This window comes from Vanellus vanellus, assembly GCF_965231255.1.
Source record: "Vanellus vanellus genome assembly, chromosome: 10".
Lineage (NCBI taxonomy): Eukaryota > Metazoa > Chordata > Aves > Charadriiformes > Charadriidae > Vanellus > Vanellus vanellus.
The window spans coordinates 1,323,757-1,605,413 of record NC_138915.1 but is presented as its reverse complement, the minus strand read 5'-3'; the positions used below and the strand labels follow the sequence as shown (position 1 = coordinate 1,605,413).

At 49.0% G+C, this 281,657-nt stretch overlaps 10 protein-coding genes and 1 long non-coding RNA gene across 15 annotated transcripts in view; 5 read left to right on the top strand and 6 right to left on the bottom strand.

The window, feature by feature from the left end:
* Window positions 1-5,139, bottom strand: part of LOC309675996 (cis-aconitate decarboxylase-like) — a gene marked incomplete at both ends in the record, with an annotated part of 9,066 nt that extends 3,927 nt beyond the window's left edge. The window contains 6 exon segments of the mRNA XM_082488438.1: window positions 409-478; window positions 480-553; window positions 1,601-1,655; window positions 2,834-2,917; window positions 4,803-4,891; window positions 5,073-5,139. Of these exon segments, the coding sequence (XP_082344564.1) occupies window positions 409-478; window positions 480-553; window positions 1,601-1,655; window positions 2,834-2,917; window positions 4,803-4,891; window positions 5,073-5,139 (439 nt within the window).
* Window positions 5,140-30,983: 25,844 nt separating this feature from the next.
* Window positions 30,984-32,477, bottom strand: LOC309675691. The gene is made up of 3 exons (XR_014269522.1): window positions 32,432-32,477; window positions 31,745-31,844; window positions 30,984-31,048 (listed from the first exon to the last, which is right to left on the bottom strand). It is a non-coding gene; the product is annotated as an uncharacterized lncRNA (long non-coding RNA).
* A 7,144-nt stretch (window positions 32,478-39,621) lies between these two features.
* On the top strand, window positions 39,622-44,069 carry LOC309675724 (glutamine amidotransferase-like class 1 domain-containing protein 3, mitochondrial). Its single transcript, XM_082488085.1, has 4 exons — window positions 39,622-39,752; window positions 41,898-42,069; window positions 42,855-43,056; window positions 43,690-44,069. The coding sequence occupies exons 1-4, from the start codon at window positions 39,645-39,647 to the stop codon at window positions 43,880-43,882; spliced, it is 675 nt and encodes a 224-aa protein (XP_082344211.1). The 5' UTR covers window positions 39,622-39,644; the 3' UTR covers window positions 43,883-44,069.
* A 1,940-nt stretch (window positions 44,070-46,009) lies between these two features.
* Window positions 46,010-49,451, bottom strand: LOC309675970 (centrin-2-like). 3 transcript variants are annotated; one of them, XM_082488406.1, is made up of 4 exons: window positions 49,418-49,451; window positions 47,761-47,889; window positions 46,366-46,503; window positions 46,010-46,152 (listed from the first exon to the last, which is right to left on the bottom strand). In XM_082488406.1, the coding sequence occupies exons 1-4, from the start codon at window positions 49,448-49,450 to the stop codon at window positions 46,066-46,068; spliced, it is 387 nt and encodes a 128-aa protein (XP_082344532.1). In that variant the 5' UTR covers window position 49,451; the 3' UTR covers window positions 46,010-46,065. The 3 variants fall into 3 exon arrangements, with proteins under 3 accessions (XP_082344532.1, XP_082344530.1, XP_082344531.1); XM_082488404.1 differs by lacking the exon at window positions 49,418-49,451 and adding an exon at window positions 48,978-49,267; XM_082488405.1 differs by lacking the exon at window positions 49,418-49,451 and adding an exon at window positions 48,978-49,267 and having other exon boundaries at window positions 47,779-47,889.
* A 196-nt stretch (window positions 49,452-49,647) lies between these two features.
* On the bottom strand, window positions 49,648-53,842 carry CETN2 (centrin 2). Its single transcript, XM_082488369.1, has 5 exons — window positions 53,810-53,842; window positions 53,411-53,569; window positions 51,777-51,905; window positions 50,936-51,073; window positions 49,648-50,353 (listed from the first exon to the last, which is right to left on the bottom strand). Exons 1-5 carry the CDS (start codon window positions 53,810-53,812, stop codon window positions 50,264-50,266), a joined length of 519 nt encoding a protein of 172 aa, XP_082344495.1. The 5' UTR covers window positions 53,813-53,842; the 3' UTR covers window positions 49,648-50,263.
* A 2,543-nt stretch (window positions 53,843-56,385) lies between these two features.
* On the top strand, window positions 56,386-66,811 carry NSDHL (NAD(P) dependent 3-beta-hydroxysteroid dehydrogenase NSDHL; the record flags this gene model as incomplete). The annotated part of the gene is made up of 7 exons (XM_082488353.1): window positions 56,386-56,406; window positions 58,832-58,993; window positions 59,921-60,067; window positions 61,437-61,565; window positions 63,595-63,737; window positions 65,258-65,360; window positions 66,061-66,811. The coding sequence occupies 7 exons, from the start codon at window positions 56,386-56,388 to the stop codon at window positions 66,394-66,396; spliced, it is 1,041 nt and encodes a 346-aa protein (XP_082344479.1). The 3' UTR covers window positions 66,397-66,811.
* A 28,849-nt stretch (window positions 66,812-95,660) lies between these two features.
* ZNF185 (zinc finger protein 185 with LIM domain) lies at window positions 95,661-130,309 on the top strand (the record flags this gene model as incomplete). Its single annotated transcript, XM_082488240.1, has 29 exons — window positions 95,661-95,685; window positions 98,276-98,414; window positions 99,009-99,068; window positions 100,893-100,931; window positions 101,556-101,630; window positions 102,715-102,789; window positions 103,450-103,530; window positions 104,570-104,653; window positions 105,678-105,716; window positions 106,873-106,956; window positions 109,149-109,223; window positions 109,860-109,940; window positions 110,391-110,459; window positions 111,714-111,797; window positions 113,149-113,193; window positions 113,591-113,677; window positions 115,001-115,084; window positions 115,600-115,698; window positions 118,008-118,106; window positions 118,770-118,883; window positions 121,390-121,521; window positions 121,989-122,147; window positions 123,675-123,788; window positions 124,055-124,150; window positions 125,297-125,398; window positions 126,917-126,985; window positions 129,079-129,153; window positions 129,515-129,617; window positions 130,211-130,309. 29 exons carry the CDS (start codon window positions 95,661-95,663, stop codon window positions 130,307-130,309), a joined length of 2,487 nt encoding a protein of 828 aa, XP_082344366.1.
* A 7,132-nt stretch (window positions 130,310-137,441) lies between these two features.
* LOC309675771 (SLAIN motif-containing protein-like) lies at window positions 137,442-166,185 on the top strand (the record flags this gene model as incomplete). The annotated part of the gene is made up of 10 exons (XM_082488155.1): window positions 137,442-137,459; window positions 138,456-138,549; window positions 140,046-140,773; window positions 153,775-153,908; window positions 156,444-156,593; window positions 160,867-161,007; window positions 162,961-163,278; window positions 163,752-163,889; window positions 164,049-164,367; window positions 166,119-166,185. Exons 3-10 carry the CDS (start codon window positions 140,064-140,066, stop codon window positions 166,183-166,185), a joined length of 1,977 nt encoding a protein of 658 aa, XP_082344281.1. The 5' UTR covers window positions 137,442-137,459; window positions 138,456-138,549; window positions 140,046-140,063.
* Window positions 166,186-169,992: 3,807 nt separating this feature from the next.
* On the bottom strand, window positions 169,993-191,461 carry VAMP7 (vesicle associated membrane protein 7). 3 transcript variants are annotated; one of them, XM_082488320.1, is made up of 8 exons: window positions 191,377-191,461; window positions 184,202-184,360; window positions 180,258-180,315; window positions 179,504-179,641; window positions 174,416-174,506; window positions 173,733-173,800; window positions 172,419-172,511; window positions 169,993-171,730 (listed from the first exon to the last, which is right to left on the bottom strand). In XM_082488320.1, the coding sequence occupies exons 2-8, from the start codon at window positions 184,345-184,347 to the stop codon at window positions 171,662-171,664; spliced, it is 663 nt and encodes a 220-aa protein (XP_082344446.1). In that variant the 5' UTR covers window positions 184,348-184,360; window positions 191,377-191,461; the 3' UTR covers window positions 169,993-171,661. The 3 variants fall into 3 exon arrangements, 2 of the variants coding, with proteins under 2 accessions (XP_082344446.1, XP_082344447.1); XM_082488321.1 differs by lacking the exon at window positions 191,377-191,461 and adding an exon at window positions 185,507-185,518; XR_014269548.1 differs by lacking the exon at window positions 169,993-171,730 and adding an exon at window positions 174,649-174,821 and having other exon boundaries at window positions 172,440-172,511.
* A 106-nt stretch (window positions 191,462-191,567) lies between these two features.
* On the top strand, window positions 191,568-199,526 carry LOC309675860 (DNA-directed RNA polymerases I and III subunit RPAC2-like). The gene is made up of 5 exons (XM_082488265.1): window positions 191,568-191,623; window positions 195,957-196,054; window positions 197,751-197,827; window positions 198,901-198,983; window positions 199,328-199,526. Exons 1-5 carry the CDS (start codon window positions 191,585-191,587, stop codon window positions 199,373-199,375), a joined length of 345 nt encoding a protein of 114 aa, XP_082344391.1. The 5' UTR covers window positions 191,568-191,584; the 3' UTR covers window positions 199,376-199,526.
* A 5,360-nt stretch (window positions 199,527-204,886) lies between these two features.
* On the bottom strand, window positions 204,887-213,013 carry LOC309675670 (endothelin receptor type B-like). The gene is made up of 7 exons (XM_082488010.1): window positions 212,549-213,013; window positions 209,773-209,885; window positions 209,081-209,285; window positions 207,978-208,127; window positions 206,395-206,528; window positions 205,626-205,734; window positions 204,887-205,060 (listed from the first exon to the last, which is right to left on the bottom strand). Exons 1-7 carry the CDS (start codon window positions 212,996-212,998, stop codon window positions 204,911-204,913), a joined length of 1,311 nt encoding a protein of 436 aa, XP_082344136.1. The 5' UTR covers window positions 212,999-213,013; the 3' UTR covers window positions 204,887-204,910.
* Window positions 213,014-281,657: the final 68,644 nt, after the last annotated feature.

Sequence of the window (281,657 nt, the reverse complement as noted above, 5' to 3'; positions counted from 1 at the left end):
TATCATTTTGAGAGTGCACATGAGAGTAGAAAAACTATAAAATCCAGGGCAGCTAACATTTGCATGGTCATTAATCCATATATATATATATATATATACACACGTATGTATGTATGGGGGGAGTACACACACATGCACACAGATAAAAGACGGCAAATAAAACCAACCACATGAAGAAGTCAAGATGAGCAAAGCAAGAAAATAAAAATACTTCGCTTCAGCATCTTACAGCAAACCTCACCCAAATCAGCAGGTACATATGACACTTTATTTTTTAAACAGAAAACATCCCAATTGAGGGGGAAAAAAAAAAAAAAAAGACCATTCCCTAATTTCACTAGCGTGTATTCATCGCTAAATGTCACGTCTACTGACTCACAGTTTGCTTGCAAATGTATTTGGACTCACCTAGAGCCTCGGAGTCTAGAAACGACGTGTAAACACAGCTGAGAATGTCATCACTGCTGTGACTCACTGAAATAAAATTCGCCCCTCGCAGCGGCTCTAGGAAATATATTGCTATAGGAATCTGTAACACTCAGCAGTTTGGAAACTTTCCCCGGACAAAAGTCTGTGTCCTCTCCGTGTACTCGGAGGGCATCTCCAGTACACCGCAAGCGACAGCACCAACGCCCTCAGCGAGGAAAAAAAAAAAACAAAAAAAAACCCACAGTGAAAACAAACGAGATTGGAGAGGCTGAAGGAAAATCTGCTGGAATCACACTGCACCCATAACACTTTGATTGCTTCCTTCCCGTCATCAAATGCTCTTTGGCACTTCAGTAGGCAGCGATATTTTTTAACCCTCCAGTTAAAAGCATTTCGTGACTCCGGTGTTTTTGTCCTGTTACAGCAGCTGTGCTGCAGAACTTAATTTGGAAAAAAAAAAAAAAAAAATAGACTGTCCAAGAGCAAATAGATCTGCGTGGATTATTATTATTTCTCTTGTTCTCAAGTGTTCTTTAAGTGACGTGCACCGCGTTTATTATATCAATAACACACTTTAAAATAAGTTAATAGACAAACTTGTAATAGACAAACTTATAATAGACCTGGTGGCTACCCAGCGAAGTTCTGCTGGATTTGCCTGAAGGAGGGAAGCTGTGGGTGATCCGTGCTGGAGAAGACAGCACGCTGCCTGTGACACCCGGGGAACCATCCGTGAATCACTTCAAGCAACGCTAATGGCAAGATCAGGTGTAATGAAGAAGTAATGACGAACGGAGGAGCTCAGGATCTGAGCAATCCCGTGAGCGCTACAATTTAAACACCTCACATTTATGGTCAAAGAGGAGGAATTCGGAAAGTCTGGTTCTAAATCAGTTAAAGTTGCTGTCTTAGCGCGGGACTGGCAATCGACATTTTCACCACTTGTTACTTTTCTCCTTGTTCTTTAGCAACCGAGGGCAATAATCAGCACAAGCCCCCCCGAGCACGCTGTGTCTTCCAAGAGTTTGAGCGGTTTATCTCAGTGCGCACAGCCCACCACCATTTAAAAAAAAAAAAAAAAAACCCACAAAAAAACAGTAATAACATGATAGTTTGGGGATGCTCTTTGAAAAAAAGGATAGGGAATGCTGTTCTGCAGAGAGGTACAAACCGTGAGCCGCAGTTTTGTGAACTTGCCGGGAGCTTGCCAAGAACTTCTGGGTTTTCTACAGTAAAGACAGAGAAAGAGCACTTGTCACCTGAGCTGCTTGAACTTTCTCGGAGCCGTTTTGCTGGTTGTGCCTCTAACATGGCATTGCAGGGCACTCGCAGATCAAACGAGGGGATAAAACTAACAACATATTTAAAGGACAAGAAAAAAAAAAAACAAACCCAACCGAGCTATTTTCCACAGCTCCATCCAGCAGGGGTGCCAAGAATAGCCAGGGAAACAAAGCAGTACAGTAGAAGGGGCAGCACAGTCCTTTTCAGCCCTACCATGAAATCCTCTTACGGCTGCGAGCGGGACCAGCTCGGGGTGGACACGAGGAGCAAAAAAACCCAACCACACGGCATGTCCCAACAACAACAACCTTTCCCCCCCCCCCCACCATGGCACCGTACAAAACACGTTTGGGACACATAAAAGGAACAGGCGTGGAAGGAACAGGTTAGTAACAATGAATAAAGCATCTGTGAAAACCATCCGGTTTTGTTAGTTTTGGGGCAGGTTCCCAATTTAATGTCACGACAGTTTTGACCGGTTGAGGAACCGCCCGGGGAACGACTTTACCTCCTTAAAGTGAAAAAGGAAAGATGAGAGGTGGATAGGTTTGGTCCACGGAATAGTAGTTACCTGCAAGGTGAAGTAGACCATGCTGGTGGCTGGTACCACTGCTGGAGCCCCAGCTGGGCGCTGCTCTAGGCGAGGGCTGGGAGAGGTGTCCGTCTGAAAGGTGCTTTGGTGTCAGGGTTTATATATGCTTCTGAAAGGCAATTTGCTTTTTGTTTTTTTTGCAACTGAATTTCAAGTGTGATGACATCAGCCTCTGGGGACTGAGAGGGTGGGGGGAATAGATGAGGAGGGGTGGTTTTTCTCTGCCGAACAGAAGGGAAACCCCCCTGGTTTCAGGAAATAAAAATAAAAAAAAAAATAAAAGTTTAGGACAATAACTGACAACGTTCAAGGAAATTCCTGTCTCCGGAATGCCACAGGTGCCAATGTGTGAAGCAACTGGCCCCAGGCTCCTCCTACAGAGGAGGACTATAAAACTGGTACTTACCAGGAAATGAGAGGGACAAGAGCATCCTCCCATTGAGCTGAAGTGTCACCAAACCAGGTAATCCCAGCCGCAGAGGGAGAAGCGTGGCATTGGTGTTTTTCTTTGATGCTTTTCTTGAATACCTTCAGTGTTCTGTCCTTTGGCTGAACCTTTTCGTAGCTCTCCTTCTTCTCGTTACTCGGCTCCGCGATGTTGCCTGCCATGCGCTGCCGGTTCATTGAAATGTTAGTGCGGACGTGAACTCTGTAGCTTCCAGGAGGCGTCGGGACCCTTCGGTCCCTAATGAATGTTTGGACTCTGGGGGAATGCCGTGGCTTTCTCCAGCAGTGAAACCTGGGGACATTTAACATGCTGCATGTTGTTTGGTACAGAATAACAGCCTGTGCGTGATAAACCTCGCATCTAAAACCAGCCTGAATTTTCTACTAAATACCAGGCAGAGCCTTGGTCGCCGCGAAGGTAGCGATGCGCCTCAGGTAACTTCGTGCTGGTTTTCACCGGAGGAGAGCCTCGGGGTTGTGATATTTATGCCAGCTGCGTAGCATCGCTGTGCGCTGTTAATCTTGCTGTGTGCTTATCCGAAAAGAATTGCATTTCATTCTCTTAACACGTTTGCCTTGCGAGGCGCAGTGTTTTCTCGGAGCTATACAAACATTTGTTATCATTAATGACGTGGGATGGGAAACTAATCACAAAATGCCACTGGGGAACAAGCGCCTGAAAAATTGAACGTTTTGGTATTTATATATATGTGTCCCAGAGCATGCTAAGCCTTGCTCCAGCCTCCTGTGGGGACAACGTCCACACACCAGCATATTCCCGTTAATATCAGCCAAGGTAAAGAAGCACAGGCAGCAGATGTCAGGGCAAAGTAGATGCACACAGTGGTGTCTGCAAAGCCCAGCTATAACAGCAGGATGGAAAGGGGGTGCAGAGGGGAGTGACCTTTTCTGGAGGGGCTGAAGGGAAGTTCTCACCTAGACGGTTCCATGATTCTATTGCGAGCAAGGCGGCGAGTAAAGGAAGAGGTGCCCAGAGGCTGCAGCCCAGCTGGCACGCTGGCCACGTGGGCACGGCTCCGAGGTCATGCTGGGGGGAGAAGAGCCAGGACGGAGGGAGGACCTCACAAGCCATTTCTACAAACCCCTGGCTGAAGAATGTCCGGGGCAGGCAGGAATAGGAAAGAAGACGGAGGAGGTTGGGTGAGTGAGGGGATGGCTTTGGCTTTGCCATCACTGCGTGAAGGGTTAGTGCAAAGGAAGGATCACCCCGGGCTGCCCCGGCTGTTCGGCAGAGCCAGCTCTCTGGAGGGCCTGGCAGCACCCCAGGTCTCCAGGTGCCTCCTCGCCGTGAGGAGGTCTCCATCCTTGTGGTTTCCTGGAGAGCAGCTGTGCTGGCTGGTACCCGGTGTGTACAGAGAACTGCTTAACCCCACATGGTAGAAAGGGACCTCCCGTTTGCTCCTCTGCCTCCGCGCCACCCTGCGTTGCCTGCATGATCTCCACCCAAAGAGCTCCTCTGCATCAGTCCCAGTTGAGGATGCCCAGCGCAGACTTCAGCGCAAAGGAAAGACACGGTGGGAGACCACTGCTCACTGTGTTGCATGGAGTGGGGAGCAGCGGTGTCACGTTGTCAGTTTTCTGCAGCGCAGGCGGAGAAACGGGTCCTGACCAAGTGCCAGAGGCAGCAGCTGCATGAAACGAGCCGTGACAGCATCAGTGAGGGGTTTTATCCTTGGGACAAACAAGGCTTGGGCATACTTTGAACAGAAAACACCTCGGAGCGTTTCCACACAGACCCTCGTTTCTCCGGGTCTTGGTGCAGCGTTACCAGCGCTGCTCCTCCTGAGGGAACAATGGGAGGGGATTAACTGTTTGATGTGTCCTTACGTTGCAAATGCTGAAGTGGTCTTAGGACAGGCAGCACAAGTCTGCGTTTGCAGCGCGTGGGGGGATGCAGGTGGAGGGATGCAGGGGGATGTAGGTGTGAGCAGAGCAGGTCTGCAGCTGTTTCCAACCCCAAAACCTTCTCCTCCCGAGGGAAGCTCCTTCACCCTCCTCCTTTTCCATATCTCAATCCAAATCCTCTCACATCCTTTCCTTTCACACCTCCGTAGCCCGATATGGCATATTCTGGTATTTCTTTCCCCGGCCGTTTCAGATGTCCCGTGAAGGACCACACTGCAAGCAGAGGGAACCGGCACTATTAATTACGTCTCTACATCCTTCCCAAAACCAAGCTGTATGTCACAGGCTCTAAAACCGCTAGCGCACGGCTCGTTAGGCAGGAACCGCCAACAAAGCGAGCCTTGGCAAATTGAAAACCACCTCCGCAAGCCAAGCAGTCACCTGGCCAGCCCACCTCCCTCCAGAAAACCCACCTCATCCTCCTCCAGAGACCGACTCAAAACAGGGGCTTGCTGCAGCATGCCTAGAAAGCCACTGTCTGAGCTATTTCGGAGAGAAACATCTGGAGGAACTTAGTATTGTGGCCCGCCTCCAAGTATAACCATTCAAACCAAACCGCTTATTTATATCTGAAAGTAATTTAAAAAAAAAAAAAGACAACATCAAGTACTCCACAGGTAGCTGCTCAGCTCTTCCTAAGAGCGTATCATTTCTCAGGGCTTCCTTCAAGTCAGTAGTATATCCAGATGCTTGACGTTAAAAGAGAGCGTTCCTCCCGCAGAACTGTGATTCGGCACATCTCTTTTTCTGAGCCAAAAATCCAACATTTAGCACAACCAAATAACTGAATGAATTAAGTGTCCCCCAAAGCTCACTTGAAAGTTTTTACCCTTTCCACATTGCCTGAGAGTTTAAGGTGCTGAATCACTTCAGAGGTGTTAGGAGTCAACTTATCCTTCATTCTTCATTTCTGTGAAAATTATACGCTTTAGAATAAGAGGAGAGAAGGAAAACATGGGGTTTGTAGTGGAGCAAAAGAGTCCAGAGGCCATTGATGTCTGCAAAATGTATATATCTGCCCAGGAATACCGAGTGTTTAAGAGTAGACACTGGGATTTAGGTTCATTAATATTCACAAAGCTGTTTCTTCTTTGGGTGGTGCTCCCTCACTCCTCCTCACTTCCCATATCAATAGTAGAGCCGCATGCTTTCCTTTCTTTCCAAAAGGCTTTTTGGAATGGCTGAGAACAGAATACATCACTTTCTCCTTTTCCAACTCCTTGAGGTCATAAAATGGTCTAAAAATACCAAAATAACAAGAACAGCGCTGTTTTATTTTCATCTTTGTTTCCTAACAAAAACCTCCAGAGAGCAAACTCCAGCTCATGGTACCCAGGAGTGCAGAGGAATGGAAATGTGGGGGCTGCCGGCAAATAGACGCGTTAATGGCAGAAATATGAAGGGTTTGAAAATAGACTATTTAGTCATTAGGGTTTCAAGAAAGGGATGGAGCTGGAAAATTCCATCTGGAAGGGAGACTGTGTGTGCGTGCGTCGTGCCTGCCTGTTTGTCTGTAACAGTGGATAAGAAATGTCCTGGAATGGCTCAAAAATACCTTGTGGGTTTCATCTGAATGTTTGTTCGTTTGTGTTAGGCTATTCATTCCTCTCCATCTCCAGCAGCCTGGAGAAGAGGGGGCAGGAACCATCACCACCACCTGCAGCGCTTTGAGGCACCTAAACATGTTTTTGCCAGAAGTCCTCGTAGCCTAAATAGGTTGTGTGTGTTTTTTCTGGATAGGACTCTGGAAAGTAGGCACCTAAAGTTCTGCTTTGAATCGAGCCTTTGTCTGGAGCCACGAGCGGGGAGGCACCATGGAAACACCTGAGCCTGTCACCAGTTTCTCCCTCCTTGGAGCAGGGGCACGGCTCTGAAGGTTGGCTGAGCGCCCGAGCCAAAGCGGTGCTGGTCTAGACGCCGACGACGGTGAGGTTGTGGGGGCGACCGCCGACACTCTTGTTTTGTCTGGAAGGGCCATGGCGAGCGCAGTGGGGTTCGCGGCTGTCTTTTACAGCGAGCCGGCGGTGCTGGGGCTCCTCGCGAACGTGGTGAGCGCCTTCCTCCTCTGCCTGCAGAACTTCACCGTGGCGCACACCGGCCTCAGGCCACAGGAAGCAGAGGACATCCTCGCAGGTGGGTGATGCTGCTCATGGGGAACACTGGGGGCTGCTGGTCCGAGGTGAACTTGACCTGAGAGGACCAGGCAGGATGGACTCTTCGAGAGTCATCCCTATGGGCCAATGGACAGCATTGGTGGGACAGGTGGGGAAACGTGGGCTTTCCCCAATGCACAGAAGGTCTGCATGCTCCCTAGGGTGACTGATCCTCCTTCCCCAGCAACTCTGCCAGGAATCTGGTCCAAACTTTTCATGTGCCATTCCCCCACCTTCATAGATCCAAACCGCTCCTGGGCCTGCTCACCACGTTGAGCATACCAAGGGGCTCAGGGGCCACGCGCCAAGGCTCAGCAGAGAAATTTGTCATAAAGGTGGGAAGAGAGGGGAAGACAGAGGCCATAGGGCTGGTCTCAAGAAGGCTGTGGGACCTGCGGTGGGGTTGTCCCCCAGAGCTTGGAGATGCAGCACTGCTTCCTGCAACTCAAGCCTTTTTTTTTGTGGCTTGCTTCCTACCTGACCTCTTCATGTGTCTCTCAGGTGTCCACCTCATCCTGATTGGAGGCTTTGTCCAACTCCTGGCAGGATTCCTTGCCTTCCGGAAGTATGACCACCTCGGAGGTGCAGCCTTTCTCACCTTCTCCGCTCTGTGGAGTAGCTACGGGGCTACGCGCATCATTGTGGCCGCTTCCCCCTCCTTGCAGAACGTAACGCTGCCCTCAGGGAATGCCAGCCACCTCCTGCCCACTGGCATGGCCCACCTCTCTGCCAGCCAAAGTGCGGTGGCTGGTCTGGTGGCCTACATTGCCATTTCCTTTATCCTCTCCTTCTGCTCAGCCACAGTGAACTACATCATGCCCTTCATATTTGGGGCCATCGCGCTTGCCCTGGTGTTTGAAGCAGTTGCGCTGTTTGGCCAGTGGGCTCTGATAGTGTCAGGTGTCACTGAGCTTGTCATAGTCATGTGTGGGTTGTATGGAGCGGTGGCTCTCCTGTTCAAGGGCATCACACAACGGTACGTCCTTCCAGGCTTTGGGCATCCTCTCTTCAATGTCTTGCTACTGGGGTCAGCACAGAAGAAGTCTTCCAAGGCCATTGGGGAAGAAAAGAAAAAGAATACAAAGTATGCTGAGCCAATGGCCTTAGGCAACATCTGCGATACCATCTCTTCCTTTTTATTTGCCTTTTACTTCTTTGGGTACATGAAGAACTTCTGTGTTGGAGCAGCGTGGATATCCATCATCTCCAGCTGCCAGGTGCTGTCCAGCTTCTACAGCTATCTGAGAGGCGATGTCTACTACACTACGAAGTTTGGTGTCCACAGCCTCTACTGGCTGGTGATGGCTTGGGAAGAGTTCACACTCACCTCCTTCCTCGGCCTGGCCAAAGCTCAGGAAAGCAGGCTGGGAATGTTTGGAGGGTGGTTCTTCCTGGCCACTGCCTGCATGCTCTTCCTGATGTCAACCCACAAAGATACCCTGGAGATGCTGCAAAATGCCTCCTTCGTCATCCTCACAACCGCCTCCATCCATCAGATCCCAATGCCGGGCGCTTACCTGTTCCTGGGGGCTGCCTGCAGCCTTTGCACTGCTCTCTCAATGTACGCCACTTTTGCCAGCCTTATCAACTCCATCGGGGAGAAGGCTTTGATTCCAGTTGGTGCCCAGGCTATGTCCAGCTCAGCTCTTCAAACCACACTGATGGCTGCCAAAATCTTCTTCACGAGGTCCAAGAATTTCCCAAGCGGCACCGGTGCTGAAGTACCGGATGCCTTGTTCTACATCTGCAACGGCCTGGCCGCAGTCTCTGCCATCCAGAGTAGTTTGAGTGACCCCAGCAGACAGCAGCTCTCCATACCCTCCGTGCTCATCCCAGGAGCCGTAATGCAGCTGTACGTCTGCAGGATCCAGGTTCAAGGAGGGAGAAGGTTTGGTTGCATTCTTCCATTCTGCTACGCTGCCTTCTGGGCAGCATGGACCTGGCTTCGGTTTGCAGGTAATGCAACGTCAGGAGTACTATTTTACTTACTCAAAACAAAACAAACAAAAAAAAGGATGTTTTTAGGAAATTTCAGATTGCTTTCTCCAACATAAATCCTTCTCCCAAGAGATTCAGTGGCACCAGGTTTACCAATATTCCTCCTTGTAAAAAGATAATGGCCAAACATCCCTCCTTGTACTCACCTCATTGATTGCCGTTGCTGCAGTCACTTGGTACTCTCACAGCTACAGGAGTCCAAGTTGTGTCTGCGACTCCAACAGAGGTCACGATTTCCCTGCTTAACTATTGTGAGGCAGCACTCAGACTGTCTCTGGGCTGTTATCTCAGAATAACAGATCAGGAGATGCTTTTTAGGCAGTGGAAGACTCCGGGTTCTGGATTTATCCTTCAGAAGCTCGGAGCAGCTCACCTTAGTTGGTCATAGCCATGAAAGAAGACCTCAGGATGATGAGCCTGGGCTTTAAAAAGCCTTATTTAGCTCCAGGTGGGCAGCATGTTCATACAGCCTTGATGCCAGGTCCTATTAAAATGAGCACCTGCGGGGAAAGTTAAAGCTATTGCTTAAGAGGTATGGCAAGAAGCTATTAATGTTTTCAGCCAGACCCTGTTTGTTACAAGCTGGAGGTAAAATCATCAGCTTTTTTGGATAACCCTCACCAGTTCTTCAGTTAATACCTCAGTGCTTTGCATTGCAGAAGCAAGGGGTTTCAGCGTGGTTGATTGGCTTTATAGTAGCTGCCACCAATTAGTTTGGATTGCAATCCTTCCAGCTGCACGTATGTTGTTCTTCTGTTACGCTGCACTTAATGGTTTGCTCATGACCAAATCTGCTGGTCCTATTTCAGGCCACTTGGTGAACATCGGTGCGGGGAACAGCGAAGGATTCACTGCTGGTTCTATTGCCTTTTTGGTGCTCAATGCTTTTTTAATTATTTTAGGTAAGTCTCAGTGCCATATGTGATTGCCTATTGAGGGGTATTTGGGGTCAGATAATTAATCACACCGGTGGTCCCTCTGTGGTGGAGATGCAGAAGTGAGGGAGTCTCAGCCCTCTCTGTCTCTCCGATTAAGCAAGAACTGAAATGTTTTGCCCACAGCCAGTAACAGAAGCTGAGTTGGGCTTAGAAGGAACAGTCACAAGGGAACGGAAGAACATTTCAAAGAAAATAAAAGGTTCAAATAAGGTGAGAGTGTTAGACGGACTGGGCTACTGGCACATATCCACAGTCACCCTCCAGCCCAGCTGCTGTAAATCAGGATCTTCTTGGCTGCCTGAGAACTGTTTTCCATGTGAGCACAGTGTACTGGCAGGTTAAGGTTTTGGCAGATCGTCTCTTGAAAGCTGAGGGCTGAACAAACCATAGCCGTACGTCTCTGTTCCCCCATGAACAGGGAAGTCAGATCATGGAGTGCTCAGTTTACTCAAGAGAAGATTAAGCAGATTTAGGAACTCTTCTGCTGTTTCATACAGCGTACATACGTTTTAACGGGCGATGCTCTGACGTGAGTCCTTCTTGTTTCTATTTCTTTCCAACAGCTTCCTCCTTTAACGTGGTGCTTCTCTGCATGAGCCTTGCAATGGAGCTCTTGACCGTTTGCGTTCTGCTCTTTACGTTGGAGAACCTCCCTCTGCCATTTGAAAGTGAGTTTTAAATGAACTTGGTCCTCAAACCTTCACCCATAGAGTGCAGTGAGTGGGTCCCTGGTTGGGGAGCAATGTTCTGCCCAAGCTCAATACGGAAAAAAGCAAGCAGAAGAGGATGTCATCTTTCCCTGGAGGTCTGGCTTGTGTGCAAGCTATAGATGCTGAGCCTTTTGGCTCCATGACCGGAGGAGGAAACCTTTCTTCGTATTGTCTCCAGGTCCTTGAGCTTTCTAATAAAACATTCAGGTGTGGCTGATACTGCTGAATCAAGACAGCCTCCTGAGGTTCTGTACAGTCCTACTTTCTAGTAGTTGTTCAGTGAGCTCAGATTTGGGATGAACTAAACATGCCACTGGTATGAACGGCTGCAGCTCTGTTGAAGCTTTGGCTTTGCAGCAAGCGAGAATTTTATTTGTAATTACATAGAGTGTTTTAGCAAGATGCTTTGTAGAAGCTTTTCCACCAGGAAAAAAAAAAAATACCAAAAAACAAACCATATGGCCAAAGATGCACAGGTAGGCAAGTCTGGAAATGCCTTGAATTTTTAAACCAACAAATATGCTGGACTGCAAATGTTGCATGACAGGAAAGGCTGAAGTAAGTTTGCAATGCCGGCAAGTCATGAGACGTAGAAGAAAAGAAAACTTTGTCATCATCCTTTCTGCCTTTGATTGTCTGTTTTGTTTTTTTCCAGTTGCGATGCTAAGCATCTTCAGCATCATCTGTTTCTACGGAGCAACCGCATCACTTGCAAACTGCATGTTTGGGAAGGATCTCATGATGATGGGACCCCCTCTGTTCACAGTATGAGATTTTTTGCATGACGGTGTAACTTCCCTGGTCAGGAGGGATATCCTGGGGCCTTTGGTCTTACCTAGGGGAGTTCAAATTTCCACTGAATGTCCTTCCTTTGAATTCCTTAGTGCCATTTGAAATCCCAGTCACAGCATTTCTGTAAGGAGCTACAGGCTGACAACAAGCTCTCTTCCAGTATGAATAACATGTTGGGAAACTTGGAGAAAGGGCAGGGGCATTTACAGAACTCCCACCTTGCTCCACAATGCCTGTCTCCATGGTCCCGTGGAATTAGCCATCTCCAATCCAAGAATTGTTGACAGGCTGAAGTTTTAAAGGCCATAACCTCGGGGGCAGGGAAGTAGGGAGTTAAAAGCTTCCCAAAGTGGACAGCAAGAGCTCCCCACTGTATCTGTTATCTTTAAACTTTTTCTACCATCTTGTGTGTCTGACCAAGGCTGTTCCACCTAACTGGGATGATTGATCTCTAATACCTGCTGCAGAGAAATATTTTCATTAAATCAGCGTTTCCAACCAGGGACACTCATGAGAAAGCACTTGAAACTCGATCTTACTCAAGTTCCTCTGGATTTAAGATCCCCTAGCAGTTTCCTTAGGTCATTTTGAAAAGCAATTATCCCTCCAGGAAGCAGTGACTGTGCTGGGTGGGATTCATCTCCTGTAATTTTAGGCATCAGCGGTTCAAATGTCCGCATCTGAGGTCTGACTTTCTTTACTACTGGGACAGAACTAACCACTTCTGCCTTGTAATTCATCTCACCTACTTTAGGTGAAGCGTCCCCTCTGCCCTTTGACTATCAAGGGAGCGCGGCACAGTGAGATACCTGTGTTTGGGTGCATTGAAACCTGCCCTGTGTTTCATATATTTGCTTATTCCTGCTGTAATGGATTTGTTGCCTCCTGATTATTGCCAGGCTGAGAGCTCTAAGAAGGACACCGAAGATCCTCCACCCTGCATCTGCCCCAAGTCCCACTGTACGAGTGGCTTGAGGACCATTGCTGACTTGCTGAACACGGGGGCGGTATGTGGGGTCCCGACAGACACTGTGTATGCTTTGGCAGCCTCCTGCAAGCACCCTCAAGCCATTGAGAAGGTCTACAGAATCAAGGTGTGAATACAAGGCTGTCGTCTTGTTACTTGGATCCTGCTTACGTCCTATAGATGAGTTATGTACAGAAGCAGAAATGGAAGAACCTTGTCTCAAGTTGTACTAAGACTCAGAATTTGGCCGTGGGTAGAGTTTAAGGGCAGCCACACCAAAAGGTCATGGACCGTTTTCTGAGCTGAGCAACCTGGGGTAAAGCCCCCTCTGCTCTGGGTGTTGGGCACTGGGAATGAGGCAGCTACATCCAGCTTCACTGGGGGGGCAAAGCACAAACCCAAACTGGAACAGCCCCGACGCTTGTCCCAAGTGGGTCCAAACGTGTATTTGTCCTCTCTGTCTTACGAAGTGCTGAATCAGAATCCCAGGTCTAAATTTCCCCAGACTTTTGGAGACATTGAGTGCTGGAATCAGACCCAAAGTTTGCACCTTCAATACAACTTTTGCAGCCTGGCCCCGTCTCTTTGCCATGAGGCAATTTCCTGGCTAGCCTGGAGAAATAAGCATAACAGACTATCTCAGCTGGCACTTAGTGTGAACATCAGCAACAAAGGCAGTCTTTTCTGTCCTGCTTTGGTGCCAATGCTAACCTTCCCTGTCGATGAGATAATATAAACAGAATGTAAATACATGCCCAGTTCCTTAGTCATTTGGCCCCATCGAAACTGATGTCAGTTGAGGACTGAAATGGCACTGCTTTGTGAGCTCTTTTTATTTTCCCTCCATATCACCGTTCATTTTACAGCAAGCTTATTTCAAAGCACCCGACGACTAAAGAAGTGGTGATGTAGATGTTGGTTTCCAGGGGGTTAGGCTGTCCTTCCATTGCCCCGTGGTGAATTGGTGGGTTTGACCTTGATTTATACCAGAATAAGTTAAAAGAAAATCAGGCCCCCGGTGTATAAGATGTTAAAAGCACCGATAATGAGCAGAGCATCACCATCCCTTCATTGGTAATGTCTGAAGTAAGGGATTTGGATGTCTCCAGCCAAGATCCCAAGGGCAGACCACTGTTCTCTCTCTTCTTCAATCTGCACATGCAGATCTGAGCTGTGGCATCAATCGCAGCGTGCAGTCCCCTCCTGCGCTCAGCATTTTGTGCAGAGGTAGCATTTTGCTTGCCTGGAAATTCTGGTCCCTGGGAAGCACACAAACTAGGATTCCCGCAGGCTTCGCTCTTCTCCACACAAAATTTCTCTTCATCTATTCTTTCCCCTTCCTCTCTTCCTGGTTTTTGCAGGACAGGCCTCAAGAGAAGCCCATCTGCATCTTTATTTCAAACCTGGACCAGTTGCGAGCAGCTTCTCCCCCCATCAGCCCACTGCTTTGGGAATTCATGGAAAATGTTTACCCTGGTGGCATCGGCTGCATTATCAAGAAAGGAGAGTGGCTGAAGAAGTTAGGTGAGATGAACAGGGCGGCCCTTCTCTCCCTCCTTCTTGTTTTCAACGCGCCAGGTCTGCAATCCGCACACCCTTTTAGCTGTCAATGGGGAGAGATTCTGTTCATTTCATCCTGAGAAATCATCTCTGGAGCTCTTACATGCCTTGGTAAAAGTTTAGCAGAGGGTGTTAATGAGCCAGAATGAGTCATTAACCGTGTGAGCCAGCATGATGACTTCTTTAACTTGGTCAGACTCGAAGGAAGGGAGGCTCAGCAGCCTGGGAGAGTCACCTCTGTCAAGCCCGTAGCTGTTAGCTAGGAATGAGCAACTCCTGGGTGGAGCGTCAAAGACAGATGAGAGGTCCCAGGGTGGGGGGGACACACATGGCGTTCCTATGGGCATCCCTTCTCATCGCCTCTTCCTTCCTACCGTATGGACAAGGTCAAAACACTGTGAGCAGCAGTATGAATCACACTCAAACACATTTTCTGGGAATCAATGAAAACATTGAAGATGGAAGAAACCGTAGGAGATATGTATGCTTGACAGGCAGAGGTATGTGACAGAGAGTATGCAACCATCACAAGGAGTTAGACTCTGTGATATCAGTAGATCCTAGGCCCATGAAGGCAGCTATACTGATCTTCAGCCATTAATCTTTTCCTTTTGCAGTTAGTCCCAAAATCTTACAGCTGCTCTTGTGGATTCCTGATCAATAAACTTCTGAAACTATACAAAGAGACTTGCGGTTTTGTCTGGGTTGCAGAGCAGGGTCAATTGCAAAGAAAGCTGGAGGTGTCTCTCTGATGCCATATCAGGTATTGTGCCAGTCTTGCCTCTGTCAACGTCCTCTGTCTGTCTTCCAAGGGGTTGGAGCCGGCTACAGCAGAGTGGGAACTCCAGACAGTATCATGATCAGAGTGCCTGACCTGACCGTGCTGGTGCACCTCATTGACATGACGGGACCCCTGGCAATCACCTCTGCTAATCCTAGTGGAGAGGTCGACAGCACACACCACGACATGGTCATCTCGTGAGTACCCCGTTCGCTGGCATTTCTATCGCAGTGCAAACCACACGTCAGGCGGGTGGCCAGCAAGTTTAAGTGGTGTACAGATCACGGTGTGATGCCCTGCGTCGAGGGGGACTCCAGCACAATGTCATATGAAGTACTGTGTAGTTGTGTTGGGTTTCTTTATTCCCTACAGGCGTCTTGGCCATAAGCTGGAGGGTGTTCTCTGTGATGGAGAATCTGATGAGGTGGTGGCATCAACTGTGGTCAACTGCACGAAGATTGATGAAAGTGAGTGTAAGAACCACCCTTTCTATGTCAGCAATTGCATTTTCTTGGGATGTTTCCATTCCTTCCCATGATATCAATCTGGCAGCACAGAGTGCTCCAAGACCAACTGTTCTTGAGTGCCTGGACATTTGCAAACATGTTGATGAAGAGAAACAAACAAAAGATGTCCTTGGAGGACCTCTGTGTTGACAAAGAACAAGGCAGTGAGGAGAAACATGGTTGTGCAAGCAAAATCTGCCTTATAAAAGCAAAAATGCTTCAAGTTGGAGGGCAGATGCTTCTGAAAGGAAGGGTGTATGCTTCTTGTAGACCACCAGAGTGAAGGTGTTACAGGAGCTCATCCACAATGATGTAACAGCACAAGCCGAGGCTGGCTCTGAGTTGTCACTTGGGTAGGATTGTTGAGTGGAAAATTAAACTCTGGAACAATGTGTGGGGTGAATGTCGGAGGGTGTTTTTGCTTTCTGACAAAGTTTCTGGTCTCTGGTCCTCTTGCTACACAACTTTATTATTTGGATGTCCTGGGCGTTTGAATGCCTTTACTGGTCCAGAATGCTCCTTTGTCCTTTCTTTCACCCTTCAGGGAATGTCCTAACTTTCTCATTCTTCCTCTGGGAAGGTGGCATCACCATCGTGAGAGAAGGCTGCATACCAGCAGGCAAGGTGATGCAGATATTTGAAAGTGTGAAGAACAGAGCCGTCTGAAAGCAAAGGAAGATTTCCCCGAGCAAAGGAACAGCGTCTGATCTCAGTAAAAGACACGAGGGACCCCATGCCTCACTGGAGCACATGGCCTCATGAAAGCCATACCTTCTCTAATCAAGCACTTACCTCCTTGGGAAACGGCAGCACTTCCCACCCGGTGTCTCTCCTGGGAGCTTTCTGCGGCTATTTATTGTTTATCTCCAGTAAGTGCCTGAAACCGCCGGGAGACCTGCCCACAGAGTGCCAGCAGGATCAGGAGCTGATGCTTTATTGCAGGGATTCCCAGAGCACCTGTGTTTCCAAAATGCCTTGAACTGTGAATGTCACGCCTGCTTGTATATCCCCTTCCACAACACTCACATCTGTGTATTTTAAACTGCTAAAATCCACTAAATAAATCCTCTTTTTGGAACGTAAGGAAAAGGCTTTGAGTTCCGTTTGATTTCCACCGAGCTGTTCGTCCTCCAAAAATTGCAAGGCTCCACGGCTAAATGCTAGAGGAAGGAATAAATATTGGAAGGCGCAATTCTGACGGAGGGCTTATAGCAAGAAACCCATCCCCTGTCCTCTGGCATCTTCACAGCCATTCCCTGCGGGCAGAGGCCGATGTGGGTCCCTGGCCAGGCCGGGAGCTGCAGAGGGTCAGGTGGCCCCTGGCTCCAGTGCCTCGGGAGCCATCCCCGCGCGGGTCCCCGGGCACGTGGACCTGCATCACGCAGCGTGGCGGGGAGGGGTTTTTCTGCCAAGAGCAGAGAACACAAATTTCCTCTCCCCCAGAGCAAATAAGACCCAGGGGGAGTCGGGGACGAGGGAAACTCACTCTTAATAAAGGCAAACCTCGACCAAGGAAACAATGAGTTGGGGCCCAAAGACAAGAGACTGGCTTCAAAACACTGAGAGGTGCGTTACAGGTTTGGAGGTTTTCTGTAATGTTTTTTCCTGTACTGGAGGCAGTGTCCAAGCGGCGGATCTCTGCCAGTTCCCTACAGTTGTTCCTTCTCCTCCCTCCTGCTCTGGGCAGGGAGATCGCACCCTCGGCACGGCCACAGTACCACCTCCCACCACCCAAGGGACAAGCCCTTTCCCTCCTCCTCTTCTTCCTCACCATTTTTTGGGGGCATCTTTCTGTCTTCTTCATGGGGTTCTCCCTCAAGCCACATCCCCCCCGCCTCTGCATCTCTGGGCAGGAGCTCGCTCCCTCCCTGCTTCCCCGACACCGCTCTGGGACCAGAGCAGCCAAACCCGGGAGCTTTTGGGGATGGATTCCTCCCACGCTTCATTACTAACATGTAAACAGTAACTCCAGTTTTAACCGAGCCCAGCTTGCTTTGGCGCTGGGGTTGTTGTCCATCTGATCCTCTGCGAGGTGCAGCCTGCTATTTAGTTTGCACTCAGAAGCCGCCATAAATAGCAGCGTTTACCCTGGCTCCGGGCGACGGATGTTGTTTCGTTCAAGCAGCTCCCCAAACTCCCGAGGAAAAAAAAAAAAAAAAACAACCCTTGGCAGCCGTTCCTCGGCTCGGGACACAGGCTCCCCTTCACCCCGCAGCCTTCTGACCCCGCAAACCCACTCGCACCCTCTGCTCCCGGGCTCTCACCGCGCGCTCCGCTCGGGCGCAGCCGGGTATTCCCAACCTCCTGTGGTTTCCCAGCCCGTGCCAGCATCTGTAAGTGGAATTAAGTCATGCTCTCCTCCCTGCGCATACCTTATGGCAGCTAAACAAGCCTCTGTGCGCACACTGGCCCCCTTCTCTCCCACACAAGCCCGTATTCTGCCTCGCCGAGCCATCAGCCAGGGCGGCACCTATATGACCAGTCTATGTGTCAAGAGCCCCCGTTCCTCCCCGGAGGTTAAAATCCTCCTCTCGGTGTATGTGGACAGCACGTCCCCGCAGCCTCAGCAACGTGCCACCCCTCCTCCCTTGCCGCCTGCACAGCAAGGGCGAGAGCAGAGCAAACATCTCCTCCTCTTCGCCAGCTCCAGAGGCTGCCCAGGGCACCCCCGGGATGGAAAGTGAACCCGGAGGGCTCTGGCTTGCTGCTCGTATGCTCAGATTTGGGTGAGGAGCAGGACCTCTCCACCACCCCTTCTCCCTGGGGCAGAGTTCTCCCTGATTTTAGGGAGGTGATTCTTCCCCTCTGCTCTGCTCTGGGAAGACCCCACCTGGAGTGCTGCCTCCAGCTCTGGAGACCCCAACATAGGAAAGACATGGACCTGTTGGAGCGGGGCCAGAGGAGGCCATAAAGATGCTGCGAGGGCTGGAGCCCCTCTGCTGGGAGGACAGGCTGGGAGAGGTGGGGGGGTCAGCCTGGAGAAGAGAAGGCTCTGGGGAGACCTTAGAGTCCCTTCCAGTGCCTAAAGGGGCTCCAGGAGAGCTGGGGAGGGACTTTTTACAAGGGCATGGAGTGATAGGATGAGGGGGAATGGCTTCAAACTGGAAGAGGGCAGGTTTAGATTAAACATTAGGAAGAAATTCTTTCCTGTGCGGGTGGTGAGCCCCTGGCGCAGGTTGCCCAGAGAAGCTGTGGCTGCCCCATCCCTGGAGGTGTTCAAGGCCAGGTTGGATGGGGCTTGGAGCAATCTGGGCTGGTGGGAGGTGTCCATGCCCAGGGCAGGGGGGTGGGACTGGATGGTCTTCAAGGTCCCTTCCAACCCAAACCATTCTATGATTCTATGATTTTTGGACCAGGTGTCTCCCTTCTCATCGTGGGCTGAATCATGGCCTCGTGTCCTCTCCGGGACACTGGGCACCTCCCGTCACGGATCAGCCCCATCGGCTGTATCTGCCGTAGGGGGAAAGCCAGCAGCACCCCATGGCCAGGGCGAGGTGGACCAGGGGAGCAGGAAAACACAGGAGACTGGGAAAACTGTGGGGAATTTTAAAATACTGTCATCCTCTCTGGCCTGGACCCAAAAAGGCACAGAACAAAGTCATCAATAAGTCAGTGCAACTCCCGGCTTCACTGGGACAGAGTTACCAGTGATTCTCGCACTCCCGGTATATCTGCATCCCATCTGGAGATGCTGCCACAGAATATTTAGTTTAAACATACAGATAAATGAATTAGGCAACTATATTAGACAAACAAGGAGAGGAGACCACCGCTGACGCTGAGTCATTAGTGTAGAGCAAAGAGCTGTTAACCTTCTGCAAGCTCCGGTACAGTAAAGTATTTATTCAATAAACGCATTTAAGTGCCAGCTGAGGTCCACCACCATCCAGCAGAGGCTTAACTTTAAGCATGTGGTCAAGACCCACAACATGGGACTTCTCTCATGTTTTAATGCTTAAAAAACTACTCGACCTTTCCAAGCAAATGAGGTTTTTTAATATTGGCCATAAACTGCTGGAACCAAAACCAACAAAAAGTGGAAGGTCCCTTCTTGACTTGTCACCGCTGCCATGTGGGTCTGCGTTAGACCCTCTCCGTGTCGGAGGCACAGGAGATTTCAGCTCAAGAGAAGGACATGGAACTCCTCATCTGCTGTGATCAACGCACACACCAAATGGCTGGGGATTTGGTAAATCAAGGCAAGTTTTGGCCCGGCTGGAAAAGTTCCCCTTGGGGCTGAGGGCTCCTGGGACGTTGCACCGTGAGCATTTTGGTAGCAGTAGCAGCTCTCGCCTTGCACTGCTACTGTCTGGCACGTAAACCAAGACTGGGATGTCTCAGCCCTTGAGGAAAGTACTTGACAGCATTGTGGTGATTGGAAAATCAGAGATTAAAATAGAAACTATTTATCAACTTCAGACCTATGGACAAATCTATATTTACGTTATAAATAGAGCAAGGTAAGAAAATTACAGGAACCTCTTGGCTTCAGACGGCGGTTTCGTTCCAGGGAAAACCATAAATGGTATTTCCTTTGATAACATGCTTAGGCAAATAATTATGTACTGGCAGAGCACAATAAAATCAATAAACTGTCTGTACCTGTGGGCAGGGTAGAAGCCAGAAATGTAAAGATGGGGACTTTTTTATACATTAATTGAGGTTTTATTGTTTACCGAATGAGAAAGCAAACAAATGATGTTACAGAAAAACATTCACCATAGTCTGGGCTTCTTACCTCGGCACGGTCTCATAAGTATTCTGCTGACTCACGAGAAATTATGGAAGGGGGGTGTTTGCACTGTTTTCCAGTGTCAGGTGTGGCATGATAAGAAGAAAAGAGATGTTTCTATTTAACACAATAAACTGCACAATCATTTTCATTTTCCTCCAGTTTGCGCTGGGAACAAGCACGCACCTCTCTGCTGCAAACAGGGAAATAGATTTCTTAGTGCTGCTAAAGAGAGTGGAATATTTCCTTTACAAAACTTGTCTGGGTAAATTCCCATTATATTGTTATCATGACAAAGCCTTTTTGTGATTTTGGTCTGTACATCAGACTCGTATGAGGACAGGCTGAGAGAGTTGAGGGGGGTCAGCCTGGAGAAGAGAAGGCTCCGGGGAGACCTTATTGCGGCCTTCCAGTCCCTAAAGGGGCTACAGGAGAGCTGGAAAAGGACTCTTGATCAGGGAGGGGAGCCACAGGGTGAGGGGGAATGGTGTTAAACTGAAAGAGGGGAGATTTAGATGAGATATTAGGAAGAAATTCTTTCTTGTGCGGGCGGTGAGCCCCTGGCGCAGGGTGCCCCGAGAAGCTGTGGCTGCCCCATCCCTGGAGGTGTTCAAGGCCAGGTTGGACGGGGCTGGGAGCAACCTGGGCTGGTGGGAGGGGGCCCTGCCCAGGGCAGGGGGTTGGAACTTGATGATCTTCAAGGTCCCTTCCAACCTAAACCATTCTATGATTCTATGATCAGGTTGTCAATTCTGCCTCTTTAGCCAAATATAAGCCAGAATTCGTCACTGGGCTCTGAACACTTATCACGACAAGTTAACCTGGAAAACGGCTTAGTCACCAACCCCCACATGAGTGAGCAGCACCGTGTCAAGACTCCACAAGCATAACAGGTCTCTGTGTCCTGTAAATTCAGCACAAGAAGGTTGGGAGCTGGAGCAGCGTTGGCGTGGTTGCGTACCCGCAATTCTTGCCGGGGACTCAAAGCAAACTCCCCAGGTCTGGACCGTCCCTGCCAGCGCTTCTGCAAGGTTAGAGGGAAACAAACACGCCTCCCTTGGATCAACAACGCAGCCTTCAATTCCTTTATTCAAGCTCCAAAAACACAGGGTCCTTTCATTAGGGGTATTGCTAATATTTAATGCCTTTTGCTGTGTTTTCCGTTACGAGACACTATATACTGCTGAAGGCTCATTTCCAAATGGGAACCAGCAATGAGCAACTGGACCTTTGGTTTCTAACAGGGCTAAGGGTAAAGGATGTAAACCCTGTCATATTTGCCCCTGAATCTCTCCTGCGGAGGGGTTTCTTCATTTTTCTCCCCCCCCTTCTCACCCTAGTGTTTGCTTGGGCATGAGCTGAGCTCTAATGAAATCGCTTTCAAGGATGGGGCAGCAGGTCTGGCGGAGACGAGCAGCCCACGTGTGCGCGCAATCCGATGGGAGGGGGAAAGAGGTGCAGAGGCAGGGATGGGAGAGGAAGTTGCAGGCAAGGGGACGGAAAGTCATTGTTTTCTTAAAAGAAACATTGGTGCAAAGTGTTGGTGCAAACCTGAATGTCTGCTCACATCATCGAGGAATAAATTGCACTAAATGTCACTGGTGGTGAAGGGCGTCACACCTCTGTTCCAGGAGAGATGCTGGACCCTGGTGGGAGGAACATCAGGGCATGGCCATCCAGACCTCCATGGACAGGCCCTTTCTGTGACCAAGAGACCAACACCTGGAGGGTGACAGCACACGTACGTGCACCACTGAGTCTCCAACGCCTCTGCAGTACCTCCTTTCTCAGGAAAGCAAGATTTGGTCAGTTCAGTTTCCTGGAGGTGACCTATGTCCAAAGTTGTGCTGTCTGGTTTCGATGCCGCTCTGCCCATACCCATCTCCTCCCTTCTTCTCGGTTTGTTTTTTTTTTTTTTTTTTTCACTGTTTATTTTATTTTATTGGTCAGTTAATTTTATGAGTCAGGAAAAGACATCTTCCTGGAGGCAGTGAGGTTGTAACTACATGAATTTGCATTTTATCAATTCACATTTTAAGCATAATTTCATGCAAAGTAGCAGGAAAAAATAACCAGTCTCTATCGTTTGTTGTACAAACACGTCTCCACCCTCCTATGTGACTCTCACCCTTCCACCGGAGATCTGGTGGGACTCACTTCCTCAACACATGGAATGAATTGTGCTGATCTGGGCAAAGCATGTCCAAAAGTTCCAAAAGTCACCAAAACCTGTAGCACCACAGACAAGGCAACCCCAGAGGATCCAACAGCTGCTGTGTAAAGCTGGTCTTCAGTTAGGAACCCCCCCAAAGCTGCTTTGATTCCTGTCACAAGTTTGGCTATGAAAAGATGTGGACGAGGCCTTTAGCTTCCTTCGACCCAAACTTTGTTGTGTCTTTGGAAACCCAGAGCTTGGAAGCAAGATGGAGAATATAATCAACGTTATTGTTGATTGATTATTGCCCCGAGAAGCTACGGCTGCCCCATCCCTGGAGGTGTTCAAGGCCAGGTTGGACGGGGCTTGGAGCAACCTGGGCTGGGGGGAGGTGTCCCTGCCCATGGCAGGGGGTGGGAATGAGATGGTCTTTAAGGTCCCTTCCAACCCAAACCATTCTATGACTATGACTAATTATATATGTAGAAACCCCATCACAGCTCTTTCTGTGCCCAAGGAGAAGCAAGCCTGTATGCTGTGTCCCAGCGGTCACGGTCATTGCTGTCCACTGGATTTGCTTTCTTCTTTACACCTGGAACTGTAGCAAGCTGCTATGTCTGCTCCTTCCTTATTCCTCCTCCACCTCTACTGCCATTTCTACTTCCCACAAGAGACCCTTGTATTACCCGTTAGGACTTGGTTTGTTTTGCAAGGCAGCCGCGGGCAAGGAGAGCCTGGCGGGGGGTGGTAAGAAGGAGGACGGGGGCTTTGACATCCCTTGGGTCATGTAAGACCTGATAACCTAGTGTGGGAGGAGATGGTCCTTAGCAAGGCTGCAGGGGAAAGGATGCCAGAGGCGGTTAGGTGGCTTATGGGAATTTTGAGGAGATAAGGTGAGCTTGGTCAGGGGCAGTACGTACTGCTGGGACTTACTCATCCTCCGAGTTCTTAAGAATAGTGCACTGAAAGGAAACATGGGCACATCCTGCTAATTTAGGGTGTTGTCACTGACTGCACAAGGTCACGGTGGAACCCATAACAGTGAGAAACTGGTTACATGCGCTCGTCATTAATTCAGCAGGTAAGAGAGCAACTGGTTGGGTGAACCAGCAGTCAGGTCAAAGGAGAAGGTTGTTGTTGTACCTCCTGTAATTGGTGTTATTTCAGAGAAGGAATTCAGAACTGGCTCTTCACTGAAACTTGGCAATAAACGTCTCACGATGAAAGGCCCGTGTTACTTCCTGCTGGGTGGATAATATGAACAACAGGGTCTGAGAATGGAGGTGCTCGGGTAGAGAATGTCTCTAAATTCAGGATGTGATGCCACAGCTCCTGTTCCTCTGAGAGCCGCATCGAGCCGCGACAGGCTGCCTTGCGAGATGGTCGAAGCGTCTTCTGCTTCTGCAGCAGCATGTGGAGAACGTGAGGTTCCTCAAAGGTACCTGGGCACGGCTGGTCCTGAAGGGACTGCAGTGCCTCTGTTCCGCAGCTGCTGAGGCAGACATACCTGTCTCAGGATAACTGTCTGAACCCTGACATTCGTCTCATGGCCAGAGCAGAAGAACTTGTTGAAATTCCTGCTTTTTTGGTATCTAGGAAGAGATAATAACACAAGTAAGATCTTCTCTTTGTGTTTCCCAGGAAGGAATGAAAAGGTGATTCTTACAAGACCTAACACTTCTGAGACTTTGAAAGCTTTCCAGTTGAGGTATTTATTACGGCTGCTGAACCATGGCCAGAGGCAGCGCTGAACTGGATGTACAGGACAGACCCCCCTGTCTGGCCCCCCAACACGACCCCTTGCACTGACGGCTCCGCAGCACCTTCTGCCCATCTTCCTCCATCCAGTCCATGGGGCTGAGAAACTGGGGACCCACGGCAGTGCTGCTGTGGGATCCCTCGAGTACTGAGCCAGGAACCAGCGCAGAGGGCTGGATCCTGCTCCTGGTTGTCTTTGTGCAGCTTCACGCCCCACCGACGCGTGTTGGACCCAAGTGGAGAACTGCTGGGTAAGGCATCTACACCAACAGAGCTGGAGGTACAGGATCATCTCCATCAGAGGTCACAGACCAACACCATGGAGCCACCGAGCTGAGCACAAGCCCTCACACACGTGGTGGGTTATTAGCTGAGCTCCGTTGGCAGTGAGACGCCAGCAACCGTGGAGATGGAGCAGTGGAAACCAGTGATCTGATAAACCCACTGGTCCCTGCCCAAAGATGCAGCTGGAACAGAGCCTTCCCTCCCTCAGCCCCTGCTATGTCACTGCCGTGCATAAGCGGAGATGAAAGTCTTGGGGCCATCAGACGCTTTCCTAGTTGGGGCAGAAAAGAAGAATTTGAGTCACAACAGGAAATTAATGCCATTAATTCTTGTTCTGACTCAAGAAACTCAATTTCCAGACCACTGCTTTTTCCCCCAAGATTTTTTACGCGATGGATTTTGTTCACTAGGTAGATAAATTCTCTACTGCCGTTCCCCACCAGACAGCTTCAGGTGCGCCCTGAATTACAACGAGGGAGATATGCAGCAAAAGACAACTTCAACAGAGTTATTTTCTGCTTTGGTTGAGTGCCCGGCTGCTGTCACCCGGCTTGCTCTGTCCTGACTTATTCCGAGCCTCGGTGCAGAGCTGCTCCGTAAATTCAGTATTACAGCTGGCGCAAAGGCTGGGACTCTCAGATGGCTCTAAGACCGTTAGAGGTTGTCCGTCCGGCTCTTGGCTGGGCACCGCAACTCAGCTGTCAGGTATGTAAATCTGGGCTGTGTTTTGTGGAGCAGCTGAAGATCTGTCTCAGGATTTTGAAATATGCTGTTTCTTTGTTGTTCTCCATATTTCCCCCAAAAGCGACAAACCAGATTATCTGGTCGTTTTGTAGTAACAACCCCAGGCCCTTGATGTTATAGGGAGGAGTACCAGGAGGAATGCAGCAAGGTGAGTATGACATAGAATCGCTGCGGGTTGCGTTTTCAGATGTTGTGCCCTCAACGGTGACAAGATCAAAGGGTTTTGCTTTAACTGATCACCACACAATTAAGCAGGACTTTGCTTCTGCCTTTTCCTCCACCCCATGCCCCATCCCAAGCTATGGGCAGCCTTTGACTTGCATATTTCAGGAGCCAAAGAGGAGAGGGCTCCGCTCCCGTTGTTTCTTTAAGTTGGAGGTGGTCAAGGGACATTCATGACTCTGCCCATGTCTCAGGGCTTCTGTTGGGCTGGTTACACTCAAGAGGTGGTTGCGATGCCGCCCTTCCTCTCTGAACCACTCTACCCACTCTAGTATCAGGTCCACCCACTATACCAACATGCATCCTTGAAGATGTCGTTGAGTCAGTTCCTGTTCCTATGGCACAGCTCTATTCTCAGAAGGGTGAGCTGGTTTTTTCCTGCGACTGGAAAATACACCAGTTCTTTATTTTCCATTCTTTTTTTTTTTTTCTTTCCATTGACACGGATGTCTGGACTCCACAAAGGGCAAAATCAAGGTGGGACAGCCCTTCTTCCTGGGTTGTTTCCAGCCCCAGTGGGATTGAAGTGTTGGCTATTTCACAAAGAGGCCCATTCATGCAATTATTTTGTCTCCCAAGGTGACCTTTCAGGCCTACAGGCCTCCAAGTCATTGACAATGCAACCAAAATTGGCCTTTCTCAGAAGTCTCTGATTCTCCTCAGTCCCTTCAAATTCCTCCTGCGATGGAGGTCTGAGGACCCCAAGTCCCCTTCTGTCCCTCTCATCCGGGACACCGCAATGGAGCAATTGCTTCCCACTAAGCAGGAGAGGAGAGGATCAGCACCAGAAGGGCTCAATGAGCATGTCCTGTAAGGAGGGCCGGGCAGCCATTTTTGACCAAAATCTACATTTTTAGAGTGAGTAAAATATTTGATAAATTCTCGTTGAGATCTCAAAACAGATTTGATCTGTGATATGCTGAAAAGAATTAAAATGTTTGTCTCAACAGTTCCATACTGAAGTATTTTGGATTTGCCACCTAAACCAGCGGCTTTTCCTCTCTCTCTCCACTTGTCTTTAAAAGCCTTTTTCCTCACCTTGAATGCTGGGAAAACTCTGGAAAAGTTAGAAATATTTTCGCCTTGATTAAACTGAAACATCCCATTTAAACCTCCTCCTCCCTAAACTATTTCTCTCCAGTTTCCCTGTACACGGGAGAGCTGCAGGTGGGGTAAAATAAGGACTGAACTGAAATGAATTCCCTCCCTGCCTTGCATCTCGCTCAGCAAAGCGAGAAACGGTTCCCCCGCGTGTCCTGATAACGCCATCAAAACTTTCTGTAAGAAACAAGCACCACAGGGAGAGGGTAAGGAGGAAGAAGGGACCCAGGCGAGGCATCTTGTGAAGAATCCAGTTTTTTTCAACCCCTTTTAACTTGTGGCACACTGAAATGTATCATTATTTGCAGCGCAGAGCAGTAGCATCCCCGGTATATTTAAGCCAGGGCTGTTTTCCCACAGTGAAAGGCTTTGGGATGCTCCAGCGCCTCTCCAGATTAACGCTTCTTACCACACCCCCTCAGATTTCAGTGTTTACGGGGTTTTTTTTACTGAGTTAAGGAAAAGGGTGAAATTCAGCCCTGATGTTTATGAGCTCATTAGGACTCCTCAGCAAAAGAGCTGGCACCAGGGGGTTGATGTTAAGAGCCATCTTTCCCTCCTCTTCCCCACCCTGGAAAGTGATGCAATTTGATTCCCTCGGAAGATCCTTTGTGCAGGGCCAGGAACGCTGACATGCCGAAATCCATAACCCTTTGACCCACGATGTTTTTTTCCAGCTACTTGCCGCAGACGATAGCGCAGTCCTGTGTGACACGTGACTGTTTATTGAAAACATTTTATTGCTCTCTAAAAATCAGGTTTAATGAACTCCAAAGAGATACAGTAAGTAGACCAGCAAAATTATTTAACAAACTCAATTATCTGGCGTTTTCTTTCTCTGCAGGAAGAGAGCCAGTTCTGTAAGAACAAGCTGAGAGGACCTGGTTTTGCCAGAGTTCGTAGAAGCTGAGCTCCCCCAACTGCACAGCATTTATGCTTAAGTTCCAGCAGAACTTCAGGTGAAATCAATGAAATCAACTCATTGGTTTCAGCTGGAGTTTGATCAGCACCTTGCACCTGAGTCAGGTAAGAATAAGATCAACAGTTTTGAGAGGCCAAACAAGCCACTAACTGCACAGCCGTGCAGTCTTCGCCAGGGAAAACTCCCCACGTTGGTCTGAAACTTCTTTTCACCTCCTCCCGGTCAGCAGCTACTGCTCTGCACTCAATCTGCGCTCTGGAGGAAACGTGCCATGAGATGTGCACAGTGACGCTCTAAGGTGAGAGCATCCTCAAATGCCCCGCGGGTGATTCTCCTGAAATTCATACTCTGCGTAAGATAACAGGGGAAGGGAGGGTCTTCCATAATGCTCCAGCACTTCTGAGGTGATATCATTGGAGTCATCAAAACGGTAACTCCGCCCTCGCACTGCCTGTGAAATACAGAAATTGGCACCTCGGAAAATGGCATTTCTTTTTAGTGTTGGGTTCTGTGACCTCCGTTTTGAGAAGACATGTCAGAAGACAGCCCCAGCTCCTGAGGCCGTGCTTCGCCTCACCCATTTTAGTCCCCTGTATTCACCAGCACCGTGCCGGAGCACACCTTCCCTTCTTTCCTCTCCCACTTCAATTTTCACACAGTGTTTTTCCCCCCAGTATGTAATTATGAAACACTTCACGTTACTCTGTGCCCCAAACCAAAGGTATTAACTCCCAGTGAGAGGAAAACAGCCGCGTTACTCTGGGGCCACTCTGTCACTGATGTAACACTCTCTTTGGCCATGTCTGATCTTCAGTGAACGCTGGCATCTCCGTAAGTGAAAATTTTACTTCTGGGCACCCGTGGTTCATAAGCCAGCTCTGCACTGGGATATTTTAGCAGTAAGATGAATAAGTCACCCCTGCAGCTGGGAAACCTCTCCCATTCCCCAATTTGACTCATATGTCATTTTCCAGCAAACAATTTCCTAGCGAGCACGTAACTGCTTGACCTGCACGGGAGTCAGAGGCGGGTGTAATTCTTGCAGCCATCATCAGGGGACGGCAGCGGCGCCGTCTCTTCCGAGGCAGCCGTGCCCACCCCGTTGTGCACCGCGTGGCTGTGATTCAGACGTTCTTCCTGGCCTTTTGTGGTGCAAGTGCCACTGTTAGGAACCAACGTCTGTTTCTTCTGTACCTGCTCCAGGATCTGCAGCACCTGGAATTAGTAAGCACAGCTGTGAGTGGGTTAGTAATTAGGGGAAAGCACTAATTTCTTCTCCAGCTATTGAAATAATACCCTATTCTCTTTCAAGCTATGTGTCTGGGCTCAGCCTTGGGATTACACAAAGCGTTTCCGTCTGCTCCGAGGTCTCTGGGACAGGGGTAAATGGAGAGTTTGCCCCATGGAGGTCCATGGCTGTGGATCTCAGAGCTCTTTCTGCAGATGAATCAGTCTCACCTCGCACCTTCCCCGTCAACGCACTCGGCACAGGGAGGCGCAGGGGTGGTCCGGAGGCAGAACTGGGACACAGGTGACACGGAGGTCTGTTTCGCTGCTCTTTCTCACCGCCCTACGGTAACTCCTCATGCCATCACAGATTTTTTCACCTCCTTGTAGAAGTAGGAAACCCCTAGTCTGAAACCCACTTAATAGAGATGGGGAACAGGAGAAGAAATAAAATCAAGATTAATTTTACCTGAGACTTGGGGATGATACCGACTCTGAAGAATCCTATGTTTCCACTGTTGATTTTGGTGCAGTCTACAACGGTGGAGGCAATGTTCTCTGGAGAAGGCCCATCACAAAGAACTGCATCTACCTGAAAAGCAACAGATGTTGACACCACATTCCCCCCAGGCACTTGGGAAAAGAGAGGGCAGTTTGCCCATCTCACCAGCAGGTAATTATCATCAAGGGCAACTCTGCTCCTTCCTACCCCCCTGTATTGACACTGAGGGCTGAATTTGCAATGAATGAACTTAATAAAAGCAAAGGGAGAGCAAGCTCTATGGGATGGAGGTCAGCAGTACAGCAAAGACAGGTTTACATCAGCTGAGGAGCTTTGAAGAAGTCCCATCCACACAGCAAATGTGTAGAAAACCAGATTTTTGAGGAGTTAGGGTGGAAGATTTGTACCATGTTTTATTTAAAACTGCCCTCAGATAAGCTGCCACGAGTGCACAAAGTGTAGCACTCTCAGGATTTAGCAGTGACATGAAAGACAGCCATTTGAACAGCCACGACCACTGTACTTCCAGAACTTATGAAAGTTCTAAAAGCCAGGAATATTTTAAAGCTTTGGCACCGGTTTCAGACCAGCTTCAGCTTTAGACGGGAATCCCCTCTGTTCCGACAGCTCAACGCCAGCTGGAGCCCTGGCGCGTTCAGGCATCAGTGGTTTTATTGCCTGTAAGCAAAGAAGCATTTTTTTGTTGCTCATTCTGTGTTGGAAGATGAACGAACTCATGTTGCCAAGCCATAGCCATACTGTATAAAACAGAAGCATTTTGGTTTCCCACCAAGTTCTGTATTTTACACTGTTCTTTCACTCTGACGCCAACATGAGGACCGTCCATGAGATTTTTTGAGATACTCTACCATGAGATACTCTACCAGATTCTTGATATCATCTATCGATTTGCCCACTGGAAATGAAGTTGTTGCCTTCTTCCATCCCCACATCTTTTGGGACCAGTCGGACGAAAAGACAGAGAGCCCCAATTACCTTATCTCCCAGCTTGGCATACACTTGGTTGTGGTGTGTTGTGTCTGCCTCTCCGGTTGGGTTGGCTGACGTGACCACAATGGGTCCAACCTGGTGACAGAAAAATGGGCATAAAAGCACTGATCAGGTTTCACTGTATAAAACAGAAGACTTGAACTCTGAAGTTCACTCGTGAGTCTCTGTCACTCTAAAGAGAACTCAGCGTGACTCACCCAGGTAGAGACACCTACTTTGTAGGCAACTACAGTCCCACCAAACCTGTGCACGCGTGACTAACACGCTGCTGAATTAGGGTTTACTGGTGTTGATCAGGAAAGAACATTTTGTTTTCCAGCAACAGCAACTGCCAAAGACCTACAATGTCTGCCCTAGAAATGAGCAGAACATGCAGAGTATCAGAGTTCCTCTGGCCACATTCTGGGCCTTCTGAAGTTATTCTGGATCCAGATAAGCCCGTGCTTGCAATGAAAGCGTTCTATGTAGGAAATGAGATAAAGTGTCTGTTAATTGCATCTTTTCTGGCTTTCTGACCTGGTGGTTATTTCTTTTACCCTCTTTTCTGCAATAAAATCATCTGCCAGCTGCCTGCATACCCCACACCTTCTTAATGATATTTTCCTTGTGGGAGTTACTCATTTTAGCACTTTTCACTCCCTGAACCTGTCTGAACGTGCTAGGAGCCTCACTTCAACGAGAAAAGAAAACAGAGAGGAGAGGTGACACGCCAAGAGGGCTGACAGAGTGCTCCAGCCCCTCACTGTCCTTCTCTCCTCCAGCAGGCCAGAGGACCTGGGTGCTGGTGACCGACACCAAGCCTGCTCCCTAGACAGTGGAACGGCGAGGTCTGGTCGCCAGTGCTGCTGGGATGAGTGTGCTCTGGCCACTCACCAAGTCGATGAGGTGTGTGGTGACAGAGCAGTCAGGGATGCGGATGGCGATGCTCTGAGGGGTACCGACGTATTTAGCAGAGTCCTTCATTCCCAGGAAGTCTACCCATTCACCTGCACAAGGGAGAGTCACATGGCACTTATGGGTGTACATCAGTGAGAACACAACGATCTTACCAGAAATATCGCCACGGAGCATGTGGCGTTGCAGGGATGCCTGACTTAAAGTTGGAGTTTCAAAGTCAAGGCTCTACGGAGAGCTTGGAAGCAACAGCATTTCCTCACCTCTGGGAACCACCAAGCTGATCGGAGATGGCCAGGCAGCCTCCATGAAGTCCCAGAGGAGGGGAGCGAACAAATGCTTTGCAGGTTCCAGTTGCTTTAAGCTAGAAATCCAGAGTGACATGGGGCGATCCTGAGCCTGGCGCTTGGACCTGGAAAGGAGGCAAGAAAAATGAGCCTGGAAGTAAGATGGGGATTTATTTTCAAGCTGAAAGGGAAAATGTGTTGGCAAGGACTGGAGTTAAGACAAGGCACGTAGGCTCTGCCCCAGGTCACCAGTCTGAAGTAAAAGTAGGACTGTTCAGCAGACGACCTGATGGGAAGGGACGTTAATGACCATTCTCAATCAGAAATGTCTACTCCAAAACAAAGTTTTAGCTTCTTGCGTAGTGATGGGTAGAAGTCACAATTGCCCAAGTTCTGAGGAAACCCCACCAATATGAGGGGTCCCGGCTGTTACAAAAGTGCAGCTAGAGGCATTTGTTAAACACCAGAGGTGTTTGTTGTGAAACAACACTTGTGAAAATCTGTCCCTACAAATATGTACAATAATCCCCTGCCCCACCTGTCACTTCTTTGGGTTTCCCCGTGATATCCAAGCCACCTGACTCCATCACCTGCCAGGAGCCTTCAATATACAGAAGACAATCCCAGCTCAACTCTCTCCTCTCCTCATTCAGGTCTTCTCCCCCAGGCTCATCCCCTTGTTGTTCCCATGAAGGCTAAGCCCTCTGTCTCATTGCTCTCGATGGTTGCTGTAGCCAGTACTGGGCAGCAGCTGTAAGTCCTAGAGGCTTCTTTAGACTAGCCAAGGAAGCCCTCACTGGGGCAGCAAGACAAATACTTACTGGTGAGCTTTCTCCACAGCATCAGGCCGATTGCAGGCTGCCACAAGCACATACACAGTATCTGTGGGGATGCCGCAAGTCCCTCCATTCTTCAGGATATCTGTTGGCATGTGAACAGGTCAGAACCCCTTGAGTGACTAGAAGTGAGGGGCTGTAATTCATGGAAGAGCTGTCACAGACAAAACAGCCAGTCCGGTGCGCTCATCTCCTTTTCCCAACTAACAAAGCATTTTCCTCTGACAGTGCATTCTCTAGCATTCATCCAAGAGGAGATCTGGCATTTAGGGGAGTTCTGGGCCACATTCATCAGGGCCAGAAGTCATTCAGCCCTGTGGAGAGAGCAAGCACCACGCATTTGCCCTGCTTTCGCTGTACAAAGTTTTCGGTAGTAGCCCCAGCCTGGAGGATTCGCGTATCTCAGACTGGATGAGCAGACAGAGATACGATACAGGAGAGCCAGCAGCAAACTCACTGCTAAACCCAGCTCCTATCAAGGAATTGGTCTTATTTCCCCCATAGTGTAGCTTCTAATGACTCTTGTAACTTGGCCCACTTAGTCAAAATGTCACCAGACGAACATGGTTTCCACATCCGGATTGGAAAAATGTTCTTTCAATAATGTTCTGCTACAAAACCTCCCAGAATTTACCCTCCGCCCCCACATTACGCCCTGTGTATTTCCCTTACCTGCAATCCTCTTGACTGAGGAAGCTTTCCTGGCAGGCAGGTGAAGGCACTTGGTCGATCCTCCCCCCACACCACTAAGTTGCACAATGGGCCTACCCATTGGGAAGCAGGAACCCTCAAAGACGCTGTTGAAAAGGGCGGACAGGAAGCAGTAAAAGCTGACCAGACCAAAGATGAGAGTGGCAGCAATGTCATAGCCCACTGGAAGAGCATGGATGGCATCCAGCAAGAAGCTGACAGCGATGAGCAAGAAAGTGAGGGAGTAAAAGAACCAGGCGATGTTTAAGAAGAGCGTGCAGAAGACAATGAAGCCATTGAAGAGCATGAACGCAATGATGCCTACCGCTGCGTGGAAGCTTCTGGTGGTGCCATAGAGGCCACCATACCTTGTCAAGCCCCAGATGATCCACATGACAGCATAGAGAATGAAGGCACTGCTCTCCAGGGTTTTACCCCGGGCAAAGGCCACTGAGCCGCCTAGAAGCTTAAGGATCCCACCAGCTACCACTACCCATGGAATTATAACGGTAGCAAGTGGGGCCTGTGGGTCCCCTGTCATTGTTACAGCAAAAGAAGCGAGCACACTGCATGCATAGCCAAGTACTTCTGCATCTGCATACTTGGAATACCCTAGGTAGGGTGCGTGAAGGTCTGCGCCCTCACGAAGCTTCAGAAAACTGCTGCGAGCAAGTAGGGCCTTCACAGCATCCTTCCCTGTCGGGATCTTGGCACTTGCTTTCACATTGTACAGGTGAATTAGAGTCATCAGGGCTGAGGCCACAAAGATGGCCACATCCACGCCTTGGGGTCCACCTTCAAAAAATCCCTTGGGACGGCAAGCTAATGCAATGCAGTAGGCCACATAAAACAGCAAATACAGGCCGTCCACTGGGCTCTTAAGAGCGAGAAAAAGAGCCAGGATCACAAAAAGAATTGAGAAAACCACCAGGAACGGAGTAGGGAAAGACGGCTCTTCTGGTTGCCAGATTGGGTACAGAAGGCAATAGCCTCCAGCAAATTTCAGAATGGAAGTGAAACCAAAGAATGTAGCCATTAGCACATCCATTGCACGGTATGACAAAATGCAGATGCCAATCTGGTAGATCCCAGCTGCCCACAGCCAGGGCACTTGTCCGATAAACAGTTTGCCAGTGACACCCAGGAGCCTACAGCCAAAGACACTGGCGGACAGCATGTTCAGGATCAGACCGGTGACCGCAAAACGATTCACGCTGCCACTGGTGGATTGGATCTGTTCGTGGGTCTTTTTCTTGGCCAGATCCGTGCCAGGGAGGGCAATTTTCTCTTTGGTTAGGAAATAGAGAATCCTTGCCAGAGCAAAATAACCACCAACCAAGCAGACAACCATATAATTGCAAGCCACAGCAGAGGAACCAAAAGCTGCGCTATAATGCATGGCGACTTCATGAGCGCTGGCAAGTGAGACAGCAGAAGCAATCATAGCTAGGATGACGTCTCTGCAAAGGAAGCCCACCACTGCAATAATGAGTAGTGCCAAAGTAAATGTGACCAGGCCAGGCACCAAGGCATCGCGGAAATCACCGGTGTCGTTCAAAACTCCTTGCCCGCCCAGGATGAAGACCACTCCGTAGCCGCACCAGAACACTGAGATGGTCACGCAGAGAGACAAGAACAGGGAGGCATTTCTTAGGCTTTTTCGAATTCCTGTGAAACAAATGACAATGGAGGCAGAACTATGATTTCAAGGCAGTAGATTATGGAAAGCGGTAGTTAGGACAGGCAGCTGTGCGATAGGCACGCGGTGTGTTGGAAGCATGATCAATACGCCAGCACGGAGCTGCACAGGTCCTGCATGATGGTAGAGAGAGCTATCATGAGTTTGGGAAGGTCTGCACCATGCCCCATTACCCTGCGTTGACATGAATGTAAAGATTCCACAGCACAACACTTTTGCATTCATCAGAGTACCTGAGGGGAACTCAGAGCTCTTGAGCTCCTCCAACTAAGTACTGCACCAGGCCTGGCATGCAGTTTGCCCTCATGAAGTTGAGGTTCAGCAAGCCATTGTCTTCTCTTCCCCATGATGCCTACAAGAGTCAACAACAAGCCCATAATATACTAACGCTAATCACGTCCTGACACCTCTTTCTTTTGGGTTGCCTGGTGGTTTGTTTTGTTCCTGCTGTAAGGTGTCAGGTCCAATGTTTGAACCACGACTGTCATACAACCTGCTCGATCCCCATAAATAATTGGGCCTTCTCAGAAGACAGAAGCATAGGAATTGCTAAACTCACTCCTTCTCAAGAACTATCCTGTTTGGTATCCTGATCCCCAAAATGACAAAGGCCTGGATTTAAAATACTTCAAGTTGAATGGAACCCACCTACTATCCCCAAACGATATCACAAAATACCTTATTTTTACTGCTACGCTTTCTCACCTCACGATGTGAGGATCCTGATCAGCACGGATAGACCTGAAAGCTTCCTTCCAAGCTGGAACTTTGAATGGACCTATGCTTCATTTCTTCCTCAAACTGATACGGCTTTGTGAGCCAGACTCATGTTGGGAAGGGAAGCAAGAGCTCTGCTGAACGAGTCCCCAAGCTGCAGAGGACTGTAATCGCGCAAGCATGCATCTCTCGGAACAAGGGAGCACAGAAGTGCTGAGAGAAGAGGTGAACCTGTTTTATGGGTTAAAATATGAAGCATCTCTCCCAAGCTGTCTGCTTTGTAGAGGAAAAAATACCAGCATCAAATTTTGGATTTTCATGTCCTCATCGGTCTGAGTTAAAAAGGAGAAATAACTCAGCATTCATTCCAAAAAGTTTGGACTTTGTTATAGCCAGAGATTTTTTTTTTCTTTCAGAAAAGTAGGTCTCTTGGCATTTACACATCGACATGCCATTTCAGTCCACGGCTGCCTAAAATACTCTCAGAAAGCCTGGGAACCGTTTTTAGAGAAATCATGCATTCAGTCTGTTAAATATCTCAGAGATTCTGGTAAAGCATTTGTTCAAAACTAACACTGATTTCTTTGGTTGCCTATATAGGAAAAATTTGCTGTGCTGACAACACTCCTCCAGGAGAATGAATCAGTGGGCTGGCAAGGCTGCCCCAGTTTGTGCAAACCTGTTGGCAAAGCCAAATACATGCAAAGCCGGAGAAGGGGGATGCCTCGAAGCTGGCCACCCTCCGAGTCTTACCTGCGTAGGCCAAAAGAGACGATAAAATCAGCAGAAGGACTCCCAGAGCTGTGCTGGGGATCAGAGGGGCTGCTCTGGGTAAACTGTAGAAATGCACCGCCAGTAGGAGTGACCCTGTGTGTGACAAGGGAGGTGGAAAAAAAGAGCTTGTAAGCTTTGCCCAAAAAAACCAGGAGAGAACCAGAGTGGCAAGAGCAGGGATTAGGGAAAAAAATAACAGTACAAGATCTGCAAATCATTAAAATTAAGGAGCAGAGCGGGGAGAGGGTTGTAACTTGGTTTGTGTCCAAGGTGTCCCCTCTTTCTGGGTGCCCAGTTTTACGAAACTAGAACCTAATCATGTTTGAAAGTGCTCCCCATGTTGTCAGATAAAGGTAAAAATCAGCTCTCCCGTTCCAATTACGCATCAGGCAGGCAGACCCATGCACGCTCCGCAGATGATCACACAAGCCTTGTGCCTACAGAAAACTAGCCTAAAAGTGAAAAGGGGGCAGCGCTCAGAAAGACGAAATGCAAAGAAGGAGCAAATGAAAGGGAGCAAACACAGAAACCAGAGCTGCAGGGAGAACGGCTAGAAAAGGAAAAGAGAGGAAAGTGCACCCAAATAAAGATCATTTATGAAAATGACTATCAAAAAGTTTTGATCTGCTTCCCACCTGGGATGGATCGAGTACAAAAGTTCAGGCCAGCACTCTAAAGCCAAGACAAATATTTTGTTGGCCGCTGAACCAGGCACAGGGATCTCCGGATCTAAAAGCTTTACCCGGGCAGAGAAGATTCAGAATAAACAAGCCTCTTTAGCCCCCTTTGAAAAGGGGGTTGTCCATGAAAGCTAGTCCCAACCCCATCCTCCCATGCCAAGAAGACTCGATCCCTACCTGCGGAAATGCCCAAGAGCCCTATGGAGGAATGCAGTGACTCAGTTTTTCTGTCTGCCATCGCAGAGTCTGCCGAAGACCCAGATGAGGGCTGAAGTGCTGCCTCTCTTTCCTCCCTAGCTCTTTATAACCAAACCAACTCCACTGGCCCGCGTTCCTCCCTGCTCTCCACCCCTTTTCCCTACAAACATCTTCTGTTAGTGTTCCTCTCTGCATGCGGGAGGAAATGCAAACGAGCGCCTGGCTGCAATAAATTTCAGGCTGTGAGTCAGCATGGGCTGCCGGTAGCTCCCTCCAGGGGCCTGTTAATTTTATTGTTGATTAACCCTTGTTAAAAAAGACACTTGAAAAATAACGCTGAGGGTTTATTACTATTATTGCCTTTCTGCTACTGCCAGTGAGGAAATTACACTGGTTAAAATTAAGGTTTTTTTTTTTAAGGAATCCATCTTGCTGGAGCAAACAAGTACTTTGCAAGCCCAGGAGCTCCTTGGGGACCGGGTATTTCTCCTAACACTGGCCGTGGTCCTGCTGTTTGTCCCTGTCACAGCTATGAATGCCTGGCACCACTGTCCTGTGCTGGGCAAACCCAGGGCAGATTCAGTGCCATTCCCTTAAAGGTGACTTCTGTCCATGTGTCACTGCACATCCATCGAAGTCAGCCTCTCTGCGCACGCTCATGGGGAGCTCCTCCTAGGTGGGTTTCACGAGCGAGGTGTCCATGCAAACATGTAGTCTGGATATGAGCAGCCTGAGGATAAACCTAGGGGAGCCTTGAGGGCTTTCCAGGAGAACTGTGCAGGCAGCGAGTGAGTATCAGTCATTGCCACGGTCGCTGCTGTATCCCAAAGGCGACATGAAGGACCTATTCTCAGCTTCCTACTGCTTCCCATGGAGAATATGTGATTGGGGCATAAAGGTCTTTACCAACGGAGGAGAGGCTGCAGAAAGCAGTGGACGGTGGCCTCAGGATCATGTCAGGTCACACGTCAAGTGCGAATTAGGCAGAGAACTGTTCTGTGAGAGCCAACAGAGCTTTGATGGAAAATGTGGGCAACCCTTGCCTGCACTTGCATACATTCCTCCATCGTTTCGTTTGTGTGCAATGGACCAGCATAGGGCCTCTTCCCATGAAGGACCCATTAGCCCCGGTTAAAGCAAACTCCACTCTCAGCCTCTTCACAAGACAAAAGATGCAGAACAGTGTAAAGAGCTTCATGCTAATATTTCTGGGCTGGTCAAGGAAGACTCTGCAGAGACCCTACAGCAGCAAGCTGTGATGTTCCTCTTGGCAGATCCTGCTCTGTGTTCCCCCATCAGTCATGCTCCACAGCCAGGGTTGGAGAACAGAAAAGCTGTTGGAAATGGGACGTAGAGCTGCACAGACTGGAGCTCAAAGACAGGCCTCCAGGATCACCCAAGAGGCATTAGATCTGTACCAGCATCCAGAACAACCCCAGACTGTCCCAATGCCTCTACCATAATAAATATGTGCAGAGATTCCCACAGAGAGTGGAACCACTCAACTGAAAAGTATTATTTATCAAGAATATGTTTATTGCAGATAGCTCTTTAGGCTCAGTATATCTATTGAGATAGATATCATTGCATCGGAACAAGCCCGGTTTGTCCGGTTACGCCTAACCAATTACACCAGTAAGGGGAACCCGCTCAGTCAGTTTGCAACAGGCAGAGCTAAATGACATGGTTTGCAGCAAGCAGTGAGTTTGTTTAAACCATCAGCCTCTGGCTACCTTTGTTCCATCATTAACGGGACTGCTCTCTAACCGGCTGAAGGAGGAAGAAGCTATCTGTTCAAGTTGCAGCGTGATTCAGCTGTTTTTTCATGCAAGACGAAATAATACGGTTCTGAAGCACAATTAGAATACCGTAGATATCAAAACAAACAGCAGTAAAAAGACTTTGGGTGTTTTCCACATGTATCTCACAGTTTAATTCCTGATCTGGGTAATAAAATTAACCAAAAGGAAAAGCCTGTGCTGGGTTAGCTGGACTGCAAGTGCTTTCTCATGTGCCTTTTGTTCCTGCTTGTATAAGCAGCAGCTCAGAGTACGTGGTCCCTGATATCACTAGTTTTAAGAGGGGCATGCAATAAATGAAGTCACCTGCATTAGCAACAAGTATCTTCCGCGTGCCTGCCGTGACCAACGAACTTGCCAAAACACTATTTCATTATACATAGGATGTACTTCACGTCTCTTCCAAATACGATAGAGACCCAAGGAAAATTTCTTATAAATAACCCCTGAACAACATTCTTCAGCCACGGTGCATGACGTTTTTCTGTTCTCTGAAGAATGGCAAAACAGCCTCAAGAGGCCACAGCTATTTCAACAGTGCAAAGATGAAAACAGAGAGGTACATAATCATCTCAGGTGTGAGCATATGAAGGAAGAACAAGTCTCTGCATGAGCAAGGGATTTGCCCCATCACATGCAGCGAATCTTGCTGCTGTGTGCCCCTCCGGAGGTGAGGGCTCTGCCGATTCCCGGGACTGCTTTCCTGGCAAATGGAGAGATGGTGCTGTCGATGAAGTATCAGTTGGTTTCTAACATCAGGATCCAAAGTCCAGGAAATGACCACAACTGAGTGCAAAACGTCTGCTCTTGAGAGCTGGGCTATGAGGATAAGAATATTTAAGGTCAGAAAAGGAAATCTTGGTGTTAAAAGACCGAGGCTGCCTATGCAGTGTAGGGTTTGAAAAAAATGGGGCGCAGAGAGGAATACATTGGCTCGAATACTCGCTCTGGGCGGGCTCCCTTTGATACCATCTTATGTGCAAAGACTTTGGTACTTTAGGCTGAAATAGAACGGAAAATCGACAGCTGAGAAGGAAAAACACAGCTGCTCTGTTGAACGGGTCACCTCAGCTGGGGATGCTTTAGAGACAACGTGCTGGGAAGAAGATCTGCAAGGGAGCAGTCAGTTGAGGAAACAAATAATATTTACATGCCCTGCCCGTGGCACTGGAAATAAAACCTTCCTGCCAGTAAGAAATTCAGCCCAACCCTCCTGGCCCCACCTGCTCCTGGGGGAGGGATCGCACTATAAAAGACTCCAGGCAGTGAACAGAGATGCACAGCAATTTGGGGCTCTCCGGGGAATCCTCCTGCTCCCGGCTGCGACCATGGGAAAGAGAGTGGCTGTCGTTCTGGCAGGCTGTGGGGTATACGACGGGAGTGAGATCCACGAGTCTTCTGCCGTGCTGGTGCATCTCAGCAGGGAGGGGGCACAGGTAAGAGGCGCCCTGGAAGGTCCTGCCCCATCTCCGGCTCCTTTTGCCCTCCTCTGCTCTGCAATCTCTCTCTCTCTTTCTCGTGGAAAATACTTGTCTCTAAGGAGCTTTGCAGCTTGCCGGACAAATCCCAAGCTGAGCATTGCTGCCAGGGTAAAGGCAAAGCATCAGTGACCGGAGTCAAAGCGAACGGCACAGCGTAGGAGCTGCTACAGCGAGCACGGAGAACTGCCGGGTCTCTGCTTCGCTGTACGAGAGGATTGGCTCGGTGCGCTGTGTTGAGCGCGTCCAGACTCTGAAACAAACTTTCCTAAATGCCTTCTGTATCCTTTTTGGCTTGCACCTCCTCTTTTCTGCTTTGGTATTTCTGTTTAAAAGACTACTATTGTTTTTGGCTGTTTGAAATTCATCTTTTTAAAATCCCCAAAGATTAGAACTGAACATAGACAAGTTCTTGCGAGTTTAATTTGAATAGGGGTAAAAAAGGCGACCCTCAAAGAGCCGCTCTAATACGCCATTGGTCACAATAGCCACTCTGCCAGACTGGAAGAGGAGGGAGAGAAGCCCTGTGTAACACTACCCTCAGCTCTGAGCCTCCCACCAATCTGGGTCAGAGCCCTTCTCCCAGGAATCGCAATTGCTCTATGAAATACGAAGGCACAGTGGCGATGTACACGTGCTGCAGAGCCAGCCCACCCAATTCCGAAGCCTTCACAGCACGTGTTCTCTGGCTGGCTTACAGATGGGACTTCTCCAAACCTTTCCTCCGCTGTCTGTAATTTTGCCTCTTCTCTCCTGGAGCTGCGGCAGTCGCTTCCCTCCCGCCGTACCCTGAACCGGGAGACTCGCAGCACCGTCCGCACTCATCCCTGGGTCGGCAGGGACCTCTAGTGGAGGACACCCAGGCCTTATTTTAAGCCTCTCCTTTTATTTTTCGGTCATGTTTGCCTAAGGAAACAAAGAATAGCATAGCATAGCACAGCACAGCACAGCATAGACTAGACAATTCCAGTTGGAAGAGATCTACAACGACCACTGAGTCCAACTGCCGGACCAATTCAGGGCTGACCAAGTTAAAGGATGTCGTTAAGGGCATTGTTCAAATGTGTCTTAAACACTGCCAGGCTTGGGGCATCAACCACCTCTCTAGGAAGCCTGTTCCAGGGTTTGACCACCCTCTTGGTATAGAAATGCTTCTTCATGCCCAGTCTGAACCTCCCCTGGCACAGCTTTGAACCATTCCCGCCCGTCCTGTCCCTGGATCCCAAAAAGAGCTCAGCACCTCCCTCTCCACAGCCCCTCCCTGGGAGAGCAATCAGGTTGCCCCTCAGCCTCCTTCTCTCCAAACTAGACAAACCCAGAGTCCTCAGCAGCTCCCCGTAGGACATGCCTTCCAGCCCTTCACCAGCTTTGTTGCCCTTCTCTGAAAGCCTTTGAGTACCTTAACATCATTCTCAAACCTCAAAGCTTGTACAGTCCCAAAATCTATCGCCTGTTTGCCATCCTCCACTCTTAATTACTGCATGTGAGCTTGAAACGGTTCTGAAGCAAGGGGAGGTATTTTCCAGAAAAAGAAATATTCTGGCTTTGGTAAATTAGTGGTTGGGGAGAAGAAACTCAAAGTCCTGTCTTAAGGCGGCACATGGTGTGACAGCAGCACCCATAGGGGATGACTGGCACTGTGGGGGGCGGCTGGGGCAGGGCTGGGGCTGCCCCACTGACGGGGATTGCTTGGGATGCGGATGGAAACCTCTAAGAAATGGCTTCACCACCGGCTCTTGGGACAACTCGTTTTCCTCGGAAGGAAAGGAGTCCCTGCTTCCTCTCCAGCACTTCAGGCCCCAAAACAAGCAGTGTGGGCTAGATTCTTTGCTTTCACCCAACACCACCTTCATTCCTTTAAGGTCAGGGTAAATGTTCCTGTGCAGAAGCTATAAATGACTTCCCGTTCTTTCCCCTCCCTATGACAATAACCTTCGTGATGACGGTATCAGCTACAGGTGAGCCTGAAGGTCACTGCATTCACCAGCAAAGTTCTTTCCTAATAAAGTAACTCAAACATTTTCATTCACTACCTATGATCTTTAACATGCTTAGGACATGTGACTGAAGGGTAACAGACCTTTCCTCTCCCTCCCTCCTCAGGCAGAGGTTTATGCTCCTGATGTTGACCAGATGCATGTGGTGGACCACGTGAAAGGACAGCCAACTCAGGAGAAGCGCAACGTGCTAGTTGAAAGTGCCAGAATAGCCAGAGGCAACATCAAGGATCTAGCTAAGCTGGATGTCAAGGGGCTGGATGCCCTCATCATACCAGGTAGGATGGCACATGGGGTCTGCACGTCCAAAGTCTTGGGAACAGCTTAGATTTGCCATCAGCCTTGAATGACATGGGAGTCCTGGGCTGGAGAGGAACTGGGCAGAGCCACTGGGGAAGAAGACAGGCTGGAAGCAGGGACTGGAAGGGCAGACCTCTTCCATCCATGGTGGCACTGCCATGCAAGCTTGGACTTATATTAAAAGAGAACATGGCAATGCAGAAGCTTATCCCAAAGGGAGAGGGCAGATAACGGCCAATTGAATTATCCTCTGTACCATCTACTGAGCTTTTCTTTTTTACTGGATGTAAAACTATCCCCTCCCTCACCAACACGCCTACCTCCTTATCAGGAGAAGTGGCTGGGATGGAGAGCGGATGACTCAGAAACGGAAAGCTTGGTCAGTCTGGCAGTTCATCTTTGGTGAAAGTATGACCACGTGATTTCAGTGGGGGTGGATTACGCCTGGAGCAAGGATTAAGAGACAAGTGAAAACTTGTTAGCGTGTTCTACCACAATTCAGACAAGAGCTCATGGGTGCAACACAGTACCCAACAGAGCATTGATACCTTTCCGCTTCAGTTCTGTATGGAAGCAAGAAATGGGCTTTGATGTCTCATCTCCTGGCAGTCAGCTCACAAAGGTTCAGCTTGTCTATTTTTAATTCTTTTATCAACATTGGACAAATGCTGCCATCCACCAAATCCATTCTACTAGGTAATACCTGAAAAAAACCTGCCCTGGAGTACTAATCTTCCAGTCTAATCTGTTTCTCTTTTCTCAGGTGGCTTTGGAGTGGCTAAAAACCTGAGTACTTGGGCCACCCAAGGCAAGAACTGCATCATCTCCAAAGAGGTGGAGGACGTCCTGAAGGCATTCCACGCTGCCAAAAAGCCCATTGGGCTGTGCTGCATTTCCCCGGTGCTGGCAGCCAAAATCTTCCCAGGCTGCGAGGTGACTGTGGGTCATGACACAGAGTGTGAGAAGTAAGTAACCTCGGAGTGCTGATATGAAATCACACCGTGAACATCACAGAATCAGCAATGTCTCCCCAATGTACGTAGCACCTCATCTCATGCACCTCTTGGTCCCAGGGTAGGGAAGACACCAGACCACTGACTCCTTAAGATAAGCAGATCCTAGGTAGGATGGTTGCACAAAGCTTGGTAGGGTTAAGAGAGGGAGTTAAATTGTCCTTACTCATATGGGAAAGCTGTGACTGCATTTTCCCAATGGAGGGAAGGAACTATGGTGGCTCTTGCTTTGAAGTGCTAGGAAGTAATGTCACTTGTAGGAAGCTGGTGGGAAAAAAAACCCCGAACCTAAACACAAAGTCTGGTGTGGGCAGAGTTAAGTAGTGGAACATCTATAGTGGAACATTAAGGTCTTATTTTGGCTTTACTTCAGATTTTTAACTTGCTGTGATCTGGAAGTCTTCCTGGTTCTGTAGTCCTGGAGAAAATCCTCTGACAGGAAAAGATTTGGATCCGATTGAGCAGGCTTTCTGTAGGGACCATCCATTTCTGTAATTAACAGACTTCTCACTCCAGGCCTTCATCAAATCACTCTGTGTAATGACGGCTTCGCCACACAGAGTTCATTCTCTTTTCTTCTTGTAGATGGCCTTACGCAAAGACTGCCGAGACCATGAAGGAGCTTGGCTGCAAGCATGTGAACAAACACGTCACTGAAGTTCACGTGGATGTGAAGAACAAGCTGGTGACCACCAGCGCCTTCATGTGCAATGCCCCTATTCATGAGATCTATGACGGCATTGGAAAAATGGTCAAAGAAGTGGTCAGACTTGCCTGAATGCCACAAAGCCCCAGAATCCATCTCCTCCGGGGCTCAGGCACTGAGCCTCGGATAACGTTCTTCCCCTTTTACACCCACACGTCAACAGGCAAACTGCCACTCAGACGGAGTTCTTCCCCCCCACCAGACCCCTGGGGGCTGCTGAGGAGGGAGAACTCCGGAGCAATGGAAGCGTTGTGGTGTTCTGCCAAGGGGATGCCACTTACTGACAGCAAACTGGCAGTACTCGGAGTGTGGGCACGCACCGGGCTGGCACGCAGAAGCCAGTGGGGCTTCCACAGGGCTCAAATACAGCTGTTGTCTTTGGTTCTGAGTGGCTGAGGAGTTGCCTGAGTCGTGTCAGTCATGACTGGGCTGACCTGACATGTCCATATCGTGTACCAACAGGAATTGGCCCCTTTCTGAGATTCCTTACACATCCATCTTTGCCAGTACTCCAAAGCTCCCCACATGCCTCCACCTCACAGACAGACGAATTAGCAGCAAAGGAATGAACACGGTTTTGCTACTGAATAAAACCTGACACTTTTTACATATGCTGAATTCTGCTTGCCTTTTTTTTTTTTTTTTTTTGCTTTTTACTCTGGATTAGGACATGCTTTTAGTGCTACTGGTTGGCCAACGAGTGGTAAAAACAACACAGGAAGAAGTCACCAGCAACAAATCCAACTTGTTTTGCTAGGATTTGTCAGAACCCAGATTTGGGCACGAATATGGTATCAGTGAGAGCAGAATAAAACCAACGTCAGCATCCAGGTTGAATGGGAAGAGGTGAAATTCTTCCCTTGTACTAACAGAAGACCTGCTAGGATAGCATGGAGTATTTTGGAAGCAGCCTTCCATTCTGCTCCCAGGCAGAAAGAGTGCAGGGTGAGGGCTAGGCATCCCAGAGAAAGCGGGGCAATTCCCAGTCCCTTCCAGTCTCGAGGAAAATTCCTAGACACAACCTTGAAGCAACAATCCTGCCTTGCGACAGGGACAGAGAAGATACCCATCTAGCTGAAACCCGAACGGCAAGCTGGGAACTGGCTGGGGGTCAGACACATTGTCACACTGGCTGGTGCGTAAGACACATTTTCTAAGCCAGCAACTACTTGCTGAAGCTCTTCTCAGCAAACTCTTCATTCAGGCTTTTTACACCCTTTTCAAAACGCTGCCATATTTTTGCACTCTCACCAACACAGTGAGATCCTTCGAGATTACACCGGTGGCCAGAGCAGGAAAAAAATCACCCACGTGCCACAGCAGCGCTGCAAAGAGGGGTTCAGGCACATCTAGAAATGACAGAAGAGCCCAGAGTAGCAGCAACTCTACCCAGGTTTCTTGTAAAAATGTAGCTTATCCAGTCACTTTTCTGTGTTACCTTTTTCCACTGATTCTCCTACTAATCATTTTCACCCCGTTAGCCACCATCCATAACCTTTTGCAAAGGTGTAAAAGCCCCCAAGACATAAACAACCAGCCAGTTTTGGGACAGTAGCTGCCAGGAAGAGGAGGGACATGTTTGCTAGCACAAAAAGTCTGCTGTTCCCTTGGTCCTTTGAGAATTCCCTATAGCGAGCTGCAATTATCCCAACCACACAGTAACGTTCAGGCTGAATTAGCATCTAATTAGGACAGAAACACAAATTCATGGGAGACCAGGCCTCAGAGCTGCGCTGTTTTCTCCCATACTGTTACTTCTGAAGGGGAATCCACAGCCTAAGCTGTTCGTTACCTTATGGCAAGTAATTGTTCCCAAGCCCTTCAACTCTTGTCCACTGCACAATGCAGGAGTTCAGGAAAGGTACAGAAGATTCTGCCATAAGCACTAACTTTTGGGAGTTATACAGGATTTTCTGAGATTGTTTTGACTAACTTACCAGATAGGCTGAAAAGTTACGGGGTGTAAATGCAATAGGGAGAATTCCAGGGACTGGCTGAAGAATTTGAATTCATCTCTGACTTTAGTTCCCACCTACACAGACACCAAGCTAGTAACAACCCTTTTTGTTGGGATGCAGAAAACTGCTTGTCCCAGTGGAGAAAGCAAATCAACCCCAAAGACGAAGCATTAACAATATTTTGGTGTGTTTTGACACCCAAGGAAGGCAACAAACAAGAAATAAGGAAGCTGGAGAAAAGTGACATTGTAACTAGCTGTTTATATGGGAATGGGAGAAAAAAAGAGAACCCTGTAGTTATGAGTCGGTCAGTGTCAGAATCCGTAGGAACTCCTTTTTGTCCACTTCCCCATCTCCATCCACATCTGCTTCATCAATCATCTCCTGGGGATAACAAAGATTTGGAGACCAGGTTAGGTTGGATCTAAGAGGGTGGACACTCACAAATGAAGATCTGAGGCAAGGTCCAAGTGAGACTGAGATCTTGACCATTGCAAAGCAACACAGAACAATCCCCCAACCAGTCTTCCCTGCAGTAACACACTCCCCTCTCTCCCTGAGCAGAGCACGAGAGGAATATGTTTGTACTTCACAAACCTGCAGCTCCTCATCCGTGATGTCTTCCCCAACCTGCCCAGCCACCACTTTAAGATTGTCAAAGGAGATCTTGCCAGTGCCATCACAATCAAACACCTTGAAAGCTCTCAGGATTTCTTTTTCCGAACATGGCTCAGCCTTAGCAAGGAAATGAAAAATGCCATCATGTAAACATGACATCAGACCACCCTACAACCCCCAGTTGGGGACTTCAGCCATCAAACATTTGCAATCTAATCCAAGATGTCATTTGGGGGAAAACATGGCCATAGAAGAGGGTTATCTACTGCTGCTACTTCACCTTTGCCTTCCCCCCCCCACCCCTGTATAACTGCGTATTAAAGGAAAAGCCCCAAGAGAAGTTGCCTGAGCAGCATGGGGACTTGGCCTGGAATACCCTGGCCAAGCTTGGCCAGGAAGAAGGGGACTCGCACTGCTACTGGAGGAGGAAGCAGCTGCCAAAAATGATCTGATGGCTACAGCTTTCTTTTATTTGAAAAGCGAGCCAGGCCAATGCTGCCTCTTGATGCCCTTCCTCAGCTCACACACAGGCACCGCGTGCACAAGCCTGAAGGCAGGCGCAGGCTCCGATTGAACTAGGGGGAAAATGGGGATCTTCACTGCCCCCTTCACGTGGGTCCTGTGCATACACACGCTGGCAACTACGATTGCATTGATGCCGTGCCGGTTATGCCCCAGTCACCTCCCAGGCACGCCACAAAGCCTTGCGATGAAATCAGAAGGATGGGAGAGGCAGAACCAGGCAAGCTGGTGCTCTTTGAGAACAGCCTATGTCTGCATGCTGCCAGGGATGAGAGGATACGGAGGGTTTTGAGCCACAGGGATCTCAAACGGGCGATGAGGACTAGGGAACGTGAAGCACAGAGCTGATACTGAACAGCAGTTCTTTGGACACTGCACAAGCTTGCGTGGCTGTTGTGACACCTGTAAGTGGACACCACGGAACGATTTCTCTGCAGATGGTGAATTGTCCATCTGATGTATGACATTTGCTCACTGAGGCCTCAATTGAAGATAAATGGCCCTGTGACTATAAAGACAGAAATGAAATTTCATGTGGAAAGGTTTAAGGAAGGGAATCGGGGGCTCCTCGGTGTGGTGTGTGCTCTGGGATGGGAAGGAGATTTCTCCTGAGATGCAGCTCTCTCCATCTGAACTGGCCGTCCTGCTGCCCCTATAGCTCACGGAAAGAGGCAAGAGGGGTAAGGACAATTCACCCAAAGGTAGATCTCTAAAATAGCTCCATTGAAACTCCTGAAACACTCCTGTTTCTCCCCCGCAGGGAACCAGAGTGACCCAATCTACTGTGGCTCCCTGCATTGTAAAGTTCAGCAAGAGGAATTTCACTCCTCATGACCAGCTGGGCTCACATACCATTTTCTGAGTCATCACCTGCAGAAATGACTTGAAGTTTAGCTTCCCTGACCCTTCTTCACCGAATTCAGAGACGATTCTCTTCATCTCCTCCTTCTCTAATTCACAGCCCAGAGCCCTTACAGTTACCTGCCAAAAGAGAAAACAGACCAATTTCTTGGTGTACAAATCAGGCAGAAACAAAGAGGGAAAAATGGTTGAAACAAGCAGGGACATGAAAGTGATGAGAAAAAACCCAACTTTTCATCAGCAGCTATTTGTCCGCCATTTTGTCTCCAGAGAACAGGGTTCTATAGCTGTCTATCATCAGTAGTATGAGGCCATGAAAAATTATCAGGTGCTTGTAAATGATTAGCCCCCTTTCCAACACTTATATTTACTGCCAGTCATATCTGTTTGGCTACAGTAATTCCAGTTGCAAGTGACACCGTGGTCACAGAAAGACTATGTCATTTCTCCCAGCCTGAGGGGATCCAGATTGCTGACCTGGGTTACCCAGACTGTGCAAACCCATTCTAAAGAGCAGTGAACACCCTCCAACTACAGAAACTTGCACTGTGTTTGTAAAGCCAGTTAGAGGACGGCAGCTGATAGAGAGTTTGCCTGTAAAATGTCATTCCTCCACAACTTCTTGAGGATGGGGGTCACTGAAGACAGACAGTGTAGGAAACTCCTGAGATTTATTCTGCAGCGTCACAGAAAAAGGACCTAACCCCACCACTGACCTGGGCTGAGTTCAATCAGAAGCAGAGAGATGAAAACTCTACATGCTGTTCTAAACCCCCACTGCAGGTGGAGTAGTACAACAGCAATACTGCAGTAATACCATTTTCCCCACGTGAAATAGGTTACGAAGGATATGCTGCACATTGTGCCTTCTTTCAGGTCCACCTAAACAAAGTCCCTGCAGCACAGGTTAGCGTTACCCTTGGTGCCCTGATGCAAACGTGACAGAGGAGATTCACAACCAGGGTAGGAAAGTAGAAGGCCTCTAGATGAGAGCGGTGGAAAAATTTCACTCCACCTCCTACAAGCTCCCTGTGACCAGAGGTTCTCATTCCTCACCAGGTTTTCTCCTCCATAGCCCAGAGGCATGGGAAAGAAGCAATGCAGCTGTGTGGGGCTTCATGGGGGGAAATGAGAACAAGCGAGGAGTCCCCAAACCTCACAGCCTTTGCTTTCAGCACTAAACCCGCTGCATTTTTCCTGCTGCTTGCCTTCAAGCCGCTGATGTCTATCAGGCCCGCGCCATCGCCATCGAACAGCTCAAAGGCCTCTCGCAGCTCTCGCCTGTGCTCTTCGCTGAGCGGGAACGCGGGGACCGGTTCCTCCATGGGGGACCTGCCCCCGCCGGCGCCCCCCTCGCTGCTGCAAGCCTGCGGGGAGAGATCCGCCGCCCTCAGCGGGGCCGGGGAACGCCACGGTGGCCCCGTCCCCCGTTTCCCTCAGCGGGGCAGGGGACCGCCATAGGCCTCAGTGGCCCCCCTCTGCCGCCACCGTCCCCGTTTCCATCAGCAAGGCCCCACCCTGCCTGAGGCGCTCCTGAGGGAGGATTTCCACGGAGCAGCCGGGTGCCCGCTGCCCTCCGGGCAGCCCCCGGGGCCGCGGCCCGTCGCGATGCAGAAGGGGGTAGGCCCGGCCCCGCCGCCCCGCTTACCATCCCACCGCCCCCGGCAGCTACGCCCCTCATTGGCTAGCGCTCCTGCTCCTCAAGGAAAGCGCGGGGGCTGATTGGCCGAGAGGGCGGGATAGGGCCCGCGGGGTGGCCCCGCCCTCATCCGCCCCCCTGAGCGGGTTTGTTGGTATTTGTGCGTTCCGCTTTCCACAACTCCGACGGCTTAAAATAAAGACACTTCGAATTTAAAATACAATGTTATATTTGCAGCCACTGAGTATTCCCGCAGACATTTCAGCAGCAGCACTGGTAACTTTCCTCTTCTTTTGCAAAAAGTGCAGTAAATTAAGTTGTAGCACTCTATTTACTCCCCCCCCCCCCCCCCCAGTTTAAAGAAAATACTAAAAAAGGGGGAGGGGATAATTACCATAAGACAGAGTATAAAAAGCTGATCCCTACAAATATGTCATATAAAGAGTTCTCTATAGCCAGGCCCAAACAAAGAGCTTCCAACAGAGGGGAAATAGAGATTTAGACCATCTGGTTTTGAGTCCTCTCTTTACCAAACTGAGAGTGTTTGACACATGTTTTTTTCCGAGAAGGATACAAATACTGATACTGAAAAACGTGCTTTGTGTTTTCAAAACACAAAGCACGTAAACATCTTACGAGCACAAACAAGCAACCAGGTTGCTACACATAAACAGGTTAGCAGTTGGGTCACAAACACAAGTTTAACATTATCCACATAAGAAAAATAAAAAAAATATTGACCTGCATTTTCTGCTGTCTCAAAAGAAAAACAAAAGACAGTAAAAAAAAAAAAAAAAAAAAAAAAGCGAGGCACCAACCAAATGTATATGCATATGTGCTAAAATAAACTCTGTTTCAGTAAAGGCTGGTCTTCTTCATGATCCGCAGGAATTCCTGCTCGTTCACTTCCCCATCCCCATCCCTGTCCGCTTCATCGATCATTTCCTGAAAGATATTTGGATTCAGAAATTAGATGCAGATTAGAATTATTAATTCATAATTAGAACCACTTTTTGGTAAATTGTATTGGAGGGGACAGTGTAAGCTCAACGTCAGACCTACTATGCTACAAAATATTTACTAAAGTAAACACTAATGGGATTTTATATATATATATTTATACAAAAATCTGTATAGAAAATGTTGTATTACAGGAACTGTCCTGGAATAAACAATGTGCTTGGCGCAGAGTTGTTCCTTTTACAACACCGTAACTCTCTAAAATTGCAATTCTACTGACTCGATTTCAACAGCTGTGTATGTTTAACCCATCTTTGGCCTCAGAATCCGCTTCCCAACCACAAGCTCAGAGAAGCTCATCCATTTCTGCTGGGAGGGAATGAGACTGTGCCTATTTCCACAGGTTTTAAAGAAATGCAAGTATGAAACCAGGTAACACCCGAACATTCTGTGACTGCCTTCCCATTCAGGGGACACAGCCTGATCCGGACCTTCCAATGCTCACGACACACAGAGGCTGACCGTGAGCGCCGCCCTACGCTGTGGTTTCGTAGTCCAGGGACAGACCTGCAGCTCTTCATCGGTGAGATTTTCCCCCAGTTCTTTGGCGACACGTTTGAGGTTTTTGAAAGAGATTTTGCCAGTCTCATCGTCATCAAAGAGTTTGAAAGCTTTGAGAATCTCCTCCTTGGAATCTTTTTCAGCCTTAAAGAAGTAAGCATAAGTTTAAGGGAAAAAAAGTAGTGGTTACGTTGTAGGTACCACGCAAAGTTATAAAAAAAATAAGCACATTAGAAAGACTGAGAAACTCTCTTAAGAGCAAATTTAAAAGCCCAGCCAGCAGGAAGGATGCGTACAAAAGCTGAAGATTGAGGGAGACACAGCGATGCTTCCCAAACCTCAGGGTTTCAGGGAATTTTTTTTTCCTCTCATAGCTAGCCATATTTCTTTGGGATTTCAGCATCCAGATCTCCCACTGCTAAAATACCGGGTTTTACTCAACATTTATTAAGATTTTTAAAACCAGAGATTTCATCTGTAAATGTCTTAAAACTCAAGAAAAGAAAATACAGTGCATCGCTACACAGCCACCCATGTCACATGTCAATACTCCCAACAGCCTTCCGCAGGCCAGAGCTGGTTTTAAACTGCGATAAAAATCTTGATTTCACTTTTCCCCTTTCCTCACACAAAACTGATTGCTAAAGAAACTTGTTAATGACATAATTATTTCCACTTGACCTTGACAAAAGAAATAGAATTGCAAGACAGGGTCTATCCTAACTTTTATATATTTTGTTGTTAAGATTAAAATAGTGGTTTCATCTTACACTGAAACCAAAAGGAGATGAAAGGTACTCAGCCATTTTCAAAACTGCTTTCACTTTGCCTTTTAAAATTTACATACCATTTTCTGCGTCATCACTACCAAGAAGTCATTGAAGCTGATTTTTCCTGTTCCTTCCTTATCGATATCTGATATCATTTTCTTGATCTCCTCTTTTTTAGGTTCAAACCCTAGTGCTCTCATGGCCACCTGTGAGGACAAAAAAAAAATTATAAATCATACAAAACTATAAACAAAACCACAAGCAAGGGGGAAGTTGAACCTTATGCCACATTGTGTTAAAGCACATGTTCTGTGTCTCAAGGTAAGGGGCAGACTTAGAGCAAGGCTTCTCTACACACAAGGGCACATTGAGATCCCGAAAACAGGAATACAACCATTCATATTCTGGAGTTGTCCTTCAGTGAATTCAGAAACTTCCTAAACACATTCTTACCATCGCATCCACCACCCCCAGCTTAAAACGGGCAAGAATTTGGAGGGTAAGGCTACATAACAGAGCCTTGTGAGAGAGATTTTCTCTGACAAAAGTTGGATTATTTTTTTAGAAAGTGTTAGCATACCTATTTTGGTGTACACTTTAAGTTCTTGTGATGGTCATTCAGAGCATAAAGAGTCCCACTTCGGTATTTTCCCTTCAAAATATTAATCAGACCGCTGCACAGTGCTGTGGATAGCAATTTCCAAGCTTACTAGAAAACTGAATGCTATTCCATTCTTGTCCACAGAATTGCTACTAGTATTCCCTTTGCAATGAGACACAAGACACTAAATAATAATAATTTTAAAAAGCACTTATTTCAGGCCCTGTTGTAAGCAAGATCGCTAAATGGAAGACCTAGAAAAGCATCAACAAAATAACATCAAGACAGGTGACTCCATGGAAAAAGTTTCCATCATACCTGCAAATCTACCAAACTCCAACAACCGGATCTGATGGCACAAACACAGAAGCTCATAGACCACAGGGAACTTAAATTAGTTAATTTTTCATTCTAGTCACAAGAATCTTTTTCAAAGAATGTTGGGAAAAAACACAATTTGAACACTGTGTGCCTTTTTGACAACACTTCTCTGAGCGGCATATCCAAGGATGCCTTCACTGGCAGACACATGCGTGCACATATACACACTTTACTTTTTTCCTCCTTTGATAAAGCAACAAGCAGTCTAAAATCAGGTCTGCTCCCTATGGTCTTAATTAATATGGACAAACAGGAGTAGCAAAATTCTGAAAGCAAAAGAAGTCCTAACTTATTGATTACTGTTCTTCCCAAAGGACAGGGATCAGGAGGAACTGAAAATGTTTTGCAATAAATAAAAACATTAAATTAAAAACATGTATTCCTTAGCTTGGATAACCTAATTAGCAAAGCATGCAATCCTCAACAACACATAAGAGGGGGTAACCCCCCCCAGTCTTTTAATATGCACAAACCCTTTCCAATGTTTTACTAACAGACAAAGAGACAGTACAGGAAATACAGAACTACCATTGTATTTTGGCCAGCCTGGTCCTAAAGACAACTGATAACAGCAGTAAAGAGCTATAATTAAAGAGAAAAACATTCCTGTTGACAACAAGATTTTATATTGGGGGGAATCTCACCTGTTTAAGGGCATTTAGGCGTTTATGCCCCTATAACTTTATAACCCCAGTAGAACTGTGCTTCTAGCACTAGGAAAATTCTTACCTTTAGCTCCTTAACATCTATGTTGCCGGTGCCGTCTGTGTCAAACAGGTCGAAAGCCTCCCGGATCTCCTGCTTCTGCTCCTCGGTGAGCTCCAGCTTGGGACTCGTTTTCTTCCTCTGCGACGCGGCTCCTAGCGAGGGCTTCTTCAAGCTGGAGGCCTTGGCACAGCAACACAAGAGCAAAGGACGATCAGGCCGCCGTCGCGATGCCCCGTCCCGGGAAGGGCGGGTGAGGCCCGCAGGACGACGGCGGCCTCAACTCCCAGCGGAGCCGCTCGGGGCTGATAGGGGCCTCCCCCGCAACCCCGCCACCGAGAAGGCGTAGAGGAGTAGCGTAGTGCCCGAGGCTCCCCCACGCCGGCGGTGAGGGAAGGAGAAGACACGCCGAACCTCACTCACCATCCCAGCAACCACCACCTCGGAGCGACTCCAGTCTTGGCAGGCCGAGATTTAATGCCAACCTTCCCCATTGGCTAATGCCCCTACGCCGTTGCTATAGCAACCCTCACCCCGATTTGCTGGAGAGCCGGGCGCGGGAGGCGTTTAGGCGATAGCTATTGGCCAACACGGGGATGGGGCGGAGTCAAGAGGTGACTGACAGGGAAGAAGAGCCTCTCCTCCTTCTGTCAACGCGATTGGCCGAAGGGAGGAGGCCGCGGACCAATCAGCGCGCGAGATCCTGCTAGCGCGATGCTCAGCCCAGGGCGCTCGGGAGGGAGAGGCGTTGGGAGCCGTCGAAGTGGGCGGGGTTTTCTGGAAGTGTCCGCGCCGATTGGTGGAAGAGAGGGCGGGGCCGGAGGCAGGGGTGGGGCCGGGTGTGAGGGCGGGCTGGCGGAGGGCTGAGGGCGCCGCCGGTGAGGTGAGCGGAGAAGGGTCGGGGTGAGGGGGACTGAGGGGTGGAAGGAGGCCTGAGGTGTGGGGGAGGTCATGGAGGGGCGGGCTGGAGGCAACAGGGCCGTGAGGAGGGCTGGGGTGTGGGGCAGGTGGGTAGGGGGGGCCGTAGGGTGTGTGTGGGGGAATCTGGGAGCTGAGGCGCCGGGGGTAGGGGAGGCCGCAGGGATGTGGGGAGGGCTGCGGTGTGAGGAAGGGCAGGGTGTGGAGGGGTGTGAGGAGCTGGGTCAGAGGAGGCCACGGAGATGCTGCGAGGGCTGGAGCCCCTCTGCTGGGAGGACAGGCTGGGAGAGTTGGGGGGTTCAGCCTGGAGAAGAGAAGGCTCCGGGGAGACCTTATTGCAGCCTTCCAGTCCTTAAAGGGTCTACAGGAGGGCTGGGAAGGGACTTTATACAAGGGCATGGAGTGATAGGATGAGGGGGAATGGCTTCAAACTGGAAGAGGGGAGATTTCAATTAGGTATTAGGGAAAAAATTTCACTCTGAGGGTGGTGAGCCCCTGGCGCAGGGTGCCTCGAGAAGCTGTGGCTGCCCCATCCCTGGAGGTGTTCAAGGCCGGGTTGGACGGGGCTTGGAGCAACCTGGGCTGGTGGGAGGTGGCCCTGCCCAGGGCAGGCAGGTGGAATGAGATGATCTTTAAGGTCCCTTCCAACCTAAACCATTCTGTGGTTCTATAAAAGCTGAGGGTGTGTGGAAGGCAGCTGAAGTGGGGGGAGGAAGGGGGGGCTCTGGGATGGAGGGTGCAGAAAGAGCTGGAGGGACACTGAAGACAGACTAGTCCATAAATTGCATTTTGGAGAGCGGTAAGGCCTGTGTTCAGGGACACAGAGGGGCAGAAGAGGGGGCAGCTGGAGGGTGGGTCACCCAGTGCCCATACTTTCAAAGGAGCTTGGTGTTCCTGGCTGGACAGGCACCAATCCTGCTTATTTTTTTGGTTTTCCCTTGCCATTTCAAAGGGCTTTTCAGAAAGATAAAAAAAAAAAAAAAAAGAATGCTGGCAGAGTGAGCCAGTCCAACTGATGTATTTTCTTTCGTGAGGCATGGTACTGTGATAATTTTATAGCAGCATTGGTGTAGCTGTTTCTGGATGTCATCCAGTTGTGTTGGCACTAGGATTTGTCAAATGAGATGGCTCTGAGAGCTGCTCTGGCTGAAAACCAACTCAGGCAGAAAATGATTAATTTTCAGTTAGTCATAGTCTTGCTCCATCCCAGTGCATGAACAGTAGGAGACAGTGGGAAGCCCTAACTAGGAATACGGAGAATTTATCATAGTGGTGAGTTTATCGTAATGGTGATTTAAAGTGACCATAAAGCTATCAGAAGTCTCAGTGTGCAGCTTGTCTTTATGTTGGAAACAGAACTGAATAGGCATGTTGTCTTTTTCTGTCTTTCGATTATACCCCACACAGTAGGATCCCAGCTGAGTTGGGAGGTTTGTTTGATGTTGCTGGGAGGAAGAGCATATTTTAATGAAACTGGTGGCATCAACAGCCTGTGATGTGAAAACTTGGAAAATCTCACCACTGACTCCCCTCTCTTCACTGATGGGCACTAGTGAGTGCCGGTGTTTCTTCCAGGCTGTGTCTGCTGCTGTGGAACAGGTGGACATGGTGCTACTGAAGTCCTTGAACTTCAGTTTTATTTTGTTATTCCAAACACCCTTGAGCAGCGATATTTTTGCAGAGGACATTGCCAAAACCTGCAATTGTTTTTATGTTATTTGAAGTATAAATACTCAGACTTAGAGGAAGTGTGTGAAGCTAATACTAGCAAAAATAAGATGGTGCCTTTGTTATCAAGGGTATTTTATTATATTAAAATTATGCCTTTTAGAAAGCTATTTGATGTCACTGTTACTGTTGTACTGCTTATTTTGTTCAGCGGGGCAGAGAGAATTAGCTCACTCTTCTCATGCTTCTGCTTTAGCATAATGGCTTCAAACCTTGATTTCTGTAACTGGAAAGGAGTTTGAAAAAAAGGTTTGGTTTGTGTTAATGGCATGCTTAAGTAAAGTATTGTATTGTGAATAAAATAACATTCTCCTTTTTTAAAGGAATCAGGTTGATAGTGAATCATCTGAGAAATGGCTACACGCCTCAGATCGGTAAGTTGAGGACCTAAATAATGCTTTAGGAAGATTTGTCTTGCAGAAACAGATTTTCATAGGTATTTCTTTGGAACATTACTAGGGAAGACATGAGACTGTTCCTTCATTAGTGCTAACTCTAGAGATATTGGTGGCAGAAATGTGATTTTCCATGGAGTCATTTGCTGCCATTAGTTCCAAAGAGATCCAGGAATGCTCCAACCCCCCATCCCCACCCCAAGAACACCAGTGGCTTTGTCAGTGCTGCCAAATCAATTGATCTCGAGATTAAGTCACTCCAGGATCATTTCTACATGCCATATAATATAATATAATATAATATAATATAATATAATATAATATAATATAATATAATATAATATAATATAATATAATATAATATAATATAATATAATATAATATAATATCTGTAGTGCAGATAAAGGCCCAGTTGAGATTCCTGAGATCTACTAGACCCCTGTAACTTTTTTTCTGTGATTACTGCATGGAATACAGGAGGTTAGAGTATGGGAAGAGTAACATTTTTGATTAGCTCAGAGAGATGTTTGAACCTTGTTCTTAGGAGTACAGTTTATTAAGCTGTTCTGTTGCATTGCCTATGGCTCTTGTTTATAGAGAAATTCCTGCCCTATGAATTATTTTCTCATTAATTCATATGAAGCTAATGGAAGACCAGTGAATCTCACGTATTTAGAAAACAAAGAAACCAAAAAAATCCCCAATGTAGCATCATGTTAGAGAGGGGATACAAGCTGTTGTATCTTCACAGCAGAACACTAGATAAGTAGTAATTCATATCCTAAAATCGATATAATCACGCATAGCCTGGCTTTCTACCTGCATTTTTTACAACAGCTAATTAATCTGGGTTAGCTGCAGTTGTACCAATTCCGGTCATTGAGTTGGTTCATTTAGTACTTTCCCAATAGGTGTGTGTACTAGATTGTATTGCACTTTATAAATGTGCACTAAAGATTGTTTAAATAGTCTGCTTCTCATCGCCAGTTAGAATACTGCCCTTTACTTGGAAAACTGTCATACAGAAGAACCTGGACTATGTCATCCATACTGGTAGAAAATTATTCTGATATTTCGAGACAGACAGAGGGCGTCATTCTGCTGGTGTAATACTTTGGTTCAGCACATCTCAGTGCAGCGTGCAGTTCGGGTGCTCTCATTTTATGAAGAACACACTGGAATAAGAAGGGGTACAGAGGAAGGCAGGTAGAAATATCGATGGAAGGGAGTGACTGCCTTTCGAGGAGGAAAGGCTAGACCCCTCAATGGGGAGAGGACACTGCAGAGGGGAGGCATGTCACAGCGTTCAGTGAATCAGGAAGCTGACGAGTAAAGTGAAAGCAAACCTGTTGTAGTGGGGGAATACAGGGACAGCAAACTGCAGAGTCTCCTTAGACTCACATGTTCTTTCTATATTGTTTGTTCTCTTGCAACTATCAAAATCAAATAGACCACTTTTTAAAAATTATTTTAATCAGACTGTACTTTGCATGCACCATTCTAAATAACCGGTTATGCTTAAGTGTAACCAAAAAACTGCAGTGAACTCTTCTAATTTCTGTTGTGGATAATTGACACTGCAGTAAAGCCTTTGTTTAGGGATGTAGCACTTAGAAATTTCTGAACAATCATTGTCTTTGTGTGGTTTCACTGGGTTAAAATTCCCTTCAGCTCGATAGTATAACTGCAGAGGTGGGGTTTTGTGTGGCAACAATAAGAAGCAAATCTATTTCCAACCAGGACAGAGCATTCTTTGTACAAAGCTTCCTCAGACTTGTTGCTTGTATGTTCTATGTTGGCGGTAAGGTCTTCAGTCTCAGTCCAGTTAAAGAGTGACCAGACCAGAATCTGTTAATTAGTGACTCTAGCTATTGATTTTAAAAAGCTTAAAAAAAGAAAGGAAGAACTAATGACTAACTTAAAAGGATAAGCCTTGCCTGTACCTGATTGCTTTCTTGGCTTGGAGAAGCCTAAGTTTGGCATGCTCTGAAAATGGTTTTATCCTTGCTGATGGTGACTGTTTTAGCATTCTGAATTATCTGTGCCATGTGGCTGAAGCAATTCTGTTTGCTTTGCTTTACCATCAGGGCAGAGTTTTTTTGGAGCCAGTCCTCTTCCCTGCTACATGAACCACTTGGTTATGAAGCAGAGTCCTGCCCAAAACAAACCAGCATGTGAGCCGTGTGGACCATTAGCATATCTGAACTGTTAAGTTACTGTGATAGCACAGACATACTGAAGAGTCTTTTGATACCTGAATTTAGACTCCTCCAGTTACACTGGCTACTGACTAGTTGTGCAAAATTCCAGCACGTTGAGACCTCAGGAAGTTCAGATCAGTTTACTTGCGCAGTTTTTTGGTGTATGTCTGCTTGCTAAAGTGCTTTTCTCCCTGTCTCTGCAGGCTGGTAAGAAATGTACAGTGATCGGCGGGTCAGGATTCTTAGGCCAGCACATGGTGGAGCAGCTCCTGGAGAAGGGTTACTCCGTCAACGTGTTTGATATTCAGAAGAGATTTGACAACGACAGAGTGCAGTTCTTCCTGGGAGACCTTTGTGACAAAGAGGTACAGACTGACAACAGTACGTGACACGGGTAGATAGAAAGGATATCTGTTTAAATAAATACTTGTTCAAACAGCTTACTGAGCCTTGCCTGATGCACTAAAACACATGAAGGGGTTGCACAGGTTGTAAAAGGGTATCTAGATATACCCCCAACCTTTCCCGTGAAGTCGGTAGCCTAAGTGGTTTTCTGTGGAACCCTCAACAGAACATTTAAAGAAATATACGTGATGTCTGCTTGAAGCTGAAAAGAACAGAACTTGTTTCTGTATTATGATTTGCATTACTGTTAGCTCAGATATAGAGTCTAATTACAGTCACTGTTGGTAATTGCGTGTGGGTGCTCTCCTAGCTAACCTCAGCTGCATGAGAACGGCAGAATGCATTATTCCTAACAGTTAAGGCATGCTAAGACCTCTTACCTTAACGCAGTCATGCGTGTGAGCCTTGACAGAAACATTTATATGCAACGTGAAGAGACGTCTCCCCACCAGTATAAAGTATCATGTCTCAGAGCTTTGTGACAATCTTCTCAAACACAGACAGTGCCACGGGGTACTGTTGTCTGCTAAACCTGCTGCTTGCTGAGTTTTCTGTCTCCAGGTAATTTTGAGTCTTATACCTGCACTTGAGACTATTGCAGGCAGTTAAGTCTAGATAGCCTCCAGGTCTCAGAAAGTTCCCAGGTCCTTCTCTGGAAAGAAAAGATGCTTTTTTTGCCTAGCAAGAAGGAGAGGACACCGTGAAGATCCTGGACACTAATCCTATTCCAGCTGCTCACCTTTATGGAAGAAACGTGACTTGAAATTTTGCGGGTTTGTTTCTGTGAGGAAAAGAACTGTGTTTTGTTTCCTTCCTTTTTTTTTGTTTGTTCTGAGTAGGCGCTATTGCTGTTGCTTCATTGCTGTCTCATGCCATGTATCTTCTAGGCTTTGCTCCCAGCTTTACAAGGTGTGTCAGTGGCATTTCATTGTGCATCACCAGCACCTTCAAGTGACAACAAGGAACTGTTTTATAAGGTGAATTTTATGGGAACCAAAGCAGTCATTGAAGCCTGCAAAGAAGCTGGAGTGCAGGTAAGGGTAGAAAAGCACATGGAGACTATAAAATGCTGATATGACTTTATAACAATGAAGCACAGACCAATTTCAGTCTGGTTTGATAGACAGGCAAAGGTCTCCAAGATACTGAATCTCTACATGTTCTATGAAAATTAGTAGAAGAGAGAGACTCTGTTGGTCTCCTGCTTAGTGTCTGGTGTAAGCTCAGCCCATGTTTGCCACAGAAAACCTACGCATTGCAATCTTCCTGACTGCAGGAAAAACATCTATTAAAATTTGTCCTACTAGACGTCTGGGAATCACCCACAGCAGAACCATGACTGACAAGTGGATTCTTTCATGCTTTAATAAGAGGACAGCTCTAAAGATAGCTTATTCAGCACTGGAAGTATTCATGGCATCAATTACCTACGTGAATTCTTTGACCTATGACGAGAAGGAACACACTTGTGCCTTAATCTCAGTATAATTTGATTTAGAAAGTCATTTGCCCACAAAAGAAAGAGCCAGAGGAAACTAGGCTGCTGTTTGAGCAAGTTTTTTGGTTTGTGTTTTTTTTTCCCCCTGTATTATCTTGATACCACGTGAATTTTCATTTAAATTCTTAGCAAATTCTCAAGCACAATGCATGTGAAGATCCCTTACTTAATTTGGGCAGAGATGTTGCCTCCAAAGCATGTGTTTTGAGCAATGTCCATGTACAAATGCAGAAGTGGTAATGTTTAGAATTAAACAGGACTCCCAGCCCCACAGTTTGTTGGTTTTCTCCCCTCGTGTAACATACTGTTGGAGGAAATGGGCCATGGAGTGTTTACCTTCAGGCTGTCTGGATTCTGTCAGAGCAAGGAGTTTAAGTCTTGTTGGAACTCTCTGTTACAATGTAGATCTTGTTTAAAACCACGTTTCTGATTACTCAAATACATCACTGACTTCCTGTTTTAAATACACTAGGGTATGTTTTTATCCAACAAAAACATACAAGATACAAATTCTTTTTTGGTTTAACCTGCCATGATATTGTTATCGTCAAAATGACCAAATATGTCTTAAAAACAGTCATTGCATGTTAAGTGCTAAAATGTGCCAAGCCAAGTGGGCACTCTGGCTTTCCTGGAAATGTTTTCCCCTTGACTGGCTGCCGTGGATGTTTGTTGAAATGTTTTAGTCTCCTCTAGGTAACACTAAACAATGTGACGAGTCAATTAAGGAGTTTTCTTGCTTGTGGTTTCAGATCACCTTCTGTTAGCCCATGTTCTTCTAGACTTAGTTTATTATCTGTAGAATCAGTTGATTAAACACTATTATTGTCTTTAATCACCCTTTGTAAATAATGACCCTTTTGTCTTAGGCTTTAAATAACTGTTTTCTTTTACATCTGTTGCAGAAACTGGTGTTAACTAGCAGTGCCAGTGTAGTTTTTGAGGGCACGGACATAAAAAATGGATCAGAAGACCTCCCTTATGCAAAAAAACCTATCGACTATTACACAGAGACAAAGATCCTACAGGAGAAGGTATTTGTCATCATATGGTTAACATTGTTGTTTTCGATGCTTAAAACTGCCCTTCTAAAAGTAGGGCATGCCCTAGGGGACACAACAGGCTCTTCAAGACTGAACAGATCTCTGTTGTTCTCCAGAATCTCTCCTTCATTACAAAAAAGTATCTTGTTTCTACAGTTGCAGAGAAAATCTGTGCAGAATCATGCATATGCAACAACGCCTGCCAGAGTTTTCGGAGTATAACTGAAATAGAAAGTTCCCTTCTTTTAGACAAATCTGTCAGATTTTAGCCCTCTTATTCTGAGTGTGGAGGCTAGTTGGCTGTGAATTCATTCGTTCTGTTACAGAGAAGGGTGGCAGGTGGCTGCCGCTTGCGTCTTTCACAAGTGACCCACATCCTTTTCCCTCGGCATGCTGACAGGGTGGTCCAGGGGGTGCTTTCCTAGCAGTCCAAATACATAAGTAGTCAGTTATGTCTTTCTTGGCTGGTGAAACTCCCAAGTAGTGTATTCACTTAATAAAAAGAGAATAAAATAAAGCTGTGACATAAATTACCAGGGAAGTCGAATGAAATAGTGTGTTACGCTACAGAGGTTGTCTCTAGGGAAAGAATAAAAGAATTGCCAGAGATGTCGCTGCCAATTGTTGATGCCAATCCCGTTTCTTAACTGATCCAGCTTTGTTTCAAGAGCAGTTGAAGGGAGCCTTTTGCCTTCTCTGCTACTACTGGAAGGCTGTTTCAGAACCACATTTACCTCATGTGCAGCCTGAAGTTATGGTTGGGAATGTGAACAAGTCACTGGGGAAGGAGAAGGTGAGATGGAGATGTGGACGGACTGAGTTAAGGACCATGCCAGCCTAATAGTACGTTGTGAGCTAATGCTATTGGCCATATATATTCTTATTAAAAAGATCTAAAATTTTCCCCTACATCTGAACGTCCGCTACTTTGGACATTTGCAGATCGCCAGTATCTGTTCTATTTCGGGTTCTTAATGCTGCCGTATTTGCAGTTTAAATATTGTATGACAATGTTTTAAATCAAAGCGAGCAAACATTTTTTCAAACTTTTTTCAGTGGCTTGCATTCCAGTCATGGAAAGAATCCACGCTTTTTGTGCGAGAAGAATTTAGACTTGTTTCCATACTGAAGCTGAAAGTGTGTCCTCTAAAGTTGAGCATTAGCCTTTAAGCATTTTTCTTATGTTTCTTGAAAAGAGCTTGATTGAAAATGCAGGGTAAAAACATCTGTTCATTTGCAAGCATAACCGCTTTGCAGTAAAGTGGACTAATAAAGTGGAAGCTTATGAGTAACGATCAAGTCTAGTCCAATATGCTTGGAACTAAGTATTCAGTTTTTATTTCACAGAATGGTCAGAATCACAGAATGGTCAGGGTTGGAAGGGACCTCTGGAGATCATCTAGTCCAACCCCCTATTTTTATGTGTTGTTTTTGTATTTTTAATAGAAAAGCCAGCAGCTTTTCCAAATTAGTAGAACGTGTTGTTTAGGAACTCCCAATAGAATTAAATCTTCTTCAAAGATGCCTGGCTGAATCTGCTTAGCACCTTGTGCTGCTGGGAAAATGGGATCACACCCCTTCTGAATGCGATCGAGAAGGCCCATGATGGAAATCTGCCAATGATTGATGAGAGAGACAGAGATTGAATTGCTTAGTGTCTTTCTTATCTCCAACATGTCCATAAAGAATTCATGGAGAGAAAGAACTTTCAAAGCTCTGGTTTCTATGGTGTTAAATGTGAGACGTGACGAGTTCCTGTTCTTTGCCTGTCAATTCATTAAGCATTCAATAATGAAAACAGATTTTTGTCTGTTTTTAAAGAGAAGTGGGAGAAGAGATGGGAACAAAGGAAGGGTTCTTTGTAAAGATATGGATGGACAGTAATTCTCCCAATGATGTCTTCCCAAGGAGATGGGGGAACGCCCACCTCCTTTAGTAATGTTCTTGGAATATGTTACTAAGCCATGTTTTTCTTTCCAGCCTTTCTCTCCTGATTTGGTTATCTTTTTTCCCCCTACAGGAAGTGCTCAGTGCGAATGACCCAAGCAACAATTTCTTCACTACTGCTATTCGTCCCCATGGAATATTTGGTCCTAGAGACCCTCAGCTGGTTCCCATCCTCATCCAAGCAGCTAAGAGCGGCAAAATGAAGTTCATAATTGGGTGAGCAAGGCTCAGTCATCTTATAGCTTTCGTTAAAATTGATGCTGAACCTACAAAGCCCTTTTGGAAGGGAATAGTATTAAATCAGTAGTGTTGTGGCATGGAAAAAAGTAAGTTTCTTTAATTTTTCACTTGTGATCAGGATTCTTTTTTTAAAAATCCTTCTGTGTTAGGGACTCACGCATTCAGACGGTCAGTGTTCGTAATGCAAAAAGAGCATCAGTGGGGAAAGCTGACGTAGCTTGAGCTGTCTTTGCATTGTCTAAAGAGCTGTTCTTTTAAATATGAGAGAGCTCAGGTTACTCACTGTTAATTTAATTCATATACACTTCTGGTATTTGAGGGTGTTGCAATTAAAAAACCTATATGGCAGTGTTTTAATATTTCTGATCAAAGGTTATTTGCCTTGTTATTGAGCCTTGCAGAGCTTCTAGTGGACCACTGAAATTTTAGAGCAAGAAATAGTTCAAGGATATTTTTATCGATCATCTTATGCTCTTGAAAAGAAATGTGCTCTTTAATTTAGAATAGATTTTTATTGCATGCAAGGAGCTGGTTTGTGTGTATATGTGCACATGTGAAAATCTGCTTGGGGTAGAAGGAAGAAATAGACTTGTGGGGTTTTTGGAGTTGGGGTTTGGGTTTTTTGGTGCGTAGTCTTCCTTATGGTTCAGTTCTGAATTGATCTCTCAAACTGATCTGTGAGCAGCAAACCTATACAAACTCAAGGTTTCCCCTTCGTGCAAGTCTGCATTCTCTTCCAGCTCAAACACGCATTCCTCATTTGAGTTTTCCTACTGCTATACAGACCTGTATATCCCTTCCAAGAAAGCAAATAAAGTAGCCATTCATCCGTGGACATAGGAAATGAAAATTATTCTTTCTCAGAATGTTGGATCGCAGCAATGCTGCATTTATGGCCAAATGAGTGAGGCAATGGTTTTATAACAAAGCATTTGTTTGATTTAGCTGGACTCCTGAGAGTGATATACGGATTTGGTTTCATTTTCTGTACCTGTGTAGAAATAGATTTAACACAGTGGGTTAAATCTGTTTCAGCTAGGGCTGAAGTTGGCTTGTTGAGGGAGTAAGTTAGAATTTCATGAGCCAAGAAATTCATAATTGAAAGCTTGTCCTTAAATGACTGACTTTGTGCTAGTTACCACTCTGTTTCTATTTGTTCTGCTTCTGTGGATCACTCTGCTGATTCTCAGACCTGTAGGATCTGCAACACCTAGAAACTTGGTAACTTGTGAGGGTTAAAAATGGTACTGTTACAGGAATGTAAACTTTGAGTAAGTTTACATTAGCTAAGACAATAACAGCCTTTCCTCTGTCTCCAAAACAATATGTAGCGATTTCATCTCTCTGACAGGGTATAGTCTGAAGTTGTAGCATGAGAGCAGGAGAGGAGAAAACTTGGAATAAATATATCTTGTGTGAAAGTCCTTCCTTTTGCCACAAGCAGATTTTCAGCCTAGCTTGCCTTAGGGCTAAACTTCTTCCTTTTGTCTGTGCAGGGATGGAAAGAACTTGGTGGATTTCACCTATGTGGAAAATGTGGTCCATGGACACATCCTGGCTGCAGAAAATCTTCAGAAAGACTCTCCCCTGTGTGGGAAGGTAAGGAAGGACCTAGCAAGGGGAGGGGAGTGGGTGTCCCCTACCCAAACTTCATCTGCAAGCCTCGCTTGGCTCATGTGTCTGCTCTGTAGTTCATGCTGATTTTTGTCTGTACTGAACATCTATCTTGGGGATGAGTGGAATCAGCACACACAAATGGGTCAATTATTTTCTGTCTGTGGGTATAATGAATGGTTGCCCATCTGGTGACTGTTGTGTGCAACCACGTGGGCTAAGATGTATGAATATACTTTAATTCCATGCTATAAAACTCCTTGCAGAAGGAAATCCAGGCAGAATTGTGGGCAGCCGAGATGCGTACGTATGAAACATAGTTATTTAGCTTTTACGATAGAGTTCAGAACAGCAGAAGCTGTTATAGATTTTCATGACACCACTGTGCTCTGGGCACGCACTGTACATACAGCTAGGATGCTTTAATGTGTTCTTGTTGTCTTGTGTCATTCAGTTTGTTTGACCATTTATGAGTAATCCGAACCTCTGGAGCATTGGAGAAAAAAGCAAAGAAGGGGTTCATCACTTCTCAGACAGAGAAGTTTCATTTTTCTCATGAAAATGTGTTCTCAGCCAAGTCAGGGATGTCAGTCTCAGCATGAACATCAGATGGGCCATCACAGAGACAAATTTGTGAAAACCGTGATGATTTTATCATCTGGCTTTTTGTCTTCCTCTCTTTCAGGCATTTCATATCACAAATGATGAACCAGTTCCTTTCTGGGCTTTCATGTCCCGTATCTTGACTGGCTTGAACTACGAAGCTCCCAAGTACCATATTCCCTATTGGCTGGCGTATTACCTGGCCCTGTTCCTGTCTCTAGTGCTGTGGCTGCTCAGTCCGCTGGTCACCATCAAGCCCACTTTTACCCCCATGCGGGTAGCGTTAGCTGGAACGTTTCACTACTACAGCTGTGAACGAGCTAAAAGAGACATGGGCTACAAACCAGTGGTGAGCTTGGATGAAGCGATAGACAGGACTCTGCAGAGCTACCCCCACCTACGCCGGGCTAAGGCCTGAGAAGTCCTAGATGGATTTTTTTCCTACTTGATTTTTGTAATTGCTTTGACATCTTAACATGAACACTGAAGCAAATTTCACTAATTCTCTGGAACAGGGAGTTTTCCCAAAGTTCCTCCTCCTCCTCACCATTATCAAGACGGCTTTATCTGGGTTTAAAAAAGCTCATGTAAGAGCTGTGCTAACAGTTCTTTTCTTTGATGTGACCTCTTGTTTTGAAACAGCTGCTGAACCCTATGGACTATGAATAAACACCCTGCTGTGCCCTCTTCAATCCCAACCCAGCACATCAGCATTCCTTCGGCTTCTCTCTCCACCCTTGTCCTCTGTTTTGTTGCTCTGGTGATAACAGCCGCCTCTTCTCATAGCCGCAGACTGGTTAATGAAATACTTCTCATGGCTGGTTCCTCTCTGTGGTTTGGCTTTTTTCTACACACGAGCAGTGAAAGAGAGGTTCATGCCAAAAAGGAGTTCTGCCACCATCTCTTAAATCACTGAAGCTGATTTTGTTATTCCCTCCATGACTGCTGGGTGATTTGGCTTCTTACAGAGGCATCAGGAGGAAACCTGAGAAAAGGCACGCTAGGCCTCCCTTTGTAAGGAAGCACGTGCCTTTGTTTCTGCAGGAGCCTATTTCTATTCAAAAATAACCCAAATAAATCAAGAAGAGATGACTTCCTAATTTTGTGTTCCATCTTTGAAAGGGCAGATCCCGTTCTGAACATCTCAGCATAAACAGGATTTTAATCGTTCCCTTTGCGGGGGGAGAAATCTTTGTTGTGGCTGTTGTCAGTCAGCACATACCATTTTCCCATTGCTCGCTCACTTCCCGTAAGAACGACATTGGTTGGAAGATGCTACTGCACAAAGCTCTCATCTTGTCTGACATGTTATTGCTGGTAATGGTGATTTTTGTTGCTGTGACCACTTAGTACATGAAAGAAAACTCTTTTCCACAAGAAAATGGTTATCATGATACTATGTTCACCACGCTGTTTCGTTTGACATTTATATAGAGTGTACTTTACCCTATAATCTTTCTAAGTGCTTCAGTTCTGTTCTGTTTTTAATTGAAGAGTTTAGGTTAGAGTTGGAACTTCCCTCCGTGCCAGTTCCTGACTCCCCAGGAGTTTTGGTGCTTCAAATTTCAGAAGTATGGGAAGTGCCTCACTCGATGAGCCTTAACCTCATCTGGGAGCTTGATATGCTGCTTAGAAATTAGTTTTGTTGTAACTTCTGGCTCTTTTCTGGAGAGTTTTATGTTGGGCTTTTTTTTTTTTTCTGGAAATTTTGATTTGCTGCTTTAATGGCTAGCTAGTTTTACCAACCTTTGCCTTGCTTGATCTTGAAGTAAATACTAGCCAGTTGCTTGGGACAGTTCACACCTTTCTGGTTTGCACTGGTCAGCCACCTTGGGCTTTTTTTTCTTCAGCCTGTAGGGTTAAATCTTTAAAGCTTGAATTCTAGAGTGCAATTCTTCAGCAGCATGGTGTTCCAAAAAAAAGCCCTGTGGTTCCTAGTTTTTCTAGAATCTGCTTGTGTCATCCCACGTCCCATTTCAGTGGGAGATAGATGCTGCTTTCAAAGACCTAAGCTGTGTTAGCCTCCGTGTGATGCATCAATGTGCCGGCACAAATTCGGTGCTAATGGAAAGACCCTTTCTTCCCTCACTGTTTCTGTAAGTGTGTACCAGTGCCCCATTATATAAAAAAGAAAAAAAAAACAACCCAAACACAATTGTGACACATAAAAAGAACACTCATATGGTGAAACCACGCCTGGCTGGCAGACATGGCGTTATTCCCAAGGTTTAGTAAAAGGCCAAGCATCTCACCTGCTTTAAGGGGAGAGGAAGGACTGGAGTATGTTTGTTCCTTGCTCCTTTCTGTAAAGCTTGGCCCTCTTCTAGTTTTTGTAACGTAGTTGACTTACACTAAACTTGTAGCTCATTACTAGAAGAATGGCCTTTTGTGAAAACGGACAATTCGCACACACCTCTGCTGTGTGCAGTGGAGGTAACTGCTAAACCCAAGCTGGTAAGTACAGAAAGCCCAGAGGGACGGCGTGTTCTAGTTCAGACGCGGTGCGGCACAGAAGGGATGGTACTGCTTTGGCAGTCATGGTGCAGCACGGCAGAGAACTTCAGCTCCTCATGCGCGAAGCAGGGCTAACACTGCCCTCGCACAGGGAGGTGGTGAGAGAATAGGATTGTACTGAAGTGCAAGGAGCACGCACTACAATTACTTGAAGTCAAAAATAAAAAATAGGTAAAAGCACATTTTGGCCTCTAGATGGCATTTCCCAGCTAGATCTGCTTTGCAGCTTCAATCAGCCCCAAAAATGCTGTCTCTCAGTCCTTGGATGCAGGTCCAGTGGAGGGTTACTCATCTCCCTGTGTCTTTGGAGGACTGTTACGGTAAGAGGTGATGGTAACAACCAGAAGGTGCTACAGAAACAAGAGGCACTGGGAGTTCAAATCTGCTGGATAACGAGCAGCAGGCAATATGGTTTCCCTCACGTGTCTGGTTAAAACAAGAAGCGTAAACCAGAGGTTTGCTTGTATGTTTCCCAGAGCTGGGCATGGAAAGAAGCATTGCGTCACGCTGAAGTTGGTCTGCCTTGGTACTCCCTATATAATTAGGTCAGTTCCCAGCATTTCTTCTGGCAGGCTGACTCGCTTCTGTTTTCCAAACTAGAAGTAAACAGGCGTTGTTGCTGTGCTGGAGCCTGGCTTTGCTGTGCCTATAGCCCTGGCCACAACACAGGAGGAGCCTTGCTTTATCCGTAGCCTCTTCTATCCCTGATCACGCCGCCTCCTCTCCACTCGTTTTCTCATCCTAATAAGCACCTGCATAAGTCCCATCTTGTGTTTTCTGGGCAAGCCAATGAGATCCTTCTGTACTTTCCTGCCTGTGATTTATTTGTCACGCCACCTCTTGGCAACCTGTGTCTTCTGTGTGTGTGTGTCAGCAAGCAAGCAGGAGGCTACAAAGCAAAATGCCCATTAACAAAATTTCCTTCCAAATATCCAGGGTCAACTGCAGTTGCCATCTGCCGTTCTTAGTAATGCTCAGTAGGAGCTGCTAAAAACTTCAAAGGCTTTCCTAGAGCGTTCTCGTCAAACTTCTCTCTCACACTTTGCTTTCCTGGCTTTTTCTTCCTGCAGCTCCTCATTTTGCTGACCTGAGACTGTTCTTGGTTTGACAAGCAGTGGGCGAGATAAAGGAGATATCTTCTGTTGCTTCACCTAGAGAAAGGAGAGGGAGGAAAAGGGAGAGAGTGGAATAGAAGTGCTTTTCTAGGTGGAGTTAAAGTAACCAAGAACCCCATTTCCTCTCTTGCGAAGGCGACATATGCACAGGAGGAATGTTACAGTCTAAGAAATACCTTTCAGTCCTGCCCTTAGAGCATGGGGGAAGCTCTTGTCCAGACACACCTCAGTGCCAAAAAGGAAAAAGGGTGGCTTGGTTGTAAGTACTTGAAGCGGGTAGGAGGAGCTATTGATGAAAAAGCAGGTCAGAAATTATCTTGCGCGTCCAGTGAGCAAAAAGACACAGAGCCAGACCTAAGCCAAGCCTGAGGCGAATAAGTAGGAGGTTTCAGGTGGAGGATAACGTTTGCCTCACACAAACGTGTGGTTACCGCTGTGGAAGCTCAGCACCTTCAGTGCTTTATATGTACAGGGACCCACGGCGCACCGCAGTGCTCAAACGCAGTCTGTTGTGAAACCGAAAGGGGCACCGTTTGACTCGGTAGATCCTTGCCTATGTTATTCAAACCTGCTGATGCTGTGATCCCCAAGCCCTAGCATGAGTTTCCACAGCTTTTAGCACCACAGAGCCAAACATGGCAGGAGCGGGCTGGACTCTGCTCCTTGAGAGAATTGTTTACGAGGTTTCGCTAATGCTTGTGCAAGCCTTTGGGAAGCGCCAGGTCCACAGATGTAAGTGATGGTGCAACTCGGTCCTTATTATGGGAGAAGGAAAGCAAGTTGTTTGCCTCAGAGCCCAGAGGAAGCTTGCTGAGCTGGTGATGAGAAATAAATAGGCTTCTCCCTACTTGCAACAGAGCACGTTTGAGGCGTTTCTGTTAACAGATTGCGCATGTTGTTTTACTGTCTTAGCAATGCCATGGGGCTGGCGCTTCGCCACAACCTCACTTTTGCCCTGCGTTTGCTGACAAGAGGATTTTGTGTCAGTGCTGAGAGCTCCTGACCTCCTGTGCAGGTGTGTCTTCATGGCCATGGGTGAGATTATTGTATTCTAGCACTAAGCAGTCAAGGATATACGATTCTGCTCTGCTACCTGCTATTAGGAAGGTGAGGTCTGGCATTTTGGCAGTGCTTTGTAATGACGCCTCATGTAAAACCAGTTTGATTCCCTTGTAACAAATGGGTGTAGTGGTTTTACACCCTTCTACTCATCACAGCTCTGCTCAGTCTCTACTGAGGCTTTGGTTTTGGGTCACCTTGGCAAAGGCCCAAAGGATTGATGGGTTAGTCACCCTCATTCCACCTTCAGTGCAAGGATGGAAGGATGGGGGCCGGAGAGTTACACAGGAGAAAGTGTTATCGAAAAAACAGGAAATGTTCCAGTGGAGTTCAGTGCTCTGGAGTGGCATTGACTAATTTTTCATGACTAGAATATACTCAAAAAATTTTAAGAATATATTGTAGTAACTGTACAAACACAAGCCGGGCTGGTCAGGGAGGCTGTGTGCCTCTGGGCAGAAGTCCATTGCTGTCATAAGAATGACAAGAATTGCTGTGCTACTCAGTACAACCACCTTCCCGTAAAATCGCCTGCCGGGATTTCAAGAGTTGAGCAGGTTCCTGTCTCGTAGACATCGCTCTTTCTAAAGGTGCGTGTGCTGCACCCCTGGAAAGGAACGTACTGTAGAGTTACGCAAACTGGTTTCAAACTGGCTGTTTCTGGAGGTGGTAGCAGCATGCCCATGGCAGAAGAGAGCTTACAGGCTTACAGCAGGCTGATTTACCCTGGCGAGAAGAGACTCCGGTATAGGCACAAGTGCCGTTCACCGCCAGCCAGACCTGCTGGCCTGACCCCCTGCGTTGCTAACTGGGAGCTCACCTCTTGTAGGGCTCATCTGCCGGGCTCTGGCTAAGGGATCCCCTCTGGGACAGCTTCTGCACATGGAGAAATGGAGAGCTCATCTGTTGATGTTTCAGAGCGCTGCCAGTGTTTAACACCCATTGCTTTTCCAAAAAAAACCCAACCCCAAACCAGCCCACTCCCAAACAAAAACCCTCTCATTGGAAAGTGTCTAGTTTGCAATTCAGTCATCATTTTTTCTGTTTTTATTTATTGGATTCAAGCACTCTTCATATTTGCCACGTTCTGTCCTCTATAGTTCTCTTACAGTATGGGCACATCACTTCTGTTTCTTTTTTTAATTTTTTTTTTTTTTTTTTTATCTAAATGCTCTGAGTCCTTTAAATCTTTTGCTGTTAGGCATTCTCTCCAGTCTGTGAGTGGTTTCCGTGGCTGCAGCTTCCTTGTGTGATGTAATTTTCATGTCTCGCTGATCCCAAATGAGCTGCTTTGCAGCGCCCTAGGAATATAAGGAAGGCAGATAAATAGCAGTGAAACAAGCATCAATCAGTGCTAACCATGAAACATCTTTATGAGAGGTGCTTGTGCTTTTCTGGTAAAGGAGGTGCAGGGAGAATTCATTTCATTGTAAAGTCAGATACTCCAGGCTGAAATTTACCTATGTTTTTTACGGAAGAATAACGTTTCCTAAGTGGAGATGGAGAAACAAGGCTCTTCCAACCTGCCGCTCCCTCCTCCCCTGCTGCAGGAGCGTGTGTGTCTCCCTGGAGGAGGCTGTGGTGTTGAAACGGAGCGGTGGGACGTTCCTCCTGCTTTGGGCTGGGCTGTTCTCCGGCACACCTGGATGGCAGCTTTAACTGCACCATTGGCTCATGGCCCAAGGAGGGAGTCCAGATCTCCAGCAGGGTGGGGGGGGATTTTGAGCCAGACCCTCTTAGTTTTAACCAGGTATAGAGGGAAAAATGCCTCTCTTGGATTCTGCTCCTGAACTGATGACAGGACTTGTTGATGTTGACTTCAGTACATACTGGGTTTGCTCCAGAGGTACGTGGGTCAACTGTGCAGTTTCCAGGTGAGGCTGGTCTTGCCAGTGAGGCTGAGTTTGGTGGCTTTCTCCTGAAGCATCATGACTTTGTAAGTAGTTAACCTGTAGCTGCTAGTTCGGGAAAGCTGCTACTTCTTGTGGTGGTAAAAGTTATAGTTTTGCTAACTTGCAAGTAACGCCGGACTGTAGTTGGTGCTGCATATTTTCGCAAAAAGACCCAGTTTCACTCCTCCTACACACATGTGCGCACACATACTGCATATTGAATGATTTTCTGACATCAATCTGGAGTCTTTATCCCCAAGCCTCTTCTAGAAGCTAGGGAGATGACGCTCCTGATCTGATTGTCTCAGTTAAGTGCCTAAAGTGAAGTAAATTGACTTCCCCTACAGACTTGCTGGATGGTCTTTTCGCCTCTGGTCTGGAGCGACTTGGTGATGCTGTGTTTCAGCGGCACTGTGGCACGGTGCTTTTCCAAATGTCACATAGGTCTGCCACTTGCTGGCAAAAAACCTTCTGCCTCTGGCCACTGCTGTGATTTTGAAATGCCATGTCATTAAAAGCTGAATACTCTCCTGTAATTATGAGGAAGAAAAACACCCATCGGGGTTTCTGTGCCTGCTGGTGTGAGTGACATCCAGCTATACTTGGGAAAGAGTGGTTTATCTAAAAGCTTAATTGGGATAAAACCAGAGACTTGTTTCGGATTGATTGTCCCTAACTGTTCAAGCTGAGCACCATAGATGTACTCGCTGAGCTTTATTTGCAGTGTGGGAGTAGTGTGAGCTGTGGTGACACAGAAACCCTGGAAATCTCCAGTTCGGGGCAAGCTGTCTGTGTGGTTGGCCATGGTTATTTTCAACTGAACAAAGGGTATGAAAAGCCTCTTCTACAGGGGAAAAAAGGAAAAAGAAAAAAAAAATGTATTCCTATCCTACTGTCCTTACTGGGAAATAAAAGAGAAAGCTGTGGTTTATGTTAGTACACTTGTATATGAACATGTATATACATGTATATACTACATTTCATAGAATTGTAGAATGGTTTAGGTTGAAGGGGACCTTGAAGATCATCCAGTTCCACCCCCCTGCCCTGGGCAGGAACACCCCCCCCAGCCCAGGTTGCCCCATCCAACCTGGCCTTGAACACCTCCAGGGATGGGGCAGCCGCAGCTTCTCTGGGCAACCTGCGCCAGGGGCTCACCGCCCTCACAGGGAAAAATTTATTCCTAATATCTATTTTAAATCTCCCTTTTTCCAGTTTGAAGCCATTACCCCTCATCCTATCACTACATATCCTTGTAAAAAGTCTGGAAGGCCGCAATAAGGTCTCCCTGGAGCCTTCTCTTCTCCAGGCTGACCCCCCCCCACCTCTCCCAGCCTGTCCTCCCAGCAGAGGGGCTCCAGCCCTCGCAGCATCTTTATGGCCTCCTCTGGCCCTGCTCCAACAGGTCCATGTCTTTCCTATGCTGGGGTCTCCAGAGCTGGAGGCAGTACTCCAGGTGGGATAGAGGGGCAGAATTATTTCCCATTGTATCTAATATCTCCAACCCTCTGGTGTTGCCCTAGGCCATGTGAGAAAGATAGATGGTCACTTTCCATGTTTTGCTAGTCCTGGAAGATAACTGTTTTTGATACTTGCTTCCATACTTTTTCAAATGCTCGCTCTCTTTCTTGCTGTTAATTGGGAAACCCACTCCCTGGGAGGTGCGTGACGTTCATGCTGTCCTTGGAGCATCCACTTCTCTGCTCCTCTTTAGCAACAGCCATGCCTAGAAGAGCTTCCCTCCTTTACTCTTTCTGCAGAAAACAGTGTTTGGCAGCCACATGCTAAATGGTGACAAGGGTGCAATGTTTTAGGGACGTGATGTTGCCCTTGGTGATCCTTCTGTACAGACCTCGAGTCTCTGAAATGCACGAGCTTGTTTCTCCAGTTACATTACTGCAAACAAAAGCAACTCCCCCTGGGTGAAGGGCTGCACTGCTTCAAAACAGATGGGAGGGAGAGAACTGGAGCTGCTGGATGGGTCTTGGGTTTAATCGCACCTTTCATACAAAGCGCCAGCTGAGGCGCAGGCATTGCAACAGTGGAGCGATGCACTTGCAGAAGACATGGGTACCTCATCGTTGGAGGGACCATGCACATAAGGGGAAGGAGAAGTAATACGCTCTTGTGGCCAAGAAGGCCAGTGGCATCCTGGGGGGCATCAAGCAGAGTGTGGCTGGCAGGGCGAGGGAGGTCATCCTCCCCCTCTGCTCTGCCCAGGGGAGGCCACATCTGGAGCACTGTGTCCTGTGCTGGGCTCCCCCGTTTAAGAAGGACAGGGAACTGCTGGAGAGGGTCCAGCAAAGGGCTACAGAGATGATGAGGGGACTGGAGCATCTCTCTTACGGGGAAAGGCTGAGGGACTTGGGGCTTTTTAGTCTGGAGAAGAGAAGACTGAGGGGGGATCTTATCAATGCTGATAAATCCTTAAAGGGAGGGTGCCGGGGGGATGGGAACAGTCATTTTCCAGTGGTGCCCAGTGACAGGACAAGAGAGAACAGGCACAAACTTGAGCATAGGAAGTTCCACCTAAACCTGAGGAGGGACTTCTCTCCTGTGCGGGCGGCAGAGCACTGGCACAGCTGCCCAGAGAGGGGGGGAGTCTCCCCCTCTGGAGCCATTCCAAACCCGCCTGGACGTGTCCTGTGCCACTGCTGGAGGGGCCCCTGCTCTGGCGGGGGCTGGGACTGGGGGAGCTCCAGAGGGCCCTTCCAGCTATGAGTGTTCTGTGATTCTGTGAAGCTGTGTGATGCTGCCCCTCCCCAGGACTTAATGTCACAAGTGGATCATGGCTTCTTAAATAAAATGAGACTGTACCCCATTTAAATGGGAAATTAGCTGAAAGGGGGAGTAGATATAGCAGAATCAATTCCCTTTTATTCCAGCATAGGCTGTCCACGTGTGGCAGTTGTAGCAGTATCGTGGTTCTCCCTTGGCTTTCCCAGACAAGCCTTAACTCTCCTCTTGCTTTGCTCCCAGCAACCTGTGTATGGCCACTGATGTACAGCAGTGAGCAGGCAAATGCTCTCCTTCACTCAACAAGTGCTGCTGTGCCACAGCCTCACACCTCACAACTGTATTAGCCAGCAGCTGAAGTTTCATAGGCTGTGTTTGCACCAGAAAACCATGGCTAAATTCAGTGAATAAGATGTCTCCTTTTGTCCCTTCTCTCAGGAGCATTGCTGGAGGATTAGCACAGCGTGGAGAACCCCGTGTGGGACTCATACAGATTTCAGACTGGAGGAGCAAGGGAGCTGACTCCTGAAAGGGAGGAAGGCTGTGTAAGGTCAGTGCTGAAACAATGGGGCTTTGGGTGGTGTCAGGAAGTGGAACACGAGGCTGAAGAGTGAGGAGACTTTAGAGAGTCGAGTTTGACAGGGCTCGAATGGTAGTTCACGTGGTGGAGAAGTGTCTTGCAGGGCATTTCTCTGTTTCTCACTTGGGTATGTGCTGTGCCATGCGCCTCTCCCTAACAACTTGTGTGCCCAAGTTGTTGTGATGGAGCTGCCAGCTCGGAAATACATTCTCTGCTGTTCTACCTTGCCACCACGCCTCTGACTTCAACACCTGTCTTTGGAAGTTTTGTACATGTGCTTGGACCTGTATTTTCAAGCTAATAACAAAATGTTACTTAATACTGCACCTATCTCCTCTTAATTAGAAAAGCAATTCTTTGCTGTGTTCCTTTCTTCTGAGGAAGACAGCAATGCTGATAGACAACTAAGGTTTTAGCCTGTGTATGTGCCAGTTCAACAAAATAGTTGTCTGTATCTAGTAAAACAACACCCAGCTTCTGGGTGTATTGTTTTTAGCATCTCCTCATCCATTTCTTTTTGGTGTTTAATATTAAAGTGCTCGTAATAGGTGCTTTTTTTTTTTTTTTTAACCATTCATTGTGGAACAGTATGTTCATGCTGGAAAAAAAGCGTAGTCCTTAGACCCTGGGGTGTCCCTTCTGCTTGCTTGGTAGAGGACCTATTGTACCCAAAAAGCTGGCCAGGCTATTAGTCACTATTATTTCAAGAAAGAACCTGAACGAACCTTCAGCCAACGATAGGATGACTCAGGGGTTACTGAAAATAAAGCTGCGCTGTCAGCTGGAGCCCTGAAGCAGAGGATGCCTTACTGAGGCAGGGACTGGGCTGCATTGTAAACAGCTCACTTTAAAAATTTTAAATTTTCCTGAGTTGGACACCCCGCTGTGCCCACTCCGAGCTCAGGGTGCGGCTTTGTGAATATTACGTCTTCTCTCCCGTGCTTATCTCAGCTGGGATCACCAGCAGCCTCTGGGGGAGAAAGCTCAGCTGAGCCTGTGCTGCTGCTGGTGTTGCAGCGCGAGTAGATCAGCAAAAGAGATCTGGGATTGGAGTAACAACATTGACATCAGGGCTTTGCAGACGTTATCTTCCTTGTGCTGCTGGGAGCCAGGGATGGGTTATTAGCCCTGTTACAGCACATCCCAGCCCAGCCCCGCTGGTGGTTTGCCCACCATCCTACAGCAGATCTGTCACAGAGCTGCAAGGAGAGCGCGGGAGCACTCCTCTCCAGCAGCTCTTCTAATGCAGGTTTGGCATTACTTCTGATCAGCGCACGGGGCAGGGGAAAGTGTCTGCTGGTGGGTACGGAGGTGGGGAGAGGTCCTGACAGATGCCTGGTTGGGGTTTATCACCTTCTTACCAACCTGTGGCAGACCCGGGCTGAAGCCCTGACTTCTCAGAAGTGCTCTAAACTCATGTCCCCAACCACCGGTCTTTAGGAAATGGCAAAAAGTGTATCCAAGGGTCTTTCTGTGTCCATGCGGAGACTCACCACAGCTGGGCCTCAGGGATCTTGTGGTGACCACAGCAATTAGAAGGGGAAATAAACTGAGGAAGATGAGAGTACCTGGCAATTTCCTCTACAGTGAATGGTGATAATCACACCTGCGTACCTCATTTAATTAGTTAGAGCTAGACAGTCGCTGTTGAGTGCTAATTACAGTGCCCGTCCCTGATGCTACCTGGGTACCACTGCTGTAAGCGGCTCTGAGACTCAAGGGCTTGCTGGTACCCGAGTAGCGGTGGGGTGCGTGCTCCCCCTTCCTGTGGGGCAAACCTGTCCAGCAGCACTTGGCCTGGGAAGAAATTCAGTGGGGTGAGAGCTGGGGGGCTGCTCTCTGCTGTCCCACGGCAGCCCAGGGCTGGGGAACATGGCATTTGCTGGAGAATGCGAGGAATGTAGAGGAGAGCTTACAGGGAGGGGAGACCGTGCTGTCTGAATGGAGAAACCTGTTTGATTTCCCTGAAGGGCGAAACACACCCAGGTCTCCTCCTCAAAACAAGGCTTGGCTTCCAGGAGCCAGCCCTCTCCCTCCGCCCAGCAGGTAAGTGCTCAGCCTCGCCCACAGCCACCTATGCTGCCGGGGAGGATCGGAGATACCCGCTGTGAGCCCTTGGGGGGCAAAAGTGCCGGGAGATTGCTTGCAGACTGCTCCGCGTCGGTCTTTTTGGGGGAAAGCCGCAGCTGAGGAGCCTCCGCAGGTAGGGCTGGGCAGGGAGACTGGTCCTCCGAGCCTGGCAGAGGGCAGCTGGGGGGCTGCTTCTCTCCCTGCTTCACCTGCGCTCCCTGTCCGGGGAGGAGGAGGAAGAGGAAGGCTGTCCTTTCCTAACCTGCTGATGCAAGGGATCTGGCGGGGATGAGGGAGATTTGAACTGATACCTTAAATCCTCCTCCTGAGTGGGGAGATGAAGCTCTTTTCTGTAATGTGTTGGAATCAAAGTGGGGATATAAAATGGTACTTGAATACTCCAGGGATGGTGTTAGTACAGTTACACAAATGAGGCAGAAGAGGGGAGGTTCGTGTATGGGTCTTCGTTGCTTGCTCCTGTCTGACCACTGAGATCCCTCCCTGCCCATCGCCCCACATCTTTCTAAAATCTGTTCCCCTCTTATTTTACTAGGTAGAGCAGAGGGCAGTGCAGTGAGCTAACTGGGGAAGAGTCTGTGTGTGGGCAGGAGCGAGCAGAGTCTGGGCAACACGGCTAAAATTTGAACCTGTGACCCTTGACAACCTCTTGAGAGGCTTGGGGTAAGGTGCACCACTCTCTGCCTGTTCAACCCCACCTCCCCAGGACCTGTGTGGGATGGAGAGAAGCACAAATAGAGATTTTTCTCTCTCTCCTGCTCTTGTTTTTCTCTCTGAATTAGTATGAAATCAGCATCTGGGAAAGGAAGGGATGGGAGTGGTAAAGCTGGTACAGAGGAGACGAGCACCTCCCTCGGTCCTTGCTTCGTCCTACCTCCAAGCTTGGTGCTTGTCTTCTCCATTTCCTTGTCCCCACCCTCTGCTCAGCCCTTGGCTGCTCCAGGACAAACCCCTAACTGAGGGACGAGCTGGATTCAGCTGGGCAGGTGGCACCACCACAACCTGGGGAGCAGAGATGTCCTCCCTCATCAGATCCATCAGGACGTTGTCCTTAGGCTAGTTTATTTTGTTCATCCAGTCTAGAAAAAGCATTAAAACTTCCCCAAATGTATCATGTTTTAACTGGAAGTCCCAATTTCCACACATGATGAATTTCAGTTTTCTTTTAAAAAAGCATTGTTTTTTCTTGGCAAAACTTTGTACTGTCTCTGCAATGTCATGAAGCTTCGATGAGTTTTTCTGTCCTGCTCTGTTTGTGGGTCTGTGGCACAAACGTGAAGCTCTGCCTTTGAAAGCAAAACGAAGTTTTCCTTCCCTCTTGCTTTCATCTTTAGACATCAAGGCTTAAGGTCAATGGCATGTGGGTGCGGTAAACATCCTTTACATCCTTCTTCCTTTTCAAATACAGAAATTAGTTGAGCAATTAGGAATTAATGCCTTGTAATTAGAGTAATGAAACTGTATGCCCAGTATAGTGAAAAATGGTCTAGTAATTTTTGGCAGTAACAGCAGCAAGTTTTTGTCTTTGGGGGTGACGGTTTGCACAGCTCCTAGCACAGCAGGGCCCCGAGATGAGCTCCTGGGATGGGCAGGTTTGCGTGCTGCTCTAATTAAGTTTATGCCACACTTTCATGACTTTGGTAGCTTACGTCTCTGCCAACTTCACCTGGTCGGACTGAATTTTATTTTTTTGGTGGGGTGTGTGGTTGCGAGTGAATTAAAAGAAATTATAATTGTGCATTTGTAGCTTTAAAGCTGTTGTCTCGGACATGGCTGAAACGTGTCTGTGTTGCTCACGTTAATCAGTTCTGTGCAGGCTTCCCCACGGCAATTGCAGCTTTTCCCATGCTTGGGGAAGAAGAGGCACTTGCTGTCCCCAGGTAGCGGTGACCAAGATCCCAAGAAACACCGGTGCTGGGCTGAGGCTCTTCTCAGAGATCTTGCACAGCCAGCCAGGTTCCACTGCAGCTGCGAGTGCTCGATGCTTCTGCCATTCGTATTCAGGGTCGTGTCAGACACCCTGGAAAAGGTGGGCGCGCTCTTTGGTGACTGTGATGCAGTTTCAGTCATTCGACTAGCATCATGGAAGAACTGTGGCAGAGATGTAAAATGTCCCCTGCAGCGGAGTAACCATCCATCTTCTCCAGCTGACACCTGACTCCTCAAACACCTCTTGCAGTGGTTCCTGGAGAAAAGAGCCTCCTCTTCCAGTCTGGCTTCTCCTTAGAGCATCTCTGTATGTGCCAAACAAGGTAGCGATGAGCTACTCTATTGCACGAGCCTAGAAGGGTTGACTGAAGGTTGCCTGGACTGCTTCAACTATGGCATTCCTGATTGTTCGCAACCTTGACTTTAGATATCTCCTAGTGCTTCTTAAATCTTACCGAATGTGTATGTGTCAGCATTAAATAGCCACTGCATGGCAAATGGGGAAGGCAAGAGAGGAAAGCTGGTCCTTCAGAGAAGCAGAGCATTGTCTAAAATGTGAGCGGTCATCTCCCTGCCTGTATGGATGACTGTTCAGCTGGGGTTTAGCATTGAAAGGCTGAGGGACTCGGGGCTTTTTAGTCTGGAGAAGAGAAGGCTGACGGAGGATCTTATCAACACTTATAAATCCTTAAAGGGAGGGTGTCAGGGGGATGGGAACAGTCTTTTTCCAGTGGTGCCCAGTGACAGGACAAGAGGGAACGGGCACAAACGTGACCATAGGCAGTTCCATCTCAACCTGAGGAGGGACTTCTCTCCTGTGCGGGCGGCAGAGCACTGGCACAGCTGCCCAGAGAGGGGGGGAGTCTCCCCCTCTGGAGCCATTCCAAACCCGCCTGGAGGTGTCCTGTGCCACTGCTGGAGGTACCCCTGCTCTGGCGGGGGGTGGCACTGGGGGAGCTCCAGAGGGCCCCTCCAGCCCTCACCAGTCTGGGATTCTGTGATTCTGTGATTATAAGCCTTTCTGCTGTTCTGAGGCAGTTGTGTATGAATTTATCTCCATTTGAAACCCCACAGCCATGCAGTTGCTCCTAATACTGAGCCAATATTGGGGCACTTGGTATGATTTGGAGTCCTGGAGTGGGCCTCAGGTGGTGGGTTTGGGCTTTGAGAGACTGACTGACAACCTCCCACTTCAAACACATTCGGCCACCTGCGTGCATGGGGCGGGATGGGATCCTCAATTGCATTTTGTGAGTTCAGAGCATGAAGCCTGAAGTGTAATTCCTGTTGCCACTCATTTCCTTAAGTGCAGACAGTGGGACAGACATGCCCATCCTTCCCAGGCACGGGATGTCATTCGAGTCAAAGTTCAAAGGTGAAATAAATCAAGTTTTAAGAATGCTGGCTCAAAAATGTCACAGCCACTGAGCTAATCCAGCATAAACTTCCTTTACCGGTTCCAACTTGCTGAAATGAATTTGAAGGGTTAATTTTGTTCTGGCAGGGTTTATGCTAGATCAGGTACAGTCTATCCAGGCTGCTCTCACTTCACAGCAGATCAGGTAACAGCTGACATAAAAGCATAACATTGGCACAAAGTTTGCATTGTGTGCTCAGCCTAATGCAAGAGAAATGCAAGTGTGTGCCCACGCCTAATCCAGATCACTGGAGGGCAGTCTGACAGCGCGCGGGCCTGGATTGGCAATCCTGCGACCTGAATCCTGCCTTGCTGGGGCAGGGTGTCTCCTGGCTGCGCGTAACCTACATGGAGAAGCTTTTTCTCCCGGGCTTTCCGTCCTGTGGGTTTGTAAAAGTTGGGCTTGATCTGCTGGTTGTTAAACCAAGGTCCCACCTTTCACCATCTGGGCTGGAGAGTCAGGGCTTGGAGCCTGATTTCCGTCTAGATGACAAAATTCGCAGCAGAGTTTAGGCGGTTCAAATGAAGATGGTTCAAACGAAGATGGTTCAAACCTTTTGCAAGCTTTAAATATGTTTTAATTTGAGGACCGTGAAGGTCAGAATAGGCATCAATTATCGTTAAACAAGGATATTCTTCCGCATGACTGACCTCAGTCCTGTTTGCGGCTGAGGGTCAGCATTCAGGTCGCTGGCCATGTCCTCCATTAGTACACAAGTTCCTAGCTGGTAAAATGAGTTTTGTGCTTCTACCCAGGAACAGGAGGAGCCTGTGAGAGCTCCTTGGAAAGCAGCGTGACAGCAGGGGTGGTCTCTGCTAGCAGGCAGCAGAGCCCAGAGCTGCTGGCTGCAGGTCCCGGGTCACCGTAGGTGGGTCAGGATTGCTCTGCAGTTGGTCACATAAGTGATGTTGTGTGGGCTTTGGGCTGAAGGAAAATAACACTGGTTTAGGACACAGTTAGTCGTCTATTAATGACCTTTCTGTTGAAGCACCAAGAGTTTAACTCCCTGTTGTGTGGACTAGGGAAGGCAGCAGTGCGTGGGTCTGCTGTGGGTACCTGTCCGGAAAGGATCTGACTGATACAGCATTTCCTGGTGCAGAGCGTCTCATCGTGCAGCTCTCGCAGGGACCAGCACAGGAAAGTGAGCCTGGTACCCCGGACATCAAAGGAAGATCCTGTCCTGAGAGCGGGGAGCGAGGCACTGGGATCAGGAGTGCTGTAACATGAACTCGGGGGCTGGCCTGGGCTGCGCGGACAGCTGGGGAGTCTAAAGGCACCCTGTGGCGCTCTCCAGGAAAGCTGTATTTACAGGATCAAAGCAGCTTTGCTTCCTTTCCCAGGGCATTCATTTAGTCCTCAGAACTGGGTCCAACGTCGGATCCAGCTCGTCACCAAGATGAACGGAGCGCAAGGTGGCTATTAGGTGCAGAGGGGCTATTACTGCAAGTGCCCTACAAACTCCTGACAGCAGCAGGCTAAAAAATTGTTATTAACATTTTAAAGCTGCAGTTGAGCCATCAAAAAGGAGGATGGCTGGCAGGTTTTTCTTATGTGCGTCTGCAGGTAATAGGAGCTGCAGTCAGCTTTTAAAGAACAGTAAGTGTTTCATCTCCTGGGGTATAATTACATCTTTTTAAGTGGCTTACATGGAAAGCAGAATCATTCCCAAGTAAGTGATGGGCTGCTGATTTCAGACACTTGAAGAATTTATTAGCAAAGACTGCTGGTCTGGCTGTACATCAGCTCCTTCGCAGAGGACCGCATGAGCAGGCAAGGATGTGTCACCCTCTCCCTCTGCCAGCTGCAGCCTCTGTGGCCTTGGGGAGAGCAGTGGCTGTGGGGACAGACAAGAGCACAGCTGTAGTTACTCTCTTGTTCAGCCCACGGGCTGTGATCCCTCGGGATGGCTCCCTGCTAAGGGTGAGAGAGGAGTTTCCTGTGTGGGTACCACTGATGACGGTGCCCACCGTTGTGATCGTGTGTGTATATCGCCTGCCCCTGGGCACGGCCGCCTGCTCGCCTGACAGGGTGAGGGTTTTCACCAGGAGCCGCTCTGAAGCTCTGCTGGGAGGCAAGAGACTCTCTGTCCCATTAGCAGCAGTGCCGTACCTTGAAACTGCCTTAAAAACGCAAAGCACGTCGAAATACCCACAGCAGGGCAGGGACCACTGCACAGCCAGCAGCGTGCTGAGGGAGGGCTGAGCTGGCTGGCTGCCCGCAGACGGACGCGCCCTGAAGATTGAAATCTAAACAAGGTTTCAGCTCCCCTTTCCTTATTAAATAGCTTGTAATCGCTTTCATTCACGTGATGAGGATCTTCAGAGTTCTTCAGTGGGAGACAGCGTATCGGGCGGCACCGTGCCTTTCCTGCCTGCAGCTGGCAGATTGACTCCCAGGTGAGGGCTGTCTGCCTGTCCAGCTCTGTACAAAGCTGCTTCTGCATCCCAGGGGTCCCCAGAGGCAGACAGAACCTGCACGTGATTTCGAGGACTGTGCTTGGTCAAGGGTCTTGGTGGGGCTCTGTGCATTTGCAAATCAGGGCTTTTGTTCAGGTAGTTAGCAAGGATTTAACTCGCTGGTCCATTTGAAGCATGGAGTCTCAGGACATAGTCTAATAGGATTTCGGTCCTGCGCAGGTAGAACATTTATTTGTTGGGCTGCAGTGCTCATGTTTGATGCTTTGTCAGCAGGAATATGGCCATTGTAACACCCATTTTTATGGGTCTCCTGTTGCCTGGTTCATCCCCATGTTATACCCCAGAGGCTGCTGTTTGAAAGCTGAGCGCTTGTTGCAATCAGCCAGCATCAAGGTTGAGGGACTTGCAGTGAGAGTGTTCTGGCCATGTTGTAGTGGAAACGGGAGTATGAGTGGTACTGTAAATCACTGATGATTTCAAGTATCAGCAAGAGTATCTAACTGTCATGTATTCGTATTACCCAGGGTTCCTACACATCCAGTTTCCTACATCTTGATGCTGCTTCTAGGGAAGGGCTGGAGAGAGAAGCGGGAGGGGGTGAGGGGACAGGCCTGGACATCCCTCTGGCTCTGCAGAATTAAGGAGATGATTGTAAACCATCATAACCAGGCCAAATTCATCCCTGCTGCTCCCTGAAACGAGCCCTGCTTTGCTGATGGAGAAGGAAACCCGGCTTATCAACAGAGGTTCTCCCAGTATTATCACTCAGATGATCAACCTCACCTTCTCCAGCACACCCGGCGTGGAGCTCCACCTGTGCTACATACCTGAGACCTGCTATCGCAGGGAGGGGAGAGGCACTTTGAGTTTAATTGCCTGGAAGCTGGTCAGATCCTGACTCATAAACAGCTCGTGAGAACCTGGGGAGAGGAGATGAGTTTCCAAATTGCTCTGTCCGGTGGCCAGCATGTTGCTTCTCCCCCATGTGGGACCAAGGCAGTGGTGGCAGTTTCAGTTGACCCTGTTGCTCTGCTGTTATGATCCACGCTGTAAACTTCCCATGAAGTCAGAGCCTCAGTAAGGTGCCAGCCTGTCTGAATCCTGGCTGTGGGCAGACCCAGCAAGAGGGAAGGGTAGGTCTGGGGAACAGGGAGATCACAAATGAAAGAGGTGACAGTGGTATCGGCGCTAAGCAGCACAGAGATGGACATGAGTTGGGGCTGTTCAGCCTGGAGAAGAGAAGGCTCCAGGGAGACCTTATTGTGGCCTTCCAGTCCCTAAAGGGGCTCTAGGAGAGCTGGGGAAGGGCTTTTTACAAGGGCATGTAGTGATAGGATGAGGGGGAATGGCTTCAAACTGGAAGAGGACAGGTTTAGATTAAACATTAGGAAGGAATTCTTGGCTGTGAGGGTGGTGAGCCCCTGGCGCAGGTTGCCCAGAGAAGCTGTGGCTGCCCCATCCCTGGAGGTGTTCGAGGCCAGGTTGGATGGGGCTTGGAGCAACCTGGGCTGGTGGGAGGTGTCCCTGCCCAGGGCAGGGGGGTGGAACTGGATGGTCTTCAAGGTCCCTTCCAACCTAAACCATTCTATAATTCTATGACATGGAAGCCCTGCAGCAATCCAAGAGAGCAGGGTGGAAGTTTTGGAAGAGCAGAGTTGTCTATTTATCCTGTTGTAGGAGGATCCCATTTTGGAGGGTTACACTGAGATAAAGGGTTGGATGGTCTGTACTTGCCCCTCTGCTCCCCTGGCTTCCAGTGATGAGCATGAAAAAGGTACAGAAGATACAAGGATCAACAGACTGTCCCAACTCTGCTCCCGGTGGGGGATTTCACCACTAATGAGGGCATGAGCAGGCCACCACTGGGTATTCCTGCAGAACACTCCTATGATGTGCTGCTCCCAGTCGCTGGGAGGAGAACAACCCTCCCGCAGTGAGGATAAAGCTTCACCTCTTGCCTACGAACAGAGGGTGGCAGGGGGACACGTCCATCGCAGGAGTAGGGCAGGGGTCAGCTGCATTGAAGCAGGTATGTCCTCAGAACAACATGAAGATACACCCCAAATTCAAAGCTTGGGCTGTGGGTAGAGCATTTGGTAAATTTTAATAGGGGAAGGGTCTTCTCAGGGGCTTTGGGGTTGGGTTTTTTTGCTAGGATGGTGGTAAAGGAGCCATTTGGAGCGCTTTGGGGAGGCTGTAGCTGGCAGCTGCTTTGCCTTGAGAACTTGGACTGGCAGTGGTGAACTGATACAGCTCTGTGGTTGGACTTGCACAATTTCTTTCTTTTTTTTTTCCTTTGGCAGAATTAGCAACACTGAACCCTTGCAAAAATACATGCAAGTTTCATTAAGTTTTTGTTCCCAAGAAGAAAGAAGTTTAAAACCTGAAACAAAAGGCTGACTTAAGCCTTTTGTAACGAAACATTTTCATTTTATGTTTTGAAACATGGGGTTTTCCCCCCCTCAGTTTTCATTTAATTTTGTTTAGAACATAAATAGCAGCATAACGTGTAACTAAATCCTTTGGCCGATTTGTCATGATCTAGTCTGAATTTTTCCGTTTGCTGAAAGCTGTGTTCTCGTGGCAAACCAGATCGACACTTTCCATGCTGGAAATGCTCAGTGAATAAAAAACCCTCCATCTTTTGCCTGTCCCTAATGACGCCTGAGGCATGAGTGAGCCCATAACCCGCTAATCACAGAATCACAAAGTCCCAGACTGGTGAGGGCTGGAAGGGCCCTCTGGAGCTCCCCCAGTGCCACCCCCCGCCAGAGCAGGGGCACCTCCAGCAGTGGCACAGGACACCTCCAGGCGGGTTTGGAATGGCTCCAGAGGGGGAGACTCCCCCCCTCTCTGGGCAGCTGTGCCAGTGCTCTGCCGCCCGCACAGGAGAGAAGTCCCTCCTCGGGTTGAGATGGAACTGCCCACGGTCACGTTTGTGCCCGTTCCCTCTTGTCCTGTCACCGGGCACCACTGGAAAAAGACTGTTCCCATCCCCCCGGCACCCTCCCTTGGAGGATTGATAAGCGTTGATAAGATCCCCCCTCAGTCTTCTCTCCAGACTAAAAAGCCCCACGTCCCTCAGCCTGTCCTCATCAGAGAGATGCTCCAGTCCCCTCATCATCTCTGTAGCACTTTGCTGGACCCTCTCCATCAGGTCCCTCTCCTTATTTCCTGCTCCTCTTAACATTGCGCTGTGGGATTGACAAAGCGGATTGGGGGCAGGATTCCTGGTCCTTAAAGGACACCTTTGTGCAGGACACACCCTCTCTGGCAGCCGAGAGGGGCGATGCCACCGGCTGCGCTCGCCGATGTCGGTCACATCAGTGCCTCCCAACAGAGGCAGGCGTGCTCTTTGGGCTGCGTGCTGCACGGGGTAGCGCGTTGGGCCTCTTCTTTTATTCTCTTTATTAAATGGACTCAGATGGCACTTGGGGACTTGGTTTTCCTTTTCTCAAGCTGAGGTAGTCAGGAGTTAACCCCTCTTATAACGGCGGTGCTGCCTCTGTGTAACAGCCTCCCAGTCGCTCTGGGAATGGCTCAGGTCTTTTCACATCATTAGAGAGTGAACCTGTGGTTTGGTTCCCCCCCCCGCCCCCAGCTTTTTCCAGTCAGCAGATTGCATTTCCTATGGATACACCTTCCCCGCTTGGGGACTAAACATCCTGGCTGTAGCTTTTTAGTAAGGGCTTGTTCTTTTGAGCTGCCCACCGGACCATGGGGGTTTTAAGGATCAGAAGGTGAAGACTCCTGTAGGCATTTATGCTGGGAAACAGAATCGCTTTGGTCCCGTTACTTCCCGTTAAACCTTGTTGCACAGACGGGCTTTTGTGAAGCTATTTCTTCAGAAATTGTGGCCCGGAGATCTTATTGCCTCCTTCCAGTCCCTAAAGGGGCTCCACGAGATCTGGGGAGGGACTTTTTACAAGGGCATGGAGTGATAGGACAAGGGGGAATGGCTTCAAACTGGAAGAGGGGAGACTTAGATGAGATATTAGGAAGACATTTTTCCCTGTGAGGGTGGTGAGCCCCTGGCGCAGGTTGCCCAGAGAAGCTGTGGCTGCCCCATCCCTGGAGGTGTTCAAGGCCGGGTTGGACGGGGCTTGGAGCAACCTGGGCTGGTGGGAGGTGTCCCTGCCCAGGGCAGGGGGGTTGGAACAAGATGATCTTCAAGGTCCCTTCCAACCCAAACCATTCTATGATTCTGTGAAATCCAGTAGCTGGTTTGGTTCAGTCTTTTGCAGTTAGGTGTGTGTGCTCGCCAGGTTTGGGGTTTGTTCCTTGTGACCAGAGGGGTTAATAACCCCTGTGTCCAGCGTCACGGGGATTGGGGCTCACTGTGACAGCTTTTAGGGATCCCCCCTGGTTTCTCTTACTCTTCCCAGCTCAGGGGTTTCTCACAGAGCCCTGTGCTTCTGCAAGGAAAGCACTTATATCTTCATTAAGGGAAAAAGTGTGGTGAAATTGGCGCATATTTACCAGTCTGCTTTTTTTTTTTTTTCTTTTGCTCAAAAAATATTTACTTTTGGAGAAAAAAACAACAAAATGCAAACACTCTCCAAATATTATTCCTAACGCTGGCTGGAGGAACACAAGTCCCAGTGTTGTGTACCATTTGAAACATCCATTCAGAGGTGCCTGTGCAGAAACACCAACGTGCAGTGACTCTGCTGGGTCCAAGGAAAAAAGAAATATGTCGAATAGAAAAAGTATAATGTATTTATCACTAACTACAGATGAAGCCACAGAAAGGATTTAGGATATCTGTTCTTGGTCTGAGTGTCCGTGCACTGCATGGGCTGCAGTGTGTGTAACCCACAGACGTTATCGTGAACTGTTGTGAAGGTGGGTGGTGTTTGAATTCACACCCTGTTATGCTCTGCGTGGACAGTGCGCGTGGCTCTGTGAGACACAGACTTTTTAAAATAGAGCAAATTGAAGTTATTTCAGCTCAGAATTCTGTAGGAAGGTGCAGGAGGAACTGAATTCTGTCCCTCGTGCCACTTAGGAATTTCCCCTAGACTTTGTATTTGACAGGTAGGTCATGGATGGACGTACCTGTGTTTAAAGTATTGCCTGTGGCAGTGCCCAGCTGGCCCTGCTGAGGAAGGGTTACCCCAAGCAGGTGTAGGCACCATGGTCAGTCTAATGGGGTTTTTCATTGCTTGTTTGGTGTCTCTCAAGCAGATCACGCTCACAAGTTCACGTCGGTCCCATCTCTCTCGCTGCCTGGGTGAAAGACCTACCATCGTGCACTGCAGCTTCCAGTAACCCAAGTGCCAGGGCTCTGCCCACGTGGAAATCAGAATATAGCTGGGAAGAAATATAGTGCCTGCTCTGGCTTTGTTTCAGTGAGGTGTCAGGGCCTGGCAGGAGCACAGACCCGAAGAGGGAACCTGGGAAGTCCCATGGTACAGGTCTACAATCTGCTCTGCAGCAAAGGAAAGGGTACTGCATCTGGGGAGGAATAACCCCCTGCACCGGTACAGGTCAGGGGCTGACCTCCTGGAGAGCAGCTCTGGGGAAAGGGACCTGGGAGTCCTGGGGGATAACAGGATGCCCACGAGGCAGCAATGTGCCCTGGTGGCCAAGAAGGCCAATGCCATCCTGGGGGTCATCTAGCAGAGTGTGGCCGGCAGGGCAAGGGAGGTCATCCTCCCCCTCTGCTCTGCCCCAGTGAGGCCACATCTGGAGCACTGTGTCCTGTGCTGGGCTCCCCCGTTTAAGAAGGACAGGGAACTGCTGGAGAGGGTCCAGCAAAGGACTACAGAGATGATGAGGGGACTGGAGCATCTCTCTGACGAGGAAAGGCTGAGGGACTCGGGGCTTTTTGGTCTGGAGAAGAGAAGGCTGACAGGGGATCTTATCAACACTTGTAAATCCTTAAAGGGAGGGTGCTGGGGGGATAGGAAGAGTCTTTTTCCAGTGGTGCTCAGTGACAGGACAAGAGGGAACGGGCACAAACGTGACCATAGGCAGTTCCATCTCAACCTGAGGAGGGACTTCTCTCCTGTGGGGGCGGCAGAGCACTGGCACAGCTGCCCAGAGAGGGGGGGAGTCTCCCCCTCTGGAGCCATTCCAAACCCGCCTGGAGGTGTCCTGTGCCACTGCTGGAGGTGCCCCTGCTCTGGCGGGGGGTGGGACTGGGGGAGCTCCAGAGGGCCCCTCCAGCCCCCACCAGTCTGGGATTGTGTGATTCTGCAATTCTGTGAAAGGAATAGGTGGCTGTGGCCAGATGCAACTCCGGCTTTCTGGGACTGTTTTCAGAGGGGGAATCACCTCTCAGAGCTGGCGTTTCGCAAGCCGATCTCATATTTATTTCAGCATCCCCAGGCACTTCCCAAACATTAAGCCCGAGGCAGCTCCATAAGGTTCTCCAGGGAAAGCGCGTTAAGGGAATCATCCTTCAAAGTGCAGCCGTTTCGGAGTAAGCTGGGCAAGGCTTAACGGCGCAGCAGAGCCTGCAATAACTGTCGGGATCTGGAAGTGAAGAAGGATTATTGCTCATTTACATAACGATGGCACCCAAGGGTGCCAATTAAGATCAAGGGCCTATTGCACTGGTGGTGTGCAGACACTTAATAGGAGGCGGTTGTCTTCGAAGGGCTCCCACTGGACTTCTGAAGAAAAACCTTCTTTATAAATAGGGAGGGAATAGGGATTTTTATTTAAATGGATTTTTTTTTTTGTCTCAAATTTTATATTTCTAGTGAATGTTTGAGAGAAAATATGTATTCCTGAACAGCTCTGATATCTAAACCAGAGTGACTTGGTGACTTACTGTGTGTCCTTCTATAGTAGAGACATTCCTAGTCACACAGCAGAATCATTTTGTATTAGGTAGGGAAGGAACAGAGGAGAAAGGTGTGTCTAGCCCAGCAGAGCTTATTTTCTGACTATAAGGCAAGAGGGAAGGGGTGAATCTAGTTTGAGGCAGAAGAGGTTTTGGTCTACGTGAGGTGCGGACCACCACATTTGAGCAGAGTTTGCTGCTGTGTATTTGGAAACAGGTGATTACAGACATGGGACAGTCACTGCGGATGGCATTAAAAAAAAAAAAAAAGGAGAAAATGGGATTCTGCAGTGGTGGAGAGATGGAGAGAGAGAGAACTGTGGGACATCGAAGGACAGAGATGGTTGGGGGCTGTGTGAGGGACAGGAGCGGGAAAAGTTACAAACTCTTCTCCAGTGCCTCAAAATCTGAGACCTTCTTGTGGGTGAATGGAGATAAGGGTCCCAGGGGGTCCCAGGGGCTCCCAGGGGACAGCCACCTTTGTGTGCCAGTAAAAGAGGAAATGAAGTGTTTGCTGTCCTGCTCCTCTCCAGTGCTACGGGCATTCCTGTGGGGCTACAGGCCTGGAAGTTCTTGTGCAAGCAGAGTGCTCTCTGTCAGCGATAGGATGCTGTAGACATGAGAACTTGGAGAGCCCAAAATACAGAAGGCTCCATTGCCACGTCTCCTGTCCTGAAGCATCATTTTTGGGCCATAGCGAGTCACCTGAACTGCGTTTTTCCCTTTTATCTCCCATTTCACCACTACTGCCAGGTGCTGGGCTGATGTTTGAGCTGTGTTGTCAAGAGGAAGCCAGGGAACAGCTTGCCTTTGGAATCTTAGTAGAGGAAAGAGTTTCTTCTGGGGCTTTTTTGAGGATCTGTCCTGAAAAAATAGCTGCAGTGATGTACAGCTGGAGACTATGCTCACAGCCAGCTCCAGAGAGTCACAGCTATCCCTCAGCACTGCCAGAAGAGAGGTTTCTCTTTGCTCCCAAACTCATGAGCCATGCTCCCAGCTTCTAAAGGACTCTCACAAGGTGGAAGGCTGCTTTTGGATCCTAAGGCCTCCAGAAACACCACCTACTCCAGTGAAGCCTGAGACTTAACCCACTGGGAGAAAAAGCGTTTGTCTTATGTAAAGTCTGGAGATGCTCAGAGCCGAGGAATTGCAGATCATGGGAAGTTCTTTTGGGTATCTGTGTTTTCCCCTCACCTGCCGAGTTCAGATCTCCAGGCTTCATTCAAGTGGCAGATAATGTCCTTGTTCTCCAGGTGGGAAGCAGAGCTGTAAGGATCAGTCTGTTCCAGCACTAGGCAAGGGAATTTGTTTCTATACCAATAGAAGAAATTGTTGTTTCGTATCGCCATAGCTGATTATTCCCAAATAAGCTATACCAACAAAACCACTTGTAACTTAACATCACGCATGGAGGTTTCAGTAGCACAAAGGCATATTTTGGAAGAAAGACATTCCCTAGCAATGTTTTGGTAAGGAGGATTTCGGAAGTGCTCCACATTGACTTGTCACAACCTTTCATGGGAATAATAGTCAGCAAGTGTTAACACACGCCTTCCAAATGTAGAACTGAGGTCTTTGAGATTTACTGCACTGTGGACTCACCAAAATTTGAATATAAGGGAAAAAATGCTTTGAAACATGGTTTGAGGTCCTATAGCACACTTTGAAGCCTAAACTCAAATTTTGCCAAAGAGAGGAAGCTGTTTCAGTTTCTAAGCTGTCCTTGGAGCAGCTTATAAGTGCTTATAAAGCACTTTCTTTGTTGTTGTATCAGTGCTCTGGAGCCAGAGACCCTCTTCCTAATCCCCTCTGGCCCCATAAATCCTGTGCTTCTTTCTGCACAGCGGTACAGTTTGAGCAGATGGACTGGGACGTGGTCCCATGGCAGGCTGTTGCAGCCCGAGAAGCTATGTCTACTGCTTCTCCTTCTAACCACCGACTGCTGGAGTATCAAAACATGGACAAATGCAGTTAGGAGGAAGATGTGAGCATTTTTCCTGATAGTAGTTTGCTGATCTGTCTTTCTTTGGTTTGGGTTAGTGGGCCCCACGTCTCTCTCTTGTTTCTTCATCACATATACAGTCTTGGCATCTGTAGATGTCACTTTATCTGCCAGGTATCACTGCCAGCTAGCATTAAAACACGAAAATGAGCTTTTCGTTTCTCATCAAGAAATGCTGAGTTATTCTAACTGCAGGATTCAAGGTATAACCTGTCTTGATTTGTCTTTTAATGTTCTAGTCACTGAGCAGGTGCTAAGCATGCGTAAGATCAGTCCAAAACTTTACCAAGCACAGTATCCTATGTCCAACAGGAGCCTACAGCAGGTGATTAAAAAACATTGGCAAGAAACAGGGTACTTGAATTGCTCTTTTCTTGCTGAACCCATTCAGCCTCTGGGTATCTTGCTTAGGCTGTATTGCCTCCATCCTCTGGTGAAAGGTAAAAATAGCCACTTGATAGCCTTCATTCATGAAAGAGAGAAAACTGTGTTATAAAGAAGCAAAGAGCTGACTCCATCCATCACAGAAGGACGTTTGCAGCCCTCTGCACCTCAGATTTGCTGAAAGCTTTGCTCTGGGCTCCTTTGTTATGGTGTGGGGCAGGAGGACAGCTGGCTTCAACCCCCAGCGGCTTCTGCTGGTCCAGCAGGAGGGACATCCCGATGGGTCGCGCTGTGCAGGTACACCAACTGGAGCGGCCGGGCTGCCGCTGCCATCCCGTGATTCATAGCTGGGAAAAGCAGGCTGGCAGAAAATATTTGTCAGTCTCCCAAAGCCAAGCTCAGTGAGCACCACCAACGCGTTCCAACGCCTGTTTGTCAAGCCAGAAATATCAGTGGAGTACGACAGTGTTTGCTGCGGTCACTCCCAGGATGATGTGAGCCCGGAAGGGGGAAGGCAGCGCCAGAAGAAAAGGTTTGGCCAACATTTAGTTTCTGGCACGTTTTTATACACATGCTGAGTGCCACCCTTCATGGATTCCCTTCCTTTTGGGTGTATTTGTTAGGGGAATCATGTGAGTAAGAAGCGAAGTTTCTGTTTAAGCAATAAATGGGGATGTCGTTTCTTGCAGGGCTGGCGCACGATGCCTGTGGTACGTGCCAGGCGGAGCTGCGGTGCATGACCGGAGTTCAGTCCTGCACCTCCGTGACCTCCAGCCCTCGCTCCAGACCTTCCCAAGAATCTTTCCTACATGCTCCTCAACCTCTGCTTATTCGTGTAAAAGATCTGTGCTGGGGGGCTAATCGTCTCTCAATTATGCTGCTAGATAACAGCTCTCCCGCTTCCAAATACCTCCATTACATGGCAGCATGGAGCCTATACCTACTTCTGCCTCTGATTTGCCCTGGACCAGGGCCGTATCAAACTCTTGGGACAGTTTTTTTCCACTGCTTCTCATCCTCCACTTGTTTCAGCTTTATTTTGTCCGGGAATAGGAAATAATTTAATATGTAGAAGAGAGCACTAAATACACCTCTGAAGTGCAGTTGGCAATGTAGCTGTGGTCTGAGTCTGCCTTGCTCGTGTACTGTAGTTAAGAAGCCACGTGGCTTCTCGATGTGCAGGTCCAAGATGCTGAGATTTCTTTTTAACCCCAAATTGCCAGATTATAGGTCTGTCAGATGTGTTCCTGCAGACTGCAGCCATTTCTCCCACCTTTAGTATAAAGATACCCAAATATTTAGAGGCTCTTCGTGGATATCTAGGACAACACTACAGTTTTCATTTCTCTCTAAATAGTAGGGTCAATTAAATTTGCGTGGGAAGGGGGATCTGGGAAGGATAAGAAAAGAGGTGGGCTGTCTGTTCATGGTGAAAGCTGAATTAATGTTTGGGAGCGTTTGTGAAAGGGAGAGGGAGCCTTGGGGGCTTGTTCACGATCCCAGTGCGAACTGGATGAGGAGTGGGTACGTAGCAGGTAGATCTTCGGCTGAGACAAGCCAAAGGAGTAGACTTTGCCAAGAAGCAATGCTGTGAGATCAGCACTCGGCATTGCTTACGGGCATGTGGCTTTGCAGCACTATTGCAGGGACAAGCCCACCAGCAGGTAATAACAACCTAATTTTAGATTCACAGACTCCCGATTAGGGTTGGGCGTTTCCGTTAATGAATAGTCACTTAAGAATCCGGGTTCAGCAGATAGTTCTGGCAAAGAAAGAATGGAGGGTTGTAAAAGCTGGAAGTTGCTTTGATTTTCTCCTCTGAAATAAGGGCTCGTCCCCCAGCTTACATGAAAAACTTTAGAGAGTGCAAAAAGAAGAAGAAACATTTCTGATAAACATGTAATCAGGTCCTGAGTTAACCTGAGTTCTACTAATCTCAAAACAGGGGGTCCATTATGAGGGGTTTTGCTTTGTTTGTTTGTTTGTTTACAAATTAAAAAAAAAAAAATTGTCTTGGCAGAATCTGAAACAACCAACTTTTTTTTTTTTCCTGACTTTTAGTTTATGGTTGTTTTTGATTCAACTACAGCACTAACCAATTGGTCCTCTGCAAATTCCCAATCTCAGAGCATCTCCGAGGCAGTACGTCCGGCAGTTTCTCCTTGCTGCTTTACTGTGGTCATTGGAAGGAGGGGCAGAGCTGCCATCTGAAGCAACAACTAGCTCTTGCTTCTGAGACAGGCAGTAAGATGTTCTCTCTGCTCTATCTTGGGGGAATAACAGATATCTCTGCCAACTGAAATTTGTCAAGAGCCCTTATCTTATACTCCCACTTGACAAAAATACCAAGGTTCACTTATGCAGCCTCAGCTTCTGAGTTCTACAGACTCCGTAAGCCACCTGAGTGGCTCTGGGCGCTTTTGCAAAGGTCTCCTCCACCGCTTTCCTCCCAGACCTGGAAGGATGCATCTCTCCTGGCCAATCTGAAGACTTACCGGTGTGGAGAACACACCGATTTGATGTTGTCTATCCTTGATGCTGAAGGTACATGGCATGGGGAGAAATCACAACTCTAGTATATATGCCACAGCCTCCCCATCCTCCAGGCTCTGTGGCTGTTGTGATGCTCTCCCTTCCACATACCTTCAAAGTCTTTTTATATCAGAACTACTAATCTGCTTTTCCCCTTTTTCATTTCTTCCAAGGGCTTGTTGTCTTCAAACAGTAACTGAAGGGGAAGGCGCTTCTGAGAACCATGATGTCCCTGGGTGTCAATAAAGGTAATTCCTTTCCCCATCCCAAGCTGTCGGGGGTCTCTCCACTGTCAGGGCTTTCCTTTGCCCTCTTTGCTCAGTTGCATCTGCTGTAACGTCTCTGCACGACTCCCCCAGTGCACTGTGTCCATGTGTAGAGGACACCTCTTCCTTGTCTGGGACCTGCTCCACCGTGCAGTTCCAAAATTACGTGCATTTGGCTATAATTTCACTATCCATGGAGGTATAGAGAGCTGGAGAGCTTATAACCTGTCTGAGGTTTTCAGATGAGCAAAAGACTAATAAACTACAATATTATACTCTTTTCAAGACCCTCCTTAAAATTCTCTGTCTTTGAAATGTCTACTGAAAATACAGCAGCGATTAGCAGCCAGTGCAGCAGCTGACCAAGATGACTTCCCTGTATCTCTCTGTCTACCCACACCCTCTTGATGTCTCTTCTAGAGATAAAAACCCAAACTCTGTTGGGCTGGAGACCACCCTTGTGCTCTATGCAATATCCATACAGTAATGAGAAAACTGCCTTCATTATTAATAAACTCCTAATAATGTCTTATTATCAAAGGAGTGTGAAAAAATCATACCGGGGCTGCAAGTTGCTCTGAGTTGTTCCAGAATATGGAACGTGTCCAAGCTGTGGAATTCTGTGGCAGACTCTTAGATTTAATTTTTAAGCACCAGATGCTCGCAGGGCCTTTAGAAGTGAATAGATGGGATGATGCTTCCAAATCTGTAGGTAACCTGAAAAAGCAATGTGGAGAAGAGTGGCAATGCCTTATTCATTTCCTTTAGTGGCCAGCCCAGCCTAAACCACGACATCAGGCAATAGATTTAATTTTCAATTTCAGTGCTAAGAAAAGCAGCCCTTTCCCTTTCCAGGCGCTCCCCATAAAGAGCGTCACTGCTGGTCCCTAAGCTGCCCCCTGACGTAGATGTGGCCCTGCATAACTCTGCCTTTTAACTGCTACTGCTAATTCCACGTGAGGAAGGACATTCTCTTCATTGGTCTCGCTGTGTTTTCCTTCGAGATGATCCAATGTGACCCGTTGTTTAAAAAAAAAAAAAAAATCCTACCCCTACTACAGAACGTGTACTTGAAGCACATGACCGTATGTCAGAGATTAATCAATTTACTGCATGTCATCTGCTCCATGACAACTATTTCTGGGCAGCCTTTTAGCCCATCACGAGTGCAAGATATAGTGACTTAGCTGACCCTCCTTTCCTGGTAGCTAAATTGAATTATTTCATGTTTGCCACAGGCTAAGAGTGTGCAGGCCGGCAGATTCCTTGGCTTGGATGATAACAAGTTGTAAAGCTGCAATAACTTGTCGATGCCTCTAAATCCCTGAGCTGTATTGGTCCAAGTGCGACCAGGAGAGCAGGCTTGATGTTTTCAGCCTCTACCAGTCATTTCCAAAATGGCAAAAGATGGAAGATAGTCAGAAATACATAAAAAATGAGATTTCCTTATCTGGTCTTCATTTTACAATTTCCCCATGGAAAAACAGCTATTTCCCTCAGAAGAAAATGCTGGATGGGGAATTTCACAGTTAAAATACCTTTTTTTTTTAAAAAAAAATAATATCCAGCTGCAATCAATTTGGTCCCGCAGGACTTTGGCACTCGAGGATGACTGAAGCCCTTCACATCAGTCACCTGCACATTTCTTTCCCTTGTAAGAGGCTGTCCCCCTTCCGCTGCCTCCCATCTCCTTCCCTGCCTGCTCCCCATTACTCCTCCCCATTAACCTGTGCTTTATTCACCCAATCTTTCCCCCCTGGGATGATTTAGCATCTCCTAATCCATGACCTTCTGCAATTTCCTACATTTTGATTTGATGTTTTAATTGCCATTGCTGCCTTTCTCAACCAGAAAATGTAGTTGTGGTTCGTTGCCTGAAGAGAGACAAGGAGCAGGATGAGGGTGGTGGCAGAGTTGCTGTTGGACAGGAAAAAAAGAGACTATAGAGGACAGGACATTTCCAGATTTGGGCCAGAACCACACTGCTAGGGGGACATGGTTTGAGAATATGTTCTGGAAACTGAACTTTGTAATGAAAATGTAGAAACAAGGAACCAAAGGACGTGTCTCCTTCAACTCTGGCAGCTGGGTGTTTGCATTTTATGGCTTACCTCTAACCCGCAACTCTTGGCTCAGCTTCATACTCCAGACATATCGTCCTCTCCCGCAAACTGAAAAAGCCTTATGCTAGAGCTGATGTGATGGGAAATGCCAGAGGAAACTCACTGCTTTGTAAATATGCGATTAGACCACCCACTGAATGTCTTTGGTCTTCCTGAGAGAAAATGACTCATTAATGTTAAACAGTCTTCTGAAAGGAGAGTAAAAGCTGTATGAATCTCTGTAGAGGAGGTGATGCATCAGGGTAAATTGATTCTGAAGTTTGGATGACAGCTTCTTTCCATCTTTCATCGGAAGTGGCAAACGACTCCTTCAGTGTTCTCTGACTGCAGGAAGACCCGTGCTCCCTGCGCTCTGACATCTACCCCGGCTCACCTGCTGACACCGCGAGTTCCTGCCCTTTCTCAGCAACCCTTCTCCTCTCTCCTTCCCTTCCCTCTGCCTCTCCTAGGACGTGCCATTCCACCCACGGATGAAGACCGCAGGAGAATCATTAAGCAGATGAAGGTTCGCACCACCCTGAAAGGAGATAAGAGCTGGATCCACCACCATAACTCGGACTCTGAGGATGAGAAGAAGAGCAGTCCGCTGTAAGTGTGGCCACCCAGCAATGTTCCTCTTCTCCCTTCCCTTTCCCTCGTCAGCCTCCCATGAGTACTCAGTTTTCTGGCCTGCAGAAGAAGCACATGAGGCGCTAGCACATTTTGGGATCCCCATGATGCCAGGAAATGCCACCGCCAAAGGGACGCGGTGCTCCTGTTTAATTTTGATAGATGATGCAGGCTGGGGAGAAGCTTTGAGAAATGGCCTTTCCTGGGAGCCGGGAATGCAGCAGCACAGGCAGATTTGAAGTCTCAGGAGAACTCCAAAGTTTTTTGAAGCCAGAGTGTGCTTCACCATCTCCGGAGTGAAAAATGAAGGGGCAGGCCTTGATGGAAGGGAGTTTAAATGATAAACCAGCCATGCCTGCATCTCCCCCTGCAGCTCGCAGGGCTGTGTCACACAGCCACCCCTGTACCAGGGAACACCACGATCTGCACCAGCTTCTCTTTAATTAGAAACAAATCCAATCCCAAATCGGTCTTCTCTTGGCAGCTCTCTCTGAAAACATCATTGCTACGTTCAGCAGTGCAGCTCAGCAAGATCAGAAGTTAATTACGTCATTGTGTTTTCTCTTTATTCAGGTCTGGACGGGCTGGTGGGGGATCCCCAGCCTCAACACCTATTGCTCCCCAGAACAACAGGTAATTTTGGGGGCCCATCCTGTTGTTTCCCTTCTGTGTTATCTCATGGGGTCGGTGCATGCTTTCACTGGTTCTTCACAAATGTCTGCTCTTTCTTCACCTCCTCATACCCACTCACTGCTGCGATTGTGTTGAAAAATGCCATCCTCAAGGAGAGCCTGCATTGTTCAGCATAATGTCTTACAAACTCACCTCGTAGAGAGCAGAGCTTATCTCCTGCAAAGTCCAGATGGATGAATGGACAGCTTGATGACTCTAATGCAGATGAATGGATGCCTTCAAGCCCACGATCCCACAAGATCCCACAAGACTTAGCTCCTCTAAGCCTGGGGGCTCCTCAGCACAAGCGAAGCCCTGTGTGGGAGCTGAATTTGCTTCAGGGCCAGAGCACGAGGGCTCTTCAGGAACCCAAGAGTTTGTAGGACTAGTGTCCTAAAACATAACTGTTGGAAAGGCATTAGTCATATATGAAGGCTCTTTGCTGGCTGCAGTGCTGTTGCCGGCAGAGCTTTGCCCTCTCCCTTTTTCTGTGCCAGCTCTTGTCACTTCTTGTTGCACTTAGATGGGATGGTTTCCCTGCCGTCCCCTACCTCTTTCTGCCTCCCTCTGCAGCATGATGCTTTATCAGGCACAGGATAAATAACACCAGGGACATTTGTGACATTGGAAATGTGGCATCTGAAGGGGCATCTTCACACAAATGTGTGAGGGCCTGAGGTTGGCAGAAGGTGAGTGACAGGGAGTCCAGGATGCTCAGGATCTGTTCATACTTCCAAGTGAGGACAGGCATTCAAATGCCAAGCTGGACAACTTCTCCGCTTCCCTGCTGCTCTCATTCAAAGCTGAGTGCTCGGGGAAGAGCTAGGCAAGGGGGCTGAGATGAGCTACACCCTGCTGGTGCCTGCTCTGAGGACACTGCAGAAACGAGAGCTTGGGGCTGTGCTCAGCACTTGTCCAGCTCATCCCACCCGGAGGGCTCCAGAGCTATGCTAAGCCTGCCATGAGTTTGCGTTTCTGTGCCTGGGAAGGCAACTGGATAAATCTGAGCTTGGCAGCCACCTCAAGCACGTAGTGATGGGCAGCGTAAACCTGCCTTCCTGCTCAGCTCTGACCTGATGGCTGCCCCTGCTTGGAGCGGGAGGTTAGACCAGAGACCTGCTGAGCGTTCTTACTGAATCATCTTGTGATCCTAAGGGCACTTGGACAGACGGGAATGTAGCGGGTGGTATCTGGGTGGGGGCAAAGAGAGCCTGTTGGAGCTCATCTGATGGGAACCGGGTCCTCGAGGCCCTTCCTGGTCCCCACCTTGCTCTCAGAAAGACATCTCCAAGACAGCTTGAAGCAGGTTCCAGGGATTCTTCCTCCTGCGCCAGTGCAAGGGGCCAGATCCCCTGCAATGGGATCCCTTTCCTTTCCCTCCAGGGGAGCTATGCCACACTTCCTCCTTGGGAATGGACCCTCCGAGAAGTTAGTGTGAAGATGATGTTTTCCTGTGATAAAACCGAGATCTCTACTGCCTCTAATTCCCCCCTCTGTGCCATCAGTCTGTGGACTTAATTTTGAGCCAGAAAACACCGTCATTGGCAAACTCTAAAATCCACTTTTTTTAATAAAAGTCTTTTTATAGAGTTTGTTCTGATGATTATTAATTTTCAAAGAATCCTTCCAAGGTTAATTTTGGTGTGGCAGCTGAGGTATCACTCAAGGCCCATTTAGCTATGCTTTTGGCTTGACAGCCACGTGGACACTTCCCTTTGATACTGGTGCTGCTGCTGTTGTTTTTCCCCACGTTTCCTAATTCACTGATGTCTGTTCTTTGTGCAGGTCTTCTGCCTCCAAGCCTCAATCTGGTTACCTCATCAGGTTGGTATAGAGGGGCATATTTTGGGGCTGTAGGGGAAGGAGCAATAAGCATGAAAAATATTACTCTCTCTTGGGTTCTCCTATACATTAGGAACATGACAATGCTCAGAGAGTAGCTGGGCGAAGAGCTAGTCCTGAGTATTTTCTTTACCAGGTAGTTTGACAGTGATGTTAACAAAAAATCAGATCTTCTTTGTGTGATACAGTGATTGCACACGGAAAGGTTATGGTGCTATGAAAACGTTCCACCATCTTTGCGATCAGCACAGCACCAGTGATGGGGCTCGTGTGCTTTGGCTTCCTCTGACACGGGGGCTGTTGCCCATGGAGACTCTGATGCCACCGTAATGCTAAACAGGTTGGCAAGCCCGGTGATACCATACCCAAGCCTGTGTGTGAGCTGATTTTACTGTGTTGTCTAAGGCCAGGGAGTAAGAAGATGGGACTTTCCTCAGGATGACTCTTCCAAGGAAGCATCTTCTAATTCTCGGTGTCTTGAGCCAGCACCTTCCTCCCGCCAGGACACACAGACACTGTTAGGCCAAAGAGTGGCTGCAATTCTCTGAATTTTTGTTCCAAACTCTGTCCTGCAAAAAAAATTTAACATGTCTCTTTTCTCCCCAGAGGGGTGTTCACAAAAACCATAGATAAGACGTCTTCCGTGCCAGATTCTTCATCTTCTAATGAAGCACAAAAAAGGTATGTGTGTGTCTTCTTCATGAAAATGAGCTTTTAAATATTGTATATATTTCTAGCCAGCCTTTTACTTTGGCCAGTGCTTGTGGGCTTCCTCTGAGCTCCACTAAATCCCTACTAAATGCTGGAAGATGTGGCTGTTCATTTAACAGCTCCGCTCAGCGACATGGGGAAAAGATAAGGCATCAAATGCCGTATTTTCCTCACCGGAGCATGGGATGGCAGTTGGCTGTGAAAGTACTCAGGGATTTGGGTTTTATTTGGCAAATAGTTTCGAGTGGGGGATAAATCACAGGGAATCCTTGCAAAGCTGTAACGCTTCATTTTGATGTTTTTAATGTGGGGTTTGGGTCGGTTTTTTTCAAAACCTGTCTTGTGAGAGGCACTTGCATTTCATTCCACTAAGTGAGATCTAAGCACAGCTCTGATCTAAGCAGATGCTTTGTTGCAGCTCAGAAGAGCTGGGGAGGGCCTCCTGATCAGGGAGTGGAGCCATAGGACGAGGGGGAATGGTTTTAAACTGAAAGAGGGGAGATTTAGGTTAGATATTAGGAAGAAATTCTTTCCCGTGAGGGTGGTGAGCCCCTGGCGCACATTGCCCAGAGAAGCTGTGGCTGCCCCATCCCTGTAGGTGTTCAAGGCCAGGTTGGACGGGGCTTGGAGCAACCTGGGCTGGTGGGAGGTGTCCCTGCCCAGGGCAGAGGGGTGGCACTCAATGGTTTTTAAGGTCCCTTCCAACCCAAACCATTCCATGATTCTATGAAACTCTATGAAACTCTATGTTTTGATTCATCTGGGAGGAAGAATGATGCCACAAGGTGCCTTCTTCCTTCTCACTAGCTGATCCTGGGACAGAGTAGCACCGTCCCACAGAGGGGTATGCCCATACCAGCTCTGACAAGGCTGTGAAAAGAAGACAAATGCTGCCCATTAGTGAAATAGCATTCCATGAATTCAGAGTGTGGATCTTTGGGATCACCCAGTTTTCTGCCACCACGTGGAGCAGGAGCTCACCTGGGGAAGCGGGTGGTGAAGGGTGAGAGCTCAAGAGGGTCGTGTTAACAGATATGATTTGTGCCGTCTCCAGCACTGCCGTGAAGGGACACAGCTCGTGCCGTTCTTCCTCTGGCTACAGGATGACCACTGAGGATTACAAGAAACTGTGAGTGTGCAAAGGGGAGCAGCGCTTTCTGATCACACACAGGCTCAGCAGCACCTGAGCCTCAGCGATGAAGCCACCTTCACGTGGATGCCTTGGCGAGGCATGGCTTCATCAGCTCAGCGCTGCAGAGCTTCCACTAGAAACTGAAGCGGTTCCTGGTGCTACCTCCAGGTCTCTGCGGGCCATAAGGTGTTCCTTGAACTGGTAATGGCTTCTTTGGTATGGAGTCAGTTTTATCACTTGGTATTAATTAAGGCAGAAACTGGAGGATGCAGCCTGGGGACTTGGTTTGCAGCACTGCTGACCTTTCTGAAACCAGGAGAAAGGAGGGGCCTTGTGGCAGAACAGCTCTGCTGACATTTCCTACGCAGCTTTTTATGTCAAACATGGTGGCTCTAATCTGAAATGCATCTGAGCGTTTATCATGAACCAGCCTCTAGGCTTAACCCCTATAACTAAGAAAACAAAATCCTATGGGGACCCCAATATGCATGAAAAACACAAGTGTCTTCCATGCTTGTGTGTACCACTTCTAGGCTCTGAGCCCCTTTCCACACGCCCTGCCCTTGGATTTACCTTGGGTTTTGCTTCTGCTGCCTCTGCACCACTCTACAGAGGCAGTTCCCTCACCCTGGCTCTCCCCTTCCCTTTCTATTTCAGAGCTCCATATAATGTCAAGCAGAAATCGGTGGACTTGGATGAGGAGGATGTGCCTTTTACTCCAGATGAACATAAAAAGAGGTATGCCCTCCAGGGAACCACCTTCTCCTCGCAGGGGCAGTGACAAGTGGCCTTACTTCAGTCTAACTGTTCATTATTGGGAGGGTCAGTTCGATGATGATTACAGCTGAGCCATTAGGGCTGATTGCAATAAAGTAATAACAAGCAGATATTTCTACACAGAGCGCATCTATACCCACAGGCGACTGCACTCCCAACAAAATATAATTAAAAGCCTGACATGATTCAACCTGACAGCATACCCCAATTAATTTGGCAGCTGGAAATGGGTTGTGGAATCCATCAGCCGCGTGGTGTCTATGTAAAAAGATCGAGACGTACAGATCGCCTGGCAGCGAAGGGAGGAGCCCACCTCCCACAGCCTACGTGTGCGGCTTTGAGTGGGGACCACCTGGGGGCCTGCATCTACGTCCAGATCCAGGCGGGTCTCTCCTTCTCACACCAGGAGCAGAGTGTGTTTTGTCTGTGTGGTAGATCTGCGTCTGATGCAGCAGTGTCCTTGTTGCTTCCAGTCGAGCTTCTGAAGATACTGTTCCTCAGATACAAGACTTTTACAAATGAAAATTTGGTAATTAGCCCACTGGGGATGAACCAATAAAAGTCATTTGAGAGATCTGCACTCATCCCTTGGTACATCTAGTGGTACTGATGTCCGTATAGACATGTGCAGTCCATGTAGCACGTCAGCCACAAAGCCTGTATCCCGTTTCTTTGTTCCGCGATAGGCAATCTTGCAACAGTCCGGGTCTTGAAAAGGGGAACTCCCTCTGCCCTCCTGGAAGAGGAAGCATTTTTTTGGTTTTTTTTGCCTGGTGCTTTACATCCATGTGAAAGCACTGTGGCCCAGCATGAATGATACTAGAGAAAAAGATGTTGTTACTCCTCTTAGCTCTGGCTGGATTTCTGCTCCCCAAAGCATGGGAGCTCCATCAGGGTTAGCACAAGCCTCCACTGGCTTGTTCACCTATTGCCTCTTCAAGGTTACACCCAGCAGCCACTAACAGCATGAGCAGAAATTGACCCCTTCCCTCCCTTCCAGGACAGAGGCGGCCAACAGTGTCCTGAGACGCACTGCCAGCAGAGAACGTGCTTATGTCCTCTCAGCGGCCAAGAAAAGCAGTGGGTGAGTCTTCAGCATGCCAGTGTGGGGTGGGAGACAGGGAAGAGGCTGTTGAAGATGATCTCACAGGGATGGTGGCCTCACGCAAGATGTTCTGAAGGTGGTGGGTACCTTTCTAGTGAGTGGAGAAGCCTTAGCAGCCGTCTCTCTAGAAGTGCTAAGGATATCTGCAGGTTTCTGCAGAACTGGGCAAATCCTCAAGGAGTGTTGGGAAGTCTTCCTTACCGAGAGGGAGGAAATTTGAGGAAGAGAAAAAACATGATGATCTGTAATTCCCTGGGGCCTGCAATCAAGACTTCAGTTTTCAGACTTTTTCAGGGAAAAAGAACCTAACAGTGATATATGGATGTGTAACAGGAATGTGAGGCATGTGTGGGAGCTACTGGTGTTCAAGGCTCTGTTGTCCATCTCTTTCCTGGGAGGGGAAAATAAAAAGCAGATTTCCAAGGTCTCTGATCTCCCAGGAGCCATGATAGGGACTTTTTCGCAGCTCGCTTTCACTATAAATCTTTTTCCTCTTGACATAACTCAGGGTGACACAATGAGGCACCAGGAGGTTGCTAGTGCGAGAGGAAGCAGGGAGGGGATGTGCCAGCAGCACTCAGCTGTGCCCGGGATGAGAGGAGTGCTCGGACAGGATTTGTAAGGACGTTCAGGGTGTTCGCACTGGCTGCGAGTTCCTCTGGTGCACTGAGTGTCGGCTGGTACGGAGGGAGGCGGGTTTGTATGCAGGAAATAAAACAGCCATCAGGAAGATATAAAATTAAAAAGGCCCTTTGGGGAAGCTTCTTTACTTCACATGTTATAACTAGCTGCTCTTCCGGTTTTTACTTCCTCTGCTCTGTAATTTGCGCAGGTTTAACACAGCCAGTCACTGTCAACTCTGCCCAAATGGTGTTACATGACCCATTAACGCCTTGCACCATATGGGTCAATTATGGGCCAGAGACTCTGTGGGAGCTGCCTCTGCCCAAGCTGTGTCTTTACCACCAACCTTCTCACTGTTGCCTCTATGCTTCCTTTACAGCAGCCCAACACAAGAATTTCCACCCTTGTTTGCCAAGAGGTAGGTCACTGACCCTCTGGAAGTACTACTGGGGTTGTGTGTACTGTACCAGGGCTGCCACTAAATGCTGGGCTAGGAGATCCCAGGTGTTTCAAAGGAGAGGAGGGACACGTCCCTTAAAAGGATGCTCTGGGTTGAATCGCACTGGCTTTTAAGAGCCCACAGTGTTGTCAACACCAAGAATACAGTACTGATGATGCTTTAGGTTCTGTGTTGAGACCCCAGCTGGAGTACTGCCTCCAGCTCTGGACACCCCAACATAGGAAAGACAGGGACCTGGTGGAGCGGGGCCAGAGGAGGCCACAAAGATGCTGGGAGGGCTGGAGCCCCTCTGCTGGGAGGACAGGCTGGGAGAGGTGGGGCTGTTCAGCCTGGAGAAGAGAAGGCTCCAGGGAGACCTTATTGCGGCCTTCCAGTCCCTAAAGGGGCTCCAGGAGGGTAGGGGAGGGACTTTTTACAAGGGGATGGAGTGATGGGATGAGGGGGAATGGCTTCAAACTGGAAGAGGGGAGATTTAGATTAGATATTAGGAAGAAATGTTTCCCTGTGAGGGTGGTGAGCCCCTGGCGCAGGTTGCCCAGAGAAGCTGTGGCTGCCTCATCCCTGGAGGTGTTCAAGGCCAGGTTGGATGGGGCTGGGAGCACACTGGGCTGGTGGGAGGTGGCCCTGCCCAGGGCAGGGGGGTTGGAACAAGATGATCTTCAAGGTCCCTTCCAACCTAAACCATTCTATGATTCTATGGGCAACCTGAAACAAGGAGAGACTCGTTCACTGCCTTTCTTCTTCCAGGGAAAGCTGGTTCCAACCAGCAGGGTGAATACTCCTCAGGCTTCGGGCATTTCACTTCTAAAGCAGTCGGTATGATAGGGAAAAGATGCCTAGGGCATTCGCCGGAATTTAAGCATTCAGCTGATGCTATTTGTAAAGCGACTGTGACAGCAAAATGCCACTGATTTGGGCTGAAGATCTCTCTTCATTCGGCCAGTTGAGATGCTCGTCAGTAGCAGAGCACAGGGAGCATGAGGAGCAGGAAAAATCTGCCTCTAGGGGAAACAGGGAAAACATAGTTTAAGGGAAAACAAGAGTAAACTGCCTGAATTAGCTAGCAGTGGGGAACAGGAAACTGTGATATTTGTCTCTTTTTCCCATATGAAAGAATTGAGATAGAAGAAGAGGAAGGACAGCAGAGGAGGAGTCCAACTGCGTCTGGTTCATGCAGGTTTACAGCAGATGACAACAGGTATTTACCTCATCCTGGAGTAGTGTGTTGACTGTCTTTTGATTTTAGGGCACACTGATTTGCCATCTTTGCAGATAACCGCATTTATCTGCAAGGCAGCGGCTATCTGAGCGCAACTTGAGATGAAGGTTTTTCAAAAGAGACTTCTCAGAAAATACTCATTGCCCCTTTCTTGCAAAAAGGGAAAGATCCAAAATGCAAAGGGAGTTCAGCTCGCTGGGTGAAACAAATGGGCTGGCATGGGGACAGGGCCAGAGTGTCATCACATACCCAACTGACAGCCGCGGAGGGTGACAAACTGCATTTAACTACAGGCCACCTCTAAGGTGATCAGTACGGTGTAAACCTGCCACTGGGCCCCTCTCCTGATCACACCCCGCAGCCCAATCGCTCCTGTCTTCACAAGGTGCTCATATGCCACAGGAATGAGCCTGACGGCACTTCTGGAAAGACAACTCGCGGGAGCAGTCAGAGCAGGTAGAGATGAGCTCACCTACCCATCAAGCAGCCATCAGATAGTAATGATTTTCTAGCGAACTTGGCTGTGTGAACTGACCCCATCACCTAGACATGAAATCCCCAATATCTCATTATTTCCAGTCCCCTGAGCCAGCTCTCTGCTTTTGTTAGACTTTAGATTTAATTATTCTACCGTGATGGCAACAGATAGGTGTGACCGGAGAGGTTTTGAGAGGTTCATTATCTTTAAATTGATCTTTGCTTTGATGGGAGGAAATGTTAGCCTCATGTCAAGCCCCCAGCCCCTGGCACAAGCTGCTCGGAAGCCCAAGCATAGGCAGAGCCATACAGAACCGTGGCAGACAGGCTGGAGCGTTCTTGCCGTGGTATGTGAGACCTGGGGACAGGCTGTCTGGTGTCAAGGGGCAGCAGTGACACCCTGCCCTAGTCCACACTGGTCAGGAACTGCTGGCACGTGGTGCGGGGCTGAGTGGGACCAGTATAGGGAAACGTTTGGCTGAAATCACAGAATCCCAGATTGGTGAGGGTTGGAAGGGCCCTCTGGAGCTCCCCCAGTCTCACCCCACGCCAGAGCAGGGGCACCTCCAGCAGTGGCACAGGACACGTCCAGGCGGGTTTGGAATGGCTCCAGAGGGGGAGACTCCCCCCCTCTCTGGGCAGCTGTGCCAGTGCTCTGCCGCCCGCACAGGAGAGAAGTCCCTCCTCAGGTTTAGGTGGAACTTCCTATGTTCAAGTTTGTGCCTCTTCCCTCTTGTCCTGTCACTGGGCACCACTGGAAAAAAGACTCTTCCCATCCCCCCGGCACCCTCCCTTTAAAGTTTTATAAGCGTTGATAAGATCCCCCCTCAGTCTTCTCCAGACTAAAAAGCCCCGAGTCCCTCGGCCTTTCCTCATAAGAGAGATGCTCCAGTCCCCTCATCATCTCTGTAGCCCTTTGCCGGACCCTCTCCAGCAGTTCCCTGTCCTTCTTGACCCGGGGAGCCCTGAACTGGCCACAGTGCTCCAGATGTGGCCTCCCAGAGCAGAGCAGAGGGGGAGGATGACCTCTTTCCACCTGCTGGCCAATGGAAATGTTTGTGCTAGGAGGGAGAATCCTTCTCAGTTTTCAAGCTGATTCATTTAATTTGGGATTCAGCTCTCTCTTCCTGCTCTGAAGGCTGGCTTGATGCCAGGCGGTGGCATTATTAGCTTTCTCTGCCACTCTGGTCCTTAGCAGGCTCGGCAGGGAGTCCAATAGATGAGGCCTTTCCGCCCGAAATGCTTTATTTTCAGGATGCAGGAGCTGCCTCATGAATTTTGGTAGCGATTTTGTGCCATTGTGGCGCAGGTTTGAGGCAGAGCTGGGAAGCAGTTACCCTCTGTTCCTCACATATTACACACGTGCACATAGTGAAATCAATTTGTGAATGCACTGAACTGTAATCTATATATTTGGGGAAGCTGATCTTTAGTGCGAGCTCAAACACTGGGAATAGAAACAGCTCCGGTTGTGTTAAATAGGAAAAGCCATTTTCTAAAGACTGAGTATTTCAGCAGAAAGGCAGATACGAGTCACAGCAGCACTCAGGGAGTCCTTGTGAGGTTTGGCCTCACTGCCCAGGAAGCAGAGACAAGAGCTGTGGGCCGGAAAGCAGGATGTATCCCCCCAGGAGGAGAAGACACCTAAAAAATCGTATGTCTTTAATGTTTTGTTACTTGGATTTTTTTGTCAGTACTAACGGGCTAAGAAAAACCACCGCTGGGTCTTCCTGGAATGAGCCAAAGACAACAGCAGTGTCTCCATCCAGGTAAGTGTTGTCTTGGACATCTTTTGCGACTGTATCAGCCCACATGTAGCTGTAGGTCAGAGACTTCCGCTGACACCCCTCTGGGAGGTGAAATGAAGCGAATTTGTCAGCCTCGGATATGGGAGACTTTCCTTAGATGCAGGCAGCTGTTTTTAAAAAGGTTTTATGTCTGAAATCCATGTTATGTCCTGCAAGGATCTGACACATCCTGATAGAAGTGCTCAAAACCTGAAAGGAAGAAACCCAAATGTGCTGAACTCTTTCTCACCAAATATGTGGAGGGGAATGATTTTCAGTTGCTTTCAACTTTGTCTGTTTGATCGAATTCACGACTATAGTATGAAAAAATGCTGAAACGGTTTTCCACAGCACTGCAAACAGTGCTTTGGTTGCTGACGTTTTTCTGTTATTTTTATTCTGTGTTTCATTGGCAGAAGGTAGATATTCCTGGCAATATCAGTGTTTTTAATTTAAAAATTGCTTCTGATAAGATGACTTTGTAAGTGAATGTATCGAAAACAGCGATGTTTGTTTTCCATTTTATGGAACGCTTCAATGCAGGAAGATTCTGGCCAGCTGCAGTGGGGAGCTGGTTTGATCAGGAATGACAGCTTTTTCCTTTGCCTTCTCTTGCAGCCCTGAAACAGGCAGTAAGAACCAAACAACCACATCCTTGAGGGAAAGTTCAGAGAGATTCTCCACTTCTACTGAAATCCGGTAGGTCTGATGGCCCTGCGTCACCCTGAAGCTCCACGAAGGATAGCAAGGGGTGTGCTGCCCTGGAGAGTTAGGCTCCGCTCGGTGGTGTTTACCCAGATACACGCGAATGTTCTGGACACACTGCAGTCACAGAACGATAAATACTACAGCACAGGGAATCTAAGAAAGCAGCACTTTACAAAAGCATTACCAATCTGGGAGGAAATATACCCAGATGGAAGCTGTGGGTGTCCCACAGCTTGAGCATTACTCAGTTCTTTCTGATGAGAATATAAGCCCAAAAACTGCAGACCTTTCTATCTCCTATACCGATCAGCCTTTCATTTTAAACCAATCCCTGCACTGTACGTGGCACACTTCCAGCCAGCACCTTGCCGTACGGTTCCGATGCCTCGCCTTGTGTCCCCTCATCCCCCTACCTAATTGTTCTTGCTGGTTTGCTTGCAGAAATGGTGAAAACAGACAGGCCGCTAATGGGAAATCCTCATCTGAAACTGTGTCACAGCGTGGGGACGGGTAAGCAGTTGAGAAAGGCTGCTCTGTGCTGCTGAACATAAGGCGTAACCCTGCTTTTTGCTCATAAATAGCATATACCTGCTGGTGGTCTCAAACAGATGGGATCTCTCCAGTCATGGTCCTGGGCTGCTCTCCAAGAGCATCATCTGCTGGCTAGGCTGCAACTCGTCAGTTTGCTCTGCTCTCCCTTCACCTCCCTCAAGGATTCCCCTCTTTGGCTCAGTCCCTAGAGAGTCTACTTCATGCATTTTGCTTTTTTTACCGCTCCAATTGCCCTCCCACTGCCGTTCCCTGGAGAGCTTCTTCCACCTACAAGGGGTGTGTTGAACCTCAGTTGCTGGTGGCTCCTGCTCACGGTGGTTCTGGTCCTCTGCACCCTGTAGAAAGTCTGAAGGGGAGGCTGAACAATGGGAAAGTGTAAAAAGCTTTGTTGTATGGAGGAAAACCCAAGAAAAAAGGAACCGATTTGGAACCTAAAGGCATGGGTTCGGGTGCTGTACCTTTTGTTCTGTTGTGCTGAAGCAGCTGCAGAAGGCTTGGATACTGCAAATGAGTTTCTGTAGCATATATAGTTAATTGCAACTCACTCTCCACCTCCATCAGTGTAGATAAAGCTAGAATTGTTCCCAAACTGATACCTCAGGATGAATCAAAATCTAGAGTGCTTGAGAAAAGGTGGAGGCTGGGCTATTGTCATGGTCATTCAACTGAGGCCCATAAATATATCCTTGTATGCCATCGCAGGGACAGCCTGATTACAACGCACTCATTGTGCTTGGGGTCACTTGGGTCACATAGCTGCTCCTAATTGTAAGTTGGTCTCCCAGAGAAATTAGAGGATGCCTCATTACATAAGCCCCCTAAAACTGGAGAGAGAGTAATTGGCAGGGAAGGAAGGAGACAGACGCGCAGCTTGACAGGTCTGGGAGAGTGAAAGATGCGCGTAGGGTCCAGCTGGTGGACCTGTAGGAAGGCCTTTCTGGCCCACGAGCAGAGAGAGAACAACTGTTGTAGAGTACTTATGCTCACCAGAGCAAAGGGGTCGGCAGGACCTCGCTGCAGGGAGCAACACATCCTTCCCAGTAACCCATGAACTGCCAGGCCCACCGACTCAGAAGGTTGGCCCTTCCTATCCTGATATATTGAATTAGCTGCCTTTTGGGCACCTCCTAACTAAATGTTAGCAGCCTGTTCTAGGATGATACCATATAAGTGCTGTCAGGTCATATCTCACTGGCATTTTCCCTTTTCTAGTGACAAATCTATTAAGGAAAAATCTGAGCCGTTCCCATGGGATGGACCGGCCCCCAGAGCAACGGTGGTTTCCACCAATGGAAGGTAGTGTTAGTGTGAAATTCCTTTATTGACTTGAGTGTTGTGCAAATTGTAAATTGCTGCTCTTGAGCCATCTGGAAACTCTGAATGGATATTTACTGATGGAAAAACACAGTTCAATCTGTGCTTTGCAGAACTGCAACGGTTTCTATAAAATTTTATTTAAGAAGGGGGAAAAAAAGAAAGCCCTACCCTCTTCAATAAAATAAGCTGATATTTTATTCCAGGTTTTTCTTTAGTTTCTATGATATAAAAAATAATCAGTTTTGTGGGTCAGTTCTGCATTTTCTGTGTTTATTCCCAAATATAAACCAACTCTGAAATGTAATTTTTTGGGTTTGGCTTGGTTTTTTTTTTCAGTACAGAGAGGTTCGCACTCCATGTATCTCTAGGCCTCCACCTACCTGTTTACTTTTGCAACAAGAGACCCCCTAAAAAAAATCAAAATCCAAACCAACCCCCAAAACCTAAACACAAAAGGAGATTGTACATCCTGTAAACTGTCTGGCAAACAGTATCTGAAGGGGGCCTACCAGAAAGTTGGACAGGGACTTTTTACAGGGGCATGTAGTGATAGGAGGAGGGGGAATGGCTTCAAACTGGAAGAGGGGAGATTTAGGTTAGATATTAGGAAGAAATTTCTCACTGTGAGGGTGGTGAGCCCCTGGCGCAGGTTGCCCAGAGAAGCTGTGGCTGCCCCATCCCTGGAGGTGTTCAAGGCCAGGTTGGATGGGGCTTGGAGCAACCTGGGCTGGTGGGAGGTGTCCCTGCCCAGGCATGGGGGTGGAATGAGATGGTCTTTAAGGTCCCTTCCAGCCCAACCCATTCCATGATTGCCCCTCTGGTATGTGGAAGAGGAGAAGTTCAGTGAGAGCTGTTTACCCATGTGCTCTTCACTGCCCGCAGCCTGGAAACAAGAAAATAAACGTACGGTGTTGGATCAGACACCTGAAATTCCCCATTTTGTCAGCTCCCCTGAGACAAGCCAGAGGATGTCAGTGCTGTTCCTTCCCTTCTGTGCGTGCAGATGGAGGTGCCTGTGTGGCAGCTGAGGGCTCTAGGATATCCCACTGGTTTTGGGAGAGTCCTGGCTTGAATTTCCAGATGACTCCATACCACTGGCATCTGTCATACGTTGATAATGTTCAGAGTTAGTAAATGCTCTTTTGTACTTCATACGCACTGAATTTCCCCCAAGTTTCTTGCCATTTTACCTGTAGAAATATACTGAGGAGCATATCTGGGAAATTTTAAGGATTTCCTCCTCTCTCTTTTATTAAATGCGTAAGAAAATAATTGTAGAATGTTACCCAAACCCAAGATGTTTTCTAATGTTGGTTTCTCTCCTTTTCAGTTATCCTGAACACACTGAAACCAACAATGGATTTTACCCGCGAAAGTAAGTGTAAACCTATTACCAGTGCAAAATTCACTTTTTTTGTCTTGATTTCAGAGTGAGAGGAGTCTTTTCCTGACCTAGGACTGCCCTAACACATGTGTTCTGGGAGCAGGACTTGGAAAGGGGTGGTGGACCTGATCCACAAGCTCAAAATGGGCTGAGATCTTTCAGCTTCTTTCCTTGCACCAGCGTGAGTTGGTTGGATTTATGTCTCTGCCCTTCGGGTCTGCTGCAGGAAATTCACTGAGCGGAGCAGGAAGGAGGAAAAGATGTTATTTGCAAGACAGGAAAATCTCATGTTTGATGTTGTTGCTTCTTGCTCTGTTCTCCAACTTGCAAAGTTTCCTTCTGTGACCCACGAATCTCCCTCTCTTACCAGGTCCAACGATGGTAGCAGGGACAGACCTGCAGATGCGATGGACAAGCTGCACCGTCAGCACGAGACCTCTCGGTACCTGCATGATGCAAAGTCTGAGCCTGCAAGGTCAGGGCCTGGCGCTGGTACTCACAGTGCTGCTCGCAGAGGGCAGATGTCGGGGGAGGAATAAATAACTCGTCCAGAGTAGAGGTAGAGGCAGAATCCAAATTGGGCAACAAAGCAAGGGGAGCCAGAAAATGCCAGGTGGCTAATCACTGGAGACAGCATGCTTTCTGTTCACTGTTACACATCAACTTCTTTCTACAGAAGCAGCCTGGAAGCAGATACAGCAGCTTTATCATTGCTTTTAGCATTGATCTCAAAAGTGTCTCCATTCCACATGCTTTTTAGAATGTGCTTGCTCCCCTGACAATGTCAGAGGTGCAGAGTCAGGAAAGAATTTCTGCTGTTGACAGTAAACACACTAATCTCCCTGTAGCTGCTTTCTTCATAGAATCATAGAATTGTTGAGATTGGAAGGGACCTTTAAGATCATCAAGTCCAACCGTTAACCTAACCTGACAAAACCACTTCTAAACCACGTCCCCAAGTACCACATCTACCCTTTTTTTAAACACCTCCAGGGATGGCGACTCCAGCCCCTCCCTGGGCAGCCTCTTCCAATGTTTGATAACCCTTTCTGTGAAAAAATTTTCCTAATATCCAATCTAAACCTCCCCTGGCATAACTTGAACCCATTTCCTCTTCTCCTGTCACTTGTCACCAGGGAGAAGAGGTCACCCCCACCTCTCTACACCCTCCTTTCAGGTAGTTGTAGAGCAATAAGGTCTCCCCTCATCCTCCTCTTCTCCAGGCTGAACACCCCCAGTTCCCTCAGTCGTTCCTCATAAGACTTGTCCTCCAGACCCCTCACCAGCTTCGTTGCCCTAACCTGAAAACCACTTACTTACTTTAGTCCATTGTGTTGGGACTTGACTCCACGTATTGGCTTACCAAAGGACTCGAGGTGAGCAAATGATGTCTTCAAACCTCCTAGCTGAGGTGAGGAGGATCACAAGGCTCCCAGTAGCGTGGTGTAAATCCCAACACCTAAAGCTACTGCTAGTACTGTAGCAATGTCTTCCCCAAAGTTATTCATATTATACTTTGTCCCAGGTGCCTGATCCTGTGACAGGCCAGAAAAGTCTTGCATCCAGCCGAGACGCGTGTGAACTGAGGCCAAGTAACTGCATTAGTTCCACTAACAGCCTCTGTTCTTCTTCATTAGAGATAGTGAAAAAGTAGCTTTCTGAAGCAAAATCAGTTCTCTGAGAAAATTACTTTCTGTTTTATGGTCTCATATAAAGTGCACCGTTGTTATTTCATACAAGTCCCCCTTGAAGCCTTTGGCAAGCTACCAAGCTGTAGATTCCTTCTTTTTTTTGACAGGTCTAGTGTGCAGTCTGATGTCCCTTTTCCTCCTACTGAGAGAGCCCCTGTGCACCTTGAGGACACAGAATATTCCTTTAAAAAGTAAGAGTGGGGTAAATTTAGTGGGCGTATGAGTAATCCTGAGGATTAAGGGAAATCTGAATGGGCGGGCCCAGAAAGAGGCTCCTTTTCACAGCTTTTGTCCCAAGGATGAAGGCGACTGTGCTGAGGTTTCAAGCGCAGCTTGCAAAATAAACCAAGAGGTTTGCGTTGTAGCCCTCCTTCATCTTCTTTGATACAAAAGCCAAACACTCCAGCTTTTTTTTTCCCCTTGGTGCTTGTGTGCTTGGTGGGTTTCAGTCACTACCTTCTTGTTCGCTGATAATCAGTGAAATGTGACAGTGATGCTGCAGTGGCAGCAAGGGAGCTGAAAAGCAGCTGGAATACACTGAAATGCAACTGTAGTCGAAATAAGGTCGCTAGAGAAAAATCCTGGTGCGAGACAGTGAAAGGTACAGACTGACACCAGCCTTCCCTGGTGGGTAGACGGTATTCACGAGTGCAAGGATTCACGTGCCAGTTGTTAGAGATGTAATTGGCTTTTCTTTGATTATCAGATCTGTCGTGGGCTACGGGGAGAGAAGCAGCAGCCAAGAGAGTGGATACATGAGTTCCGAGGTCCCAGCATACAGCAAGTCTTACCGGAATGAAGCGATGTAAGGACTTGGGGTGCTAACCCCATGTTTGCTAATATGTTCTTTCTCATTGTTGAAAGCCTTGGAAATACTGATTGCTTGGGAAATACAGAGCACGAGAGCAACAGCATAATAAGGGCCATTTGTCCAAGCGGCTCTAAACTGCTCCTCTCTCCAGCATCCACTGAAGTAGCAAATTTCCTACCATGTTCAATGAAGACTAACGACACAGCAAATGCATTTCCCAGTTTCGTCCCAGCAGCCCCTAGCCTTGCTGCATGTGGCACGGTTCAGCTCTTCGGCTCCACCTGTCCTGTTCTTATCAGTCCAGACAGAGATGTCTGGTGCATCCTGTACCAGTCCTGGCGTGGGATATGAATGCGCGTCACCCACTTCTTCTCCCTAGCTCTCTGCAGGGAGAAGCCCAAGGCACGGAGCCAGATATGAGCTGGGGCAGTAGGGCAACTGGGGAGCGCTCCTGGGAGTCCATTTGCACGGACTGGTGCAGCTTTTGAGGACTTTGGATTTTGCGCCATAGTGCAAAGATGGCAAAGGTCCCTGAAAATTCACAGGAAAAACAGCCAAACAACTATCATCATCATCATCATCATCATCATCACTTCTATAGCACCTAAAACCTTAGTGGAGGCAGCCAGTGTGCTCCCTGGAGGGGTTCCTATCCCACCAGATAAGCAAACAGAAACCCAGTGAGCTAAAAAGTGTTTTGCCAAAAGACTTGCAGAGAGGGAGGAGTCACTTGACTCCCCCATCAGGAGTCTGCAGCGGAAAGAGAGGTTTTGCTCTGCAGTAGTTGTTCAGACTCCCTCTATTGCCACAGGTGAGAAAAAGAGCCTTCTATAATGCTGAATGCTTTCTCCCCCCCACTTTTAGACACCTCCATTAAATGCCAATGGCACGTGGATGGCTGAATTGCATCCTGAATTAGCAGCAGGACTAGGAATAGGCCACATTTATCCTCAGTCCAACATTCTTTGGACATCCATGTCTTTACCATCCTTCCTTGCCGGCATGACTTAGGTCAGGTTTCCTTGGCTGATACTCCTTGACTGGAACAGTATTGTCAGACAGAAAGCTCCCGATGACCCTTCCCATTCCAGGGGAAAATGGAGCTGTTGGGTGTCCAGTCTCATAAAGCAGAGCTCCAACACAGCAATTTTCATAGAATCATAGAACCGTGTAGGTTGGAAGGGACCTTTAAGATCATCGAGTCCAACCATCAACCTAACACTGCCAAAACCACCACTAAACCATGTCCCTCAGCACCACGTCTGCCCGTCTTTAAATCCCTCCAGGGATGGTGACTCCACCACGGCCCTGGGCAGCCTGTTCCAATATTTGACAACCCTCTCGGGGAAGAAATTTCTCCTAATATCCAATCTAAACCTCCCCTGGCGCAACCTGAGGTCGTTTCCTCTTGTCCCATCACCTGTTCCTGGGGAGCAGAGCCCGACCCCCCCTTGCTACTCCCTCCTTTCAGGGAGCTGTAGAGAGCGAGAAGGTCTCCCCTCAGCCCCCTTTTCTCCAGCCTGAACACCCCCAGTTCCCTCAGCCATTCCTCATCAGATGTGTGCTCCAGACCCCTCACCAGCTCCGTTGCCCTCCTCTGGACACACTTCAGAATCTGTGTCAAGACATTGTCTTGTCTTGGATATCGCTTTTCCAAGCGATTCCCTCAGAGTCCATCTCTGTACTTCGCATGCTGGAATGACTCCTTCTCCATCAGGTCCAACTCTTCTCTGGGAGACAGCAGCATCGTTACTCCAAAGGTCCAGCGCAAAGTCAACGTGCACCCTGAGGAAAGGGCGTTGGAGCTGGGGCAGGGGGAGAGGAAGCTGTGCTGGGTGCTGTCATTGCAGACACTGATTGAGTGAGTCTGGCTACAGAATATTGGACAGGGAGGAACACTTCAAATTCGGCCTCAGGTATTATCAGACACTGTGTTAGGTGTGATGACTGTCCTGACATACACATCCTGCTCTATGATATAGCCACAATAAATAATCCGATATCCTGCAGGTCTACTTTCATGCTTGAAAGCAGCGTGTTTGTCCAGAGAAAACATAGTTTGCACTGGTATTTTGAAGAGCTAATTTCAGCATGTGAAATTGTTGCTGCTTGAGCCGTTCATTGAATTCCAAGCAGTTAAGCTGTGCTTTGCGCCCTGCGCTTCGTTGCGCTGGTTACAGCTTAGCCCTTGGAATATCCTCCACCAAAGCCTTGTGGCTTTCTTTCTTCTCAATGTGCACTGAACTGAGCTTTCAGGTGGTTGTGCCTGGCAGCCACGCGTGGGGTTCCTTTTCTTTCGCCAGGTCTTCCCAAGATTTCAAAGAGGGGAACACCCCTAGAGAAAGGGGGCACGAGAGCATGCGGGCTTCGGATGACTACAAACCAGAGCTGATCCAAGAAGGGTAAGTGTTTGGTAGGACTCACCCACAGTATCTATTCACTTCACAATTCTTCATGTCTTACTGTTCCCAGTGTGACTGAGACCACAGAGCTGCTCCTCTGCTTTGCGCCCAGGAGTGCGGCACGTTACAGCAGGCAATCCCGCCCGTACTGACGGGAAAAGCCAGCTGGATGAGGTTTACTCCCACAGTGTGTGAAGTCCAAGAGACAGTTTCTGCACTGACAGTGTGTGACATAGGTCCTTTAGCATCAGCACAGTTCCCTTGGTACTACAGTGGCAGGCAGCAGCTTCTGCTGCCCAGAGACTGCCCCAAGTACTATCCAAGCATTTATGAATGCTGCAAAATCATGTATGAGTGTGTCCTGAGGTGTTAGAAGCATCTCTCACTCCGAGGAATTCTGACACAAGTGCTTTCTCCTGTGCCTAACCTTTTCCTTGTGTGACAATCTCAGATGAAAGGCCATTAGCTGGGATCCTGCCAGCTAGAATGGGATTTGTACGTGTGATTCCCATCAGATCTGGTACCAGGGCAGTTTGGAATAGCTCTGGCCAAGCGCTGTCTCCTGGTCCCTGCCTGATGGCTCCTGTCTAGGGAATAGATGTCTACCCACCCCAGCATGGTTTTTTTTTTTTCCGCTGCCTTTAGCACAGATCTTTATTTTAGGTTTTTGGAGTCGACCAACCATAGTGAGAAGGGACAAGAACCTCCTGACCATGACATCCATCCAGAGCCTCCCAGGTCGAAGGAACATACTGAACATGAACCCAGCGCGACTAGGTAAGGATAATTACCAATTACCCCCCCATCTTTTCCTGTAGGATGAGGGTTAATTCCTTGCGTGTCTTCCCCCACATACATACGCTGATAAAATCTTCTCCCAGGCTCCCTTTCTGTGCCTGATTCTAGTGCTGTTTCCACTGAGTGAAACTTTTACCATAGTTTTATAGGAAAGCCTGGGAGAAAACATCCTCGTTAGCTGGAGGCATCAAAGCCTGTCCAGCTGGATGGCCAAGAGTTGCTGCCTAGACCTTAAATTCAGAAGCAGAGACGGCCTCTAGAGACATATGCCAATAAACAACCTAATCTGGCGTGGGGTAACGCCTCCGTGGTAACGCTGGGTCTCATTTCTGAACTTACCCAGTCAGTGTCAGGTCTCCGGCTGTACTCTGGTCACTGTCGCACAGGACCCTTTTCCTTCCCACCGACCTGCGACTCCACTGCGTTTGCAGTCTCGGTGCCTTCAGCCTGCCTCCTGCAAAACAGTGCAGGGCTAAGGGTCCAAATGGAAGGACTTTGCAGACTGATTTCTTTGCTTTTGTCTGTATTTTCCCCCTAAATTTGAAGAGTTGAGGCTCTTGGTCAAATTGGGCTTCCTCACGCATGAGTTTCAGTGAGGAACCCAGCTTCAAATCAACTTGTAAACCAGACTGCTCTTCTCCTCCAGGTCTGTGCCACACTCCAAGGACAGCGCTAGTGGGAGCATGGACGTTAACAAGGGGATATTGCCCTGTATGCAGAGCGAAGAAGTCGCTTCAAGAAGGCAAGAGAAATAATGGGGTTGCTTTTTTCTGCTGAGAGAACATGGGGAATTTACTGCAGGTGGTTCTGGAGAAGGGACTGAGGATGCTGTGTCTGGGGTTAGGAGTCACCGAGCTGGGCTTTCTTCATCATAGAGATACATAGCGAGTGGTGGGACAGCAGAGCGTGTGGTTAGTGAGGACTGTGGAGGAGGGAGCTCAGGAAGGATCACTGGGAAGAGCAGCAGGGAGAGAGCAATGGTGTCAGCGTCCTGTTCTTCAGACAAATGGAGCTGTCCTGGATGTACCGCAAATATTCCAAACTGTAGTTCTTCACCACGCAGGGGGGGCAGAAGGAGCTGTTCCCAGTCCCCAGGGATGTGAGCGGAAGTCAGAATGCTGAAGAAAAAAGTTAGAGAGAAGAAAAATTCCCCTTTCTCTCCGGTACCCCCCAGCAAAGTGACCAAGGTGGATAAAACTCCATCTGTTGCCCACTCTATGCCTCCCCCAGTCCACAGACTTCCTTTGGATAAGCCCTCAAGCTTACCAAGTTACTGAGAGAAATGCAGAGTCCTGATCTGAGAAATGCAGAGTCCTGATCTGAGAGTCTTAGTGCTTCCAGGTCCGGTGACTATGGATCAGACTTACCTAGGGAGCACTCAGGACCATTTCTGTGGCATCACTCCACTGAAGGACTTGGGAGTTTTCTCCTGCTCTTTACAGTAAACTGATTTTGAGTCTGAGCTCCTGGACAAGCACGACTTCTTTAGGCACTTAGAACATCCCAACCTGAGTGAGGATCTATAGCTCAGTGACCATTAGTGTTTTGCCAGAAGTAAGAATTTAAGGTATCTACCTTTGCTGCAAAGGAATCAAAATAAATTGATCTTGCTTTCACTTGGGTGACTTGTTTTCTGGCTTACCCCCATAGCGAACTTGCAGGGATCGAATTAATGCTGGTGAAGGGAAGTCCTCAACTAGTAGCAAGTAAAGTGTAAGGACTGCCTCCTCTTTCATCAACCTTAATGTTTCAGGGCAGGATCTTTGAAAGCCTTTGAGAATTAATTTCTTAGAGTCTAATGAAATGCAGTTTTGATGCAGGAATCCAAGCCAGTTTCAGATTTTCTGCGGGGTATCAGTATTCCCAGAGGGGTTGGTGTGCACAAACATATGAAACCAGACAGAAAAAGGGAACAAACTTTTCCCTAGGTTAATGTAGACAGGTGTAAACCCAAGGTGGCTCTGCAGTGGGTTTATCTAGTGGATACACTCCTGAGATGGTACCCAAATAAGGCCAGCTCGTGCTCTTAGCAGTCTGAAATGTAACGCAGAGGTACTGGGTAACTCATAATGGTAATAACTAAATGACCAGAGTTAAAATGTCAGGTTTGGGAAGAGTAAACAGGTAACTGATGCTCATCAGGAGCTTTATTTTTCTTTCCTTTCAGCGCTATTTTTGAAGAGATCTGTATTTTCCCTCTGTTTTTCTTTCACATCTCTTTGGATTATCTGGCATACGTGCCCGTGGGTATATTGTACTTTTCCCAGAGACCCAATGTCAAATGAATCTGACCTGTGCCGGGAGAGGTATGGAGCCGGGGGACCGGGCATGTCTTTACTGCCGTCTCGCACATCTTGGGTTCTCCCTGTTGCCCTGCCCAAAGGGCAATGCTCATTTCTTGGCTACTGAATTTGGAAACCAACATCATGATGGTATTACTGCGTTTACTCACCGCAGCAGGCAGGTTTAGACACAAGTGCTAAAGCTGCTCACAGGCTTTTTCCTCCCCAACCAGGATCACTCCAGCTTATGAAGAACAAACCTGCCCCACCGCAGATAGTCACCACGAGAGCCCGGGAGACTGGAGACACAATGAGCCTAACCCAGTGGCAGCCAGGTACAGTAGGACTATCCCTTTGTTTCTCCCCATTGATGGCTCTCAAATCCTCAGCCTTTGCCATTTCTGCTTCTTGATGCAAACCTGGCTGAAGTCCTGGACCTATGTCAACTTGCCCAGTGTGCGCTAATCAAATGATACTGACAAACGGAATATTAGGTTTAGGATTCCACCTGCATATGGTTGTTCATATTTCATTTCAGTTATTGAATTAACTTAGACAACTGCTGAATCTTGCAGCATTTCATTGTGCTGGGAATTCAGCTCATATAGGTGAGGGGAAGTAGTACAGACTTCTGTGTTCGCCCTGACCTTAAGAACATATTAACAGCATGGTGTCCCACGTCTTCCTTATTGCCAGCAGAAAGAGGCATGATCCAGCCTCGGCAAATCCTGAACACTTGTGGGAGCTGGTCATAGCAAATACAGTCATTGCCTTTATGGTCAAATTGGCTCTAATTCTTTAGCAGGTCCAACTTCAGCTCGAAAGAGAGTGCCCTTAGTGCGTATGAGACCCAGCATCCCATGCCACTGTATGTGGACCGCCCGCCTTTCAACACCGGCATGTCAGCACCCAGTCACAGGATCCCGTCCTATGTAGACAGCCAAGTATTCAGCGCCAGAAGGTAATGGTTTGGGGATGGCATGCAGAGACAGGGAAAGCTGCTGCCACAGAAGTATTTGACAGAAACTCTGGTCCAGGTTGTACGATCACTGCGTCAAGAAGAACGGGATTTTGTTCCCGGAGGGAGCAATGTCATTCCCAGGTCTCACAACGCACGGAACAAGATCATTTTTGGACCTGAAGGGCTGAAGAAGGGAGTCGGGAGATCCGAGCTGATAATTGCTCTGTAGCACTGAAGAGTTCTTGGCTGGTTGTATTCAGACCACCTACATGGTGCCTGGAAACCTGACAGATGTGTAGAGACCACATCTGCTTCTCCTCTGTAACTGCAGAGATGATGATTCAGGAGCAGTCTGTTTTTTTTTTTATTTCTCATGATCCACAATGACATAACAGAGAAGTTGTACACTTATATACAGTATTTATCTATATATCTACATTCATGTGATCTGAATGTAGTCTTCACCTCTTCTAGCATGTCTCAGAAAGTTGGTGTCATTTGCTCTTGGAGGCATTTGCAGACTAGGACTAGAAAAAAAATGGGACAGACCTTTTATTGTACTTCACAGCCTGTTATCACCCCCCCAGCACTGGGCGCTGCTGACACGGCTCTCTGCAGTGCAAGAAACTCGCGCTTCGTTCCTGCCCTTGAGTTTATATCATAGACCAAATGCATGTCTTGCCCAGAGGAGGCTTTTTCTCATCTTACGATGAGCTTAGCCTGTCCCTCTTTCTCTCTTTAATGCAGCATTGATTTGCAGTGTTTTTCAGCATTGTTTAACATTAAGTTATACAGTTGCCTGAAGCTTTAATCAGGATCAAAGTGCTGATATACAATATAAACATAATCTGTACCCTAGGGCACTTGCAAGAAAAGAATGACCATAAGCTATAAGCTCATTTTCTCTATTGAAAGATCCTGAGCTCTGCCCACAGGTTAAAGCCATTCCGATAATGAGTTCTGTCTTGGAAAAGTGAGAGCGTGCAGGTCTGACACCCAGATGGGCCAGCTGGTCAGCAGTTCTCACATGCAGATGGTGCAGTGGTGGTTTTGGTGAGCACTGGAAAAGGAAACAATATTGAAGACATATCCATTGATGAACTGCTTCGGCTTTACTCCGGAGCATTAGATTTTGAGTCTGCTTTCCTCGCCTCAGGGCTTTGTATGCACGTTGCAGCTGCAGAACCGGCGCAGGTGAGATGGGCAGAGCAAAGGGAGAACGCGTCATGATAGTGACTGCTGAGACCAAATATTAGTTAGCCAATGTGGGGAACCCTGGTCCAGTGTCAAAATTTTTCACTGTGCAGGTGGTGAGCCCCTGGCACAGGTTGCCCAGAGAAGCTGTGGCTGCCCCATCCCTGGAGGTGTTCAAGGCCAGGTTGGATGGGGCTTGGAGAAACCTGGGCTGGTGGGAGGTGTCCCTGCCCAGGGCAGGGAAGTGGACCTCAATGATCTTCAAGGTCCCTCCTAACCCAAACCATTCTGTGATTCTATGAATGTAATCAGGGCTTTGTGCTTCCTTGCCAGACCTACTCCAGATTACGAAGAGAGAGTTTACGATGGGAGAAGCAGCCCTAGGAACAGCAGATATGACAGCGCTGGTGCCAGGGGGCACTGTGAATTTAACCCCACAGCTGGACGGTAAGAAGTCAAAGGGAATCCAGACTCGTTAACCCAAAGAACACCCCACAGCTACATTTGTTCAGTATCTGGAGTGTCCTGACCCACTTCTTGCTACTTCCATGGGCCTAAGCATGTGAAGCGAGATGCTGTTTGCGTGGATGGCTGTGGTGTGTGGGTGATTTTGATGCTAAGCAGGGAGACACTTAGCCAAGATTCTCACCACTTAGGAGAATCCCTCACGTGCTCAAGTTCAGTGCTTGAGATTGTATCACTTCCTTTCGTAGCCACGACTCCCTTCCCAGAGACACCACCATGTCCATGTCCCAGAGAAGCCACAGGGTGCCGTTCTACATGGACAGCTTAAACTATAACAGCACCAGGTAAATGGGTAGTCTTGATGGTTGTGAGGGAAACCTCCACGAAACTGCCATGGAAGTGAAGCTAGGAAGCAAAACCAAGCGCTGAAAGAGAGATGAATGGTTTCCAGGGAGTGAATGTGTGATCTAGAGGCACAGAACTACACTTAAACCATTCCTAGCAAAAGCTACCCAGCACATGGTCTGTGATACATCCATCTCTGGTCTCTGGGGACGTTCCACCATGTGGGGTGCCAGAACAGAGTGAGAGGAGAACGAAGGGCTGGTTCCTGGCTCCCCTCCCTTGACCAGAAATCGGCCTTTGTAGAAGCTATAGAAAAAAAGAGAGCTAAAAGCAAAGAGAGATGTCAAGAGAGACGATCGTTATCTCCAGAACATCAATGATTAAATGTCTGAACTGGTCCCAGAACAAGGCTGTCGGAAGGGATAGGAGGTATCCAATATGGAATACCATTACCCTGGGATTTCTGCACTACTTCATGGCAGCGTCAGTCCATCCGCTTGCGGACTGACACCGTACGGAGGCACCAGTGTAGGTCTGAGTGTTGGATCTGTAAAGAGGAGTATGTTGTGGGTGTGAACAGGAAGCACAAGATCCTCAGATAGCCTGGGACTGGCTCCAGGTGAGATCAGTTTCATCCCTGCAAGGCAAACTTAACAGGTCTCACTGCGGAGCCAATAGGCAGAGCTGTTTTCCGAAGACATTTTAGCAGCCATAGTTTTGCGGCCTTCTGCCTTCTGCAGTTTTTGAAATTTTAAGTTGGGGATAGTTATGTTGGACTTTGCCCAATATGTCCCCACCTCCTCCTCTCCTGCAGTATGTTGTGCGCCATTTCTCTCTGTAGCTGCTCCCATTCAGGCTACGTGATTCACTTCTGAAGATCTTATTTGACCTTTTCTCCCATGGCCCTATAGATGAGACTTTTCCAAATCACTTCTCCAGGGAAGCAGTACTGTTATTTGGCAGATGTAAAAAGAGAAAGGAGCCCTTTTGGTCTGTGATAAAGATGAATTAATCTGTATGGTTAAGGGCCTTAATATCGCACCCTCCCAAACTAAAAGTAGTCGTATGTCTTTTCTTGGCTGCCAGCTTGGCCCATGTCACGGCTCATGTTTCCAGTGCCCATAGACTTTTCTCTCTCTCACCAGGCTTCTCTCAAGTTCGAGCGAGAGGCTCTGCGGTCCGATGGCCACCTTACCGCATCACAGCCCAGCAGCCTCTGGGTACCAGCCCGATTCCAGCACTGCCGGGTAAAGAGCAATGGGTGGTCCTGGTCCTCCGCTGCAATATGCAGCCATCCTCTTTGGTGAAGACAAGCCGGGCTTTGCTGCTTGGCATCTGGGCCACGGGACACATCTCAGCCACTTCTGGCTAAGAGCACAGACATTGCCATCGTGGCCAGAGCCACCCAAAAGGGAGAGATGGGCTGGGTACTTTTCTCCAGGTGGCATTTTTTAAAGATGAGGACGTAGCACACTGTATGAGTTGTGTCTTTTCTCTTTAGCGTGGCAAAAGCATGAATCCTCCATAACACATTGTAGCTGGAGGGACACGACAGAGCTCCTCATGCCATGCACGCACATCACAGGTGTGGGGCTCTTGGAGGAGCATCACAGGTGTGGGGCTCTTGGAGGACTCTTTGCCTTGTGGTCACTCAGGAGCAAGTGAGCAGTCTACAGCAAGCGTATCAGGTGTTGGTAGGGCTGGCACGGGACCCTGATCTGTCGTGCATTACAGAAGATAGCGTCCCGTCACAGTGCAGCTGTCAACTCAGGGCTGTGTTCTGGGATTTGCGGTTTCCACAGGCTCCACCTCAGAGGTGAAAACTGCTGCACAGTTTTACACAATTTAGAGAGGCTTTCGAAGCGTTGAGAGGTCAGTGTAGGCTTTGGTGGGCTAACCTGGGTCCTCCTGGCCTTGCTACAGCCTGCTTATTGCAACACCTGTCTAAATAGGAGACTCCCATCTGAAGCACTTGACATGGGAAGCATCTATGCTAAGTTAAAAAAAAAAAAAAAAGGCTTTTCTTTTCTTTCCTTAGCTGTGACATGGCTTATTTTGCCCATATAAGAAAAGAGGATTAATCATAGCTTACAGGCAGCAATGAAAATGCACCATGGAGAAAGACCCTGATTAGTTCATTTCATGGCTGTGGGAAGAGAGCCGGTGGGCACAGTGTCTCCCCTCGATCTGTGACAGCGCTGCAGACACACAGACAGATGGGGGCATGTCACTCTGAAATCAGAATTTTAAAGAGGGAGGAATATGCGAGAAAGGTCAGCTCTGTAAGCAAAAAAAAGACATCCCCAAAACAAACCAGTAGCAGTTTATAATGGATAAAAACGCTGGAGATATTCCAGTGGCAAAACAGCCACTGTAAGTAGTGCTGTGCCAGTAGGGCTTTATGTTAACGGGCAGAACCACAAGCTCTCTAAATACTTATTGTGTGCATAATCCTGACATGATTTGAAAAAGACTTACCCTTGCAAAACAGGGGATAACTGGATGAAAGAGTTATATTATCCATCCCATTCTTTTTAATTACCTTGATTTGTTTTGGTGGGTTAATTAGAGGGGTATTTTGGGTGTTATTTAGCAACAATGCTTGATGCTCAGTATTTATTCAAGAACAACAGCATCTCGCTCTGTGCCTTTTCATGCACGCGTTACATGTCCAAGCGCACACATGTGCTCCTTTGCGCTGTCTCTCATTAGCTCCGGTCTTTTCTAATGCAAATGCTTCTCATTCTCTTTCCCTCCGTTCCTAGAAAGGGGGTCCTCTTTGTGAAGGAGTACATGAACAGCAGCGAGTTATCGGCCTCCCCACGCTATGGCAGGTATGAGGAGCGTCCAGAGACGGTCGTGTGTCTACATACGTGTGCAAAGCAACAGCGTACGGCTTTGCCAGCTAACAGGCACCAAGCGCGCTCCCGAGCTGGAACAGTTCGCACCGCGTCAGCATGGCATCGTGCCTGAGCTAATTAGCCCTGGAGGGATTATTACATGGGGTGGGCAGAGAGTTTTGCTAAGACAGCAGTGCCGCATCGGGGACCCTGACAGATATCTCTGCAATCCGCTGGGCTGTGTAGCCCTGCTGCGGTGGCAGAAGGACCTCCATCCCACAGCCCTTAGTGAAGGGGAAAACGTCTCCTCTGAGCAGGTTGGCCTCTAAGGGATGAAAACAGTACCCTGCAGTTTTTTAGGCTGTGTATTTGGCCCTGTTGGGCTCCACTGTGCATTTGCACACATAAATGATTGGAATTGGTGAGAAAAATGTGGAAGTTGAGGGTTCTCACCCAAAAAAGTTATTGATGAGTTAGAAAAAATTAAAAGCTGCCATTTTCAAGCTTGAATATTCAGTTTTTTGTATGCTGCTCAAAGGCAACTAAGTAAAACTACTCCAGATTGATGCCACTGTGACTGAGAGCAGAATTTGGCCCCATGTATATCGTGCTTACATTGATGTGGCAGCCAGTTAAACCCAGCCTGATGCCTCCCTGCTGGCATTTATCCTCCCTCGGTGCTGTGCTGGCATTACTGTGGTAGCTGATTACAGACCCCGTAAATCTCCAGCCTTTCCTGCAGGTCGGCAAAGCAGATGTCAAGCAACCAAAGATAAGCGTATTGCTGCGGCGTCTAAAAAACACAGGCGCACAGAAGGCAGAGAGGGAACACTCAGACTAAGGATGTGTCCCCTGCCTTTTCCTGCATATTAGTTCAGGATTTGGGAGTTTAGTGCGCAGTGAAAATAGCCTCTATTTATAGGGTCCATATGTAACCATGAGGACCCCAGTGAGGCCAGAGAAGTTGCACTGATGAGTGTATTTGAAGCAGGATTTCACAGGTCACCCGTCCAGCAGCCAGTGCAGGTTTTTCCCCATCTCTTGTAGCACCCAGTGGAAAAGATGTTGGTCCCCGTAGTCTGGGTCACAGCCTGAGCACGTCCCAACTCCAGACCTGCTGGACGGCAGGCTGCGGGCCCACGGGCAGCAGAGCCAAGGCAGCCCTGGCCCTCCCTGCCAGGGGAGCCCTTGCTCCCCCTCCTCCTCTCCTGCTCCCCCTCTTTCTATCCCTGCTCCCAGCCCACCCAGTCTTTCCTTTTCTGCCATTTTAAGGAGACAGCCTGGCTGACAGAGGGGTCTGGTGGCTGGCAGGGAGCAAGGGGGTGGGAGCATGTGGTTGGGAACATACTGGAGGAGGGAAGAGAGCGAGAAGGAGCAGTGTCTTTCCCTTTGCTTTGGCAAGGCTGTTAGGTCTTCTCAGCCCCCTCCTGAACTGCATTTGACAAACCCTCGTGTGGGACTAATGGCTCCTGACACCCTCTGCTTCTCCTGGCACAGAGGACAGGGCTCCCGTGTGTGTCCCTGTGCCACCTCCCTTGGCCTCAGGCTTGAAGTGGCCCCATTTCAGGGTGCGTGCACCAATTTTCCAGCCATGCTGCCCACATCCTGCCTCTCCCCGTGGGGACGGCAGCAGCCAGACACATTTTTCAGTGCTCTGAAGTTAGGTGCTGGGGCCGCCAGCACTGTGCTGTCTCTGCTTGCCCTTGGAGGTGCCTACTCCTTGCAAACCTTATCTGCCCTGCTGAGCTCAGAGCGGACTCTGGATCTGTCCCGAGGCACAGTGGTTGTGGTGTGGAGCTGGATAATGTCACCCCTGTGGAGAATCTGGAGCATGAATACAGCAGAGATGGCGATACTGCTGCTGACAGCCCCCCGCTCCCGAGTGTGTGCTCGATCAGCACAGCCCTCACTGTTAGGGAAATGCCTTTTCGGAGGTGATTAGGAAGGACCAACCTTCTCTCCAAGGAACAAAGCAGCCTGGGACATTGCAATTAAGACTTCAGGTTAACGATTAATGATTCCATCTGAGATGCTTTTCCCATATATCGCTGTCAAGTGCTGATATTTCCTTCTGTCTCCAGTGGCAGCCTTGTGGATTTGACCGATTTGGAGAGAGCAACCTACAGCCACCACAGCTACCTGTCCGGCACTCCCCTGCAGAGGTAGGACAGGTCGAGGCTGCCTTGGGGGTTTCGGCAAACTGTTAGACAGAAATGACTTTAAGGGTTTGCTTTTCTGGAATATTGGTATGTGTTTGGTGAAATAACAGCACGAAGTGTAAATGATCTTTGGAAAATACAGTGACATTGACTCAAAAGGTCTGTAGTGCCCTGCTGTTGTGGTCTCTGCATCCCTGGGATAACACACGTCCCTCCGTACTGTCACTTGACACAGCCAAACACATGCAGAAGCAGGCAGCTGGTGCAGAGCGGTGCCGATGTTAGGTCAGAACCCTCTGGTACCAGCACTGGGACTGGAAGTAGCTTGTGTTACAGAGGAATTCACTCTCCTCTTCCTTCACAGGTCCAGTGAACCTGTTTGCTCTTACTGCAGCCGTGAGATCCGAGACTGCCCTAAGATCATAATAGAGCATCTTAACATCTGCTGCCACGAATACTGTTTCAGGGTAAATAAAACACCTTAACTACTGCCTGCCTTGTATGTGCTGCTGTGAAATGGAGCGGTGGGAGGAGGAATCTTGGTGCAAATTCTGTCCTCAGGCTTTCAGAGTAATGTATATCCTGTGTGCCAAGTGCTTGCATCCACATCGGGACAAAACAAAAAAATCATGCCGTCACAGGTGTTGGTTTTGTTCCCAGAAGTTTTTCAGCTCCTCATATAAATGCATATAAGAACAAGGAGAATTCTTTATTGTCATCTGATAGAAGAGCAGCACCCTCCTTCCTCGTGTCCCCGTCCTTGTGGTAGACGTAGTGCTGCTTTGTGGCCTTTGTGCCCTGGTGCAGGTTTTGCTGAATCTCCCAAACCTCGCAAAGTTTACGAGTCAAGTCTGTGGAAACAGTGAGTGTGGGAGGAGGAAGCCTGCAGAGGCGTTTGTCTGTTGTAGAAAAATTTAGCCTCAAAGGTCACTGCTTTAGCATCCTCACACCTTTATAAAATGGTACAGAGGCTGTTTGTTTCCCTCCCCTCTCCGTGCTGTCGCTGCTGCGTGGTGCTTTGGTTACTGTCCAACCAACCACCCTGTTTTCCCTTCGGCAGTGTGGAATTTGCCACAAAGCAATGGGAGATCTTCTGGATAAAATATTCATCCACCGGGACATTGTCCACTGTGACAAGTGCTACGAGAAACTCTTCTAGGTGAGTGCCCCTTTACAGTGTCAGCGTCAATGGCTGGATGAGAGAGCTCAAGGAGTTTACTGAATGAAGAACGTTTAACCCTCACATTTACTGAGTGACCTGTACAGGGATTTTCGTGTGTCTGTTTAGTGGGAGGCAGTGACCCTTGTTGCAGAATTAGCCAGAAACAAGCTAGAGCTGCTCCCAGGGGTCTTGGTTAGAGCCAGAATCTCTGGCCATAATGTGATAAACAGGCTGTGTTCGCTTCACGTGGGGGAGGCAAGCGGAGGGCTGGCTTGAGTGATGACAGAAATGTCCCTTAGAGGTTGAGAGTCCTCTCTGAAGGTAATTGAAGAGTTCCTCCTTGCATCCTGGGCTAACCTGCTGCTGGGGGTTGGGCGCCGTTTGCAGCCGTAACGTTCCTCCAGCAAGGAGGCAGCACGTCAGTGGCAGGTGCAGTTACCGCTTTACATAAAGATCATAGAATCATAGAATGGCTTAGGTTGGAAGGGACCTTGAAGATCACCCAGTCCCACCCCCTGCCCCAGGCAGGGACACCTCCCACCAGCCCAGGTTGCTCCAAGCCCCGTCCAACCTGGCCTTGAACACCTCCAGGGACGGGGCAGCCACAGCTTCTCTGGGCAACCTGCGCCAGGGGCTCACCACCCTCACAGCAAAGAATGTCTTCCTAGTATCTAATCTAAATCTTCCTTCTTCTAGTTTGAAGCCATTACCCCTCGTCCTATCACTACATGCCCTGGTAAAAAGTCCTTCCCCAGCTCTCCTGGAGCCCCTTTAGGTACTGGAAGGCCACAATAAGTCTCCCTGGAGCCTTCTCTTCTCCAGGCTGAACCCCCCCAGCTCTCCCAGCCTGCCCTGCCAGCAGAGGGGCTCCAGCCCTCTGATCATCTTCATGGCCTCCTCTGGCCCCACTTCACCAGGTCCATGTCTTTCCTATGTTGAGCCCTCCAGAGCTGGAGGCAGCACTCCAGGTGGGGTCTCCACAGAGCAGAGTAGAGGGGCAGAATCCCCTCCCTCGCCCTGCTGGCCACGCTGCTTCTGATGCAGCCCCGGATACCGGTGGCCTTCTGGGCTGCAGTCGTGCATTGCTGGCTCATGTTGAGCTTCTCATCAATCAGCACCCCCAGGTCCTTCTCCTCAGGGCTGCTCTCCATCCTTTGAGATGAAAACCACTGGGAAAACTAGAGTTGTACGCTCTGTTGACAAATCAACACGGAAGTAGGTTGCATATGGTTTTGTTATGTCTGGTTATCTGGATGGGACAGGAATCATCACAGTGGCAACCCAAAACCCTGCCACTGCACTGAGGGATATAAAAAGGGACCTCCTTTCCTGCCTCCTAGAGAGGAGGAGGGAAGGGGGCACCTCCCTCACTGCGTGCACGGCAGCTTTGTTTGCCGCTTAATGCAATGTGACTGGCTAGCCTTTTTCATCCCGTTCCTGCACGTTCATCTGCTCCACCGCCCTCTGAACTGCAGCGTTCTGCGCGGTCCCCAGCTCCTGCCCTCACCTTCTCTTTATTTGCTTGCAGGGTTTTGCAAAGCTGGAGAAGGCAGCCAGTGGAAAGTCCTCAGCAGCAGCACGTATCGGAATATACCTAGCAGTTCCTGACCGGCTATGATAGCAGAATTCCTGCTCCCTCCTTTCCTCAAGTTATTTTCCCTCTCACTGCCTCATCACGATGAATGAGTTTAACATCCGCTAGTTTAGGCTGTCAGCTGCACACGAGACGGGTGCCAATGTTAACAAGATAAGGCGGTGTCATCGACAAAAGATAAGTGGGCTGATTTTCCAAAGGTGCTGAGCCCCTCTGCCTGTCTTTAACTTCATTAAGATTCCAGAGTGCTCCCTGTGTTGGAAATCAGGCAGAGCTCCTTAGGTCTAGCTAAGCTAATTGCAAGAAACCTTTTTTTTTTACTTTTTTCTTTTTTCTTTCATTTCTGCAATCAGGCTGCAGCTTAGCGCGTGTGAGCTGGCACAAAGCAAGCAGATATGAGAAGTGTTAAACACTAAATTTGGATTCTGAGGAGGGTTTTACTTTAGTTCTTAGCAAAAGCCTATTTCTGCTTCTTTCACCCCCAAATTCTGCCTAGAAATAGCTTCCGCCTGATTTCCATTTGCGTTCCACGGGCTTTCAGCAGCACTTGCAGACTCACTTTACTCTAATTGTGTGTCAGCTTTAATTTCCCTTTCCTGCCTGCTCCCTGGTGGATTGCTGCAGCAGCATGTGTCTCTGCTGTCTGTTTGGGGAGATAACGCTCTCTTTCACCTGGTAGTTTAGCTCGGCCTCTGATGGTAGGTGTCTCGTGGCCATACAACATGTGCCAGAGAATAGGTATCTCAATTGCCTCTCCTGACAAGGAATGCTGCTCGACCGAAATCTGAATTTCCCCCCGCCTCGCCAAGGCTTGCCGTAATGCCTCTCTTACCGCTGTAAATTATTTACATAGCAAATGCTGGCTCACAAAATTGAACTTCTAGCGAGAACGCTGTACTTGCTAAAAGTCAGAATCGCGTCATTTTAGCCTTTAGTTCAGATGCTGAGAGGTCGAGAAAGCTGAATACCGAAACCTGGAAGTCAGCCTTTATGCCTTAAAAAGTACAGCTGTGAAATGTGGCCGGAGAGTTTTTCTCTTAGAAAGCATTAGGAATGGCTGCGAAGCGCCCGAGTCAGTTCTGTAGTATCTCTTACATGGCAATAGGTGATGGCAAAAGCTCTAACGCGGACTGTTGTTGGCTAGATAAATTCTTCATGGGCTTAGCGATGGAAGCTGGCACGCACGCTGAAGCTTAGCGAGTTAGGCTTTTACAGCACAAGTGCCGCTTAGCTATTTTTTAGGCCACTGTACCAGTTATTTAACTGAACTATAGGTACGACCTCAGAAGCAACTCCACGAGGGGAACTCCGGGTGAAAGCAGTAACAACTCCGCTACTGGCAAGCTTCAGGTGGAAACCTTAAAGCTGCGCCTGCCACAGGGGATGGGGCAGCTCCATTCTGAGCGTGCACAGTATGGCCGGGGGACCAACAACCCCCTGCACGCCCCAAGGTCATGAAGGCGCGATTTTCAAATATGACTACTGATTTTGGCTGCCTGCGTTACCAAGACATCAAGATGTTACAAAGACATTACTTTCTGAACAGAAGAGGGTCACAAAGCATCTCATCTCCCCAAATCACTGATTTCTGAAGCCCGTGGCCAGCGGTTCCTTACTGGTACCTGTACCCATGGTGGGGTGCGACTGGTAGAGCCAGTCTGGTACCTGTCTCATGATGCCACAGCCGAAGGGGGATTGTTGAAAATACCAAAATGGATGGGCCTGCAATCATAGGTGCACTCGGAGAAGATGATCTGCAGAAATAACTTATTCACCGATTCCAGAGTTCCTGATGGGTACGTGGCCTTACAGGGAACAGGATTTGTCCATTGTATGTTTTGCACCATCTCTCCTTGCCCCTGCGTTTCCCCATAGCAATCGTTCCACCTCAGTATACAGCTCTAATAAAACAGTCCTAGCACACGTGCCGCTGCCTCTCCTGCGTCACAGTGGAACACACTCCTGTTGTGCACCCTTTGGCCTGATGGTCTCTGTAATTTTCTGCTTCTTAGTGGCCTATGGGCCACTGACTTTACCCATCAGTAGAGTCAGTGTATGGTTTGTTGGAGGACGTGACAAGGAGAGAGAAGGTACCAAGGAGAAAGGGTATTCTCCAAGGAGGCAGTGGGTTCCACAAACTGGCTCAGCAAATTCATTAGAAACCTAATGAAATTCAGCAAGGGCGAGTGTGGGGTACTGCATCTGGGGAGGAATAACCCCCTCCATCAGCACAGGTTGGGGGCTGACCTGCTGGAGAGCTGTTCTGTGGAAAGGGACCTGGGAGTTCTGGGGGACAATAGGACGCCCACGAGGCAGCAATGTGCCCTGGTGGCCAAGAAGGCCAATGGCATCCTGGGGGGCATCAAGCAGAGTGTGGCCAGCAGGGCGAGGGAGGTCATCCTCCCCCTCTGCTCTGCCCCAGTGAGGCCACATCTGGAGCACTGTGTCCAGTTCGGGGCTCCCCGGGTCAAGATGGACAGGGAACTACTGAAGAGGGTCCAGCAAAGGGCTACAGAGATGATGAGGGGACTGGAGCATCTCTCTGACGAGGAAAGGCTGAGGGACTCGGGGCTTTTTAGTCTGGAGAAGAGAAGACTGAGGGGGGATCTTATCAACGCTTATAAAACCTTAAAGGGAGGGTGCCGGGGGGGTGGGAAGAGTCTTTTTTCCAGTGGTGCCCAGTGAGAGGACAAGAGGGAATGGGCACAAACGTGACCATAGGCAGTTCCATCTCAACCTGAGGAGGGACTTCTCTCCTGTGGGGGCGGCAGAGCACTGGCACAGCTGCCCAGAGAGGTGGGGGAGTCTCCCCCTCTGGAGCCATTCCAAACTCACCTGGACGCCGTCCTGTGCCACTGCTGGAGGTGCCCCTGCTCTGGTGGGGGGTGGGACTGGGGGAGCTCCAGAGGGCCCTTCCAACCCCCACCAGTCTGGGATGCTGTGAAATTATGTGATCTGATGTTCTCCACACAATTTAAGTCTGGTTGATCTAAAAACCTGCTGTTACCTGGGAAAAGGGAGCCTCGATCTACAGTGCAGCATCCAAAGGGTACTAGCAGGCCCCGGTCTGACGAACCACCCCTGTGTCCAGAGAGGGGTCCGGGCTGCTGCTCAAGGAGTTCCTGCCCGTCCCTTCTTCACACGTTTCCTAGGATCAGGCTGTGGAGAACTGCTATCCGGCTAACACCTGTGTGTAGCATCATCACTAAGGGTTGGATGGCATTTTTTCTCCCTACAAAGACATGTATCACCTACAAGGCACCTGCAGCTATTCTTAAAATAATACGCTTTCATTTATTTTGGCCTGAACTTTGAAGAATTGCTGGCCTACCCCTTCCTGCTCCACTCTCCCAAACAAAAAAATGAATTAATTAAAGATGTAGATATTCCTTTTTCCTGGTATCCCTGGGTATTTGTGGAGGCAGGGTCTTCTGGACTTGGAGGCGTTGGTGGATGAGAAGCTCAATGTGAGCTGGCAATGTGCGCTGGCAGCCCAGCGAGCCCCCGGCACCCCGGGCTGCATCCCCCACAGCGTGGCCAGCAGGGCGAGGGGGGGACTGTGCCCCTCTGCTGCACTCTGCTCTGGGGAGAACCCCCACGGTGCTGCCTCCAGCTCGGGGGGTCCCCACAGCAGAAGGACACGGAGCTGTTGGAGCGGGGCGAGAGGAGGCCCCGGAGATGCTGGGAGGGCTGGAGCCCCTCTACTGGGAGGACAGGCTGGGAGAGGTGGGGGGGTCAGCCTGGAGAAGAGAAGGCTCCGGGGAGACCTCAGAGCCCCTTCCAGTGCCTAAAGGGGCTCCAGGAGAGCTGGGGGGGGGACTCTGGGTCAGGGAGGGGAGCGATGGGATGAGGGGGAATGGTTTTACACTGGAAGAGATTTAGATGAGATATGAGGAAGAAATTCTTTGCTGTGCGGGTGGTGAGCCCCTGGCGCAGGTTGCCCAGAGAAGCTGTGGCTGCCCCATCCCTGGAGGTGTTCAAGGCCGGGTTGGATGGGGCTGGGAGCAACCTGGGCTGGGGGGAGGTGTCCCTGCCTGGGGCAGGGGGGTAGAACTAGAATCTTTAACATCCCTTCCAACACAACCCATTCTATGATTCTATGATTCTATGATCTGCACACAGATTTCTCCTACGTGACAGATGAGGTCACGTTATTTTCCAAAGACACGAACAACCTCTTATTTCACTAGCGAACCCACTGCTGGTGGGGACAAACCTCAACCAGATTATTTCACATGAAATCACATAGACATCACCTAAAGTCTATGAGCTGTGATGGTAGGGACTGAGCAGGCGTGGAGGTGTCCCCAGCACACTGTACATGTGGAGATGCCACCTTCAGCACAGATCGAACCCTCACCCGTGCTGGTGCTACACCCGGTGTTCATAGGATCATAAAACCATGGAATGGTTTGGGTTGGCAGGGACCTTCAAAGACCATCCAGTTCCACCCCCCTGCCACCAGCCCAGGTTGTTCCAAGCCCCGTCCAACCTGGCCTTGAACACTTCTACATTCCGCTTGTAGCGCTTGTTGATGACTGTAAGAAAACATGTAACACTTATTAGAGGATGCCAGGGGGTGTATTTCAATAATCATAGAATCCACAGCTCCAACACAGCAATTTTCATGGAATCACAGAACCGTGTAGGTTGGAAGGGACCTTTAAGATCATCGAGTCCAACCATCAACCTCACACTGCCAAACCCACCGCTAACCCACATCCCTCAGCACCGCGTCTGCCCGTCTGTTAAACACCTCCAGGGATGGCGACTCCACCACGGCCCTGGGCAGCCCCTTCCAGTGCTTGACAACACTTTTGGGGAAGAAATTTCTCCTAATATCCATCCTAAACCTCCCCTGGCGCAACCTGAGGCCGTTTCCTCTTGTCCCATCACCTCTTCCTCAGGAGCAGAGCCCGACACCCCCCTCGCTGCCCCCTCCTTTCAGGGCGCTGTAGAGAGCGAGAAGGTCTCCCCTCAGCCCCCTTTTCTCCAGGCTGAACCCCCCCAGCTCCCTCAGCGCTCCTCATCAGACGTGTGCTCCAGACCCCTCACCAGCTCTGTTGCCCTTCTCTGGACACACTCCAGCGCCTCAATGTCTTTCCTGTCGTGAGAGGCCCTAAACTGAACGCAGCACTCGAGGTGGGGCCTCCCCAGCGCCGAAACGGTGGGTCCCACCACGCGCGTTTGTGAGGCGGATGTGAACAGAATGCCCATGTCGCGATCGTCGCCTGCAACAACCACGTCCTGAAGAGCCCTTACGCAGCTTTGGGACGCGCCGGCCGAGCTTTATTTCGCGTATTTCTTTGCGGAGAGACGCGTGTCCGTCCGCCCATCCCTCCGCGCCCCCCCCCCCCGCGAGGCCGCGCTCCCCCCCACGGCCGCCGCGCACGCGCACAGCCCCCCCTCAGGGCGGGCGGGGGCGGAGCCCCAACGCGCGCGCGGCGGCGGTGGCGAGTGTCTCCCGCCGTTGGCGAGCGGTGCTCCCGCGCCTCGCCCGGAGAAAGGCGGCGGCGGCGGAGCGGGCGGGGGGTCCATCGGCGGCCGCGGCAGGTACCGTCTGAGGGGAGGGGAAGGGGAGGGAGGAGGGGAGGGTGGGCGGCGGGAGCTCTCGGGGCGCAGCGGCCGCGCCCCGTGAGGGTCGCGCCCTCGGCCCCTCACAGCCCCGTCTCCTCAGGGAGGACACCCCCCCGGCGGGGCCACCGCTGTCCCCGCCGCCGCCGCCCTCTGCCCGCCCTTACCCTCCTCCTCCCCCCTCTCACCGGTCCCTCCCTCAGCGCCGCCGGCCCTCTCCCTGCACCGGGAGCTGTCCACGCCGCGGGGACACACACACCACCACCCCCCCCCCCCCCCCCCGCGGCGGGGCCCGCCCGTGGGGAGCCCCGGGGGGGGGGGGGCGGGGGAGGCCTGTGTGTCCCCGTCCCCCTCCCCCGGGCGGTGAGGAGAAGGAGAGCCCGTTAACCTGCCGGCAAAAACCCGGATGTCTGCTTGAAAAAGTCCAAATTATTGTCTCCGGCGCAGCAACGGTTTGAAATGTGGCTCCTTTTTTCCTTTTTCTCTGTTTCTGTTTTTCTGCCCGTTCCACAATGAAATCAAGTGTTGCAGATCTACATTCTTTTCTTCCTCCTCTATCCTTTCAGCTTTATTCGGCTGCTTTTTAGACTTACTGGTTGTAGGAGGAGGCTAAAACGTTTTAATATCTGTTCCTCCCCACTCCCCCTGAATGAAAAAGCAGTTTTTTGCTGCGCCTCCCTCGGAGGGGAACTGATTTTTCGGGTGATGGAGCTCATTGCTTCCCCCGCCCCCCCCCCTTCCCTCCCCCCTTGGGTCCTTGTGTTTTGCTTTGGCAGTAGAACTCTCAAACTCCCCGCTGGCACGTCCTCGGCAAGCTACTGAGCATTGAAACATCTTTGGGAATCGCTCCTTGGCGAGAGAGGGGATGGTTCCGTAGCTGCGAGGATGCGTGCAGGGAGATTTTTTTGGATCGGGGGCTTACGAGTAGGGATCGGGTTACTCGGTAACTACCAATTCAATTTCTCTTTCCCCCAGGTCGCAGTGACTTCGGCGATGCTCCTTCGAGGCATGATTTGGAAAGCCGTGCTTCGAGTGCGCCGCGCTCCGCTCTGTTGACTTACGGCTCTTCGTAAGTGCTGTTCGTGTTCGTTATTAATTCAAGCGTAAGCCTAAAAATTTCATCTTGCATGTAGAGGACCAAAATAAATAAAAAACTGTCAAGAAAAAACCCCACAAAACTATATTTTTTAGGAAACGTACTCAGCTACTGCTGTTACAAGTAACCAAGTAATAGGGAGATGCTGAGGTGTGGTTGGGGGTTGTCTGTATTTTTAACCTTGCTTGCTGTGTGTACTTTGTTTAATTTTTGCGCTTTCCTCTGCCCGCTGGCAGTTAGGCCTTAAAAACAGGAGAAATTTTTCAGACAGCAAAGGGAGGGGGGAAGAACACCTACAGCCGCAAAAAAAAATCAGGCTTCAAGTGCAGTTGTAATGCCTGCATCAAATCTTTTAAACTTTGAATTGGCTGTGTCCTCTGACTCTTTCTTCTCTCTGTCAGTTGATCTATTTGCCCTCCTTCTGCAAAATAGAAAGGATTTATGTTTTTTTTTTTTAGGGGAGTCTATTTTACTTGCTCTGTGGAACGTTAATCTTTTATTAGGGGCTTTTCAATAAAGACTCAATTCAGAAATGAATGCACGCGTTGAAACTGAAAACTCGTGTAAATCACTAGTGTGAGATGGAAAAAGTAGCGTTTGCTTATTATTCTGTAAGTGTTGTAAACTTGTATGTTAAGTGCACCAGCATTATTTTATGGCTTTTGGGAAGCCTGAATACCTGTGCACTTTAAAGCTGCCTGAGCAATGGGGCTTTGCACACTCTTCCTCAGTCAACACAACCACAGGATGAATAGTAGCACTTAAGACAGGAAAAGCAGAGAGGTGGCTTCATTTTGTGAAACTTACTGGAATATGTAATCTATGGCATGATATATATCTCTTTTTTTTTCCCCTCTGTTTTTGCTGTGTTTGCATCAGGGAGCTTGCCTCTCTATTTTTCAGTTGTAACAGGGAAATACGCCAGTTAAAACATTAGTTAGACTTATTTTCATGTACCACAGAAACTGCAGTTCCTGTCGTTAGTCTTTGGTATCAGCTGATACAGAAATGTTTTCAAGTTTTTTCTTCTTTTCCAGGATAAACCTGGTAATGAACAAAGGATGTTTTTACCATTTTCTTGATGCTGTCATTGTCTGACGTCAGCACCTTGCTAATTATGTTTCCTGACTTTGCTCAGTCAGGGCTTTTCTCATGTATTTTGTTTGTAAACAGATGGAAGCTCAACTATTGTGCGTGATTAAATCAGCTTCCTTTTATACAGTCTAATTTGTAGCACAATAGTTGCACATCCTAGCTGCTTAAAACAAGTAATTTGCGTTTGTTGAAATGTTTCATACTAATTTCAGTTGCTCCCTTTCAATAGTTTTTTTTTTTTAAATTCAGGCACCTCGTATGCCAGTGTAATCAGTTTATGCTTATAAAAGTTAGAAATGTTGGTGTTTAATTCCAGTTTGCTTAAAATATTGTGCATCTTTGTGGAGCTTTTATGCGTTTTTCATGTCTTGCAGTGAAACTGTGCACTTTGGATGATGGTAGTGCCTGGAAATGCCCCGGTCATACAGCAGGATCATGCTCTGGAGCCTGACTTAGGACGAGACTCAACAGAGAACTGTGCCATGGGCCCTGAGACGGAGCCGGCGTCCGAGGAGGTTGGCCCGGAGCTAGAGGAGGTGCGAAAGCTGCGGGAGCTGGTGAGGAGACTGGAGATCCAGAATCAGCACCCAAGAATGAAGAGTGGCAGGAGCATGCTTGGGACAAACATGCAGAGCGAGCTCCATACTGGTGTGGATAACCATGACTCCGGTCTTAACGGGATGGAAATTAATAATAGCATCAACGCGATAACTGAGAAGCAAGAATTGCAAATAATGGCAGATCTGCACAACCAATTAAGCAAAATGAGAAAAGAGGAAGGAGAGAACAACTGCTTGAGAAAAGACATAGATGCCCAAATGCAGTATAGTTGCAACAGTGCCGCTGAGGAATTGTCTTCCAGCACGTGTGAGGTGGAAACAAAGGCCGATGATAACGTTAGGTGTTCTTCACGTGTGGATACAAGTAATAGCACAGAGCTTATGGGAAACTTGGTCATTGCAGGTATTAATTCCTCAGTCAAAATAAACGAACAAAATCCCAATGAAAAATGTGGAGATCTAGACAGTCTTTCGAATAACACACATCTGGATGAAGTGAAAGTGTTAGAACTTGAAAATTGCAATGAAGAAGAAGATAGCTGGTACGTATTTCAAAAGTCTAGTAATGTAAGGAACTCACGCTGCTGCAGTTGGGAGTTTCTGTGTTTGGGTGTGCAATAATTTTTAAGGATACGAAGTGATTTCTATACAGTGCTTTGGTTTTTAGCAGCAAGAATGCAGTTCTCATTATTGGCTATTCTGATTTTTAAGACCATTATGCCAGAGCATTATTTTAGAAAAAAACCAACAGTCAGATTAACTATAGGGCTTCTCTTTCCCCCTTTCTTCCTGAAAGCAAGCACAGAAAACCTTCCTTCCCCTGTTAGTTTATTTATGTATAATGCACTCAGATGAATGAATAATGGCGTTTTTAAACTTTGTACATAACTGTCAAATACTGTATTTAAATAAGAATTCTGTAAAACACAAACTGAGACCTTAGACCATCTGGAATTAGTGGCTTTTGCTCGTATCTAAGAAGACAAATCACTTCCATTTCCTGAATGCTGTTTCTTTGCAGTTAACCTGTTTCTTTTGTTTAGAGACATGAACTGAAACAGATCAATGATGTAATCCTTAGCTGACCTTTCTTTGTAGGACTCGCCACCAGCAGCCTTGTTTAGAATTTGTTTTATAAAGCAGCAGATTAATTTCCCATGCCCTTCAAAAGCTAGTTAAAGTTTGGGGCTAATTCCAGCTCATGCAATAGCTTTACCTAGGGTTCTTAATTTTAGGACTTTGTAGGATAGCCTCAGGGATCTGCAAATTGTGTTTCAAAATTGAGTAGCTGGAGATGGATCTGGCAGCAAAGATAGCGTTGCAGAATGCTTGCTGAGTACAAAACAAATCTTACACTCTAAAAATTCGTTAGCTTTTAGAAGTGAAGGTAAACTTTTGTTTGTTAATGGATTGGAGCTCCATAATGTAATGCCGTCAGCTCAAGTGGAAAGTCAAGGTTATGTTAGAAACAGGGGAAAGCATTTTTGAGATGACAAATGAGGGAAGACTGATTTTCAGCAGTAGTTAGTTTTGGAAAGGAATGTATAAAGTTGGAAGTGTTCTTCAAAACTGAGTTTCTTATTAAGTGTTCTTTTCCTGGGCATTCAGACAGTTCGTTGCGCACCTCTCCTGCTGCAGGTGGTGCAAGTGACTTCTCATTTGGTTTTAACTTCCACAGCCAGGCATGAATTTTTTTTTTTCTTTGCAAGCTTTCTTTTAAAACCCAAATACTGGCTCTAACTTTATCATTGAAACTCTTTAGCATACCTAAACAGCATTTTGAGCAGATTTCTTAAACAAAAAAAAACCACCACCCCCCCCCAAAATTATAATAAAAAAAAAGGTAAGGCAGTATATTTATCAGGTTGAATTTGGAAGACAGGCTTTGTTATTTCCACGTTAATGAAAACAGCTAGTTTTATATTCATGTTTATATAGCCTGTGACACTAGAGATTCTTCAGACTATATTCACTTGGTAAAGAAACCAGACAGAATCTGAGATTTACACAGGCAGTGAATACTTTCCAGTGCAATCAGGAGAGGTTCTGCACCCAGAGGCTCAGTTTATTAACCCTTCCTTGAGTTGGTGGCTAATAAGGTCATTCTTCTTTACCAGGTACCCTTCTCGCTAGGCCTTGTAGGATCTTCTTGGTTTTGACACATCCGTTTTCTTGTCAAATTTGGTTAATATATGCTAATAGATTAAAAAGAGGTGCCCCGAGGAGCTTAAATAAAGGTGGTATTATGGAACTCTTGTGCAAGTTCTATTATCATAAATTACCTTTGATCATGTTGCATTGCTTCCATCTGTTTTGTTTCCCTGTTGTCAAACAAACCTGGTAAAACAAGAAGCTGCTTTTACAATGGCTTCTTGTTCTAGAGCTCTTCAGTGAAACTGAAAGTGGGGAAGGAGTAATGTATGTACAGTCAGTAGTGCGTGGCTGTGCTTATTGCCAAATACCCTAAATTCTCTCCATAAGCACGTGTCTAATGTACTGTCTGTGCAGATATTCATGCATTCCTATCAGCAATAACCAGAAAACAGTGTAGGATGGCGGGCTTTAAAAAAAAAAAAAAAGACAAAAAAACCCAAAAAACAAACAAACAAAAAAACCACAACGAAAAAGCCTTAATGCTATATGGATTTAGGATCAACTTTTATAAGGTGGCCTTGCTGATTACGGGGAATTTTCTACTACATTGATGGATGGTATCTAAATGTGTCAAGCAGTGTATTATCAAAGCGAATAGCTTATTATATGGTTACATTTGCAGTCCCTTTTGTAATATTATACATCAGGAAAAAAACTGTAGCTAATGTTGGAACTTATCATGTGTACTTTGATACTTAGAATTTTGGTAATTTCTGAGAAACTCACTGTGGCTTTGTTTTTTCCTGTCACTGTTGAATTGATAAATTTTAACAGCCCAGTCCTTTTGGTTTGCTCACCTTTTCTTTACTGTCATCTAGTAGAGGGGCTGATGCTTTATACCTTAGAGAATACTAAGGACTCATTTTGTATCCTTTTAAAGTATGAAAGTGTTTAAAATAGGGCTTGGGGAGCGAGAAGCTTTCCAAAAGAGGAGCTTTAGTTCTTTTATCTTTGTGTCATTTTAGTTTTAACAACAGGTCTAAACTTTAGGGTAATTTCTATTGTGGTATTGTGGTTATGCCCCATGACTTCTTAGTAGGTCTGGAACCTCTAGTTGACTCTACGGCAGTGATTTTGCCACTTGAGCTAAAGTGGTAGCAACAAAAACCGTTGCTGTAGGAGGGCTGAGGTGGAAGGACGAAGGAGTGGGTCAGAGGATTTGTTACTGTTCTCTGCAGGTGACAAAGGAGTCTCTGTTTCATAGAATCATAGAACCATTTAGGTTGGAAGGGACCTTTAAGATCATCGAGTCCAACCGTTAACCCAGCACTGCCAAACCCACCACTAATCCATGTCCCTCAGCACCACATCTACACATCCTTTGATACCTTCAGGGATGGTGACTCCACCATGGCCCTGGGCAGCCTCTTCCAGTGCTTAAGAACCCTTTTGGGGAAGAAATTTCTCCTAATATCCATCCTAAACCTCCCCTGGCACAACTTGAGGCCGTTTCCTCTTGTCCCATCGCCTGTTCCTGGGGAGCAGAGCCCGACCCTCCCTCACTACCCCCTCCTTTCAGGGCGCTGTAGAGAGCGAGAAGGTCTCCCCTCAGCCCCCTTTCCTCCAGGCTGAACCCCCCCAGCTCCCTCAGCGCTCCTCATCAGATCTGTGCTCTCTGCACTGTTTTGAAATTATTGGTTTTATTTGGATCGCACGTGCAAAAGTTTTCTGTGCAGCCTCCCTTGGCTTCAGCAAGATTTGTGCGGTCTAAGGTTTTGGTTTTAAAGACAAGGTTGCTGTGACTGAACTCCCATGAAACATGAGGTTCTGCGTCACCTGCGGCAGCTGTAACTCTGTACTCCTTTGGTGTCTGTCCCCTGACTTGCTTCCTTAGGTCACTTTCTCAAATAGCTATTCAAAATTGTAAATATCCCAGAGATGCAATCGAGTGGAAGGCGGCTTTCTGCGCTGCTGAGTTCAGCGTGATGCTTGACTTAGACCTTTCAGCGCTGCGTGCCCATTACTGGTTACCAGTTCGCTCCCTTACGCTATGCTTCGGCACGGGTCAGCTCCTGAGCTGTTTGTAGAGAGGCTGTTGCTCTTACAGAAGGGAACAAACAAGATATGCTTGCAGTAGCATTGCCTTGTTTGTCTTCCTTAGTGTTTCTCACTCTTGGGTACTCCCCATACCTAAGAATTAAGTTGTGGTTTTCTGTTTATTGTTTTTCTTGCAGTGATTTGTGTTCAGCGTTTTGTTATGCATTCCCGTGCTACTTGTTTGGTGTTTTGCCAATTGTCAGTTATATTTCCTGGTAAGACTTGGGAGAGAGAATTTTTGACCTGGAATTATGATTAAATGATTCAAATTCCAACCCCTTCTGAACTGTAAAGCATTCTTATAAATGTGCCATTGAATGAAAGAGAGAGGAAGAAATGGCACAAGTGAAAAGCCTTAAACTTTCTCAGTTCTCTTTCTCCTTTTTACTGCATTAGACTATTTTGCCTCCCTCTCCTTTGATGGAGTGAGTACCAAACTCTCTGTCTGTGCCTCACCTTGAACAACTTTAGGTTTTCTCCTTGACAGGAGGAGAGAGGCCCTTGTTTGTGTCTCCCCGGTATTGCTGCTGCTGCTATTGCTTAAGATCTTCGTCCCAGTGGCAAAACTGCCAGTGGTTTAACATAGGGCTTCAGATAAGCTTTTATTTTACGTATTTTCTTCTGCTTTTAAAAAAAAAACAACAAACAATCCATAACAATCAAGCAAATCTATGTAACAGAACCTTTTCTTTATGTTTCTTTTAAATTGCTGAGTTCAGGTACGTGAATGCACAGGTCTGCCCAGGCTAACGTGGTCCTGTTTTTTTGTGGGGTGAGAAAGAGAAGGAATCCATATCACTGAGGTGAATCCCTACATTGCTGCTACATCCATGACATGTACAGTTTTCCTTCCCAAAAGCCTGTGTGTAACTGAAAACAGGTTGTGCTGCCTTCACCTTAGTGTTGTGTTGTCTCCTGCTTGAATCCAGGACTTCAGCACAGCAAGTAAGGTGCCCATGAAATAGTCTTCGTAGGAAGAAGGAGCATGTTTTGTTCAAATAAATTACTATTTAGGAGTTTTCAGCCTTAGGCCCATGTCCAGTGGCCTTTTATGTTAATGTCTTAAGGCATTTAATTCAACATATCGCAGGATATCATTGTTGTTAGCTTGATGTACCTTCAAAGAGAGGAAAAAAATTTCTGGAGAAGTTCCACCAAATGAGGATGTGGTTATACACAAAATTCAGGTGTTATACCAATATAGCATCATGAAAAATACGGCATCTTGGGCCTTTGAACTGGGGGAGAACTTTAACTCCCTGCTGTCTATGTAAATCCACTCGTATGATTCCACAGGTGTAGTTTGCCTGGGATCTCTCCTTCCCAACAGGTCTCTACATGACTTAGAAACAGGAATTTGCAAGGTCTTAGTTTCCCAGACTGGTCATCTTATGGAAACCTTCTAGAGGTATTTTTAACAATGGATCAGTTAGCTCCGTTGCATTAAATAATGTATTGGTGACTTGTCAAAAACATTTCCTGATTGTCTGGCGTGTTGGGATCGTGTGTTACTGATGGTGCTGGCTGCAGTTAGGTATTGCCATGGTCTGGGTAATGTCTGTCTCGCTCTGCACCGTCTCTGGGTAGATGAGCTCCTCCAACACCCTTCTGTGTTGCTTTGAGAGAGCCTTGCCACCAGCCGTCTTCCTGCCCAGTGATTGCCTGTGCTGGAGTAGAGTAAGCTGAAAGGAAAAATCTACCTTCTTGTCTGACACTCCTGTGCAAAATATGACCTTTCAGGTTAAACCGCTTTTGATGGCGGAGGCTTAAAATCATAGAATCATAGAATGGTTTAGTTCGGAAGGGACCTTGAAGACCATCCAGTCCCACCCCCCTGCCCTGGGCAGGGACACTTCCCACCAGCCCAGGTTGCTCCAAGCCCCGTCCAACCTGGCCTTGAACACCTCCAGGGATGGGGCAGCCACAGCTTCTCTGGGCAACCTGCGCCAGGGGCTCACCACCCTGAGAGTCAAGAATTTCTTCCTAATGTTTAATCTAAACCTGCCCTCTTCCAGTTTGAAGCCATTCCCCCTTGTCCTATCACTACATGCCCTTGTAAAAAGTCCCTCCCCAGCTCTCCTGGAGCCCCTTTAGGTACTGGAAGGCCGCAATAAGATCTCCCTGGAGCCTTCTCTTCTCCAGGCTGAACACCCCCAACTCTCTCGGCCTTTCCTCATAGGAGAGCTGCTCCAGTCCTCTGAGCATCTTCGTGGCCTCCTCTGTCCCTGCTCCAACAGGTCCATGTCCTTTCCTATGCTGGGGACTCCAGAGCTGGACACAGTACTCCAGGTGGGGTCTCATGAGAGTGGAGCAGAGGGGCAGAATCCCCTCCTTTGACCTGCTGGCCACACTTCTTCTGATGCAGCCCAGGATACAGTTGGCCTTCTGGGCTGCGATCGCACACTGTTGGCTCATGTTGAGCTTCTCGTCAATCAGCACCCCCAGGTCCTTCTCCTCAGGGCTGCTCTCCAGCCATTCCCCCAGGAGCCTGGATTTATGCTTGGGATTGCCCCGACCCAGCTGTAGGACCTTGCACTTGGCCTTGTTGAACTTCATGAGGTTGGCCTGGACCCACCTCACCGGCCTGTCCAGGTCCCTCTGGATGGCATCCCTCCCCCCAGGCTTGAGGTCTTGGCACGTGGCTCTTTCTGTAAAAGGAGGTGTGGGGGCGGTGATCTGTCGGCACGGTTGCAGTGCCAGAGTGGAGGGGAAAGCCTTTCTGTGCAGCAAGATCGCTGCAGACGCTGCTCAGCACCTTCGTGTGGTCTACATATGATACGACTCTTCAGTTGTCCCATGAGGTGCCTTTTGACCACCTTACAGACTGCTGGCTGCACCACGGGCTCCTGCTAAAGCGCTGTTTAGAGCTTCTGTGACTCTGTGACTAGATTTCTGGTATTTTGCTCAGCAGGATTAGTCACTAGATAGACATGAAAAAGTGGTGCCTCTTCTGGGTTTTGCAGTCCAGTTTTTCCTCTCTCTTTCCAATTTCTGTTTCTTGGGAATAAAGGCTCAAACCTCTTCTTGGACTAATACTGTAGTGTTTTTGTGTGGAGTGTTTTCCACAGGATATTTCTTATTTTTTCCTTTTACATTTCTATCATTTCAAGACCTGGGCAGCATTTTTTCACTGTTGATTTTCCACAACACTATATTGTCAGTATTGGTGTTTCTGTTCAACAGTACTGTTTAGATTTGAGATTAGAACATCATAAGCACAGTAATAAATCTGAAAATCAACTCCCTGATGTCTCATATATAAAGCAAAGGGAAAGGAATGCATTATCTGTTTGAAATACACGCTTTATAGAAGAATTTAGCTCCTGCCTTAGCACTTTATGGAGGTGTATCTTACAAACCTAAATTGTTCAAAACATATTTAGCTGCCTCAGGTCTCTTCCTCCTTGCATTGGTGTATACAACTCAAAGGTTTGAAAATCGGTATAATGTCTGCCGGTTTTGGTACCAATGTAGTGCTGTGGAAGATGTCTAATAAACCAAGCACGGGTCTTAAAAGCTGAGGTTCATTTCACTTTCATTTTAATTTACTAATGTACTCGTTATAGAGCTTTCTGCAGCCTGAATTCTCTTCTTATGTTCTATAGATTTACTCGTGCAAATATTCTGTGTGATTAGGACCTTAAATTCTCAGGCGATACTGGCTTGGGCACTTATAATTCATCTGATGCGTTACTAAATTGTGAAGATGCTTTTTCAGTGCAGTGTGCAAGTTGAGAAAGTTGTCGTAGTATTTTCTAGATTCTTGGGGTTTTTTATTTAAAACACTATTTTTGATATCAAACAATAGTGGCCATTAATGCCCATAAATCCTCCAGTGACATTGACTCCAAAAGAAAAATAGTATCTCTAGAAGATGCTCTGCTCTTAGTACATTGGAATATGTCAGAACAAAGTGCAAAGAATCCCACAAATTTATTTTTGAGTGACTACTTCCTTAATGGAAGAAGAATCTCATTTTTGCTGCACAACTAAAACTACTTGGCTCTTAACAGAGGTGCATTTCATAAAATACTTTATACGGGAAAGTGAAACACACACTAGTAAGCAGAAGCTAAAGAGGCTTTATCTAAGGGTTTCCTCACAGAAGCTGAAGAAAATCTCATTTGTGTTTAATAAGTTATGCAGCAAAACCTCAAGACATCAAACTGAGAATATGTGCCCAAGAGTTTACTTTCTGAATTTTGTATTCGGCCTTGTACCTATCTGAATAACCTCTTCATTGTCACGTGTGATTTGACAAAAGAAAATATTCAAAGCAGAACCTTTTGCCATTTAAACACAACGTGCTTCACACCCAAACTGCTGAGTCGTAGGAACAAAATGCAAAGTAAAGCATTTTCAGTAATCAGGTATTTGTTAAACCCAAAAGGCTTTGGCTGACTCGTAAACTGGCATTCGGGTGCGTGCTTAATGGCATGCCTGAGTACATTTTTTCCAATGCTTATTGGATTAAACTAACCTGACAAATCAAACAGCCTTAGAGGATAAAACTACCAGAAATAAAACTCTGCGTAAACAGAGCAGAGTGAGTTTAGCTTATCACAAAAACCTCTTTCAGAAGAAAGCCTGTTGTAGTTCAGCCAGAGATGTGGTACTCTATTAACCTGGACTCTGCTGCCGCCGTGGCTAACGGAGGATGGCGCTGGCTCGGGGCAGCCTCTAGGACAAGGGGACTTCTGGTTCTTAATACCATGTCCAGAAAAATACTCGCATCTGTTTGTGGGACTGGTGTTTTTTGTTTATCAGCTGATGGTGAGCGGTGCTCCAGAAGAACAAGCTATGCCAGCATATTTTGAGAAGTTTGCTTGCTAAATAAGTTGAACCCTTCCCCAAAGCTACTTAAAAAGGAAAATAGTAAACCCGATGCTGTGAAATGAAACCAGAATTCTCTTTGTTTTTTAACAAGTTGCCTGTCAGTGGTCTGAAAAATTGAGTTGTGCTTACTTAATTGAGTTTAGGGAAATTATAAGTGAGACCGTCTCTTGCCAAGAGACTTGTCATCTGAAAAATGAGAGACCTCTGGCAAACTACAGAGGACCGGGACACCCTGGAAGCAGGTAGCTCTGCTCCATGCCGAAACGCTTCTAGCAGTCAAACAAGTGTTATCGTTTTCAGCTGATAGTCCTGGGTAGAAACACGATTAGAAGCATGGAAGGAGCTGGGTAGGACAGCTCTTCCTGAAGTAGAGCAGTATTTTCTTCCTTAACCTAAAATATGTGAAGAACTGTGTGACCTGCCCTAAGGAGGCTATTGGCCTCTTTTTTGTTTGATGGTTTTATTGCTGCTTTTTTGGTCTGAACTGTAAAATAAATCCAGAGAGAGAGCACTTTGCCTTCTCTGTTTTATTGGATCTGAGTGGATGTAATGCTCATTTATCCGTGCAAAAATGCAGCAAGAGATGCTTGTGGGGTCTTTCATAAAAGGTAACATTGCACATTCAGGAGTATTTGTGTTTATGTTTCTCAAAGTTTATTTTGTCAATAGCAAATTAGCTTTTGGATTTTATTTGCATGTGTTTTTGTTTAAAGCTTGGTATGAAAAAGCTTCTGTGTGACACATAACTAAAGAGACTGAATCTCTACTCCCTGGAAAAGATGGGTCTAGCCAGGGGCGGGAGTATTATTAAGATCTGTAAAGCCATGAGTGGCATGTCAAGAGGCAACAGAGAATAATTACCTTCCACCTGCATCCCATCCCTAAGGACCAGGCAATATCAAGAGTAAATGGCGGGTAACAACTTCACAGCAAGTGAGCGGAGGTGGTTCTTCACCCTGCGCCGCTGGTGCATTGTGGGACTCATTGCAGTTGGGTGCTGTGGGTGCTGAAAGCAGATACGAATTCAAAAAATGGATTAGATGGCTTAGCTGAAAAATACCATTTTGAGAGATGCTCAATCTGAGAGCCCCAAACTGGCAGGCTGTGGGAGTCCGGGACAGCTTTCTGCGTCAGTACAGCTTTTGGATGGATTGTTTCCCTACTTACCCTTACCTGGATAGAGGACAGGAGACAGGCTAATAGGTTTGATGGACATTTTGATGCCAGTACAGTATTTTAAACATCCCAGTTGTTTGTATGTCTTATTTTATCTAAACATTGACTTCCTGGATAGGACACCTGACAACTGAGAGTCCCATAGTATGTTTCTGTATCTTTTAAATATGAGGGATTATCGGAAATTGATGGGATAATTACTAAAATATCTGATGATTTATATTGGTTTTGTTGGGGAAAGGAGTGTTTTATGAATCCCATGTGAGGTGTCTGTGTGAGAATGAGTAACTGGAGCAGAAAGACTTGATGGATCTTGCTGCAGGAGTGTCAAAAGTTATTGCTAGAAGAGTGTAGGAGGCAATTTAAGTGCCTGGAGACATTCCTTGAAATCTTCAAACCATCCTCATGATTGCTTTATGCTCAAGTACTGGATTTTGCACTGAGAAAGGTGAGATACTATGCATACATCAGTGTGAGGACGGCTGTTGGGAGCAGTGTGAATCCGTTCACAGAGTCACAGAGTGGTCAGGGCTGGAAGGGCCCTCTGGAGCTCCCCCAGTCCCACCCTCTGCCAGAGCAGGGGCACCTCCAGCAGTGGCACAGGACATGTCCAGGCGGGTTTGGAATGGCTCCAGAGGGGGAGACTCCCCCCCTCTCTGGGCAGCCTGTGCCAGTGCTCTGCCACCCTCCAAGTAAAGAAGTTTTTCTTCATGTTGAGGTGGAATTTCTCATGTTCCAGTTTGTGCCTGTTGCCCCTTGTCCCGTCACTGGGCACCACTGAAGAGAGTCTGACCCCATCCTCTTGCCACCCGCCCTTTAGATATTGATCAGCATTGATGAGACCCCCTCTCAGCCTTCTCTTCTCCAGGCTGAACAGCCCCAGGTCTCTCAGCCTTCCATCATCAGAGAGATGCTCCAGTCCCTTGATCATCTTCGTAGCCTCCACTGGACCCTCTCCAGCAGTTCCCTGTCCTTCTTGACCCGGGGAGCCCCGAACTGGACACAGTGCTCCAGATGTGGCCTCACCAGGGCAGAGGAGAGGGGGAGGATGACCTCCCTCAACCTGCTGGCCGCACTCGTTTTAATGCAGTCCAGGAGACCATTGGCCTTCTTGGCCACCAGGGCACATGGGCACATTGCTGGCTCCTGGGCAACTTGTCCCCCAGGACTCCCATGTCCCTCTCTGCAGAGCTGCTTTCCAACAGGTCAACCCCTAACCCATATTGGTGCATGGGGTTATTCCTCCCCAGGTGCAGGACCCTATACTTGCCTTTGTTGAACTTAATAAATTCTGCTCTGCCCGACTCTTGCCAAACTCAACTCTCCCAACCAGTTGCATCAAGTGTGGCTGTTGCTGGTTTGCTGGCGACCAAGAGGATTGTCACCTTTGAACAGTTCACTGGGTGAAGCAGTACTGGAGTGGCGCTTGAGAGGAAGGTGGTGGTGGAAAAAAATAGCAGTTGCATGATTGTGCATGGAAGAACTCTTCCTCTCACAGGAGATTATGAACCATGAAGCCCGTTAATGTGAATTTTCTTGGTGCAGACCTGTGCTGGCTGAAGGCCATGTGAAGAGCTTGTCAGAGCCGACTGAGAAAGACAGAGCCGAGAGCTAGGCTGCATGGCCGCAAATGACAGCTGAACTTCACAGTTGGGTTCCTGTACGTTCATCCCCCAAAACTCAGTCTCAAAGCATATCCCCGCTAGAAAGGTATTCAATATCTACACAATTTCAAAGACTTGGAAGTTTTCTTCTTCTTCTGCTACACTTGATTCTAAGAAATTACGTTGTGGACAAATTCAGTAGTTCGAAACTTAACCTGAAGAATCTTATGGCCTTGTTAACAACATGGAAAAAGTTTCTGCTTTCAGAAATCTCCTCTTTGCTTTTTTTGTTGAGTTCAGAGGTAATCACGCCTCAGACTCTTCCAGCTATTGCACAGATGCAGCTCCGTAAGTTCGTCATCGCAGAGCTTACTTTCCTCCCTGTGACTCCTTTTACGATCCTTTGAATGACTTCAGCAGAATGCCGTATTAAATATCTTTTTGTAGCAATGCATTCGTAGCACAGTAACTATATTAACACACATATTAAGATTGCTTAGCTGGAACGCTAATATTAAAGTAAGGAACGCGTTGTTATGTGCAGGAAACTTACTGTCTCTGTGGGCAGATTCCGTTAATGACTGCGCTTCTCGTTTCTATTCTCGCCTCTCTCGTGCTAGCGATTGATTGCGATCTCGATGCCCTCTGCCTGAGGGTTCCTCTCTAACTGACAGGCAAGAATTAAAAACTGTTTCACTTTTGTATGTACACAATACTGATGTTTTTTTTTCCCTCACAGAAGTTTTAAGTGTGATGCTATTTATATGGTAAAATATAGGGTGCTTTTCTTTCCTGTTGGGATTTTTTGCCTTTAATGTGGGGTGTGTAAGTAAAATTCTTGAGTTGCTTTGCAAGCTGGCTCCTATACCCTCGGACCTTTCTTGAGAGAAATTTTCTACTTACGAAATACGGTTAAGATGCTTCTTTACACAAGATCAGTTGTAAATAATCCGAGACTATAAGGTGATTAAATCTGTCTGTACTTAAGGCTAATCCTGTACGTATCCGCAAAACAATGCTAGGTGTATTAGAACTGTCAAAAATTTAGGCTTTAGGAGAACCCATCTAACGTTACAATAAAAAAAAAAAAAAGAAAGGTAGCATGCAGTCACGCTTCCTAACTGCCTGAAGAGTGCTAAATCTTCCAATTCAGCGGTTTATCCCTGGGACCTGGGAGCAGGCTTCTTGCTCTTCATTCCGCGTCTCGGCGAGCTGCTGTCAGAAGACGGGAGATGACTCTTGCCTGCGGTGCAACACAGGTGCCATACCTGGAGTTGTGGGGGTTTTCAACAAAAAATACCACAGTTGAACTTCTCAAAGTAGATCAGCGCGAATCTCAAGTTAGAACCGCCGCCTCGCCCTTGCTGTCTTTGTCACGGGGGGTGTTTTGGGGGGAGAGGCAGGGGTGACAGGTGATGGGGAGTATACCAACAGCGTCACTTTTAGTAGTGTTCCTACAGCCCAGGCTTGAACCTTGCCTTGCAGAGACCGTGTACCTTCTCTGTAAAGTCGTCTTTCTGTGAATTTTACTATTGTGATAATAAAATTTGTTTCTGAAGCAAATTATAGAATTTAAATTTCATTCCCCCCTCCCCCCATTTTTAATTTGGATAACTTTTCTATTGTTTCCTGTTAGGTATACTCAAACCAGGACAACTTTAGTAAATACTACTTTGGTGGCTGTGTGCTTTGAATTAATGAGCATTTTTTACTGTCTCCTTTCAATCCTTGGCAAGGCTCTATGTGTCCCCGAGAAAATCTACAGATCAGAAAACAGACTCGCCTTTAAAATGGTGCCGCCAGGTGTTGGATAATCCCAGTCCCGAGACGGAAGCAGCCTGCCGAACTCTGATAAGCAGACTTGATCAAGGTACGTACACGATGAGCACTGCTTCTTGGAGTGTCTTTTGTTTCCACTTGGGTACTTTACATTATTGAGAAACATAAAGCAAAGGAGAGGTGAAGTTTGCGGTTGCTGTAGTGGAGGATATCCGCAGAGAAAGCACTTTGGGTGGTGTGCTCCTGGCGCCGCCTGTTTGCACAGCCCTGTTTGTCATCGCCTAAAAACCTCCCTGCTTTTGCTTTATGCTGGTGAGGCCTCAGCTGATGAAGGGAAGAGATCATTCTGTAACCACTAAGAACACTCTGCTGATTGCAATTAATAGACAAAACAAACTGAACTGTGATGTTTTGCCTCTATGTGTTTTTTAAGCAAATTAACTGCCAAATTGACCACCTTACTTTCTGGGTTTTTTAAATAAGTTCAGAGCCTAAACGCTACAATATATTTTAGTGTTTTCAGGCTCTTAATTTTTTTTTTTTTTTTAACATTTAAACATCTTTAATGTAAAAATATGTAGAGGAAGAAATGTGGGACGAGGGGAGAGAATTGTATGAAACTATTATTGCTGCTTTTTTCTTTATAAAAAGTGCTAGTGTTGTTGAGCATTTCTAGTGGTGATTATTCATACCGTCTCTTAGCATTAGTATTACTGCCTGGGTAAGGGTAAAATAGTTGAGTCTGATGCTCAAAGCTTACAATTATGAACCATTAAAATCTGTAACTTAAAGAAATGGTGTCACTTGGAAGCTTAGTTTGTCTTGCAGTTTTATCATCCCCTAAAAGCCCTTCATGGTGGCTTTCGGCCGTGTTACTTAACCACTGAGGGAAAATCCCCTACTTCACCTGCCTGAAACGAGAACGCTACGGAGAGTTCTGTTCCGTAGTCACATACCACCATCGTAGTCAGTATTCTGGGGCCGGAGGTTTGTGGGTTTTCTTTTCCTTTTTCAGAGCATAGAAGGCTCGATCCCGTATTAGCCTTCCACTGATGCAAGAGCTGTTAGAATAGATGCACAGTTTACTTCATTACGAAACTGAGGAGGTTATTCTGTTTCTATGTATCTGTAGTACGTCACCTGGAATCCTCCGGTGGATATCCTACTTTTGTCTTTTCAAATGCACTCCGGCTTTGTGTGTAAAATGTGCGAGTCCTGGGCTGAATTAATGACAGCCAAGACACCGAGGGGTTTGAAGTGAATAACTAATCCTTTTCTATATTGTATCCCTTTCTATATCGTACAGCTTTCCTACGTAGGCAGCTGGGATTTACCCTGCAGCTGGAGGGATGACTAGTTTTATTATTTCCTTCTAACAACACATCACTGAAAAGCGCTGCAGAGCAGGACGCCTTGCAACCTCATCTGTCGTCTTTGACTTAACAAAAATCTAAACACAAAAGCTGTGGTCAGCAGCGATTGAAAAAGTTTTAATGTTTTGAAGTGCAGCCATGTTCTTAGCTGCTGAAAATAGGACCCCCAGTTTGGTACAAAAGTTGGTGTCCACCTGGGTTTTGAATTGGCTGCCTTTGTCTTCTTTGTGAATCCAGTAATTTTGACTTCAGTTTCACCAGTAATTTGACCTCAGTGATTTGAAGTCGGAGAGGCCCCTGTTTTGGTTTGGGTTGGTTTCTTTTTTAAGTTTACATACTAACATTGTTTTGGCACCTCTTGTAATCAGGCTTATTTTGAGTTTAGCCTTGAAATTCCTGATTTGAGATAACTGAATGTAGTTTGAGAACAAACTTTATTTACTTTTATAAACCACCTGCGCTTAAAAATTTGAATGAAGGTTCATTTGATTCACTCCCTGCTTTCTGTCTGAAATGTATCAGGCTTTATTTGTACTCTATCACTCCTTTTTAATTACAATAGTCTGGCTTTATATTTGTTGGGGAAATAGAAAACTATTTATATGGTGAATTTTCATTATTTTCTTAGCTACTATTCTCTCAAAGTCCTTAGCGTTGTAGCTGCATATTTCCGACTGCAGTAAGCACAGAGGCCCTGAGTTTTGCTACCAGCTTCTTTTTGATTGTTTTGCTAACTCCTAGGTGAGTCTGTGTGCTGAATAAATATTTCAGAATAGTTGTTTTTCATATTAACTTGCTCTCCTTTTAATCTGAAGGCATAGCTTTTGTGATTTAATGCTGTTTTGATTCCATCATTAAAAATTCAAAAGAACACGCATAAACGTAAAGTTCAATGGAGTTCTGTAAAATGAAGATGGGGTGTAGAAGCGACAGATATTTATGAAAACAGTCATCTTTGAAGAGCAGCACTGAAACTTGCAGAAATGCATGGCTTCTTTAAAGCCACGTTTGTCGGTAGTTATTTTTGGAATTCTTCAGAAGTGACGGAACAATGTAAAGGGGAGAGTGAGCAAGGGAATGGGTACTGCTGTGCTTCTGACATCTTGTAACTGACACCACCAGGACGTCTTATTTGAAGTACATCTGTTACAGTATTTAATCTTATTTGATCTGATGCCTTTCTTTATCTTATGCTTTTTGTTTTTAAAAATAATTTGATAACCTTGATGGCTTTTTTGTATTTTTCCTTCTAGCCAGTAGATGGAAAAACCTGTATTGCAGTCCGTTGGCCTCACCAAGCGCGCATAATTTGAATACAGAGACAGGCTCCTGTAGCAATGCACTAAACTCTCCCGGGCATCTCAAATCGACTAACAAAGCACTACTAACCTGTGGCAGCTCAGGTATGGCATGTCAGTAGAGCAGTGCAAACCTGTAGTGTTTAAAATGCAAGGACTATTACTAATTGACACAGGGAAAAGTTGTCAAGAGATGCAAGTCCATCCATGGGGTTTTCTCCTTTTAATTTGCTTGCTTACTGACCCAGGTCTCATCTATTACGTGGGAGAAAACCTCCTTGCATTCTACGTGTCTTGTAGTTATTTCATGTTTTTGTTTTTGTAACTCTGTCTCTATATATTTATAAATTCTAATTTTAAGTGACTTAAAATAGAAAACAGCTGTTGGGGCAAAGAAAATATTGCTCTTGAATAATATAATCATATGTAGGTGTTAACTTTGTAAAGTTACTTGCATTCAGTTTTCTGGCTTGAGAGTTTGTGAAGTTTCTTTTGAAAATGTTGGTGAATGTAGGCAACAGAAAGAAACCTTTTGCTTTAAGATAAAAGGTGTAGGCTCCAGGATAAGCCTTTAAATTCGCCGAGTGGGCAGCTAAACACGGAATAAGACAAGCTTTCCATCAGACTTAATTGTGTTTGGGGTAAGATTTCCTACCTTAGAGGCAACTTGTTAGAAGCCTGTATTTGTAGGTATGCTAATGAAGCTTCTCCGAAATGCCTTGGCCTCAAGTCTGCTTTGGCATTTAAGCTGCTGCCTGAGTCCCTGTAGGCTCTTTCAGGAGCTTCGTTTATCCTTGATGCAGTTCACGCTCGGGTTCCCAGCACAAATGCTTTGCCTCTTGGCTTTAGTATTAAAGGACTCTTCTTTAATTTGTTTGGGTTTTTTTTTGTGGAAATTGCTATATCCTAATTTGCATGTTTAAAACCGTAAAGCATGTTTAACAATTTCTGGCTTGAAACTTGATGTTAAATGTCCCTTTCTTTTTTTTTTTTTTTTTAAGAAAAAAAAAAGGGTTGCATATGGATGTTTTCACAGCTGCAGGTATGCTTTTGAGATCTGCCGGTTTTCTGCTGGAAATAGAAATTAACACTTATCTCTGTTTTGCAAACGAAAGGATGTATGTAGAACTGATTATTCTTGCAAGCTGAATTCTGCAGGGAAAAATCTCTAAATCAGTTCCCTGGTTTTTGTACGAGGTTGGTTGGCAACCTATACATCTCACCGCTGTTTCGCACAGAAACGGTTACTGATGTGTAAAACTAAAGTGTCCATGCAACTTCTAGACTTCTTCATTCACTCTGCAAATCTGCTGACGCTGTCAAGGGTGCCGAATAAAACGCCGAGGATAGAGCAGGCTTTGTGCATGTGGGATTAGCCATGAGAGTTCACTTCATCTGTTTGGTGCCTCTTCCTTTGCAACTTGTGTAAGCGCTAACATGAATTTGAAGTTCACTGTCAACTTGATTGACTCGAAACTAATTTTATTCCTAAGAAAAATGGAGCTTCCCTACCGTTCAAATGAAAAATGTTTAACAGTAACTTCCCTTAAAAACTACACCAAAAAAAAACCCTTTTACAAAATCCAGATGTGGTATATTTTGAAGTTTCTGTAATGAAAACCATAATCAATTCATCCTGCAATGTTGAACCACAACAGTTTTTACTGATGAAAAGAATGTGAATGTTTTTCTTTCCCTCCTTGCCTGTATTTAAAGAGACCTGCAATTTGAAATGCAACAACCAAACTAAACACACACAACTGAACTGGGAATGTTGCTTTTTAAAAAGCTGCAGTCAAGATACAGCTGCATTAAAAATACCACTTTTAGTAGGTAAGAAGGTGTTAGTTACAGCAGGAAACCTACGCTTATTCATGATGCTGCATCCCAGAGGTGCAATACCTACTCTCGTGTTGCCTTTACCTCAACTGCTTCCAATATCTTTCCTGACACCAGAAGGAACGAAACGGAATTACATTGCGCAGCCGTGCAGTCGCAGTACTGCAGTGTCTTGAGGTGGGGTGTGTATTTGTGTAACACACAGAGACACACCACTGACACTACAGCCATGCTTCTGTCACTGTGCATCTTGAGAGTGAAACAACTTTATGCCTTTTCAGGTGAGGAATTTGAGGCTCGCTGGTACAAAGCAGTTTGCTCAATGTCCGTGTAAGAAACTTGTTTTACGTTGGGACTTCAAACCTGGCATTTTCTGTGTCGTCAGTTACTGCTCTTCACAACTGGCTGAAGAAACAGCATTGGGAACCTGCTGCTTTTTCCGGCCTGACTGGAGTTAACCGTTTTTGGAAAGGGTTGCTCGGCAATGAGTTTTTAGATGTTTTGCTGCGAACAGACAAAATGTTTATTTCTGGCGTCGTTGTTGAGGACGATTCAGTAGGTGCGCTGCCTTCAGGACTTCCTAGAACACAGCAGGCAAAACTGCGTGAGCTTCAGCAAAAGTCAATGGTGAATGACATCACCTAGGTGCTTTGGGAGGCTGACTTATATTCTTGATTTGTTGGTTGGTGTGCTACAGCCGACTTGTTGCTTTTTATTTAAGTGATGATCTCAAATCCCTGCTGAGCAGGATTTGAATTTTTTAAGCCTGCTGTAGCTGAAAATGAGGTTAAGTGCTCTTAGGCTCTTGCCATATCTACTAACTTTATCTGATCTCCTGACAGATTGTGGGGTTTAATTTTTTTTTTTTTTTGGTGGGTCTAAACTATATAGTACTAATTGCAACCCTGTCTTGGAATTACTGTAACGTAATGATGCACTCTCTCTTAAAATAGCTCAGTAAGTATATGGTCTTATGTGTCTGTGTTGGAGGGTTAGTTATGCTAGGAGTATATTATGGTGTTTTGCAACACATAGCGTAGATAAGGCTGTTTGCCATGTAAAGGTTTTACATTCACTAATCCTTCTGTGTTTCCAAAAATTTTTCTAGCAATCTTGGGGGGTTTTGTTGGCTTTTTTTTTTTTCTTTTTATACAAAGTAGTATGGTAGTTATAAAATAGGAAAGGAAGATGGAGGTATTCTCAGTATCTCAACGATACTACCCCGAGCCCAAATTAACATTGATAAGACGGTAGCAAGATTTTCCTGGCATTGCCTGCATCTGCCTGCCGTCTGCAGATGGAGATCCGCTAACTGCGAGGTGCTGCTTAGCCTTTCCGCAGCAACCGGCATCCCAGGTGCCAGGAAGAGGAAGACCAAAGGCAGTCGTGATCCCACATTTCCTCGTGTAGGGCCACTTACAAGCCTCCCGCATTTGAAGGATGAGTACCAGTGTAGTCCCAGAGCTGCATGGCTTGTTCTCATCCCCCCCGTTTCAGTAGCAAGCAGTAGTACTCATGTGCCATGGAAAATACCGACTTGCTTGACCTGAGAAAAAGTACTCACAGCTAAAAGTTTGCACTTAGTGAGGATTATGATGATACTGTTATTATTATTATTCAAAAGAGAGGAAATGGCCTCAAGTTATGCCAGGGGAGGTTTAGATTGGATAGCAGGAGAAATTTCTTCATGGAAAGGGTTGTCAAGCACTGGCACAGGCTGCCCAGGGCCGTGGTGGAGTCGCCATCCCTGGAGGTGTTTAAGAGATGGGCAGACGTGGTGCTGAGGGACATGGGTTAGTGGTGGGGTTGGCAGTGCTGGGTTAACGGTTGGACTTGATGATCTTAAAAGTTCCCTTCCAACCTAAACAATTCTATGAAAAGGAAAATTATTTGTTCTTCTTCCTAATGTCTGTCTTAGGGAAAAACTCTCCTGGTGGAAAAACGCTTCCAGCTTGTTTTTTATGACCTGCTGTATGAACAAGCTGTGTCCTTCCCTGTAAGAGAGAGTTTGGTTCATGATGAGAGGAAAAAAAAAAAGGATAAACCTCAGGAATGGGGAGGAGACAACCTAGTGTAAACTCTACTTTGCGTAAGCAGATTGCATGACTGATTTTTGAGGTACTGTACTCAGAAAGCCATTTGGATCCTTTTCGTCCTATGACTGCTCACCAAGGCCCTACACTTTGCGTAACTTTGCTGCTTAGTATCAAGATCAATAGTTGTTCCTATCGCAAAATAGGTGGAAATAATACTGATCTTTTAATGTATGTTTCTAAGCTCAAAATTACCAAGCCTCCCTTTGCCACCTTCTGGACAGAAGTCCACAATTTTCTCCCCGCACAAAGGCACCCTGCCTCCTGAAGACTGCAGGTTAAATCACTGGGCATTGTGTTCTCAAGTAATTTCTAACTTCTTAATTATTTCTAGCAACCGTACCTCAACTTCACAACCGCACTGATTTTATTACTGGAATAAATATTCTGCTGCTCATTCTTGGTTTGTGTGAGGATGTCTGAATGCTTTTTATGTTCCTCCCTAGGTTATTTGAGCATGCATTCTGCACTGAGCTCCCAGTCATCAGTGGACAGTGAGCTGAGTACGTCCGATGACTCCATCTCTATGGGCTATAAACTGCAGGACTTGACTGATGTCCAGGTGATGGCACGCCTTCAGGAAGAAAGTACGTGACAGCCATCTCCTCTGTGTTAGAGTTTTAGAATTGTAGAGAAATGTAGATGGTGTCCAACTGTTCTTCCCCCTTTCCCCAACAAAAAAATAATTTAATAGATCATTAGAAATGTTTGTGATTTTCCAGGGCTTCCTTTAAAAACCTGCAGACCCAAGCAGTTGTAGAATATTCTCAAGGTTACACCTCTTAAAGCAGAGAATCGTCTTGAAAGTAGTATCCAAACCCCCACTTTGTTAAATATGTAAGCGCCCTTTAATACTCAAAAATACTCCGTCGTGGATTGTCTCTGAAGTAGAGGTGAAGTTTCACGAGTAGCTGTTTCATAACAGTGGCAGTTCAGTCAGCAGCGCCTCGCAGGTGCCCGTCTGGTTGCTGTCCCCTCCCTTGAGCAAACACACGCAGCTGCGGCACTGCACTGTCTGTTGGTTTGGGGAACTGATCCAGCTGAAAAAATAACCCAGCAAAATTTTTTGCTTGTAAATCTTTGCTTTTCTGCGCAGGCTGCCTAACTCCAGCCTGAAATCATATTAGAAGCTGTCTAGAGGAGTGAATTTTACAGGCTGTTTATTTCACAGAAGTTGCAAGCAGTATTTCACTAGTTGAGTAAGACCAAGAGTTCAAGAGAACTAAAACTGAAAGAGCTGAAATCACAATTTAAGTTTTGCTCTGGTAAAGCGCTGGGAGACAGCTCTGCAAATTTAACTAAAGCATAAAACATTTGTGTCCCAGTGTGTGGGGACCTCAGGGCCCTGATCCAGTTCCCATTAAATCATTGCTAAACTTTCTGATGACTTCAGCGTGGTTTGGATGAGGTCCTAATTGAAGATCAAGGTGGAACAAAGTGGGCAGATCTGTTGGTCAGTGCAAATTAATCATTAATTTGATTTACAGGAAATAGAGAATGAAGTTCTCTGTTTTACTTTTGACGAACATTTACTCACTTCTAGTACTGTGCCTTTATAAATTTAAGAAATAGTGTGATCTAGGAATTGGAATATGAGACCAAAAAGAACATAAGGCATAAGATCTTGTTGTCACTTTATTACACCTGAGCACAGCTGAGGAAAAGGTATATTAAAGTGAATAAACAAGTAACAGCCCTTTTCTAAACTTGAATATTTTCTTATACTTTGTGACCACTTAAAAAAAAAAAAGTCAAAGAAATCCTGTCACATTACAGAGTTTCCAGTGAAATACGAAAAGCGCTTCATCCTCAGAAGGAAGGAGGCTTTTCGTATTTGCATTGTGAAGGGAGAAGAGTGGGGAGCACTTGCTGTTTTTTTTTTTTTTTAATCCCTGCAGTGAATGGACTGCACTGAGAAGAGGGCTTTTCAGAACTTTAGCCAATGCCTTTCTCAAAACTCCCTTCAACCAGTTTGCTAAATTAGTTCTTGGTAAGAAGGTGCTTGTATTTTGTTAGGCGAGAAGACTTCACTAAAGGCATAATTTGGGGGAGGACCTGTAAACAGAGCAGACAGATGCGCTGTAGGTGTCAATAAAAGCAGGTGTGTTTTCACTTGGACGCTGAAGTTCAAATTTTTATTTCATCCTGTTGAAATGCTGGTGGGTGCGCAATTAATTGCACTAAAAAATTCACACTGTCAATTAGACTCCTGTACCTAGTTAACCTAACAGAGCTTTCGTGGCAAAATATAGTCCACAGTCACAGCTGGTTGTGTATGTGACATAAGGAGTAATTCAGGTCAATTTGAGTATTAACTCTTTGCTCTAATTAAACAGAGCTGATATGGGTGACACTGTTCCAGTTTAGAGATCCCGTAAGCTGTGAGTGTCTACAGTAAGGAGGGTTATTAACTTGACTCTTCTTCCAAGGTGAAATGAATCGCTGATAAAATCATTGCTTCTGAATTTGTGTTGTGACTGGGTAAGGAATTTCTGTTTTGAAGTGTGATGACTTTGAGCCGTGTTGCCCTCTATCTCCAGGCCTCCGTCAGGATTGTGCCTCAAGCTCTGCCTCGGTATCGCGCCGCAGTTCCAGTGCCTCCCTTCACTCTCTGCGAAGAGGTACCTACAGTGACCAGGAGTTCGACACCTACAGCCTGGAGGACGAGGATGATTACGATTGTTCGCTGTCGTACCGTAGTGCTCACAGATACTCACCGTCCCCACTCAGTTCCCCCCGGTGTCAGTCCCCTTCTTCCACTGCAGATTATGGCAGGTCATCGACTTCCCGTATCCGTCCCCCGAGGAGATCGGTGCAAAGTCCGATGCAGGACCGGCTCAAGTATGCGAACAGTGAAGGTAAGCTAGTTTGATATGAGTCAATGAAAGTAATTGTTACAGCATAGAATCATGGAGTGGTTAGAGTTGGAAGGGACCTTGATGATCATCTTATTCCAACCCCCCTGCCCTGGGCAGGGACACCTCCCCCCAGCCCAGGTTGCTCCAAGCCCCGTCCAACCCGGCCTTGACCACCCCCAGGGATGGGGCAGCCACAGCTTCTCGGGGCAACCTGCGCCAGGGGCTCACCGCCCTCAGAGTCAAGAATTTCTTCCTAATATCTAATCTCAATCTCCCCTCTTCCAGTGTAAAGCCATTCCCCCTCGTCCTATCACTACATGCACTTGTAAAAAGCAGTTATCTAATGGAAGTTAAGAATTAGTTACGCGCTTGTCTACTTTTAAGTGCCTCTGGTTTTCAAGAGACAGTCTAAATCATTAGACATCTCCATTGCTACCATAAGCAGCAAATAGAGAATTTGCAATTGATTTCAGAGGAGATGCGTCACAGCATGCCCAACCTGGCCAGGACCAGCCTTCGAGCTCTGGAGTCTGTACGGAGCAGTCGGAGCTTGGAGTCAGATCTGCAGGTGCCAAGCAGTCGAATTCCAAGGACTCAGCAGCGGTCAGGAGGTCAGTGCCGTGTCTTCTGGCCACGCCGCTGTAGCTGATTTCCTTTTGGCTGTTTAACCAACCTAACTACATCCGAAGCCCTTAAGAGGCCCGGTATCCTGAAGCTTTCTTAAAATACTGTTGCCAACAGCGTTATTCTTTCTGTTGTTCCATTTCTAGGTCTGGCTCCCAGTAAGCTCAGGTATTCCTCCAGTGCTGGGCAGTCTCCCTTAACGGTGCGACAACCGATGAAAGCGGGGTCCTGCACAAACTCCCTGTTAACACCCAGGCAGCCCGTCAAAGCCTGCAGTTACACGAGCCCTGTTAGCGGAGTTCGAAAGCCACAGGCATCTTCGCTTAGTACGGGCTCTTCCAGTAGCAGTTGCACTACCAGAAGCAGCAATATGGTCACTGTGGCAAAAAATTCATCCCTTAAAGCGCGCGCGTCTGTTGGAGGAATCTCGGTGCCCAAGAGCAAGCCGGCACCACCATCCAGGAGGTAAGCGTGAGACTGCAGACCTCGCAGACCTGAATGTCTGCCTTTATTGCACAGACTAGAAACGCTTTTTCCTAAAGTTACACAGTGTGCCATGAGTATAGAGCTGGGTCAGAGCTGCCGATTAACTTTTTAGATGTAGGGTTGGGGTTGGGGAGCCCTTAAAGAAAGGGTAGTGCTTAGCTGGAAGGTTCACAGACATTAAATACTTTGCCCCCAATCAAGAAGCGAAGGTTTGCGGTTCCTTTAAATACCACTAACATTAAATTCTGTGAACGTGTGCGCACTGACGGGCTGGGACTTGGCAGCTTCTGGGTGAGATACCCTTTTTACCATGTCATCTGTGACCAAACCATTTGATATTTCAGTATGCCATCTGTTTAAAAAAAAAATCAGTGCTTTTTTTAAACAAACCTAATTATCCAGGAAAATGAAGAGGCACAGGCTCAAACTTACAAGAAATTAACATTATGGCACATATTTATTGGGTGCATACATCTGGTTTTTTGGAAGGGGAAAAACTCTTCCAAAGGACTAAAAACTCCCTTTACTGTTAAGATAATAATCCTCCCCAATGACCTGCTTTGGTGCCTCTGTAACTTTGCTACTGGTAAAAGAAGTTTGGTGAGGTTTTTTTCTTCCTTAGTTTCCAGTTAGGACTCCAAGTGGGCATTGTCCAAGGCCTAACAAGTTTCTAGAAGGGTTTGAAAAGTAGGACAAATTAACAAGGCTTGTCTTAAGCGTGATTCTGTATCAGCACAGACTCCATACAGCAGGGGGAAAAGCAGAGCAAACCATATATATAATGGTTTCCAAAAACTTACCATTTTAGTTCTTGTTGCACAAGTCTGAAGTGATTTAGGGGCCACATCTTAATCCAGAAAGATGCAATGGGTTTGGGGACTTTTTTTTTTTTTATTTCTAGCTGTTACAATTAGCTTCCTAAATATTTAGACAGTGGGTATCTGAAGCTTGTAGTGAGTCCAAAGCCACAGCTTATTAGTTAGAACATATTCAATCTCTTTAAAGAATAAGGCCTCTGAGAAGTTTCTACCGACTTTACGCACAGGCTGCTTTATGCTGTTTTAGCAAAGCGCGTTCTTATCCCATTGTCCTACGGCATCTGCTGTGCTTTCACGGGTGGTAAATCCACTACCAAATTGGCAAAAGCTATTTGCAGCACAATTGTAGTGTAAACTTTTATGATTTGAGGGAATTTGATTCAGTATCAGACTAATAAGCAGTAAGTACTTGTTGATTTTTTTTCCATGTCCTGTTGTAGCCTTCGATAAATTGAACTGTATCTACTTACTTTAAAAATAATACTCAAAATACTTAGTTTGTAGCAATACTCTACATACCACCTGATTATTTTGCATGTGTTTAGTCACATTTGCAAGGGGAAAAGATTTCTTTTGGACTCGGTCATGGGAAAAACCCACAACAGTGTTAATAACTTACCAGAGCAGGATAAATATGTCACTGTTTGAATAACCAGTAACAGTCACTAATTTCTCTAAACTGCCCGAAATTGCTGCTGCCGTCTGTCGTGCTGCCCTCCTGGTGCAGGGGACGCGGTGTGACGGCAGCAGTTGAGCAGAGGCAGGCAGATGTCGGCATTGTCCACAGCAGACGTTGCAGAAACCCGGTGTAAACCAAAGCCTCAAACAAGCGTTCCCGCGTCTGCCAGCAGCTTAGTGGGGACTCTGCTGCCCGTAGCCGTTCCTGACCTTTTCTTGTGTCTCTCAACGCAGATTTCTTCAGTCGGCACAGACGGCTCAGGCCGCTGAAGACGACTCCTGGAAGGACGGGTGTTACTGACGGCCCCAGGGCTGCCCCGCTGCCCCTGCCTGAGGCAGACCCCCAGCTGGCTGGGCGCTGTTCCGAAGGGAAGCCCGAGAGCCCCGCGGCACTGTCGTCGCTGTACATAGTTCCTCTCCTCCCGAATGCAAACTGTCCTCGCCTCCTGCTCCTCTGCCAACAGCCCAACCTCTTGGCGGTGGAACAGACAACTGCTTTACTGCGTTTCCACTCCTCAAAATACGAGTCTTCACGTGAAGACTTGAAATAAGCCTTATTTCATATAAACCTCTACTTGCAGCCCTTTGGCAGCTTTGTCACAAAAAAACCCCAACCTTCCTACGTGACCTGCTCCCGAGGACGCTCGCTTAAAGAAGGCTGCTGGTTGTCCTGTTTGTGCCAGAGAGCGGCTTCGAGCTGTTGCTGCGCTGCGTTGCGCAGCAGGGGCTTGGGGAGACTAGAAATAGTTACATAGATGGTAGAAGTAAGACTTTTTAAATTCAGCCTGACCTACTCTAATATTTGTCTGGAACTCAACTGTTTGGGTTTGGTTTGGTTTTTTTTTTTTTTACTTCTGTATAGAATGTATTTCTGCTACTTTTTATTGTTTGTTCTAGAAAACGAAGCAGGTTTTTATAACTGTAGTACACTTCAAGCTGTTGTAGTCGAGTGTGCGCATCACAGTTCACGAGTGAAGGAGCGGTACACAATATTTGTGTGGGTTTGTGAACAGGCAGTCGCAGGGACAGGGGATGCTATCGCCAAACTGCTGTTTATCAGCATCTTCACATCTCAGATGAGGAAGTTAACAAACACCAGTTAAAAGTAAACTTTTTACAAATAACCCTCCCTGACTGATCAGACTTGAAGTGTTTCCCTTCCATCTTTTCCATCTGATTTTTGTAGAAGAGTTTTCTACTGCCTCTTTGGCTATGAAGGATTTGGTGCCCTTTATCCTCAGCAAGTGCTGGATGCTACAAAGACACTCTCAGTACAGAAAACATGCACTGATAGCAATGTCCTCCCTGCCATCAATGTGATTTTGATAGTGTAGTTTAATAAAACGTTATGGTGCTGAAATAGATCTGCTTTATTCACACAGCGAGCCTGACTTCTGAGTGGTTTTGTACTAGGAATGAGGCGTTTCATGACAGAAGTCTGCTTCTGCACTCCGGCTCTTAACCCCAGTCTCTTAGGATGCAAATAATCTCCTTGGATTCCATAAGAAGAAGGTGGGTGTTAGCAGAGGAAAACTTAATTCACAGCACTTGGTTCCCATCTTTTCTAGGAGAACACCCCCAGAAAAAAAAAAAACCACAGGAGACACCACTTGCAGATAGAAAACCCCACAGGGCGCTTTACAGCAGAGCTCACTTTTACATCCAGTTTGCTTTAGAAAGCAAAAAAAAGAGGAAAAGACAGTTGTTAGCAAAGTGCTGTTTCAGGTGAGCTCGTGTGTCCGTCCCTGTATCATCCCATCACTTCACTGATAAGGCAGCACAGGACGGGGTGAATCCGAGTCCTCTCGGGCCCCGGAGCAGGGGAAGGAGCCCGAGGTTGGGTTTGTCACCTCGGGAGCTGCATCGTAAGCTAGTCACTGAAAGCAGCAAGGGCTTCTTTCTCACGCTCCATTAGCTCAGTCTAATGAACATAAATGTTTTACTGTGAATGTCTGAAGATGGACCTGTGCACCATTATTTCCTTGAAGCTCAAATAACCCCCTTCTACTTCAGAGCAGCTGTGTAAGTCTCAGAGCCAGTTCCACCCTGTTAGAGCAGAGAGGAGAGACAGAGGACACTGACCTACAGCTCCTTCTCTGATTACAAACACCCCCCTTCCACTTGTGAAAGCATCAGCAAAAGTGTTTTTGCACAACTCGGCCTCTCGCTGCCCCTGAGGAAGCTTTGCAGGTTTACAGCACTGCCCGGTTATGGCTTCTCCTTTACAGAGAAGGTTCTTTTCCAATACTTCTGCCCAGTGGAAAAGCAGGAACCTGACCACATTGAAATTATTAACCTTTCCCGTGCACAGAAAGATAAAAGCCCAGCAACGCTTCAGTTTGATTTCTCTATAGTTTGTGCCTTCTCCTTTTGGTCTGTGCTGTTGGCTATAACCCAACGGCGAGAGCTCACCTGCATCCTCCCGGCAGAGCGTTGCTCTGCAGCCACCGAAGCTGAGGCAGCTGCTGCTGAATGGCCACTGGACAGATGTTTAACGCTGGGTAAAGAACAAAAGTCTTCTGGAAAAGTAAAAATCTTTTAACTAGTTTGAGGTTATATTCTAGTTAAAGCTTATCAAGCACATGGTACTGTTTCTATGACGGATTTGGATACAGGTTTCTAGACAGCAGAGGCTGAAGAGAGAAGGAAGCAAAAAGGTTAACCAGGGCTTTATTCTGCCATGAATTCACAGGCATTTTAAATATAAATCCGATCCTGCCAAGCACATGAATGTGGCTGTTCCGCATCGGGAGAGGTCCGTCCACAGGTCAGGAACATGAAGCACAAAACCCGACTCTGTATGAACTGTCACACTAATGAGATGTTAATTTAAGTTTTACCCCTTCATTTCTCTACACTGTTCTCACACCGAGTGCTCTTCCTTCTGATTTTTATATTCTGTATTATCCTGAGCCCCAGCAGGTGTCATTAGAATGCAACTTTGCCTCAAACAGAGATAACGATCAACTGAACTCAAACAGTTTCTGCAAGTTTAAGAGGAAATCCAACTCCCTCATAGCGATGCATGAGCCCGTGTCCAAAACCCAATACTCCATCAGCATTTAACCTTCCCCAAGCAGATGAACGGCCACAGAGTTTTTACGGAGTGGCTCTAGTGCCCGACAGGCAGCCAAACTGGGGCTGTACCAGAAACCCCTCTAGAAAAGTAGGGGCTTCCCAGTTAGAGGGGCAGAAATGCAGCTGTTACTGGGGCATCTCTCTACAGTAGCATTTTATATCACTGAAAATTGCCTTCAAACAAGTTTTCACCCGGGCTTTCATTTAATTTCCAAGCACTAACACCGCCCTGCTGTGTCACGGCTCTTCCTTTTGTGCTCTCTCTACCTACGTGTGTTCCGAGCAGCACCTTGTCCCCCGTGTCCCCCAGCACCCCTTTGTCCCCAGCGCTCAAAGTTCACAAGAGGGAGCAGCAGATTCTTCCCACCGCCAGAAATGAGCCCCTGTGAGGTAATGACGGGTACCAGCACCAAACCCAAGTCAGAATCCTTCCAAAACCGAGAGGTTTCATGCAGCAGTCATGGAAAACCCCACAGCGGGATTTCTCCAAGCCGCCCTGTGGGGTGGCGGGAGGCCGGAGCGCAGGGTGACACACCGCGCAGGGTGACACACACCCACACACACTGGTGCCAGAGTAGTTCCTACCACCCATCTGCATCTAGCGCCAGACCCTCCGCGCAGAGCTCAAGAACTTTGCTTTCTATACAGGAATTTTATTTAAATCAAGTTAACTTTGTTTTTACACTAATGCCTCAGTGCATCCTTTAAAAGGAAAGGAAGTTTGTTGTTTTGTTTTTTTTTTTTTAAAAAGTATTTGTACATAAGACAAATCATAGAAATGAACACGGTAACATCAACGATCCCTAAAACATGCACAATTGTACGCTGAGCTGGGGGGGGGGGGGGCTGGAAGAGCAGGAGGCAAGAGGAAGGAAATCTTTCTCTGAGCTTTAACATTCGGTTACCTCAAACGGGAACAGACGCCAGTGGCCACGGTGCCAACCAGACCCACGGACGCTGTCTGGGTAGCAAGGCCCACGTACCCCTGGTTTCATTTCAGCCCAGCAGAAGACAAGTCCACACAAGCATGCAAGTTTACAGGAGAACTCTTTATCGGGCACCTGCTGGAGAGCTCCAAGGACAGTGTAACATACACCAAAAAAAAAAACCAAAAACAAACAACCCACGTGAAGGAGCAGCAGTTTCAGGCCGTTGCGCTGCCCGTGCTGCCAGGCGCAGGGAACCCACAGCACCAAGCGCCCCAGTTCGGTCCCTAAACGAAGCCTCCCCTTCCCTGAGCTCACCAGCTTCCACCCACCATCAGAAACCCCTTCCCTGGGCCAAAAGAGATGCAGCTTCCTTTGTAGCCCCGTCTGACGCTTTTAGGATATTTTTGTTTGCGTTTCTTCTCTTGGAAGTGAGCCCGGGAGGTACAAGACAGGAGCCCCGGTGCCCCCCAGCCCAGGCAGCCGCAGCTTTGCCTCTGGCCAGGCAGGACCAGCCCGATGACCGGGGTGTCCAGCCGGGACAGAGGCAGCGCTCGCAGCCCACAGCAGCGGGAACAGCAGCCCCTGTCCCCCGAGAGCAGCGCAGCAGCCCTGACCCTACATTTGGTTATTAGCCTTGGGGTTTTTTTTTTTTTGTTTTAGGTTTTTTATTTTTTTTCCTTTTCCGAGGAGTACACGTTACTACATCCTCTGAAAGAGCCCATCTTCTTCAGACCACAGAGAAAGTGCCCATCTGTCAACCCCAACCTTCTGTCCCTCCTCCGTCGCCAGTGCATCCCTTCGGAGCGGAAGCAGAAGCAGCAGATACCTGACGCCTCATTGAGCCAGACCAACAGATTGGCCCCCAATTTCACCTTAGCAAGTGAAAACATTAGTATTCAGTTTAGTCCACCCTCAAAAGAACAGGAGAAAACATGTGAGAAAGCACGTACATTACTGCAACCTTAACTATATGCAACCATCTCCTTTACTGTATCGATTTAGCCACAAATTAAGGGGAGGGGATGAGGAAGAAGTGAGGATGAAGAGGCAGCCATTTCGAAACGCTGAGGTGACCCAACACCCTCTCCTGCCACCTGCAGAAAGACCTCCAGGAAAAGGCAGATTTCATACCAAAGCAGCACCTACACCTTACTGTGCACAAAGCCCCCGCCCAAACGCTGTTCTTCGTGTTCCTACCAGTATCGCACTCGCCACCTCTACGTGCAGAGACACCAGAGAGCCACAAGAGGCCACACGTGCAGGAGAGGCACCTGCATCGCCAGGATTTGCACAAAGTGGAAATTCGCATACACCCATCTTGTCCCTCCCACGTTTGGCTCAGCCCAACCTGAGCTGCCCTCACCGCCGTCCTCAGGGGCAGGACCGGTCCCAGCAGTGCTGTTCTCTGCTCGCACACTCACACCAAAGTGCAAAGCTACGTGGACACACGGGCGAGCATGCACATAACCCTCCGGAGCGGGACATACCGCCCTCCCAGCCGAGAAGGTTGTAGTTGGGACAGGAAAAGAAAACAAAAAAATAATAAATCCCTTCAAGTAATTTAACCCAGCCCATTCTTGAGGTTACAGCTGCAGAGAAGCAGTGACCAGCTGGGCCCATTTGGGGTGATAAGGCAAAAAAGTCTGAAGTCCTGGAGGGATGGAAGAATGAGAAGGTGTCAGTAGTGAAAGATTAAGAGTTATTCTGTAGGTTGCTTCTTCACACTCCTGCGATTCTCATCTCCAAGTGCCCAGCACCAGCTGCCTCCAGTTACTTCTTCACACAGCTTGGCCACGTGAGCCCACTGCAGGCAATCGATAGAATAATATAGAGGATAACCTGGGGAAAGAAAACAGACACTTCAGGAGGGAACTGTACTTCCATCATTCAGTCAACTGCTGACTCAGCCGGGCAATCAAACCACCGGCTCGGAAACCCCGGGGTATCTGAACCCTGAATAACGCGTCAAATGCCCCACAGGACCCCATGCCGGAGCCGCCTCCTCCTCCTCCACATCCTTGCAGCAACCTGGGGGTGAGAACTGTCCTCCAGCAAAACACAAGCGAGGGTGCAGTGCTGACAACATACTTCACACGTCTAACCTGCGATTACACTTCAGCACTGTCTGCATTTACTACAGGCTGGAGGTACAACCCTCACGTCGAAAAAAGCTACTTCAGAGTTAAGTAACACGGTACCAACAGGACTAAAGCCTAAAAAGCCATTATGGAGGAAGTAGCCATAAACTCAACACCTCAGCTTCTAAACGGAGCTAGCAGGCAGCACTTAAAAACTGAACAGGATTGTCCGGCAAGCTTTTCCTATTGCCTTGATGAGAAAAGCTGCCTGTCCTGATGCTCCTCTCTCCTCACCTCTCACAAGGCCATGAAAACAATTGCTTTACAGCAGAGATCCTTCCAGGCGCAGAGCTGAGTACAGGCGGGTCTAAAGACAGTCACCCCCTGTTGGCATTTTCCAGTTCTTAAGCCCAACTTAACAGCTGAAGGTTATTGTGCTCCATACTTACAATTGTTACAATGATAATGATGATGGTAAGCTTGAGGTTCTTCATACACATGGCTCTTGCAAGGTTCCTGCTGGTAGTTTTGAAAGTGACTGACTACAAGAGAAAGTAAAACAACTCATGAATTCCCAAACCCACTGCAGAGGAAGCTGCGTCCCAGGAAGCCAAGTGAAGAGGCTTTTCCCAGCTACCACCTCCCTAATAACCCGAACCCACTCTCATCTCCTCCAGTGACACTGATACAAAACTCAAGAGGCATCGAGAGAAAACCCTCCCGCGCTGCTGCAGGGGCAGGATAAAGTGTAAGAGTAAATCCAGAACCAGCTCGCGGTCCTGCCTTCCCACGCTCAGCTCAGGAGAGTTAACGCAGACCCATAGGCTGCCCAGGAGGATCACCGTACCTTAGAGCGCTTCTGCTCGGGTTCTCATTGACTTCCAACCTTTTGGGAATTGAAGAGCTCCAAACTATTTATGGAACTACTGATCACCAACAGATTACACACAACTATTACTGTAAATACACCTGTCAAAACGAGACGGGCCCTGTTGCTACTCTGGAGAGCAGTTCCACCAGGGCTAGACAAGAACTTTACGGTCAGAACTTTCCTCTGGTGTTTGGACTTGCTGCGTTTTACAGCAAGCTTGTGGTTGCCCCGTCCCAAGTCTCCTTTCTGTATCCTGCAATTCCACCCATTCAAAACAAGTTTTGGTCACCAAATGACCTCAAGCACCCACCAGGCTGTACTATTAGCCCAACTATTTTCACAGGCTGTTCCTGCCCAGAGGAAGGCGACAGCGCCTGCACTGCGCCAGCTCAGCAGCACACTCTGCTGGTTATTTTCAGGTTTTCCCCACAAACCCCCCAACTTTGCAAGGTTGGACAAGAACCACCACCGCTTGTGCTGGCGGCACGTCAGCCTGTGCATTGGCTGTAGCAAAAAGGAAGAAGCTGAAGATGGTTCTTGAAGATGGGGCAGCTGCTCCTCGGGAGCAGAGCATCGGGCCACCAGCGCAGCCTGGTATTTAGCAGTCACCCACAAATCCCACCAGTACCAACAGAAAAGAGACGTGTGGGATACCCTTGTTCTCTTCAAGGAGCTGCAAGGCTGGGATGCAGCTTGTGAAACAGCTGTAAGGAGGGGGGGAATAAGGCAGGACTTGTGTCTGACACAGGGAAGGACTACCTGTAGATCTAGATGCTCCAGTGTCTGTTTAAAAGTGGCTCTGGATGCTGGTCTTCCCCTCCACTGCTCCCTAGTGAACACAACTGATGCGCTAACACCTCTTCCCCACTTCTACGCTCTTCCTCACACTTACCGAATCCACAAGATTCTCCGTTTTATCTATCAGCAACTCCAGCTTCTCTCCTCTTTGTGCCACAAGGTCTGGAAAAAGAGATAAAAACCCAAAGCTGTAGGAGAATCCCAGCGCAAAAAGCTGCTTCCAATACCCAACTGCAAGCCAGGAGCTCTTGGCAATGGCTTATTGGACATCACTTAGTTCTCAGCCCTTCAGAGATCACCAGGCAACAATACTCAAGGAACAGTCTCACATCACACAGTCTACGTTTTGGGACTGACCTGATTCGATATCAAGTCAATTCCAGATCTAACCCTCTATTTTAAGTGGTCAGACTTGTCAAAACCTAAACCAGAGTCTGACATAAAAAACTACTAAGTAATGCTACTGAGGAGCGCTTTGCTCACAGTGGCTGCAGCAAAGCCACAGTGACAGACCCAACCCAGAACATGCCTCGCCCCATCAGAACCTGTGCAGGTTCATCTCTAACAGTGCTCCTCACACCCACATGCCACCCTCAGCCAAGTTCAACGCAAGTAACAGCGTACAAACTCAGAGCTGCCCCAGCCCCTTCTTCATCAGTTCATTCTGTCGAGAGAGGCCACCCCACTGTCAGCTCTGCTCTCCGTAACTCTCCCTGTGGGACTGCCATTCCGGCCCACAGGAACTCTGCACGCGTGGCACCAGGGGAAGCCAGATACCTATGTTTCGAACCATGATTCCTTTAAGTTCATCGATTTGAGCTTGCGTCTCTGCCACCTGGTCGGTGCCCTTGCTCTCCGAGTGGTATTTCTGTAACAAATGAATAGTCAGTGAAAGCAGAGACCCTCAACACTGCACTTCAGTTCCTTAAGACAAAAAAAAAAAAAAAAAAAAAAAAAGCAGCTCATGGTCACTACAGAACAGCACAGACAAAAGTGAGTTTTCAAGTTACCCGAGACATTGGAGACATTGGTAAGTGGGTAGTAGACCAAAATCTGACTTTCTCAGCCACTTGCAGGTCATACATGCCCATCTGCTCCTGCACTGCAGGACCTGCGAGGCAGCCAGGTGCCTGCCACTTCCAGAGTGCCCAGAAGCAACAGTCCACTTTGAAAGTGTAAGCAACTGGCAGCAAGGAAGGAAAGTTGAGACAAGAATCTGTGAGATATGGTTCACTAAATGCTTGGGCTACTATCAGTGGTCCCACACATCACTTCTGAACTATTTATGAAGGCAACACACTTTCAGGACCTTCTCTACTTATCTCTAGGACACGTCAAGAGAGCCCTGCAATTTCACAAGCAAGACAGCACGCAGCCGTCTCTGTAGGTGAGCATCAGAGGGAGCTCCAGCAAAGATAAGGAGGGCCCGCGAACTGGAAACACCACACCAGGAGACGTTGAAGACGGCCGTTTTGAGTTGCCTACCTGCGCTTCCCATAGAGAGGACACAAGCAGCCAGGAACCAGCCTGCTGTGTGCTAGAGCCACCTAGGAGGGCTTCACATGTCACCTCCTAGCTACAGCTTGGCACTTGCCAACAGCTTTGCTGGTACTGAATCCCTCTGGCATACTACAGCGAGTGGAAAAGGCACGTGCTAGATACGCCAGTGGCCTGCTCAGCGCGTGCATGGAGCAAGCTCACCCGCTGGCTTGTCAGATACCTACAGAAGAGCACTCCGCTCTGTGGCCCCACAGAAGAAAGCCAAAGAACGTGACGTTGCTAAACCTCTGCACTATTCCTGCCATCCCTCCCCCTTAATTCCCTTCCTTTCAGAAGTGACAGGGTCTTCACTCAAAGACTGTTCTTCAGGTTTTGGGGTCACAAGCGACCCTTTGGTGACTGCACGGTTCAGGCTGGTAGGCGAGAGAAGCGCTAGCCAACATCCCTGGGTTAAAAGGAGTCTCGCAGTGTTTGCAGAATGAAAGGAGGGAAACTGATGTGAAGTCCACATTGGATAACCAAGTTCTGCTATTCCTGGATTGGTTTGAAATCACTGCTCTCACCACAGGACCTCTGCAGGCAAGCACTGCTAGCCACAGCTCCGATTATCCTGCTCCCTTTAAGCCTCCTTCCACCAGGAAAACAGAGCTCCAGAGCACAACTCAAACTCTTGCTTTCCTCTAAACTTGTAGCCATTGCATTCACATCTGAAGACCTTCATGAAGCACCTCTACTTTAATAAGAGACCCCCTAAGCAGACTGACAGCAGAGGTCAGGACTAGATCATGACTGCTCTACTTCACAACCACCCACGTGGCTGCTTAAAACCCAATTTTCTTAAGTGTTCAATTTGCATCCATTTCTGACAACACGGGAAGCATTCACGCAGTCAGGTCAGGATTAATGGTTATAGCACTGAACGCAACAGCTCCCCTGAACCTTCTCCTCAGAGGGTAGGTTTTTAGGAGAAGGTGCAGAACTGGCATGCTATCAGAGCTGGCCACTGGTTTTACTGGGAGCATAAACTCCCTTTTCATTATTACCTGTGTGCTACACTTGAGTTGTAGCATGATCTCTGAACCGCCACATGATCGCTTCCTCCACCCTCAGCCGCACACTAGTCAAATTCCTTAAGTTAAGGAATCTCCGAAATAACAGCCCGGCTCTCACAGCACATGCGACGTTTGAGCAGTAGGGCTCATCTCAGCAAGTTTTACAGCCATTTGAAGGAAGAGCTTTCTGTCACCACTTCACTTCTATTAGCTGCTGCCTGGATTTCTATCAATATGCAAAAGCTAAGGTAGGCAGCTCCTCTCGTGCTTTAGAGAAATGGGATTTTTAGAGGAATATCAACACCGCGGCTCTGGCTCTTCCGATAAGCCTAATGAATTGCCTTATTCCAGCAACGAACAGCTTACAATCTGATGAGTCATCACTTCATATAGTTTCAGTCTCCACGTATCAAAGCCTGGCGGAGAGGAAAAACTCAGTTCTATCACACATAGGAAGTTAATCTTCTTTATTACTCACAGCGCATTGGGCCCTTCTGGAGCCACAGTGGCATTATTATTCATTGCTTCCTCTCTGCTGCATAAGCCAAAGAACAGTTTCCGCAACGAACTATGTGCAACTCCACACGCTCCAAATCACCTCCACTGGTCACCGAGGGCACCAACACAAACTGCTCCTTTCACAAATCACAGAATGGTCAGGGTTGGAAGGGACCTCTGGAGATCATCTAGTCCCACCCCCTGCCAGAGCAGGGTCACCTACAGCAGGTAAAAATTCCGATACAAACTTCAGGCAGCAATGGGGCAAGGGCAAATCCTCATGCCACCCACAGTCATGGCTTCACCCTGCACCTCAATGTGCAGCCATTACTGCTGGGCTGCTGGGGGGCGTTATGGAGCTCACCCAGTTTGTACACTTACGGGCAAGAGCTATGCTCATGGGTCACCAGTAAAGGACCTCTCCTCCTGCACCTGCAATGTCACCAAACCCGGCACTTTCAGGAGATCAGCAGAAAAAAAGGTGAAGCCCTTCATGGAGAACAGCAGCAGGACCCACGTGCTCACCAGCCACAGCAGAGCAAACTGAGAAGCTCCTACACCGCCTGTACAGCACCAGTTACAGTTGCCTCAGAGACAGATTGTGTACAAGCGCTGAAAGGCAATATTCCAAGGACATCTTTAATTCAGGGAGGTCTCAAAAAAAACCAAAACACTAAACCAGTATTGCTCAGGTCATGAAGTTATTTGTAGTCCCTTAAGGACTCTTAAGTCTTCAACAGAAGATTCAAAACACTTTCCTTGCAGACTGTATAGCCCGAGGTTTTGTGCACTAATAAGGCTATTGATCATGAGTCACAGGGCAGTTAGTTATTCCTTCTCTATTTTCCACCTGACTTCAGCCATTTAATTTGACATCACACCTAGCAACAGGTCTGTGCCTTCCTCAGGCCTGTTTTCTCTGCAGGCGCTGCAAGTGCACCACTGCAGCCCAAACAACGTGGAGAAGTGCAAACCGCAACACTCCCTCTACATCAGCAGCTCCTATCTTAAGAGCAGCCCCAATCCCACACCTAGAGCAACTGCTCCCTGCTTTTTCTCCTCCTTCTCCCCCACAAAACCCAACACGCTGAAGCGGGGCAGGGTGTTATTTGCAGTCCCAGGTTACACACCAAGTCAACACTGCATTAAGAAAAAGCGCTCTGTGAAACGCATCTCATTCTATAGAGGGCTGAATGGAAACACAAACACTGTGCTGTGCACTTAAAATACTTCAGAAGCTATACCCGTATACTGCTGTGAATAAAACACATAAAGTAATAAAACTATTTCAAATCTCTCCTGTCTGGCAGCTGCAGGCTTTGCCGCTCCGCAAATACAACACCCAGCTCGCAAAGTGCTTCTGTGAAAATGGGATGGCGGCATCAAGGCTGTATCGGGTTTCTGCGGTAATCAAAATAAGCACGTAACTCCTCTGCACTTCAAGAGGGAAGCGCAATTCCAGCCCAGCCTTTCCCTTCAGGAGTCCAAGAACAGACCCAGAGTAGGTAGAACAGATCCTTCTGAAACCTGGAAATTTCTAAAAAAGGAGACTGACAGTGTTCCATGTTCTGTATGTGCCCTAACAATGACATTCAGAACCCGGCTTTAGTTGAGCTGTCGACATGGTTGGTAAAATCAGACAGCACAAGCCAGAACAGCACTGCCATCCAGTTCCAGCAACTGAAAGCAACACGCTACGTAGTCAGTGGGAAAGCCAGGACAGACCGCTCCCTTCTCACATGGCAGCAGAGGGGCGCCACTGCACTCCTGCCAGGATGCCAAGCTGTGCCGGTCCCAGGTAACCACCAGAGCAGTGGGCAAGAAGATGCCTTACGCTGCAGGCAGCTCCCTGACAGCAGCTTTCTCCGCTGCCGCTGCGCTTGCGGCACTGCGGCGTACCCAGGCTCTCCATCCCACACCCCTTCACAGGCTGTTGTTCAATGCTGCATAGACTCCACTAACATGGGCTTCATCTTCCTCCCAGACTGGAATCATACTGGTGGAGCAACTCTTCCTGCAAAGACTACAGTGCCTACAGTCCCTGGACTTGGAATCCAGCATCATTCTAACCACCACAACAGCCTCAGCTGAAAAGTCCAAGTTGAGGGTGAAACTTTTGGAATACCCTCACGCTTTTAATTTTGGGGTTCGAAGGCTCCAAGGCAAATCCCAGCTCAGAGAATGCGGGATCTTTCACAAGTCCTTTATCCTGCTCTTTAACCTCCCGTGTACCTCGGGAATGGAAACCCTTGGAGCCTCTGTGCCAGCTAGCTGGAGACTATGGCTCTGTATACAGCACTTGACTGTAATCCAAGCCCAGTTTTCTTTCCTGCTGAAAAGGACGCAGTACCATAAGCGAATACCCTGTCACGCTCCAGCAGTGTGCCAGTGAAATTACCGTGAAGGAGAGAAGCGAGAGGCAGTTAGGGATTACTAGATAAACTAAACTTCAGAACTTGATTAACAGAAAGGGAGTAACATGCATTTGTCCTGCTCTTAGTGACAGTGACATTAGCTTACACTGGGTGGTCAACTGGAACTAAGTTTGACATTTCAAATGTCACTATTAAGATCTAACCTCCAGTGCAGCTACCTGGTACAAACAGTTAATGCATCCCTATTAACCCCAACCCATTTTTACCCCTGAAGTGATGAAGCGACCCAGCTGTAGGGTAAGCGTGGGGAGAACAGCCAACTCCCCTGGCTTTATACCCAGACTCAACGTGGCGCTTCAGATCAAGTGAGAAAATACAAGGAGAATTTTTGGGGAGAAGTTTGGCTTGTTAGGGAAATCCCGTTTAGCAACGGATCTCACCAGCTGTGCAGCTAAGACACTTGAGAACTCGCTGTTCATTGCATAGGGAAGGGCCGTCTGCGCTCTTGAGCCATAGGTGGTCTGAAACCTCTTCTTGATTTCATTCAGGAAGTTGAAGGCTCTGGATCGTTCGAAGTCCTGGAAGGAAGAGAGCAGAGCATGTCCAGAGCTGCATCAAGTCAGGAATAACGAAGCATACGGGGCACGTCGCCAGTTGCAGAGAAACTGTAATTATCAGTTCTTAACAGGCATGCTGTGCACAACACCACGGGATTTGACTGGTTATCCTGGGGTTTGAATAGCAGCCAGATTTCAGTCTCAGCTTCCCGGACATCGGCCGGCAGCAGATTTTACTGGGGTATCCGTAGTTCTAATTCTGTACCTGATACCTTTTTCCAGTGAGGGAGAAGTTTTTGCTTCAACATTTCCAGAATTGAGGAGCATTATGCACATTTCACTGACAATTAAAATCTAGCCTCTACGTCTGGATTCTACTGCACTGGGGGTGCTAAGAAGAAAAACTAGGCAAAACCAAGAACTTAACCTCAAAACTAACTATTCACATGCATTTGAGTTCTAGGCTCAGAGTTCACAGCTGTAACTGATGTGAATTACAACAGAAGCAGCAGCTCCAGTGGGGGGAAAAAGCACCTCAGATTAGCACCCACTATTGAATTTCTTTGACATACAGGTACAAAAAAGCCAAAACCTGAAAAAAGCCTGTCTGTGCAATAGCTGTAACCAAAATACTTACATCATCTGTGATGCAGAGGTATATAATCCTGTCTTGGCAGATGTAATGAAACAGATAACTGTAGAGAAGACAAAAGAAAAGGTCATTTGAAGCTGCCACAGCACTAATCTTCTACAAGACACTACTGCCTGCAGGGCCTTCAAGGGCTAGAGAATCATAGAATGGTTTGGGTTGGAAGGAACCTTAAAGATCATCCAGTTCCACCCCCCTGCCCTGGGCAGGGCCACCTCCCCCCAGCCCAGGTCGCTCCCAGCCCCATCCAACCTGGCCTTGAACACCTCCAGGGATGGGGCAGCCACAGCTTCTCTGGGCAACCCGCGCCAGGGGCTCACCGCCCTCACAGGAAAGAATTTATTCCTAATATCTCATCTAAATCTCCCCTTTTCCAGTTTTAAACTGTTTCCGCTCATCCTATGGCTCCATGCTCTGATCAAGAGTCCCTCCCCAGCTTTCCTGGAGCACCTTTAGGCACTGGAAGGGGCTCTGAGGTCTCCCTGGAGCCTTCTCTTCTCCAGGCTGAAACCCCCACCTCTCCCAGCCTGTCCTCCCAGCAGAGGGGCTCCAGCCCTTGCAGCGTCTTTGTGGCCCTCCTCTGGCCCCACTCCAACAGGTCCATGTCCTTCTGCTGTTGGAACCCCCCGAGCTGGAGGCAGCACTGCAGGGGGGGTCTCCCCAGAGCAGAATTTCCCCCCCCCCATCGCCCTGCTGGCCATGCTGCTGGGGATGCAGCCCAGGACACCAGTGGCTTGTTGGGCTGCCAGCGCACAACGCCGGCTCATATTGAGCACGAGAAGTAGAAGAGCAAATTCCAATTACTCTACAGGAAATCATGCAGATGCCAACATATCCCACCCATCTTTGTTGAGGTGTCTCCATTCCTATAAGCTACACTGAATTAGAAACCAACTACATGTTTAAGAATCAATGACCTCACATACTTCACAGCATTCCGGGCTTAGCAGTAAATTTGTGGGACGTTTACTTGCCAAACAACTTAAGTTCCACGTTATTCCAGCTACTAACTTGTAAAACCAAAACTTGACGGGATACCCAGGGGTAAGATTTATGTCTAATTCTCATCAATGTGCATACGAGCACCTGTGCAGTAGTTCACATGTGATAAGAGCTGCAGTTAACTGGTGTGACCAGAAAGGTAATGTCGTGTCTATCCTTGCTGGAACCAGGACAGGTAATACTTTAGCAAACCTCGCCGGTACAGAGACTTGCTGCTTTAGCCTTGTTTATATGACCACCGAGTTGCACTGCCTTTGGTTTTCATTGCAAAGGCTGAGACAAAAGCAACCACAGCAGAAAATGAATTAGATGGAACAATAATCAGGCTGAACAGGCTCGAATCATGTGGCTAGGGTAACTATTCATGTAAAGATGCCTTCGGTGGTGCTGAATGAACACAGATGTTAGTTAAATGCAACCCTTAGTGTCCTGGAAAACAGTGTAAAGCAGTTCAAAGCATTATTTTCCTATCAAAATTAAATTAAGCTGTTATTCTAGGCCCACTAGAAAAAAAAAAGGAAAACCAAAACCTCAGTTCGTACACAACTGAACCCAAATGAGAACTGATCAGAGAGTTCTAGTTCAACTCACGGGCTTTAGCTGTTGCTTTTTTAATTACATTGTCCCGTCACCACCATCTGATGCTCCAGTAGGTGATGTATTCTTCTGAAGAGTACAGCAGGACAAAATAGGAAGAGAGTTGCAGAAAGGCCACGCGAATACTTCTTTTTTCGAATTAAAAACTCTACGTGTCTTTTCATTTTGACATTTGTGTATTCCCAAAAGTTTCCCCAGTAAGCACGCGGAACCTCTTACAAACTCCAGAATAACAGCAAATTAATGCACGTGCTGCGCAGCAGTTGGCTTGTACAGCTCAGTAGCTTTCAAACTCAGGCTTTGTATTATATGACACTGAAATAAGTTTTAGGGGCAGGCTAGAAGTATAGTTTACACCACCCGGAAGGTTTGTTCTCATAAAAAACCCCAAACCTACATATCCACAACTATTGCCCCTCCTTCCTGGAAGGAGCGCGCACTAAAGCTTGTCTGGTGCTACCTTGTAGGCTCCCCAGCAACTTGATGAATCTTAACAGCAGAGACAGAATATAACTCCAAGAACTCCTGGTGCTAGAGGGCTGGTTTTCCTTGGAGATTATACAGAAGACACCAAAGTTCTTCTTAAAAACCAAAAGAGCTCATTAAATGAGGTTAAGAAGTTCAAACAAAATTTAAAAACCTCAGTTTTTTTTCCTGTTTCAGAAAAGAAGAAATGATCCTAAACAGACAGATTAACAGGGCAACTTTCTAGCCTACAGGCAGGGACCCTGGCAAGGCAGAAGGCTCCCCGAAACCCTACAGACAGGAAGAACGCCAACTCCTTGTGCTCACTCAGCTTCAGAGCTTTCACGTTCTGCCCAGTTATCACGGTCAGGGAAAAAAAAAGAGGCTATTCTATACCACTATAAACCAAACCCCTTGCTTTTTTGACAGCAGGAAGATGTTGCCAGCTCCAAGCACGTATGTGTGAAAACATTCAATCCCCCCAAACAGTTAGGAACTCTTCTTTCCCCTCTCCTAAAGGGAAGGCAGAGTTGGCAGATTCTGACCAAAGGTGTGGTTGTCCAAATCATAGAAAAAAAGCCAGTACAAGACTTGTCAGAAGAGAAAACTTTAGCAGAGGAGACACTCCGAGGCTAAGCTCAGGGCCCAGAGCTGCAGAATGGCACCTGTATGTTTTCATAGCACAATGCAAAGCAGAACAACCACAAACTGCAGCGATCTTCTGCCATATTTGTGAAATCCTAAGGAAACAGTCAGTAACGAGCAAAAGACTACACTTGGCAGCATGCTTTGCAAGTGTAGATGCATTAATTACCTATCTCTCAGTGCTCCCCAAAAAGCAAACCAATCTCTAACACAATTCAAGTTTCAATAAAAGTGCACTACGGCTCTCCTAAAACTCAACTTTGCAGTTGGCTGAACACCACTCAAAGCAAAGTTAAAACAAAAGAAAATAACTGTTCCCTTAAAATTACAGTAGAAAAAAAAAAAAAGAGATTCAGAATCCCAAGTACTTTAGAGCACAGGGCAGGCAGGTTCCTCAGAAAGCTCTCCCCCAGGGACATTTATTGCTCCCAAGCCAGGGAAGGATGCAGGAAGACTACCCCAATTCTTACGTGTTGAATCGTCAGGCAGCTAAAACAGCATTAACACAACAGTTTGGGCAATATTGAGAATCCAGTCACACTGCCAATTCCAAGAAAAGAGCTGAAGTAAAGTCCAAGCCTTCTAAATTTGCTTTCTCCACAGTTCTCTCTTCAGCTTGCACACCAGCACATTGACTTACCCACTTTACACGTGCGGTAAGTCAGCACAGTTTCAGGCAATGGAACATCTAATCCCTCCGTTCTATCAACAATGACCGAGGGCTGTCCAGAGATCTGGGCAAGCCTGGGAAAAATCCTTCTGTCCCACACACTGGATTTGTGGTAGCTCAGGAAGACTCTACAACATCTCCCAGCACACCTTAAAGCAAGCAGGATCCACGAGTAATCTGAGGAGGGTGACATTTTTATCTGAAGCCGTGTTCAAGCCTCAGAAAAGCCAGCAAAAGTCTCTGCAAGCCAAATACCAAAGACTCCAACAGCTTGATAGCCACAGCTGAGACACCCTGCAGCTCACTTTGGAGTTGTATAAAAATAGAAAACTTGATTTCATATCAACTGCCTTGGTACTTATTGCTTAAGCTAAATTCAAATCCTGGTTATGCTGCAAAGTTCGGGGGGGAAAAAGTAGCTATTGAGCTGACTGCACATCCAACCGGCATACTATCACATCCAAATATGAATTTGGCCACACTCCATTTATTCCTATCCTCGTGCATGTTCACTGCTCTCCCCTCCCACACCCAGAAGAGAAGGATTACTCACTTCCCATGTGAATAGGTCAGTTTGTTGTTTTCAGATGGTATTTTTGCCAGGATCTGCTCTGTCACCTCCAGGAAGTTTCCTCCGCACCAGGCATGTTTGGCAAGGATGGTTGTGCCCCTCGCCACAACAGCGAACAGGATGGCCATGACTTCACGCTACCTGGAAATAAAAACACTGCAAGAGTTAGGCTCGTGCTCTTTGCCAGAGAAAGCATCATAATCTTAACAGTATTCTCTCAGCCCTCAACATAACGGGAAGGAGGCAGAAGCTTGTTCAATACTTCGACAGGATACCACTATCAGAAAGCGTCTCTCATTTCCCCTTTTAGGTTCTGTTCAGAACGACACCAAGACTACAATGAAAGGGTTTTCTTATTGCAACTGCACGGTGTCTTACAGTCAATGATCCCATAATTAATTTTGCCTACCTTGTTTCCACCTAGATTTCAAGCTATTAGTACTTTTTTTTTTTGGTCTCAACTGACCCTTAAGGTTTTTCTTGCTTGTTATTGAAAACGCGGCCTGAAGTCAGCAAGCTCCAGTTCAGAAAGGAAGTAACTGTCTTGCAGCTATGTACCAGCAGCTCATTATACAGACCAAGCCCACCATCCCCGACACATGACTCCTCAGGGGTGAGGCCCTGGCTTTGATTGCTATCAAACTGAAGCAGAAAAACTGCCACTTGCTTAGAATCACACCATACGCCTCCCCTTTTAATGGTCTAGAGACGCTCACTAAGCGTATGTTGTCCCCAGACTTCTGTAAAGCACATAATCTGCACTTCTCAATGTGAGATAGCACGTTTGCAAACTGATTATCCTCAGCAACACACTATTTCTACAAGACAACATTCTTGCACACGTATCAAACTGGACAGGTTACAGCGTGCAAGTGTTCAAGGGCCAGACTTTTGTGAAGTCTCCAGAGTTGGAAAAACATGCCTGCTGTCATATAAAGGAACACACTTAAATCAGCTCAAGTATCATCACATTAATCTGCTGACAGACCCAAGATTTAACATGTGAAACCACATGTCAGACTACAGCTGTGACATCTGCTCAGCTGATCCAATACATCCATAAGCCTCTTTTCCACTTAGGAAAGACTTAGGAAGACTTTTGACCCTGCAAAACCCAAAAAGCTTATTTTTCACTTTGCACTTGACTGCCCTCAAACTGCCTGCCTTGTTTCGTGTCTAGAAATATCTGCATTCCGGCTGTAAAGATCACACACCTATTTCAATGCAACCAAGTAACTTGGAGACCTCTCTCGAAATAGGTACAACAGCAGAGAAGCAGTGGTTTACCTTCAGGATCCAAAGATCGCAGGCAGAAAGACTCAACAGAGGCTATGCCCAGACTTTCCACTGACCTCTGGCACCGACTGAAGGGACTTATCGATCTCTTCTGGATCAGGGGTTGGTCTACTGAGCACTGTGCAGACAGATCTGCTCTGAAGAGCTTATACTTTCATTTGAACTGATGCACAAATGATCACAGCAACAGCGGACGAGGTGGCAGACGAACGCAGAGCCATTAACAAGGCTGGAAAGTTGAGATACAATCACTGCCCCACCGCATCAGGGCTCCCTTTGTCAGTCTGAGCTTGACAGATTTGGGCTTGGCCAGAAACGATCAGGTAATCTCCCAAACCTCCCACAGGTTTAAGAGCTCGACATTGGAGGGGGGGAGAAGAAAAAACTGGTGGATTTACTCAGAGAATAGACTCCACGGCTAAGCTACAGCTACCTGGGAGCACTGAGGTATTCCGAGCCAGTGCTGCCGAAGGGAACAGAAGGCAAAGGATGAGTCTGACAAGGGACCGCAGTGAGCAAAGCAGGAAGCAGAACAGCAAAAGGTCTCAAAATACGCTGCTTCGGAGCACAGGACCCAGCCAAGCGCAGTCTAGAAAACCCAAAAGAGTTCACAGTGCTGAGGAAGGGAGAACACACCAAAGCTTCACAGCACATAGACTCAATTTTCCAGATCAGCTGTTGTGCTTTGCTCTTCCTGACCAGTAATACAACAAAAGGGCATTAATAACTGCGAAGGGGAGGAAGCACCAGGGCACTTGGCAGCAGCTCCCCCAAACAGATTTGCTGCTTTCAGTTCCTCCTGGCCTAAAGCTGGCACTCCTCCGACCCATAATGTGCCCCGTTTTCAGAACAAAGGCAACTTGTTGCATTTACCTGCTGCTCTTTTTAATATGACAGCTTCTCTTGTCCTCACTTACTGTGTCCAAGTATTTATGCACCGCTTGTTTCCTATCCACCGCTCCCACCTAGGTGCCAACCTCATCTGGACACTGCTGAGGGATTTAAACAGGATTTACCTCCAGCTGACATGCTTGCACAAAGACCATTCGGAAGACGGCACGTGAAGAGTGCCCACACCAGCAGACCCTCTTTCACTACCAGTGAAGGAACTGGGGTTTGCCGTTTTCTTGCCTTGTCGCCTTCCCTTCCAGACCCAAGCAAGCAAGCTCCTTCAGCTCATTTAGAAATGTGGGTACAAAGAGGTGACAAACAGTTAGGTTTGGTTGTGTTTCCTCCCACAGCCACAGGTATGCTGGCTTGGAGGCTCACAACTGCCCTCTAACATCAAGTCTGTCAGCACTACAGAAAAAAAAAAAAGTTCTTTTACATCTAAGAGGAGCTGATCTTTAAACATAAGGCCAGGTGGTGCTTATTACACTCAATTAAGTAGTGTCTATGTCCACCCAAAGAGGATTATGGAAGTTACAGAATATGGGAAAGCAAGGGTAACAGTCTTTCCCCTTACACACTTTCTGGGGAAACTCCTCGGTGCAAAGATACCCAAGGAGAAAGAATATAAAGCAGAGAAGAAAACCGTGATTACTCGCTATCTGTAATACAAAAATGAAAAGAAAGTTCAAGAACAGGTTCCAGCAGCAGGAAGTAGTTCTTCACACAATGCATCCTGTGACGCTCATTCCCATGTGTTATCATTGAGGAAAAGAGCTCATATGAGTTCAGAAAGTAATTGAGAAGTTTATGGATGAAAAGAATCACTATCAAACAAGCTTCATCGAAGCAGCTGCTCCCTGGAGCCTAAAAGTTTATCATGCATTTCTTCTACTCTTCCACAGGCACCCCACCAGTCACCACAGAGCCAGACCCACCTTCAGTCCAACTCAATTCATAACACTGAGAATCTCTTACTCCACACAAGTTCAGATTTTTTTTCCCAGGGAGAAATACCAGGAAGAACAAGCGATATCTTCAAGCAGCAAAGCGGGTAGATCAGATCCGCGGTCCAGCCCCAATCAAGGTTATGACTCTCTCAGTACTTGAGCTTTAGGGCTGCTCTTGCTCACCACGCTGCTCTTCTCATACAATGACGAGATATACAAAGGCCTGTGAAATCCCAGTGCTCCCAGCTTAGAGCAAATGCCTTAAAGGAGCTTAAAAACACGCTTCCAAGGCACCCTATCATCTCTTGCAACACTTGAGCTACCAAGACCACCACATGACAAGCAGAGAGCCAAGTCATTTGCAAAGCCCAACCACAACCTTTTCCCTCCACCATCACCGAACCAGCCTGCCAGATCACATCTCACCAAGTGTGTCAGAGCTGCCCTGCTACACAAAATTCAAAGTGCCTTCCAGAAAGCTGTACCAGAAGAGCTCCAAGACTGAGCAACCTGCAGACACACAAACCATCCAGGGTTTGTGTGTAAGCAGCACTAAGCTTTCTGACATACTGCGACAGAAGACTTAAGTGGCCAGCCTGCCAGGGGTGGGGTTTGTGTTTTTTTTTTTTTCGTGGTTTTTTTTTTTTTTTTAAAGTCAGCTTTAAATTGCTGCATCAGCCACATGTTGATTGCATTAGAGTAGGCAAAGTAGTCACAGATGCCAGTGATATTTTCCTGCCTCCAGCCTTAAAATGCTGCTCTCAGCTCTCCAAAACACAGTGCTGCAGACACACAAGTCTGAGGGTCACAAAGTGAGACTCTAGTGCTTTGTCGAGATTCACCTACCTCTAGTTAAACACAAGTCCGTAATTTACTAATCACAAGGTCCTACTCCATAGACCTGAAGAGACCACAAGCTTTAGCCTGATGCTCACAATGTTATTTAAGATAGGAGCATTTGGACCTGGCAGCAAGCAGAAGTGGAGATTACTCGGAGCTAAAACATAAATAAGCAACTCCTTGGAACCCTCCTGTGGGAGCCACTACCTCCACCCGAAGAAGCTGAAGCAGAAGAGAAGCCAAGCAGAAACGCAGAACCAACACATTTATAGACACACATGAAACAAAACTAAACCTTGGGCAGCAAGTTAAACGCTTATCACAGCAGAGACAAGGGCAGCCATTCAACTGATTGTGATCTTGTAAAAAGAAATGATTAACTGCCATGCAACTGTTCCTGGTTTCTCCCGATTAAAGAGACAGCAGCTCACTCCTGTCTGACAAGGCCACAGAGAGACCACTAACATTTTCCCCCAAAAAGTAATAGCCTTGGCAACAAGAAAATAATTAAAATCATCACACATGCCTGTGTTTGCAGACAATTGCTTGTGAATGACTAGACATCTGTCCTTCACCTTAGCTGTGACTAGTTTAGCCAGAAACTACACAAACTGCACTTTATTCTGTTTTCTACTCACTCAACACCTGATCTTTTCAGGTGCTACCAACCCTGGTTTTCCTAACAGCAGTACAAGTCAAAGAATTTGTGAACAGCTGCAACACCACACTGATCTGCAACAATACCACCTAAACCAAGAGGAATTTATTATACAATCGTGTCCCTTCAGATCCACCCAGGTACAGCCATCTGCAATGTTTTGGCAAGTCCAGCAACTGAACCAGAACTGTGTCCATGCGTGGTACAACAGCAGGTCACAGCCAAGAATAAACAAACACGACTAAGCCTCTTGAGCAATCAGCTGACTGTCAAGTATCAAGAAACCAACCTCTGCACATTGCAAGCACTCAACGAACAGGACCAATATAAAGGAACAGTTGTAAAAGAAAAAAACATCCACAAACCCTCCCCCGCCACATGCAGGGTGCGACTAACCTCAGAATTACAAAGTCCATAAAAGCAGACACCTTAATTCCTAGAGTAGAACTCCAGGTTCAAACTGAGGATTATAAAGTGATTTAGACAACTTCTAAAAGTATCCATCCTTTTAATATTAGACATTTGCAGAACTCACGTTAATGAGGCGAGAGTTCAGTAGTACCCCAAGTAAGGTGACACTCACTGACACTGTAGGACCCCACAGTCCTGTGACAGCAAGGAAATTAACTCCCTGAATTCAGTCCTCAGCCTTCCTGGGGAGATGACAGCCATGGCCTTTGCAGTAACACCTGCCCCCAGCTCTGAGCAGAACGGATTCATTGAAGTAAAACAGATTAACACAGGCCATATTTCTCTCTCTAAGCAGCATCTCATGCAGCCCCGTAAAACTCACATGCTACTTTTGTTAGTAATACTAATCTATTAAACTGCTAGAGAACATAGCTGCTCAGAAGTTACATGAGAATCAGGAATTAAATCCATTAAAATCAACCCCTTTGTATAACCTAGAGATCACAACTGTTTTCTATCTAAACTTACAATATTGAATAGCTGAAGTAGCCAAAACCACACCTTCCTAAAAGAAAAACTCACTCAGCGATATCATGTCGGCCTTACACGGAAAGGCTCCAAACCAGGAGGGAAAGGGTGAAAAGGCTGCATTCCTCAGCCACACAGAAAACACCAGGGATCCAAAGAGCTCCTTAAGCAGCTTCTGGCAGCTAACACAGATGAAGCACAAAGGTGGGCAGAGTACTGCATTTGTATTGCAATCACTATTTACTCATTGCAAGTCATGCTGCAAGATGCAGCGTGCTGCTGTCTACAAGGTCTCTCTCCTAGTATTTGACAGAAGGGCACAGAAAAACCGTCAGCATCTTAAAGAATGTCAGAAACGCAGGTCCAGCCTTCAGTACAGATGATATATTATTTTCAAGTTAGACACAAAACAACTTGCTTCTTGCTCTGACTTCACTGAAGATCTAGAATAGACTATCAGATGTCAGTTAAGAGAGCTGGGGCAAGAAGCAAACCTGGACAACTGCACCCATCCTCTATCAGCAGTACTTCCTTTACCAGCCAAGGAGGACTCATCAGTCTTTCTTCTTGACCTGAAGATTCACCACCTCAGTGCCAACAAGTGATGAAGGAGGTTATTGCTTATATTTCCAGAATTCTCTTTAGAGAAAGCAAGGGCCCTCACATTACTACTGGCTTTAAACATGAAACAAGCACAGGTGTTGCAACCCTGCAAGTTGCAAACTGCCAGACTGCAATAAGAAGACCGTTTAAGTATGGTGACTTCAGCAGAAAGTAGCCTAGGCTTCCCTTTAACCCCTCCTTGGCATCTACAAGTTGGTATTTCTTTAAAGGACATTCCAGCATTAAGCCCTTTGGTTTATTTGTTCATTTTAAGCCTGTGAAGCAGGACATTCATGCACCAGCTTAAGAGAAGTTTAACCTCCTTTCTGCCCGCAGAGCTGACTTTGGGTACCTCCGCTTCATCATTATGGAAACAAATCGCTAGATAAGATTAATCCAGTTTCTCTTCCAGGCCCGTCCTCTTTTCTGGAAGGCAGCGTAACATGTTATAGAAGAGGGGTAAAGCAACAGAATTCGACGGCAGTTGAATAAGCAGCTCTCGAGAGAGGTAACACGTACACCCTTACTTACAGCACCCCCACCGCAAGCATAACAGCTGTTATTTATCACTATCCAGTCTTTAAAATCCAGGCAAGCCCCTGCTCCCAGTCACCCCAGCAACACGATGCTCCGGGGTTAACCACAGCGTAGCATCTACGGCCTTTCCGCCCCTCCGTGTCCTCCAGCAACCCACTCCCCGACTTCCCAAAGCCCCCCGCCTCCCCCCGCACCACCACTACTGAACAGAGGCCTCTGACCGCCGCCACCATCGGCCCGGGGACGCCCGGCCAGCCCCATGGCCTTGCGGGCCCAGCCCCACCGCCTGCCGGCCCAGTCAGTCAGTACCGGCCCCGCTGCGGCCTACCGCCCCCGGGGGGGGGGGGGGAGTGGGAAGAGGGAACCGGAGAGAGACCCACTCGCTCGAGCGCTACAGGCGGCTCCCCTGAGGGGCCCGACCCCCAACCCGCCCCACCGCCGCTCACCGTCCACCGCGGCAGGAGGAAGCGCTCCTCGGGCGCTACCGCCCGCCGCGCTGCTTAACCGTGCCCCCCTTCCCCCCCCCCCCCCGCCTCCGCTCCCGGTAGCGGGTCGACGTGACGCACTTCCGGCTGAGGACACAGTGCCGCGCGGGCCGCTGGGAGCTGCAGTCCGCGCCGCGCGGTGCCTGCCGGGAGGTGTAGTCCGGCGGCCATGGCGGAGGAGGGGGAGAGGAAGGCCGCGCTGGAGACGGTGAGGGAGGGCGGCCGCCGGGCTGAGGGGGACGGGGCGGGGGTGGGCTCTTCTCGGCTGGCGGGTGCTGAGGCGCTGCTCTCCCCTGGCAGCGGCAGCCGGCCCCTCCCCGGCGCTTCCCGGGCCGGGCTTAGCGACGGGGCCTCCTCAGGAGGAGGGAGAGAGGGGTGCGGCGCGGCGCGGCCTTGGCGTCGGGATAAATCGCGACAGTGAGGATAGATCCATGGGAAAGGCGCATAGTCCCGTCCCGATGGCTTTGCGGATCGGGCCCAGGCTGCGGTCCGCCCGCGGTACAGCCTTTCCTCCGGCAGCCGAGGGTGACATCCCCCCCCCCCCCCCCCCCCCCCACCAGAGAGCCCAGAGGGCTTCTGCAGCCCCTAAACCCGCTTGGCTGTGCCTGGCACGGAGCGGCTGCTCTGCTGCAGCCTCTGCGGACAGCAGAGGGAGGAAGAAGCTGGGGAAAGGTAGCAATGTTTCCTGAAACAGGAGGGACAGGAGAGGAATACACCTTTTTAGTCGAATTACCTGAAGTTTAGGTGTTTGAGGTTGTCCTATAGGGAACAGGAGCAGCCAGAGGTCAGGACTAACCTACTTTAAAGGTAGTTAGGACTCATATTTTCTAAAACAAGGCTTGCTTTTAAAAGATGAATTGCTCACCGCCGCGACATCAGGCCGTGGGTGGTTTTGCCTGTTAGCCGTCGGCCCCGGCAGCATCTCTCCTGTCCTTTCCTTCACCCGTTTCAGGTTGCTGAGCCCTGTGGCGGGAGGTCCTGGCCCTTCTTTGCATCTCCAGTACCCAAAGCAGGCAGCAGAAGGCACTAGATGGCACTGCACTTCACGCTAGCGGGGTTGCAGGCTCCCAGCTGGCAGTTTCACCAAGACACGGTGGTAGGGAGAGCTGATACAGGACCATCGGGTGCTCCATGTGCCTGCTTGTCTGTCTGTCAGGGGGGAGCCGAGCACCGGGACAGCCGTACAGGAGAAACAAGTGGGGTCTGTAAGTTGCCTGGTTTTAGAAGCTGCCTCTGGGGAAGGCTCAGTACAACGGTTTTCCATAGGCTCTCAATCTGCAGCCCCTAAACTTTTCCTAATGGCACAACAGACCCTAGAAATAGTCTGGCTTCTGCTAGTTACCTTTTTCAGGCTCTGTCGAGCCATATTCTTCTCTCCAGTTGTGAGGGCCACAGGCTGAAGTCACAATTGCACCAGGAAGCCCAATCCTAATCCAGCAAGTCTGATGTGACGAATTAAATTGATCTCCAAAGAGCTGCAGTTCCTAGAGAGGCCCTTGGCAACAAATCAGCAGATTCCTCCACGAGGAATGCAGTACCATACAGAAAAGAGGAGTAGGTGTAGAAAGCGATACTGGCTTGTGAAGATCAGCAAAGGGGCATATTCTGACATAAAAAACAAGTTGTGCATAAACTGCAGTGAGTTGTTAGGACTGTTTCCCACCCACTTCATGTCTAGCTGATCCTATCTATCACAGTGTTGTGCTAATGTATCCACCACAGCACTACCTAAGCACCAAATACAACATTAAATAATTCATCATAGTAAATCACAGCCCCTCCAAGCACAGGAGCTTCTGGGTGATGTGAGATTACAGCTCGTAGGTTTGCGTAGCCTGTAGAGGAGACGGGTGTCTGACATGTGGGTGGCCGGTTGCAGGGGCCACATCCTGACCTTGCTGGGAGGGTGTATCTCAGATCATCTTGGGGGAGGTGCAGGCTTTTCTGTCTCTGTTGTGTCTGAGGGGCTCAAGTGAATTTGATCAATCCTAAAGCTGCGAGATCTCATCATCTTTTCCATCCGCCTCTGCCATAATACAAGAACAAGGACAATTTGGTAAAGAGATTAGCGAATAGGTGTGTAACCAAAGAAGAAAAACTCCAGATGAGCAGAATTCCTTACTCCAGGGCATTGGGGCTTTTTTTTTTTAACAAGTTAGCTCACAGGAGAACGAGTTTTCTTGTGATAAATAGTTTGGTACCTGGACACCTCTTAGAGGAGACTGAGAAACACCCTGAGAAATCTCAGCCTTCTGCCTCAGGGCATAGACTTGTTTGGGCCAGGCACCTGGGAGGAATCTGTCCTTCAGGGGAATGTGTGGGTTTTCCTCAGAAGCATCGGACAGCGTCTGTGCCAGAGGCGAGATACCTGACTAGGGGGGCCAATGGCTTGATGAGAAGCAGCGAAGCTTGTGGTCCTGCTGAGATCCAGAATTGTATCTGAGAACTCTCCACAGGGAAGAGAGAGAAGTTGAGTCTCTGTGAAGCAGACAGATTCAGCACAATGTGTTCCTTACAGCTGCGTGAAAGAGCCATTCTCGGGCTTTCATCTGCCAGATCAATGCTATGGGTACTTAGGCTGTGCTAAGGGGGCAGGGACAGCTTAAATTCATTGGGTTGCTGCTCTCAGGCACTTGCTGCAGCCCCACAAGTTGGTCCGGCCACTGTGCCAGAGGTGTGTCTGTCCCTTCCTATGCCCACATGTTCCTTCAGCTCTGGGAAGCAGTCTGATGTTAGTGCAGCTCCCAGCACTGCGTGTTAAACTCCCAGTTATCTTATTTTTCAAATAATTTTTATGCAATGTTTGTAACTCAGCTGTAAATATTTGCTCTCTGTCTGGAAAAGCATCTCTTTGGCCCCCTGTGTGCAGAGCTACACCGGAGCTAAGGTGTAACTCCCATTGTGTGACCAAATGGCAAGAATGTCACTGTCCCAGTGAACAGAGCTGTACCTGTCTCATGGTGGGGGACAGGGGCACTTGGGATTTTGACATCTGGGCACACTTCTAACGCTGTGACAGGATGCAGGGAGCAAACTGGGGGCCAGGCGACTTGCCCGGCATGTGGGTGCCTCCTGAGTTAGTCTGCTCTTGTTTTAGCCTGTAGTCTTTGGAAAAAACAAGCTCTTAAGTATGACTGGTGCTAATAATTTTAAGAAATACTTCCTTGCAGTAGGAGAGAGAGGCCAGCAGCTACGTGTGGGAAGAGTGTGCTGGGTCTAGCAAGTGGGAGAGCAGGCAGGGTGTTTCATCCATGCCACTGGCTGCCCAAGTGACCCATGGCAAGTCACTTATGCATTGTCCTTCCACACCAAGAGAAGGTGTTTTGCCAATTACTACCTTATTTTAATCACTCAGCAAGACTTACCACTTTGGTTGTATATTGTGAGCTGCTGGGAGGTGAGGGAGACCCTGTCAGTCCAACATCCCTGTTGTTGATGTGATATTGCTGCATCGCACCTACCCTTCTGCGATAGCTGGTGCACAGGTAGCCTGGCCTTGAATTATGCTGCAGGTCTGCGTGATCTCTTCCTCTGCAAAATTCAGTCTGTGTTTCCCTTCTGAACTGCTGAGTCAATTCCCTGTGGAGGCTGTACCTGCAGAAGGAGGAATGGGACTGCTAAGAGGGTATTGCTACCCGAGGGAAATGTGAGGGGTTATAAAACCCCTGCAGTGGTTGAGGATTTGGCTGCGGGCAGGATGCAAAGAGATCAGTGCTTGTCTTAGTTCGGCTCCGCACTTAACCTTGAAACCTCTCTCTGCTGCTGAGAGAGGAAGCGGTTGGGGGCTGTCTGGGCATGTCAGGCTCCACGGTGGCTACGCTGAGCCTGGGGAAAGGTCAGAGGCTCACCAGCCCTCTGACAGCTAAGCGATTAATTAGGCGGCTTGTTGGTTTTGGAGGGGATCCCAAACCAGTCTTCTCAGGAAGTGTTAGCTGGTAAAGCTCTTTTAGGGCGCCTGAGCCAAAAGGGAGGAGGAGGATTAGGGACTGGCTGCTGGCATTGTGGGCTTCATTACACATGGGGCTCAGCAGCATGGGGTCCCCAGGCTCATCCTAAGCATGTGAATTTGGGCTTACAGCTCCTTTTGTTTTTGAGCTGGGATAAGATGACCCTGCTGGCAAATATCCCTCCCTGGGGGGATTTTTTGACTGTCCCTCTCACTCCTGTCTAGCCACAGGCTGGTGGTGGGACCTGGGATCACACCAACCTGAGCAGTCACTCCCAGCCTCATTTCACCATGGGTCCTGAAGCCACAGCTTTCTTTGGGCTCCCCTTCTCCCCTGTGAAGAGTAAAGATGTGCAGGCACTTTGATAACCAGGGAGAGGTTTCTCTGAGGTCTGTAATTTTCTGTCTTTCCCTCTGCTGCAAAGGTGCTCTCGGTCACACTGCAGCACCCAAGACGTGAGCCATGGAGGTTGACCAGCCAGACCTACCAGTTACTCTGGTGAAGCTGAGCACAATAGTTTATTCTTCGCCCTAGGGCTGGTGTTCATTACCTCAGAGAGCTTTACAGCATCTCTTCTTTCCTCGTTTGTGGCAGGTCCAGGCAGATGGGACAGACGGAAACTGCGTCACGTTTGTGTTGCATGATGAGGACCACACACTCGGCAACTCCCTCCGATATATGGTCATGAAGAAGTAAGTGGAGCCTCTGTGGTATCCAGTATTGCGGACGGTACCTCTGTCTCCTACTCTGGCTTTCTCCTTACTGTCCTGCATTTCAGTTCTTGCTGGAACAAAGCAAATGATCAGAAACTATCTCTGTGCACGCCTGTTAGGGTCTTTATATCAGGCATGGTGCCAACGACTCCTTACCCACCACCTCTCTTCACAGGATTGATTCCTTCCTCGTGCTGTTAGTGTCGGCGTCCTGAGAGCACTAATAGGCCTTACTGGGCCTCTACCCACACATGGGGCCTCTACCCACATTCTGCCTGGGGGTCCAGGAGGCCCGTTTAAGCTCAGCTCAGGGTTTTCAGTCCCTCCTGAGCTATGTTGTAGGAATATGGGTCTCTGGCTCAGCCTGTACTGGGCTGTGGGCTCCATTCGTCTGGTGCTGACCCAGGCACTGACTTCCTCACCTGACCTCAGCCGTTCCTCATCATTGCACAGCTGCTTGGTGATCACTGGGTCCTATCTGACCCTCATTACCCTCACCTGGCATGATACTCACCTGCAGATTGATTTCCTGGCCTCACCTGGGACCTGCTGTATCCCCACAAACCTGCCTGATGATGATCTGGACCCTTGGCTGACCCTGGCTACCACCTTTGCGCCTGCCCTACGCACTCCCTTGGGTGCTGTGGGACAGGGCTAGCTAGTGAGGCTTCTGCCCTGTCGACTGTCTTACTATTCATGGCTCCCAGTTCCCCATCCCTTAGGGAGCAGCCAGCCCTCACTGCTCCTTGGTGGTTAATTATGGAGGAAATTTAGTGTCTGACATGTGAAAGACTTCTAAATGCTTTCTTTGGCCCTGGGTAAGATGATGCACAATTCCATGTAAGTACACATGGTCAGGCAGTATCTATATCTCCTTCTGGGACAAGTGCTGTCAGAAAAGAGGGTAGGAACAGCCAGTGTTAAGCAAACTGTTCATCTTTTGTGCTTGCACGGAGATGCAGGAATTGATGCTGGGAATTAATTACTTTGCTGCCCCCATCAAAGTGTACAAATAGGTTCACCCTGGTTGCCCAGTTTTATCGAACTGGGCAGTGCTGAAGGTTTGTGAGGATGTACTGGTAAGACTCAGAAGTATTCCAGCAGAAAGTTCAATGCATCATCTCAAATGACAGTTGCAAATGTCCTGTGAATTCCTCTGATAAATCACCATGACAAGAAAAACAGCAACCTTCTTGCAAGGGGCTGTTCTTTCTGCTGGGTGCACAAATGTTCTACAACCACCTCACCTTATGAAGGCAGATGCCGTGCAGCCTGCAAACCATCTCGGTAAATCCTTGCAGTGCCTTAGACCCGTCAGCCTCTTTTGCCCAGCAGAACTGCAACAGGTTTGTGTACAGTGAGGTTTCCAAGCATCCAGGATCCCCTGTTTGAACTCTGCGGGCCTCCCAGTGGACTGCTGGTGGTGCCAGGATGGTGCCTACGATCGATCGTGCCAGCCATGTCCTTCCCCTGCAGAGCTCCAGCCGCAGCTCAGAGATAGATGGGGGGTGTGAATAAGGTTACACAGGTAGTTTCCCTTCAGCGTATCCCTCCCCTAAGACCCTCAGTCATTTTAGAAACAGGTCTGGGGTGGCCTGAGCCTCTGACTTTCCTGAGATGTGCTGTGGGTTGGCCTGGGTTTCACTGCTCTCTTCTCCTCTCTCCCCTCCTGCAGCCCTGATGTGGAATTCTGTGGCTACTGCATCACACACCCCTCTGAAAGCAAGATCAACTTCCGGATCCAGACCAGAGGTATGTGTGTGTGCGTTTCCTTTGTGCCCAGGGCACTTCTTTTGTGGAATTCCCCCTGCTCGTGTCAGGTTTCCACCATGAATCTTCTCTGCTAGCCACCTGCAACTGCTGTGCCCTGTTGCTGAGCTGGAGAGGCTGCTCTGAGCCGTTATGCTACAGCTCTTCTGTTCCCCAGCGGTAGGGCTGAGCCAGCTGGAGCCCGAGGAGCCCGCAGCCGTGCCTGGTCCCAGCTATCTGGGTTGGCTGGCAGCGGGCACCAAACTGTAGTGCCGGGGTAGAGTAGGTGTGCTACTCACTGTCAGAGGTGACGGGTGCTCCATCTGCCCTTAAATCAGCACAAGGATTGGAAAGCGAAGCCAAACTGTGCTGACATACATAGCTGCAATGAGATAATTTGTTTCTGCTTCTCCTTCTCAGCTGTCTTGCAGCTGTAACCCAAAGCTCTTTTGAAAAGCCTCATCAGTCTCTGCTGTCTTTTGACTTGCTTCCCCACGAGGACTTTGTTCCCTGATGGTAGACAGTGCTGACAGCTCTGAGCCTCTCGTAGTCACTCGCTCCTCCCAGCACGCCAACCCCTTCAGCTCAGCCCGCTGCCCTCCGCCCAGGCCCTGCAAGCTCCGCAGCTTTGTCTGCTGCCTAGAGGCATGGTGTTATTTCATTCCTTCCTCATGGGGCTGTTCCCTTGAGCATCAGATATGTAGAAGCCGCTTCCTGGAAGCAAGTATCTAGTTCGTGCTTGCTGACTCTTTCATTTCCTAAAAATAATTAGCGCTTGAGCTGTTTGCCTTGCCAAGGGAACCCCTTCCCCATGGGACTAACTGCAGGGTCAGTGTCTGCGGTCCCTGCGCCATAGCCTGGGCCACCACCCTGAGCTCAGCCCTCGGGCTGCCCAAGGTGGGCTGGTAGGAGGGAAGTGTGTGGGCACGTACGTGATGTAGGAGCCTCTCCCCATCACGGGGACTGCCCTTGGGCATGGTGGTAACAGCCACGCTGCCTCAAAGCAGGGAGGGAGAGGGCTACCAACCCCTTTGGAATTCACCTTCCATTTCACTAACGCATCTTCTTTCCTGAAGGGACCCTTCCTGCTGTTGAGCCGTTCCGGAAAGGGCTGAACGACCTGATGGGTGTTTGCCAACACGTGCTCAACACCTTTGAGGTGAGACTGAAGAGCTCAGGGGCCTTTTCTATCTCTTGGACTCAGAAGGGATAGGAATGGGTCAAGACCTCTGTTATAAGCACTTTTGACATGGAAAAACCTGATAGTTTTTTCAGATATTCCCTGCCTGACCTGCAGCATGGCCTGGCTTCCTTTCCTTTGGGATGACTGAAAAGCTCAGTCACTTCTGAAAGTACCTGGAGCTCTGTCAGGTCTTCTCAGGTCCCTCAGCCTTACTGGGCACTGGGCAGAGAAGTCACAACACAGACCAGGGTGGTGGCACTGTGGTGTATGAGTCACTCCGATATATGATGTTAACATTTGTCCTTTGCTCTTGTTTGCAGAAGAGCATGAAGGAATTCAGGGCCCAGAGGGAGGAAGAGATGCAGTAGCATTTGGGGATGGCAGTCCCCATGGATGTGTGTCGCGTCTGCGTGTTGAATGCCGCATGTCAAGAGTTTTTTGTTTGTTTGTGTTTTTTTTATGACCGCTTTGATGCAAACCTGTATTTTCTCTAATAATAAAATATGAAGTTTGATGCCACAGAGGTGACACTGCGATCGGTTCAGCTCAGCTACGGGCGATGACAGCTAGAAGGCAGCTCTTTCCCTCTTCCATCTTATTTCTTTCCCTCTCCGAGCGGTCTTGCTGTTTCCTGCCCAGGTTTTTCAGATCACAGAGTTTGCAGGTGGTCTGGTGCACAGAATTAGTCTGCCCCAGAGTCCGCAGGGAGCAGAGGGATTCAGTGCTGTGTAAAATCAAGCTTTCAGAGAGGCAGCACCCTCTCCCGATTTAAATCTTTCGGTTACTGGCACCAGTGCAGTTGACTTCAACAAATACGACCAGCCTTTCTTTTTAAACAGATCACTATAAAATGATACTCTGCTCATATTGGGGGTGAGATGAATAAAAAAAGCACTTGCCTTTTTTCACCCCCTGAAGAATGCAGACAAAGGCGAGCCCAGACCACTCCTCGTGAGCGGGTTTAAAGGGTTCAGCACTGAAACTCTGGCCTTGTTCGGCTCTGCTGGCAGCACACCAAGTGAAAGCCTTTTGTAGGGTGTAATATGGCATGAAATTGCAGGAGTTTTTCTGCTCTGTGCCGGGTGTGGGATTGGGAACCTTTCTGGTTTGCTCTGCGCAGGGGGAACACCGCTTGTCTCTTCGGTGGAGGTCTGCAGTTACCAAAGGAACCTGCTGACACTCAATTAAGTATTTAGCAGACTTTGCAGCCCCCCTGCTGCTTAATAAGAAACACCCAGAGATTTTCCTTTCAAACACCAACATGTTTTATTAACGTACAGAGGAATAAGAGGGAGGATGTAAAATGTCAGGTTTTCTTTACAAAATCGTTTTTTTCAAATATGAATTGACAGACTCGGTCTCTCTGACAGGCTGGCGGTGGGTTTATGTCCGCAGGCGACAGGCTGAGAAGCCGCCTGAACCCTACTTTTCAGAATAAGGCTCCTTTGCCTTTGGGTTCATCCTGCCCACGCCACCGTGGTCCCACATCTATAGCGGGGAGCTGCTGTGGCTTTGCTTTTGGCCGACCCTGTCTGGCCTGGTCTCTTCATGCTGAAACCTGTGGTTAAATCATGTTTCACATTGGGCTTTGGACGCAGGAGGGGTGTGTGGGGAAGAAGGGCTGTGCCTGGTGGGTGGTGTTGAGTGTTTCACCCCGCTGCATAGGAGCAAGCACAGGCCAGGGGAATTTCTGGTTGGAGAAGAGCTTTTTAAAAAGGTCTTGAAACCCAGCTGGGTATTGACCTGCCACTCACTTCCTCTGACACCCAGGGGATGCTGTGGGCCAGTTGCATGTGGACTGGGCTGGGTTGGAAGGACCGCTCTGTTTCTGGACCTCCTCTGCTGGTCCTGGCTTTGGCTGTAGCCTAAAGGAGACCTTGCAGTGGTGGGAACGCGCCGTTTGGGTGCCAGTGTGACAGAAGAGCTTTAAAAGGGCGCTGCTTCCTGCTGTATCGCAGCGCTCTCCTCCTCTCTCGCCCTTGGTCAAACTTAACGATGTTGGTTTTAATAGAAGATGTGTAGGAGGCAAACGCAAGGGGAAAGCTGTACCAAAGGAGGACGAAGTCACTGTAAAACAGACACACAGCGAGTGATAGCAACGTCCAGAGCTGGGACGAATTCGTGTCAGTCTGTTTGTTGCAATATTAATAATGTGCAGATCTGAGAGTGGTTTTGAACCATTTAAGGCTAAAATGTTGATCTGAGTGTAGCTGCTAATACAGGAGTGATTAAGTCTGCTCCTGGAGCATAAAAAGAGACGTTGGCCACTTGGGACCCGGGAGGTTAAGTGAGGTAAAAGGATTCCCCCGGGTGCCTGTAATTGGTTTCTGGCTTGTGAATATTAGCAGGTCCTGGCTGTTCTGCCTGTCCTTACGAGAGGATCGTGGCTCGTCAGCGCTGGGGATGCTGCTCCTTATGGCGTTACCGAAGGTCACTACTGGGAAACTGTCGGGACGCTTCGATCTTCGCTGAAATGGATGGGAGCTGGGCATTTACACGCGCCAGTTCCCAGGCACGGTGCAAGTAAAAGACGGAGCGACCCTTGCCCAGCTGCTGGCAGGCACTAAACCGCGTGACTGCGTGCTTTGCTCTTGTTTTCGTGCGGTACGGCTGACTTTTACCAGTTGGGACCAACTTTATTTTGCAGGAAGGAGGACGGCAACGGCCAGGGACGGGTCTATAGCTTTAAACTCCTAAGCTTCTTTCTTTCTTTGCTATTTCACCTTTGTTTGGTGCTTGAGGCCTCTCTACGAGGAGGACAGGCAGAGCCTCATGCTGTCTTCTGAGGCACTGAGTGCATTTTAGCTGATTCCTGTGTCCCCAAAGTATTTCAGTTCTCTAGAGAGCAGTGTCTCCCTCCCCCGTGTCCTGGTGTCCGCGTCCCTCCTGGGTCTGGAACGATTTTGTTTCTAAAGAAAGCTGCTTCTCCTGACTCTCTGCCCAAGGGATCCTGTCTTCTGACCCCTCCAGTTCATTTGGCATTATTTCTTTTTAATGAAGGGCGGCCCCGTGACTGGTGTTGCAGGGTCAGGCGGGATCAAACCAGCTGGAAACTGGCACTTGGGCGAGCAGCAGGGCAACGTGTGCGCCAGGAGGGCCGGGATGGACAGGACAGAGGAAGCCACGTTCCTTGCAAGTGTGCGTGCTCGTCCTCAGCTGGTCTCCAGTGCCGATTTGGGGCTGAAGCTGGCCCTGCTCGTTGCATCTTGGCCTTGAATCACCTACTGTGCCCCAGACTTACCACCTTTAACTGGTGGATCCCCAGATCTGACCCACAGCATCCTCTGCTTGCCAGCCTTGTCAGCCTCCTCCAGGTTGTCCAGGCTATGCGGGCATTGACCCAAATCGGCCCTCAGCAAGTCCCCCTGCTTACACGGTGTTTTTCACCCGTGTGACTCTCACGGTGGCGTCCCCACGAGCCACAGCTCCAGGCCAGTGCAATGCAACGAGGACCCCAAGGGAGGAAAGATGTTGGCTCAACCCGTGACCAAAGCACCAACCGTTTGAGTAGTGGGAAGGAGGCTGTAGCTCTAGGGTCAGAGCGTCCCGGTTAGCTGCTAGCATCCTAAATACTGCCTGTTGTGGGACTTCTTTCCCTGACAAGTGACCTGACACCTCCATGGGCCGCCTCGACACACAAACCCTTGTTTGAAGGGATGTAATTAGTGGGAAAACCCCCCGGTGACGCACGTGGCAGCAGATGGAAAGCTCAGCACAGGCGTGCTGTGCCACGGGCTCACCCACGGCTGTGTCCTTGGAGTGGTACGAGGTGCTGATTTGAAGCCACAGAATCCATTTGCCTGTAAATGCAGACAAATACAGAAATACATAAAATCCAGAATTTTTTTATAAGCACAATCATTAAAAAATACCGTTCTACTAACGTGTCCACGCTGGAATGTTTCAGTCTTTGTGCGTTTTCTCCGTTGACTTCGTTTGTCCACCACCAAGGTGCAACCAGCCCCGGGGCAGGGCACAGCATCAGCGCTGCGAAATTCATACAGACACATCTGCTCCAGTGGGTAGGCAAACGTATGGAAAATGTGCTGCTCTGGATATTCCCCAGTCCTCCTGGTTTTGCTGAAACCCGTTTGTCTTTCAGAAATGTGATTTGTTTGTAAAACATTCACATTTCAGTAAAAGCTAAGCTAAAAAAAAATCCAACACCTGCAAAATGTTTTGCTTTATTTACAGGTCTCTTCTCCCTTTTTCCTCTCTCTGTTTGTTTTTGGGTTTTTTTTTTCCATGACAAGATGAAAAGGGGAAAGAAGAAAGAGAGAGAGGTAAATAGAGAAGGAAAAACCAACAGAAAAATAATCAAAAACTTGATAACTAAAACTTTTTCATATAGGTTCTCTTAAACTTTTGAAGAGATGCGAGTGTGATTTTTTAGAAAAACACGCTGGAAAAGCACTTGGGGATTCATTATTTTAAATAGTAAATTTGTGAAAGCTCTTTGCCAGATTTCGGTTAGCTCCAGCGGCTTTTCCGGCTGAGGTGGGACCTTCCCCCTTGCCCTTTCCACCTTAATTTGACCATCTCTTAGTTTGACATCTCTGTCCCCCTTACAAATGGCGTGAACCTTGGTGTCATGGTGCTGTGGCCAAGCCCCATCGGGGTCAAGCCCCACTGCCCCGTTGGAGCTCAGCGACGTCGGCACGGGGAAAATGAATTACGGGCATCAAAACACGGGGCACCCCTTTTTTTCCCTTCAGAGCTGTGGTCCTGCAGGTGATCCCCCTCCCAGGAGCCGGCGTCTGAAGGAGTCTGTGGACCTCCCAGCTGCTGAAGACCACGGATCAAGGCTGGATGCTTTCCTGGAAGGGCACATCTCCTGGATCCTCTCACTTGCAGCCTACATCAGGGAGAGAATTAGCCGCTTCCAGGTTACACAGGGGGTTGGACAGGTAGGGGCTGGTTCCTCAGTCCCAGCTTCATCCAGATTTGAGCCATCTCTGCCTTCCCTTTCCCGGGCTTCCAAACTCTTCCCTGAAAGGACAGCCCCTTGGGCCAGCGACGGTGCCTGGCTAGCCAGGAGCCCAGCTGGCCCTGGGGAGGGGGAAGTTGGAGCCGATGGTTTGGCTGGATGCTGCCACTGGCTTCTGCCAAGGATATCTGGTCCCCTTGGCCATGCAGTCACATAGAGTTCTTGTACCATACACAGGTGGGGTGAACATCATCCCCAGGTGGGGACCCTGGGACAGATTTCCCAGGAAAAGGTGAAGAGGAGAGGGGCTTGTAGGGCTCCCCAGGTCAGGTTGGTCAGACAATGAAGCCAAGTTACCGCGCATCTCTCCCTACCATGAACAGGAGATTTCATGCCATTGATGGTCTACCAGACATACGTGGTGCCTGGATCTTACCCTGGGTCTCTGCCCAGGGACCAACTGTCCCAGCAACAGAGGGAAATTATAAGGGATGTTATCAAACCAGTTTGATAACCAGTTTGGCAGTTTCAGCTGGAAATTGTCACTCGTGGTCCTCTCCCTCTACTCCTCATCCTACATCCATCTCAAGGTGACCACATCTCAACCTGCCTTCCCTTTTCCAGCACATCTCTCCACCCCGCCTTTCCACCCGAGACAAATGGCCGCAAGTCACTTGGTTTTCCTGCAAGGAAATGAAAAATCCTACAAGGATCTGAATCCCCTTCCCCCTCCTCTAGAGGGGGCTCAGACGGATCGGTGTGGTTCGGAGGCTGAACTTCTGAGGTTCGGAACTTCTTTCAAGTTCAGAGCTAGTCCCAGGGGGCCATGAAAAGCCGCGGCTCCTTCCAGGTGGGTTATGACAAGAAGGCAAAAACGATTCGGGCCCAGACAGAAAAGGGCCGTGCGAGAGAAATGGGGGAGTCCTGCCCTCTCGGCACAGTGCCTTCTCCTCTCGGCCCCGCAGGTGGCGCGGCTTTAGGAAGAGCTGTACTTGTTACTCAAGCGGGAGCTGCTCCGGTCCAGCCCAAGCTCCTGCCCGTTGGCTTTCCACCTCCCAACGGAGCCCTTCTCATCCGTCGGCGTGATGCTCAGAGCCGGCCTCTGACACCAGCAGCACAGGCAGGACTGCAAGGAGACAAGAGGATGGAGAGAGAGGCTACAGGGTAAAAGGGGATGAAACATTCCCTTACTGATGTTGGCAAGTCAACACGCGCAGTGCCAGGCTGGGAATTGCAGCCTGCACTTCTGAGCCTTGCTGTCCCGCGGGTCTGCTGGGAGCAGGTTTTCCAAGATCGGGCTGGTGTGGATTGGAAATGAAGATACCGAAACCTTGGGTATCTTTTGCACTTGTGTTTTCTTTTCCTCAGGGGACAGAAAATACGGGTAATGCTTAGCTGGGCTCAACTCTTTCTTTTGCCACAGCAGTTGGGAGGTGGCTCCCATCCCATCCCATCCCATCCCATCCCATCCCATCCCATCCCATCCCATCCCATCCCATCCCATCCCATCCCCATCCCCATCCCTATCCCATCCCCTTCCTTTCTCAGGGCTCCACTACTCCTGAAAATTATCTCCGACTACCTTGGGCTCAATGTTTAAAGCAGCCCCAATCCCTGGACAACTCTCTACAACTACCTGAAAGGAGGTGAGCAGTGACCATAGCCAGGAGGTCTGGTGGGGTCAACCCTACCTGGAAGCAGTTCTTGAATTTCCGGCTGACGAAGTAGAGGGCCACAGGGTTGATGCAGGAGTTGAGGGAGGCCATGTTGATCCCGAAGTAATCCATCACCAGGAGGAAACTGAGGCAGGAGGGGAGAGAAGAGGGTGGACGTGTTGGAAGCTTACTGAGCAGAGAACTGAGGGAGGGTTTCCAAACCACCTGGCCCAGGAACCTCCTTCCATGGAGGGTCAGTGCTAATACCATAGCGGTGAGCTCAAACCAGTCCCTCCTGCAGCTGGGCAATTGCCCAACGCTTTTTCTTGTGAGGAGCGTTTCCTGAGGAAACCAAAAGCACGAGATCTGATTTCCCCTGGTGACTGTGATGTTCTCAAACTCAAGTGCAGTAGCAGTGTCTGACCTGAAACTGGATTTTGCCATGATGGGTAAAGAGGAGAGGGGAAGACAGGCTCCTACCACGTGTCAGAAAGCACGCACAGCCCTCGGACGTGCTGCATTCCCTTTAGCCCTGCAGGGAGTGTTTCTCTGCCCAGGAGACCTCTTTAACCCATAGCTTTATAGAGGCATTCCAAAATTTAATTTATTCTCTTCCTATGGTCGTCTCCCTCCCCCCCACCCACCCCCCCCTTCCCCTGTGCCTATCAGCAGAGCAATCTAGAAAAGGAGCTATTGAAACAAGGTGTTTGGAAGGCAACTCCACCAGCCTGCAGAGAGCCCAGCGGAGCCTCTGCCGGTGCCTGCAGGGCCTCCCGGCACGGTGCCCTCCTGCTGGTGCCCCTACCTGAGCAGTTCACATCTGTTGGGGTCTGTCTGGTCATAGATGGTCTTTTTGAGGATGCGGCTGAGGTGGAGCGGCAGCCAGCAGAGCGCGAAGATCACCACGAGGCAGAACACGGTCTTGGCCACCTCCCGGCGCTGTGAAGAGAAGGAAGGGGGGGGAGAAGGGATGGTCTGGCTGAGCATTGGAGAGCGGGTGGAGCAAAGCACCATCTCCCCATACTGTGCAAAGGCCCTTCAAGTAATTTCTGATGAGGGCCGGGCATCCTTTTTGACTCCAAAGCACAACTTGCAGGTCCCAACTCCTCCATCATGAGGAAGACTCCGAGATCCAGGCTGCAGAAAGGGGTAGGGTACCAGCAGCACGATATGGACCAGAGTCCTTCGCGCCCCCTTCCCACCATTGCTCCAGGTGACGTTGCTGGGGTGGTACTCCCTGGGACACGGGGGGCCTCATCCATTCACCCTTCACGCTATGTTATTGTGCCAACCAGCTGGTCTGCCTCACGGGAGCATTCTGCAAAGTGTGGGAGGGGACAATCAACTATTCTTGCCCAGGTGGCCAAGAAAGCCAACGGCATCCTGGCTTGTATTAGAAATAGCGTGGCCAGCAGAAGTAGGAGGTGATTGTGCCCCTGTACTCAGCACTGGTGAGGCCACACCTCGAGTATTGTGTCCAGTTTTGGGCACCTCAATACAAGAGAGATATGGAGGTGCTGGAGCGAGTGCAGAGGAGGGCAACGAAGCTGGTGAAGGGCCTCGCAAACAAATCCTAGGAAGAGCAGTTGAAGGAGCTGGGACTGTTTAGTTTGAGGAGGAGGAGGCTGAGGGGAGACCTCATTACTCTCTACAACTATTTGAAAGGACACTGTAGAGAGGTTGGTGCTGGTCTCTTCTCACAGGTAATTAATGACAGAACAAGAGGGAATGGCTTCAGGCTCCAACAGGGTAGGTTTAGACTGAACATTAGGAAAGAATTTTTCACAGAAAGAGTGGTCGGGCATTGGAATAGACTGCCCAGGGAGGTGGTTGAGTCACCATCCCTGGATGCGTTTAAGAGACGTTTAGATGTGGTGTTGGGGGATATGGTGTAGGGGAGAACTTTGTAGAGTAGGGTAGGTGGTTGGACTCGATGATCCCACGGGTCTCTTCCAACCTATTCTATTCTATTCTATTCTATTCTATTCTATTCTATTCTATTCTATTCTATTCTATTCTATTCTATTCTTTTCCCTGCACCCCTCGTCTGTGGTATGGCACATTTGGCATTCATTCCAGTTTGGAGTGATCTGGGCTGGCACAGCGCGGCCAGAGATAAATGATCACAAGAAATTGAAAACCCAGTGGGTCCATGGCCATAAGGCTGGTGGTTTGGCTTGTCCCTGGGACTGGAGACTGTAGAGCTGAAAGCCCACCTCCCTGGTTTAATCTACACATCTGCATCAACGTGCCAATATCTGTTGGCCGCCACGAGGCTGTGTCAGCTCACACGTGTCCTTTCCAGGGACGAGTGCATGTTCTCCCCTTCGGCAGCACTCCCCCCTGTTTTGAGAAACAGCAGAGTTTCTGCCCTCCTGGTTTTCTTACCCGTTTCATGTGGTCATTCAGAGCAATTCTCATGCCATTTCTCTTGCTCAGCATCTCACATGACATGAGGGTGTAGAAGATGCCAGTGCATACCAAGGGGAGGCAGAAATAGAAGCCGAAAAGCCACCAGTCCTTCACGTCACGGTAGAACTGCATGCAAAAGAAAGAGGAATTGGAAACTGGGGAAAGGCGGGGGGGGGGGGATATATAACTGGGGCATGATCTGACCCAGTCCCTGACACCAAGGCTGCTCTGTATCAGACACTTCTGATGTGTGAAGGTGTAACGGCTCCTGTGCTAAGTGCCCATGGGATTATCTCCTCCCAGGACTGGTAGACAGGTTTAACCTGAAGAAAGGCTGGTTTACATTTGGCTGCCAGTCCAATCTAGCACTCTTGTGCAAGTACCGGTTATTTGGTAGACACGGTGGGATAAGTTCTGATGCTTTGTAAAGGTCTTCATCCCATTGCTCACCCTTAGCTGATGCTGGGATCAAGGTTACCCGTGCAGACCAGTTGTGCGGATGCTCTGTGGTCTGCTGGGACAGCGTAGCAAGTTCTGAAGCTTCCCAAGATATGTGACCTTCTGATGTGGATGGTGAAGATGACACAGCTGATGGACCAGCTGCCTGTTTTCTGGCCCCACATTCAAAGCGAGTCAGCCCCATGTCACTACAGTGCAGGGTCTTCTGTGCTTTGTATGACACTGCTCTCCCTGTGTTCACCCTGATGGCTAGAAGAGGAAACTGCCTTAAGTTGCTGGGGGGGGAGGTTTAGGGTGGATATTAGAAAAAAATTCTTCACCAAAAGGGTTGTCAAGCATTGGAACAGGCTGCCCAGGGAAGTGGTGGAGTCCCCATCCCTGGAGGAGTCTGAAGGACGTGTAGACGTGGTGCTGAGAGATGTGGTTTAGTGGTAACTTGGCAGTGCTGTGTTAACGGTTGGACTCGATGATATTAAAGATCTTTTCCAACCTAAACAATTCTATGATTCTAAGAAACCATCTACAGAAGCATCTAATCCTCTAACCAAGGAGGAGGATGCCCTGGTTGCCTGGGCCTCCCTCTCCCTTGCTCTGCAGTTGGGGTGGGACAGAGTACGTACCATCATGAAGCTGGATTTCTGTTCAGAGGCAAGCATGCACACCCACAGGTGTTGTTCCCAGTAGCTGAGCTCCACCATGTCAAAGGCTATAGCTTCAGGGACCGCGAGCACAATGGCCACTGCCCAGATCAGCATCACCTCCACTGCCTTCCACATGGGGATTCCTATCCCTTGGATCCGACTCCAGGACGCCACTGCTCGGTACCTGCCCGATGCGTGGGAACGCAACAGGAGGAGATGGGAGTGAGAAAAGCAATTGTCAGGAAGGGGCTGAGAAGGCGCAGATTAGAGTTGTCCCCAGAGGTCATTTCCCCTATGCCTTCCTCCTCCACCCCTGAGCCTTCCCCTTCAGTGGGACGGGAAAGATCAGAAACAGGGGCTCAATGGATGAATGTGAGGGTAGCTATCCTTGGCCAATGTCACCACCTGCCACTGGAGAGGTGCCACCCTTCCCCACCACCCCAGCAGTTGTTCCGGCACATCACGTTCCTCCCCTCAATCCTTTGCAGCAGGATTTGAACTCTGTCACCTAGCGGGTTACCGTTGGATTTCAGCTCTCCATGACAAGGACCCTGTCCCCATCTCTGGATTTGGCCTGGGACCAAGCCGCCCTGGTTGGTTACAACGAGGCGACATGCTATGGTCGAATCTGGGTCAGGCTGGGCAGTGCGGCTGCAGAAGTTCTTTCTTACCTGTCGATGCTGAGAGCGCAAAGGCTGAGGACCGTGATGCCCACTGAGGCCTTCTGGATGAAGGGGACCAGCTTGCACACCTGCACGCCGAAGGGCCAGTCCTTTGCCAAGAGCTGGGGAAGAACCGCAGGGTTAACAGGCTGCTTCGGGAAAGCGTGTCCGGCTTCCCGTAATAGCAAGTGGTTACCCACAAGGTGTGAGGAGCCCACAAAGAGCAGCTGAAAGCGCTCTGAGGTTACCTCCGCTGGGATGACGTGGTGTGTGCTCTCCGGTATTTTGTGTTTGTACTGGGAACTGTTTGTTTTCCAACCATTTCGTCCACCCATCTCGTCTGTTACTGTGCCATAAGGGAGATGCACCACGAGGCAACTGGGCTACTCTTAGGACTAGGTTGCTCATAGTCAGTTTGGGCTTCTTAAACAAACAAAAATTTCTCCTCCAGAAGATGGCTGGGAGGGAGAGGGGCAGAAGGGAGAGGGGTCGCTCAGGTGGCCTAGGGAGATCCTGAACATCCATCAGGAAATGCTAGTGTAGATGTGGCCAGAGCAGGGAGTCCCCACCCTGGAGATTTGACCTAGTTATCCTGTTACAAGGCAAGAAACACCAATGCGAGATGTTGTCCTTAGGCCGGACAAAGTATCTTGACTCTTCTTTGTGTTGGCTGCAAGCTGTGCTAGTTGCAGCTCCAAAAGACATGTCTCCAAGGCAGCAGCTTGTGTTAACAGGACGTGTCATATAGATGAGGCGTTTGGTCTAAGCCATGAACTCTACACAAAGCTCAGCGCAACCCCATCTGTTGCCTGACCGGGACGCAGAGCTGGGTATTGAGCCGCTGACTGGTTTATCTGCCGGCTTTCCTCAGTGGGGTCATTCCTACAGCCTCCATCTGGTCCCACGTGCCCCTTTTTTATGATACATAGGACCTTCCTACAGCAGAGACTCGTGAAACATGGCAGAAATGGGCAAACCGACCTTGAAGGGAAGGGCTGTCAGCCCCATGTCCTCACAGTCCCGTTGTATAAGCTTTGTTCCTGTGGGAACCCAGGCTAAAACCAACCCAACCGCCCCAATAGTGTGGGTGATATAAACGTCACAGATGGACTCTGCAGTCCAGATCCCCCAACGCGGAGAAGCATTTGCATCCCGTGGAGGGAAGTCTGCCACATATTTCGCTGTTGCTGTTACTCCGTTCTCATTAAACGTACATCGCACAACCCGAATTCTTTCCCTGGCCAGACGCTCCGTTTCCCATCAGGTGTGGCAAAGGCAGGAATAAAATGGAAATCTTTCCCTGCCTTGGTTTTGACTGGGCACAGATGTCGGAGGGGCTTTGCTGTTCAAGTTTTTGAGGGTCTCAGCTATGACTGCCTCAGTTGGGCTGCCTCCACGACCTCTGCCTGTGCAATGGGTGCCGGGTAGAGGCCACCCCCGGGAGAGCTGCTGCCCTCGCAGCCGCGTCCCCCAGCCCGTGTCTCCCCTCTCAGGCAGAACAAAGCACGCTTGAGTCAAAGCAAAGGGGTCCTGTTTGCTGGGTGAAAGCAGGGATGGTCTGTACCCCGTGGGTGAAGGGGGACAGCCTTCCCCTGGGTCGGTTCTGCTCTGTTTTCTTGCACGAGCGAAACCCTCTGGATGGATCTGTATTCTTGTAACAGCGGGGATTGTCCAGCTCAGGGAGAACCCGCTCGTTTTGAGCTAAAAATCCTTTATAGTTTTCCATCCATTTTCACTTAAAGTGTATCAGTTCACGGGGATTTGAGACCGGCTGCCAGCCGCGTCGGGTTGTTCTCGCTGTCGAATTGTATGCACCTTCTTCCTGCTTGGCATTTCTCTGCCTTCCCCAGCTGCCACCCTGCCTGCTCCACCCAGCACCCCTCTGCCACTCGGTTTCCACTTTGCTGGCTGAAGCTTCCCTTTGGCAAGGAGACCTGGCTGAGCTCCAGGTCCTTCACCCCATGGCGTCCCTTCCAATCCTTCCATGACATCCCTTCCATGACATCCCTTCCATGGCGTCCCTTCCAATCCTTCATGGAAACCTCTCTCTCTCTCCAGCCCACCGCAACCCGTCTCAAGCAGCGGGCGAGAAAGAGCTGCAATACACCGGACATGTCCCACCGATGTCACGACACCCCTTCTGCTCTCGACTGGGGTCTCAGGTCTACCGCCCGCGTCCGCCCAGTCCCCTCTGCCCCAGTGCACCCTGCAGAGCTCAGGTTCCCCTCATTAGTCGTTGTGCCTCTTCTCTCTCGTTTAGGGGGCAGCGACTCTGAAAGAAGCCCCCGTTTTACAATACAGCCCTCTTCCCCCTTCCCGGATGAGTCTTTGCGTTCAGCTAGAATAAGAAAAGGTATTTGCTCGAGGCTGATTAACCGAACTGTGCTGGGAGAAGCGGCCCCAGTGCACAAGAACAATAATTTTTGCTCAGCTGAAATAAACACCAGGTTGTAATGTCAGGACACCGCAAGCGATTCTTTTCTTGTGATTTCAGGTGAGATTAAAAAGATCTGGAAGGTTGTGTGTGTGTGTGTGTGTGTGTGCGCGCGCATAACACAGCTGTGTCTGGGACCACCTCCGCTTTCCCAGGAATGTACCCTGAGCTTTTTGTCTGTTTATGTTTTTCTCGTCCTTTGGAGAGCAGAAACACCCTCTCCCTTGCAAAGACGGAGCCTGCAATAAAGAGCAGAGGACAGAGATTCCCCAGGGCACGGAGGCAGGTGGGAGGAGACACCAGCCCCGCAATCCCCACGCTGGCGCAACGCTCGTGCCGTATGGAGCCTACCTTATACACGTTGATGGGCAGAGCAATGAGGATGTAGAGAAGGTCTCCGAGCGCCAGGCTGGCAATGAGGACGTTTGGCCCGTTTCTCATGCACTTGTTCTTGTAAATGATCCTCAGGAGCGTGGAGTTCCCGATGATCCCTACTATGAAGATGGTGCAGGACACGATGGTGTTGATGTACTTGAAGATGTGTCTGATATCTGCAGGCTTCACGCACACAGGCAGCAGGGGTGGCTCAGAGCTGGTGCTCCTGGGGAGGCTCTCCGAGTGGTTGGACAGTTTGGCATCCTGGAATAGGCTTGGCTGGACCAGACTGTAGGCCTGCTCCTGGCTAAGCACCTCAAAGGGGACAGTGCTCTCCTGGAAAGCCCTTGGGGTCTGGCTGTGTGCCCTGGAGAAGAGGCAAGTCAGGAAAATGGCTAGAGCGGTGGGAGCTGGGATTCTCGCCATTGAGGACTGAAGAGCAAAGCTGGTTGCAGAAGTTCTCATAATGCTCGTGGGACGTCCTCGCTTGGGTCTTGGTTGGATCTGCAGATGGGGAAAGGGACAAGGGAGAGAACCTGGTTAGCAGAGGAGGGAGGAACCTTGAATACTGTGTTCAGTTTTGGGCCCCTCACAACAAGAAAGACATTGAGGCACTGGAGCGTGTCCAGAGAAGGGCAACAGAGCTGGTGGGGGGTCTGGAGCACACAGCTGAAGGACCTGGGGGTGTTGAGGTTGGAGAAGAGGAGGCTGAGGGGAGACCTTCTCGCTCTCTACAGCGCCCTGAAAGGAGGGGGTAGTGAGGGGGGGTTGGTCTCTTCTCCCAAGGGACAGGCGATGGGACAAGAGGAAATGGCCTCAAGTTGCGCCAGGGGAGGTTTAGATTGGATATAAGGAGAAATTTCTTCATGGAAAGGGTTGTCAAGCACTGGCACAGGCTGCCCAGGGCCGTGGTGGAGTCGCCATCCCTGGAGGTGTTTAAGAGATGGGCAGACGTGGTGCTGAGGGACGTGGGTTAGTGGTGGGGTTGGCAGTGTGAGGTTGACGGTTGGACTTGATGATATTAAAGGTCCCCCCTAACCTACATGGTTCTGTGATTCCATGAAAGGAATCGCTGGAGAAAGTCCGTCATCACAGCGATCAGAAGTAACACCAGATTAGATCCCATCTGGTCAAAGCCGCTGAACCCTGTGGGTGGGAGTCTTTGCTGCTAAAACGAAACATGCCTGTTTGTAAAACAAACTAAAAGGAACCCAAACAGTCTCTTATGCCTCTTACACAGTATTCCAGCAAACGGGGGCACCTGCCTTTCCTCAAATAGCTGTGTTGAATCAGCTGTTGCACCTTCTGAACTCGGTATGGCTGCTCACGTGGCAAATCTGACTTTTCTTCTATGCCCACCCCACACTTCTCGTTTGGTCCCTGACTGTTTGCAGCAGCAGTTTTGGGGCACCTGCTCTGTCGGCGCCTGCACCTCTGGGCAGTGCTGCCACGTCCATCTTGGGGTACACAGAACCAACAGACCCCTTCTTCCAGTTCACGCCATGGGAGAACTGGAGCCGCACTAACATCCCACTCTTCGGCAGATCCCGTGGGCTGCCATATGCCGTCTTTCGGTGCAAAGTGAAAAGGCTCTTGCTGGGAACCGTGATGGGAAGATATTACAAGGGTTTTTCCAGAAATGCCGTATCGATACCCGACATCTCATTCCAATTTATGTGTGAGCAGTGCAGCCCCTCCTTCCCCATCCGTATCGTCGTTAACTGAACCACTTCCTTTCCAAATCCGCTGTGCCCATTCAGCTCGATACTCGGGGATATAAATCTCCCCGGGCTGTTTGCTCTTTTGGCTGCTGAGCGCAGTAAAAGGTCTCTCAAGCTCACCGAGGCCGCAGCGCTGCTAATAAATATCGCCAGAGTGGGTTCTGCTTTGCAAATCTCAGCCAATGCTTTCAGGCAGGGCTAGCTAAGCTGCTGCTCCACGGCCACGTGAGAAAGCTGAGGATGGCCGTAGCACTGTCCTGCCGTGATGTGACTTGGTGGAAGGGGCTTCTGGATGATCCAGACATGGCCACCATAGAATCATAGAATGGTTTAGGTTGGAAGGGACCTTGAAGATCACCCAGTGCCACCCCCCTGCCCCGGGCAGGGACACCCCCCCCAGCCCAGGTTGCTCCCAGCCCCGTCCAACCCGGCCTTGAACACCTCCAGGGATGGGGCAGCCACAGCTTCTCGGGGCACCCTGCGCCAGGGGCTCACCGCCCCCACAGGAAAGAATTTCTTCCTGATATCTCATCTAAATCTCCCCTCTTTCAGTTTGAAGCCATTACCCCTCGTCCTATCACTCCATGCCCTTGTAAAAAGTCCCTCCCCAGCTCTCCTGGAGCCCCTTTAGGCACTGGAAGGCCACAATAAGGTCTCCCTGGAGCCTTCTCTGCTCCAGGCTGACCCCCCCCACCTCTCCCAGCCTGTCCCAGCAGAGGGGCTCCAGCCCTCCCAGCATCTTTGTGGCCCTCCTCTGTCCCCGCTCCACCAGGTCCATGTCCTTCCTATGTTGGGGTCTCCAGAGCTGGAGGCAGCACTCCAGGGGGGTCTCACCAGAGCAGAGCAGAGGGGCAGGATCCCCTTCCTCGCCCTGCCGGCCACCCTGCTTCTGATGGGAAGTGTGACAGTGGGAAGGGAGCCCAGAGAGGGAGTGTGAGATGTCAGCACCCTGCCAGTCTGTGCCCCAACACTGCCCGTGCCCCAGACGGGACAGATCTCGGGTATCCCGGTTAGGGTCGGTGAAGCAAACGTTTCTCAAACTATGAAACTTGACAGCTTTGAAGGAAGGAAAAATTGCTGTGCCTAGGCTGGAAACGGGAGCCTTTTCAGGGTTCCCTGGGATGTGCTCTGCCCTGGAGGGGCCGGTTAGGCGGGGATGGGGGTGCCTGCCTGGCATGAGAGATGGGACTCCAGTCCCCACTCTGACTCCACCAGGCAAAGTTGGGATCTGAGCCCAAACCAGCTGCACCCCAGGGATCTTCTCCCCGGGACCATTCAGCCAACACACTCCCGGGTTGTGGCACAGTTCCCCCTGCCCAGGACCGGGAGGGGACCTCAGGACCTGCGGTGCATATATGGTGGGATCACGCTCTTCCCAGGCTGGGAAGGCATCCCAAGGCAACCACGCGTCCCGCCAGGTACAACCACAACTTCTCTAGATACAGCTGTGCGTTCCTCACGCGGCTCGGGCTCAGGCCAGGCTTCGGAGAAACGCCTGTGCCTTTCTGCTGGTTTGGAAGGCTCCACGCATAATCAGCATCAAGTTGGACTCTTTCCCGACAAACCCGCCTAACCAGACCTACCCTTTTCTCAGTTTCAGCCTACTGCTCTTGCCAGAAAATCTAAATCAGGCTTAGACCTTCCTGACCCTCTTACGTCCTTCGGTCGGGTCCTTAGTACTTCAAACTGTAAACAAGCAGTGTTAGGAGGAAACTTAAAATTTATTCCCAGTCATGTGTCAAACATAGGCAATAAAATAACCAAATCCCTTCAATCACAGTTGAGATGTCATGAACTGGAGAGTTAAGTTGTCAGTTAAAACCGCCGTGTTTTAAAGATGTTCCTTTACTAGTTTGAATCCTTATAATGGCACCTTAGGTACGGTTTCACCCCAGGAAAGTTAGAGATCCCATCAGTTTTTCTTTTCAGCTCACTAGAAGCACGCTTCTGTCTGCTAAAATATTCATGCCTGGTGCTTAGCAATCTTGTGTGTTCTCTGTGCCTTTCATCTATGCAGGCTCAAACAGCTTTGCAAACTCATCTTGCAGATAAGCCGCATCGGTGTGAGCCAGAACGGGCACTGCGAGGTTATCCGCCTGCCTCTGGCTGGAAAAGAAGAGCAGTTTCCAGTGACTCGAAGAGCATTTAGAGAAGGGTTGCCATGTGATGGTTGGGAAACAACCCACATCTGGCCTGTGAGCACCCTCCTCGCAGAGGTACACAGGTATCACTGAGGGATACCCGTGATCTGAAAACTGGGGAAACCCTCAGCCCGTACTGTCCCTCCTGCATGGGCAGAGCTAATTTCCTAAGGAGGGAATGGTGGGATGGCCAGCTTGTCACCTTGGATACCCAGTATAAAATACTACGGGAAGGGACTGAGCTATGCGCCGGAACAGCTGTTATTAAGCATCCCAGACAAAGAGGAGTCTCCTTCCACAAAAGACCCTTTGGGGACGCGTTGGTCAAAGCTGAGGACTCACCAGTCAGTGTGTGGAGAGGAATGTTCCCGTCTGCTTGCTAGAACAATCTTGGTCCCTGGTGGCTACGAAAGTCCTGGTACCCTCCCTGGTCTCTCAGCACATCCCAAATACGGGACCTTGTGACCAAAGAAACTTCTCTGGCACCAACTTCTTCCTGATATTGACCTAAGCATTTGCTCCAACTGCTGTCCTGGAGACAGCTGACCAGGCTGGACTTTTCTCTGACCTGTTTTTGAAGTTATCCTCAGCCGTGACTCCTGCTCAGGTGCTGGGCACCCAGCTGTTTTGGGAAGGGGAGGGGGGCAGAAAGGAAGGGAGAGAATGGATAAATAACCTGAAGGAGCACAACCATGACTCATTGGAGACCTGGGCACAAATCCCTGCCCCGACTCCCTGCAGGGATGTTATCCCGCATCCTTGCTAAGGTCCACAGGTCTCTGTCCTGCCCCGGGGGCAGCTGTCTCGTGGGTGGGTGCCCTGACCACTGCCCTCCTCTCCTCCCCACTATGCCCACAGGATTGCAGTTCATAAGAGAGGGCAGACCCAGCTCAGAAATCCTCCCTGGGATCCTTGAGGGTTTGGGCAGCTCACAGGGAGCAGCTTTGGATGGCACAGACAAGTGTCCACCACGCAGGTGGTGCTTGGAGAAAGACGGTGGCTCCTGGAGTCAGCAGCTGACAGAGGGGTACCAGAGCGGCCCTGGAAAGTTGTGTCCTGTGCCCTGGGCTGCTCCTATCTGCTGTCCCCGATGCAGGACCGCAGAGCCTGGTGTGGCCGTCCAGCCCTTGGGTATTTGGCAGGAGAACTCATGTGAGTAAGGATCACAGGACACAGCTCGCTGGATCCTGCCCGGCCCCTCCACAGCGCCGCTGCAAAGCACTGAAGAAAAAAAAAGCACTTCTCCCCCTTCTTGCCTTAAAATCCAGCAATTTCATAAAAGAGAAGCATTGTTTTCTCCCGTTCAACAGCCCATTTACTTCCTGCTCTCCGTGCTGCCTCTCACATCTCAGAGTGCTTGAAAGCATAACCTTTTCTCAATTGTGGGGGAAACTGAGGCACGGGAGCGTCAAGAAGCTTGTTCGGTGCCCAGCAGATGTGAAGCCAAAGCCAGCATCGCTTGACCCAAAATCCTCTGAGCTTTGCTCATGTCGCTGCTGACCTTCTGGGGAAGGGACTTGGCGCCCAAACGTGCCATCCCCATCCCACCCGCCTGGCTGGGGCTCTTCTGTTAGCAGATAGCTTAGACACACGAAAGTGGAAATGCCCTTTATGCTGTGCGGAGTCCAAATTGTGGCTGCCCCATCCCTGGAGGTGGTCAAGGCCAGGTTGGACGGGGCTTGGAGCAACCAGGTCTAGTGGGAGGTGTCCCTGCCCGGGGCAGGGAGGTGGAACTCAATGATCTTCAAGGTCCCTTCCAACCCAAACCATTCTATGATTCTGTGAAATCGCAGCTGAAACCACTGGAGTCAAGGTGTGGACATCACAGAATGATTCCCAGAGAGAAGACGAAAGAGAAAACCATTGCCATAGCTCTGCACAGCCTGCTCCCGTCTGAAAGGTGCTGGGGGGGGGAGGGGGGGGGGCGGAAATTGGGTTTCCTCTTGCCTGGGAGCCCAGGAGAGCCCACCGCTTCCCAGGCAGTGTCCTCACCCCAAGCCAGCCTCTCCCACCATGGTGCACTGCCTGTTCTCCTGCCTCTAGCGGGGCAGACTGCCTTCAAGACCAGCTCCACTTGTGCTCTACCACCAGATAAACCTCACCAAAAGCAAACCAGACCTTTTTTGCTATCTCTTGCAGCAAAAATACCATGGGTGGGGGAAAGGAGGGAGAAAGGCAGATGATAGCACCACCTCCCCAGCTGCTTCCCTGACCTGAGCCCAACCTGGTCCACCAGCAGAGGCACCTTCCCCCCAGAGCTGCGCTGGGTTTCTCCTCGTGCACCTTCTCCCTGCCCACCTCTTGGACCATGGTCCCTTCAACACCTCCCCCAGAGCGGGGGCCGGTGGGGGAGATCCAAAAAACGTGCAAAAACTCACCCCGAAGCAAGAAATCAGTTTGTTTGCGCATTAGCGCACGGAACAGCAAAGCTTTTCATTGGAGTTATGTTACCTTCCTCGTGACCCCGAACTTTGGATGCTCCTGAGATCGGTTTCTTTCCCTCTCACGGCTCCGTCCCACCGCGTGGGCAGCCGGGCATGTCCCACCGGCCCTGGGAGGACTGCAGCGTTGTAGGTCCTGGAGTTTGCTCTTGTGTGCGGGCTCGTGCTCAGGGGGATGTTTCTCCCCTCTCGTGACTTGCCGAGGTCTCTCGGAACGGAGGGGATGATTATATAGAAAATCGCAGGGCTCCCCCCGAGCGCAGCCCCTGCAGCCAATCGGCGCAGCGCGGGACGGGGATGTAGGAGGAGGGCGAAGCAGGAGAAACGCGGGACAGCTCTGCGAAGGAGATGAAAATAATAAACAAATAAAGCTGGAGGGAGGGAGGGAGAGAGGGAGGGAGGGAGCCGGGGGAATGCTGCTGACCGCAGAGCAGCGTGCCTGCTCGGCACGTTGTTGTGACGGGCTCGGGGGAGCCCCCGGGGGTTGTGCTTTGGTGGAGGAAGCGGCAGCCCCGACCACCTCTGGGGAAAAGAGGCATCAAAGCCTTCTGTGCCCAGGGTGGGTAACGGCAGCTGCTCCACCTGGAGCTTTTGAGGAAACGTTCAGGAGCAAGATGAGTACTGCAAGCAAGGCAGAGGGGACCTGCAGTTTCCCTTCTAGTGGAGAAGACAGAGTACAAGAAGTCCTTACTGAGGTGCCGGGGAAGGACAAGCCTCGCTTTTCCCTCTAAACCTGGTCTCCCCGAGCCCTGGTCTAGGTGAAGAGGGCTGGGAACAGGTTTCAGACTATGCTTCCATCTACAAGAGGTTGCACTGGTGCCTTTTCACATAGAATCACAGAATTATAGAATGGTTTGGGTTGGAAGGGACCTTGAAGATCATTGAGTCCCCCCCCCCTGCCCTGGGCAGGGACACCTCCCCCCAGCCCAGGTTGCTCCCAGCCCCGTCCAACCTGGCCTTGAACACCTCCAGGGATGGGGCAGCCACAGCTTCTCTGGGCACCCTGTGCCAGGGGCTCACCGCCCCCACAGCCAACAATTTCTTCCCGATATCTAATCTAAATCTCCCCTCTTTCAGTTTGAAGCCATTCCCCCTCGTCCTTTCACTCCATGCCCTTGCAAAAAGTCCCTCTCCAGCTTCCAGCTCTGATTTTATTTTGCTGAAGATCAGCCTCCGATTACTCAGGACACAGGGCAGAACACTTCACGGCTGAGCAGCCGATGCTGCCGTGGAGTCATACCAGCCTCCCCCGTCCACACATCCAGTCTGGTCTCTGGACGTGGTCCTGGCTCAGAGACTCCCCTCTGCTCTCCACCTGCCTTTGAACAGAAGACCACCACCTGCGCCATCGTGAGACTCCTCCCGTCCTTCTCCAAACCACATGAACCTGTAGCCAATTTGTGCTGCTGCACAGTCTGTCCCTTTCCCTGCGGACAAAGCCTCTCCCAACCTCCTCGGCTCATCTGCTCTGAGAGGAAAGTTTCTTCCCTCACCCTGCTGGGAACCTGGCTGTTCTCAGGAATGGGACATTTATTTAGTACGTGGCAGGCTGCTCATTTTAAAAAATGCCAAATCACCTTGCTCTGGGGTCTTTGATGGCTCAGAGACACGTTGGCGTGGTGCAGCTATACTAAGTCAAGGCAACTTCACTTTGATGCAGGAGTCCCTCTGCCCTTTTTAGCCCCCAAACAAGGACAGAAAGAATAGGTTCAGACTCCTTCCCAAATTGAAGGCACCTCAGATGGAACAAGGTCATGTTTCCCTGATGCACTAGAGGGTCGTGCTGCCATCCAGAGGGACCTCAGCTGGCTGGGGGAACGGGCTGACAGGAACCTCACAAAGTTCAACAGAGGGAAGTGCCAAGTCCTGCTCCTGGGGGGGAATAATGGAGATCTCTTGTAGGAAGTCATCTCACAGCCGTGCTCACCCTTTTTTTTGTCCATTTCTGACATTATTTCTGTATTGTTTTATCTTCAAGCCACGATCTTGTCTAATCTCTTTTCTTGCTGTGTTTTTGACTACCAGTCTTCAAAATGTAATTGCCTATGAAGAATGCCTGGCATGGGAAATGTCAGATAAAACGTTTGTTCTTTTCTACTCTACACTTTTTTCTTACCCCTTGATTGAAAGTTTTAAGCTTTGGAACATATGCAGTAAGTTATTAAAAAAAAAAAAAAGATAATATCTTTTTATAATCTATTATGTTCAAAACCCAACAAGTCATGCAAAGGTACTCCTATATCCTGGATTATCCTGTAGAAGGATTTTTGCAGCAGATCTGCTGTGATCCACTTCTGGAGACAGACTTCTGTGCTACGTGCTCCTTTGGTCTGACCGACCACAGACCACATAAGCTTGTGTAACGTGACAACACCACATACAGAACCAACAAATCGTTTTGATTCATCAAAACTCGGCGGAAAAGGAATGACCGCCATCAGCCTGAGGCTGGGGGAGACTGGGGCTGGCTGCGGAGATGCCCGCAGGGAGAGATAGTCACAGCCTTAGGGATGAACCGGTTTCCATGGGAAACACCACTTAGAATCATAGAATCAGTGAGGTTGGAAGGGACCTTTAAGATCATCAAGTCCAACCATTAACCTACCCTGATAAAAACACCACCACTCCTAAACCATGTCCCTAAGCACCTCATCTACCCTTTTCTTAAACACCTCCAGGGATGGTGAATCCACCACCTCTCTGGGCAGCTTATTCCAATGTTTAATAACCCTTTCAGTGAAAAAATGCTTCCTAATATCCAATCTAAACCTGCCCTGACATAACTTGAACCCGTTTCCTCTTGTCCTATCACTTGTCGCCAGGGAGAAGAGGTCAGCTCCCATCTCTCTAAAACCTCCTTTCAGGTAGTTGTAGAGGGTGATAAGGTCTCCCCTCAGCCTCCTCTTCTCCAGGCTAAACAACCCCAGATCCCTCAGTCGTTCCTCATAAGGTTTGTCCTCCAGACCCTTCACCAGCTTTGTAGCCCTTCTCTGGACACGCTCCAACACCTCAATGTCCTTCTTGTAGTGAGGGGCCCAAAACTGAACACAGTACTCGAGGTGAGGCCTCACCAGTGCCGAGTACAGGGGGATGATTACTTCCCTAGTCCGGCTCACCACACTATTCCTGATGCAGGCCAGGATGGTGTTGGCCTTCTTGGCTGCCTGGGCACACTGCTGGCTCATGCTCAGCCGGCTGTCCACCAACACCCCCAGGTCCTTTTCTGCCAGGCAGCTTTCGAGCCACTCCACCCCCAGTCTGTAGCGCTGCATGGGGTTGTTGTGACCCAAGTGCAGGACCCGACACTTGGCCTTGTTGAACCTCATACCATTGGCCTCAGCCCATCTGTCCAGCCTGTCCACTTCTGTGCTTCGCTGCAGTCTCCGCGTTCACGCGCGGCTCAGGAGAAGTCGACATCCACCCTGGGTTTGCAGACCCCCTTGCAGCCCCAGTTAACATTTTTCCTCCCGGGCAACCACAGGGTGGCTGCGTTTAGACCCCGATGTGTCTCACTCTGATCCTTGTAAGCTTCTGAGTTGAGCAGGTGCCCACACAGTGTCTCCATGAGACCTATTTGCTGTGGTCGGAGCACAGGGACTTCTGCTGCTCGCTGTCAGAAATGGTGGGTTGGGCTTCAGTTGTTCTCAGCCCTGTTGGTCATTGTTGGTCTTCAGTCACTATGTCTTAAAATATGTTTTCATAGATCTTTGACCGTCTAGTACTCTGGTGACACAGAATAGTTGAAGCTCTTAGGATTTTGCAAGAAATTATGACTATTCTTTTCTTAAGAAACACAAGAAATGGATAGTGGTAAAACATCTGGATCCATTTCTCCTGATTTTTTTTTTTTTTGAGATCTCTTCAGACTTTGCACTCTTGCCTCCAAAATCACGGGCTTTCTCTTTTTCTGTGTCTCATGGTTATAAATTTCTCTCTCAACTGCTCCCTCAGTGAAAAAAGAGCCTCTCTGTTAGGAAGACGTGCCCTTCTTCTCCCAGCGATCCTTTGTCCTGGGGGTCTTTGTGACTTCTGAAGATCCTGGAGCAGCATTTGGTTTCTTTGACCAACAGCTGGGGTAATTCCAAGCTTTCAAACCTCAGCAATTCCCAGACTACAAGTGATCGGACCGAGATTACAACAGCTATTTCTGGTCCGTTCTTTAAAGAAATGAGATTTATGTGATGGCACCATCTTTCACTGATGCTTTCTTCTTTCCAGTGAGATTAATCTCAGTTTTGACATCAAATGTTTCCAAAGGACAAACATCTCTGAGATAACACGTTTTCCACTGTATTTCCAGCAGCACAGCAGAGAGGACAAACCCAAACCAGTATCACCAGTACCAGGAAGGCAAGTGGAGCTCAGCCACTGCCTGGCCTGGCTGGAGCCAGCCGGCTGGTGGGTACGTGCCCGTCTGCACCCTGAAATAACCCTGGCAAACACCCTTGTGATGGGAGCATGTAGGGTTAGGAGCAGAAACCAGTAGGAACCCGGGTTTGCTTTGTCACATTACTCATGGGACAAGTTTGTTGCTCTCCAGGGAGAAGACCCGGCCAGGCTGCAATAGCGCCCGTGCACGGTGGCCACTTCCTGCCTTGTCAGCAGAAGGATTAGGGGGTTAGATGTCAAGATTCAGGGAGTTCATAAAATCAACACTAATTCCTAAACTCTCCCTGCAGGGACTCCTCAAATGAGCTCAGTCCCTCCATGCTGAGACAAACACCAAGGAGGACTCCTGACTTAGAATCATAGAATGGTTTGGGTTGGAAGGGACCTTAAAGATCATTGAGTCCCAACCCCCCTGCCCTGGGCAGGGCCACCTCCCCCCAGCCCAGGTTGCTCCCAGCCCCATCCAACCTGGCCTTGAACACCTCCAGGGATGGGGCAGCCACAGCTTCTCTGGGCAACCTGCGCCAGGGGCTCACCACCCACACAGGGAAATTTTTTTCCTAATATCTCATCTAAATCTCCCCTCTTCCAGTTTGAAGCCATTCCCCATCATAGTATCACTACACATCATTGTAAAAAGTCCCATCAACCTCAACAAACCACCTCACAGCAAAAGATGGGGATCCTATCCCACCTGTAAGATGAAATTTTTCCAAGATACCTTGGAGACACAGAGGAATAAAATCCTCATTAATGTGGAATGTGCAGGTAAATCTCTTCTGTGACTCTGAGAAACTTAGTCCTGGTCTTGGTATGGATCTTGGTCTTTAAACAAAGTAAAGTGAGAAGACAGAAGAGATTGACCAAGTCTCCTTTAGGAACTGAGAAAAGAACAAAATAACTTAGTGCTGAAGCATAAGTAGAACTAAAGCAATGAGGAACAGATCTTGAAATTAACGAGGGACTTGTAATTTCAAGAGCTAATGAAGATCAGACCATGACAATTGAGATGACTCTCAGCAGGGAAAACTTTCCAGCGTTACTGTTGGCATTTGCCAGGCGATACGAAAGAGATGTTGCATTTGCCTTGGTTTAGAATCGACTCCAACACATTCAAATTTGTGGCCATCCATTTTCAGCCCTTTTCATGGGGATCATGAGTGAATTTGTGCAGGATCTCTGCTACTTAAGGGAGAACTGTAGAAGTTCACAATAAAGTACTATTATACGTATACCCTGTTACAGCCTTTTTTTCTGCATGGATCCAGGCACAAGAGTGGATCAAACACTCCCTCGTCTTGAGGTTTGGCCAAAGATGCCAATGAGAATTTGGCCAGCGGAGCTTTTCTTAGTGGCAAAGATTTGTAAATAGGGCAGAGATAATCTATATTGGTTGCTTGGGAACTTTCTTCCTCCTTCGTGTGAAACCAAATTATCAGTGTTTCTCCACTGAATCATTTCCATGATTCCTTGAAGATCAGATGAATCAGAGCTGTGGATAATCCACAGAAAAGTTATGTCTTTATTTACTTCATACCCTTCTTTATTGGGGTTGACTCCTCACTCAGAAGAGCAGAGAACAAAACCTCCATTCAGACTCTTCTCTCTTCATCCTATTAATCATCCCAAATTGGAGAGTCCATCTTAGGGATCTGTCACCCTCCCATCTCTCCGTGGCTTCTCAGGTCTTGGCACGTGCCTGCTCTGCAGACAGAGATGTGATAGCACATGGGCAGACATGTACCCAACAGCACTTTGGTCGAACCAACTCAGGTGCCTTCACCGTCACGCGCAGGTGTTTTGTTTTTCTTTTTAAGCTGAATGTTTTATTTGTAACTGCCACTTTGTGCTTTTTCGGGGGGAGAAGGCTGCTTATGGAGTCCCCTTGAGGATCCTGTTTCTCACTTTCTTTGCTGACATTGCCATGTAGTGATTAGACTCAGCCATTTTGCTTTCTTTTCTCCAGCTTCAGTCTTCCTTGCCCATCTCATCTTAGCGCGTGGCAGACCACACGAGCCTCTGAGGGTGGAAACGTAGAGTAAGGCCGAGCTAGTGGTCTGGGCTGGATGGGTACAGCCCATCTCTGGCCTTGCTTCGGGGGCAGTCTCCCGGTACCCCCCTGTTTTGGTCAGTAACGCTCATAGATGTCTCCAGCTTGCAAGCATGTGTCCCAAAGTTAACTCTGGGCTTCGGTGAAGCATTTCTATACCTTGGGGGATGCCTGTGACATTGAGGCTGGACCTTCGGTCTGGGCCAGTGTGGGAGCGAACAAGTTCATTACCAGCTGGCGTCCTTGAAGGACATCAGGAGGTGACCTCCCACCATTCCCTAAATGAGTCTGCCCCTCAGCACACTCATCCTCCCCAAAGAGAGCAGGAAATACGCACCTCAAATAGCTCATCTCCGCCTAGGGCAGAAGGCACGGCGCATTGGTCCGTGCCTCCTTTAACCCTTTGGCCTGGTTTTGGGGGGCTGCAGCTTCTCCTTGGCTCTCTTCCCAGGGCACACGAGTCCGCATGGCACCTCTCCTCCCAGCCCCACTGGGGAGGTATCCTGCAGTCCTATTCTGGGACAGTCATGTTTCTGCATGTGACGGAGGGATGAATGGGCCTTTCTGTTCTGCTGCAGACAAAGGATGGCTCCAGCCCCCTTCAGAGACCCCCAGGAAAACAGCAATCTCCTTGTACAGCCAACTAGTGTCCTTGAAACTCAATTCAGTCTCAAGGCTGATGTTAAGGGTCACTTAAATTACCAGAATGAAGAAACTTCTTCTGAATTAAGCCACGGTACAGGCCAGCAGCAACCAGCCATGAAGCATCGTGCAGGCAAGCGACGGCTTCATGGGATCCATTTTGCACAGACTGCCCTTCCATTTTAAAGATGACCTGTCAAGTATAGTTAATTTGGCTTTCTCCTGCCATTTGTGCTTAACTGATTCCCACGCCAGCAGCACAGAAGGTGGCTTGGCAAGGTTGGCAAGTCCTGTGCATGGCACGCTCAGAGGAACCATAGCCCAGGAAAACACGGACTCCTCAGTGACGTATTAGATGAGGAGGAGCCTGATACTTTGTCGTCACACTACCTTTAAGCCCAGTCGATTGATTTGCAGCCTGGAGCTGAGATTTCATTTGGAAATCAGACTTACTCTCAAGTCCTTGGGAGAGCACCTGGATGAGATCCTGCTAAAGACCGTCATCTGTCTGTCAGTGTCTCCTGCTAATGCTTCCACCATATTTGTTGAGATGAAAGACAGGTCTGTGTTGAAATGAAGTACCACAGTCTTATCATGGCACAGGGAAGAGCACATAGCTTTTGCTTTTAACTCAATATGCTGCTGGAAAGGCGCGCTCTGAAAACTGACTTCTGCAGCTAAACTTTAATGGCTTCTCCAATTTATTTTCTATGCAAGAAGCTAAGGTGTGGAAAAATCACATTTTGCACTGAGTGTAGCTGTCTCGAGTACCTGATTCATCTCTGATTTGTCCAAGGCTCATCCTCTCACATCCCTTTGTTCCTCAGCACAGGCTTTGGATCAGCAATTGGCCATCTACTCAACAGCCTTCTGATCTTTCCTATTCCCACCTAACCTATTCCTGTCCATACGGTACTCGAACATCACAGGAGAAAGAGCTAACCGGTAAAACCTAAGAAGCATGAGTTACTTAGATCATAGCAAAGATCTTGTGAATGAGCGTACGCAAAAGAGCAGTCCACGATGGAAGACGTCAGCCCAAGATGAAGTGAATGGCAACCAAGTTTTGGGCTGTTTGTGCACTCTGGACTGTCTTTGACCAGTAACTTTAGGTCCAGCATTCTCAGTTTGAGATACTCATAGGAAGTAGTTCTCCAGAGCTGTGAGCTAAAATGGAGCTTGTTCCTGACCTTTGGTTTGCAGCCCTCCTGCTCATCTTGGAGTAACTCATCCCACTGCATGGCTTTGCCTGGGAACTAACTTTTCACCGTTTAAAGCTGCAACACCAAAGTAAAGCCAAGTCCCATGACACTGTGTCACAGCAAGAAATCATCTTACTGGTGTGATCGGCGTATCTTTGTGGTCTGGAGAGAGGCACAGATTAGGGCATACATCTCTCATAGCTTTGCCAGCTGTGGGAACACGTTGATGGCTTTCTAGCCAAAGCCATTGCAACAGCAGTCCTTGATAAACAAAATTAATTGCTTCTGCTTCAAGCCTGAATCACTGGATTTAACCTGCAGATAAACAAGTTTGGAACTGTCCCACAAAGAGGCAATTGTGCTCTGGTTTTTGCACGTGATCATATGAGAGGAATCAGATCATACAGGTATGGTCATACAGCAGAGAAATAACTGGAAGAATCATTTAATAGGTTCTTCTTACACCCCCCCAACCTACGGACACATACACCCTCCTGCAAAATGAATGCAGCTGTTGACCCTGGAATGTATTCAGGCCTGGGCTAGAGGTGGCTGTCAGGACGCTTAGGGAAATAATTGGTCTTAATGGTCCTGAGCAGCCACACCTGAGACCTCCACCTCCACCTCCACCCACGGGCCCCTGACCCCTATTTCAGTTCAACTACAGGAGCTCCAGTGCTCATCTTGGTCTCTGTTGAGTGGTATGTTGGCTTGATCTTGAAGTGTGTCTTGTCACCATGGGCTTACCCAATGATTTCAACTCTTGGTTGAACCTGGCTGCCTTCTCCAGCTCTGCTCTACTCGCCTTGCTCAGGTACAGTGGGACAGGCCCTGGCTGGTGAGGTTTTTGCCCTGCTGGCTGGGGTATCCCCTTGACTCTCTGTCCTTGAGGGACCTGCTGGTCTTTGTTATGCCCTGATGGTGGGATTGTGCCCTGGGGTAGGGGTGCACCTCTAGGAGCAGGGATGATGATGGGGAGGACTTTCTGGCTGAGTGGGGGTGTGGAGAACCTACCTCTACAGGGAGAATCACAAAATGGTAGGGGTAGGAAGGGACCTTTGGAGCTCATCTAGTCCAACCCCCCTGCCAAAGCAGTGTCACCCAGAGCAGGTTGCACAGGATCCTGTCCAGGTGGGTTTGGAATATCTCCAAAGAAGGAGACTCCACAACCTCTCTGGGCAGCCTGTGCCAGTGCTCTGCCACCCTCAAAGGAAATAAGATTTTCCTTATGTTCACATGGAATTTCCTGTGTTCTAATCTGTGCCTGTTGCCCCTTGTCTTGTCACTGGACACCACTGAAAAGAGTCCAGCCCCATCTTCTTGTCACCCACTCTTTAGATATTGATAAGATCCCCTCTCAGCCTTCTCTTCTCCAGGCTGAACAGCCCCAGGGTTCCCAGCCTTCCCTCATCAGAGAGATGCTCTGGTCCCTTGAGAAGCTACATCCAAGTTGGCCTCCTGAGCTCACCTTGAGGAAGCCATGGGAATCTGCTGCAGTGACCATCTTGTTGCCTGTTCCAGCTCATCTCTCCCACCTCCTTTGCCCTCCTGCAGTGCCCCGCTCGTCTCCACGTGCTCTCCCACAGGTCCTGCCCTCCCTCTCCACCTCCAGCCTCAACTCATCTGCTCCTATGCTCCACTCTGAAACACAACACGATGAAAAGTTGTGGTGTTCATGGGAAGCAATATAATTCAGTCAACATCACTTTGAGCCTGACTGTAAATAAACCTGCTAATTTTTTTTTCCCCCACCCCCTGTACTTCCCAGGGTGTGAGTCTGCGTTACCCCAAATGCAGGGAGCGTGCTGTAGGAAGCAACGTGCGGAAGAGCAGGGATCCCCGGGAGGAGAAGGTATTCGTGCAGACATCGGGTACAGTGGCTCTCCTCTGGGACCTGGATAGGAAAACTTGGAGACAGTCCTTCAGGAATTCAAACAGGTAAAACATTCCAGAAGGAGACTGCTGGGGATCTGCATGACCAAATCCTTTGGGAATATGCTTGTCTAGGGTTGCGTGTGGGCAAATCCTCCCACTTTTGGGAGGCCTGTTCTCATTGGACTTAAGTGCTCTGTGTATTTTTGTTGAGTGATCCGCCAGGAAGGTTTGGGTTTAGTTCTGGGGTATTAGGAATGCTGACATCGAAATCTCAGAAACTGACTCCTAAACTGTCCTCTTCACTGGCATTATTTAAAAAAAAAAAAGGGAAAAAGGAGGAAAAAAAAAAAAAGAAAGAAAGAAGTTGTGCCTGCATTTCTAGTTGTACTGCTTACATCTTGCTGCCGGTGTTCACTTTACCCTTTACCTCTTTTGCTGGAGAGCTCTTGAGTCCTGGAGCACAGCTCTGGCGTCTTTCCAGGGGTGCTTTTCTGCAGCAAATGTTTTCATTCTTGTCAAGCTCTCTGGTGCTGCTGATCTCTGAACTTGGTCATACCCTTTACCCTCTCCAGGCTGATATCCCCCAGTTTTAACCCCTGGTGCAACCAGTGTAGCAATGGACGGTAAAGAGAGTAAATGATGGTGCCAACACCTACCCTGCCTTCTACTCGTTTCCTTTCTTATGGGTAGTCTGAAGAGATGCTCCCCTGGCTTGGGAAAGCTGCGAAGCAGTGGGATGAAAAGTCCCCCTTTCCCATACTATTGCCAATGGTCACCACCCCCCACCTGTGCCGGCCCAAGAGGAACCACAGAAAACCTTGCATAGACCCAACACTGCAAAACCGCCAGCAGTTCCAGGCTGGATCCCACCAGACTCTGCTGATACGCTCCTTGGAAAAGGGCTAGAAAATAGTAATTATTTGAGTACTTGCATCTGCCTGTGTGTCTGCGTTCATATATGTGCCCATATAACCTCTGAAGGCTCAGCCACATCCCTTGTTGCTGGTCAGGGTGGGTGAGAGGAGGAGTGGGCTTGCTTAAAGCACACAGGGTGCTGGGACTCTTCCTTCCCGTTGGAGGAGGGGATGTCTCAGAAAGCATCTCTGCGCTGCAAAGCCAGATCACTGCCGTTCCCACGAGCCCACGCTGACCCTGCACTTGATGGCTTTTTTTTTTTTTTTTTTTTTTTTCCGCTCATAACTTCCTTATCGGCTGCGGCCGACCGAAGTCAAGCTGGCTGGGGATGACAGGGCGTTTGCAGCTCTGACTTCTGAGGCATGGGGAATTTCATGACAGTAGTCACTAGTGGAAAGGGATGCTGGCCAGCTTCTTCTCTTTGAAGGTTGGCTCTGTCCTAGTGTCAAGTCTGAGGGTGCGTGTGTGTATGTGACTTCCTGCTTGACATTTGATAAACTGGGGCTTGCAATGAGCAGAAGCCTCTTGTCGTCTTCAGATGCCTTAGAAGAAGGCCCTGATGGCAATCCATCGGAATTCAGGATAACCGTACTCCTCATGGGTGGAGGGAGCAGTTAAGGAAGTCCCAGAAACCATGGACATCTCTGTACTCCAAAGACGTCGCTGAAACTGGTGTGATGGGATGATGTTGATCCTGACCTTGATGGAAAGAGGACTTGTTTCTCTAGAAACCCCACTGCCATGGTTTACGGAGTCATGGAGTTTTCAGAGTTGGAAGGCACCTCTAGAGATCATCCAGCCCAACTCCCCTGCCAAAGCCCGGAGCACATTGCTCTGGACTGCATCCAGGCGGGTCTTGAAAATCTCCAGAGAAGGGGACTCCACCCCCTCCCTGGGCAGCCTGTGCCCGTGCTCTGTCACCCGAACCGTAAAGAAGTTTTTCCGTGTATTTGAACGGAACTTCCTGTGTTCTAACTTGTGCCCATTGCCCCTCGTCCTGTCACTGGGAACCATTGAAAAGAGCCTGGCTCCATCCTCCTTCAACCCACCCTTGAGATACTTGTACGCCATAATAAGGTCTCCCCTCAGCCTTCTCTTCTCCAGGCTAAAGAGTCCCAGCGCTCTCAGCCTTTCCTCATACGGGAGATGCTCCAATCCCTTAATCATCTTAGCTGCCCTACGCTGGACTCGCTCCAGCAGTTCCCTGTCCCTCTTGAACTGGGGAGCCCAAAACTGGACACAGTATTCCAGTTGTGGCCTCACCAGTGCAGAGTAGAGGGGGAGGATGACCTCCTTTGACCTACTGGCCACACTCTTCCCTATGCAGCCCAGGGTTCCATTGGCCTGTTTAACCCCAGCCAGCAACTAAGACCATGCAGCAACCACGAGAAAGAAAATTAACCCTCTCTCAACTGAAACCAGGGTACCCACCAATCCAAAGGATGCTCCAGAGGCAGAGTGGAAGCACCTACCAGGCATTAGACTGGTGTTCAAGCCAACTTGGCATTGTCAGTGAGATGCAAAGGGCTGAGAAGTGTCCAGCCTTCAGTGTTGACTCGCAGCTCTGCAGGGAGGGATGTAGTAAAGCATTGGATAGGAAATTATGTGAGAAGAGTATCCCCTCTGTGTTGCATCTACTGGGGACTTTCCGTTAGTCTTTTGACGATTTGGCTTAACTTGGGGTTTCTGATTTATTCTCCCCCCCCCCTTTTCTTTTTATCAAAACTGGAACCCTCTGTGGAAGTGTTCCATGTCTAGTGACAGTGCTTCCCGTGTCCCCATTGGGATTTGTGGTCTGCAGCGAGAGCAAATCCGGTAGCCTTGTGCATGCAGCACTCCTCTGGAAGGCAGAGCACCCAGCTTTGAGTCCTCTGCCAAGCTTGGGTCAGGGGTTTGAACTTGCATCTTCCTGCGGTGAGCCTGGCTCTCAGCTCGACTTAGTATTTAGTTATCTATAGGAGGAGGAAATGTGCTAGTAAGGGATGAGAAAGGCGATTTGAAACAGCCGGGTGGTCCAGCACCCCCAGAGCTGGGGGACTGAGGTCCAGATCACAGCATCCCAGACTGGTGGGGGCTGGAAGGGCCCTCTGGAGCTCCCCTAGTCCCACCCTCTGCCAGAGCAGGGGCATCTCCAGCAGTGGCACAGGACACGTCCAGGCGGGTTTGGAATGGCTCCAGAGGGGGAGACTCCCCCCCCCCCCCCCCCCCTCTGGACAGCTGTGCCAGTGCTCTGCCACCCTCAAGGTTCCTCCTCAAAGTCAGATCTTTGGTCTGGCTCAGGAAAGTGGCTTCTTTGGCTGGTGTGCGCGGCAGGCAGTGAACAAGCACGGCTCAGGATGCTTGTTCTTCAGCTGGGTGAGTTGTTTTTGTGTTCTTACAGAACTAAAAAGGCTGGCTGAGCCCAGCGCAGGTGGACAGGTAAGAGAGGTTTAGTTCAGAAAAGTCTGCGGAAAACAGACAAAACTGCCAGTATCAGAGAAATCATCCCCTGGCGTCCCTTAACAAGAAATCCTCAGGTCTTGTCGAGGCTTGCACTGATAGTGGAGCCCTGGGACTGAATGGAGGCTGCTGTGCAAATCTATTCCCTAAATCAGCTTTGGTCTATGTTGGTCTCGGCTGGGTAACGGGTGGCAGCCAACCAAGCAAAAGCACAACACAGGAAAACAAACAAACAAACAACACCCCAACTATAACGATGATAGTTATATCCTATCGATAAAAGTAAACAGCGGGAGTATTTTGGTCTTTCTTCTCCTTCCTGGGAAAGTGGAGGGAAACTTCCAGCTCATTTTGGGTGTGACAGTTTCAGAATAAAAACCATCCATAAGTCTGTCTTAGTGTGTTCAGAAAGTAGCCCATGGCAGCGTCTTCTCTGGCTCCCCCCAAAAGGTTTACTCCCCTGTTGGGTTTGACTTCGGGATGAGTAGAGCTGAAAAGACCGGTGAAATACTCTGATAGATGACATAGTATATTTTACCAAGTGTTTGTTTTTTTGTTTGTTTTTTTTTTTTTTTTTTTAAAAAAAAAAAGGGAAAAAAGTGTCTATACGTGGATGGAAAGGAGTGTTTTGGATCCTCTTGGTTGAAGCAGTACTAATCTGCAAGTGCAGTCCCACCCTTTAGGACCACAAGGGCAGGACAGCTGCTGTCAAAATGGGAGGTGACTTCAGCTGCCAGAGCATCCCCCTAAAGTGCTGGTGCTGTGCTGCCTGAGGAACACCCCCTTCACCCAGGGCTCTGCCACAGCTCCCGCATCAAGGAGGTCCCCCCTCTCCTGGACAGATGTGGAGCTGTGGTTCCTTTAGGGGTTCATGGATTGGTCCATAGCTGAACTGATGGATGGGTTGGAAATGCGAGTGTGGCACAAGCAGCGTTTGAGCTTCAGCTTCTGAGCTCTTCCAGGCTAGCCAGGTGTGCTGCTGGGAGGCGCACGGGGCTTCGCAGGGTGGGACAACCAGGAGATGGTGCTGGCTGTGTACGTGTGAACTGATAGTATACAATAACATATACTAAAGAATTAATGTTTTTATGTGTGCGCCCATATAACCGCCAAAGACTCAGCCTGAATAACTGCGCTGCCTTAATGACAATGCCTTAATCAGGTGTATGGATTCGGAGGCATCTCCTACCGGGGAATCCTGTAGTTCTGCGCGTCTCTTATCCGAGGAAACAACAGAATGATGTTTTGTGTCTGAGCAGAGAGGGTCCTGCCGAATTACGCCTGCCAGATTGCCCTGGCTGCCTTGTTGCAAATACCTTACTTGGAAACGCAGGAGGGAGAGTGAAATTTAGTACGTTAACGCAGAAATGTTATTTCTGCCAGCATTCTTTCACCTGGGTTTTATGTGTCACAAGGTGCGTTTCCCTGAGCTGTTTTGGAACGATCGCGTATGAACCTCCACTGGAAGCACTGATGCTGTTAGCTCACCAGCCTGATTAAAGGTAGTCTACGGTGTCTGGCAGCAGAGCTGAGATGTAAATATTGAATTAATTCCCCAGCTCTTTGACTGAATCCTAACTATTGTTGGCTTTAAAACTGGCAATATCGCGGGGCTTCACAGAGCTGAGCAAACTCTCCTGCCCCAGGTAATTGCTATAGCCATTAAATAATCCTTTGCATGTTTACGCGGCAACTTTATTAATTCGATAGAAAATGAAAGTGGATTTGGGGTTTTGTTTAATGTCTGAATCTTGTTTATTATCTTCATATATTTGTGGGGGGATCTGTTTCATTTAAGTAGTTCAGATTGAGAACTGGAAGATGCGAATATTTTGACTTCGGGAACAATCTTCCGGGGGTATTAAAAGTCAGTTAAATTAAAGCAAATCCCGGCACTGTCAGCACAGGCGTAGATCCAGCCACTTCGCTTAAAGCCCACAAAGACTCTGTGGAGATCAACAGATCCTCCTGGGATCTTGCCAGCGTGGGAGCTGGAGACCGGCTGACCGGCGGGTGCAAATCCCCCTTGACTTTGGCAGGAGAACGCCAGCAGAGGAGCGACGACGGCCACAGTACCCAGAAGCTCAGTGGTAACTTTTTCCCCGTCTCTCCTACCTTCCATTCCCTCACTCTGCTTAACGAGCTTCTGAGAAAAGTTTGGACAAATGGGTTATTGCTCCTGAAATAATTGCAGATAATTATATAAAGATTAATGGCCTCTTTTTGAAGAGCCACCAGTGCGGGTTTCATCTTCTTCGAGTACTGTTGACCTTTGCAGGAAATGGGAATGAGGAAACACAGTGGGAGATGGATTGGGTAAACAATATGTAATTTAGACGCTTTAAAATTATGGGGAGAGCAAGACTGATGTGATTCCCCACATTCAGCCCGTACCACCCCCCTCGCTGCCTCTTGCAGACAAACTGTGCTCGTTGGCCGCTTACCAGCGATAAAGTCAGAAAGGGTCAAGTGCAAAATGCCTCATAGCCAGCGGAAAAATGTACTGGTAGCAAGAGAAGGCAGAGGAGGAGAACACAAGCGTGTATCACCTCCCCTAACATCTGACAGAGGGCACTTCCTTCCTGTAGCCTGAGCTTTGATTATCCCTGGGGAAAGTGAGCTCCTCACCGTATCCTTGGCTTTTGCTCAAGGCCGTCTTCACTTTGGGCTTTGCTGGTGACTGATAACTTTCAACAACTTGGTAGCCAGCTCGGGGTGAGCCGTGACTAACCAGAATTTAATGTAGGTGGTGGCTAGTTTACAACTGGCCTGTTCCGGCACGTGCTGGCTTCCAACTCACCCTTTGAAACTGGACCTGGCTTGGAGAAAAGCAGGTTCATGAATGCCACCAAAGAAAATTGAGAAATCTCTGCTCCTGGAAGTCCCCAATGCCGAAAGAGGATCTGACCCTTTTATTAAGAGGTCTGCAGTGGTATGGAGGAGGCTTTGTGCAATACCAGCTGAGTTCTGTCGCTCTGCCAGTTATAGAGCCACCCCAGAGTGGTGATTAGATCAGGGATGGAAAATGCATTATGAGCCTTGTGAGGGCACCACGCCAGTGGCTGAATCGTGCCACTGGGGTGTCTCGAGCTGATGGTGAGAGCCTTGAAGGCAGGCAGCCCCACACCACAGTGTGTGACAGCCTTCTCTGGGCCAGGCACTGGGTACTTGGTAATTAGCGTCTCCAAAACAGTTTGAGAAAGAAGAGAGTTGGCATGAACCTTCTCATCCCCGTGAGTGATTACCTGGCTGCTGCAGGGTAATCCTGAAAGAAGAGGTGGGAGAAGCATTTAGTGCACGTGCACAAAGTTGGCTTTATACATTAATTGTCAGCTAAAAATCCATTCATCCACGGGAGTAAACACCCCATTTAAATGCCCAAAGGTTGTCTTACTGCTGACAGCAGTCCTCAGTTCCATTCCTGAACTCAATGCGACTAACCTCCAAGTCCCTTTGGTAACCCCTGGAACCTGTCCTAAATGTCCCACTCATTATGTTTTGGAGTGCCTGTTCCAACCAGAGTGGCCAGCTTGTCCTTGCTGGTTTCGTGCTGGAGGGGATGTGCTGAGCGAGGCAATGTGAAACTCGCCCCCAGAGTCTAGGGTGAGTCAAGTGACACGAGCATACTGAGGGGCTCAGAGAAGGTTTTCATCCTGCTGGAGTGGAGCTGGAATAATACTAATGGGGGAAGGAATAAAAAAAAATAAATTACAAAAAAAAGGAGTTGCCTTGTAAATCAGGGATGGCCTGGAGACAAAACTCAGTCACGCGTGTTAGGACTGACTGGTTTCATGTGAGGCTTCTCAATAGCATCTCTGTGTGGAGGAGACACTGGCCCTCTGTGGAGGGCTGCACGTCCCGGGAGAGCTGCTGGGTCACAAGCAGCACATGTGACTGGAGACTGTTACCCCAGTGCGGCCAATCCATCTTGATGGTGGAGTTAAGGACAGTGTTTGTGGGGACATCCTGCCTCAGGAAGCCTCTCCCTGCTCCATGAACTCCCACAAGCAGGAGAGTTAGAGAGGGAAAAGAAATTTTTTTTTTTTTTTTTTTTTTGGAGGCCTTCATTTTAAAAATGGTCCCAATGTCCCATTTTAAGCTTTGAAAACATTGTTTTCTGGGGAGCTTGGTGGGCTCCTGCACACAGGAGCAGTGCAACATGGTTCTCGCTGCTATGGACTGATGAGGAGAAGGCTTTTCTTGTGGACACTTCTCACTTGTCACCCACAGAGCTCCTTTGGGATTTAAGATAGGAAAGCAGCTTATGAGCATGTTGATGCCCTCTCTTTAGCTGCTAAACATATGATTATGAGAGGTTCCTTTACACTAAGATGTCTCTCCACCAATGAACGCACCGTGGACCCTGAAAAATACTCACTTTGGAGCAGGTGAGACAGCCCTGCATGCTCTGTTGACTGCCTCTGGAAGGCAGGACATGGCTCAGAGAGCTGGCATGCCACAAGAGCCTCGCCACCCGAAGTACATCAACGACGTGGGAAGGCAAGAGCACCAACGGCAGATGAAGTGAAAGTCAAGTGAAAGAAAGGTGTCTTGGCGCTATGACAAAAAGCTAAAGGAGAAAACAACAGTTCCTACGCTGCACCAGGAGCTTTATCACAGTAAGAAAAGTACCTGGAGCTTTCCAGACCCTTTTCTGTCTTCTTCACTGTAAATCACCATCGGTCTTCTCTGATCTCCCTCATCTGCTCTTCCTCACATGTAAGAAATCTTATGCAATAGGGAATCCCAGAAAGCATCTAGTCCGTCACCTTGCCTCCACCCACAATCAGCCCTACCTAACCTGCTGGTAGAGGATTGTCCATCTTGTTCTTACAACCCACTGGGCTGAAGGTGTCCTGCCACCCGGGGGCTGCATCCAAAGGCTGCATGAGCCTTTTCATTTGAAGTTTATCCTATGGCGGGAGGGTGCAGCCTGCCAAACTTGGGCAAGTAGTTTATCGGTTCCCAGAGCAGTTTTCGCCAAAGTAAGAGCGTGCCCCCAGTCAATGGAGGCAGGATGAAGTCTCTGAAGATCCCAGGTGGAGATACTCTCTGTGTAAGATTAGGCAAAAGTCAACATTAGAGGAACTGAATCCTGCAGCCAGGTGCTTGTTCTCCATCCTGTGGAGTCCGGTCCACCTAACGAGTCATCCCAGTCATGGAGGTGGTGTCAGTATTGACTGAGTAATCCTCCACAGGCGGTGGATTAGTCAGAGATTTCATCTCTGGAACGCGCCTGCTATTCATGTGTATCCCACAGACGTATTTGTCATTGGCATCACCTATTTTTAGGTACCTAAGTTAAGATCCTAGCCCTGCTTGCTAATTAATGGGGGCACTGAATTGCCCTGTGGACACCCCATGGACTCTTGAAGGATGATTGACCAACAGTTTCGGGTGTGTAGAACAAGGTGGTGGGAGCACCTTCTTCCCAACAACCCACCGACCCTCCAGTTTTAGGGGATGCTGCCTTGGCTGCGCCTGGCACACGCAGTGCTGTGGGACGCAGAGGAAAGGGTTCTCGCTGGCGGAGGGCTGAGGTGACACCCCCCAGCGCTTTCCACTTGAGGAGGTGAAAGCAAGAGCAGAACAGCAATTTGAAACACACCCCAGGAACCTAATTCGCCCTGCTGAACTTTGATGGGGCAGTGGCATTGCTCAAAGGGTAAGCTGGGTCCTGCCTGTTTATTTTAAGCTGAAAGCCAAAATGATCATGCTAGTTACTTAAAAGAAAAGTATGTTTCTGTGTTCTGCTAATTAACAGCCTCTGAGAGGCACCCAGAACCGATCTCTGGGGCCCAGAGTGTTGCAAAACCAGGGAAAGGTTAATTGAAGGCAATGGGAAAACAAGAATCCCAGCTTTAACCTTCTTGGTCTGCCCTTGTTATGCTAACAGCATGGTGCAGGCAGATTTAATGACTCCTCATTACCCTGCTACCTAATTAACCTTCTGCCCTGAAACACGGAGAGTCTAAAAAAGAACCTCCCTGCCCAGGAACCCCTTCTGTTAGAGGAGACATCTCTGGCACTGCCAGGCTCAAATCCCTGCACGGCTTCCAAATGATTCCCATCAAACAGAGAAGAAGGGCGGTGGTTGGTGGCTCTCTCTCTGTTGGGGTGGCTTCGTGGCAGCCGGCCGTGTTGGCGTCAGGGCAATCTGTGTGCCTGTCACCCCTGGAGAGCTGGTCCCAGGCTGCCACTGGAACGGGCAAAACTGCAATTTGTCACAGTGAGGATGCTCGTGCCAGAGGTTGGATGAGGGTCAGGGAGATGGGCAGAAACCTGGAGAGCTGTCCCCCTCCACCCACAGTCATGGGGGGAAGGAGCGGAGGCCACGTCTGCTCTTCCCAGCAGTGACCCTTTCTGATGGCAGTGGCAGCAGCTTTCACCTGGGATTGACTTGTAAGGTAACAGGCAGTTGTCCTGGTTAACGGAGCAAAAAGTGGTACCCATTGCTTTCGCTGGATCAGCTTTGGTTTCCCTTCTTACCTCAAATGTGGCTTCCAGGTGAAATCAAGGACTGCCTCCTTGCTTTCACCTCCTTGATGCCTGCTGCTGGGCGTTGGGTTTGCAAGCACCAGTTTGTCAGGTTCTCATCCAGCTCATGCCTTTGGGCATCAAACCTATACCCACAACTGTTTTGGCTATAATGAAGCTAATCTGTGTGCTCCGTGAAATGAATCACTGTCAGTCAGTTCTTCGGACACCAGCATGATATCAGCTGTGCCCACAAATAGCATCCAAACGGTAATCAGAAATTCATGGGGCATTAACACAACCTCCTGCCGCTCCCTCTGCGTGGGACCAGGGAGGAGATCGAACTTCAGCGGGAGGTGGTGGTTCCACAGGGTGACTTCCATGGGAGCCGCGTTGCAGCCAGAAAGACCTCTGGTATCTGTTTCCCCGTGACAGTCAAGGTAACGACAACCAAGTGGAGACTGAATGGGTGTTGCAAATTGTGGGCAAGGTGCAGAGACCCGCGCTTGCAACAGAGCTGCTGGGAGGTGCCACTGCTTGGTGGGGTCTGGCCCTGCCTCTGAGGGGTGAAGGTTATGTCACCTGCGAGAAAGCTGAGCCACCAAACATGAGTCAGTGTCTTTTGGGCTTTTGTTACAGGATTTACAAGGTTTTTTTCTTGGTGTCCCAGCCTGGGACAAGTCAATGAGTGCTACGTATGGACAGAGAGCGTATGACACTGTGACCATAGTGTCCAGCAGGACTGTTGAACACCGTTCACATTAGCTCTCCTTCTAGGAGCAGCTGGGCAACCACAGAAACTTTGGGGCAAAATGTGGGCAGTGGAGAGAGAATGAGAAAGAGCAGAAGCATCTCAGTGGGCCACAGCTGGGATGGCTGTAGGACGATGGGAGAAAAATGCAGAAGCCAAAACTCAAGTGAGATAAAGTCACCCCGAGTCCTCCTTGAAAGTGCAATGGTCTGCAAGGCTTATCTCAGCTTTATTGGCAGTACATGAGCCTCTTCTTTTGATGTGTCAATGAACTGCAGAGAAGAAAGGACTTTTTGGAATTCATTCTCCAGAACATTTGCCCAGAGTTTAACTTCTTTGCAAGCCGCCGGTTTGGTCATATCCTGCCTGTCCATAAGGAGAGATACGGGGTCATTGGCATAGACTGACCCGGACTGCTGTAAATCCCACTGTCTGTATGGTATGTTCGTGTGTGTGTGTTTGTCATACTGGGACAGAGCCCACACACGGGGTGCATGAGAAGGGTGGTGCAACAACTTGTGCCTTTCTTCTCTCTCCTTTCCTGGAAACTATTGATGATGTTGCTATCAAACAATGAGAAAACGACTCCCAGGGCCAACTGCTTGGGGTTGAGGTGTAGTGGCAATGGCAACAAATTAAGGGGTCCTGGCACGCCGCACTGAACATGAGCTAGTGGGGTCCCAGCCCTACATACCCCCTGCTTCCTTCCCATGTACTCTGGTGGCAGGAGAGGACATTGGCAGGAGGATGCTGGACAGCATGGTTTCTGACGATGCTTTTTTGGTGTCCTGCCACAGCTTACCTCACTTTCATGTCCAGTCAGCTATGAGTGTTTGGCCTTTCCACTCATGCTTGTATCTCTCTATCTTATGGATGTGATGCCACGGCGTGAGGAGGTGCAGGTCTGTGTCAGGTGCAGGTCTGTGGTGGGGTGTGACAGCCCTGCAGTGGTATAAGAAACTGCTCTGTTCTCAGTGTGGCCCTTTGTGCCCGGACATCCTCTGGGAATGGTGGAGTCCTTCTGTCCTCAGTTTTGGAATTGATGGTTCACTGGAGGGCTGCTTACCATGACTGCCTTTGAGGGGATGGAGGACCATGTCCACCTGATGGTTGGAGGCTGCTGCTAAGGGCTTATTGGTGGGCTGAAAGACTTTGGCTGTGGCTCCTCTCAAAGCTGGTCTGCAAAAGCTACCCACAGCCTATGTACGACTCAAAAGCTGCTCGTATGTCCTACGAAACCACAGTGTGTGCCGTTAGCCAAGCAAGGAGGCTGCAGGAGGTTCTAACAGCTATCTGGCTTTGTCTTTCGGGGAGGTGGGTGTAGGGTCCATCCCAAACATGCTGAGCAATCACATATCCATGGGGTTTTGTATCCAACTTGTGTCCATTTTTTTCCCCTTCTACTACGCAGTGTGACCTTTCTTTTCTTGTACACTCGTCAAGGGCAGACATCGAAGTCCTGACTGCAGTTCGTTCCCTGTGCCCTGGAGGCTGCCTCAGGTGAGACGAATCACCCCCCTTCATTCATTTCTGTTGAAGTGCAGAGGGAGCTCCTCAGACTCCAAACCAGGACCAGGCATGTCCAAAGAGGGCTGTGGGGAAAGAAACATCGCAGGTTTTGTACCAAAACCAGAGCAGGTCCCAGCCAGGGTCTCCAAAGAGAAGAGTCAGTCCCAGTCCTGTCCCCTGCCATGAACAAACTGATGGCCTGCAGCATTCGTGTTCCCAGGCAAAACAAAGTTAAATAGAAAATTTTGAGTGCAAACTCGCTTTGCTGTTGGACCTCTCAAAATTTAAAGATGCTTCAGATGCTGGGATGAATCCACGGTCTTTTCTATGTTCCAGAACTGCAGACCTTGGCTGAGTCTATACTCCCAAATCGTGGTGCTAATGAATATTTCCAGGTGCTTGAAGGCAACTGTTTGGCCTCTCACGTTGATGAAACAGTCCTTGGCCTGGTTTCAGCTCGGGCCAAGTAGCAGCACCCAAACAATTGCCAGGCGTGCTTTGTGAGCTGGTGGGGGTGTGGGAGGGTCTCAATACGCAGCTTAGATACAGACCTTGCTGTGGAGATGGTCTAGCTGTATCCATCAGGCCATGCCACTTCCAAAGGATGGGGAAAAGTGTGCCTGGCACCAGCCTGGTTTTGTATGTATTTATAAACCTCGCTGGCCCTTGTGGCAGCTGGGACTGGGAATGAGGGCATCTTTAGGTCTTCTCTATGGATGAGGCAGGCCGGAGTCTTCTACACCTGCCAGTGGCTGCTGCTCCAAAGTGACAGAGCTGCTTGGTTCAGGCATGGTGTCCCCTGTGTGGGTGTGGTGAGAAGCTGAGACTGGCTGCTGCTGTTGCCTGGTGTCATCTGGGCAGCTGCACCACCTTGGGCATCTCTGAGGGGCCACCAAGGAGCTATCAAAGACCCCTTGTACCTATGTCCTTGGCAGGATAGTGAGGGCAGGACACAGGCCTGAAGATGGTGTCTTCTAGACCCAGTCCCAAACTGAAGGACAGCAGGTCTGGAGGGTGTGCAGTGACTGATGGGGTCCCTGAGGGACCAGCTGCTGTGCCAGGAGTACCAAGCGCTAAGCCAAAGGTGGAGCACATGGGAAGACTCCTCCTCTCCCTTTCCCATGAAGCTGGAAGAGCTGCTCTGTGATTGCCGTGGTGGGAACTGGAGTGACGGCTGTGCGAGGAGCCCTTTCCTCCCCCTCAGGAAGCGTGATGCTGCCGGAGCTATTTTGAGACAAATACTGCTTGTTTTGGCCCTGACTTGACTGCTTTGGTCATCACCTCGCTCAGGTAGTTATTTTTGGTCTTGCCAGGAACTGACTTCCTGAAGGGAAAATTGATGTAGGAGGGAAAGGAGACTTAAATTTGTGTTCCTGTGCCCCAGAAAAGATTGCTGGGTGCTTCTTGGTTTTTCCCAGGGGCAGTGGTGACCGGGAGCACAGGCAGGAGGAGGTGGAGAGACGGTGCCCTTGGCCCATGAGGCATTGGGGAGCAGGAGCGCAGTCTCACTTGCTGGTGACCACTGCAGTCCTTTGGTTGGGCAAAATGGGCTGCACTTGGCCCCCGCTGGGGGCCCCTTGAAGCCCTGGCCCTAGGGCTTGCTCAGGAAGGGGCTGGTTGCCTTCCTGGTGCCCTCAAGGGATGCTTGTCTGCTTCCTACTTGTGGTGGCACCAGGGCTTAAAGCAAAGGGATCTGGGATGTGACAAAGGGTGAAGCCCCAGAGCCCACTGGTGTGGAGGGGTGAGGAAATACCTGTCTCATCACTGTGGGATTTCTCAGGAGGAAAAATAAGGTCAGGCAGCTTCATTTTTACCAGCAGCCTCTTCCTTGGCTCTTGCCCTCATGCCCACACTTGTCACATGTAAGATCCGAAGGATACGGAGCCATGTTTGAGTGGGCAGAGCTCACTAAGCTCCATATCTCAGCACTGGTGTTGCCAGTGTTCTTTCTGCCCTGGTCTTATAACTGGTCCTTCACACCAGGGTCCCTTTGTGGTGGAGAATGCTGCCCTTGTGTAGAGTCTGGGTGGCAGCAGCCCATCTCCAACCTCTATTGCTCCTCAAAGAAAAGAGCCACCTCCAGCAGTGGGCCAATTCACCCCTCCGGTGATCTGTCTTCTTGTCTGCTGAGGCAAGATCCTACTGTGAGCTGTTGAGCAACGTCCCAGGAACACAAAAGTATCCGAGCAGCGAGCACTTCCCCGGTGGAGTTACCTCTTTATCATCCCTGAGGGGAAGGGCTGATGGAGGGGAAAAAAACCAGCACAGTTAATCACAGATGCTAATGAACGTCTGCCTTCTTGCTCAGACCATGGCCACCCTTGTGGCTGGAGAAGGCTGGAGGGCAGCGATGCTGTGATACGGCAAATCCATGGGGCTCGCAGCCCTGTGTGCAGGTGGAAGGGGAGGTTGCTTCTTCCGAGCTGTAATGCGCTGACCCTGCAGCTCTCCAGGGCAGTGGGAGATGTAAGAACTTACTGAAAGCAAGGAGGAAACGGGCAGACTTCAGCGGAAAATCTGTTTGGGCTGAGGCAGAACACGGTGATTTTTCCCAAGTTAGGGGGCTAGAAGGCAAAAATTAATTCAAAACTGTTTTGGTTCAACTTGATTAAACCTGAAGGCTGTAAAAAAAGCTTTTTGTACACATCAGTGTTTGACCACCTCACAGCTGGCAAAGTTCATCTCCTGCTCCCTTTAACTATCCCAAATGAGTCCAAGAAAGACTGGGAAGAAACAGCCTTTTCCAGAGGCACCCATCGCCTGGACGCTGGCTGTTGGTGTGCAGGTAGCAGCACCGGCTTCACAGGGGTCTGCTCCTTCCTCAGCAGGAAGAGCCGCGGCAGGTAGAGAGATGTCCTGGGCTTTCCTTCTGGCCCCAAATGGTGAGGACTGTCCGTGTGAAAGGAAATCCTGACTAGAGACAGCTGACTGCCCTGGGCAGGGGAGAAAGTTTCTTATGGAGGTTGAGAAGGTCCTTGCTCCAGCCTTGGGCGTTCATCGCATAATGGTACCGTTGAGCTCTCAGCTTTGGAGTTTTCCAGTTGCTGCAACTGGCCTGTGAATCGCTACAGCACGAAACACTCACCTCAAGGGTTCCTGGAGGCTGCACAGCTCCAGGGATGGGGGTGCAGGGTCTTCCCAGAGCCCTTGGTTGGTCTCCTGGACCCTAACAGGGGTGATCTCCAGCTGGGGGTGGCTCCAAGCAAAGGGCAGGGACAAGCCCTGGTCCCCAGGAGGTCTCGGCTGCATGTGCTGCTCGTCATTGGCAGCTGTCATCTCCTGGGGACTGGCTCAATGGCCATGTGGAGACTTTCCTGGGGCTGCTGCCCCCTGAAATCATCCAAGAGAGTAGAGCAGCTCTCATCCAGCAGGAGGGAAGCTGTTCCCTGTTGGACCCAAATGGGTCTTCTTCATAGCCTGTTCCCTTAACAGTGACAGTGAGATAAAAGCATCCACCTCCGGACCGAAGGGCTGTCTAGGGGAGGGTTAGGGATGTTGCACAGCCGCCTTGCAGGGCTGGTGTCTGGGCTTTCTGCTCTGAAAGCCATGTTTGCAAGCAACGGGAGTGGTGGTGTGGGTCAGAGGCAGAGCAGGTCCCCATGGGATGGCAAAGCTCTCCCCACAGGCTGCCCCCGGCTCTGGTGTTCAGCTTCTGCTGGTGAGGAAACCTCCCTTGGCCGAGCAAGCGGAGGTGAGCCCAGCTGGGCATCTCCCTGGCTGACTTCACCAGGACTCCCTTCGGTACCGCCAGGGTGGAGCGACTGGACCGCTGAGCTACAAACCCGAAGGGCAGCGTGGAGCAACTATGGTGGGAAGCTCTGCTTTGCACCAGTGCTGATTGCTTAGAACAAGAGGGAACGGGTACAGACGTGGCCATAGGCAGTTCCATCTCAACCTGAGGAGGGACTTCTCTCCTGTGTGGGCAGCAGAGCACTGGCACAGCTGCCCAGAGAGGGGGGGAGTCTCCCCCTCTGGAGCCATTCCAAACCTGCCTGGACGTGTCCTGTGCCACTGCTGGAGGTGCCCCTGCTCTGGCGGGGGGTGGGACTGGGGGAGCTCTGGAGGGCCCTTCCAACCCTGACCAGTCTGGGATGCTGTGACCCTGCCCCAGGTCCCCAGCCCAGAGGGAGAAGCTCTGCCATCCCGTGCGCTACCAAAGCACCAGGAGCCAACGCAACTCTCCCAGCTTGAGCCTCCAGCCTGCCCGGAGCCTCAGGGCGAGGGGCTGGTGTTGGCCAGAAGATGGTGCTGGTAGGAAAGTGATTAAAGACCTTTCTCCGCTCCGCTTCTGCCGGTAGAGGAGAGTTTAGATATTTTATTTCCCCCCCCCCCCCCCTCCTCCTCCTTCCTATAAGAAACACAGTAAAAATAACTCAGCGTGTTTAATGGTCCCAGACCCACCGTGCAGGGCCCACAGAGTTATTTATTACATCCAGCAGGTTACTGAGAGCTAAACTGCAGTAACTCGAAACCAGTGAGGCCAAAGGCTGCTTCTGGGCAGAGGATTCTCCGGGCAACTAATGGAAGCATAACCCTGATTGATAATGATTTTAGGCTTATTTATTTTTGCCCAGGATCCTTCTCATGACATCCTTCGGAATGGTGGGGCCGGGCCGGGCTGCCTCGTGGTGGGGTAACTCTGGGGATTCCCCCCAAAAAGTCGCAAGTGGTGTGTGGAGGATACCTCGTCCTGGGGAAGGTGTATTTTTGGGGTGGAGGTGTCCCTCTTGCAAAGGCTGTGAAAATGCAGGAACGGGGCATGGGGATACCTGTCCTGCTCTGCCCTTCTGGGGACAAAATCACCTCTGCAACAGGCTCTGGAGCTGCCCTGGCATCTCTGCTCCCTCCAGTGTCTGTGGCTGCTCTCTGGTTCTCCTGCCCATGCTGCCTGGCAGTGCCCGCAGGGGTCCCAGCTCCTGCTCTAGGGGCATGCCCTGGTTTGAGGACCCCCACGATGGGGGAAAACCCACCCCTGTGCCGGGGTAAGATGCAGTAAAGCCATCAGCTATCACAGTGCGCTCCTTTCCTCCTCCCATCAATGCACCTACGTGGGCTTGCCGGGAGCCGGAGGTGGTGGCAACCCCTAAATGGCCTTGGGCATCTGGGCAGCAGGGCTGCAGGACCGACCCTACCACACCGCTGACAGCTGGAGATACCCTCCTGAAAGCTGCTTGGGATGAAAGCAGCACCTTGTCCTGCACCTCCCTACCAGCTGCCAGCGCAACGGGTAGACGGGACCCGTTTCTCACCATCAAAGTCCTCTCAGGATCCAAACGGATGTGTTTACAGCAATGAGCGGAGCTCTGCTTTATCCCCGAGTACGGCGTTGCTCTGTCGCATCCTCATCCCGCTGGCGTTTGTATGAATATCTAGCGGCCCCTACCAAAAGCAGAGCTCGCTGCATTTGGAACTGCGTGTCGAGAGCTGCTGCGCAGCAGCTGATTTCTATGCTGGGTCCGTTGTTCCAGTCTTCCAAGCTGGGATAATTTAAATGAGAGGTTTCCAGAGAGTTAAGGGTGAGACTTGCAGTTTGCTGGAGCGTGCGGCTGAATCCCACTGCCGGGAGGAAGCTGCTTTAGGATCAGGCTCAAGCGCTGACCAGGAATGAAGGAGCCTCTACCTGTGAGTGCGATGGTGGGTCAGGGACTCGGCGCTGAGCAAGTTACTTCTGCCTCCTGGTGGGTGCAGAAGCTTTTCCCTTTCCCCAAGGAAAAAGGAGGCAGCTGAAGGGGTAGAAGCACCCTGTGTCCCTCCCTCGTGCCCTTGGGGACTCCTGTGCCCATCCCTGAGGTGTGACGGGACTGGGGCTCAGAGCTGCCTAAGGGCCTTGGAGAGGTGGTTTTGGGGCTCTGTTCTTCCACCTCCCAACCTGCAAAACAGAGCAGTGGTGCTCTGTTCCTGGACCACCCTAAAGGCTTGCATGGGATAAGGCAATCCCACCCATGGTGAGCCCCGATCTCCAGGGCCAGAAGGTGTTGCTGTAACTCCAGCAAGGGGGAGGGGGACCAGTACCCAGACTGGGTGCTCTTGCTGGCAGCAAAAGGACCTTTCCAGTGTTGCCCGTCCCTTGGCATCCCTCCCTTGGGGTGAGGCTGCCGGCGGTCACGCAGCAGGACCCTGCCCACGTCCCCGCCCAGGGCAGGGGGGTGGAACGAGGTGGTCTTTAAGGTCCCTTCCAACCTAAACCGTTCTGTGATTCTATGACCAGAGCTCAGCCCCGCTCATGTCATCTGGACTTGCTGCAGGAACAGCCCAGCAGCGGCCAGAGCTTCATCCTGGAGGTGAGAGGCTGAGCTGAGCCCAATCTGGTTTATATTCCCTGCGCATCTGAGGACCCCAATTCACAGAAGGGCAAAGGGCTTCCTCCCAACGTTTGGGGCTCTGCCCTTTGGATGGCCGGGCGCACCCCCAAACCCGCGGGGAAGAGGCCAAGGGGGTCGGACTCTTCTGGAAGGGTGTTATGGGGTGGGAGGGGAGCGGGCTGAAATTTATTCTGAGCTCATCGGAGAATTAAATCATTATCCTCCGGGATGAGGATTTATGGTTATGGCTCTCAAAGCCCACAGCACACGTCAGGTGAGCGGGTGGGAGCCGGTCCCAGGTGCTGTGCCGCATCAGGGGGAGTCGGTAGAGAGGAGATCGTCCCTACATGTGTCTTGGGGGCAGGGGGTCCTACAGGACCATTGTCCCTTCTGGAGGGGGGATACTCAGTTTGGACATCCTTTCAACTGCAAACCCTCTCCACTGGGATCCCCGGGCCTATTATAGACTGATTAAATATTAAAACAATTCATTTTGTACTTAAACTGTTCCGAAGGCTCCTGCTGACGATGACTTTGAAGTCTGCGGCGAAAGGGTTTGCTCTCGTTTTCTCCCCCCGCTCCGTACCCATCCCCTCTGTCCCCACCTTTCCCCAGGCAGGAAGGGGATGGTGAGCCCCAGCCAGGTCTGGTTCTCCCAACGCCAGGGTCCTGCTTGAGATGGTGGAGGGTGGGGTGTTTTGCTTTCTGTGGGGGAGGTTGCCGGTGTTCGGTGCTGCTGGAGCAGGAGGAAAGCCATGGTTGCTGGTGGCAGGGCCCAGGAGAGCCCTTGGAGGGGGCAAACCGTGTTCTCTGGGTGTGGATTGTAGGAGGAAAAAGAGCAGTGGAGAGGCTGGGATGGCAGCAGAGCTTCACTTCTCCTCCATGGGGACACCATGTCCCTACCTGGTACTGTTGGTGTCCTGAGAGCCCCCAGGAGCTGAGGGGCACGGTGCAGAGGCAACCTGCTTTCAAGGCAGGGAGGTCCATGTTGGCTGTCCTGTACGGTGCTCTCTCCTGGCAGCTGGAGGCTGGTGTGTGGAGGTGAAACCACTCCATGTATCATTTGATACCTTCAGGACCTGAGTCTGTAGCATCCTAGATCTGGGCTCAAAGCTTCTTTTGGCTGTGGTGACTCCAAGCCACATGGTGTCCTGCCCCCCCTGCGTTTGTGGGGTGCTGTGGGTGGTAGCACACATGCTGCATGGAGTAATACCCACCTGCAAAGGGCATGGCAAGGGAGGCGCAGATGCAGCCTGAGAGGACAGGGTGGTATGTTGTGAGTCTCTTTCACCAGTTTTTTTTTCACCCCAAATACCTGGCTCTGCGCCAAAGGGACTGGGGATGGAGACATGGGAGAGGCACCCAGCCACCAGGGGTGTCCATGGTGGTCCCTTCATGGGAGAGGCACCCAGCCATCAGGGGTGTCCATGGTGGTCCCTTCATGGGAGAGGCACCCAGCCATCAGGGGTGTCCATGATGGCCCCTTCATGGGAGAGGCACCCAGCCGTCAGGGGTGCCCACGATGGTCCCTTCATGGGAGAGGCACCCAGCCACCAGGGGTGCCCACGACGGTCCCTTCAAGGGGTGGAATTGACTGCTTTGGGTGAGCTCAGGGATTGTCCATCCCTGCATTAAACCTTGGCTGGAGCCAGCCTGGCCTGCGGCCATTTGTCCTCCCTGTCCACGGTGTCTCAGCAGTGAGGTTTCTGTGCACGCTGCCACCCTGGGCATCACCTGGAAAGGGCGAGAGGAGCTGCATCCCAGCCCAGGTCCTGCCACCTTGGACAACCCTGTGCCTCAGCATCTACTGCTGCAGCAGCGGGAAGGGGAGGACAAGTCCTGGGAGACAAGGACTTGGTCGTGGTCTGCTGGGGGCAAGGTCCAGGGTAGGACCCCCACCCCTGGAAGGATGCTTGAGATCCTGGAGGACTCAGGGCTTAAATTTCAAGTTGCACCCTGCCTGTTTGTCCGCCTGGTCCCAGCTCAGGAGCCAGATGGCAGAAGTGCAGGAGGACCTGAACCTCCTCTGCCCGCTGCAGATGAAGGAAAAGGTGAGTGGCAAATATTTCGTCTCCCCAGCTGGATCCGGCTTCCTTCCCCCTTTCCTCCCCCTTCTCCAGCCCCATCTTTTACATCTGTTGTATGTGAAATCCAGCAAACTCTCAGCAGAGCTCATTACTCACGGCCCATTGCTCTGAAGAGGGCCGAAAGGTCCTGCACGTAATGATTTGGAGGTGATTTGTATTTAAGACGCTTGGCTTTCAGATGCTGGGCGGGGGGGTGGGGGGAGGGGAAATTAAATAATTGAAAGCTAGTGGGGAAGGGAAGGAGAGAGCCCTGGATAGAGGGAGAGGACGAGAGTTTCTCATGATCCAGAAGTCTTTCGGCTCACCTGCACCGGTCACACAGACGCAGACTTAAAAAAAACACGAGATCGGGGGAAAATCTGCCTTAAGCCTACGCAGGATCAGAGAGCGCCCCAGGGGTGGGCTGCGGTGGACGTGCCAAGAGGCTTCTCCAGGGATGACTGATGCTCAGCGTGGCTGACCAACGAGGGCAAAAGGTCTGGCCCAGGTGGGACAGGGGATTCTCCGCCCTCTGGCCCTAATGTCTGGGTGGGATGTGATGGCCTTGGCCATACCGGGCTCCCCTGTCCTCCTTTCTCTGCCTTTCCCTCTTGCTGCCTCCCCCAGCTCTCTGCTGCTTTAAGCAATAAAGCCAGTTTTCCAGCCCTGGTCCAGAATATTGGGAAATCTTGCTGGCAGCACCGTGCGGCGGGCAAAGTCCCCCGCAGCGGCTGTGGACAAGGCAAAGGGCTGAGCGAGGCTGGAGACCGCAGTGCTGAGCGTGAGCCTGGGCAGGACAGACTCGGTGGCCCAGAGCCACTCAAAGTGCATGGCTTGTTGGTGAATATTTGCAGTAAGAGCCTCAAAGAATGTTTTTCAAGATCTCAGAGCAAAATGAGACCCCACGGGGGCAATCCCTGTTTGGTGGTGGGGGGGGGAAACTGAGGCACAAAAGGTAGAGATGAAGAAAGGGCAGTGGGTCTGAATTTTACTTGCCTGAAAGTTTGGCAAACTGGGATGCGGAGCTTAGGCTTGGTCCGAACCGATGCTGTTCTGCTTTCGTTCACCAAAGCTCCTTTCAGCCTATTTCCTTCTCAAATTACAAAAAAAAAAAAAAAAATTCTACCTATCTGGTCTGGTTCTACCTAAAAATAAGTGCAGGTTTGCAGCAGGAGAGAAACCTCCCCTTTATTGCCCACGCTCCTCTTTTAGTAGCCGGGTGCCAGACCCCAGGTCCCCCCCAGTCTTAGCGGGGTTTGGCACCAGCCTTTGGCTTCTGGCAACCGCTGTGTGCACACAGAGACCCTTCTGCACTTGAACTCAGAGCTTCATTCCCAAAACCTGTTTTTAACCTTGACCCAAACTCGTGCCTTGCCGCAAATCATGGGGGGAACCTGTTCCCCGGCCCCGGGAAACCCTCAGATACCGATATCCCCTAACGAGCTCCCAGCAATGGTCAGGTCCCCGGAGGCGTGCAGATGGCCCATTAGACAGTGCATTAGGGCTGGGCGGGAGACTTTTATTCAGACTGGTCAGCCTGAGATCTAAGAATCAGGTCAGATTAGGCTGCCTGATCCGAAGCTAACGAGTCGGGCGACGGCCAGGGGAATGGAAGTCAAAAATCAATAGCCTGGGAAGATCTGATGCTTTTCCACGTGCCCTTCGTGTATTTACCGACTCTGTGCAGGTTCGTGTATTTTCCTACTGCGGGCAGAGAGCGGAGAAGTTTTAGGAGCCTCCCCTAACGTATGGCGCTTAACCCTTGGCTATTCTCTCCCCTAATCCAGTTTTCTCTCCTGAGGTGGGGGTGCGATGCCCGCAGCGTGCATCCTCCCAGAGCATCACATTTTCTCCCCAAAAGGCGTGCTGTGGAGGTAGGCACCTGGCTCTCGTGTAAATAGGTAAGTCTAAGAAAATTAGTTTTTCCTAACCTAGTGCCAGCTCAAACCGGGACCGAGCTCCCATTGTCCCCAAATTTCCTTTTAGGTTAAAGCGACTGGGAGGGCAAAGGGCTGGGGAGGGTAATAACTCCCTAATGTCGAAGGCACTGGTACTCAGGCCCAGCACCCGAATACCTTTCCTTCAAGGCTCTTGGGAAAACCCTTTTTCTATGGATTTTGGGGGCGAGGACAAACAGCACTTTTGTTCTCCCTACCCCCAATCTGCTCTGAAGCGTGTCTGGAGCCGGCTCTGCAGCTGGTGCCCTCTGCTCCGCCGGCGACTCGCAGCCGGTCCTGCCCAGAGCGGCGCGGCGGGAGGCGTCCGGCCGTCCATCCCTCCATCCCTCCCTCCCTCCCTCCTTCACCGTGCCCGGCCCTCAGAGCAGATGGCTGGGGCTGGGGGGTAGCTGCCCACCCCTGCAAGCGCTGTCATTAAAAGCGGTGGAGTGATGCTCCGCCGGCTGCGGGAGGGCCGCTGCTCCCAGCGATCTGTCCAGCTCCTGCGGGGAATTATGTGGCGAGGCGTAGGTGTAGCATCTTCTACTGCTGGGGGGTCCCGGCTAGGATGGCACCCTGGGACACTCGAGCCCTCTCCCGAGGACCGGCAGGTTGGGCGGTGGTACCTCTGCTTTGGAGAGAGGTGGGAGATGGGTTCCTGGCCCCAGGCTCTACCGCGGCAGCACGAGGGGTCATACGGCTCAAGGCTGACCATCGGTGGCCCTACAGCTGCCCCACCGAGAAGGTGCTGCAGAAGAGAAAGAGCATCAGAGGAAAGCTCTGGGTGCTGCATTACAGGCTGGAGGCAGCAGGCGGGTTGCTGGTGACGGCACTGGGGACACAGGGGACGTGCCCATAGCTAGTGCAGGCTCAGAGTTTATTTAAAAAGACCCTGTCCTGCGTCTCCAGGAGCCTCCTTGTTTCTTCTCAAAGCCTCACCTGCACAGGACAGGAGCTATTCCCGGGTCCAGAAGCACGGGCCAAGCATCATCTGCTCAGCTAAGCTCTCCCCGGGCACAGTGAGTAACCTGTCCCCTCTCCTGCCCTGTCCCCGGGGTGCGCATCCCCGTGTGTGTCTCCTCGTGCCCGCTACAGGTCACGGCTGCGTAGAGAAGAGGAAAAGAAAAGCGTGTGTTTAGGAGCAACCCTTCTCCTGATGTTTTTGTAGCTTCCAGTGACGCGGAGTTGAGCAGGTGCCAGCAGGTTTGCTCGGGACATTACGGGTCTCTGCCCCAAAGGTGCGTGTCCTCTCTCTGCTCGTGACTTCGTCGCGTCCCGCGACAGGGTTCCCCAGCCGGAGTGCTTGTGGCGTGGGAAAGCCCTGCCTTCGGTTTAATTAAACCCGCTGCCAGATGAATCACCCCCTCACGTCCCGGTATGGGCTCCTCTGGGCTGTGTTGGCTGGTGGGGCCGGGTCTCATACCCGGGATCCGGGGTTTAAATCCGAGAGAGGGAGACAAATTATGTACGCACACCTGGAAGGTGAGGTGGACGGCCTCTCACATTTTTCCTGTTAACGCTTATTGCCCTAAACTTCTTAGAGAATTTACTAGATTATATGTAAAAAAAAAAAAAAAAAAAAATTAAAAAAAATAAAGACAGAATAAAAACGTAGGGGATGTGCAGAGCATCGCACCAGTAGTAATACTTCCCTGGGAAACAAAATCAGTGGTAAACAGCGTATTACAGAGCTACACAAGAACAGCTGGAAAGAGCCCTAAATATCTATTATTAATACCCAAGCTGTTTATTTTTTGCATATTAAATAGGTCATATATCTCGTCTAATAAAGCCTCTGTGCACGGTGCTGGCTCTGCTGGGCTGGAGGAGGGTTTTGCTTTCGAGGTCTGAACAGAGAGTGGGAACGTCGGAGTCCCTGCTTGGGCTGGGCAAACTGCGCTGCTCAGGCGTGGCAGGCTTGGGTGAGATTTGCAGGGGAGATGACAGCCTCTCCTTCGTGTTTAACTGTGCGGCCTCTTCTGGCATCTCCCAGGACGTGGTCTAGAAATAAGACCGCGAGGTGTGCTCAGAGTTTGGATGCAGGTTCGGCCCTCAGCCCGTCCAGGGATTCCCTGTGTCAAGATGGATAAACCACTTAACCTAGACTGGGCTGCGGTCTAGAAATGGGATTGCACCAAGCAGCCCTTGGGCATCCTGGAAGTGACTGGGAGGCACATGGTGACAGCAAATGCTCTTCTCCCCCTTCGGAGACGTCATTAAGCAAATATCTCCAAAGCTTCCTGAGCTTCAGAGGCTGAAATCTTGAAGTTAGCTGGATGCTTAAGTGCATCAGGACCTAATTGCTGCCAAGTGCAGGTGTCGGGGGGAAACAAGTGTTGTACAAAGCCCCCTGCATTTTAAAATCCCCATCCAATGGCATTAACCCCGCATCAATCTGCTCAGGCCTTCCAGGAGCTAAGAAAAGTTGGATATCCTCATTGAATTCCCTTCCAAATGCGGCGAAGGCCACATTCCAAACCTCACAGCAACGCAAAGTACACCACCAGGTTCCAGAGCTGACTCTTCCCATCCCCAGTAGCCATCTGGGTCCTGTCCAGCAACCTACATCCACCCTTCATGCCTCAGTTTCCCCTGTTTCCAGATGAGGGGTAGTCCCCTTCTGCTTTGAGGACCTGAGGTGTGCTCCAGGAGTCACACGTCCAGGATTAGACTTGCAAGAAAGCAGAGAAGAGGAACATGAGGGATGTGAACAACATATGGGGTTTGAACAACTCTTGTAGGGTGGCGATGAGCGGTTGTGGTTAGTTTGATGACTTCAGCCGGGCGGTGGGGTAAAAGCAAGCTATTTCCAGTAGATGCAATATGTTCACATTCTTCAGTTCTGCCTCTGCTGCCGCTCTGTGAACTCCCAAGCTCAGGCTTGCTGCGGTGGGAGCGTTAGTGCCGTTCCCTACAGGTTGGTTTTGAGCAGAAGAGGTGGCGAATGAAATCCACAAATGCTGGAGTAGCCAAGAGCCAAGGGATCCTTCTGAAAACCCATGCTGGTTCCTTAAAGCTCCCCCGCTGCTATAGCAACACCACTGCTCACCTACTCAGAGGTGATGGGTTGCCTGATCCCGTCTACCGACCCCTCTTCCTCACGCGGGGACCATGGGGTCTCCACCCCCCCTGGTGAATGTCCCTCTGCAAACGGCTGTTGCTGTTTCTCGTTTCCCTTTTTGCTTGACCCCAGCCTCGGTCCAGGAGCAGGTCCTGGGCTCCTCTTGGCGATCAGAGGGAAGCAATCCCCTTAGGTTGGGCATGCGGGCCCTTGTCCTGGTGAAGACATGGTGAATCCTCAGTTGTTCCAGTTTGTACCCAAAGTCAGGCTGCACACGCGTTAGCGCCCGTACTGGCCTGGTTTGGCCTCGTGCACGCTGGTGCTCTCCAAGATGAGGTCCAAGCAGTGTTTGGGGTGGTCCGGGTCGGGGGCTGCTCCCACAGGCGGGGCAGGTTCAACCATTCTCTTCAGCAAAGACCAAGAGTGAACACGGGTGGGACCACAAACATGGGACCAACCCCTTCCTGGGTTTGTTTGGGATGTTCTGAAAGCCTAATTTTCAGGACGAGCATCGTTTGAGTGCTTGCACTGAAACTCATGTACCTTCCCAAAGCCTATCAAACCCTCCCCGCAGGTACATAGGCACCTACGTAAAGCAAAAAGTACTTCTCCCACCCAACTGTGGTCACTGTGGATGCTCCGGTCTCCCACTTCTTGGCTTTGGCAAACGCGTGTGCGAGTTCATCTTTGCCTTTGGCAGCTCCAGCGCTGGGGCCAGGCTCCTTCCCGCGCGCCCTGTAAATACTCTTCACCGTGTATTTACATTGAGCGTGGTGCCCCGCTGTACATTAACATTTAAAACAAAATAGTCAGCCCCATCACGAGCATCGCTCTGAGGGACGGCAGCGCATTGCAAACATCATGTAAGTAATTTGTTCAACATTGGTGATAATAAGCTACGCAGAGCAATAAGAACGCAAACACAGGCAGGGCTTTGTGTGAGCATTTTTTTCTCCCTTTTTTTTTCTTCTTCTTTTTCTTTTTCTGTTTTATTTTTTTTTATTTTTTCTAAAGGAACCTCTGAGGGGAAAAAAAAAAAAAAAGACATGAATGATTCATGGATGCAAGGGGGGAAAAAGACGGAGAGAGAGGGAGAGAGGGAGAGAAAGAGAGAGAGAGAGATTAAGAGAGAGGAGCTTCAAAGTGACTGGAGCCGATTTGAAGTCCTGAGCGTTCCTGTGCTGGGTAGGCCAGCAATTCACCAGAGAGGCCCCGTCAAGCTCCCCCCACCCTCCACCCCGGCCTCATCCCTGCTGCCGCCGCCTCCTCCTCCTCTCCCGCAAACACAGCCTCCGAATCACAAGTTCAAAGTTCACCACCATCTAATGATGCGAAGGCCTCCCAGACCCTCTGTGAGTGGCATCTGTTTATAGGCACGGCCCTTCCCTGGTGGTTTAGCCTGGCGTAAAATAAAAAAATAAAATTAAATTAAATTAAAAAAAAAAAAGAAAAGAGAGAGGAGGAGGAGGAGGAAGAGTGGAATGAGAAGCAGGGCTCCTTTCTTTAAAAAAAAAAAAATTATAAAAAAATCTACTGGTGGTGAAGCGCCTTTGATTCTGAATATTAAAAAAGCCCATTAGATTTAAATGTAATGAGAATTTTAACGCTGCTGCCTTGATTTGTATTCACTGGCTACCGCGGATGTACTTTGGGAGTGGGAAAGAAAAATCCAGCTCACGCCTGGAGGGAAGCTGTCGCCCTCGGTGGGGAGCGGCGAGCCCCGGTGCCGGCGGGAGCGGGAAGGGGCGCGGGAGACGGAGGGATGGGTTTTGCCCCTCTCTGTCTCACGGTGCCAAATGTCGGAGGGATGGGGACCTTCGAAGGTGTCTTTGTGAGGGCAAAACTGGTGATGTCACCACAAGCACGGCGAAAACTCCGTATCCTTTTGTAGGGAAATTCAGGTATTTCGGAACTTGGTTTTGCTCCTTTGGTTTAATGTTGTAATGGAGTCGAGCGCAGGTGCTGCCGCGGCAAATCTGCAGGAGGAATGAGCGATGTCTAGAACAAGTCCTGTAAGAGCCATTATTGGCTGTGTGTCGCAAAATAAATGCCACAATAATGAGTGGCTAATACTCTAATTAGCATTACACGCTCACTTTATTTTATTAATCAAAGGCAGTAGCGTTCACTGGCCTAATGAAACAGTTTGATGTTTTAATACTTTGGAAAGCCAGAAAGAGATAAGGGCTCAGTACTAATTAGGGTAGCGGCTGATTTTAGAAAAAAACCTCTGAAACGATTGCCTGGCTACAATAAGGATATCAAACACTGCAAATGTTCCACTTTGCAAAATGAAAAGAACAGAAAATAAAATCAGAAGTTAAAAATAGAAGACATAAAATAGCTGGCCATCCTATCATATCATAATATGTCATGACATGTCATTAGCACTAGCAATTAATGAGGTATGCAGCGCTCCAACAGAAACATAAACAAATAATATTGAACAAATAATGCTGCCACAAGTGTTAGACCAAAGTTAATATTTAATTTCCAAGTGGACTTTCAGGGATTTCTAAATTATTTTTTTAGGAAGCGAAATATTCTAAACCCAGTGGAAATAAAAATCAAATGATTTTGCAAAAACGTTTCAGTTTTGACTTGGGCTTTTAGAAGGAAAATCTCAGTGCTGAGGTTTTCTGGGAACCCAGATCCCAGCAGAGAGCTGAATAGGTATTGAAAACTTTAATGAAGAGCTGCAGTGTAGACAATGCGGAGCTATTTGGAGACATCCATCGAAGCAAGGAGTGCTGTCCAAACACAGAAAGGAGGTGACACCAAGCGAGGAAAGGTTCGTGCAGGAGTTTCTCTTGAGGCTGGGCTAAGGAAAGAAGAGTTTGACTGTGATGGGAGCTAAGGGGGAAATCCTCTCTTCTGAGCATGTGTCAGGCAACCCTCCAGGCATCGCTCACACCTGGGTTGCTCCGTGGCTTCCCTTCCTTCCAAGCATCCTCCCCTTCTTCCTCCTTGCTCAAACTGCCATCCATAAGGGAAAATGTAAAGCCAGGGCTTGCTGTCTCTTATAGCAGGTGACATGGTGATCGCTCCTTGACGCAAGGTCTGTTAAAGCTTCCAAAGACTAGCTATGACCAAGAGCTTGACTCTGTACTCTGTCCCAGACTGATTGAAGTTTGGAACAATAACTGGGGGTTCCTCAGCCTCTGACAGTGCTTTGGCTTGAACCAAAGGTGCTTTGCCTGTGGTGAAGAGCCGGGACCTGAAAACCAGTGAGTTATTGCTCCAGACACCTCCACGATGCTTTCAACACCACCAAGGAGTGAGGGGTTTATGGGCATCTGGGGCTCTGTGGTTGTACAGCAACATAAGTCCTCCATGCAGATGTCCCTATACTTTGCTTGTCTATGCCAGGAGGAAGGGATGGGGACAAATCCTGCTCAGCGGGAAGATCATGAGAAAGTCCAGCTGTTTGCAAGCTATGGTGCAAGCCCTGAGCTACGCTGTGAAAGGCCGTGGATGGATGAAGCTGCAGTGGTAAGAGGCAGACGATGGAGTTATGATGCCTCTAACCTTCCACGATCTCAGTAAGTAGGAACAGCTCTCAGGAACTGCAGGTTCACCTAATTCTGGTGGCAGATGTAGGACAGAGGAAACCCTGGAGGTGACAATATTTTGCTCTTTGGCAGAATGGATGTAAACTGGACAGCCGCACAACGGGTGTCCCTTGCTGGGGAGCTGTGGAAGGTGCTGGTCATCAAGTCTCAAAGAAAATGAAGAAAATCTGGGTTGGAGTGGGATTGAAGCAGTTGAGCTCAACATAGTTTTAAAGCAGCAGCTAACGTTGGCTCGATCAAGTTCAGGTTTCCATTCACAGTTCTTGTAGAGTCATAGAATTGTTTTGGTTGGAAGAGACCTTTAAGATCATCAAGTCCAACCATTAACCCAACACTTAAATCAACCTCAGAGTACGGAGGGGCAACATAAGGAATAATATAGCATCAGCACCAGGTCTGGATACTGGAAGATACATAACTGTGATGCCATAGTCAATCTGTTGTCCCGTGACCTGGCTTCTCTTGTTCACTCCTTGCCATGTCAGACCTTGACAGCCACTTTTTCCTTGCCTGCCTGGCTGTGAACTTCACCTCACCTGCCAGCCAGGCTCGCTGGGAAACACCCGGACACTCACAATAGTAGCTCAGTTTGGGCAGGTGGTGAGTTAGCCTCACATCAAAATATCAGTGCTGTGAGGTGTCAGCTCCCTGGAGAGTCAGGAGGGAGGGCTTAGGGCTGAAGTCTGACCATCACAGCAGCCTTCCAGTGCCGAAAGGGGCTCCAGGAGAGCTGGGGGAGGGCTGGATCAGGGAGGGGAGTGATGGGACGAGGGGGAATGGTTTTACACTGAAAGAGGGGAGATTGAGATGAGGTATGAGGAAAAAATTCTCTCCTGTGGGGGCGGTGAGCCCCTGGCGCAGGGTGCCCCGAGAAGCTGTGGCTGCCCCATCCCTGGAGGGGTTCAAGGCCGGGTTGGACGGGGCTGGGAGCAACCTGGGCTGGGGGGAGGTGTCCCTGCCCAGGGCAGGGGGTGGGAGTGGATGATCTTCAAGGTCCCTTCCAACCCAAACCCTTCTGTGATTCCGTGATTCCATGATCTGCAGAAGGTGCTGACGTTTGTTGTTGTGCCTGTATCTCTACGCTGACTATGTGGCAGACCAGGACAGCCGATGGTCTGAAACTTTCCTTGTCCTCATCAACTGAAAAGTTCAAGGGGGTGGGCCAACCATGACCCTTCTCCTGTTGTATTGGAAGTGCGTTAAAAATGTCATCTCCATGTGACAGAGAATGAATAAGAACCGATGTAAAACTGATTGTACCAACTCCCAAGTCCTCGCTGCCAAAGTCTGAGCTGAAGTTGCAGCCTCTTAGCAGAGGCTGATGAAGGCCTTGAAGGGGCTGAATTCACTGATGCTCGGCCAGCTGGTGCTAGCAGGGACTCTTGTTGCCACTGCAGATTGTAACACGATTTTTCCCCAGAGGAAAATTCCCGTTGCAATGCACAGACACACAAGAAAGCACAATTAGCTTCACGGGAGGAGCCTTAAGCCCTCTTTCCTTGAGTGTTGTGTAATTAAAACCTCAGCCTTGTTAATACATTAGTGAGATGTTTGCATATAATTCATCAAATGTTTATGAAAATGCGTAACAAATAATCCTGACAAACAAGTTGCTTAATTGAGAGAAGGGACGGGAAGCCTTGTGAATTTTTAATAAAAAGGGGGAAAGAAAGCATGCTACGTTAATCAGATGAAGTTATCTCATTCAATATTTCCAAGTGATTTCTCCAGTGCACATTTTATTTAATATATTACACAAAAGGAATGTCTTGATCCGTCAATGAGGTTTGCATAGAAACCCCCTCTCTTGCGACACACGCGCCATCAGCTTGAGGCATTCCCTCAGCTATTGATCAAAATCTTTTTTTTTTTTTTTTTGTTTGTTCTTGGCAGATAACAACATTAAAACCTGCCGAGGATTTGCACTTTCTGTGGCTGGAAGAGGAACAACTAACGCCAGCCGAGCGTCTTTCTCCAAGTGAGTCGTTAAGCCTGTCGTATAGCGTCAGCGATGACGTCAATCCAACGTAACAGGGTGGCTCACAGCTTTCTTTCCAGCTGATCTTAAGCCCACATAGGAGCGACAGCAGGCAGAGAGCCTTTCACTTACCTCAGATATAATAACTGTCTTCTCTTTTTTGCCTATTTTCACCTGGACTTGGGGTGGTTTATCTCAACCTCTCATGAGATATCTGAAAATTAGATGTCCTAGTCCGAGCCAGGCATCCCAGGCCGGTGGAGAGCAATGAGACTCGCATAGCCTGTCGTTGATGCTGACTGGCACAGGCCATGCACTGCAAGACATTCTTTTCTCTCTACTTGTTATAAAGGGTGACAGGGAAGGAGAGAAGGACCAGCTCAGACTGAAATGCTGTGCATTCCGATGTTTCAGTGAGGACAGAGGAGTCCTGGTTGGACGGGGCTCTGAGCACCCTGATCATATTCAAGATGTTAGATATTAGGAAGAAATCTTTCACTCTGAGAGTGGTGAGCCCCTGGCGCAGGGTGCCCCGAGGAGCTGTGGCTGCCCCATCCCTGGAGGTGTTCAAGGCCAGGTTGGACGGGGCTGGGAGCACCCTGGGCTGGGAGGAGGTGTCCCTGCCTGGGACAGGGGAGGGGAATAAGATGGTCTTTAAGGTCCCTTCCAACCTGAACCATTCTATGGTTCTATGATCCTATGTCCCAGCTCATGGCAGGGGGTTGGACTAGATGGCCTTTAAAAGTCCTTCCAACCAAAACCATTCTATGATTCAATCCCACTATGGCCATCTCCTCTTGGAGCAAGAGGCTGTGAGTCCATCCCTCTTGCAGATGTCCCTATCAGCGTAAGAAATCTCCAGTGGAGAGTTGGGTGCTGGCACGTGCCCTGGGGGGAGCTAGTCCGAACGCAGATTAACCTGTTTTGTGTCGTCCACCTCCTCATAATCACATCGGGATCATACAAACATTTAAACCTGAACTTAGTGGAAGGAGGTAATTGTTCAAAAGTGGATTGTTCAAAGGTCAGACTGAATTTTCTATTCATTGATTTGGTTTAAGTTTTAAAAGGAACGTAATGATAGACAGGAAAAAGAGTAAGGCTTGGGAACGAAGAAAAGACAGAGTGGAACAGAAGGAGAGAATGGATGGAAAAGAAGGGCTTGAAGCAGGGAGAGGCAGAGATTCACAACCGGTGTTAGTAAGAGGCACCTATGTCTGGGGAGAACAGAGGGGTAACTTTGCACATTGAGCCATCAACTCTGGATTAGAGCATCAGCACATTGTCTTGCTCTGGTTTCCCTGGCAGACCCTCGTATCTCCTGCGCGGTCCTTCTCTAGTCCCGGTTCCCGCCGCTGCCCTGGATGGTTGCAGCCACCCAACGCGCTGCACACTCTGTGGGCTCTTCTCCACCGGCGGCTGGAAGCAGGCAGGGGGGAGCTGCAATTAGCAGCTTGAGGTGAAAATTGCTCAGGCCCAGCAAAGCTCAGCCTGGCACGTTTGATTGCACTCCCGAACTACTCACACAGAGCAAGCCAGCGATGAAGAAACATAGACTACGTGGTTTAAAAAGCTCCCAGCCCAGAGTCAGCATTTCTGCCCTTACCTGCCTCATGTATTATTTAGCGCGGGACTTGTTGATGCGCACTTATATTTTTCTCCCAGTGGAGTTGATGATCTTCTTTCCCCTGAACAGCCTCGCCGCCTTTCTCCCCGCACAGACCTCGCCATCAGTGGACTGTGGCCGGAGCAAGGTTGGGCTGGTGCTCACCGCCGTGGGGTTGAAGATGTGGGGTTAGAGGATGGACATCATGGCCATGGCTGTCACGGGCAATGGCAGGGGAAGGAGTGAGGGGCAGGGATGGGAGAGGGGTCTATGGGAGAAAGAAAAGTGGGAGAAGTGCAGTTGGAAGTGAGTGGTGTTAATGAAATATTCAGCAGTGGTGGGCCTAGACGCATTGCCGAAATTGCAGAAGCAGAGATGATTAATATTTAACAGGGTAAGCTGCCACTTGGCTGCTTTCTGCACATAGATTCCACCCCCACATACACACACACACCCTTCGTCCTTCTTCCCACCCTCCTCTGACTCCCCCAAACTCCTGCCTCCACCGCACTTCGCTGGCTCAAGCCAATGGCTCTCACCGCGGTGGTGTGGTTGGGGGAGGTTCCCCGTCCCCTCCATGAGGTCTGCCCAAGGGAGGACAGGTCCAAGAGTTGCCTGGTGGGAAAAGTGCCAGGAGTGTGGGGGGGAAGGTAGTCGAGAGAAAGCACATCATTTATTTTTCATGGGGATGGGAGAGCAGGTTGTCCTATTTAGTCACATTAGATGCTCTGTTAACACAACAGGAAGGAAAAAAAAAAAAAAGGAAAAGAAAGGATGAATAAATGCTTGTAGCTGAAGAAGGCTGTTCTCTGGTTCTTTGAGAAAATAGGACTGGTCTTTCAGGGGGTTAAGTGTTTTGGCTCCAGCCGAGTCTCCCTTGGGGTGTCCCATGTAGATGATGGACAGCTAAGAAGTCGGGGAGTGCACGAGGCTTTTCATCAGCTGGTTTGGTGCAGGTGGAAAGGCCCAAGGTATGGGCTCATATTTGGGAAATTCCCACCCACCCCTCCCTCTGGTGTGGAGATAGGTGAGTCCCAGCAGACTGGAGGAGCTCCCCATAGTAGCTCCCCCCTTGTCCTCTTGCAAACCCTCCCCAAACTCTCCTTTTCTTGGATACCTCTCAGGAGCTGTGACAGTGGTTGTGCTCTTACTGTTCTCACCGAGCTAACTGTGGTCTCCATGGGGTGAGCTTTTTTCAAATCAGTTTTCTTCCATCTTCCGCCTTTTGTTATGCAATTAGCTAGATGCTCTTTGATCTAGGAGCCACCTCTGCACTCAGGATTTGCAATGGTCTTGGTACAGATAGGTCTCAGCCCATTTATGCAACTTCAAGATGGTAAATCAACACAAATAGATAATAAGAAGTCCAGTTACCTGTTGGAATCACCAATACAAAATGACCTAGAGCAGATGAATGTCTGAAGGTACACTGGGGACTTGGAAAGGTGAGCCAAGCCTGACCTCAACCTTCTGCATATGTCCAGCCGAGATTTCTGAGAGCCGGTTTGTGTCCCAACCACTCGGGTTTCAAAGATGCACACGGTGAGTAAATAACAGTCTATCATGGGACCAGTGTACGGACTCCATACACATTAATACTAATATCAGAGCAAGGTGTGTTGTGGGAAAGCTGGTCTAATCCAGCTCCGTCCACGAAATCAGGGAGGGAGTGTCCCACTAGTAAGAAAACCTGAAGGTTTCAGTCTACTTTTGAAAGCTGATGAGAACTAAACGAGGGTGTGAGGAAAAATCTCTTTTCTTCCCCCCCACATCTCACTCTATATTTCAAAAACTCCTTTTTGCTAGAAGTTACGTGGAAAAGATGAGGGGTACAAGTTATTCCAGGGGAGATTCCATTTGAACACAAGAGGAAAATTTTTCACACTGAGAACAATCAGCCGTTGGAATAATCTCCCCAGGGAAGCGGGATTCCCCATCATTGGACACTCTTAAGATTCAGCTGGACGGGGTGCCGGGCCATCTTGTCTAGACTGTGCTTTTGCCAAGAAGGGTTGGACCAGATGATCCCTGAGGTCCCTTCCGACCTGTGAGTCTATGATTCTGTGATTCTATGAAATGTTGGGAACTCATCTCCATTGAAAAAAAAACAACAGCTTGAAACGTTCTGCTTGGCTTCAGTTCCTGGGCCAGTTTTCGGGTGTTTAAGCCAATTAATTAAGCAGCAGCATCTAGCCCACTGCCTTCGCTCTTTCAGAGCAGCATCAGCCTGGAGGAGCTCTGCTGAATTCGGTGAAACGACTGACTTCTTCCAGTCTGCATCTCAGCACATGACCCAAGGAAGAGCACCAAGGATGCCCTGGAAATCCTGCTGGAGTGTCCGAAAAATGGGAGCACCTTCCAAGGGGAGTTCATACCTTAGAAGGAGAGAATCAACTTCCAACCAGAACAGAAGCCTCAGGTAATGTGACTCCTCAGTTAAGTGTATAGCTTAAAGCGGGAGGAGTGAGGGCGGTTGATGAAATAGGATGCGATGGTCATTTGCTGGCAGCATCTAGACCTGCCATTTCTCCTTAGGTCTCCACACGGTTTGGCTAGATGGATGCCCTGTGCAGGTGGGTGCCTATTTTGAAAGCTCACTCACTTTGAAAGTCCCTCACACCATGTTTGCAGCCCAGAGCTTGTCCTACACTGGCCACACATCCCTGATGGATGAGCAGTCCCAGGAATCCCCCCCCCAGAAAAGCTAGGAATCATGTGCTGGGCTGTGAAATGTGCCATGCACGCAGTGCAAGTCAACTACCTGCCTCTGCCAGACTCTTGTCACCTACAACCAGGGCGGCGGGGGCAGAAAACCCATCCCGCTCATCCCTTCTGCAGCTGCTGCCACGTCGCGACAAGAGTTAATGGGGACAGATGCAGAATAGGAAAACTGGACATGGGCAAAAGCTGGACCGTCTGTGGCAGGAGGAGGAACCCCTGTCGAAAGTCCCAGAACTAGCAAGAACAGACGACTTGATTTCTATTGTGTAAGTGGGGATTTGTCCATGATGGTATAGTAACAACTAGAATTAGAAAGGAATAAAGAGTGAATTCTTCCTTCATCCCAAGTGTGTTCCCTCCAGGGCAAAGGTCAAGTGCATTGTGTGGCAGTGTTTGGATTCAGAATAAAATAAGTGACAAGGGCGAAAACCCAGGGCATGCACAGGGACTGAATAAAGAGGAGCGTGGGCTAGACACCAGAAACCACTCTGTCACCCTAGGGGTCATTAACATGTGCAATAGGTGACCTCATGACATGGTACAGGGGCAATAGAGACACCAACGTGAGTCATTTAAATGCTGGCTTAAGTATATTCAGCTATTGATAAAAGCATATTTTTGAGCATAGCTATTGGTAAGGTGACCAACTCCTCTGGTAAAATGGAGATGAGCTCCCTTGCTCCTGTAGGTTGTTGGAACTTACTCTCATCTGTGCTCTCTGTTTCTCCATGGAAAAAGGGGGCTTTGTTGGTGCCTCTTTTCAGCTTGTCTCCCCATCCCGTGCGGATTCCATAGGCAGAGTCCGCTCATCACTCCCTCGAGCAAATGCTCTTGTGAAGGAAAGAGGTTCCACATAAAGCTGATGGAGAAGGAATTTGTTCACAGCTTTTGTAGAGGGAGAACTTAGTAACTCAATAAAATTCTGACAAATGATGCTGGATGGAGACCTCAGAAGGTTCGTCCTTTGTTGTGAAGCTGGATCGAGCCTGAACCATATCCAGCTAAAAGCATGTCTTGCCTGTTCTTCAGCACCTCCCACAGGTGACCTTGCCCACCATCTGTGCCCAGTTTAGTTCAGTGCTGGCTGATGTCTAGCTTGATGATACCAACACAAGAGTCTGCAGTGCACAGGCTTTGCCTTCTTTGGCTAAGGAGGGACCGAGATGGCTTCTAGCATAATGGAAACATTTGTGGAGGAGGTGTGGGGAGGTGCAGTGGGGAGGTGCAGTTTAAGCCAAGAGTTTCAGGCTTCCCTACAGAAAAAGTCCTGGGAGCTCTGTAGTGGTGCAAGTCCTTACTGCATCTCCTCTGTTCAGCATCTTCAAGCGTGTGCAAGTGGGGTCTCAGCTGCCAGTCTGTGACCTTTTGAAATAAATTGGATGAACCTCAATTTGTCTGAAATGAATTCTCCACCAGGACACGATCTTCACATTGTCTGTTTTGGCTGGAACAGGGTGAGGAATTCAACGCCAAAGAAGGTCCCTCAGCCAGAGAAATGTGCACGCACCCTGCCCGAGTTGAAGGCTAGCCACAGAAATTTGCACCGTGTAAGTGTGTTTTTGAGTAATTTTGATCTTTGCAAACATTCCTGCAAGAAACGTGCCTCACCGAGGACGGGAGTACAGGCTGAGCCTAGCCCTCGAGACACCTGAAAATCTACACAGTAGAGGCTCTGAATACCCCAAATGCCTTCCTTCTAGTTAATTAGGTATTAGACTATAGACGCACCACGCAAATCCGTTGGAGAGCAGTCTTCATTTATCTGCTGGCTCAGAGGACCACTTGCTCACTTTGAAGACGTCATCACGTTCTCTTTAGTGTTCTTCCCGGGGGAAGCACTTGTAGCTTGACGACTAAAGCAAGCCTTGCCTTGTGCTCACCAAGGAGAAGGTGCCTGACTGGAGAAGAACATTTTGTTGTGATGGTGGGCACAAAAGCAAAGACTTTCTGTCCTATCACGTCTTACAGCTTAGGGCAAATTTTTACTACCAAAAAACATAGTGAAGGAACTTCTCCAGTACCCCATTGGGGGTTCAGGCGTGACTCTAAAGAGTTCCTATTGACTGATTTAATTTATTTATTTATTAGTCAAGAGCTTCTTTGAGGTCCTATCATCTCTTTCTCAACTACAGATAACTTTTTTTCTCAGAGCTCAGGCTCTTTGGGGCTGGCCAATAACAAAGATAGGTTTGAGCTGCAGGCTCATGTCTGGAGTTGGATCTGGATTTGGAATTCTGGTTCAGAGCTGTTCCATGCCGCCATACAGCGATTCTCAGAAAATTTGAGATGTTCTTTGGAGATGCACATTCAAAGCTATGGAATTCTTATGGCAGTAAATGATGTAAGATAGCTTCACCCACCTGCTTCAAAACCACATGAATACTAGATGTCAACTGCCGAGTCTGGATCTGAAGAGTATCACAACTCCTAAACTAAACCATGCACTCATCCAAATTAAGCATCCTTCCTTTTGATTGTACCCTTAGTTTTTTTCATTCAGGTTTCCTGCCTGTAATGCCATTGGCGCCCTTTGAGACTGTTCAGTAACCACCACCTCAGTGTGGCAAGGAAGACAAAATTCTGCTCAGCAGGTTCTCCACTCTGGCAGGGATGAAGGGCAGCCCCAAAGGGGCGGGCTGTGTCTTGATATTTGCCCTTACATCAAGATTTTATCATGGCGTATTGAAGAAGGCTTCTTGATGACCTTGGTACAGAGAAACCACAGGCAAAGGCTAACAAGAACTGCCATATGAAGTCCCCTGGCCACGGCAAAGGTGCTGCAGGGTGAAATGTTTGGAAACAATTGATGTGCTCTTACACCGCCATGACCTTTGCGAGTGCCAGGCCTGTAACTCAAGCATTAATAATGGATTACCAAAGTCAACCAGCTGCAAGGGAACCACTTCTCCCAGCTTAGATAATTCTCCTGCCTGAGAAGAGGAGCTATTGATTTTGATACTGATTCCTTCCTCCCCTGTGGAAGGGTTACACCCCACCATCGCTGCCTGTGACAGCGAGCACACACCGCACACATCAGCCGCGTTACCCTGCTCCAGCAATAGAGACAGCCCTCCAGTACAACGGAGACTGCCAGAGAGCTGCGTGCACTTATTTTCCCACCAGAAGATTCAATCAGCTTTGCAATTCAGCGCTCGTTTCTCACGAGACTGCACCGAGTAACGCCTCTGAGCGCCGTGAACCTGGCTAGACCCACAGTGGTTTTGCCGTATTCACAGCAGAAGGGGTATGGATGAATATCAGCTTTGATCTACCACGTGCACGCACGCTAGTTTGTGCAAACACCCTCACACATACATGTCTTTGCTTCACTGTCTTCATCTGTTCTGCTCCCCTGAGTCCGTGTTTGTGTTTTACCACCCGTGATTGCAGATGCTGGTGCTGGGATGGGGCTCTGGCTGCCGTTGCCTTCATGTCCTGCTTGAGCTGCAATCCTTGGTGGGGCTGGAGGGAGGGAGAGGAGCATGCTTTGAGCTTCTTCATGATAAGGAAGTCGTATATTCATGGGCTGAGCTGAAAGTTTGTGTCCATTTGGTTCTGTGCCACCCAGAAACAGGAATCATTTGCAAGTTAGTGGCACCTATATTATGTTTTCCAAAGAAAAGAAAGACATTTGCAATCAGTTTTGTGTGTGTATCTACCACCTGCCTTTCCACCCAGCGACACTTGAACTCGTCGGCCAGCTTTAACCACATTCAGCTGTGGTTGATAAATGCGGTCTAAAAAGATACGATGAAATAAAGCAATCAGATGTAACACCAAAACTCTACTAACAGCCCGAGAGAGGGCAAGCCTGCGGCACGTGTTCAACCTTAATGAGACACTGGAGAATCCACCTGGGAGAAGAAAGCCGCTTGGAAAGCCCTGGGTGTGGGGCATCGTCTCGTCTGAGTTCACACCACTCCAGACATCAGAGAATCCAACTACAAGAGGCAAACCTGCGGGGAATTGGGGTTCGTTAGTTCCTCCGCTTGCGGAGTAACGTGTTTTCTTGGAGCACCTTTCATCTCTTTGCAGGCACGAGCTGTGGAAACAAAGGGCTGGATTCGTGACAGGATTTAGGGTGCTGTTACAAAACGGTTGGAGCAAGGGTCCTCTTTGACCTGACAGCCCCCGCTGGAAGCCGGCAGGGATGGGATCTGAGGCACGGCTGCGGGGATGGGTGCTGAGCCCGCAGGCTGGGCGAGGGAGGTGACGCTCAGGCTGGTTGGGAAGGGGCGTCTTTGTGAATCTAGCCCAAGAAATAGAAATCCTCATTTTTTAACCAAAATGCTGAATTGGGACATTTGGGTAGTATGAGTCTTGTTCACGGGAAGAAATGAGATTAGGTGAATATAGCCAAAATAACTCCGTGGTACAAATGGGAAGGACCCCCTGGAATTTGCTAGCTTAAGGCATAAAAATTATTTGTGGAAAATACAAAGAAACAACAACAACAAAAAAACCCCACCCAAACCCCAATCTCTTACCTGCTACAGCAGCCTGCAGACTGCTTGCCTCCTGGTCTTCTTGTCCTCCCCAGACACGTCTTCAGACCAAAAATCAGCTCTGTTGAAGTTCATCAAGAAGCTTCGTAATGAGGTTACTGCAAATTTACCATAAAGATGAAAACACACAGCCCTGAATTCCAGGATCTGCAAAAGCCTGCCCTTACCCGACCCCGGTACTGCCATGGATGTGCCCGGTAAAAACTCACCCAAAACAGCACCAGCTACTGGCTCACCACAAGGCTGGCTGCTTACCGTCCAACAGCACACCGGTTTTCAGAAAGCCAACCAATATCTGAGCTCCTTACTCGGAGTCAGGTGGTAAGATGGGAAACCAAATCATTCTACACCTGCCAGCGAGTGAGCACGTGGGTTAGTCAATTATCGGCTTTAATTAGGTAAAAGTTGTTTTATTAATATCGTTTTAAAGGGATGGTCTACAAAACCTGCCTGGGGGGATCTCAGGGTACATATTATTGCAATATAACTGAATAAGGGCTGAGATATCAGCAGGATGAGCACAGGAGGAAAAATAAAGCAGCAGAACACAGCCTGGACTTGAAGGAACAAGAATATTAGCTTAATCCAAACCTGAGTAAGCTAAAAAAGTTTTTTTTTTATTGAAGGCAAAAACATGGTCTGTGGAAATCTTACGGCTAAAAGCAGTTCCCGCTGATTGTGTCTATCGCCCATCTCGTTTCCCTTCGTGGGTCCTGCAGGTGCTGGAAAAGCAGCTGAGCCGCCCCCTCTGGATCCCCAGTGCCTTGTCCCACCCGTGGGGTTCCACGGGCTGATTTCCCAGTGCAGCCCACAGCCGCCCCGGGGCACAGGGCACAAGCGGGAGAGCTCGTGTGCCGGGGGAGCGAAGCCGTGCGTCCCATCCTGCCCAGAGCTCCCAAGGCAGCTCTTCTCCCCCGGTTGGCATAGAGCGACCTCAGCCGTCCACGTGGTTGGTTTGGGGAGTTGCTGTGCTCCTGGACACAGATATAATTTTTTTGAGATCTCTGCTAAGATTGAGTGGCCTTTCTGAGCCTTTAAGTTTTGAAAGGAATTAGAAATGCCCGATTGGTCTGCCTTTTCCTCTGGCTACTCCTGTACTGAACCAGCCCCTGATAGGAACCCCTACGGCACGTTGGCTTGGGGAATAAAAAAAACCCAACCAACCTCTTTTTGCTTTTATTGCCCCAATTATTTCTGTCCTAAAACCATGAGCAACAAAACTCTTCTTTTCTACCAAGAAAAGGATGGAGTTCCCCGGTTTTCTCTAGGCTGGGACAAGGCTGTCGCACCGGGTAGCTGCGCTACCCTCAAGCCCAAGCTGCCATGTTTGGCGAGCACAGAGCTGGGAAATGCCTTTTCTTCTAAATCAAGTTGGGACCTTAGGTCTTGTCAGACACCGACAAGCTGAAGCGCGCTCCTGGGTGCCATCAAACCACGTATCCTCCATGCACGTTGGGGTTTCATCGCGGGCTTTTTGGCTTTCCACGAGATGCAAGACAGACCTGTGGGTTCCTCCAGCGGAGAAGCCAAGCACTGGAGGGAGGGACACCATCCCTGAGCTGCGTCCCGTAACCCTGTGCATGCACGGTGATGCGCTGGGGTCTCGTTTGTGTATTTCTGGAAGCAACACCGTTTGGTTTCGGGCTCTGTTTCTCCTCAGATTCAAGTGGTACAGACTGCATAATCTTCAGACCGCCGCTTCTGTTTTAAAGCGTGTTGGCGTCCCCTTCTTCAGTATTGGCTGCGACAGTCCAGGAGTGGAAGGCTTCTGATTAACACATTGTGCACGTAACCTGACATGTTGCCCAGTTTTAATATGCTCTTTTATCAGGTCACGCAGTCCCTTTGAAGGTTCTTTGCATATTTCCAGAGCACAATATCTACAAACAACTCCCGCTTCCTCCCTTCTCACTCACTTATGCCCATGTTGACAATCTAAATACTACATCGCCTGATGGCCAGCAAGTTTCTCTTTTGACTTGTGTCTTCTTGAATTAAAAGCAAAACAAAGCAAAAGGAGAGGCTTCCGCAATGAGACTCCTGCCCTGGAAATTGCAGCCAACCAAAACGCTAAATCCGTCCTCTCCTTCTTCAGGAACCGACTTTCGCTTGCCTGAAGCAGGTTGATGGTGGGGAGGTGCTCACCCCAATTTGCATTGCAGTAAATAATCGAAATTTTTGCTTCAACCCTTTTGTTCAGTGCATTTCTCAAAAATTAACTAAATCAGGTTCCTTTATTCCCGAGGGAGACTTTGCATACAGCAAAATAACAAAGTGTAAATAACAACGTGAGTAGTTATCGGGGTAAATATATGCACCACCCAAGGATGCCTGTGGCTGCTGGACTGCCCTGCCCTTGAGGAGCTGCCATATGGAGATTTCTGCATTTTCACCCCTACACACTGATGTGTGCGTAGCCTTTGACATTTTGTCAAGAAATAACCAACCTCGTCGAATCCTGTGGATCAAGGAATATGCTATTTATCAAAACTGTGCGTCAGCCAAACATAAACTGTTGGACTTTTAGCTCAGGAGCAGTCTGATGATACCCCATCATCTGTGGGGCAGAGAAGGCTGACAGGTCTTCCAGTTCCTGGGAAGTCCAGGCTTTTGTTTCAACTGATGGAAAAAAGCAGCCGCTTTGGCAGGTGTTTTTTTCCATCTGACTCACGCTTCAAATTCAGGGTGAGCAAATTGGCTTTGGGCAGCACTGCTCTCCCTCTCCACCAGCTGCAAAGGGATGCTTAGACTCAGATGCCTCATTTTGGGGTAAGTGAAGCTGTGTGAGGTGTATTTTGCCTATGTGAGGCTCTAGGAAAGACCTCTATCCTGCAGTCTCAGCATTATAATTGATTGGGAAGATGCCTGGCGGCACCAGGATGCTCAGTCTGTCCCATCAGGTGTTCCACCAGCAGGGGAAGGCAACCTACTCCCTCCTGGTCACCCTGGCTGCAGAAGCAGCCGAGACACCTGTGCCTTGGTCAGAACAAGGGGTTTGGGTTATTGTCCCAAGTGGGACCCAGAAGGTCCCCCAGTACTTCCCTCCAGTTATCTGTGAAGTATGACCATTTCTCACATCAATCCCCTTTAACCCCCTGCACAATCCAGCTATCCCTACCAATGCTGTTTTTTCTTCTGCCATCTTCTGACACTGGCATCTGGTGATTCCTTCTGTTGAGACCAGTAGTTTGAGCTCCAGCCAGCAGCCTCAGCAGTGGCCTGGCCATTTGCCTGGGCTGCTCTCCAAAAAACGCGGTTAGGTGGTCAACAAATTGACCAAGCACCATGCCAGAACACACAAGGTGAGGTGTAGCCTGTGCTGGTTTTCACCCTTCTTTTTAGGGGCGCTGCAAGAGAAGATGAGGCAGAAGGCCGACCTCATCCTTTTGAGTGCTCCTGCAGAACCTCACCTTGCAAAGGACCCCCTCTGCACCCCTTGGATAACCCCTCCGCTCTCCCCACCCTGGGCAAAGCTAGAAGCCAGCGTCCCAGCTCATGCACCTGACGAGCAGTAGCAATGCCCCAACCGAGGGTGCCCTCTCCTTCTGCCCTGGCTGGGGGCTGACTTGGCCCCCATAGCGGTGACCACCTCTTCTGTCGAAAGCAGCTGGATTTTGGCATGCTCCTGTAAGCGAAAGGGATTATTTTTTTTTTCTTTCCCCTTCTTCTTCTTCTTCTTCTTCTTCTTCTTCTTCTTCTTCTTCTTCTTCTTCTTCTTCTTCTTCTTCTTCTTCTTCTCCTCCTCCTGCATTTTGATGGGGCTTGAGATCTCTCGGAGGAAGACGCTCTTCCCTTTTTATCAATTAGGAGCACACACGCACGCTCTCTCGCTCTCTCTCCCACCCCTACTCTGCTTTCCTCCCAGCTCCCCTTGGCTGCCGGTTTCAGACAAAGATGTGTGAGTTCTTTGATCTGCCTGGCAGCCACCACTGGGGGATTGGCTTGGAGGTTAATTACACACAGGCCGTCTCCAGCTGTGGCAGGGAGCCATTCGGCTGGAGAGGGAGCTGTCCCTTCTCCCCCCACAGCTACAAACTTCAAGGGGACAGGAGGGCAAGGAAGGTACCACTGAAACCCCTTTTGATATGACAAACGGGCTCCTTGCTTGCCTCTCTGGTTCTTGTTTTGTTTGTCTAACTGGTATTTGAAATATGGATGAGCGCTCGGTCCTGAGGGTCCAGCCACTGTCTTAACAAAACCTTGTCTTCTTCCTCCCCCCTTCCCCTTCCCGCTGGGGCAGGACTGGAGTTTAGCTTTCCTCTCTGTCTGTCTCTCCCGTCCGTGTGTCCTTGTCCAGGACCCTCTGCTCGTCAGCCCATGGCTCAGCCAGTCTCGCAAGGAGATGCAGAGATTGGACCCTGTGCTCAGTCCGCTGCCGGGCGGTTACGGCAAAAAACGGGACCCTCATCCGGCAGAAGAAAGTCGCTCGAGCTGATATCTGGCACTGGGGAGGTTTGCATTCAATCCCTCTCTCTCTGCCTGACTCGCTCGGTGATTATCTCCTTTTTTTCCTCCTTCCTTTCTTTTAAAGCCACTTAAATCCCTATGTGCCTCAGTTTCCCAGTCTTCACAATAAAGGCAAGAAACATTTATCCGCTCCTCAGGGCTGGATTGAGGCTGATTGATTTGCTTGTCCAACATCCCAAACAAAGTCGTGCCGCAGAAGAGAGCTGTTGATGTAATCCCCCCTGCATTAACAAAATCCCTCCCAAAAGGAGCTTACATAGATGCTTCAGGGCAGGGCGTGGATGGATTTCGGTTGCTTTTTCAGTGGCTCATCGGCCCCTCCGCTGGCTTCTGGGCTCCCCCGCCACGTCTGAGTGTGGGGCTGGAGTCAAAGGATCCCACGCAGTCAGCAGACAGGACCATAGATAAGGAGATCAACCTTCCAGTAGGACCAGAAGTGGGCAACAGTCTGTATCCTCAAGGGCATCATACAGCCTAGACGGCACCCACACGGGAACGCAGCCCCGTCCTCGGATCTGGGCTTTCTTCAGAGCAGATTTAGGGCAAGATCCAAATTCCTCGCGCAAAATGCTTTCCTCTTGCAGTTGAGAACCACAGCCATCTCTCCTGCCTCTCAGTGGAAAATATCAATGATCTGGGGCAAAACACACCTGTCTTGAGAATTTGCATGAAGCCAACCTGCTCCCGTGCTTGTCGGGGACGTGAACAGCGCTCAGAGCCCAGCGAGCAGAGAACACACACAGCATATACGTTTTTGCTGGCAAGGGGAAGGTTAAGTGTGACCTGTGCCTGGACCTAGAGGTGCATCCCAAGCCCTTGCACACAATGGCGTATGAACAACTTCTTAGATGCGGGGGCTGCTGGTTTGCACAGCAAACCAGTATTGAGTCTGAGTTATCTTGGTTAAACTAACACAGAGCTGTAGCTCAGCTTCCTCCTCTGTTCCCTCTCCCTTTCCTCACCACCCACACACTGCCGGGTAGAGGAGAGGCGGCTCAGCTGCTTCCATCCATCCATCCATCCATCCATCCATCCATCCATCCATCCACGCTGAGGGCCACCCCATGGGTGCCATGGGGCTGGGAAGCAGCGCCCAGGGCGGTGTGCATGCTGGAGGGAAGGGGCTGCTGTCTATCTTGGCCGCCCAAGCCGAGAAGCTGTTCCCATCACGCGGCAGCAAAGCGATTGTTCTGTGCTGTGGGCCTTTCACGGCTTCGTAATGAATAGGGACACGGCTAACATTTTACAAAACGCTCCTTCTCCCTGGGAGACGGCCAGCGCTGACACTTTGAAGCTGTTCCAGAGTCAACAGATTCAAGAAATGAGACTAGTGGAAGGAGACGGGCACATGGCTTCCCGGCTGCAGGCAGGGGAGGATGCCACTGGCATCCTTCAGCCTCAAGTGCCACCCAGAGATGATGACACTGGGGGACCCTTGGGTGAATTGCAGAGCCCGTTTCTGCCCTGGCTCACCTCCGGGGCAGGGCTTTCTCTGGGTGGAAGCAACTGCAGGCAACGGAGGTGATGGTTCGCTGCGCTTGTCCATACTGTCCAGACCTTCCATATGGGTTCTATAGGAGACAGGCTCTCCTGAGGCTGGTGTGATGCCCTCCCCTAGCTCAACTCACCTGTTTGAAGAGATACTGTGGGGACAGGGGACACGTCTGGTGCTTGAAGGTCCTCTGGAGACAGCACTTGAGAGGTAGCACCCACCACTTTGGAGTCCTCACTGCTCTTTCTCGAAAGGCCGAAGTGCAAATGCCTGGACAGACCAAGTCCCTCAGAGAAATCCCCTTCCCCTTCTCAGTCCCGTCCCTGCTTGCACTGTCACCTTGCTGCTGTCACCCTCAGCCTCCCGCCCCTCTACCCCGGCCACCCCACCGAGCTCCTGCCCTGCCAAGGCAGGAGATGGAGGAGGGAGGGATGGGCGCTCCCTCTTCTGCTGCCCAAATCTCAGCCCCTTGCAGTAAAGCTTGTAATAACGGGTAACGAAGGAGGTGAGAGCACTGTGGGGGAATGAAGGGGAGACTGCTGTCTTTTCCCATCCCGTTTATGCTGAATTAACAACATGTTTCAGTGTTTATGTTGATCTTTTTTAAGGGCAGGAAGGGTTTTTCCCCTTTCTCACCATGTAGCTTGGCTTCTGGGTGGCTATTCCATGGTTTCCTCTAAACATTTAAGATCTAAAGGTTCCCTGGCACAGTGAAGATCTCATATCCTGAAATCACAGCAGGCGGGGGGGATGGACAGACAGCATAGGAAACAACAGCTTTTGTCTCGCCCCAGGGTAACTGTGATGCTCTCGGTTTCCCTTGCTCTCCTCCTGGAACACACGGATTTGGACACTTCGACAATTTTACGCAAGTTTTGAGCTTGTTGGAGGGCAGGGCAGCATTGGGAAACCTGCAGAATAGGTGGGTTTTGTTGTGGGTGTGGGGATGTGCTCTGTGGTCTTTTCTGGTGGTTGCAGGACCGACCACTTGCAGCTGAGCACGGCTGAACCGAGCTGGGTGTCCCTTCGCAGTCCTGTCTCCATACCCCACTTTGTCAGTGTGCAAACCACAGAATCATGGAACCATAAAATGGTTTGGGTTGGAAGGGACCTTGAAGACCATCTCGTTCCACCCCCCTGCCCCGGGCAGGGACACCTCCTCCCAGCCCAGGTTGCTCCCAGCCCCGTCCAACCTGGCCTTGAACACCTCCAGGGATGGGGCAGCCACAGCTCCTCGGGGCACCCTGCGCCAGGGGCTCACCACTCTCAGAGTGAAAGATTTGTTCCTAATACCTAATCTAAATCTCCCCTCTTACAGTTTGAAGCCATTCCCCCTCATCCTATCACTCCATGCCCTTGGCAAAAGTCCCTCCCCAGCTCTCCTGGAGCCCCTTTAGGAACTGGAAGGCGGCATCCAGAGTCTCCTCTTCTCGAGGCTGCACAACACCAACTCTCTCAGCCTCCAGTTCTCAAACACTGAACTGCAACCCCGAGCAACCTGGCTATTGCCTGAGTGGCAAAATCATCACAGCCAGCATCTTCACAGGTACGTGCACTCAGAAACGAGGCGGTCCTGCTGGCATGGCTGAGCAGTGGGTGGACAAACTCTGCCCTGTGATACCGGTTCTCTCCAACACGCCAACCACATCTTTGAATTCATTTATGCTTCTAGCCTCCCCAGGATCCCGCAGCAGCGAGTTCCACTCTTGCACGATAAAAACTCTTTTTCTTAAACTATCTGATAATTATTTTATCAAGTTTCCCTTATAGCGCGAAGTCACCTAAACGCACAAAGGGTAGGCAATGAAAGTGCACGCAAAGAAGAGTTTGGCTGCTCTCAGAACAGCTTTAGGAAAGGTGGAGTCTTCCCCAGAACTCATTAAATGCTCCCTTGCTACTTGTAGGGGCTTTCCTGTCTCTTTTGGTGGAGATTTGAGTAGCGAGGGAGTCAAAGCAACTCTCTTCTCCTGCCATCGTGCCCCAGGGAAGGGGCATGCGAAGGACACGAGGGCACACACAGGTACAGGTACTCCCTTCCCACCTTTTCTCTGTATATCAATCAACGAATGAACGGCAGCCCAGGGCAGCGGCAGCAACCATTTGCCTGTGAATCCATTTTAGAAGAGCATAGGACATATTTGTTTCTGTAATTTCCCCATTGAGGGTGTGACAGGAGCAGCGAGGGCTGTGTTTGGACCATCTCCTTCCCCCAGGCTTTAAACGAGCAGCAAGTCACCCAGACGCCCAGAGGTTCTGGGTCCCCATCGCTGTCAACAAAAGGCAGCACGGTCCAACAGGTCTCTCTGTTTTCTATGGATGAGCAATTCACAGCCTCAAGTCAACACTCTTGCTTCCATCCCTGGTCACAGAGACAGCCGTGGTCTGGCAGGTCTGGGTGAGGAGGTGGTCTGGATTGACCATGGCTTTATAGAGAGAGCCTGTCACTGGTGTTGGAGGTCTCACAGAGCCCTTCGTGACCCACCAACTTTCCCCAGCTGCCTGCAAGGTCTCACAGACGAGTCACTGCTCCTGCTCACTCAAAGTGGTGTCATTCACCATTTGCTCATTCAGTGTTTCTCCGCAAGTTGTCTGCAAACGAGTGTATTAAATAACACAGCTAAAAAGTTGATCCCCTTCTGTTTTACTTGGCCAGAGGACCTCCGTGACCTTGGGGGCAGCGGGGGCAAGAAGGCAGAGAGGAGGATCTGAGGAGACAAGTTGGCTCAGAGAGTCTGTACTTGCGCAGAGCCGTGTGAGAGCGGGTCCCCAGGGCCTGCCCGTGTGCGCGTGGGAAGCCGCGGGTACAGAAACGGGCTTCGGGGGAGATGTGGAGGTCAGCAATGCCCACAGCAGCAGCTGGTCTGTGCAGAAATAGCGGTGGAAGCTCCTCTTGCGTGTGGCCAGCAAGCCCTCCTTGGAGTTGCCTTCCCTTTCTGGAGCTGGAGCCTTTCTCCTACTTTTCCAGGCTGGGAGCACCTCTTCCCCACGTCACATCCCTCCACTTGTGCTAAGTGAGGTCTCACCGCACGTCAAGACTGCTGCACCCCTTTGCTCTGTGATGGGGGAGGCAGGAGATGGGGACCCCCCCAGGAGGGACCACCCCCTGGGCAGGGTCCCAGCCAGGGAGGGAATGGTTAATCTCCTGAAGCGTTGAACCCTGGTGGGCTTTTTTTTTTTTTTTTTTTTTTTCTGCAATAATGAGAAGTGGAGTGTGCACATCGCAGTGTGATTATTACCTGTTTATTTTTTCATGAGGCTTCTCCACTGTGTGTCACTCTAGTGTCATCATCCGTAAACACATTGATTTAACCATTACTTTGGAACAGCACTCGCCTGCTCCGCAGACTGGATACCTGTCCCCTGGGGGGACCTGCAGTGACGAAGTGGGCTCAGAGCTCATCCTCGGGCTCTGCTTCACTCCTCTGGCAGTATTTGCCCCTCCTCTAGCTCCTTTTTTTCCCCGTTCACCTCTTTTCTTTCCTCTTCTTTACTCTCTGCTCATCTCATGCTCCACCTCCCGCTCCCATTCAGCTTTCTGTCCCCATCGCTTCTGCCACCGGCACGCGGCAGCAGGCAAAGGACAGCCACATCTGCTGCCCCGACCTCGTGCTCTGCAGACAGGGCAGCAGCTCCGAGCATCACCCCTTGTGTTCGGCTACACGCCGCCAGGCACCGCTTGACGAGCATCCCTGCATCCCTTCCCGCACAGTCATGAGGGATGCTCCCGAGGGAGCTTCCCTGCAGAAGCTTTCAGCACACCACCAGTAGTGGTGAGAAGAGGTGGCCGTACACCAGGGCTGACTGTGGACCTGGAGGGTGGGATTCGCCTCCTCCCCTCCAAAGGTGTGTGAGCAAATTGAACCTGCTTTTTTTTTTTTTTTTCCCCACATCATTTGTAAGGAGAGAGCAGTCACTGCAGGGATGTCCTAAGTGGGTTCCCCAGGAAGGTCCCTGGAGCTGTTTCTCCCTGGATAAGAAGGGATGCGACCAGCTTAGATTTAGACCCCTCACTATTAACCGTTGGAGGTAGAGAAGCTGAAGCCACTCTGGGTGACCTGCTGTGGTGGCCTCCACTCACACTTGCAGGCGATGGCATATGGAGCACCTGGGCACTGGTCTGCTGTCAGAGAAGCCTGGGTTGGGTATCTGATACCATTATAAGGCTGGAATCCGCTCACCGTGGGGTGGGGGAAGCTCTCAGAAACCGAGTATCATCACATAGGGTGTTTCCAGAGCCATGTCTTTTCTGCGGAGGACCTTCCTCTCTACTCCTGTCCCTCTACCTGTGAAACGCCCCTCCGATGTCCTTCCTAGAAACTTTCCCCAGGCAGCTGTGTAAGTCAGAGACCCTCGAGGATGGGGGATTAGGAGGTTTGCTGGCTGGCTGGTGGGGTCACCATATTATGGATGTTGTAAGGAGCATTATAAAGGACGTAAACCAGACCTTTGCACCCAAAGGGTTTGATGTACAGGACTGTGGGACAGCCAAAACTGCCGAATACCATCCATCTGGTGCCATTATTTTATGTTCATGGCCGTGTTTCTTTCCACAGCTATTGCTCTCCCTCCTCTCCTCTTTTCACTCAGCACAGTTTGGGTCTGTTGGAGCCAGTGCTTGCCTTCCTCGATGCCATACTGGTACAAAGGGAAAGCCTCAAGGAAGGTGCTCAAAGTATTTTATTTTTGAGATTTCTGCAAAGATACTTGGAAGGAATTGGGAAAAATTAGGGAAGAATATTTGAACTTGAAACTTTTCAACAAATCCGTTTTTCTGATTCTTTTTCCTTGTTATGATCCCCAGAGCAGACAAGGGCCAAGGAGTCTCCTCGCCCCTCATCCCCCACCCCACCAATGGACCAGTTTGCTCCTTGCTCCAAGGCTGCCTTTGGTCTTGGAGGCAAAAGGGTCCAGAAGGACAGCTGTTGTCCCCCAACATCCCAAAGGGGATGTTAGGCAGAGCCAGGCACATCGTTTACCAAAATAATTCCCCCCCAGACACCCTTGTGCCTAGTTCAGCCTGAGGAATTGGTGGCACTGGGGACATGCCACAGCACTGTGCAGCCCTGTCTTACTGCTCAGGTGCCACCAAGGTCCCCAGGAGGCACGTCTGGGTTGATGTTCATCATTGGAGGGCTGGGGACCACCGAGGTGGAGCTGGCTTGGGTTCGGCTCCACGGTGAGTGCCACCCGCTGAAGAAGCGTCCTCGGGTAGAGTGGTACCAGCCGCTGCTTTGGTCCCGAGTCATGCCAGGATACGGCCCTGGGGCTCTGCTCTTGAAGTTATTTAATCGGCCGCCTGCTTCTTCTTCGCCTGTGCAAAACGGAGGCAGCCCCCGCCCCACCTCTGCAGTGCTGCGCGCACGAATCCATTACAGTCTCTGCAGTGCTCCGATACTCCGGAGCTGAAGGACCTATCGCTACCTCGCTAAGATGGCTCTGCTAATCCCCCGCTGTTCACGAAGGAATCGGCGGCGGTCCCTGAGGGACCCTTTTGTTCTGCTGTCAAGGCCCGGGCGTCTCAGCTGAGTCTAACAACCCTGGCTGCTTTCGCAGGGAAGCTCCGTCTGCATTATTTATTATTGTCAGGACTGTTACACTTAACAGTCACACTCACCTGCCCGCTGCGCGCTGCGGGGTGACGCGATGCCTTCGCAGCTCCGGCGCTGCTCGTGCACGGCCCCGTCCTGCAGCGGTAGAAGGGTTAGTGTGAGTGTAGCAAGGTGAAGGTGGATCGGGGTCTTTCTTGGCCAAAGAGGAGGTCCGGGTGCCTACGCAAGCGAGGGATGCTGCAGTCAGCGCTGCTTTGGGAGGGACGCGAAGGAAAGCGCTCAGCGAGGCCGAAGGCTGAAGGTGGATGGTGAGGAGGGCTCGTGGAGGGAAGGGAAAGCGTCTCCTCCTAAGCATCTTCCACAACATGGCAGAAAGCGCTGTGTCTGAAGGGCAGCGAGGGATTCCTGCCTCTACAGCGATGTCGGGAGGTGCAAGGAGAGAGGGCGGACGGAGTAAGGATGGAGACGGGTTTAGGACTTCCCTCGTGATGAAGACTGAGGAATTTCAAGGGACACAGCCTCCCGCCCCCAAATGTCTTACAAACGTTGAGGACCGATGGCAAACTCCTTCTGGGCAGCTCCCAGCTCATGTGGAAAGAGGGCTTGGGGGCACAAGAAGCTCACAAGCCTCCTTCAGCCCTGCCCAGCCACGTGAACCCATGGGACGGGTGGGAAAAGTCCTGCCCGTCTCCCACGGGGGTCTGGCCCTGGGGACTTCTCCTGTCTCGGGGAGGAGCTGCGAGGCTGGGCTGCCCCTGGAGGATGGGTGGATGGACGGGCGCCTGGTGTGGATGCCCGTAACATTGGCTTCACGCGGTGCTGCAAGGGGGAACCGGCTCCCACCAGGGTCTCCATGAGGTGCACCGGGCAGTCACAACCTGGTCCCCACCACTCGCAGTGGCCACGACCAGCCAGGCAAGGGAGACCCCGGGGTGGGGGAACGGCGAGAGCAGAGAGTTGGAGAGGAAAGAGGGACAGGGAGGTGATGGAAGAGAGGAAGAGGATGCAGAAAAGAGGAGGAAGAAGGCAAAGCAAGGAGCGGAGGGAGAATACACACTAGAATCCAGAATTGGGTTGCTTTTTTTTTTCCTCCCAGAAGCCGCCCAGTTTTAGCAAAGTCCTTTTCTGTCTTTAATGAATTCTGGCTCCCTTCCCCCTGCCGACCCCGGAGAAGATGGAACATTTCCAAGAGCAGGAGGGAGGGAGCAGCGAGAGGGGCTTGGAAATAAAATTTAAAGGGGAGAAGAAAAAAAAAAAGGAAAAAAAGAAGAAAAAAA

Coding starts and splice junctions, on each gene's coding strand:
- LOC309675724 (XM_082488085.1), top strand. CDS start 39,645: ATGGGAAAGAGAGTGGCTGTCGTTCTGGCAGGCTGTGGGGTATACGAC. Junction 39,753..41,897: donor TCAGCAGGGAGGGGGCACAG/GTAAGAGGCGCC, acceptor CTCCCTCCTCAG/GCAGAGGTTTATGCTCCTGA. Junction 42,070..42,854: donor GGATGCCCTCATCATACCAG/GTAGGATGGCAC, acceptor CTCTTTTCTCAG/GTGGCTTTGGAGTGGCTAAA.
- LOC309675970 (XM_082488404.1), bottom strand. CDS start 49,094: ATGGAGGAACCGGTCCCCGCGTTCCCGCTCAGCGAAGAGCACAGGCGA. Junction 47,890..48,977: donor TAGACATCAGCGGCTTGAAG/GCAAGCAGCAGG, acceptor CTCTTTTGGCAG/GTAACTGTAAGGGCTCTGGG. Junction 46,504..47,760: donor AGGTGATGACTCAGAAAATG/GTATGTGAGCCC, acceptor TTCCTTGCTAAG/GCTGAGCCATGTTCGGAAAA.
- CETN2 (XM_082488369.1), bottom strand. Junction 51,074..51,776: donor TAGTGATGACGCAGAAAATG/GTATGTAAATTT, acceptor TACTTCTTTAAG/GCTGAAAAAGATTCCAAGGA. Junction 50,354..50,935: donor TCACCGATGAAGAGCTGCAG/GTCTGTCCCTGG, acceptor AATATCTTTCAG/GAAATGATCGATGAAGCGGA.
- VAMP7 (XM_082488320.1), bottom strand. CDS start 184,347: ATGGCCATCCTGTTCGCTGTTGTGGCGAGGGGCACAACCATCCTTGCC. Junction 180,316..184,201: donor CTGACCTATTCACATGGGAA/GTGAGTAATCCT, acceptor TCTTCTCTACAG/TTATCTGTTTCATTACATCT. Junction 173,801..174,415: donor AATCATGGTTCGAAACATAG/GTATCTGGCTTC, acceptor CTCTTTTTCCAG/ACCTTGTGGCACAAAGAGGA.
- LOC309675860 (XM_082488265.1), top strand. CDS start 191,585: ATGGCGGAGGAGGGGGAGAGGAAGGCCGCGCTGGAGACG. Junction 191,624..195,956: donor GGAAGGCCGCGCTGGAGACG/GTGAGGGAGGGC, acceptor CGTTTGTGGCAG/GTCCAGGCAGATGGGACAGA. Junction 196,055..197,750: donor CGATATATGGTCATGAAGAA/GTAAGTGGAGCC, acceptor CCCCTCCTGCAG/CCCTGATGTGGAATTCTGTG.
- LOC309675670 (XM_082488010.1), bottom strand. CDS start 212,998: ATGGCGAGAATCCCAGCTCCCACCGCTCTAGCCATTTTCCTGACTTGC. Junction 209,886..212,548: donor TGCCCATCAACGTGTATAAG/GTAGGCTCCATA, acceptor GTTCTTCCCCAG/CTCTTGGCAAAGGACTGGCC. Junction 206,529..207,977: donor TGAATGACCACATGAAACGG/GTAAGAAAACCA, acceptor TTCTCTTCACAG/CGCCGGGAGGTGGCCAAGAC.